The sequence below is a fragment of the Neolamprologus brichardi genome, chromosome 3 (genome assembly GCF_056152115.1).
Source record: "Neolamprologus brichardi isolate AB-2024 chromosome 3, ASM5615211v1, whole genome shotgun sequence".
NCBI classification, from domain to species: Eukaryota; Metazoa; Chordata; class Actinopteri; order Cichliformes; family Cichlidae; genus Neolamprologus; species Neolamprologus brichardi.
Window position 1 is genome coordinate 26946336 of NC_142106.1, and position 288358 is coordinate 27234693.

At 41.0% G+C, this 288358-nt stretch overlaps 4 protein-coding genes and 1 long non-coding RNA gene across 11 annotated transcripts; 2 read left to right on the plus strand and 3 right to left on the minus strand.

The window, feature by feature from the left end:
* Positions 1–7346: 7346 nt before the first annotated feature.
* Positions 7347–96130, plus strand: si:dkey-172j4.3 (diacylglycerol kinase delta). 3 transcript variants are annotated; one of them, XM_087835511.1, is made up of 32 exons: positions 7347–7797; positions 8806–9167; positions 10799–10903; positions 45134–45184; positions 64650–64760; positions 64871–64951; positions 65652–65756; positions 66359–66491; positions 68363–68469; positions 68602–68727; positions 71574–71676; positions 71941–72100; positions 72217–72325; positions 73516–73655; positions 76700–76787; positions 78586–78677; positions 81254–81353; positions 82641–82706; positions 84313–84484; positions 84568–84693; positions 84881–84965; positions 85046–85153; positions 85692–85788; positions 85914–86021; positions 86164–86277; positions 87730–87864; positions 88544–88707; positions 89643–89748; positions 89946–90035; positions 92164–92277; positions 92459–92573; positions 94636–96130. In XM_087835511.1, the coding sequence occupies exons 2-32, from the start codon at positions 9078–9080 to the stop codon at positions 94686–94688; spliced, it is 3354 nt and encodes a 1117-aa protein (XP_087691637.1). In that variant the 5' UTR covers positions 7347–7797; positions 8806–9077; the 3' UTR covers positions 94689–96130. The 3 variants fall into 3 exon arrangements, with proteins under 3 accessions (XP_087691637.1, XP_087691630.1, XP_087691633.1); XM_087835504.1 differs by lacking the exon at positions 45134–45184 and having other exon boundaries at positions 7349–7797; XM_087835507.1 differs by lacking the exon at positions 45134–45184 and having other exon boundaries at positions 7351–7797; positions 84595–84693.
* Positions 96131–99960: 3830 nt separating this feature from the next.
* On the minus strand, positions 99961–110427 carry LOC102782102 (cysteine and histidine-rich domain-containing protein 1). The gene is made up of 11 exons (XM_087839260.1): positions 110121–110427; positions 109528–109577; positions 109381–109437; positions 107816–107970; positions 107456–107559; positions 105866–105918; positions 103464–103534; positions 102878–102980; positions 102287–102406; positions 101026–101088; positions 99961–100578 (listed from the first exon to the last, which is right to left on the minus strand). Exons 1-11 carry the CDS (start codon positions 110182–110184, stop codon positions 100144–100146), a joined length of 1275 nt encoding a protein of 424 aa, XP_087695386.1. The 5' UTR covers positions 110185–110427; the 3' UTR covers positions 99961–100143.
* Positions 110428–114038: 3611 nt separating this feature from the next.
* On the minus strand, positions 114039–223376 carry si:ch211-200p22.4 (phosphatidylinositol-binding clathrin assembly protein). Of its 5 annotated transcripts, XM_087835526.1 has the most exons (21): positions 222132–223376; positions 195464–195606; positions 166068–166143; positions 165740–165842; positions 164445–164538; positions 163793–163904; positions 161713–161819; positions 158536–158577; positions 155876–155896; positions 152329–152414; positions 152045–152168; positions 148143–148279; positions 146264–146364; positions 144113–144223; positions 133995–134138; positions 133622–133652; positions 133228–133360; positions 130099–130122; positions 124180–124236; positions 122189–122305; positions 114039–120547 (listed from the first exon to the last, which is right to left on the minus strand). In XM_087835526.1, the coding sequence occupies exons 1-21, from the start codon at positions 222259–222261 to the stop codon at positions 120533–120535; spliced, it is 1908 nt and encodes a 635-aa protein (XP_087691652.1). In that variant the 5' UTR covers positions 222262–223376; the 3' UTR covers positions 114039–120532. The 5 variants fall into 5 exon arrangements, with proteins under 5 accessions (XP_087691652.1, XP_087691659.1, XP_087691673.1 ...); XM_087835533.1 differs by lacking the exon at positions 155876–155896; XM_087835547.1 differs by lacking the exon at positions 144113–144223.
* An 11840-nt stretch (positions 223377–235216) lies between these two features.
* On the minus strand, positions 235217–238663 carry LOC102780179 (uncharacterized). Its single transcript, XR_437583.2, has 3 exons — positions 238393–238663; positions 237295–237373; positions 235217–235663 (listed from the first exon to the last, which is right to left on the minus strand). It is a non-coding gene; the product is annotated as an uncharacterized LOC102780179 (long non-coding RNA).
* A 10032-nt stretch (positions 238664–248695) lies between these two features.
* LOC148104103 (uncharacterized) lies at positions 248696–263213 on the plus strand. The gene is made up of 11 exons (XM_087839261.1): positions 248696–248720; positions 249105–249140; positions 249711–249993; positions 250076–250212; positions 250357–250651; positions 256519–256670; positions 256758–257049; positions 257202–257347; positions 257602–257848; positions 262874–263052; positions 263149–263213. Exons 1-11 carry the CDS (start codon positions 248696–248698, stop codon positions 263211–263213), a joined length of 1857 nt encoding a protein of 618 aa, XP_087695387.1.
* The last annotated feature ends 25145 nt before the right edge of the window (positions 263214–288358 follow it).

Below are 288358 nucleotides of genomic sequence, written 5' to 3' on the forward strand. Positions count from 1 at the left end.
GTTTGAAAGCAGTTTTTTTTTAATCAAAGATGCCACAACAGATAAGATCGATAAGAAAGATATTTTATTTTGAAAATATTCTTGCCTGAATGTGACTTTATGGTATAACATGTAATATTTTCTCTGATAGAAAGAAAGCTTGTTAACAAAACCTTAAATCTTGTTTCAGTATCTTGTAATTTAGTCAGATAGGTCTGCAGTTACTGCTTTGACATCAAACAAAAATAATAACTGCTGATTTCAAATATAACCGTTAAAAGACACGTTTAATGGCGGAGTAAGGAAACATTTTTCTTCCACAGAAGCCATTAACTTCCCTCCGTGAACTCTCTTATGTGACTCATATTCGATATTTGTGGGCCGGTTTATTTTAAGATCTGATGTAACCATTCCTTGCGCTGTGTGTGTGTGGGTTTAGTTGTAGGTGGTGACAACATGAATGACAGTAGGATTAGGACTGGGATTATGGCATTTCCCATCTGAGATGTGTGTCACTGAATGTGTGTGTGCCATCAGACAGGCTTCCCTGTTTATGTTTGACCCTTCTGTTTCTATTATAGAGTGTTAAATATGAAATAGTAGATTTAACCAAAAATAAAGCTATTCAGCTCTTGGCAACAATGTAAAGGAGTGTATTTACAACCAATTTTTGAATTTTATTGTACACAGGTAGGTAAAATAATATATTTGGAGAGTTAAGGAGCATCCAACCAAAACAAAGCCAAACACTACAAACTGCAGTTTGTAGCACTGTTACCTGCTAGCACTGTTAGCACTAGCATTTCACTCACCTACAGCAGAGACTTCCTGAATGGTCTGTTACTACAAGTAACTGCACAACAAGACATATTATAGGCTGGATAATTCTATAAAAATGCTCAAAAGGCACTAATAGTTCAATCATCTAGAAAGAGCATTTATATGTGCTTTACATGCAACTCAAAGGCCCAGAACACAAGCATGGTGACCACAGAGAAACAGTAGCACCACTGCTTTCTCCAGAATACTAAATAATGTGTATTTTCTCTGCAAACAGCAGCAATAATAAGCATGAGAATACAAAGCGAGAGCAGTTCCTGCAATGTGTTAGCTGCACATTATTAAAGAGATAAATACAGGCTGTGAGGGTATAACTGGCTTTGTGAAAGATTAGTACAGGAAGTGCGACAGTCTGCTGCATGATGATAATGATTGTGCGCTAATTTGCCCTTCAGTTTGATACGTAACACGGAGCTGTTAATTATCTCTCTGTTATCAGTTTCTTTTATTGCTCGCCTCTGATTGCTGCTCACGCTGCGCGCCACTCGGATGAGGACGAGAGGAAATTTGACAACCTGTAAGCAGCTCCCCGGGAGACCTTGAAGGAGGTGTGTGTGTGAGAGAGAGAAAGAGTTTGTGTGTGACAGATCGAGTGAAGGCGCCAGGGCCTTAGCTCTTCCTCATCGCTCCTGCCTCCTGCTTTTCCAAAAAACTGTAGCTTCTTTGGTCTGATTGGTAACAGAAGCACACCAAACACCTGATTTATCTCACTTTTAATTAGCACAATCAAATGATAAAATAAAAAAGGTTTAAATTTTCCTAAACGTGACACAAACAACACAATCCACCACCTTTTTGTTTTTCTGCTCTGCTTTCCCCTCTGTCCTCACCCCAAATGGTGGAGGCAGATGGCAGCCCTCTTTGAGCCTGCCTGAGCCATGTTTTATTTTTTTCCATTCTCCTACTGCTGCCAAGTGTTCGCTCATAGGAGATCACCGGGTTTCTCTCGTTACACAGGTGACTGTGAAAAACGTTTCAGTGGATTTTTAGGGTTGTTTTTCAAACAGAATTTGAGCACAGTGTTAGTTCACGCAGGCCATGGAGTTAAACTCCGCCTGCAGTCCCAGTACATCATCTAATAATAGCTGATCTCGATGCCAGCCCACATCATCTGGTGCCTCAGGATGGCACCTTTGAGAGACCGAGGTGATTACACATAACATAAAGACACGTTGGTTCTTTTGAGAACAACTGGTTTTATTTGCCCAAAACGGCAAAAATATACAAAATTAAGTAACAACACAGAGGTGAAATGAACAGAATTACCTGCTCAACAGAATAAAACTGATCTAAAGTGGACAGAGCGGACTTAAATTCTGGCTAATCAGACGCGGTTTATCCATAAGGGAAACAAAAATAGAAACAAATTTAACAACAAAAATTTAACCAACTAGTAATACTCAACACAGCACTAAGCAAATAGGCAATACACAAGTCAAAGAAAATATATAACATTGGAGATAAATTAGTTAATACCCCCTTAGAGAGCTGCACATGATCTGGTCCAATCAGCACATACTGCATACTGTATATAAGATATTCAAGTATATAAGTCAAATACATAAACAAGAATTGTGTGTCATATTTGTGTGTGCAGTGTATGACGTTATGATAATTAAGATCACTCCTACTGTTTAAAAGTGTTGGTTCATGGGGGTAACCAGCTTGACAGCTGTGTGGCTTCAGGTGTCTTCTTCTTTTCTTTGATCCGTAGCTGGCATTAGGCCTGGATTGGCTCCTAAGCCTATACGCTACTGTGGGTGCCAGTGGTTGTCGAATTTCCTTTACAACTCAATTCCATGCATGGCGATTGTTGGCGATTGTCCTGGCCTCGTTGAGATTTATTCTGCGATCTCTGATGTCATCTTCAACCTGTTTTAGCCATGTTTTCTTCGGTGCCGTTTGTGGGATTCTCCATTGGTTGGGTCGTTTACGCCAGAGGAACTCCTGTCAAACTTGCTCCTCGTTTGGTTATCGTATCTCTGTAGGATGTCCTCATTTCGAAGGTGGTCTCGAAGTGATCACAGCAGCATATATAGGGTATGCAACTTAAACAGCTTTAGCCTGTGCATAGGTCTCTCTCTTGCAAGCACCTTTGCAACCCACCTTCAACCTAGTTCCATGTTTGTTAGGTCTATTGGTATTGGTGTCTTCTCTGCTCTGTACAGGGTTATTACTGCAGATCTGCTGCCTTAGCATGGGAATATAATTAATGCATGTCTTTGACGCCGCTTCTGCAACACTGGAATTGCGGGAATTGTCTTGGGTGGGTGCAGTCAGCTCCAGTGGCTGCATCACAGCTAAATTGGGAAGCCAGGCGCAGTGTATTCCCGCTGTTCACCTTTCCATTTTTGTACATCAGAGCCTTGGGATGGTGGTCTTAGAACAGAGCCATAAACTGTAGAAATGTAAATTAGTGGCCAAATCTTCAACACACTGGGAGCTGGATATATCTGAATTTGAAACAATTTTCTGGACAAAAGAAGAGAAAAAGAAAACAGCTTTTATTCTTTGAAACAGAATAGATGTGCTTCCCAATTTTCTGAGCCATGTTTAAAAGGCTTTCTTCTTCCCCACAGTTGCCAAGTGCTTGCTTTCTGGGGACTGTGTGATCATTGGGGTCCTTTCTGCAATATTCTTGGGTTTTTACTGCACACTATAAAGGTCCTCCCTCCTACTGTTACTGATAACATTTAAACAGATCAATTAAAAGAGAAATGAATCTGGAAAGGCTCTCCAATTAAAGTATGTGATAAGGAGAGATTTAAAAGAGGTCACTGACTCTGCTGATCTGATTACCTCAGGCAGCTCATGCCATATCTGCAGGGCTCCGTCACCTTGATTTTTTTGGCCATGCCAGAGGAACAGATAAAACACCTCTGTCTCAGGCTTCCAACAGGCTCAATGCTACTAAGCGATCGATAAAATACTCACCGCATATGTCCCACAGTGAAGTGTTTATCTCTAACCCCAGCTCCAGAACAATTCCTCATGGAAATACTATAAAAACAAGTCCCATACTCTCAGCTGACACCGATCATGTGTTTTATTTCTTTCGCCCTCGGTCGTCTTCCTCCCTCCCTCATCTCCATCCTTTCGCCCTTCCTTCTTTCTCACTGTTGTCAAGGGCAACCGGAGGAAAGAGTCGAATACAATAAGGCCATCACCTGATCGTCAGGGGAGTTCATCAGGTGTGAGCGCATGCCTGTGCTTGTGTCTTGTCTTTTATTCCTCAAGCCAACAAACAACAACAACAAGAAAAAAACACATTTACAGGTGGAGGAAGGCTGAGGCTGAGAAGGGCACACACACACACACGGGGCGTAAATGAAGTGACTGTTGGCAGGCTCACCGCTAATTCAGCATGAATATTTAATCAACTGTAAACAAATTACTATTGCACTGAGCGCTGCCAGTGTCTGTGTGTGTACGTCTGCCTGTCACTCTCCTTGTATCTGTGTTAGTGTGCGCGTGTCGCTCGCTCTGACTCTCCACCTTATTAATGCAGATCTCTCTGTCTCACTATCTCTCAAATGGAGCTCCAGCTCTCCATTAGATGTGGGCTCTCCTTATTGACTGAGCTGAAATTTGAGCGCAAATCAGTCAGCAGATCGAGATCTGAGAGAGCCGAAGCGCAGACGCTTAAGTGCGAGGCGAATTTTTGAGAGCATGTCCGGGCGGTACTTTGAGCGAAATAGATGCGTTATCGTCTGCGAGAGGAATGCTGTGCCACTACATTTTTAAGCCAGTCCATTTGCACCCCCCTTCCTGTGAAAAGCAAACACATTAAAAGCAAAAGATTTGACTGGACCGGCTCTCAATTGCGTCATTATTCGTCTAAAGCATTATTATTGTTGTTATTATTTTTTGACTCATGGTTATAGATTTAGTGCAGCATGAGTTGTGAGGAGTTCAACTGTGTTTTATCCCCTTTTTCGGTTGATTTCACTTGAAGAAGCGTGAAAGGCAAAGCAGTTTAGGAAAGCAAGAAAAGAATAATCACTGTTTTTTTTCTTATGCTTTATGAGCCCTTGGGATTTGTCATGGCTTGTTCTGGATTTAAAATTAAAATATGTATGTATATGTATATGTATACAGAGAGAGCGTTCATTTTTCAAGCCGTGCACAGGTTTCCACAAACAAATGAAAGCTGGAGATCATGTAAAAGGACTGAAAGCTCCAGAGCGGCTGATAAATGGAACACGAGGTGAGATTGTTTGCTGTCTGCGAGCAGCATTTAAAGCCTCTAACTCCAATTGTGGAAGGTGTATTTATTCAATCCACGGATGACTCTGTTTGACTTTGATTTCTCAGGCATTGGCAAGTGCTCCATTCTGTCCAAAAATGCTTGATACCCCAGCCTGTCAGCCAACAAAAGCAATTAAATGTATAAACATAAGAGGCACTCAGTGGCTGTAGGTCAGGCAGAGCTAGACCAGGTGGTGCAGTCCTCACATCCCTCGGTCTACATTTCGATTGCCGTTGGGTTGGATGGTAAAGCTCAAACTCCATTGCATCTGTAAGAATGTGTGTGACACTTAAAAGTACAAAAAACAAAGGCTCTGTATGCATGTGAGTGAATTGGTAAATGCTACCTGTAGGGTAAATAGGAGGAAGACTAAATCTATATCTGTAAACTTGTACACCATTTAGACAGTGGTCCTAAATATGACCCGGGCTTTCGTGTAATTCCATAAGCCTCCTTTCATGTATGGGACCGGTTGGGCCGGGGGTCTACTAAAGCAGCAGACAGGTATTGGAAGGCCAAAAGGGCAGTTACAGAATCGTTCAGGAAGGCTAGGGGGAGGACTTTTGGCAGGCCTCAAAGAAGTTTTGGTGAGCGGCAATTCAGGAATTGGTTGGGTAGGAGAACTTCTGGCATTTGAGGAACTCCTATCCTACCCAGCCAAAATTCCCACTGTAAAGAAGGCAGAGCCTTAGGACTTAGTGGAAGTGTCACCAGTTACATTATTACTTGTAGATTAGGGTTATTGGAAAGCTCCCTGGTGCTTTGGGTGAGATTTTCCCTTAAATCCTAAAGACTCTGGACATTCTGGAGCTGTCTTGGTTGACATATCTCTTTAATGTTGCATGCAGGTCTGGGACTGTGCCTGTAAAGAGGTAGACCAGTATGATGGTTCCCCTTTTAACAAAGGGGGACTGCAGGGTGTGCGCCACTTACAACCTTCGAAGGAAAGTTTATTTTAGGTGCTGGAAAAGAGACCCTGGAAGACTGTTGAACCTTTGATTCAGGAAGAGCAAAAGGGATTCCTTCCTGGCCATGGAACAGTTAACCAGATCTTCACCCTTGTAGGACCACTGGTGGAATCACAGGAGTTTGAATATCCAGTCTATATATGTTTTGTAGATTTGGAGAAGACTTACGCCCTTACAAAGGTCCCTGGGGCACCTGACGGCTATACTGTAGGAGCATGGTGTCCCAATCCTGTCCTTGATTTTCATGGACAGGATCTCAAGGCATGGCCAGGATAAGGAGCCTTTCTGCTTTGGGAACTCAGAATAGCATTTCTGCTTTTTGCAAATGATGTGTTACTGTTGGCATCTTCAGAGTGTGCACTGGAGCACTTTGCAGCTGAGTGTGAAATAGCTAGGATGAGATTCAGCATGGTGGAATGCTCCTACTTTGTACGTAGAAATACGTAGAAATAGCATGCCTCAGGCAAGGGACTTCATGTATCTTGAGGTCTCACTCACAAGTGATGGAAAGGTGGAGTGCGAATATGACTGACAGATTGGTGCACCATCAGCAGTATTGCAGATGCTGTACTGAACTTTCCTGGTGTAGCTTTATGTCCCGACCCTCACCTCAGGTCATGAAATCTCGGACGAATTTTCTAAGCCTCCGAAAGCGGGTGAGGAGCTGACACATCAGGAGGAATTGCACAGTTAGAAACACTACTCCTACATGTGTCAAAGATGCAGTTAAGGTGGTTCTGTTTTGCGTTGTGAAGAAGTCACTTGAACTTCTTAAGAGGACTTCTTCAGTAACCAAGTGACTGAAGGTCACCATGTGACTTCTACTGTTTGAAGAAGTCACTTAGATGAGTGACAAAACGTTTCTTCCACTGAAAATGAAGAAATGAATGAAGAGAATGAACTTTCTAGGATTTCCTTACCTGGATGATTGAGCATGCATCAAGCCGTCTGCTGTCTTCGTGCTTTCCAGCTGCATACAGGTGTCCATAAACCAACCACGTCCATCATGCGCCCAAGTCAGCCCAGTCTGACGGCCTTTATACCGTGTGCACGTAACAACAACAAAGGATTGTTGGCATTTTAATCGACTTTTGCCTTTCAGATCAACGCTTGGCAGCGCTGTAATTACACACTTATTGTTAAGCGCTAATGCACAATCAGTAAACGCTCATTGCGTGTTTGTTTTTTCTTTACCTCAGGACGATTTTGATTAAACTATTTCTTCCCCCTCATTCAAAGGTCCACTGTGGTGCGCGCGTGTGTTAATTAACGTAGCTCTGCTTATGTTCAGCAGGTCTGTTTTTCCTGCTTGTAGGCGCATGCGTGTGTGTGTTTGTGCACGTTATTTGCTCTCAGTTTAACCCCGATACGGCGATTTGAAGCGTCTCAACACGGCCGCTTTTAAATCTCTCGCTCGCTCGCTCTCTCTCACCCCCCGCTCCCTCCTCCCTCCCTCCCCTTCCTCCTCTTGCTACCTGATTCAGATCCGCTCCGACGCTATGCGTATGACCGCTCTCTCTGCAAGGCGAGCACCACCGGAGAGACCCGCACGCCGCCGCTGCTCCTCCTCCTCCTCCTTCTCCACCACCACCTCCTCCTCCTGCTGCTCCTCCTGCCGCTGCTGACCGCCGGCCGCCCGCCCGCGCAGCAGCACCCCGACGCCGGCTGGCGAGCCACCCAGACAGGGCAACCGGAGCGGGGCAGAAACAGCGCACCTGATCAAGCTCCGCTGGAGGAGAAAGGAGAAATCAAGCAGCGAAGGTGAATAATAAAAACATTTTATAAAAACAGGGGGGCGCAGGAGGGGGGTTATATATATATGTGTGTGTGTTTTTGTGTGTGTGCAAAGCAGGAGGTGGTGGTGGCCGCAGGTCGCTGATGGACGTTTTGAGCTGAGGCTGAGCCCAGCTGATAGATATGCACGCGGTCCTTGTACACGGACCGGGCTGTTTTTGTGTCGCGTGTCCGCAGACAGCTCCCGCGGTAAACAGCGAGGACAGACACGGCTGATGGATGGTCTGCGCTCGGCTCCAGCAAGCCCGCTGTGCGTGTATCCGTCTGCGTGTACGGCTCTCTGAAACATGTGAGCCACAGCAGCGCAGTTTGATCGGCTTTTTCAAAAGCACGCACACACAAACACACACACACACTCTTCAGCGTTTGTGCTGAAGTGTGTTTTTGAGCGCTTATGTGTGCAAGTTCTTTGGTGTCACCGGGGGCGGCAGAGAGGTGAAAGATGCGCAGACAGGTTTTTGAATAACGTGTCCAAGTCGTAATCAAGGAAACACACACACACACACACACACACACACACACACACACATATATATTGACTGTAAGGGTGTGTGTTCCCGGCACTGCTGCATGCCAAAACACGTTGTGTGTGTGAGATAAGCAGAGGCTGGTGATGAAGCATGTTTCTGTCTCCACCTCCCAAGCATCGCTGTATGTATTATTATAATTGTTTGACTTTGTGTGACTTGCCTAAAAAAACCCAAAACACCGTAAACCTCAAAGTGTTTAACGCTCGGAGACAGGAAGACCCAAAGAGGAACCGAGAAACAGAAGCGCCGTGTGCATTGTGTCTGTAGCTCTGTCAGCTGAAAGCCTGCCATGGAAGGAGGAAGGCAAATTAATCAGCTGTGAAAGCCACACTTTGTTTATACATGTTGGGAACTTCCAGCAAAAAAAGAGAGAGACAACCTCCCCCGGCCAAAAAACCCGAGCTTTTCTCTGTTGATCAATAATTCATCTCTCTGTCTTTTCCAGAGTTGGCCCTGGATAGAGTTCGGCAGGAGCGTGGCGTCCCAGATCCTGCTGCTGCCGCTGCTGTCCCATTCCTCATCATCTCTCTTCTCAGCCCGGCTTTCACCTGCCAAACTCCACCCTTCTTCCCTTCCTCATCCCCCTACCCCTCCACATCTTCTGCAACTTTTCACCCATCTCTCTCACCCCCTTCACACCCGTGTCTCTGTTTCTTCTTTGTTATCCTCGCCCTCCTACCCCTTCTCCTCTCCTTCGCCTTTCGCTGTAAATTCGTGATGGCGTCCAAACTGAACCCCAACGTCCTGTACGTAGCGGGGGCTGGGGAGTCGCTGGGATCACCGCAAGACTCTGAAAGGACTCATATTGTGAGTACAGTCCACTTCATCTTCACACGTAAAGCTAAAATTGGAAAAAAAAAGAGAAAGAGAGAGAGATTGTGAAAGTATAGGTGGGGCTCCTCAACAGGTTTTGCTTCCACTTTCTTTTCCTTTCCCTTTCAGAAGGGGTAAAAATACAAAAAAACAACAACTCTACACTTTTAACAATGGGACTAGTCAACTTACACGACCTAAATTATAAGTAATACAATCCCTTAGCGAGAGTCTTTTACTTCGGGTCGTGTCGAGATAACAAAAGCCTTGACTAATCTCGACCTGCAGGTGAAAGAAGACACGTGCTTTTAAACGAGATACCTCATCTGCATGGAGCAGCCTTTAAATACAGGAATTATTAACAGCCCCTTTGAGCAGCGAGTATAAACCTTCACTACATGTGACAAAGTTACCCTGGAAGGAAGCAGCCACGGGGAGATGTCCACTCTGCAGGGATCAGTGTGGATAAACTCTGAGAAAGATTCAGGAAATGTGTGAATGGGAACACAAAGTAAGAAAATGTAGTCATTAAACTGTGTTTTTGATGACCAAAGACAGGATTAGAAATGAATACATCAGAGGGACATGTGCAGGGGACGGATAGGGAATATAGTGGACAAAGGGTGCTGAAGATGGAGCCTTCAGGCAGGAGGAAAAGAGGAAGATCTCAGAGGATGTAGTGAAGGAGAACACACGGAGAGTTAGTGTGACAGAGAAGACCCTAAATGGAGCAGCTGAAAGAAAAAGACTACATCCATCCGCCCCGACCTCCTCACTTTATCATTTTCCCCACACATTTATAGAGTATCAGCGACATGTACTGAATTTGAAATCCCTGACTTCTTGACCCGCGGAAAAGCTTTGCAGCAGGCTCAGCTTTCCCACTGTGGAGGAGGAGGTGACGTTCTTGTTTTTTTGGGGTGGTGGCTTTGTTTAAGAAGTTAAAACTACTCGCTCCATGATGGTGTGTACACGTAAAGCTCAATCATCTTTGTTTTTTTTTTACGTTGCATTTCAGTGAATGCAGAACCTCTTTTGTTCACCACAGGCAGCTTACTCGCCTGCAGCTACATCCTGCTCAAATGTGATTGGTCAGTAGCACTCAGGCTACAAACCAGAAACCTTCCGGTACCCAAAAAATCTCGTGCCTATGCTGACATTTTCTGTTGTATATGCAAATATCCAGATCAGCGAGTGCCTAAAGTGCACTTATATAATCTAGGTACGTCTTTTACAGTTAGTGTCTTTTATTTTGAAAATATTCATGCTAAAGAAAAAATCTGAATCGTTGGAGCAGCATTTTTTTGAAGTTTTTTTTAACTCCTATAAAATTAATATTGCTTTATTTTTTTTTAAAGAGCTGTAAGAGCTACCTGAGTTTTTATGATTAGGTGGTTACTTGGTCGATACCTAAAATTTGTACTATCGGTCCATTTTTACTTTACTTTTTCTGTGTAGGTGGGATTTTACGTAAGTTTACCATAAAATGTTGATCTGAGTAAAAAGCCCATCAGCCAAACTGCTGAATCAGTGGCTGAACGCTTCCACTACATTTTAAAATGAGGACATTTTACAGCTCCTGATCTCACATTCAATTTCGGTGATTTTATCTCCTCTTCTTGCAGCCCGGTGAAGCAGGTGAAGAGTCATCAGACAGCGATGGAGAACAAGAAGAGACGTCACACAAGCTGATCCGCAAAGTTTCGACCTCGGGACAGATAAGGGCCAAGGTAGGAGGAAATGGTGTGTGTGTGTGTAGGTGGGATTATAGCAGGTAGAAGAACTTGTTTTTGACACAGAAAGAAATCAGGTAATATTAGTGAATCTGTATCATAGATGATGGATTCAGCTGCTTTTTTTTTTAACCTTTCTCGACACGTTGCAGTGCTTTTAAGAGCTTTTCTGAACTTTATCCATTCTCGACCTGACTCCTCTGAGGTAAAAAGCATCATTAGCGAACCAGAGTGCGGTAATATTTTTGGATTCAGGCAGGCACTCTTCAGTTAGAGAACATTCATGGAAAAATCATGGAATTTCCGATCAGGGCCATGTTGGTAACCCTGATTAAACATTTGAGCTGCTTACTTATTGAAGAACCTGCACAAAGTTTAGACTTATCACTGAAATGTGGGCATGTGCATGTGGGTCTGAAGGACCCACGTCTTTCTCGGAGGCCTCGCATATGATAATCAAATGTATGTGAAGGGACGTTAACCGCTACCGTGCATCTTTAGCAGCCTTTTCTCTGTGTGACTGTCTCTGTCGCAACTTTATCAACCGTTAAATCAGACCTCTCATCCGACCTCTCCTCTGAGGTCAGCTAACTTCCTTCTAACGCCTGGTCTGTTTCCTGCCTGCGTCATTTTCCTCTCTTACCGCCACTGTGCTCATGAGCAGTGTTCAAATCAATGACAGCAGTAAGAGCTCCCTTTCTTACTGGACTTCCTGTAGATGTTATTGGCCTCTGGACTCACTCTTACAGTAAGATATTGATGGCTTGATAGTATCCTGTTACTGGCATTTAAACACATACACAGAAGTGTGTGTCGTTAGTTATTGATGAGCTAATAACAATAAAGAGAAATCCATCATTATCAACAGAGTGATTAATGTGCTATTATTCTGTATGAGTGTGTGTGTGTGTGTGTGTGTGTGTAAATCATTATCCATTACCTGTATTGACCTGCAGCTGTAAAACACACTCAGATCAATAGACGACACAGGATACCTGCTATCCCTGTCGTCATGGGAATGGCATCCCATAATGCCTCATTTGTTTCTGTTGCAGACAATAGGATTGGATAACAGTCTAGTATTGATTGGCTGATCTCACTCGACACTTATATATACTAACATATATGTGTGTGTGTGTGTGTTTGTGTTTTGTTTAGCGTTATCGGCAAGACTAGAACCTAGACAACCAAAATAAAAATAATAAGTAGAGTTTTGAAAAAAAATTAAAACTTATTTGGAAAAGAACTGAACTAAAAATAAAGAGGTATAATGGAGGAATAGTCCTGTCTCTGACATATGCCCTCCATACAATAATAATTAAAAAGATTAAAACTAACATTAAAACTAATAAAAACGAAACTGAAACAAGAAAAAATAAAATGAAAATATACTGAAATAAAAGCAAAAAAGTCTGTTTATCTGAAAAATATTTTCCTGTTTTTTCACATGCATCATCCAGTTTAGATGATTGGATTAAAAAAAAAATTAACAATTAAAAGTATAAGTTACGGTTAAATCATACCGAAGGGTGTATAACCTATAAAACACAAGACGAAAGCTTAAAAGCAATGAAAAAAGAAAATTAAATTACTTGTTGTGTCATTTACGTATCGGTATTTTTTTTTTTTTTAGAGAAAACGACCTAAGAATTATTCCAAATTTTTAAATTCTTGAATTACTTCTCACCAGAGCATCCATTCTTAAATCATAAACCTATCTGCATACATATTCTATACTAGCAAAAACCTGTAGCACATTTTAAAATGTTTCATTCTGTGTTTAGTGGTAAGTCAAACAAAAGTTTTTGTGAACGTTACGTATTTGGATGCCGCACATGGAATGTGGCACATGAAACAAATACAGAAAAATTTAAACAATTGATATTTGTAATAAATTTAGGGAAAAAAAACATAGATGTTAAAAACTGCCAGATACGTGATTGGTATATGCTAGCTAAGGAGGAACGACGGTACATACACACATATATATGTTTATATAGACATATAGTGAGAAAAATTATTAATTAATTAGTTTATTACATAAATAAACTTATGAAAAACATTTTTCATTTATTTCCTGAAAGACACAACCAAAGGTTACTAGGGAAAAATATGTATTCCCTGACCAGGTGGTGAGTGGTTACAGGCTGCTGGCTAGGTGAAAATTGCCAACGTCGCCCATTGAAAGCGCAGGGTTGCGCGTAAACACTCAGCAACTTCTTACCGACGGCTAGTGAAATGATGAAAAAAGAAACGGAGACTGTTTGCCTTCAAAGTAAAAACTGTGCTCTACTGCTGCAACCAACATGTTTCAAAAGGTATGACTTTTGCTTTGAATGTGACTGGTCTCTTTTTATGGTTTGAATCGCACTTTTTTACCATTTCAGTTCAGCTTGAAGAGTAAATGTGAAGTGTGCGAGGTTAACGCTGTGTTTTCCATGTAAAGTACAGGTGACCACACGAATCATAAGGACATCTTTGTTGCACCAATGTCTTTTTGACCGATTCTATTCAGTGCCAGCCAGCAAGCACTTGCCAACCGATGGGGGCAGTGCACATTTTTCCTCCAATGATATGTGCTCTCCCGCCTGGTATGACAGAATCCTAAAACGTCACATTTAATTGCTGTGATATTGAAAATAACAGCTAAAATGTGCCCAAATTTGGCTTTAAAGATGTGTAGCTCGTTTCTCATTGGATGAAACAAAAATTGCTGCTGGTTCGGCTGCTGGTTGTTTGTGTGCAAGTGTGAGATGATTAGAGTTTGTGTAACTAGAGTCACATGACTTGCTGTAGATTAAGCTAGTCATCGACTTCGGGATTATGCTTCAGTGACAACAATAGGTTGAGAGGATTAATGCGCTTGTGTGTCCCTTCATTTCTCTGAGTGCATGCAGGTGTGTGTTTGGTGATTTTGGCTGAATTTGTTATTTGCCAAAATGTCTCTTTCTTCCTCTATTTTTTATGGCTTTTGCGTGTGTTATAGCTGAACGCCATCACTACATCAGTGCTTCCTTGTCTGCTTTATTTGACTTGCTTCAGTTTGTCCCCTGCCTATTACCTTCCTTGTTAGAGCTGCGATCTGTCGGCACACTTGTTAAGGAGGTGCTAATTCTCATCAACTGTGACATGACTTCCTGACACCGTTAGGTTAATTCAGTTCCTCGGCGGTGATTCGCTAAATAATCATACAGATGTTGTGGTAGCTCTCAGAAACAAAGGGCGGGTCATTTCCATTTCACTGTGGAGACTGTGGTGTTAATTAAATATGTTTGGGTTTAAAGACCAGCTTTAGATGCACTGTACGATCAGCAGGGGATATGCTGGTAGTTAACTCATGAGATTTTCAAACTAAATAAACACATTTAAGGCTCCACACAGGCCTTTGGCGGTTAACTCTGCCTAGTTAACTGTGCATTTTCATACTATTTCTGACCGTTTGACAGTGTTATGTGTGAAATAATAATAGCACAGTTAACAAAACAAGTTAAAAAAATACATTTCCTGTGGCTCCGGGTAAAACTTCCTTGGTGGGTGCCAAATATATATACATTTATGTAGGTCAAACCTTGATATTCATGGCTCTGCATGGCAATGACTTATGTTATAGTAAACCTGCAGACGAGCTCAAAAAGTGAACATAAATTAGGTAAATGTTCATTAGATTGTCCCTCTATGTTCATTAGTTAGAGTAAAATTAGAAGTCCTTGTTCTGTGTTTCTCTTCTAACAAAGTTGTTTCCTTTGTGCTCTTTATGGGGACTTGAAAGACCAATGATAACTGAGGCGACCCAAGTCCCCTCAGCCTGTTGCAGCTACATGACACAGCAGCTTTTTTAAGTTGGGTACAGCGGTGAAAATGCCGGTCAAGGTTCATGAACACAGTGACCTGAAAGCTGGTCCATGTTCATGAAGTCAGAGTCAACTTTTATTGACTTCATGTTCACAGGTCAAGATCAGTGCAGCGTCTGGAAAAAATCAATACATAAAATTAGCTAACTTGACAAATTAAAATTAGACCTGTCACAATACCAGATATTTCTAGTAGTTCTTAAGTATGTAAGGATAGCCTAAAATACGTGTACCTGTATGCTACCCACCTGATTTCAAGAATTACTGGTGTATCGGCATTTAAAGTAGCAAACAAATTCTTGGAATTTTGATATTGAATGGTACCGCAAGTATTGTTTCTGGTGATATGCTAATCATGACATAACGTGAAACAACAAAGACATTTTATATCCAAAGGTTGAAGTCTCCACAGATGGTGAAATGCAACTTGACTAGTTGACAAGGCGGTAATTCTGCTGTTTGTGCTACTATATGAGGTTAGATTAAATGTTACCCTGACAGTCCTGCTACGTGAATAGACTTCCAGTTTTAAATGTTTTCGTGTCCCTGTAATGAGAACTGTGACCTTGGAGATTTGCTAACTGCCTGACTCTGTTAGACTCATCTGTTAGTTTCTGCTGGCCAGAATGGGCTTTAGGACTGATGGAGACTGAATTACTAGACGTGTGTAATCCTGTTTTAACGCATTTGTGAATTGACTTCAGTTTTTGTCTTGGACTGGCTTGTTTATGCAGGCTTTTCAGAAACTAAACCCAATGCTCTCTGAAAAAAGACAAACCCTTTTGTATGTGTGCGGGTTTTTTCTTTTCTTTCGGTATAAAAGATTTACCCTGGGCGCAAAGATGGGTGTACTTCATAAACCACACTGTCCCCATTTGAGCGGTTGTTATATCTCATGTCCTGTTCTCCATTTCCTGTGTTTCTCAGCCTTTAGTTCTCATGTCTGATATTGTTATCATTATTGGTAAATGGAACATTCATATCAGTATAATGACATGCTCAAATACCCTTCAAACAAAACCAAAATCTTCAACCTCTAAATAGCTTGTTTCCCTCGTTTCTACGGTGCTTAATATCCACCAGCAACAGATAAAAACCAGCTGTTGGGACGTGAAGTTTCAACACAGCTGTGACAGCATTTCTGTTCACACAGCTCTTTAGAGTAAAGATGACGGTTTCTAATTTTAGTGAGGTTTAATTTATCTAACCAACTACCTGACTAAAATAGAAACAGACTCTGAAGAAACTCTGAACTTTATTTAGAACTGATTACTACGACGGTTAGGGCCAATACAAGCTGCCAGGGTCATACTGTTTGACTCTGCTCTTTATTTCTCCATAATTTTGCTTCTGCATTTAGTAAATATAAAGTGGAAGTCTATTAACTTTTTGTGTCAGATAGACAATTCAGAGAACATACTGCAGCTTCACATATTTCAGCCAGTAAGTAGCATAAATTATAACCACATAAACGATGCGTCACTAAGCATACGGTAGCAGTTCAGTATAGGTCATCAATACTGCATCTGATAACGTGCTTCATGTAGTAATTTATCTATTTCAAGGCAAATAATTACCATCAATTAACATCTTAAAAGCTTTTTTCAGTCTAAATTGCTGACATTTAGACCCTGTGCTATATGAGTATACGATGACTGCAGGAACTGTTTGCATTTTATTTCAGCTGCAGTACACTGTGGATTCAGACATTTCTGCAACCTTATCTCAATAAGACATCTTCACTTCTCTCCACAGAGGGCAGCTATTTGTTGAGCATTGTTGATTATCTTGGCAAGCTGTTGAAACAGTGGTTACATGTTTATCGGCCTAGCTGCAGGCCGATGGCTCACTTGAGATCTTGAAAAAACAAAATCAACGTTAGATGCTAAGGATTGTTCAACGTGTTGTGTCTTGAAAACCAGTTGCAAAATGTGGCATTTTTGCTTAAAAAAAGTGAAACAAAAAGAAAGGAGAAGCTATACAAGAGAATTCATATATCCACTTTCATTTTGTTAGCGTTTGCGGTGTTCCAGCATTGTGACATCTACATGGTGAGGGTTATTTCACCACTTGCTTCTTTGGCATGCTCTTGACAGGATGTGACAGCGTTTTTTTTTGTTTTCATTTGAATGGAGATATTTTTCAAAATGAAAGTATAAAAACCCCGTCCCCTAAAAAACAGTTCAATAGTTGATTGGTAGATTGGACTGTGAAACTGAGGGCACTGCACTTTTGATTGGCGAGTTGTTAGCCACCTAACATATCCTGGATAATCCTCCTTTCTGGCTCTAATAATTATGTGAATTTAATTTTATTCAGTGTTATCCGAAACGGCCAATTGAGCACATGAAGTCATCAGCAAAATTTTTACAGAGGTCAAGAATTATAGCCAGTTCTTGAAGCTGGGGGTGAGAACACCAGGGCCTCCACCTTTGATTGCTACCTGATGCACTAAGCACCGAAGCATCTCCACATCAAAAGGTTTCAGTTGAGGTGCCTCTTAGGTGAGGTATTCCTACTGGGAGACCGAAGACTCGCTGGATAGTCTCTCGACTGTCTTGTGAATGCCTCGTTGTCGCTCCAGATTAGCTGGACGAGGTGGCAGGGTTGAGCTTTTTTTTCAGTCTGGTGTCCCTGCGACCTGAACCTGGATAAGCGGCAGAAAATGGATGGACATAACAATATTATTCAAATAAATTTAGGTTACAAGCACTTTCATGATAGCTTTTTATACCTGGAAGGCATGCCCATCTTTTCTACGCACTATGGTGTGACAACCGTGACAGATGTGCCTGTCTTTGAGAGGCAATGGGAAAAAGTCAGATACAGAAAAGCTTGCTAGCTAACTAACTTGTTTCTTTCCCCCCAACCTTTCTCTGTCTGGCCTCCCTTTACTCAAAGCCTGGCACTATTAAGATGTTATGCTAGTGAGTAGAGCCACAAATGAACTGTTTACCACCACAGATTTACTTTGATTTGCCTGTTTCCACTGGTATAACTGCAATGTGATTGGGTTCTCGCGCCGCTGCAAAATGGATTTCTGGTTTTCTAATTCACCACAGGATGGTCAGGCAGCAGCATCTTTGGAACAGGGAGCAGTTCTCTTGAGGGAAATTATCATCTGATGTTAAATTGTGAGAAACAAAAACTGCTGGATGTGGTGGCTTTTAAGTTTTGCGCTGTCAGCTGTCTTTGTGTCACATGTTGTTGCAAAAGTTGTGTTTGTAACTCAACGTGTCTGCGTTCTGCGAGCGATCTCTGATTTTCTTATTTTCTTGTTGTCTTTCCTTCTTTCTTTTGTCCTTCTCTACCTCCAGGCTCAATTACGTAAGGTTTCGCACTCTTTCTTTACTCTCCTCTTTTTATTTTCCCTATCCTATTCTCCTCCACCTCCTCTTCTTCCTCCTCCTCTTTGCAGTACTCACATTTACTGTGTGGAGGATAAAGGAGACACAGGAAGAGAATGAAGCAGAAAAGCTTCTGTGAATTGTGTGTTTGTGTGTATGTAGCACTACCACTTAGGTTTTGAGTAGGCTGCCAACTATTATGTTATGTTATGAAAGTAGACACAGACACTCATAAACGTGCAAAGGAAAGGCCAGTCCCGTCCTTAGGTTTTCACCTTTGTCTCCTCTCTAACTTCCTTTTCTTTCTCATTTGTCTGTTCTCTATTCTTTTGTAATTTCTTGCTGTGACTTCCCCTCTTTTGGAGTGATCACGTCACATCCTGTCCCTTTCCTAACATCCAAATATTTTCTAGAATTTCTAAAATTGGTAACTTCTTAACCAAAACCCTTTCCTTCTAAAATAGCAGCAGCGCCACTTCAGATTATGTAACCAGTCGTATTTCTGGCTTTTAGAGTGGTGATTAACAGGTAACACTTCTTCTTTTTTTCCCCTCGCTCCTATTCCTGTGGATTTCCTGCACGATGCTTTGCTGGAATCAAACCCACTATATTTGTTCTTTTTTATCTGCATCTCGCTCCCAGTGCAGAAATCTGTGTGGGTGTTCACTGCAATGGAGATGAGGACGAGTTATAGATGTGTGTGGATGGATGGAGAGGTGGGGTGACAGACATGGCTTTAGGAGAGTGCACGAGCGTGTGGGACGGCCGGTGTTGTGTGTCTGTGTGCTGTGCTTTGATTTGTGCCCTCGGCTTGAAGCGATACAGATGCAGAAGTGTTCGGTTCAACACGGGAGAGGGAGAGATGGAAAAAGACGGGGAGAGGAGAGAGAGATGAAGATGGACAAAGGGGAGAGAATTAGCAAGTGTAAGAGGGAGAGAGGTGGAGGCAGAGTGGAAACACATCCAGTCGGTTATATAAGAAATCCACACAGCGAACAGCAGGCTCTAATATCCATATTTACCATTACAACAGGTTGGCAGGACTGGTGAGGAGGCGGCTTGACTATTTAAAATGTGTTATTCAGTCACTGGTACAAAGATTGCTCAAAACACATTGTTTGTATCCTTAAGGCTTAAAAAAAACACGTGGTCGTTGCTAGGGCTGTGCGATATGACCAAAATCTCATATCCCGATATAAGAATTCTATCGTCCCGATAACGATATAAATCACAAAAATGTAACATTTTCTGTAAATTCTGTGAATCTTGGGCAGCTTGACTTGCGGGAAGTGTTTCCAGCTGCGTGTCATGTAGCTGGAGTCGAGTGTTTTAACCGATGCATGAAACTATACATTTTTAGACATAAGTTGTAACAGCCGGCATTTTCTTTGTGACTATTTATTACACGGCGTGCTGCGGGGAAAAGCCTGTTCTAACGTTTGAGTCTAAGGTTTATTTTTTAGCACCTGACGGCTCTTATTTCATTCTCATCCGTAAAAACATCTGCTCTTTCACGTGATTACGTTTATTTTGAAGTCTCAACAGGATCTTGAGCTTTATTGTGAAAGGTTTATGTGGAACATAAACAAGCGGACACGCGATGGTGTTACCGTCGTTGTTGCTAACGACAACGTATAAAAACAGGCGCTTGTCCGTTGGTAGTGTGGTTATATTACATATAAGAGAAAGAGAGAACTTTAAGAAATTAATATAGCCACTACAGTGACCATCAAAACGATGAAAAAATGTTGCCGTAAACAGTTTAATTTGCGACACCACGAAACAAACGATAGCGTAAAATGAAACGATAGACGTTTTTATATCGTCATCTGATATATATCGTTATATCGAACAGCCCTAGTCGTTGCATCATCTACCTCAACATTTAGGATATTTGATCAGCTCGTTTTTGTATATTCAGCTTCTTAACTCGGCTTTCGGGTTTTCTTCTCCTCCTTTAAAGCTTTATTGATACACGTTACGTGCTTGTCCCCCGCTAGCTCCCAATTTAAATCCCGATTTAAGTTCTGGAAGGTTTCAGTGAGGTAAAAGACTGAGAAAAAAAAAGGTTCGATTCACTTGGAGAATGCCGTTACTTTTCTCGATGTGCAGATAGCAGGATTGTCTTTAGTTTCCAGAAAGCATCTATACCCTGTGAACGTTATTTGTTGAAAGCAGTCCCACAGTCCTGAAACAGAGGGATAACTCCTTTTAGACCACTTATTCATATTATGTAGGATTAGCAAAGCCTATTTACTAGTTGGAAATGTTTCTTGTGCACACAGCCAAGCCAGCTAACCTGTCTACATCTAAGCAATGTATTCATTTCTTGGAATAAACATCGAGAAATACAGTCAGATCTACCTGGGCCTTAATGATGGAGTAATTAGGTAGGTACGTTACATCATTGATCCCACAACAACATTGTTGGATTATACAGCAGCAAGATAAAGAACAGAAGGGCCTTATATTGTGAGAGAGTGCAGCACTTTTTATGTAGAACAGTGATAGTGATTGGTTTGGCTCTAGCAAATGTGTGCCTTTTAGCCTGGATTATATATTTGTTTGTTCACATTTGTTTAGGGATTTTTCATATTTGCAGTTGGTTATTTGGTACCAGCTGAAAGCCCTCGTAGCCAGAACTTTGTTTGACTTACCAAGCTGATAGCCAGCTCAGCACGACTGACTCTTTTTAGGTTTATGTAATCCTGATTACAAAAAGATATTTTAAGTATATTGTGCTTACTTCGTATTATAATCCCGTGAACATTAATTAAAGTAAAACCATGATTTATTTATCAACAAACGACAAGTTAAAATTCACACACATTAAAAAAAACCCAAGAAACTCCAAAATGTCAGTCCCAAAAGATTTAACCTACATTTATGCACGAAGAGGTTGATGATAAAAAAAAAAGCATGACAAACTTAAAAGGAAGTGGCCTCAGTATGCGCCCAGCTGTAGTAAGAATGTACTAAGGATGCTAAATTTGTAGAAGGAGAAATACAATTTTGTAGAAACTGTATTACTGGGTATTAATATTATAAATGTAACTAAATAAGTTAAGTTATGACTTGATAAAACAATTCAGGTTAAAAATAATTTCACACAAGTAAACCTGAGATTAGTACCTTGACCCTCTTCTTTACCGTCACGCTGGTAAAACGCAACGCTGATCAAAGACAGGAAAGCACAGATGATGGTGATGGCGATTAAGAGGTCATAACTGCTCTCTAGCCTTGTGTGACTGAGACCGGGACTCAACAAGTACACCCAAATCAAAGAATGTGCTGTAGCAGGTCTATAACTACAATATTTTGTGCCAAGTCATGGCCTATTGACGTTTTACAAACACATGACCACTAACCACACAATGTTAACTTGTTTGCCATTTTAGATGACCATGACCATTATTGTGACCCCAATCATATAGACCTAGAGACTGGTCTGCAACCATCTGGCAACCACCAGTTGTGAGGGGGAAAAACAGTATATTCTGCTACAAAGTGACTGCTAAAGTTCAAGTCAGGCAGATCTACATACCACTCAGTGACACCCCGCAAATCACCCATCACTAGAGAAAAAAATCCATTCCCCAACCAGTTGGCAAAAAACTCCTTGCGATTTCTTTGGTTGCCAACATATTGCTCTGATCGTACTTTCAATGGAATCAAAGGGCTTTATTACAAACTCTCAGCTATCCAGGGATTACACTTTGTTTTTTTACGGTACCTATCCAATATGGCAAACAACTTTGAATAATGTACGGTTGACGTCACGTGAGAAACCTCAGTAGTGCCACAGTGACATTTCCTTTACTGTAAAGTTTTGTGAACTAGGGCAGATAAATCGACGTTTCTGCACATGATAAGAGTTCACGTGTTTAATTATGTGCGGTTGTTTCTCAGATGTTTGATTTCTCACAATGACTCTGACTAAACATCAGTATCTGTCATCAAATGATGAACAATGCTCTTTCAGCCAGACTCCTGATTGGTTGCCTGTAAGACATTAATTTAGTTTTGAGTTAATAAATGTTAAGCTTCTTTTGACGCTCGCTATCATCATATACATTTGAAATCAATGAAAAGATTGATGGTTAAAATATTTCTTGGTGGTACTTTTACTGTTCCTGCGTTCAAGTACGAAGCAACGACACACAAAGTGGTTGTGTATCGCCTTTCAGAGTATTAATGGTGACATTTTAAAAGTAGTTTTAACAGTGAATAAACATTTTTTTTCCCCTTAAAAGCTTCTTTCATGATATGCAGCTGCAGCGTTCAGCAGAGCACTTTAAAATATTACTCCCTGTAATTTATAGGTAATGTATGATAAAGTGGCTAACTCCCAGGATCCACAAAGGGCACCAATGTGTATTATTGATCTGCTCCGATGAAATTACTCTACATAAGCTGTTTATCATACATGCATGAACACACACGCACACAGTCTCAGGGCCTAATTCGGAGTCATTCTGTCTCCCCGACTTCACCGGTGTTGGTTAATTGGAGCCGTCAAACTCAGTTTCTATTGATTTGACCTCATGTTTCCCCGAAACGCCAGGCCGTTCGACAGGGGGACTCTTTACAGTCAAAGAAAGAAGAAAGTGCTAGAAAACTCTGGGCTGCATTTAAAGAAAGCAGGAAATCATTTAAAGAGGTGTGAAGAAACAAGCTTTGTTTGTGGGTTCAGGAGGAAAAGCAAGACTTGTTAAGTCATCTTTGAATAACAGGAAAGTTCACAAATCATATTGTTGTAGCGAAACTCTATGAGGTGTGATATTTTTGATTTATTATAATGAAGAACATTCAAATGATTATTCTTGTGAACTTAGCTAAAATAAGATCACATACTACAGAAATGAGTGAAATCTACTGAGGGAAACAGCCTTGTAGCCCCCCCTCCCCCCGTTATAAGAACGTAACTTCCTTCTTATTGCTCCCTTTACTTCCAATCTTTTATTTATGTCCTCTTTTCACCGCATGTCTTTTGTGGTCATTCTTAAATTGAGTCTTTCATTGCTCTTCGTTTATCCTACATTGATCTCTAAATGCTCCCTTCTTTCTCTTCTCCAACCTCTGTCCTTCATCATCCCGCTATTCCTTCCTTTCCTTTCATCCGCTTGTCCTTCATCTGTTTTGTGAAGCCACTCATAGTTTTTCAAGCTTCTTTTCAATCGTTTACGTTCAGGTCCTGCTCACGTTCAGAGCAGTGGCTATCTGGCAGTCCAGAATATACAACATACGTGTTCGTGTTTTGTAGCTGAGAATTACCGGTCATTGTAATGTGACTTTTTTTGTATCATTTGTGATTGAACTGGTGAAAGATGCCTTTAAAAAACATTAAAATACTGCAGAGGAATCAGAGTCGGCTCATGTCAGGTCTGTGTGTAGTACACTTGTAAATTCCGTGCTTGGTCCGGGCTGGATAGATTGGGTCTAGTCCGGATTCATCAAACAACCCTACAAACAGAATTTGGTTGAGTGAGTGTAACAGGGGTGTCAATCATAAGGCCCAGAGACCACAATCGGCCCAGGAAGAGACTCCAGTAGACTCTTGTCCCAATAGACAGCTTTGGAAAATGGGAAAGAGGGCATACATTTTGGACTTTAACCTGTGTTTTCACAAGTTTTACAGTTTCTCCTGCTGTTAAAGACTTCCCTCACATCCATTCATACAACACTAAAGTAACTAAATAGACACTGCCTGACAATAGATAAAGAGTTAAATGTCAGAAAAGTTCCTGTTTTTTTTACTATCCATTGTAGACATTTTCTGCGACTTAACCAAACATGCCTAGTAATATAGTAACATAGTAAGTAAGCCACATTCATTTTGATTAGCTAGCATTGTGGCAACATGTCCATTGGTCACAAGAATCGCTACTCCTCCTACTGAATTAACTCAAACTTAAACAAGCTGATCATGGGAAAGGTCTTAACCCAAACTGTGCTTAAGGTTTTAAAGGAAGAATGCCGTGGATTTCGATGAACCGCAAACTGGATGAGTAACTGATGTCTGGTTATATTGGTCCGTAAGGTCTTAATGCATGCTCAATCATCCAGGTAAGTAAATCCCAAAAGTTGATTCTGTTCATCTGGACGTAGCGTTTTCAGTGGGAGAAACGTTTCGTCACTCATCCAAGTGACTTCTTCAGTCTCAGCTGACTGCAGGTTTCCCCAGACTTATTGTACATTTTCACAATAACTGAACCTAGCCCACTTAATGAACAATGGGCTGGGAGGTCTCTCTATGGTAAATGGCCTGGACTTTGAATAGTGGTTGTTGATCAATGGTCACAACAGTTTGCATATTAATGGTCAAGGAACTGACCTCACAGCCCATTGTTCATTCAGTGGGCTGGTTTCAGTCATTATGCAAATGTACTGTTTATAAGGTTGGGGAAACCTGGAGTCAGCTGAGACTGAAGAAATCACTTGGATGAGTGACGAAACGTTTCTCCCACTGAAAACGCTACGTCCAGATGAACAGAATCAACTTTTTGGAATTGGTCCGTAACAGTATCACAGTGTGACTAGCTGGGAATCCTACAGAGTTATCAAATGCTGAGTGAATGGAACAATTACATACTGTAGTAAGTTTGTAAGCCGTGCATTCTCGGATGGTTGCATTCAGAACTGGGAGGGTAAACAGCTTTTAATGTCTGATCTGAGTGTGTGACATTTTCATTCTAACCGATGCAGAGGTGTTAATGTCTAGAAAAGTTTGGGGCTTTTGGGTAAAAACAATGGCGGGCTTTTGAGAGCCCTTATTCCTGTTGTTGTTGAGCTAACTTGACAGGTAAAGCTAATTTTCTTCTTCTCTCAGAGCTCTAAAGGTCTAAAGAGTCCTTTGAATGTAGATTATGTAGTGTGGCTGAAGCAATGTGAAAGCATTTGAGATTGTTTTGATTCAGCAGAAATTCTCTATCTATATCTATCAATCTATTGCGCCTGAGTAAAGCGCGCATTAGAAAAAAAAAAACACTGTTGAGCTTTGATTCTATTTTTATAGTCTTGATATAGCACTACTTGTGGTTATTTTCTTTGTGATTACATGCTTATTGTGGTTGCCATCTTTGGCTTCACTCCTGCAGAACGTGCTGTGCACAGAGGTTTCCTCCTCACATCTCTCATGTTTCACTGCAGGTTTTCGTGTCTTTCATTTTTTTGTTTTCTTCACGTTTTAACATCATTTTTTGAGCTTAATGTGTCTGCCAAACGCTCACTTCCCGCCCTCACCTCAAAAGCTGCAGCATTTCTCTCACAACAATCCGAGCTGAGCACAAACATCAAAAAAGATTTAGATCAGTAAAACCAGGTTGACTTCAGGTGCATTTCCTGGTCCCTGCATCCCAGTATTGATCTCTCTCCTCACTCTTTCCTTTCTCTTGATTTCATTTCCCCTCCCCCCGTCTCTATTTTGCTCCATCATTCCCTTTCCTATGCATCTACCAAGCCTGAACCGTCATCAGTCTTCCGCAGGCAGCAGGCCATTAAAGAAAGTGTGTGTGCTGTGAGACAAAGTTGATGAGTTATCTGCAGCAGCTGTGTCTACCATGTTGACGCTCACTCATGGAAATGTGCTAATGATGAGGAGAGAACAATATCTTGTGTGTGTGCTCATGTGTGCTCTCGGTCATTAGCAGAAGTGTGTGTGTGTTTGTGCTATCACTGACGGGCGTTTCAGTCTCGGCAGGTGTGCAGTTGTCTGCTAATGTGCTAACGGTGCGTTATCAATCAGTGAAAGGTGTTGCGTCCATGGGCATTTACCGCTCGTGTTCCTCTGCTCGTTACCGGAGACTGACAGCACAAAGCACGAGTTTCGGCGTGTTTGTCTCGTGCCTGTGAAGCGATATCTCTCTCTGCCAGCAGGAGATGGATAATATACCCTCAACTGGTTCCGTTCGCTGAAGCTGCGCAGTTTGAGTTGACTTTCCTCACAGGTTTCTGATAACATCTGCAAATGTGTCTGTTTTTTTCCCTCGTAACACCTGCAGGTAAAGGCGCTACGTGCAGCATTTTCAACATTTTACAACTACATTTACAAAAAAGTGTAAATAAACATGAAACGATTTGCAAGTCATTCGAATTCTATAAAACAGCATATGAGCTGTTGCATCTGAGAAGTGTCATTTCCTCGTTTTTAAAGCTGAAAAAGGAGCGTTGTGTTGTAGCATCACAGCACGTTTTTGCATTTAAGGACTGCCGAGACCAGTTGTTCGACTTCACAAGTGCTTCGCTATTTGCTCGATGGAGGATTTCAGCTGCCCAGTATTGCGTGGTGTCACTTGTCAGCTGGTTTTAGCAGTTGACAGCTGTGGACAGCAGCAGGGCCAGCCTAGCACCTGGACTCTCACTACGATGACGCGCTGTTGGAATATGTGCAAAGTGAATAAAAGCAAGTCTTACGGTAGTTCGTGAAATAGGCACGGTCTTTATTTTCATGTCCTTGAGCACAACTTTTCCTGACTCTGCTTGCATAAGTATTGATTTGTGTTCATGTGTATGAACAGAAGTAGTTTTTTTGTTTTGGGTTTTTGTTTTTCCATTTTATCGCTTTGCTGTAAAAGGCCGATTAGGTATTGTTGTCACCCTGCCGCTCGGGCCGACAGCATAGACACCCAAGTTTGCGAACTCAAGAATTAGGCAGCGTACAATTCTGATATTGATACCATAGGTGTATCTACTAAAGGTCTCAGATGAGTTTGAATCTCGGTCAAGTTTTCTGAAAATCTTTAAAACAATAATCTGAGAACAAGGCGACTGAAACTGATACGATAGGCGTATCTACCAGGAGGCTGAGTGGTAGCAGTGGCGGCTGGCAGTATTTTTTGCATAGTGCCGCGAAGAAATCGAGGTGCAACGAGGCAGCAAAGCAAGGCCGTTGCATTCAGCCTTGTGACACACCTGCTCAACCATCGAGCTAAAAACCCAATATTTTGTGGTTTCAAAAGGCAAAAAATGTCTGCGTTTGGAGTTTGGAGGGGTCATTCATACATCGAGTGACCTCACTGCTCGTGCTTCAGGATGAGGTTCAAGTCATACACGTCACAGTATCATTTTAAATGTGTTACTAATTTAAAAAAAATGTGTTGCTTGGTTAGGTTTCATATGTAGAAATCACATGGTTAGATTGGTTAGAAAATGTAATGCTTACCAGGTCTTTTTAAGCTGCCTTGCTATGCTGACACGTCCTCCCTTTCACTGGACAGAATACACGTTTCTGATTAGATGATTTGATTTTGATACATCTCACTAAAACATGTCACTTACAAATTTGGTAAGTGACATGACATGAAAAAAGTGATGTGGCGATTGGTGTTCATTGCAAATAATTGCGTTCTGCTTTCATTTATATTTTACATGAATTTTGTATACAAAAGACTGAAGGCTGTGCAACTCTAAAGTGAGGTTGCAGGGTGGTACACTTGGCATTTCAGTGCATGAAAAAGTAAATTGGGACAAGGTCCAAACATTGCAGAAACCGTATTAATGCTTGGCTGAAAGGGGAAGTTGGTGCAATGGAAGAGAACTGACAAATAAATGAAGATGCCCGTGAAACTTAAGGCTTAGATACCCGCTGCCGTTTGTGCTTGCCTACATTTTCCTTCGCTGATAGATTTTCCAAGCAGTATGAAGCAGTGTGCTAACTGTAACATTATTTAAATCACATGAATAAATCAGAAATCAGCTTTCCATCCTGTTTTCCATGTTATCATTTCTGTAACCGCTTCTTCTTCTGCACCAGCAGCAGCACTTTATACCCAGATCGTAATATTAATGTAACAGTAAGAGATGAAAGTGCACAGTAATTTGCAGCTTCCGTAGCTATTATTCAGTGAATTTGCTTTAAATTTGGCGTTTAATTTCGTCGGAAACCCGGCAGACTGCTGCAGCCTTGAATGAGAAAAGGCCTGAAAGTTAGAAAATTGGAGCTTTATTAGCTGATTGCATTGTGGGATTGTTGTTGTTTTTTAAAAAAAATTTTTTTTATTGTGGTTTAGTTATTTTCAGTTGTTGCTTAATTTCAGTTTTTTTATGACGCTGCAAAAGATGAATGTGCAGCTGTTATTAGAAGCACAATACCCTGTAGAGTAGAAAAAAGTGTTGCGTTAGCCTGGAAAGCTAACTGGAAAGCTAACGGCTTAAAAGAGAAGCCGTTAAAAGCAAAGATGTAGCTTCATGTCTCAGGTCTCGCATATTGTATATGGGTTTTGTGCAAGTGTGGGAAAGTTGATTGCAGAAGGAAAAAAACAAAACAATACATTAAAAAATTTGTGCCAGATCGTGCTGTTCAGTGAGTGCAGGCTGTTTCTGTTAAGAGGACGTGGAGGCCAAAGCACTTCCTCTGATGCATACACCTCGTCCTATCAGGGTGTTGGCCTTTAAAAGCAGACAGTGTGCATTAGGGCAGTTTTACACTTCTCTCTCTATCTTATTTCCCCGTTTCCCTCTTTCTGTTTGCTTAACTTTTGTGTTTCATTTTTCCTGTTTTGCTTTCACGCCTCAGCGCGCCTCTCGGTTTTATTTAACCCTGCTGCTATCTCTTCATCTTTTTTTTTCTTTTTTGTCTCACAGGGGCCAAAAATAGACTCACTCTCTCTCTGGGTTTTTGTCAGCCTCGCTCTCTCTCTTAAAACCCCTTTAACAGGAAGTAAGAGACAGCCACCACATCGTTCACACACACACACACACACAGACACACACACACACACGCACACAGTGCTTTTGCAATACTGCTGTCCTGAGAGATCACATATATTTAGTGATTCCATTTATTCTTTTTGACTCCACCTTGCATTCCAATATTTTGTGTGTGTGTGTGGCAAGGTGTTTCTGCGCAGTGTACCAGGGGCACGGAGAAAAGTTGTTGTACCATAGGCACAAGCAGTGTGTGTGTGTGTATACATGCATGTGTTGAATTGCCTGTGAGCCCATGCACTGTTATCAGCCTTGACTTTAAGTACCACATGAAGAGAAAGAGACTGAGTCAGCAGCACAAAAACACATCTGCTAATGACACTTGAAATAAAGTGTGTGTGTGTGTGTGTATGTGTGTGTGAGTGACAAAGAGAAAGGGAGAGCCAGCTCTATTCATCATATTCACTAGTACATTTCCTACAATTACAGTAATTACAATTATTATTCTTACTAATGCTGCTGCTTACCTGCTGTGTTTCAGTACATCTTTCATTATTACAGTGTCGTGATCATTAATTTGTCCTCTTCTGACAGCCTGTCAGCTGCACAAACTAAATGCATGCTCATAAAACTGCTTTTTTTAGGTTTAAAAAATATTACACTGTCATGGTTTTTAATGTAAAATCCGTCATAGAGTCTAGTACACTAAGCACCCTGGGTATGCAACTCGTTTTTAGTGCTTTATATCGTTATTTCCTCATCTGTCTTGAAAGAACAGGCTTCTTCAGCATACTGGTGGACAGTTAGTCCGCTCTTATTCTGAAAGTTCAGTAGCTACAAACCAGGTAGTTATTAACCCTTCTCTATGAAGTAGTTTGGTATGTTTTAAAGATGGCGGCAGTGATAGTTGTGTTTTGTGTGAACGTTTGTAGTGAGTGTTGTGTTGCTTTCTCCTTCCATATTTGCCCTTTTGCTCCATCTTCGAAGGTGGACAGTTAAAACAGCTGTGTTTAAAATACCTTTCTCTATTGGTGCAGTCAGATGACACCTAATTATAGGCAATACCTTAAGGTTACACTTTGTGAAGTAGCAAGAAGCAGCTGCAGACAGCATGTGTCACTGAGGTCTTTGTCCATAGACAAAAGGCATCCCAAAAACTGTAAGAAAACAAACCGGGAATCACCAACTATTATCCATTTAGTTTGTTTTATTGAGACAGTAAGGTGAGGCCCTGTACATACATTTTTATAAACACCCGTCTACGTATTTTTATAAATAACGTATACGTATTATTTTATAAAGATTAGGAAGAGTATCGTATATGCAATTTTTAAAATTAAAAAATACCTGTATATGCACACACATATACAGGTTGTTTTTTTTTTGTGTACATATAGGTTCACACGAATACAGTTATGTTTTTTAGAAACACACGTATACGTTACATGTATTTATTTGTCAGGCTCTGTCCGGAGCATGCCAAAGCAACAGTTGGCGATGTTTCCATGAAGCCCTGAGTATACTTTCTGTGACTGCTGAGGTACGGGTGATGTCATTAGTGATTGTGTGGGATGGCCTTTTTGGAGCAAAAACTGACGTAAATCACAAAATGCACCTGGCTGTGTGGCAGCTCGCCTTCTACCGTCTTGTTTGTTGTTTGGATGTTGGTTTTGGATCCAAAGTTGCACTGCTTTTGTCATCTTTGTCGATGCGTACGACTCGCTGTTTCATTCAGCGGATCCCTCTCGGGAGATTCATAGTTTCTCAGTGTGTGAGGGCTGAAGAGAAGTCGTTTGATGTAAGAAGACACCTTTTAGTGTGTCACAAACCTGTGTAGGTGTGTGGTTCACTTCCTGCAATGTGTTGCGCAAGAGGGCTCCCCTCTGTGTTCCCTGTGGATTAGACGGTGACAGTAATATGTGTAATCCTATGGATCTGAATTACTCAGAAACTTGAGATGTTACTGATAACATGTAAGCATGCGTGGCCAGTTTAGTCTTTTAGCTGTAATTACTATTTGTGTACTATGATTATTCATTTTGAAAGAGTAGAATTACTTAAATGTACAGTGGAACCCCGACTTACGATTACCCCATTTAACAAAAAATTCAAGTTACAAAGGCACTTAATGGCAATATTTCTGCCCGTGTTACGGCAAAATGCCCACGTAACGAAATCCGCTGGCTCTGATTGGCTGAGCCCACAATGCCCACAATGCCTTCCGAATCATGTGACAACTCCTTGGCTTTCGTACTTGCGCTTCGCTGTTCCACTTGAACGACAACGTTGTTGCAGTTAGCAATTAGCCTATAGCCTATCGTTCACTCAAAAGGCGCGATGGGTGCCTCAACTTACGAAAGACCCTTGGGAACGAATTAATTTCGTAAGTCAGGGTTCCACTGTAACAGTAATAACAAGTCTGCGAGGTTGATCTCGAGTGTATTGAGTGCATTTTATAAAGCCTAATTAAAATCCAGATTCAGGGCTGAAGAGAAGAAAGTGTGGCCAAATGAGGACTTTGAGCTTATACGTGGCATGCAACTGTATGCAAATACTTTGATTATCTGGCTCACACCGCGACCTTGCATTACAACCTAAATCGACATCCTGCTACACCACATCAGATTTTGTGCGCTGCGGATGTACAGCAAATTATAGTGATAACGGCAGGGAAAGAGATCAGAATATTAGAGATTAAATGAGTCAAAACCTGTAGGTCACAGAGGGGCTTCGATTGCAAAAAAACAAAAAAAAAAACTGTCCTTAGATAGTAGCGCAGCTTCCTGGAAACGATGAGTAAAATCGAGAACGAGAGCGACGTAGAAGTAGAGTACACTGGCAGTCAGTGTGACTGTACTGGAAGGATGTGGCTTCCCTTCTAAAAACAGCACATCTTATTTTTACACAGCTGTGTGTGTATGCGTGTGTGATGTTCGTAACAGAGGAAGACTGTTTTCATTATGAAAGAAAGGTACAAAGTGAGACACAGGCGCAACATGATAGACTGACATAGATGTAGTAGATAGATAAATTGATTGATATGATTGGATGCTTCTGTTTTAAATTGTTTACGGAATGGAGGAAAAAGACGATGAAATTCATTTATTTTCTATTTCTGCTTTGGTTGTTGGTCGTAAATTCCCCTCATCTTCTTTTTGTCTTTTCTTGCTTCTCACCTTGGCTCTCACTCCTCAGTTTATACATCGTTGCAGTACTTTAGTCCATATGAGTGACTCACATGGACTAAAGTAGAGAAATTGGTTTAAAAGTGATATGAGTTAGACGACTAAACAAAAGCATGTCTGAGAATTTTTGCACGGTTATGATAGAAATGCACTGCATGTAAGCTATACTGCTGATAATGATGACAGTCATAACACAAAGTTGAGGGTTAGCCTTATAAGTTGTGTTTTGGCTAAAAAATACCAGTTCAATGGTAAAAAGATTGTTTACGAGCAGTAAACCCGAGCGAGCTTCCTGCTGGAGCGTTCATTTGTGCTTTCGGTTTCAAGTTGCTGGGACTGAGCTGCGCCTGTGGTAGCGTTTGTGCAGCACGCTAGCTCAGTGGTTACCGCTGATTTCATACGGAGAGAGCGTCGTGGGTTCAAATTCACGTGTGGCATTGAAGGCATGAAGAGTATCACTTCATGGTTAATTAAAGTAAAAAGAAAAAACATCCCAAGTGTCATAGCGATGTGCTAGCAAAATTCAAGCTAGCAAGCAGCATACGTGTTTTAAAAGTTTGAACTATACTTAAGGCTGACTCCAGAATCAAGTCAGTCTTCAAAGACTTCCTTGTTAAAATACCCAACTTTACGGGATTAAAAAGTCGGTTTAAACCTTTGAAAAATAGTAAATAACAATCAAAAGTAAGGTTTTAAGCTTTAAGGATAGTTACCCCCACGGTGGCCAGAAAGCTGTAAACGTAAAGCTAACAGGTGATAGCATAAGTCTTTGGGTGACAGTGAATGTAAAGACAACCCCAAAGGTGCTGCTGTAAGGCTGGGCCAAACAAGTCAAACAGTCCTAGAGACCAGTCGGTGATCCCCTGGAAACCTCTGGTCACTAGTGACTTATGGATGGCACTTCTTTTATTTGTTTTTCACTGGCAGAAAAAAGCTTCCACACTGTGCGACTGAATGTCCACCATATAGTTGTAATCTCCTAAAAACGTTGGTCAACTGTGCTAAACTGCTATTTCATGGTCACAATGGATTACAAAACCAAAGGGAAGGCATGAAGTCTTGAAATGCTTTTGGCAACACAAGGTGAATGTCAGCATTTTCTTGCAAATAATGATGGTATTTTTCATTGCGTCTGCTTGCACAACCCTAACTGCTTTGCAGTTTGTAGTTTCTTAATGTGAGCACTAAATAAGGAGTTGGCCCAAGCATTTCCTGTGCAAACACTGAGCAGCTTTTCACACATGCCTCTCTTAAGCATGTTAGTTTGAATACAAATATTATTTTCACTCTTGCTAATTTGACTGCATGAGTTAACACATGCAGAAAAAGACCCAAGACCTTTACAAGGGTTCAGCGCTGGGTGAAATCGAGAGGGTATAAATAAAACCCAGTCGGTCTCTCAAAGGAGCTTGCCTCCTTTTCTCCATTTACGTTGAGCGCACACAGGCTAGAATATTCATCCCACTGACTTTCACCTCATATAAGGTAAACTCCAATTTTTCCAGTTGGAGGCTTGCAGGACACGGCTGAAGGAATGCGGCCAGTGCGTTGGTACTTTCTGTGCAAAGACCCGTGTTCGTAATGAAGTATTTGTGTTTACACTCATAGACATAGACAGGTCTTTTTTGGTGGTCGTGTGTGTTATGACCAAATAAGCTGTCAGGGCCAATATCTCAGGATCTAATTGTGGTTTTTTTTTGTCCTCAAACCACAGTTAAAAACCAAAAACAAACGAGACGTTCTTGTTTAATAAGTGACTTAAAGTAAATCAAAAATAAAGCTTTTATTTTGTCATTACTGATGAGTCACGCTCCCCTCATGAAGACTTTGGGTTTTTTTGTTTACATAGGCTTCCCAACTTCCAGCTGGCATCTGTCCGGCACACCTTAATTTAATTTAAGGACATCCAGCAAATCAACGGCATCTCAATTAGTGGAGATGGAACACTGCTGCGCGGACCCAGCCCCCCTTTGCGACTCAAGCCGATGGCGCTGGCAGATTTTATCACACAAACCTCGCTTTAGTCTGGCTTTTAAAAGCTTCATTTCATTGATTGACCCTGTTGCATTTACTGTAATTGCTGATGCCTACATATATGTGATTTTCTTTTTATTTAAGTGTCCTTTTAACCTTAGCAGGCAGTGTTATTTTTATTTTTGACCGGGCACTTAGCTTAGTTGGCCGCAGAGGCTTTCCAGGTTTGGAATGAAACTTCCTCCCAAGGACATCACTGGCACAAAAACATGAGGACAAGACGAGGTATAATCATATTAGGAAGGAGCGCTTACCCAGCCCGAAGTCGCCAATTTCACTCCATTTCCATCTCTGTCTTGTTCTCTGACTCTGCCTTTTTGGATTTCAGTGCCTTCCCTTAGTCATCAAGCTTGAGGCTGAGCCAGACACTTAATCATATTAGAGTTAGAGGTATTGGCAAGTTATCAGAAAGACAAATATACCCCAAGTTTCTCTCCATCTTTTCCTTTTTCTTTTTTTTTCTTGACTCGTCTCAAGATTTTGAGTGTAGCTAATGCGATTTGGCCTCATGTACGTGACATACATGCACTCAAGACACTCCAAAAGTGTTGACATGCACCGAGAGTTGTACCAGGAAATAAAAAACACATCAGGGTCATGGGAGCTTCTAAAACACAAAGACCTGATTAAATATCGCCGTTAACAATGGAGAGGACAAATAAAGAGAGTAAAAGAAGAGCGAGAAGGGGTGATGGAAAGGAGAATAGAGGAAGTGCTGAGGAATGGGTGTGTGAATAGGTGTGTTTACTGGGTGTTATGGTGTGTGTCTGCTTACTCCAGACTCCTTTTGTATTTAAAGTAGGTCTGTGTTTGTGTGTGTGTGTGTGTAAGGCTAAAAATAGATTGTCAGGCAGGACAGTCTCCTGGAATTTCATCTTTAACACCGAAACAAAGCAGTGTCCCAAATAACCCCTGCATGTGCATGCACCGCACACACCTCAGTGTTGTAAATCTGCAGGTGAAGGCACAGAAAGATTGCGGCCTGGGAATCCAGCCTGCGTGTGGCTTCCTGAATATGTCTGCCGTGGAAGTGCGTATGCAAATGAATGCGCATACATGTAAATGTCAGCATGATTTACCCCACATCCTCATACCGTATATATAAATAGCAGCGGAACAAACAATATGGGAAGGGTGCATTAACGCCACTGTGTCATGGTTTTAGGAGGGAGTTTATCACTGTCCCGTAAATTAAATAAACTGGGCAGTGGATTTGTTACTGCTCAGATTTAAAACCGCGTTTCCCATGAACACGTGTGGGTCCTTTCACAATAAAGTAAGGCATTTGTTGGTTCACGTTTTTACCCCTCGGCTGTTAAAAGCTGACGAGGGTGTTGTCACCACCTGGCATGGACCCCAAGTTTGTGAATATTCAATTAAATTCAAGTTTATTTATAACACAGTAGCAGTTGCCTTAAGGTGCTTTATACCATAACGTAAGGCCCTACAATAATACAGTGAAAACCCCAAAAATCAATCCACCCCCTATGAGCAAGCACTTGGCGACAGTGGGAAGGAAAAACTTCCTTTTAACAGGAATTCTACCTTTAAATGCGCAACAATAACCTTTAGTTAGCCTGCAGGCTGAGACTATAAGGCCTGAAACACATTAAAAAAATGGCATTATCTTGTTCACAGTAAACAAAGCAACATCTGAGACTAAAGGCGTAACTGGTTACGACTTACAGTAGCACTTTTTTTGTATTTCATGCATGTCTGTGCAACATGTCTGCAGATGAATGAGTAAACGTGTGCACATGATAAGATCAGCAGCGTGTTGTTGTGGCTGAAGCGCAGGATTCCCTTCAGTCTGACGAATAGAAGCAGGAATCTGAGACACAGATGGAGCGCTGGGGCTCCTGCTTCTGTGAAAAGCCACACACACACACACACACACACACACACACACACACACACACACACACACACGTTTGTCATGCTTTCTGCACCACCACTAACCACTCAGCAAACTCTTTGCTGAAAGTCTATTTTTGTCATCCTGTGTCTATGTTTGAGAAACCGAGCTTATTCTAGAATCAGGCTCTTTACTGTATTTGGTAAATCCCCAACCGTTCTCTCTCTCTCTTTGTTCATGCATCAAGTTCCTGTTTTTCTTTTATTTCTTTTTCTTTTTTTTCTACTTCTGTCTTTTGGCCTTTTTCTTTGTTGTGTTCCTTTTTTTGCCAGTTGTTACTTTTTTTCTCTCCTTTCATTTCCGTTCTTTGTTTTTCTTTCTTCTTTCATTTGCTCTTCCTGACTCTTCTTTTCTTTTTATTCACTTTCTTGCTTTTAAATAATGCTTGTTTTAATCCCTTTTGCAGGCGTCCTTATTTTCATTTTTGCAGAGGTCAGTCAGTTCGAGCGTACAGCCATGCTGCGCGGCAATCTGGCGCTCGTCACACGAACACGCAGGGATACACACTTTAAGCGCAGCGTCGCACGAACGCCCACGCGCGCTCCCACCCCCACCTGTCGTGCAGGCGAGAGAGGGGAAGAGACCTTGTTTTTACCGCAAAGAAGCAAAGTTCAGTGCATGTATCAAAGAAAGGAAAGTCTTTTCTTTGACTTTTGTTTTCTTCCTTTCTTCTAATAGGGTCGAGCACAGCTCTTCTTCGTCTTGTGTCACACCAACGTTTAGCCAGCGTGGCTTGATTTTCCGAAACTTTCGCTACACAATATATTTTCGACACGATAAACGTCTCCTACTTGAATGTTTGTGTTGCTATTTTAAGCTTTCTTGCAGGGCGATGTTAAAGCAAGACGTCTCACCAGACCGCCGTGTTGAAATGAACATGAGTAACACGTCTAAGTGTAAAAACATCTGATAACAACAAAAAACATTAAATAAGAAGGAAAGGTTGTTTGAATCTGCCTTTAGAGACACAAAGTTAAAGTTCAGAGGACGGCAAAGGCTGCAGATGTCTTCTTTAAGGTGTTAAACTAGTTGATAAGTTTGTTGTGTAACTTTGGTCAAACGACTGTTCATACAGCTAGAAATTCATAAGATGAGTCAAATATAGACTGCTTTCAGACAAACTCTGACATTTTTCCCTTCACTTGGTTTCTTTTCACACAGAGAAAATTACAGGGAGACCAAAATGTGTCACTACAAACCACGTGAGAATGTTGAGTCAGTTTACTGGTCAGATGTTTCTGGTGCTGGAGGAACAAAAGTAAATACTGTGCTCTGGACTTTGACCACCTTGACCCTTTCTCCTTTGCTTCCGTTTACTTACTTGTACCTGTATACAGATTCGATCTGCAGTGAATGAGTCATGTATGGTGTCTTTGTTCTGGCTCCTTCCTCTCACCCCCAACCTGTTGCAACAGATGGCCGCCCCCTCCCTGAGCCTGGTTCTGCTAGAGGTTTCTTCTTGTTAAAAGGGAGTTTTTCTTTCCCACTGTCGCCAAAGTGTCTGATCATAGGGGGTCATATGATTGTTGGGGTTTTCTCTGTTTTCTCTGTATTATTGTAGGGTCTTTACGTTATGGTATAAAGCACCTTCAGGCAACTGTTGCTGTGATTTGATACTATGTTAATAGAACTGAACTAAAAATTAAATTGAACATTCTCATATGCACATATTCAAAACAAACATGGACAACAGACATTAAGAATACAACAAAATTACAAAATACCTAAGTTATGATAAAGAACTCATCCAATGTCAGGATTGTGGCATATCATATCATATCATGCAAATGATGGGGTGCTGAACACTTCTGTCATCTGATCCTTTTTGATAAAAAACATAATTGGGGCTGGATCAGGTAATCCTGAATCCTCCCTTAGTTATGCTAGACTGCTAGGGGCTTCCCATGATGCACTGAGGGTTTCTTCTTCACTCACCTTTGTTCACCTGGCTGTTTTAGTCTGAAATGCTAACATTCCTAGCTTGCAGTATATTCACACTGAACCCCAAGTTACTCTCTGGTGTGTTCATTGGAGTATGAATGTGTGTGAAGGTTAGATAGAAAGCAACTGGGTGTAGAATAAAGTGCTTGTATGAATTTGTGTAACAGAATAAATGAGGCATGAAAAACTGTTTTGAGTCCTCCAGCAGAGTAGGAAAAGAGTAGAAAAGCGCTATAGAAGAACCAGTCCATATACCATTTGCCATATACAAGTAAAAATGGAGGCCTTTTAAAGCATATTTTATGGCCTTTTGTATGACAGTGCTAGTGTAGTTTGCTACTTCTGCTGATTTTTTACTTTTGCTGATCATTGGCACTAAATACAGTAGAGTGAGAGTCACCTAGGCAACTGGAGCCAGAGTGCAACTCAATTTTCACTTCAGCTCGTTTGTATTTATATAGGACCAAATCAGGTTAACAGTCACCTCAAGACCCAAGAATATCAGAAAGAAATCCCACCAATCACACGACTGTCTGTGAGCAAGCATATGGCAACGGTGGGAAAGAAAAACTCCCTTTTAACGGGAAGAAACCAGAGCCAGGCTCAGGGCTATCTGCCCTGACTGGTGGGGTGAGGGGAAAGAGAAGACAGCAGTAGTGGTGTCAAAATATGAACAAAGAAGAAAAAATGCATCATGGGAAGTCCGCAGAGACCTATTTCAGCATAACGAAGGGAGAGTTCAGGGTCACCGGATAAGTCTAAACGTAAAAGTAGAGAGGGTGTTCGTTGGCTGAATCCAAACTGGGAGCTGGTTCCATAGTAGCGAGGCCTGAAAGATGACGGTGCTGTCTCCCATTCTACTTTTAAACACCCTTGGGACCACAAACAAGCCTGCAGTCTGAGGCAAAGTGCTGTGTTTGCCCCAAAATGTGTTTTTAGCCAAATCTGGCAGTGCTTTTCCTAAAGACTCTGAAGTCCAAATAAATTCTGACCTCACCTTTTAAGCTGAGACTTGCATATGTGATTTAGTGCACTTTAGTGCAGTGAGTTTGAGTCACTTTTGCTTGCCCCCAAAAAAGCTAGTAGTAAAGTCGTATCACGTTCCTTTACTGAAAAACAGTTCTTTATGTAAGCGCCTCAGCATCAAACTCCACCCACATTCAAACTCCACCCACATCATTCAAACGTCCACGTGAGGCAGCCGGAGCCAAACAAAAGGATTTTCAGCCCAGATAGGGAGGACCTCAGAAACGCACAGTAGTTTGATCATGCTACATTTGAATGCAGTAAAAAGAATTTGTCTCACAGCATCGACTGTTTTTGCATATGTTACGTAGAGCAAGCATCACTTCCCTCTCTGGTTACACAACGTGTTTCCAATTGCACGATGCCACCGTGAAAAGGCGAAATCATCGCTGTTGTGTGCAGCAGCCGCCCACCCGCCTAAACGCATAGAGCCAGAACCCGCCTACGTATTAAAGCATACTGTAATCCTTGGCTTTTTGCACCTCCACTACCAGGGCCGAGAACCCACCTGAGCAAGCTTAAGCAGAGAGAGAGATAAAGAAAACAGTAGCGTCAATAAGGGTGTATCCGGCACTGTGTTTGGGTTTCATAATCACACACTCGAGGAGCGAGGAGTGGCTTTTTTCTTACTTCCAAGTGTCCGACAAAAGACCACAGGCGCTGGTATTGATTTTACTTGAAAGCCAGAGGAATTTCTGTCGTAGCCGCAAGCCGTGCTCTCAAATGGATATAATAAAAGCAGGGACACACACACACATACACATAAGGGCCCGTTTCCATTTTTAGAGCCTCCTCTGGGAAACGTAGTCTATATTTAGGAGGTCAATTTGTTAAACAAATACAGCGTCAGCGTGTTGGAAGACTGTCAAAACACACAGGCCATGTGCTTCCATCAGCGTGTGTTTATGTGTGTGGATTTATCGTCTCGCGCATGCAGACCGAGGCTATTTTAACTTCACATTTTATGTAAACAGCGAGCCTCAACGTGATGGAGGTGATGGAGGGAAGAGGGGGCAAAGGTGAGCTGGTGCTGTAGTGGAATTTAAAAAAAAGAAAGAAAAGAAAATAAGGCGGTTGGGTGGTGTAGGTGGAGTTCAGTTTCATTAGCATGACAGATAGGTGAGGGGAGAGAAGTCCTCTTGAAACGGCGCACTTTCACATGAACGTGTGTGTGTTTTGCAATAGCGGTTGCTCTGCTTGTGTAAATCCCTCACGTGTAGCTTGTCCTCACCAGTTCGGTGTTTCGACACTTTGTGCAGTCAGTTTGCCAACCTGATCGAAGGGCTTTGTTGAGTAATGTTTCTGCCTGCTTGGATTTCATGGTGAAACCACATATATGTAAATGTCTTATGCTGCTTCCTTTTACTTTGACATTTTTGCTGTTTTACCCTGGGGTTTGGTAAAGAGAGGACCACGTGATGGACAGCTGAAACCTGATAACTGGATAGACGCATGGATGTTTGAGAGATTAAGCCAGATAGTAGTTAAATTGCAGGAATGTCTTAAAGACATAAAGACCTGGATGACCTCTAATCTTCTGCTTCTAAATTCAGATAAAACTGAGGTTATTGTACTCGGCCCTGAAAATCTTAGAAATATGGTATCTAACCAGATTCTTACTCTGGATGGCATTACCTTGGCCTCCAGTAACACTGTGAGGAACCTTGGAGTCATTTTTGACCAGGATATGTCCTTCAACGCACATATTAAACAAATATGTAAGACTGCGTTCTTCCATTTGCGCAACATCTCTAAAGTTAGAAATATCCTGTCTCAGAGTGACGCTGAAAAACTAGTTCACGCATTTATTACTTCCAGGCTGGACGATTGCAATTCATTATTATCAGGATGTCATAAAAGCCCCTGAAAAGCCAGTTGATCCAAAATGCTGCAGCAAGAGTCCTGACAGGGACTAGAAAGAGAGAGCAGATTTCTCCCATACTGGCTTCTCTCTATTGGCTCCCCGTTAAATCCAGAATCTAATTTAAAATCCTTCCATCTGATCTTAAATACATCACCGTATCATCCCAGTAGAGCACTTCACTTTCAGACTGCGAGCTTGCTTGTTGTTGCTTCAACTTCCTGTTAAAAGGGAGTTTTTCCTTCCTGCTGTCGCCAAGTGCTTTCCCATAGGGGGTGATTGTTGAGTTTTTCTCTGTATTACTGTAGGGTCTTTACCTGACAGTATAAAGCACCTTGAGGTCACTGTTGTGATTTGGAGCTATATAAATAATCCGAATTGGGATGAGATGTCAGCTTTAGTTTTAGGGAACATCATGTGATCCAGCCTCGTCTTATCCTTTCACCTGGCCTCTGTATCACCCCATCGTCCAAACCAACCTCTCTAACTTTGTCTTTAACCCTGAGCTGTCCCTCTGTTGTACTCATTTCTAATCCTGTCCCTTCTGGTCAGTCCCAACATCTTCAGCCTCCTGTCTTTTTGTCAGTGCCACTGTCTGCAGCCCACACATCACAGCAGGTCTCACTACCATCTTGTAAACCTTCTTTGCACTCTTGCTGCTATCCGTCTTCACCCTGCCTGCACTCTCTGCCTCCCCTCTCTGCTGCTGTCCGTTGCTTCAGATGGTTGACCTCAGGTATTTAAACACACATACCTTCACTCCCCCTCCTCCCTGCGGCTTCACTGTTACACCTGTCTCTCTGTCATTCATGCACAGATGCAGCTTTTGTTAGTATGAAGTTGAGCAATGAGAGCAACCAGTGGTCATACCAGGTCCAATGCTAACCGTGTCTTACCATTGCTCACAAGGTGTCCTTTGTCACCAGTGACTCGGGTGTCCACTACAAGGCTCACATTGTAGGTCAGGAGGTGTTTTGCACTTTTTTTTTGAAAAAAAAAAAAGGTATTTACTCAGTTTTCACTTTTACTCTCACTCTCCGTTTTTTCAGTGTAATGATATGGCAATTATCCAGCTAGTCTGTTGAAAGTTACAATCAGCAATTAACAGACTACTTTATGAAAGTTAATGTCCCTTCTTGCGGCACCATCCTGTTTCATTTTTCATCCGTTTGCACCTTGCCACATAACTTTGCCACAAAAAGAAGGAAAAGGCGTCGTGACCTTTGCAGTTTTATTCTAGCTTGTTAAAATCAGGACACTGATACATCTTCATCAGTGCAGTGTCGGTAAATTGGATGTGTACTATGAGCTTGTGTCAGATTTAAGAGGTGATCGACTGCTTGCCTCATAAAGGGAGAATTAAACCGCAGGAACTGAGGTGACCTTGTTCCCTGCTGCTCTCCTCCACGCCTCGTTTTGGCAGGTTTTGTATTGTGATGGATGGAGCAGACCTCTGCATGTCTAGACCACATAATCAGCTTTTTTTTTTTTTTTTTTCATGGTGATGGCTTTGACGTGATGCTCCATCCTGCACACTCTGGTGGTCTAAACGGCTTAACCTAGAAGACCAGTGGCACTATCGGCATTTTGAGCTCTGTGGTGAGGGTGTGACAACTCCCTGGAGATTTGATCAACTTCTCTTTGTCAGTGGGGATTTTACTGTTTCTGAAGACAGTCACATTATATGAACTAGAAAGGTGAAAAAAGTGAAGAGCGTTGATTGATAGCTTTGAACATATTACTGTCTAAAAAAATGTTTTAGATTATTAGTAGCAGTATCCTAAAAAAACTTTCTGACAATGCTAGCCAGCTAAAATACTTTACTTAGCATGTGTACATTAGCATTGTACACGGTAAGCTAATTCTGAGTGCAGCTCTACCTCTTTTATTTGCTAGCCAGCTAAAACTTTTATTGCACCCGAAACCTCCAGCAAGTGCTCTAATTCAGTCATTCCCAAAGTCACTTTAAAAACCAGAAAATCCCACAGGGCCCACCCAATCGTAAATCTTCACTCTAGTGAAAGAGACAGTAATGCATGTTCTTAAAAGGCTGTTAGCTATAAATTGCTAATGCTACCCAGTCATATGCAACGTCTTAAGGGCAATGTGTGAAAAACCTGCCACTGGGACACAGACACGATTACCAGTTTCAGTTCACTTTTTGTATGAATACATAAACTTATATTACTACGTAACTGTACTAACTTATTACTGTGGCCCGCCTGCAGTACCTTCACAGGCCACCAGGGGGCCCACACTTTGATAATCACTGAACTAGACAAATCAGTTGGTGGGGAAAAAAAGTTCCCCACCAACAAGTTCCCACAAAGTGACCTTCTGACCTCCAGTGTGCACTTTGTAGTGGACGGCTATCTATAACATGGCCTAAGGGTGTTAAGTTACACACAGGATGGCAATGCACTGGTTACTTTTGTGGTTTGACTTCAGCTGTCCACTGCTGCTCATTACCAGAGGGATTTACACGTCATGAAACATAGCTGAGATCTGAGATCATAATATTTCATCTGTATTGAAAATTTCAGCTATTATGCATGAAAGGGATGGTTACAGTTATGTCCCCTACAGCTACTCCAATCTAGTAACCACAGCTGAAAGTGAAGTTTGAGCCAAGTTATGGTAGTTGTAAGTTATTCAGCTGTATTCAAATTTAGCTCCCTAGTCTGAATCCTGAACTGGTGGTTTAGTGTTTGAATCTCAGCAAACAGCAACACTTGTACCTGTTTTTGGTCATCAGTTTTACAGGTGTGCTGTGATAAAGCAAAATATGCAACAAGTATGAAGTTTGATTTTTTTCTTGTGGTGATAGATGAAAAGATCCACAATCAAAGCAAACAAGGAATGAAAGGTGGCCTCACAAATCTTAAAATGAGACGAGTAGATGAAGAAGAAATGTTTGTTTGATAGAGGAGAAAGTGGAGAAGATGAAAGGAGGAAAAACACTGACGGTGAGTTGTGGGAATGACTGCAGAAGGGGCGTCTTATAACGCAGATGACGTGAAAAATGATCCAAAACTGTCTGAAGACTGTAGGCGATTAAAAATAGGAAAGAGGCTGGAGAGCTGGAGGTGGCATGAAGAAAAAATCAGAGTGAAAAATAAAGGATGAGGAGTAGGAGGAGGTATTGATTTGGGTAGTAAACAGAAGGCCTGGATAGAGGAGGAATTGTTGAGGGGGATGAGATGGAAGCATGATATTGATCCAAGGCAAAGAATGAGAGTTAATGGAGTGAGAGGAAGAGACTGGAAGAAGAAGAGCTTTAAACAGCAGGAATAAAGAAAGTAAGAGGTAGAAACAGAGCAATGTGGAAAGAAGACGAGACAGAAGGAATAGCTATGTTTAGGACTTTACTTCCACCTTTATATAAACCAAGACTGGACTCTTGCCCACAGAATATGACACGTTATTGTGTTGAATCCATGCTATAGCACTACCGCTTTCAGATTTACACTTGCCAGCCACTTCATTAGCTACACCTTGCAAATACGGGCTTAGACTTTCTTTTGTCTTCAGAACTACTTCAATTTATTGTGACACAGATTCAAGATCCTGGAAACATTCCTCTGAAGGATTTGCTGACTGAAGGCCCATGATGCAAATACTTCCCCCACACCACTACGACATTTGGATGGTGCACCACTGGACCACTACAATTCTCAACCTACCACTCATCTTAAACACATGAGTGGTAGGTGTGGTCTTCTGCTGCTTTTCAGAGATGCTCTTCTGTCTCCTTTGGTTGCAATAAGTGGATATTTGAGCAGATAAAAGCAGTTTGGCCATTCTCCCCTGACCTTTGACATCAACAAAACATTTTCACCCAGAAAACTTCCATTCACTGGGTATTTTGTCTTTTTCAGACCACTGTTTGCAAACCCTACAGATGGTCTTGTGGGAAAATCCCAGCAGATCGTGGCTTTTTGACCATGCCAATTTCAAAGTCACTAAATTCACCTTTCTTCCTCGTTCCAATGCTCAGCTTGGGCTTCAGCAGCTCGTCTTCACCATGCACTGAGCTACTGCCATGTGACTGGCTGATTAAATATTTACATTAAAGAGCAGGTGAACTGGTTGGCGAGTGTAGATGATGCAGACTAATTGCAAATCCGCACTTGAAAATAACACTAATAATAATAACAACATTATAGCTGGTTAGTTGCTGCTTTTGCTGATATTTCATCAATGTCTTCATATGATTTTTTTTTTTTTTGCCACTTTGTCGAAGCCGCTTGTACTTGTTTTTCGTATGCACGCTCCAGGGTCGTCTAACCTGTGTTCAGTAGCTAGTTTTCCTTGGCTGTCAAACCTTTCTCCCTGCTCTAGTAAAGATCAGTTGATCATTGAAACCTCTTGACCAGTTATTAAAATAGACTTTGAGGTGAATTTGTGCTTTTTCCCAAAACAGATATTTCATGCTGATTTGAACACCTTAGACGCCACTATGCATCACCATCCAGTGAGTTCATGTTTTCACTTTTGTTTCTGTTACAATTCACATTCACACGGTGACTGAAATGTTTGGCTCCATAGGTAAGCTGACCTACTGAGTCCTTGCCATAGACTGTCTATAAAAGATGGACGTACCCTCGAGTGTGAAAAGTCAGTGTTGAAAAAACACATTATTTGTAAGGGCCTGCAGGGGGCGACTCCATGATGAGGTGTTTGCTAGCGTCATGTGTCATAAATACAGCATAGTGTACATTTAGTGAAACATGGTCCGACTGAGTATAAATTAAATAATAATGCAGGGTATGCTTGGAGCCATGTCTACTTTGTGATTGACAGGTTATTAGGATTTAATTCAATTCAATTTATTTAAGTAGGTGACATCACAGTGGCTTCATCTATCTTTTAGACACAGTCTGTGGCCATTTTTTAAATTCCTTTATTTATTTTCTTGAAAAACCGGATGTTTAATTTTTAAATGGACATCTTAACCACTGGTTGATTTGCACCCACGATTTTCTTGTTAAAAGCTTATACGGGTTTCAGGTCTGCTGATCATATCTCTCCTGTGGTTTGACAGGAATGCATATACATCATTACCATCTCTCTTTTTTCACACGAACAAATGCACACGCACGATCGCTATATCTGATCTCTAGGCCGTTGAAACTTTTAGGAAGGAGAGAGAAACATTTTTGTACTTTGGTCTTGTTAACGTTGGTTGGCTGAGGTGGTGACGTTGTTAATGTCTGTTGAGCCAATAAGTCGGCACCTTACCGAACTAGCCTCCCCATTCGGTGTCAAAATGAAAGGAGTTTGAATCCGATTTTATCAGTTCTTGGATTCATGGAAAATTTTCTTAAAGGTCCCATGCTTCACTGTTTTGGGTTGTTGACATTGTAATCACCTACATGTATGGGACTGTAATTTTATCTTTTCTTTAGATGTTTTTCTAAAGAAAGTTTTAAGCGTCGATTTAAGCGGAAAACAAATAGTTTTCTTTTTGCACTGGAGCTCCAGCAGCAGAAATTAAAACCATCTGCTTCAAATATGTATCAGAACTGCTCTGAAAAACAATAAGCTCAGTCTGAAATGAATTTTTATGAGAGCCAAAGGGAAAGCTGTGTCCTTTATTTAGACAGCGAATGAATCTCCATCAGCAGCAGCGAGGACGCGGGCACATGTTGCAGTGACGGGACAGGTCCTCTGATTCATCTTGTTTGATTTGATTCGGAGTGACTCGACCCTGGGCTGCAGTCACAGAACCAGTGCAGAGGCTCGGAGCTCTTTTATCACACTTAGCGGTGCGGAGGAATTGGAGCTGCACAAACAAGTGTTTCTTCTTTGTGCTCTAATCGCTCACGTCTTACAGCCTGTGTTTATGCAGTCATCCCACCTACCACTTCACATCTGCAGGCCCTTTCTAGTTAAACAATGCGTGTGGAGAATAAAATGTTGCATAGAATAAAAAAGTGTCGAGGCCATTTGGTTACTGTGACGCCATGCATGGCTGGAATATACATGTAAAGTGAAAAGTCAGATCATGCGTGTCCTCAAATCATGTCCTCAAATAGACAACACTGTAGAGCCTCCAGTACTGTAATACATATGCCATAATGAAATTCCTACAGCTATTATAATTACTGCATTATGTTATGTGCATACTAATTCAAGATGCAAATTAATATTTATGTTAAATTCACAAACTCTTGTGACTTCGACAGGAATGTTTAAGAGTATTTTTTAATACGTTCTTTATTCTTTGGAGTTCAAAGTATAAATCAGAAAAAGTTAGGTGAGACAATTTCTTTCCCCCTCAGACAGGGGACAATTTTGAAATTGATGTCTTCTTTAAAAGTAGTGAAAAGAAAATGTCAAAAATACAAATGTAGGTGTTTATATACACTAGTACAAACTATGTGTTGGATAATTGCACAAAGCATTCCCCTTTACTCATTTCCATATTCAATAATGTCAGAAAACTTGCATTAGAAAAAAAATAATAATCATAAACGCTTAAAGTTATAGAAGACCTACCTACCGAGATCTACCTGTATTTTTAAAAAAAGTCTAGCTTAAAAAAGACTTTGTTTGGTGGTTTTATTCTTTAATTTGTAATATATGGAAATTACATGAGGTTAGCTTTTAGTCATTCTGGGCAATGAGAAATTCATTCAGTGCTTTGTGTTTGAGTGAAAACATTACTTAAATGAAGAAGGAAGAATCATTCACACTTCACAGTGTGGAGTTTTGGTTGAAATGGAGGTGGTGGGGGGGGGGGGGGGGGGTTGAGTCTTTTATTTACGCAGAATCTAATTAGCTTCAATCATTTATCTTCAGTTTTAACAGGTGGCCACACAGAAGTCTTTAAATAATGTTGGTAAAGTCTGCGGTTGGTGGTATGGTGGTAAATGTTTGGGTGTATGTAAATGCTGAGCATAGTAAGGTTACAATAAATCGTACTGGAAAATCTGATTTTCATATATGAAATAAAACAGGTTACTTTGCTCAGATGCAAAGAAATTAAAATGTATGCATTCGTCTGCAGTGTTTCTGTACTCCTTCAGTACTACATGTACTAGTAGCTCTAAACTGTTCCCATGAGGCAGAAGAATTCAGATCTGTATTTGATCATAATTGTGAAATTAAAGTGATTTTTAATAGCTGTCAGCAGCGTTTGCTGGAGCGCAGCACAATTCAGTTTACTGCAGCAATTATGTTCTGAATGAGACTGTCGGGAAATGAGTGGAGAGGACAGGAAAAGCCCCCATGGGTTGGAAATCACTCATCTCCCATGACGACAGCACAGCCATTGGCGCAGAGAGAGAAAGCTAGACGGTTTGGTTTTTGCCTCTATCTCTGTCTGATTACTGATCTGTGAGTGTGTGCCTGTATCTGTCTGTCTTTGGGAGGATCACTGAGAGTTTCAGAACATGCTTTTGGGATGTGATGACATTTCAGTGGTCTTCACTTTGAGTCAGAGCTTCAGGTGACAGTTTTAAGCTATTGGGTATTGCCATTGTGGTGTTTTTTAAAATAAAAGCTGGTAATTAATGCTAAGTAAACCCTCAGTCACACGGGTCCAGAGACTGGTTGGTGACCACTCTGGGAAACATACTGAGTACCCCCAACTGATTGGCTAATGGTTGAAATTGGCTGCAAAGAGGATGCTGCACCAGAAGCCTCATGATTTCTTTGGTCACTAGCGGTTTGCTGTGGTTGCCCATAGTTTCCATCGAAGACGTCGACTTGTCTGCAAAGACTTGCTAAATAATCACATTTCACAAAGTGCAACACAAACAGGAAATCGAGAATACTCGCCTTCAAAGTAAAAGTGGTACATCCCTCCTACAGCCAATACATTTCAAAGGACTCAAAAACACAGTTGCATTTCAACTTTGCAGCAAAACATTTTCTGTTTCCAGCTTGCGTTGTGCTCTCAGATTGACTCTCGCCCTGCTAGCAGTTGGAGAGCATTTGCACACAAGTTGGCATCTTCCATGCAAACCATGGACAACCATCTGCTAGCGACCAAAGCAACTGCGAGCAGGTATTGGGTACAACACCAATAAATAAACCTCAGCATTGTCTGTGAAGGTTCTCAGCCATCCAGGTCATCGTAGTCAAAGGAGCTTGCAAAGAAAAGCGTCTGGATTTATTTAAGTTACTTGAAGACGTTTCACCTCTCATCCGAGAAGCTTCTTCAGTTCTAAGGTCAAATGGTGGAGAGTCCCAGATATAAACCTAGTGGGAGTAACCCCCCACAGAGGGAAAACCTCAGCATTCAACCTTCGTTTATTCAGCTTGTTGCAGAATACACACTGCCTCCATCAAACTGTGGTTGAGGGGCAGTCACTGATTGGACTCTAGTCTTGAGTGAATTAGGGTTTAGCAGAAATGACTCGTAACTGGTTGGGAATCACACCGAGCGTCTGGCAGTTGCTAAATGTTCACTAATAGGTCTTGATGCCTGTGTGTGTAAGGTCAAAGTCATTTTACTGGTCAGTTAAAACGTTGGAGTCTATGAGGACTAACTCGTTGTTATAGCCAGCCACAAGTGGCCATTAGAGGACCTGCATTTCTTTCAGGTTAAAATAAGATTTATTTTATGGTTCAGACCAAACGTGAAGCAAAGGTTGGCTTCATTACTCACACAGATCCAGTCACTTGAGTTCTTTTGCTGCCTCCTTCCAAAGTCCAGCCCATAGCTGGGATCAATCAACGGTATCAAACTGTCAGAAGTTAAAAGGAAGTCTGCAGTTTCATTTAGTTTTCTCCCTGCTCTCTCATTTTTCCCTCTAGTCTCTAAAAGCAAACCTGGGTCATACAGCTCCGATTACTGATGGTGACTTTTGAGAAGCAGCATCAGGCGAAATCCATGACTGAAATATTTTCAGGTCACTTGGCCTCCATTCACCTGTGTGCTGCGGCGTGGCGACGGCTCTGCATAATCTTTGCGGAGGCAAACGTTGCTTGGCTTTTGTGGCGAACACCGAAAGCGAAGGTTAGGTTGCAGGGGTGAATAATTCATCATGTGTGAGCAGGTGTGCACAAAACACAAGCTGCGGGGACTTTGCTTCCTTCATTAAATTAATTCAGATCATTAATTTAAAGGGTGAACATGTGGTTTAGAGTTAGAGTTTCTACGAAACTAAATAAGTCAGTGTAACGTCTGCATGTGTGCACGCGCGTATGTGTGTGTGTCTGAGGTAAAGCTGTCAGAGGAAAAGGAATTGAGAGCACACACACACACATCATGCACATCTTCACATGGACACCCTGATTATTTAGATTTATTGACAATTTATTTTAATTTATCACATTTACATGCACACTGGGTTCCCCGGAGACACGCGCACAGGAACGTACTGACATACAAAGGCGTGCACACATCCCCCCAATCTGATGTTTTTTGGATGCTTTGAGACAAGATTAAACAGCACGGTGTGATCATCAGGGATAATCACCAGTGCGTGCACACACACATGCATGGCCATATATATAATCTTGGCTTACCTCCTCCTGTCTTTACACTCCTCTCCTTCTTCCCCTACCTGAATTACATCACAACCTCCTCTCGTCCTGCCTCCTTCTTTCATCTCCGCTTTACCCAAATGTAAAACTTTTATTTGCATAATTCTTTTCTAACGACAGCAGAACAAAAAAAAACATCACCAGAGTGATTAACATCACAAATCTAAACAACAGGAAGAGGACGCTAATCGCATCGGCACATTATGAGAGCCTTGCACCTTTTTTCCACCTCTCTGTCACTGTGTGTCTATTTCTGGCTGAGAGACCTATCTGTTTGCTTGTGTGTGTTTATGTGTGTGTATGTATGCGAGGATTATACAGCATCAGGGCCAGATTTGGTCCATATGCTCCTGGGAAACCCCCCCTTCTCTTCCTCCTCCTGTCACCATCACCAGCAGCAGATTATGTGTCCTTCAGTGCACAAACCTCACGGGCAGAAGCCAAAAACTGGATGATCTTTCAAAGACACATTAACATAAAAATGTGAAAACTGGGCTAAACCTGAAGAAATGTGTGCGTGTGTGTGTGTCAGAGGGTTAGAAAGTGTGTGTGTGTGTGTGTGTGTGTGTGTGTGTGCGTGTGTGTGTGTGTGTGTGACAGAGGGTTAGAAAGTGTGTGTGTTGTGTCTGGCTGTCTCCATCTGTCCATCTAAAGTACGACAGAGTGTACGAGAGTTTCTCTCTGGCTGCTTTCTGCACATATCACTGGCGTGTTTGTGTCTATTAATAAACACACAGAGGTACATGAGACAGGATGTGGTCGCCATGGTGCAAAGTCCTCCCACGCCTTGTTCTGACTCTCCCTCTGTGTGTGTGTGTGTGTGTGTGTGTGTGTGTGGTCAGATGTTTTTTATGTATAACAGATGATGCAAGCTGTTCTATTTCAAATGATCTGTTTAACCGCGTTTCTTTGCACCGTTTAATAAAATTGCTTGCATAATGAAAGTTATTAAGGACGGTGAGGTAACGCAACCTTACGCACGCAAACAACACACACACACACCCATAGGAAGCCTAGTTTACTTCCTGTTTGATTAACTGAAGAGAAAACGTCCAGGTGAAAAGGAGCGCAAGTTCTGGTTTTTTTCTTTTCTTTTTTTTGTCTGTTTGCGCGCTGGTCCTTAAATTTCCAACGCTCAAGGTTGATTTGAAAGTCGAACTGTTGCCGTGGCAACCCCGCATGCCTTTGCATCACCAACTTCAAATGTCACAAAGCAAAAAAAATAGAAAATAAAGACGGCGAGAAAGCGAGAGAGAAAATAAGTATAATTAACAACAACAGACCCGGGTCAGCTGTTATGTGCTAATGATACGCTGCATTTGTTTTAGTGACCTCTGAGTGCCGGCTGGGTGGGGCTTTACAGCATCGGGGTGATCCAGGTGGGCTATGGAGGTCTGTAAATGCCAAAAAAATAAATGTAGAAATAAATACGCAATTTAATACCTGAAATTCCACTCACTAGCCACTTTATTAGGTACAATCTGCTGGTTACATGTTGAACTACATTCTTTGTGGCATAGATTCAACAAGTTGCTGGAAACATTCCTCAGAGATTTTGTCCCATGTTGAGGTGAAAGCATCACACTGCATTGCTGCAGATTTATTGGCTGCACATCCATATGCCAAGGAAATGTGTCTTATATCATTAACGGTTGATCCAAGCAGGCTGGATCCATGATTACATTTTGTTTGCACCAAATTCTGACCCTACCATCCAACTGTTGAAGAAAACATTTGCTGTTCTTGACAGAGTGGAGTAGCACCCAGTGTGGTCTTCTGCTGCTGCTCTTCTGCATACATTCATTGCAATAAGATTTCTCTAATCTCTCACATCAACAAGACATTTTCACCCACCCACCATTTAGCTCACTGGACATTTTCTGTTTTTCAGACCATTCTCTGTAAACCATAGATATGGTCGTGTGGGGAAAATCCCAACAGGTCACCAGTTTCTGAAATACTCAAACCAGCACGTCTGGCACCAAAACCATGCCGCATTCAAAGGCACTTACTGTGAATCCCCTTTCTTTGTCGTTCTGATGCTGGTTTTGACCTTCAGTTTGTCTTAATTGCGTCCACGAGCTGCTGTGATGTTAATGGCTAATTAGATATTTGTGTTAATGACCAGTTGAAAAGTTGTACTTAAAAAACTGGCCAGTGACTGTCTATTCTTTTAAATACTTACAAAATATATAGATGTCAAAAGAAAATGTAACTACATTTATTTACATTATAATTTACATTTATTTAATTATTTATTAGTTTTCATTTTTATTTATAGTTATTTAAAAAAAATTTTTTTAAAGTAATATAAATAAAATAAAATAAAATAAAAACCACATTATAAATATAATATTTTAAATGTATTTCATGGCGTATATGTTTATTTTTGTAATTCATTAAAAAAACAAATGCAGAAGAAATTTAAAACAAATCTATGAATTTAAGTAACTTTTTAAAAAAAATACTTGTTTTGATGCTTTTCTGTCGAGTCATTCCTTATTTCTTCACGCCTTGTTCCTGTCATTGGCAGTTTTGGTCCTCCATAGTTGTCTGCTTGTGTGTCAGTCCTGATGATGTGTGTCTGTGTTGGATGTGTGTCAAACTCCACCTGGGTGGTGCCAGAAACATGAGTTTGTTGGGTGCACAGGGGGATTTGCATGTCCACATGAGAAACCCTGTGTGTGCGTGTTTGTGTTTGTTTGTGTGTGTGTGTGTGTTAAAAAGCCAACACAAACAGCTGGGAGGCTGCTCCGAGTTAAAGTCCTGCCAAATGTGCTGCAGATTACTGCACCATTCTCCTTCTCTCATCTTTAATGTTTCCATTCGGTCCTTACTCCAAACCCTTTGCAGTTCCTCTCCCCGTGCATCCATCACCTTTTCTTCCCCGCCGTTTCCCCCACCACCCCCTTCATCTCTTTCTCAGTCTGCCATCTGCTGGAGGAGAAAAATAACCGCAGCTTGTCCAAAGGCAGCGACACGGGAGCCGAGCTGCATTTGGCATTCCGGTGTTGTCCGTCCCGGGGACGGCGTGGCCTCATGATTACAAAAACATGGCCATATTTGAAAGGCCAGGTGGTTCTGTGTCTGCAGCAGCCAGCCTGCGACTGTTTTAATTAGTCGTGGGGAAATTTATTCATGAATAAACAGCTGCTGATCAGTGTTTAGTAAGACCACAGCTGAATAATCTTCACATTTAGGCATCTTGAACAGGGATTGTTTAAAAAACCTGTTCTTTTAATGAAAGCAGTTTTTTTAATTCTTCTGCACCAAATTTATTGCAGTATTTACAAAAGAGTGATCAATGATACTGTAGAACAGGGGTGTCAAATATAAGGCCCGGGGGACCAGATTTGGCCTGCCAATGACTGCCAATACGGCCCACTGGACAGCTTTGAAAAAAGTGAAGGCGTGCATAGATTTAATATTTTTAACTGTATTTTTACAGATTTTCCTGTTGGTAAATATCTCCTCCATGGCCATTCATACTACACCAAAGTAACTAAGTAATAGATTAGGGCTGGGCGACATGACCCAAAATTCATATCTCGATATTTTTTACCTGGACGGCGATATAAGATATATATCTCGATTTTTTTTTTTAAGCCATAAAGTAAGAACAAAAAGAGAGTTCTTAGTCAAAGTTGTGTCCCAGATGTCACACAGGCACTTTTATTAACATAGAGCATAGATGTACATAAAATTTACTCAAAAATAAATTATCAGCATTTATTAAATAATAATGCTCCATAAATAAAAGAAAACAATGTTGTTTAACAAAAAGCTCACAATTGTGCAGTCAAAATGTACTTCTACTGTGTGACTGACAGCATTGAGTTTGAAATCCTCTTCGTAACTACGTCTCTTAGCAGGTGCCATTTATGGTCCTTATACACAGTAGGGTAATATTACATTGAAGCACAGTACGTATCACTCCGCGAGGCTCCTCGGTAGCCGTAATGCTCCGACAATCCATCAACCGGTGAAGCACCGTAGCTTACCAAAGTCGTACTAAAACATTTTTTGACAGATTGCTGAGCGCCGTGTACCACATAAAATCGGTTCGCGGTCATCAAGCACAACCAGAATTCATACATAAGGCGCGCTGTCAACTTTTGAGAAAATGAAAGGATCTTAGGCTGTGCAGCGCCTCTGGGCTGCATGGCGTTAGCGTGGTTAGCTCATTAGCGTGGTTAGCTCGTTAGCGTGGTTAGCTAGCTAACACGTTGAGGGCGTCCAGCCCCACGCACGGGGCGATGCGCAGTAACTCGTTAACGGAGATTTGCCGTGTCCATCTTGTCGCTTCCTGCAGGTGAAGCAATGGGGGAGGAGGGGGAGTTGTGTTCAATGACAGAGGGGCGAGGCCGAGTAATGTTGCGTAAAAACAAAAGTGGACGAAAGAGAGGCAAACTTGCGGCTCCACAAGTATAGTTATAACGTAACATAGACTATATCGATATAAAGGATATTGTCACATCTTATATCTCGTATAAAAATATATCGATATTTTTTAAAAACTCGATATATCGCCCAGCTCTATAATAGATAAAGAATTAAATTTTGCACATATAGTTCTTACAGTTTAGTCATGCTGACAGATTTCTTTCATTTACTACAGAAGCATTATTTTAATCATGTAGGAAAACTGAGACATGCTGCTGAAATTGTGCTGAGTTCGTCTTATGTGAAGCTGTCACGAGGATGTAATATGGTTAAACTGTTTTACACAGACAGAAAGGGGGATTTTCTTCACCTACTTAAGGTAAAATGGGGTCGGTGTGGCCCGTGAGGTCAAACCAGTTTGACATCTCTGCTCTAGGATAATGAAAAAAAGGGGAAAAAATCCGTAAATGATGAAGGAAATAAAATCAAAACTTGAATTCAAAGCAATTTTTGTGATGTTACATTGCTATAAATCCCATCCATCCATCCATCCATCCATCCATCTTCATCCGCTTTATCCGGGGCCGGGTCGCGGGGGCAGCAGCCTAAGCAAAGAGGCCCAGACCTCCCTCTCCCCAGCCACCTCCTCCAGCTCATCCGGGGGAACACCAAGGCGTTCCCAGGCCAGCCGAGAGATATAATCTCTCCAGCGTGTCCTGGGTCTGCCCCGGGGCCTCCTCCCGGTGGGACATGCCTGGAACACCTCACCCAGGAGGCGCCCAGGGGGCATCCTTACCAGATGCCCAAACCACCTCAGCTGGCTCCTTTCGATGTGGAGAAGCAGCGGCTCTACTCTGAGCCCCTCCCGGATGGCCGAACTTCTCACCCTATCTCTAAGGGAGATGCCAGCCACCCTTCGGAGGAAGCTCATTTCCGCCGCTTGTATCCGCGATCTCGTCCTTTCGGTCACTACCCACAGCTCGTGGCCATAGGTGAGGGTAGGGACGTAGATCGACCGGTAAATTGAGAGCTTCGCTTTTACACTCAGCTCCCTCTTCACCACGACGGACCGGTGCAGCGTCTGCATTACTGCAGCTGCAGCCCCAATCCGTCTGTCGATCTCCGGCTCCCTTCTCCCATCACTCGCGAACAAGACCCCGAGATACTTGAACTCCTCCACTTGGGGCAGGACTATAAATCCCACCCAGATAAAAACATATGTGAAAGCCTGGTGCACACAACTTTAAGGAAACACGTCATTCAAACAGGGAGTTTTCAGATTAAAAGCACCACCAAGCATGCCCCGTGATCCCACATGGTTGGTTTATCAGAGTATTAAACGCCTGAAATCAGTCGATTTCCGCACGTCGAAGCTGCCACTTGCAGCTTTTAAGCAGAAACATCATCGTGCAGATTACTGTGAATTTCACGGGGCAAGATTTGTACTGTCCATCCATGACTTATAAGGCTGAAGTGTTAGCCACGGTGTGAGGTGTGGTTACACGTGGCTTGTGGTTTAAAGCAGCGGTCCCCAGCCCCCGGGCCCCGGACCGGTACCGGTCCGTGAGTCGTTTGGTGCCGGGCCGCGAGAGTAGAGGCTCAAGTGTGAAATGTATGGTTTTCAGGGTTTTTATCGTTAACTCGGTTTTCCTGGATCTTTTCACGTGTGTTATGAATAAATCTTCTTTTTTTACGGTACCGGTACTAGTTTTTTTTTGTTGTATTTATCCGCGACACCTTAAAGGCCGGTCCGTAAAAATATTGTCGGGCATAAACCAGTCCGTGGCGCCAAAAAGGTTGGGGACCGCTGGTATAAAGTGCTTTGGGTGATCAGTAAGACTCTAAGAATATAGTCTTTGTTATCCCGTTTCTCGATGATCTTTTCAAATTCCCCCGCTAGATTTTACTGGTGCTGCTTATGTTAGATTACATGGCATTTGAGCCACGTCCAACCTGAGGGCACTCGTGCATTACCAGCTCAGTTCAGTCTCACTGAAACAAATGGGACTCCTGCTAATGTTGCTGAGAGAGTGGCCTACATGAGTAGATGAGCGTAACATTTAAATAACTGCAGGGATTCTCCTGCCTCAAAATTAGGCCTTAACTACACTCATAAGCATGATTGGTCCATATACATGAAGGCTATGAGGCTGTCTTACTGTGCTTAACAGAATTTGATGTGTTTTCCTGTCGTATCTGGACGTGCGATAATCAAAAGCGCATTATTTTATGCTCGAGTAAAATAATTGTATGTATTTTTATTCCAGTCACGGGGGATTTTTGTTTAAGGGAAGGCCAAAACCTCTTTTTTATATGCAACGCAGAAGTCTCAAAAACTCAAGTATCAAATATGAGACACTTTAGGGGTTTAAACAGATTTATGCTGATACTAATACTTATTTATCTCACTTTATCACAGGATTGTAGAGTGTGCAGGAATTGCAGGTTATTTAGTTATTTCACTTTCTATTCCTCATTTTAATTAGATTTGACTCTCTTGAATTCAGATGTAATTAAGCGCCTAGCCACCACAGCAACAAGTGAGTGTAGGTTCCTCAATCAGCTCCAAGTGCTGTTAATGCAAAGTAAAAGCTTGTAGGAACTGCAGCAACTTGCAAAGATCATGTAAAGTCTTCTAGCATTAAAATCAGCATAAAAACTGTGTGCTGGGAGCTTTGTGGCGTGGGTTTTTATGGGTGAACAGCTCTTGGAGGTTCTTTTGGTACTTTTTTGTCTTATAGTGTATCTCCTTATTATATTTTGGGGGCTCTTATCTCTTATTGTAGTAGGACAGCGGTCCGACTCACGGTACCGGTCGGTGAGGAACTTGTTTTCTTCCTGCTGTAAAAGAGGATTTTCTGTCCCTCCTTTAGCTCTTTTCTGTCCTTGGTATTTCTTTTTTTAACAAACATAAGAACATGTTACATTAAAATTATTTAAAGTCGCTAATGAAGCTCTTTGACCTGATGCTGAATTAGATCAGCAGTGGGAACATGTTCTGGAGGGGGGGACTGAAGACGAGTAGAGGAGGAGAGGGAGCTGGTGTCACTGAGTAAGTCTGCTGGGAACAGCATGCTGCTGCTCATTAAAGGCAGAATGATATACCGAGTGGCAGAAAACACACACACACACACACACACTCTTACATATGCGCTCGCACAAATGCGGACGCTTGCTGTAATTTGCCTTGGCAGATGAGACGCTGATCTGACACTGAAAGCGGTCCGATGACAGCGCGTAGGCAGCGCAGAGCAACACACACACACAAAAACACACACGCAGACTCACAGAGTCAGGACGGCTCACGCAGGCTGGCAACTCGTGAGTTTGTGTGATCACAGTGATGTTTCCAGCTCTCTTATAACCACAGCGGCGTGCCATTAACCTTCCCGTCATCTTGATATATGTGCGTGTGTGTGTAAAAATGAATTTGATGCCTTAAATCAGCAGGCATAGCAACTACCATGTGTGTGTGTCTGTGTGTGTTGTCACTGCCGACCAGACAGGTTCTTCTGGTTCTATTTTTAGCCTGGAGGAAGTCGGCCTGTCCTTACATGAACACGCAGACGCACACCTGCACGCTCCACCTCACCTCTCAGGAGTTACATCTGAGGCGGGGGCGGGGGAAATTACTCAAACACATGCACACCTGAGGGGGGAGGGGTTACCTGCCACAGGGAAGTTTGCGAGAGAGGAAGTAGGATTGCATTGTGTGAGAGAACCGCTAGTGTGAAACTTTTTATGAAGACAAAAGAAGGAAGCATTCGAATATAAGAAGAAGTAGGGAAAAACGATGGGAAGGAAGGAATCCAGATAGCACACAGAAAGGAAGTAAAAGTTTCTTACCACCGTCCTGAGGATAAGACTGATTTTCAGTGAAATGCTGGGGCTGTGTAGGTGCGGTGGGTGCTGCATTGCGCCCCTGTTGTTCGGGCGAGGGAAGGAGGGTGACGACAAGTGGCTCAGCCACGAGGACCATCTGGAGTCGGCTCACTTTGGGAAGGCGCAGGAGAGCCGGCTGGTTGAGGAAGAGGTCAGTGTGAGAGGCAAAAACCAACAGCCAGATAAGCCCAGTCCTAGACTGTGGGAATGTGTGTGTCTGTGTGTGTGGTTTTGTAGTTTGTCAGATGGATTCTTTCCATTTTCTTTCCTGCTTTAGTGTTTGATACTTTAAAGAAACCCCAAAATATCACTCTGTCTCTATTTGTGTCCACTTTATAGGTGTGAAAGTTTGGCTTTAGCAGCTCCTGGTTTCCAGAACAAATTACCAAACAGATATTGTTGCATTTTCATGTCCACGCAGCTGCAGAAATGAAGCTAACTATTAACTCAGACAGTAGGTGGGACTGTTTGTTGAGGTATTGGCCTTTCTGTGTGGAGTTCACAGAGAAGTGGGTGGTTTGGGATTGGCCGTGTCCGTCTTCTCCTACAGTCCCAGGTATTGCTCATTTCACCGAGTGGAAATAAAACTGCAGGAAGTTTTTGTGCAGCAGTCTTTGTGTACGCCAGAATACTGGTCGAGTCACTCGTGTCGCTCTGCTGTCTGGGAGAAAGCCCAAATTTCAGTGATTTGTTGATTGAGTGTTTACACTGAACACTGAAGGTCAGTCTTTCATGCAGGACGGAGGCTGACAGACGTGTGTGTGTGTGTGTGGTCTGTTAGAGAATTAAATGAAGGGAGAAATAAATCAGGGTTGATTCAGTCGGATGTTTGTGTGGATGTGGGCGCCCTTCAAAGCTCCGGGTGTGTGTGTGTGTGTGTGCATTTCGCAGATGAGTAAGTATATGTGTTAATGTGCTTCAGTGTGCATATCCACTTCACTGCCCTCCTCCGAGTGTTTGTCTGTGTGCGTGTGCCAGAATGATTGTTGTGATGTGATTAGTTTGCTCTAATGAATAGAGTGATCTGTGTGACAACATCGCTCAGCTGGAGAAGAGAGGAGACACTGTGACCTTTGAATATCACATATGTCTGTTTATATGTGAAACACACATGTGCTGTTTGCTCTGCCGATATGTTCCTGTGTGCAGTTTAATATAGTCCGTACACTGAATTAGCTTGAAGAGGCTTTATGGCATGTGTGACACCCACTGTGCTCAGGCGCGTGACTCAGTCAGGAAAGCTAAGGAAACTTTACCTGGAAAAGATAAAAGATATTGTTTTAATGTAGGGACTAGTTCCTTCTGCACGGTGATCAAAGGTTAATGACGACTCAGTGCAATTAATAAGTAGCAGAAGACCAGGAATGCTTGCGTAGCTCAGTTTTAAATACACAAAATTAAGCTCATCGCGAACTCTAGCAGTAGGTGTGACTGTTGAAGAATTTAGTTGCTTGGTCTTGTCGCTGGACAGCGGAAATTCAAAGAGAAGTGAGTGGGAGGTTCAAGTGACAGATAGTGATAGATGGAGTTCAATTCAACAACAGTTGCCTGAAGGCGCTTTAAAGAAGCAGGGACTTGGTGATAGCGAAGGTGAAGAACTCGCTTTTAACAGGAAGAGACCTCCGAGTGAAGTAGGCTCAAAAAGGGGCAGCAATCTGCTTATGAGGTAAGTGGAAAGAAATGACAGACTAGAGGAGCGTAGGTTTTCTTTTTAATGACCTTCGGTGGATAAAAAAGGTTTGCAAAAGTTGCATTTTAATTGTTGTTAAATGGGTGGTTGAAATATATCTCTGTGGGTGAAGGGACGAATGGTAATTACAGCATGTAAAACATACTTCTGAATAAATTGGCAAGTGTAGGCATATCAATTGAATTTGCATTTGAACATCTGCTGGAGAAGACTGAACTTTACTTTATCTGATTTTGCTGAAACGCTTATCACGCTAGCTTTTGCCAGCTCTAAATCAACTCAATTTTTCAATGTTTTCCATATAACCTGCATTTTACATGCGCTTAGGATGCTTAGGTTAGTAAGCTAACCCAGCCAAATGTTAGGCCCTGGTTTGGGGATGGGGCCATTAGGCTTGACAAGTTTCTCTGTGTTGGGTCTGACTTTCAGATTGTCCTTTACTGATACCATGGGCTGCAATCCTGTTAGCGTTCGTCAAACAAAACCCCTCTGATTAGCTCCTCGACTGACGGTTTGTGACGGCATTGTTGTGCCAACCACGGATAAGCTTGATTGGTGGAACATGGTGGTTACACCTCACCGTTATCTCTAAAGTGTCAAGTGGGTCAGTGGAAAGAGACCTTTACACCTTCCTGTTGGTGCATTTTGTTCTTTCTTCTACTTCCTCAAGGGACCGTCTGCTCTTTAGTTTTCTTTCAAGTCAACTCTCTAGAGCCTGTGGTTGATGTAGTTTTTGCATCTTTCTCTTTTTGTGTTGTTCCTCTTCCTCAGTCCTCACCGCTCTCGCAGCTAAACTTCTTTTTTCCCCTGCATCTCCTGTTGTTAATGATCCATACCGTGAGCCTATCTGTCATTGTTCCCACCATCCGTACTTTCCTTTCTGCTTCCTTTTCTCTCCGTCTTTCTCTCTCACATGGTGACAATATGAGATTTTCTCTCCTGCAGGGTATGAAAGCACATTTATTCTAAGAAAGAAACAAGCACACTGAGAGCACAAGCAGCTGTATGCGCCATTACTAGGCGGGAAATCTCATGGTTGCGCATTGACACAGACAGACGGAGACACACGCACACACACTGCAAGAGAGAAATGAGATTGTGATGGAGCGATGAATTAGATTTATCACTGGTTCGGCGGTGCCTCTGCCTTGTATTACTCCCACTGTTCACACAGCCAAGGACATTACTGCTAAGAGAAATAGCCGGAGAAAGTAAGACAGAAATCGCATGAGATGAAAGAGGAAGGTCAGGAGAAACATAAGCAGTAACAGAAGTTATGGAGGACTGAAACTGTCAGAATCATCTGTATCATGGACTAGTAGATACATGTGCTATTGAATGCACCAAAATATTTAAAGTAAATGGTAGGTATCAATATATAAAATGTGGACAGATGCTATTATCTTGGGTTTGCCTCTGTGGTGCAGAAAAAGGCAATTAGACTGATGTTACCAGTAGCAAGTATATAAATGTCAGTGTCTATCTTTGTATCAAATAATCCCATTTGACAGTAATGGCTGTCTAATCTAGGTTGGCTCAGTTCCTCTAATACAGCGGTCCCCAACCTTATTTTGCGACACGGGCTGGTTTATGTCCGACAATATTTTCATCGACCGGCATTTAAGGTGTCGTGGATAAATACAACAACATAAAACCAGTACCGGTACCAAAAAACATAAGATTTATTTATAATACACAGGAAATTCTCCAGGGAAACCGATTTAATGATAGAAATGATGTAAAAAATCACAATAAAAACCCTGAAAACCATAAATTTCACACCCAAGCCTCAACTCTAGCGGCCCAGTACCAAACGGCTCACGCACCAGTACCGGTCCATGCCCCGGGGGTTGGGGACCACTGCTCTAGTAGACGCAGTCCTTTCTGTTGTGAGCCTGGCATCCAGTTGGCGTTAAACCCATGACAAACACAGAATGACAGAAATGCATTTAGATCAGTAAAAATAAACAAAAAATAATAATAATTTTGAGGCGTAAGATACAAGGTGAAATATAAGGACTGAATGAAAAGCCAAACCCTAGAGATGTTAGAAGCGTAATGCATTAATCTTCTTCCTTTTCTTTTTGTTTGCATTCTTTTCAGATTATAAACTCAGGCTACGTCCACACATACACGGGTATTTTTAAAACGGAGATTTTCCGTTTTCGTTTTAAAAAATAATCCCGTCCACACGTAAAGGCAGAAATGAAGGAAAACTCTGCTAGGAACATGCCAAAGCAACAGGTGGCGATATATTCCTAACCGTGCAGAAATGTTGGCCAATCAGAAGTCTAGAAGCCTCGGTGGGAAAAAGTAAACAAAGCTGGGGCATAGAAGCAGAACCGAGTCGTATGTGTGGAGGGACAGTAACTGTGTGTGTATATGTAAGCATTTAAACACTGCAGAGAGTACAATTAACAGTAACAGTATTGTAGAAATTCATTTCACCGAAACAATAACGTGGCGCACAGTGTGATGTCAAAAAAGGCGCACACCTTTGACGCTGCGTTTTCTCCGTTTTTCTCGTCCACACGTAAACGCAAAAACGGAGTTTTCAAAAATATCCACCCTGGCCGGAGTTTTTAGAAATCTCCGTTTTCAGTGACCGAAAATGCAGTTTACGTGTGGACGAAAGGTGCAAACGCATAGAAAAATCTGCGTTTTCAAAAATACCCGGGTACGTGTGGACGTAACCTGAGACCACTAAAGATAAAAATAGCTGACTACCTGCTCTGCGAGATATTATCAAATTTGAATACTTTCACTTTTGAAAACTCCTGTTTGCAATTTCCCTTAAGGGCAGACTTCCGCTCCGAAATGGAAATGCTGCCAAGTGACTGCTGAGCCACCTGCCATCGACCCATGACTGAGCTGAGATGTTTGTTAACTTTCACTAGGAAAGTAACGTACACGTGTTTTTGAAAAGCGCCTGAAACCTCCCCTAGAAAACTGATATCTTCAGACAGTATCCTCAAGCAATGAAAAAGATCTTGGATGGAAGTTTACATACTTACACACATGATTTAACTCCTGGAGAACCGGTTTGTTATGCAAGTCTTATTTGCTGAAAACGATGGTAAGAATTGTTGTCATACAACCTGTAAAGATGTGATTACCTGCAGTTCTCCTGGTTCGGCTTATTGGCTGAAAAGTTAGCTTGAACAGTTCTTGTTTTATTCATTAAGACAAAGAAACAGAGTATATGGAATGCCATGAATGCAAAAATATTTTGTAAGCGCTCTTTAAATGACCTTTACTCTGTTACTGCTGGTGCTAGACACAAAATTCAAACTGTTTTTGGAAAGAGAGACATTGAGCTTTATGGGGACTTTTGGTGTATCAGGGTAGCACAAAGCATTTATAAGGTATTGCTGTCTGAACACAGACAGAAAAATGAAATCCACCTAGATTTCACATTACCATAACTCTTCAGCTTTGTGAAGTTTTACCTCCAAAATGACTAAGAAGTCCACGTGGCATGTGCGACACTTGGAAAAAAGTGATAAGATGAAGAAACATTAAAAAGGAGCTTGTAGCAGTTTTCACAGAAACCTTGAAAGTGAATTCTTTCCAGTTTTATCACGTGTGTGATACAGCTGTTTTCTGCCATGACATGCGGGTGACTCATGCAGGCACACGGTTATTATCTTTATGTGGAAGCCTCTGGGCTGTTACGGAGGCAGATCTAGTGATTTGTTGCTACATTTGGTGATGAATGTGCAGGTATGCAGGGAGCTGCGCGTTTTTGAGATCCTATCTGCGTGTGCCAGCGGTTGTTACAAGAAACGAGGATCTCCATGGCGACCCCCTCCCGACGTCCTGTCTCAAATTGATTATCCGTGGGGGATTCGGCCCTCTTGCACCATGTAGTCACAAACAGGGGGGAAAGAAAGAACGAGCGCATGTTAAGCAGAGATAAGAAAAAAAGACAATAACAGCCACCGTGGCAGAATTGGTGATGAGTTTCAGCCAAGCGGATCGATTGTATCAAATGAAATCATCTGATCTTCTAAAGTTCTGACCGTGGTAATAATTTCTACGTGGCCACGGATGACTGCATCTCCCACCTGCTGCTTCCCTACCTCACTTTAATGCTGCATGAGTGTACTGCAAACCAAATCAAACGTCCTTAATTTGCTGTTTTAACAGATTAGTGTGCTGTTTTTGGGCCCCTGATCTCATCCACACACATATCGGGTGAAAATACACAAAAAGCCCAGCGCAGCCTTTGGGCTGATGCTTCTGTTTTATCGTGTCAGATCCAGTCAACACCGCTCTGCTCATGTGTGCAGCTCTATCTGTCTTTGTTTGACAAAAGCAAGCCATCCAAGTGACACTATCCAAACCGATCTCCTTCTGTTTACGTGTGAACTCCGAGAAGAATAGCTGTCACATCTGATATTCAGAGGTTCTGGATGCGCTAATGTCTGTTTTATCTTCCTCCTCCTCTCCTTCTATCCCCTCTGTCTCTGTTCTCTCACTACAGAAAAGTGTGAAGGAGGGAATCCTGTTAAAGCAAACAAGCTCCTTCCAGAGGTGGAAGAGGAGGTACTTCAAACTCAGAGGGAGGACCCTCTACTATGCCAAAGACTGCAAGGTACAGAACTGTGTGATCGTTTTACCGCCATAGCTCTTAAACTGTAACATTTTTATTTAAATGTAACTGGCTAAAAAATAAGCTGATGGGGTTTTTTTTTCTCCCATTAGTCCCTAATTTTTGATGAAGTGGACCTATCAGATGCCAGTGTGGCTGAGACCAGCACCAAGAACATCAACAACAGTTTCACAGTAAGACCAAGACAGGCCTTATAAATGACTACAAGGTGGCTGTTTAAAACTTTTCTAAGGGCAAATTATGACAAAATAGCCTACATGGACTAATGCTAGGTCAGAAATAGACCATTTTAATGGATGCCAGCTCAGCTATTTGATGGTGAAGTGGCTGTTCTTTAGTGTAAAAGACTACGGCTAATCAGCTAATTTAGTTAGCTTGTCTGGTTAGCAAGGTGTGTTTGTTATTCACTTTAATATAACAGGTAATGTTAATTTTGGCTTATAAAAAAGTTTAAAGCAAAATGTAGGAATTGAACTTAAGGGGTATACAGAGCTGCACAGAAACCTTCTTCTGATTGCTTTGGTCTCTAGGAGACTGCCCGTAGTTTGCACTGAAGACGGCAACTTGTTGCGCACGCTTGCTAGCTAACCACCAAGCAGTAGAAACCTGAAAAAGAGCGAAGCAATCCGGAAAACGGAGAACATTCGCCTTAAAAGTAAAAGTCGTCTTCATACCAGGCTTAATTAACTTCGGGATTGATAACTTCTAATAAGTTTGTTTAATTCAGGATTTTATTTGGGGACATATATCTGAAGAACAGCTGGTGCTTCCATTAGCCTCTCATGCTATATTGCTCAACAACTACAAGAAATTCAAAGATTGGAATCAAGTTTTTTGCTCTCTTCTAAACTTTCCACTTTCTTTCTTTCTCAGGTGATCACTCCATTTCGCAAACTAATGTTGTGCGCTGAAAGCAGGAAGGAAATGGAGGACTGGATCACGGCGCTCAAATCCGTCCAAAAGTGGGAAACCTACGAGGTTGGTGCTTCTCATCTCTGTGTCGGGCTCTTGTTATGTTTCAGCCTCGTCCTTCGTTCTCCTGGCTGACATGAGAGTAAACTGGGCCAAACTGATTATCGTTAGATAATAGCTAGTCATGAGTGTGTAATTAATGTTGATGAGACCAGGCTTTCACAGCTCAGTTCTTCTTGCTTCTGTTTTTCACATAAATGATCCATCTTCACATCTTCTCGTCTCCTTTTTATCTGCCTCTCATTTCAGCTCTTTGCCTACCGATTGATGTCCTCATAAAACCAAGCCTCCTCTTTAATTGATTATAAAGTGAAGGCTCAGATTTTTTTTTTATGAGCTTATATTCTCTTTGATTTTTGGCCTTCCTAGGCTTTTTATTATAAAAGTTAATTTGGGGTTTCAATTTTTGCCTTCTCATCTCTACTTATTCATGTGATGTGATTTTAAGCAGGTGACAAATTGTACAGCCATCGTTCTCCTACCCCAGCCTAGTTATTTTTTACTTGTAGTTCCGGGAAAGTTCTCGTTTTTGTCCTTTTGTGTTTCCTCTTGTGTAGAGAAGCGCTGACGCGTCTCAACCTCAATGTTTCTCCTTCCCACCCCCCCAGGCCAGTCAGTTTAATATGGAGCATTTCTCCGGGATGCACAACTGGTACGCCTGCTCACACGCCAGACCGACCTTCTGCAACGTTTGCAGAGAGGCGCTGCCAGGTGTCACCTCCCACGGCCTGTCCTGTGAAGGCACGTAGACACATACACACACACACTGCATCTGTGTTCTTGCGCTCACTCATAAGAAGTCACTGGAACGTCGAGTCACTCATGCATTAATTCCTAAGAAACAATCCTACCATTTTTGGTCTAACAAGAAAAATTACATCACCAGCGTTCTCTTTGTCTGCGCTTGATATGCAGTAATAAAGTAGCTTTAAAACTCTTTCCTGCACTGTGGCAATGGTTGCACAACAGGTTTGTGATACAACTGGAGACAGTTGTATAAAGTACGTCACCTCTCTTATCAGGGGTAAAAATCAGATTACAGACATACTTTAAGTCCACTCAACACATTAAATTAGAATTCAGAGACAACTTCAACAATCCAACGACAGCCTGTAAGCCAGAACTTGGTGACAGTGGGAAGGAAAAACTCCCTTTTAACAGGAAGAAACCTTGAGCAGAAGCAGGAGGAGCAGCCATCTGCGGTTAGGGGTTTAGAAGGGAGGAAGATGGAATAATTTCTGAAGAGTACAGGATTTTAAGAGCTTATCTTGAAAAATATCTCAGTGAACATTAAAATGCGTAAAACCACCTCAAAGTCTGTCAAGATCATGCCAGAGCAGCAGGTCGCCATATAACCCTTAAGCGGCAGCTCAAAATCCAATAAACAACGGCATTTACACGTGGATGAAAGGCCAAAACACACAAAAATCTAGGTTTACCAAAATATCCATGTATGTACACCTCAAAGTCCAAGAAACTAGAAAAGGAGACCAGTCTCCTTCAAAGTAAAAGCACCATGTACCCAGCGACTGCCAACAACAACCCGCCAACTGATCAGGAAAAACACGTTTTTCCCTAGCAACTGCATGTTGCCAGGGTATCACCAGACTCAAGGTCTGTGTGATTGAGCCTGCAGGTTTCCAATTACCATTAAAGAGAATTTCTCTTCTCAGAGAACATGTTAGTACCCGAGGGCTCCTTTTGTTTAATTTCAGCACAACATATCTTGAAGAAAGAAAGTGTTACAGGTATTTAAGTAACACTGTATTTTAATTTGGTCCCTAAAATGAAGTTGATTAGGTAAAACAAAGAAATTAACTGATTAACTCTAATTAGTCGACCCACTGTCCTTGTGTACCTGCTTCAGATTAATTTTGTTCTCATGCTTTAAAAACCCAGCAGTACATTTACCATAGACTGTATCTAAATGATGGCAAAACTTAGCAGTAATTGAGCAGTAACCGCGTCTGAACTTGTGGATCCCTTCTTAGTTTTTTTGTTTCTTGTAGTGACCATATTTGGACTCAGTTTAAATATTATTTATATAAAATTCACAACAACAGCAGCCACCAAAAAGAGCCTTAGCATGTCAGCTACAACACAGATAGCTGTTATAACGTATAACACAGAAATAAAATGTTAGAGCTTCAGTGACCAAAAGTGGAGTGCAGATGACTGTAACGAGCTTTTAGTGCTTTAACTGTGACTGTCGCTCAAAGAGGCCACGCCCCAATTGATAACTTTAAGCATCAAAAACCACGTTATACTACACATGCTTTCTAACTAAAACTGAGTTTTGCAGCAGGCTGTAAACATGTTTGTCGTTGCTTTAAAGTTGTACATCTTAACATGGGAGTCTATGGGGACCAGCCCTCTTTTAGAGCAGCCTCAGACTAGAGCTGCAGTTTTTAGCACCCCCTCCAGCTGCTTTCCAGTCCATATGTACACAGTCTCATCATGTTATCGCATAGTTTTACACAGCTCTATCAGGAGTACAGTCACACACAGTGACCATCAGGAAGCTTACATCATACACTCACCCAAATAGAAGAGGATAAAAGTGGAGACTTTCAGTGTGTCTGACATGTTGTTTGTTCATCTATCCTCTGCAGTTTGTAAGTTCAAGGCTCACAAGAGATGTGCTGTTCGCTCCACCAACAACTGCAAGTGGACCACGCTAGCCTCCATAGGAAATGACATCATTGAGGATGAGGATGGGGTACAAACCGAAGTTTCATTTGGTTTTGTTTTCATGCCAATTATTTTGCCTGATGTGCATACCTTTGGTTTGATGTCTTTAGAGCAGAAGGGCTTCATTTGATATGCTTTGTTTATTTATTTTTCCCTCCAGGTGTCCATGCCCCACCAGTGGCTGGAAGGCAATCTGCCCGTCAGCGCCAAATGTGTGGTGTGTGATAAGAACTGTGGCAGCGTGAGGCGACTGCAGGACTGGCGCTGCCTCTGGTGCAAGGCTATCGTAAGTGTGGATTGAGTTTACCCTCTATCCCATCAAAAACTGTCACGCTGAATCAATATTAGTGTTTATCTGGGGCATTGCTTTTAGCTGAGAGTTATTTCCAGCCTTTCTTATTTGAACTTCTGTCATTCGAATGTGTCGATGCCCATGGAAATGGTGTCATGGCAGTGGGCACACTGGGAAAAGTGTGCGATGCAAACAGACTCAAAGCAGCTCCATCCAATAATGGAGGTAATTCGGGAAGTGATGCTGTCAGCAAAATAAAAGTGCATCATTTGTCACACTTAAATATGAATGCAGGGTTTTCATTAAATATGATACACGTCTCGTTATCTGGAACCATGTGAGCGGCTCCGTACAGAACAGAGAGATCAAATTCAGATAAATTCATTAAGATTCAATTCTCCCTTTATTTGTTTGTCTGCCCTTGGGACATGTTGACTCATGCGCAGGAAATTGTAATTCTCCACATGAGATGCTCCTCCCCCTTCTCTAAAAAAACCCCCCAAACTTTTTATTGTCCTTGACTTCCCGCTCTCACCTCCTCCGAAGACTCGAGGTCTGAAAAGTTCAGCGGAGTCATCAGACTAATGGGACGGCACATAGATTGGCAGCAGAGATCCCCGAGGGGAGGAGGAATAGGAAGGAAAGTTAAAATGAGAAATGGAACAGGGGCTGATAAATTCCTGTCAGCTCCAGGGCTGCTGAAACTGACCCGACGCTTCGACCGCCTCAAGCACGATGTGGAGAATCATTTTTTGTGTGTGCTGGAGTATTAATAATATTTAGGAGGGCATTGACAGGCTGGTTATAATCCTGCAAAGAAAGTGGCACAAGGACCAACAGCACTTGGTGCATCTTAACATAAAATTAAAGTCCTGCAAATTCTGCATAAAATACGTAGAAGTTTTAGTTAATTTTTCATGCTTTTAAATTCATTTAAACCATTATTTTGTAATGTTTTCACATATAAATTGGATAAAATAATCTTGCCTAATATAAAAGAATATGTAAAAGTTTTACAGAGAGATGCCCTGAAATCTGTGGAGCATTTTATTGCCTTTCAGCCCATTGTTTTGGTTTTACAACCAGAAACGTTCCATTTTTTTATTGCAGTAGCTGTGATGTACTAGACCTGACTGTACAAGTGAGACATATTGACATCGTAGTAGAACAATCTACTAATGCAGGCCATTTTACGATGTCCCCACACAAGTGATTTCTGTTTCTTTGCCCTTGGGGTTGTTTTGGTTTTTCTTTTCGTCAGTTCCTTTGGCTGCTGTTTTTCTTTCAAGAGTCTGGTCCAAACAAACGAGGAAAACAGAAAGCAGTGGAACGAACAGAAAGACTAATCAAATTTGGTGGCAGTTTCTGGGAATATAAATGCTAAATCCCACAGGCCTGCAGACGAGTCAGCGATGAGCTCGTACACAAAACACAGTAAGATGTTTAACACAAATCAGAAATGGAGACCGTTTGCCTTCTTGAAGTTGCTTTCTTTGAAATGTGCAACCAGCATAACTTTTACTTTGAAAGTGAACCTTCTTCACTTCACTTCTTCAAATTTAACTACCAGTGGACTAGTAGTTAGCAAGTATTTGCAGGCAAACATGAAAAACTACAACCGTGTGGCACCTTCTTGGCAACCGATTTCAACTAGCAAGACGCAGAAACCTCCATGAAGCCAGCCAGTCGGGGAATAAGCCAGCCAGTTTCCGTAGCAACTGAGTGTGGTACCACGTCCAACTCTTAAGCAAAGCACGTATGACATCCCATGAGAAACCTCAGTAGGACAGGAAGTCTTTTCCAGTCACAGCGATCTCCATCTGCTGGCCTTCAGAGAAAATACAGGTTTAAGACTCTTTCTGACCTGAGAGCTGCGTCCATACCGTCTGTCTCCAAGTGGCAAAGAAAGTATGAAGCTGCAGCTCTAATATTAACTAGAGTAAAACCAGAGTGTGCATATATATAGTTTTTTTTAATATAGTTCTTCCACATGTTTTAACGTGAAATACAGTTCCCATTACTTAAGTGCAACAGTACAATTAGGCAGGAGACTCTGTAAACAGATTGATTGATTTAGCTATTTTCTACTCTACTAGTGCACTCAAAGCGTTTTATGTGCCTTAATCATGCATTCGTACAAGCACTACACTAACTAACATTGGAGGGAGAACTTGGGGTTCAGTATCCTCCCCAATGATTGAACCTCCAACCTTCAGTCAGTAGATGAGATGAGTTGGGAGTTCATTTGGGATAACTGGGAAATTACTGAAGTGAGCATCGGGCTGCTGAGTGCATTTTTACCCATGTGGTTTGCACTATAACCACCCTCAAATTATGGATTAGTGTCATTTCACCCAGTGTACACCAAAAGACCAGCCAAAGCATCGTGCTGGAAAGCCTGAAACAGCCGCTCTTTACTTAACAAGGAGTACACAGGAGCCTGTCTTTTATTATGTTTGTGCTCTACTATAGTGGGTTTTGAAACACTGATGTAGTCAAACAGAAAAGTCCAGTGGAAGTATTCAAACACACAGAGAGATGTAGCTTTACTCTATCCTCTTGTTCCATTTAGCAAGAGCGGCATTGTGTTTTTTGAGCGTTCAGGCCAAACGGGCACACATAATGCGAAGTCTGATCCTCGGTATACAAAGACACACGCATACACAGGCTCGCACACTCAAATGAATCACAGTGGCATTTGTAAAGGTTACAGAACTGGCATTTTGGTGGGTTTCAGAGGGATGTAATGACCTTTCTGCTTCTACTGAAATATAGAATTACTGGAGACCACTGACTCTGTATGTTTGTGTGTGTGTGTGTGCGTGCGTGTGCGTTCACAGGTCCATAACAGCTGTAAGGAACAAATGGGGAAGGTGTGTCCCTTGGGCCAGTGTCGAGTGTCCATCATCCCTCCAACTGCACTTAACAGCATCGACTCAGATGGTGAGACACCTCTTACTCCCACCCACCCACATGGACACACAGTATTACTTTTACAGTAGGTTTTAAAGTTCAGTCATGTAATGAAACTGTGACTTAGCCCGACTTGGCTTTTTCTACTGACACTGACAATTTGTAATTCCAAGTTACTAACCCTTATCCCTGGAATCTGTGCATCTATCATCAGCAGTTTACAGTTTGAACACGGTCCCAGTGGCATTTGAACTCCACGCTGTGAGCTATACAAACATTTCTGCTCGTTTACAGGCTTCTGGAAGGCCACCTCGGCGTCCTGCTCCAGCCCTCTTTTGGTCCTGGTCAACTCTAAAAGCGGGGACAACCAGGGGGTCAAGTTCCTCCGCAAGTTCAAGCAGCTTCTGAACCCAGCGCAGGTCTTTGACTTGATGAACGGAGGGCCAGAGCTCGGGTATTTAAGAGCTTTTTCTTTCTGAGTCCTTGTGATATCTACGGGTCGTTCTCCAGCAGAACATTTAATAAGTGTTGCTCTCTGTAAACACCTGCCTCTCGTTCTCTCCTCCTCAGCCTGCGCCTCTTCCAGAAGTTTGTGACATTTCGTATTCTTGTGTGCGGAGGAGATGGCAGCGTGGGCTGGGTGCTCTCAGAGCTGGATAAACTCAACCTCCATAAACAGGTGAGAACAACGAGGTGGACGAGGAGGAGTGGATGTTGCCGATGATGTAATGCTGATGGGTAGGAGAAAGCAGCGAGATACCTGTTGTTTGTTAATCTTGATGCTGGCGAAAGGTGCTTTCAGAAGAAACACCAACAATAAGCCAAGTTTACATACTTGAGTCTATAATCAAAGTATAACATAATATTGATCCTGACTGGAGAGGGAGTGGTTCATGGTAGAGAGAAGGGCAACACAGCCTCCTTAGCTGAACTAATTCATTAATTTTATTTAATTAATTTCACATAAATTGATGTTGTGGCAGATTAACATGGCTTTTATGTTAAATTAATACTAATTTGATATAAAGTGCCACGTCTAATCAGTTTTGTTCCGGGCTAAATGAATACGATTAACCACTTAAGTCAGCATCAGCTTTAAGATGTTAGATGAACAAATCAAGGAGTCAGAATTTTTGTAACCTAAGCATGATTTTTATAGATTTGTTGATCATTTAACATTGCAGTTGAAACAAACCTCTCAGAGAAGTTAACTACAGACAGAGTTTATTACCGGCACTAAATGAGCATCACTTTTCTGTCTGCTGCGGTCAGGCCAACAGGTGTGGTTAGAAGTTTATATCCACTCATCCTGGGAACGAATGTCATGGTGATTTTTAATTATTTTAAAATATAAGACAAATATACACATGCCCAGTGACCCCTGGAGACAACAGCACTGCAGCCATGGTGGTGCCAAGCATGGTGATGGTAGCATCATGCTCTGGGACTGTTTCACTATCAGTGCTCTTGGTACGTTGCACAAAGTGGATGTAATAAAGAAGGCAGAGGACTACCCCCAAATTCGTCAAAGTCATGTCAGATCAGCAGCTAGGCAGTTTAAGCTAAAACAAATCAAAGCTAGTTTTGGAGTGGATAAAGCAGAATAGCACGAAACACCAAATAATCAGCAATAATTGTGCCGGAAGCTTGATGATGGATACCAATAGAGACTGGTCGAGGTTCGGTTTTCTACAAGACATGTAGCCAAATATTATTGGGCGTCTAAGTATATTTTTAAGCACAGGAAAGGGTGAGGATGTCCCAGAAGACAGATGTAGTGCAAAAATAAGCCATTGCAGTTTGTTTGCTTTTTATTGTTCTGTATTTTGCATCAGTTTTTCTGAGGCTCGTTTCTCCGCGTGTCTGTAGTGTCAGCTGGGCGTGCTGCCCCTGGGCACAGGTAATGACCTGGCTCGCGTTCTGGGCTGGGGCGGCCTCTGCGACGATGACGCTCAGCTCCTACAGATCCTGGAGAAGCTGGAGAGAGCCACCACCAAAATGCTGGATCGGTAAGACCAGAGGGAGTGAGGGTGGAAACTTTGGTTTCAGCTGGGTTGGTTCCTGTAAAAGTCCTCTGAATTTAAAGGTCCAGACTGAAGTGCTTTTAGCTGTTACTGCTAGTGCACCGTAAGTGCGGTTTAATTTATTTGTTTGGGTTGTGAGACGAGAGATGTTCACGGTGTTTTCTTGAAATAACTTGCTGGAGGAGGATGTCCCAGATGAACGAATTAATGAAAAACAGATCTGGTCCTGTTAGGTTTTTATATTTCGCTTCATTAGGTTCACTGAAGGGCTGCAGACAGCAGCAGGTGATACTAAAAGTAATAAAAATAATTAAATAAAAGTACTACAGGCTATTCATTTCTGTCTGCACTCCTGAGAAAGATTTATAAAATTAAAAATAACTTTTAATGCCACAGAGTTCAGCCAGCGACGGGCACAAAATGAAACGGACTGAGTGCACGGACAAATTCATACAGAGCCCTCCGAGCTTCACAGAATGTTGGAAACCACCTTTTCATATTTGCCATAAATGGTGTCGATTAAAACCAGAAAATGAGCCGCAGCGAGCTTTTTACTCCCCGTGCGCCATCATGTGAATCCAGCACAGCCTTCCTTAGCCTCAGTGATTTTAAACAATTCAACAGTGACCTCTTAAATGTCCGCTTCTACTTGCACCTTATTTTTAAGATTTTGACTCATAGCACAATTAACCACCGAATAGGTCATCATTTTTGTCAGATAATTAGATTAAAAGTTTTCCAAAAGGCTCCAACACCACACTGCCTAGAGGTTCAGTGGCTCCAATTATCTAACGTGACATCCAGCAGACAGCTAGTGGCTGCCTGTGCTGGCACAGCTGTTACTTAATGATGTCTGTAAACATGTTTATTTCTGCTGCAGATTTGGGCATTTTAACGTGGGAGTCTGTGACTTTTCAGCCTCGAGTGGAATTGCAGTTTTTAGCACTTCCTTGTGAGGCTCACTTGTCGCTCAGAGGTGCATCACAACGACCAAAAAACTGAAGACGTGATCGGAAAACTGGAATATGAAACACAGAGTGCGGCGTTTAAGCTCATGAAAAATTGGATTTGGATTTTAAAATCTGCAAAATAATAAGGAAGTAAAGAGTTATAATGAATGATTTGAACAGAGTAAAATATTTGTAATAGAAGGAGGAAGGGCCACGACATGGATAAACTTTAATAAAGAGCAAATATATTAAACTTTACTAAAGTAAACAAACTAGACCAGGAATGTTAAACTCATTTCACATTGTGGGCCACATACAAACTACTTTGATCTTAAGTGGGCCGAACCAGTAAAACCTAAAACTTTTAATGGCTGAGATATCTAACATTAAAAAATAAGAAGTGCATGCTGTGCCCAACAGTACGTCTTGGTTGTTTACATGCTAAAGAAATGCTGCGGTAGTAAATGAAAGAAGTCTGTCAACAAGGCTCTTTCGGCTTAAGTTGTAAGAAATAAATGTGTAAAAGTACAGAAAGATCTGTAGCATGTCATTGGACAGTAATTATAACTAACAAGGTTTTTTATTAACTCACAGAAACCGTTCTATTTTTATTTATGTAGTTAAACCACTGTACCCATCAGAAATTTTTACAGTAGATAATAAAAAAAACCAGTTACTTAATTACGTTGGTTTAGTATTAATAACCATGGGGGAGGTTTTTATCAGTAGAAGTTATGAAAATACAGCTAAAACTCAAAGTTATTCACTCCTCCACATTTTCCAAAGTCATCCAGTGGGCCAGATGGGAGTCTTTTTGGGGACCGATTCTGGCCCCTGGGCCTTATGTTTGATGTGTGATTCTGGAGAAATCGTGGGGGGTTGCTGCTACTGCCGGACTCAGTGTGTAGGTTGATGCTAAAGAGCTGGAGGTAAACAGGTTGGCTTCAAAAGCTGAAGGGAGAGAGCAGTTTCATACTTGTAAAAAGTTAAAACAAAGCTAAATAGAAGGCTTTTATGTTGAAAATCTGGCACCTCAAAGCATTTTTTAAATTTCACAGCTTTAAAAGGCTAAAAGTCACAGTGGGAGTAACCCTCATGTTTGATTTGGCAGATTTATTTATTTATTTTTTATATATCTTCATTTTTTTACATTATAGAGCCACCATCGAAGCCTCTTTGTAGCTTTCATTGAATACTCAGTCTTTTATTTTGAAAATTAGACACAGTTTTTGTGAACCCAATAACTTCCTGGAATTAAACGAGGCTCTTATGTTAAAAAAATCACAGATTTTTAAAGCGCACTGGTATTCAATTGAGAAAAACAAAGGCTTTTATTTTGAAAATCTGACACACACACCTATGACCTGCGGTTAAAAACTGTCAGGCTCCAGGAATGTCGTGAGTTGACCCTATTGACCCTATCCTATCCACGCTGTTTTCCAATGGCGTTGGGACTACAAAGAACCAATCACAGTGCATGGTGCCAGCATTTGGACCCTCTCTTTATTGTCACTTAAAATAACCTGAAGCTTACCTTAGTGATGGAGCATACTCTACATACCTGGCTGTAAACTGTTCAGGTATGAACTACACGCCATGAAAATATGTCTTGGTTTCCTGTGGCCTTCTTCCCGGTTCCTGATTCTTCAAGCGGGCGATGATGTAAACGGGAGATAAAATGCCTTACGTGCTTCAGCCATGAGTTTGGGGTATGTTTTCTTTAACTGTTAATCATCTACCCCAACCGGTCACGGCAGATGGCTGCTTCTTCCAATTTTGTCTTTTGGTTTTCATTCAAGTAAACAAACTATTCTGGAGTAAAAGGACAGTGTAGGCTTTACCACACGCTGCGAGTTGTGACGTCTTTTGGGTGAAATTAAATGATAACGCAAACTTTTTTATAGGCAGCAGAGGTCAAACTTCTCTTTGAACTCACCTTGAACTGCCGGCCATTTCTTCATTGACCGCTTATCTGCAGTTTGAACAGGATAAGGAGGCTGTTGTGTCTTATCTCTGTGTGATTATCTGATAACAGTTTTCTGTTTTTTTTTTTTTTTTTTATCAATCTGTGTTACTTAGATGGAGTGTGATGACATACGAGGTGCCCACCACCAATAAACAGACGCCGATAGTGAAGGAAGAGGACTGCATCGATTCTCCTCTACAGGTAAATCACCCCGCACGGCTCCTTTTTTTTGTTTTTGTTTTTAAAAAAGAGGCTGTCTGTCTCTTGACAGATGGTGACCATAAATGGCTGAGCTTCCAAGCTCGCTGAAATTATTTTGGAAAACATCCGCTGAGAATCAATTGAGCCTGGCAGCTGGAAACCAAAGCAATCAGACTCAAACCACGGGGAGCGGCGGTGATATCGACAAGGGGCAGCTCTGTGTTTTCAATTCAAGCTGAGCGCTGCCTCTCAAATGCCAGATATGCAGTAGATGGTGGTTAACGTGCTAAAATCATCTTCACTCACATAAATTAATCCTCTTTACTAAATGATTTTGCCATTGCAGTAAAATTCCAAAGAGTTTTTTGAGTGATAAATGGGGATTGACTAACTCCAACCTTACCTCTTCTATAGGAATTAAGAGGGTAAGTAGGGTGAGAGCTGCTCATCAGTAGCTCTTGATTACCTGCTCAGAGTGTGCAATGCTTAGAGAAACAGCGAAAACCCCACAAGAGCTTCATCTAAGACTTTGGCCCACCAAAGACTCCAATCTGGCTTACTGGACAGCTTTTAAAAAACACGGAGGGAATAAAATTTGTAACTTTACAGCTTATTAGGGTTGAGCCCAAGCTCAAAGTGGGCTGTATATGGCCCTCGATGTAAAATGAGTTCAACGTTACTGCTCTCCAGGCCTCAGTTAAGTCGCGACAGTCCAGTCAAAGTCCAGAGCTCAAGTTGATGAAACATTAGAGCTGTGCATAAACAAATGAATGAACTGAAATTCAGGTGCAATTCCTCCATAGCGATGTCAGCGTCCGATGAGGTCACACAGTAAACGTTTACTTCACGTCATTGCGGCTAAAGGTAGCTCTGCGGGCTCTTGAATCATCAGGTGCACCTCTTCACAGGACTGTACATGCCCCGCTCTGCAGAAGGATTTGTTGCACAAACTGCAAACCTGGACTGACGTTTTCTTAAACACAGAGGAATTCAGCTGAATTTCCTGTGCATGGATGAGTAATACGAGCGGGTAATTCATGCCTTGTCACGTCAAACATGACCTGTGAAAAGAAATCACACAGGTTTATGTGGCACTTGTGACAAGAGATACCTTACTAATCATGCATTTAAGAAAATGTACCATTTGAAAAAACATATTCGGGCTTGCCGTTTGCGCACAGAGATTTCTCCAAATTCTTTGAATCCTTTGACGGTGTTAGGAAATGTGGATGAGACAGTCAAAGCTTTCACAAGTTAGATTATTTTGCAATTGCTCCACAATTTGTAGATGTAGTTATTTTGCAAAGTGGTGAACCTCTGCCCATGCCTCATCTCTGAGAAACTCAACAAATAATGTTCCCGACCCGTTGCTAGTTGCAAAATCTTTGGCCAAAATAAAACTGAAATCAATTTAATCTTAGTTACATTAAATCTGATAATTAATTCTATCTAAGATAATAATGTTAATCATCTTTAGGGGACTGAGTTTGGGTTCCATATTGCCCAAAAGTGGATGATTTTGCTGCTTCATTTCTCAAAAAAAGATATTAAAATAAAAGATCTGAGTAGGCATATGCTAGTAGTCAGTGGTTACAGCCTCTATTAAAAAGACTAAAGATAAATGTCATCTTAGGTCCTTTAAGCTCACATAATTAGTGCCAACACCAGTAAATTAATATTTCCAGATGAAAGGGAAAAATATCTTTTGGCACTTCATTAACCAGAGTGTTTGATTAAACTACAGATCAAGTTTCTTTGGTTTCTCTGTTAACTTGAAACCTTCCTCTCTTCTTCGCAGGTCCACATCACTCAGTATGCAGACTCCGTGGCCTCCCACCTCGCCAAGATCCTGGACTCGGACAAACACAGTGATGTCATTTCCTCTGCCAAGTACGTGCCACGAATGCTTCCAAACTCAGAAATGAGACAAGAGGGGAGGAAAGCAGTAGATGGGAGTGTAAAGGATAATAATGATGGGTGAATGAAGCCTGGGAGAGGGGCTGACGATGAGACGGGGATGTCGAGTGATTGTCTTGGTATTTTTTTAAATGTGTGTATATATGCTTTGCTCTCATCCTGAGGTCACACACACACTTGAGAGTGCGAGTGTGTCTGTGAGTGAACGAGACAGATGAATCAGTGTTTAGGGGTCTTCCTAAGTGCATTAGTACATTAGTCGTCTCCCTTTGGGGAACGGTGCAGCATCCTCGTCTCCATTTCTCTGCATGTGTTTCTTTTAAAACAATGCTTATTTTAGTTCAGACCTGCAGCACATTTACAACACCTCGGGGACTTTCAGGACACGTTCACAGCAGATTTTACATGAAATATAACAATAATAACTTCTTTTTAAAAAACTTTAAAGCAGCAAACAGAATTTTAACAGGATTTGATGTGTGAACAGAATTCAAGCACGAAATTACATTAAAATAATATTTATGGAGTTCAGCTAGGTACTGTTCTCACCCTGAGTTTACTATCAGTGAAAACTCATAGAAGAGTCTGGTGTAGCTCCTGCACAAGGCCGGGACTTAATGTAAGAAATGGGATGTCACTCTGCCAGCGAAGCCATTAGAGGAGTAAGTAATGTAAGCCTGCTGTCACACTCTAATGGAGCCCTCTAAACATTAACAATGATCTCACACTAACATGCCAGGGACAGTAGAGACAAATAAGTGTGCTATTTACGAGAAAGTTCGAGAAAGTTCTGGGATTTGGCACACAAAAATCTAAAACCTCAGCTGGTTTACAGTTAAACTAGTCTCTCCTTCAGGATCATCCCCTGGTGCACCTCTGGACTTCTTTCATTGTGGATTTGATTTTTAAATCTCTCCCTTGAAGTCTGTTAGCTGTGCCTCTGTGATGCTGGCTGCAACGCATTTAAATTCTCAAAGTTGATGAAGTCACAGGGAGGCGAATCCAGCAAGTTGGGCCTGAAATGCAACATTTTGGGCTCTTTTAAACTAATATCTCATATCTAGAGACCTAGTTCTTGTCACAAGTGATGCCTCATCCAGTTTCTTTCACTTATCCAATTAAGGGTAGAAAGGACTCTGGAGCCTATCCCTGTGACAGTCGGGGTACGCCCTGGACAGGTCCTCAGTCGATCATAGAGCTAACACAGAGAGACATCCGTTACACAAACTTCCAGTTTAGAATTGCCAGTTAACCCTTTGGGCTGTGGGAGGAGCTCAGAATACCCGGACAGAACCGATACAGCCACGGGGAGAACATGCAAACTCCTCAAGGTGCTAGGTGGTGGATTCAAACCCAGGACCTTCTTGCTCTGAGGTGACAGCAAGAGATCATCCTCCACACAAATTTGGATCAGTTTGAAACAGAAGTTGATTTTTGCTTTTGGACGTCCAAGGTGTGCAGGGAAGATTCAGTTCAGTTATTTATAAAGCACCAAATCACACCAGCAGTGGTCTCATAGTGTTTGATATCGTTAGGTAGAGACCCTACAGTACGCAGAGAAAATCCTAACAATCAAACCATCCTCTTTGAACAAGCACTTGGCAACAGCGGGAAGGAAAAAGTCCCTTTTAACAGGAAGAAACAGGAACTTCCTTTTCAAGAAATTTACTAAATTTAAACATAGTGAAGTTTTTGGACCTTTTTTTAATCACACATCAGATAGTGGCTGTTTTATAGAAACATATGATATACATAGAGATATATGTCAGGGGGACTAAAAGTTCTATGATATGTGTATTAAGTGAACGTGTAAACCGCCACACTATAAAAGTACTATGAGAGCAAAAGCATAATCTATGGAGTAACTGTATCTGACTAATCTGAACACCACCTGGCAAACATCTTGTAAGAGCCTCTGGGCGCTCTGCTTAAAAGCAGTTACACCTTAAAAAGAGCTTCCAGATAAAGTTGTATCTTCTATCCTTTAGTGACATCTTTACCGTTATTGGCGCGTCACCTGCAGCTGCTGAGCCATTGCACGTGATTGATTGTAGCACCGGTGAAGCTGAATAGATATTCATCAGCACTAGAAGCTTTACCTTTCAAGGATGACGTTTAAATTCATTAAAAAGGTGCGATGAGACGTGTAATTTCCACACATCTAATATAGAAGTAAAATAAATAGTCTGGGCAGCACTGGAGGACACAAACTGCGTGTTTCTGTAGAAGGCGAGAGGCGATCATTTTTCAGCATCCAATATTTGCTAAAAAGCACGACGAGCACTGTGAGAATTTGGAGAGGCCTCCCTGCTGAGTCATGCAGCGGCAATGTAACAGCTGTGAGTAAATAGTGACTGTGTGGAGGCGACGTAGCTGACAGGCAGGTAGGTGGCAATAAAGCAAGAGTGTGTGTGTGTGTGTAATCTTCAGTAACCGCACAGTGACTCACACAATCTGAAACTTGTTAGCCGTATAATTAGTTTCACTCTCTGTGTTAATCACGTTAACCTTCACCTTCACGTCGTCCCCCCCCCCCCCCGCCTTTTCAGATTTCTGTGTGGGACGGTGAATGATTTTGTGGCGGAGGTGGGGAAGGCGTATGAGAGAGCCACGGAGAACAAGGAGGAGGCAGATGCCATGGCAAAGAAGGTAAATGGGTTTTGTGTGCAGCCGCGTGGGTTATGTAAGAGCTTGTATAACAGTAACTAGTGGGCAAGTGTAGGTGTGCGTGCGTATAATTGAGAGTGTGAAATATAGTTGAAGGTTCAGTGTTATCACTCCCTGCTTTAGTGTTCTGCGCCTTTGGCGGTTCATGTTTTCTTCTTGCTGAATTATTTGACTCTTCATTAGAATAAATGGAGACACTGAAGCTGGAAGTCTGAATGCAAGCATTAAAAACGGAGTCAAAGTCACTCCTCGCTGTCTGCACAAAAGACTCTAACCCACTCATGCTTTGATCATTTTCATGCTGCTTCTCGTTTATTTGGGACTTAATAGGATACAACGACGGGATAACATCTAAATTCAGAAATTTCAGGTCTTGCTGTGTCTGATCTAGTGTTACGTATTCAAAAGTCTAACAGGGTGTTGGATGCACTTGCTTTGTTTTTTTTGTTATTTTACCCCCAGTTTTCACATCATTTTAGGGCGACTTAGGTGGTAGAGTGAGTTTTCTACCAATTGGGGGATCGATCCCCAGCTCCTCCTGCCAGCGTGCCAAAGCATCCTTGGGCAAGATCCTAGTCCGTAAATGAGTCCTTACCTTAATCATGTTTAATGTTTAGCAGGTGTATTACTCACTTCAGATATAAAGGCTTAGAGAGCGGTCAGTGACCGTCTGATGCATTCCCAGTTAGCAAACGGTTGCTAGAGGTTGTTTACAGTTGCTAGGTGAAATCAGTTGCAAACAGGGTGCTGCACCAAAAAGCTGCTTTGGTCGTAGTTTGCTGCAAAGTTTTCTGCAAACGCTCACCACGACTCACCAAATGCTGGTTGCACGCAGTTTTCTTTTGCATCCAGTCTGTTGTCCTGATGGTGGACAAGTTAACGCCACATAGATGATGATCACGTGACTACAATCCCTGAATACAACAATTCCGCTCGAGTCTCTGCATAGAAAATCACTTAGAGAAGTAAAAGATTCTAAAAAACTAAGAAAAATCGATTAAGCTTCCACCCTCTGACTTACCCGCCTTTTTCCAAATACTGCAAGGCAGCGTTGATGCCTCACAAGTCTCCAAATAAAAGTCCCGTGTGCACCAAATCAGAGCGAGTATTGCTTTCACGCTGGTTTGAGGTGTTGCTGCAGCCTCACAGAGTGACGATTTCAAAGTGATGCGTACTGCATGTCCAAATTTACACCGCACTCGTGTGATTTTGAAGTGAGAAAGAAAGCAATGCGGATAATGAAAATCTCCCTCTCTGTTCCTCTCTCAGTGTGCGCTGCTCAACGAGAAGCTCGATTCCCTCGTCAAGGCCTTAAGTGAGGAAGCTGAAGCCCAGGTAATGACAACAAGTGTGACAACTGTGCAAACACACCAACATTTCCACACTGACAATGACATAACACAACCATTTATACCCAGATCATGTTTACAGTTCCCACAGAGTACTTAGTTTAATAACGTGCATGTGGGTTCCTGTAGGTTTTGACTCACTTATGTAACCATCCACCGCTGTTCCTTCACTACTTTGATTTTATTCTTACTTCTATCCTAACAGCTTTATAAATGCTTCTTTTTTTAAATGTCTCTGCTCCCTTCTGTCCTTGAACAGCCATCATTTGAATCTGTATAATGTTAAAAGTTCAGTAGTAGTGAGTGGAAACATTCCTGTAGTTTAACTAATTGGTGTGTGTTATCTGGCTTCATGGACAGATAAAGTTGGATGTCATCTGCAGTGCTAGGCCTTCTGATGATACTGCCTAAGGGAAGCATGTATAATGTAAACAGAATTGGTCCTAGCACTGAACCCTGTGGAACTCCATCATTAACCTCAGCGTGTGAAGAAGACTCTCCATGAACACATTGGAGTCTGTTAGATAGATATGATACAAACCACTGAAGTGCAGTATCTGTAATACCTACAGTATGTTCTGATGCATGTATTTAAATATTGTGGTCAGCAGTATCCAATGTAGCACTGAGATCTAGTGGAACAAACACAGAGATGAGTCCACTACTAGAAGCCACAAGAAGATCATTTTAACCTTGAACAGAAGAGTTTTTTCTACAATAAATTACATTTTTATTACGGCTGCCTTCATCTCAAAAGTTTTACTTTTAATTTTTATTGCTTCATGAAAGTGCTTAGACTGAAAAACAGCCTAATGTTTGTGATTGATTGCTTCATAATTATGCATGATAATGTCGTCTCCCCCTAATTATAGTCTCTCCCTTCCCAGTCAGTGTCTGCTCCCAGTCAGTGTCTGCTCCCAGTCTTGAACTGACGAATTACTAAAACAAACAAAGCAGTATTCGTACTGCAAATAATAAACACATACAGTGTCTAGGTATTCAAACTAAACAGAAAATAAGGATTGCAATGATAAACTAAGGACTGTCTGAAACATGAGGTCAAGTATAAAAGAAAATGGTGGCTTTGCACACATTTTAAGTTTCCTAATGGAGCTCAAGAGCAAAACATCATCCAGCTTTCTGTGCCTCTGCACCCTGTGGAGCCTTTTATCCAGAGATTGATGTCATTGCTTTAGAAGAAACAGCCCAGCCCTCAAAATGTCAACATGATTTAAACTTTCTGCTCAGTAAAAGGGGAAGTGCATTGAATTTTTACTTTTGATTCAAAGTTCTGCGTGTAGCCGCAGTTCTGTCGTTAAAGGATGATAACTGCTGCCTCTCGCTGATGTTGCGCCGCTGTAGAGGGCTGCGAAGCAGGGATCGTAAAAAAATATGAATGAGAAGACGCTTTCAGGTTGAACACTGCTGCTTTGGTGATATTGTGATGCTGGGCTCCCGCTGCTCGTAAAATGTAACAGATTGAATGGGGAAGTCGGGTAATATCAGGAATCCCACAAAAGAAGCCATCAAACAGCAGCATACCAGGGCCTGTTTCACAGGTTTTATAGGTTTTTACTTGTACTTTCATCCAGGTGGTGCCGGCGGGTACGGTGCCGAGCCAGGAGAGCGGTGGCTCGAGCCACGATGAAAGTGGCAGTGAGCCGGGATCGGAGGACAAAACGTACCGGTCCAAAGAGCAGCTGATGCTCAGGGCGAACAGTCTGAAGAAGGCGCTCAGGCAGATCATCGAGCAGGCCGAGAAAGGTAAGCCGCTGTTCTACCCTCGTCATTTAGCGCACAACATCAGGGCTGGCTTATTTTGTAAAATACAAGCATGCTGCGTGCAGTTCACCGGTTGTCTATCATCATGTCAGTGGTTGACGAGCAGAACCGGCACACACAGGTCCAAAGGATGTCGTCTTCATCCTCCATCAAAAGAGAAAACAGCGAGGAGCTGAAGGACGCCGAGCCACGTAAGTTTGATCACAGCAGGGATACGAGCCACGCCAAAGTGCTCTTAGTTCACGCATTAGCAAATTAAAGAGTCAAAGCAGTGGACGGAGTGATTTCTCTTTAAAGCTTTGGAGGTTCTTCACTCCTTAAAAAAAGCCACCAGTCTAAATCTAAAGGCGCTTCTCCTATTACCGCTGTTCTATCCAGGTCAAGGAAGTTTGAGTCCCACCTCTTCCATCGTCCTGGAGAAGCCAGAGAGCCTCAACACTGTCACCTTCAGCGAGGACTCTGTGTAAGTGTGCACATGAGTACTCACTCACACACACACACAATCAGGTATTAATAAACCGTCTGCATGCTTCATAATTACAGACAATGCTCAGAGAAGTGTGTGATGAACAACTACTTCGGCATCGGCCTGGACGCCAAAATCTCCCTCGAGTTCAACAACAAACGAGACGAGCACCCGAAAAAATGCAGGTAAAAAAACCCAACAAACACACAGACGCACAAACCTGATTATAAAGGGCCAACGGGGCAAAATGACGTGTAAGCACAATCCCCAAACAGTCAATTTATTTCAATGTCAAGTTAATAAAAATGAGCTTTCTAGCTTTTTTTCTAAATTGTGTGTCACCTTGAGATAGGAACTCCCATAAATACACATCCATCGGCGTCAGTCGCATCAAATCTGTGGGGTTCAACCTTACACGCAATCTTGTCACTGCACTCTTTGTAAATGCCCACAGTGATCCCAGTTCATTACGCTACATGTGACCTACTAGTCCGTGACATTCTCAGTCATGCCAGTAAATAAAGGTGCATATCAGAAAGAAACGTCCGATCATGATGACAAAGTTCCCCCAGTAATGACCTCCTAAGGCTAACAGCAGAAGAATATCTGCTTAAATTGCTTCAGTTTTAGATTTTATGGTGTTTTTTTGTTGCACTTTGTTAAGCAACACATCAGTTTATCATATTGTGTTCAGGCCTGACTGGTTTGCTTTTCCCTCTGCAGTAGTCGCACCAAGAACATGATGTGGTACGGAGTCCTGGGGACCAAAGAGCTGGTCCAGAAGACGTACAAGAACCTAGAGCAGAGAGTTCAGCTAGAGGTAAAAAACAGGCGTACATGAGCACACACCCAACGGTTTTCTTTAGGGAAACAAATGTCTGTCAGCTGATTTCTGCAAACCTGAGTTTTCCTCGTCTTGAAGCGTCTCCTCTCCTCTCTCCACAGTGTGACGGGGTTCCCATGTCTCTGCCGAGTCTGCAGGGCTTGGCTGTCCTCAACATCCCCAGCTATGCAGGCGGTATCAACTTCTGGGGAGGCACCAAGGAGGACAATGTGAGTGTTGTCCAACCGGGCCTTCAGAAGCATTCTCAGTAAAAAGAAAAGACAAGAAAATAAATCAGAATTTTTACTTTACATTTCAAATTCATCTAAATTTGAAGCTGACGGTGTTTGATTTTATCGTGTGCACCTCCAGAACTTTGGAGCTCCGTCTTTTGATGATAAGAAGCTGGAGGTGGTCGCGGTGTTCGGCAGCATGCAGATGGCCATGTCCAGAGTCATAAACCTGCAGCACCATCGCATTGCACAGGTAACACAGACACATATAACGCTTACCTCTATATGTCTGACAGAACCTTTTTAAAACCTCTTCTCTACATCAGCATCTTAGTTTGGCCTTCAAAAGGACACACTGAGCAAGTTAAACCACTGTTAAGATTGGCTGAGAAGGTGAAAGTCCACAAGATTTCAGGACCTGCAAACACTGCACATCAGCTCTTATCAGAGGTTGAGGTTTAATAACAGGAAGCAACAGGAAGCAACACAAAACAACCTGGAATCAAATCCCGTGGCCGTCACTTTCTGCACCAATAAAAGACAAATATCAGCAGCAAATATTTAATTTCCACTCTGAACCAACAGCTCAAGGAATCTTGTTTAACCTGCAGCTGAAGGTCTGATCCTTACTGTATATAAATAAAAACTCTCCACAGTCATGTGAAGGATAATAAAGGAGCCCGTGGAGTAATTATAATATTTATATGGAGTCACAGTGTTTACATGAATGTGCAACATGAGTAATCTAAAAATGTATAGTCAGATTAAAACAGTCTTTTAGTAAGCTACACACTGAAGATATTTTCATACACTGGCATTTATTTTAAATAAGAGCGTCCCAGTGCACCAATAATTCAATAACTGGAGGAGGATCACAGCCCAAACTCTCCCCCTGTGGCTGTACATACATAAAGGCGAGCTTTCCTTTTCTTCTCACTGTTGTCATCCTCTTTCAAAGGCATCCGTGGGATCTGCCAGGTGCCCACCGTCCCCAAAACCAGCTTGTTGCTTGTTTTCACTCACTCTGGTCATGGCCCCTCCCTGAACCTGGTTCTGCCGGTTTCTTCCTGTTAAAAGGGAGTTTTTCCTTCCCACTTTTGCTAAGTGCTTCCTCTTAATTGTTGCAGGATCTTTACCCTACAGTTTAAAGCACCTTGAGGTGACTTATTTTGATTTGGCACTACTTAAATAAAATTGAACTATCAACAGATGTTTTTCACTGGGAGTTAAAGCCCTTGGCACTTCAACGTAGTAGGCCTGGTATTATTTCCACTGTGCTGTTATCATGAATTCTTTTGGCTGGGTAATCCTGCTAATTTAATAACAACTAATGACAAGGATCTTTTTGTGGCTGGTGAGCTTTCTTGGTTAGTACAAATTATCAGGCCTTGGTGATTTGGAAAAGGGAAACTGTTTTCCTATCAGGTAATAAAAATACTGCTAAGAAATAACAGGTTTGTGACTAGTCACAAAGTCTTGTTGTTTCACTGGAATTAAGAGTTGTTTGTTCTGAGCTTTGAGGGCTGTCCAGAGGTATAAAATGTGCAAGAAGAGCTCAAACCCTTAAACTTGCTGGTTTTTTCGCATGAATTGCTCAGTGTTCATCAGTAGAGGGCAGAGGAGGTCACTTTAAGGGGTTAGCTGATAAAAAGCACTCAAACCCCCGCATCTGACAGCTGCTGTTTTCTGCTCTGCCGCTTCTCAGTGCCGCCAGGTGAAGATCACCATCCTGGGGGAGGAGGGGGTTCCTGTGCAGGTGGACGGAGAGGCCTGGATCCAGCCGCCCGGCATCGTCAAGATCATCCACAAGAACCGCGCTCAGATGCTCACGAGAGACCGGGTGAGCGCTGACGCACACATAAAAACCTGCACCTGCACTTTGCATACCCATGTCTGCGGCATGCACGTTAAAACCAGCAGTGGCTGGAGATACTCCCTTTTCCTTTCATCAATATTGCAGCTGGACACTCAGCGCTCTGCCCGTGTTGTTGAGTCTTTCTATTTTGGGATTTCTTAAATCACATCCATACCCAGTGTTTGTTCTCCCTTCATGCTGCTCAAACCTCTGAGAGCTCTCTTGAGCCAAGCACATTTGGGCAGTTTGTTTCCATGGTTTCCCCTCCTTAAGCACCACAGAGTTGGCTCGCTGGTTTTATCCTCCCTAAATGCGGCTTTATTCAGTGAAATAGTGACAGTTATGTCTCAGGTAAATCTTTTCCCTGCTGGTTGCCTGCTCGAGGCACGATTATTGGCGAGTTTTTAAATTAAATTCATAATGAAACACTTTTCTTCCTTTGCTCCTTCATGAGATTAAAAAGATGTCTTTGCTGTTGTGTATTAGTCTTAGACCTGAAATGAAATGCACCTTGACATTTATTTCTACAAACCGCACAGTAACTGCGGGGGAACTCCTTCAAAGCAGACATCGGGTGGCTCTTGGATTTGTTTGAAATGGACTTCTCTTTCAAAGATGGCTCAGCAGCACTAGCTTGGCTGAACATTGATCTCTTTACAACCAGGCGTTTGAGAGCACGCTGAAGTCGTGGGAGGACAAGAGGAAGATCGACAGCTACCGCGCCAGCAGGCCCCGCCTTAACTCCCAGCAGTCCATGGAGTACCTGACCGAGGAGGAGTGCGCCCAGGTTCAGCAGCTAGGCATCGTGGCCGACACGCTCATCAACAAGTAGGCACCGCTTCAGATTTTCTTCTCGTCTCAGCTGTCCTACAGTTTATTAGTGCGTGCTGATGCCGCACAGTGGTTTTAAAAGTTGGATGCTGTTTTGTGGTCAGAAGAAAATGTTAAAAATACAAAAATTTAGCACTAAAACTGAAAAACACTTCTCTTCTCTTCTTTACATCGGGGGTAGGGGAACTCCAGGCCTCGGGGCCGGTGTCCTGCAGGTTTTAGATGTGTCCTTGATCCAAAACATGTGATTTAAATGGCTAAATTACCTCTTGAAGTTCTCCAGACGCCTGGTAATGAACTAATCATTTGATTCAGGTGTGTTGACCCGGGGTGAGATCTAAAACCTGCAGGACACCGGCCCTCGAGTTCCCCATGCCCGCTCTACATTATTTTAAAATATATCATTCAAACATTGCAAACAGCTCAGTCTAACTGAGCTGCATCCGTCTGTGTATGGAGACCATAAAGGGGTAATTTCCTCATCCCACTGCAATTAACTGGCTTATTTGCAAACTTGCGTTGAGCTTGTCTCCGTTGCACTGATGAGCTGTTTTATTTCTCTTTTTCACATTTGCAAACAAGTAGTGTCCCTCTGCACCTCCTTCTTCCTGTCTCAGTTTGCCGTGTTTATGATGTCTTCGGTTATGTTTCCAAACTGCCGTACTTTCAGGATGATAAATATTTTAATTACATTTGTAAACTTGCCTCAGATGTGGAGAAACATCCGTAAAGGGAATTTCAATTCAAGAGAGATGTGTTACAAATAATTTAAGGGCACAGTAGAAGATGCTCCGGTTATATTTGAGAAAGAAGCAATACAATAGACAATAAAATAAAGTAAATTCAGAGGCGGGTACGTATCAACAGGCTACAGCGGCCATAATTGTGCTTTTCTGTTTTTTCTCACCACTTCCTGCTTTGTGCCCGCCCAGAATCCGCGAGGCGGCCAAGACACACAAGCTGGTGGAGCAGGAGTTGGCTCACGCAGTCAACGCCACTGCCCTGGTGCTCACAGAGGCCAAACTGTCCAGCCCCGAGGTAAGACACCGAGGCGGAGAACAGATGGGGGAGTTTATTGATGGCACAAAATGACCAGATTTTCAGAAAATGCTCAGATTTCATGTCAATGTAAAGGCTGTTAAATTTGCAGCCTGTTAACCTGAACTCCATCAGTGATGTCACCTCGAGGACGACTTATGTCTTCAAAACAGTCACTTTGAATTTTTTTTTCTCAGTGTCTGAGTCGCAGCACTGCAGTGGAAATTGTTAACAGCAGTAAAGTCCTCCAGGCTGAGACCAGGATGCTGCTCGATGGAAAACTACTGGTACGCCTCAGCCGTTCATCCCTCTCGTCTCTCCGTTCTTTGTTTCCCTCCTTGTTTGCGTTCGGTCCTTCATTTCCTCTCAAGCCATTCAGATATTTCATCTTCTGCTGTTCAACGTGTTTGTTCAGTTTGTGTTCGCTGTAGCTTTAAGGAAATCTCACAGTTTAAAGCAGTGGACCTTTGTGCAGACGAGCAGATAAAATGAGATCTCTGCATATGACTACTGTATACTGACTGTTAGTCGCTACTGGACGATCAAGCTGACTGTGTAGGTAACCCTCTAGCACATTTTCTGCCCTGTCATGAGTCAGTCAGGCGTATTGTTCATTCCCATTGGTAGTCAGGGGGCTGCGTTCACACTGGAAGCAGTTTGCTCCTTGAAGCTGATTGCTTGTCACTTTCAAGTAATCGCGACTTCCAATATATTTCATATATGCTTCACTCTCATTGGACGTTGCTTCAGGCACTTACCTGGTTATCTGAGGTCCCGCTCACGTCCCATCATGGTGGTTGTTTCGTTCGTAATCAGCATTTCATTCAGTTTCTGTAGTTTCTGGTCACCACATCGCTGCAAATCACTTCCAGTGTGGATGTGGCTTTAAAGTTGACATTAGTTTAACTGCTTGTTAATTTATTTGGCTTATTTTGCTCGGCATTGATACAAGTTACCTTTTTTTTTCTTTTCTCATTGCTCTTCCTGTGTGTACACCCGATAAAAAATAAAGACTAGAGCATGGCTCAACAAAGACCAGAAGGAACAACTCCCTTTGGAGAAAACATGCTCTGACTTTGACGGGAACAGAAAGAGAAGTGCCTTGACTGGCACCTTCAATAAACAGTTCCCGTAAATAACTAGTTTCAGTGTCAGCAGTAATGATGAGACATCTTCCTGATGGCCTTCTAGGCAGAGTTGAAAGGAAAAAGCTTAATTTGACTCTGGCCAATAAATGGAAAAGGAAACTGTGGGGAAAGAACACAAACACTGGACGGAGGAAGATTAGAAACCAGCCTTACAGACCCATTAATCTAAAGTTTGAGGAGTTGTGGTCAAAACAGAACATTTGTGAGATGTGGAACAAATAAATAGGTGCTGGAGGAGCTCAACAATAACTTTAAAGCATGGTGGAGAAATCCAATAGTTTGGTTGCAGAGGGGGGGAAGGTTTGTGTAAGAGAAATTATTGTTGAAACAACGGAGGATATTGCTCCATTTTTCAACGCGAGCCCATACCCTGTGGCGATGCCAGTTTCCTCCTACAACAGGAAAATGATCCAAAACAAAGCTGCAAACTATGTAAGAACTATTTCAAGAAACAGTCAGCTGGTATTCGGTCTATGTCCAGTGCAGTCACCAGATCTCAGTCCCACGGAGCTGTCGTGGGAACAGCTCGACTGTATGGTGTGTCCAGACATTTCAACTTGTGGGTGGCACTTCATGCACAGTTGGACAAATTGAACAATCCTTTGTTCACAGCTAGAGGGACAAACTGAGAACAGCATTAGTGCATGCTGAATGGCTCATGGCGGTGCCAGACAGCATTGGCTGATGGCTCAGATGATAGCCTTCTGCTCATCCTTCTGGTAAATCTTAGATAAAGCACATTTAAGTTGTTTTAGTCTTGCTGCAAGCCGCCTTGCAACCCACCTCTACTTCTTTTGATGCTGTCTTTAACACGTCTACATGTTAGAGAGTGCCAGATACAAATTTCCTGGGGATGCAGTTTAATCTGCTTCCTTTTTTGAACTATCTAAAAGCCATTTTTTAGTTAATAAACAGGGTTTAACTTTCGCTTCCTTTAACACTGAATGGTGAACCACAGGTACGGATTTTACTTCTGTAAAGTTGTTTTGATGAGAGATGAAATGAAGTGAACATGTGATGATTACACAGATGGGTAGTGCAGCAAAATATTAGCAAAATATACAAGATATTTTTCCTTTCAAAGAAATTGGAAGTAACCACTGTTGACACATTAACAGGTGTTTATGCATTTGTGAATCAGAAGGGGTCAAAAACACGCATCGAGACAGAACAGGTGTTGACTTTTTACCAACTTTCAGTGGGTTAAATGTCAAATGTCCCATTCTGATTTATAATTGAACTCTTCTTCACCTTCTCTCTGTCTCAGTCTGAGTCTCCAGAGCGAGAGGAGCTTCGCTTGACTTTGAACAGCCTCAGCGCCGAGCTTCACAAGCTGGATGACATCCACTGGATCTGCCCGCTCATGCAGTGCACCGAGGAGGTGGGATGGGATGCAGTGTTTGTTTGTGTCAGAGAGAAGCCGTGGCATTATCGCAGACTAACAACCAGCAAAGTGCCACAGTGTCACTTCTGTTGCTCAGTAGCAGCCCATCTGCCTTCACTGACGACTTTCACATAGCAAAATATCCCTCACTGTGTACCCATCAATCTCTTATTTTTAGGACTCAGTGAGGAGCAGCACTAAGAGCAGCAGCAGTATGAAGCTTAAGATCATACCTAAGGGGAAGAAGGAGAGAGAGAAGCTCCACAAGCAGAAGTCCAACAGTTCTCTCTCAGGTAAAAGATCTTAGCATGTCAGCATGCTAACAGTTAAACTAGTTTGTTGACCACAGCAGGAACAAATTTATTGTGATCGTGTCCAAACATTGTTGTTGTTGCCTTTTGAAATGGTTGCTTTGAAGACTGGGAGCAGGTTTGCAAGCACTCGCAGCCAGTTGTCGTCTTCGAAGCAACTTTGGTCTGTCAAGACTTGTGCGTCAACACATCAATAAGATGCTGATTAACTATAATAAATCAGCAAAACCTGTTGCCATCTCCATGCACAGAAATTCACATGAACTACTTGCGTTAAGAGTTCAGAACCTCATACATTTAAAACAGACAGTTATACATTTCTAAAGAGTTACAAATAGTGATGCAGTTGCTTCAGGACGGCAATTTAAATGCAAAATGGCTCAGTCAGTTTGGAACCAGTCAATCGAATTCCCCATTGCAAACATAGACTCCAGTTATTTGCAAATCTTGGTCAATCTGTTGGAGAGTGACTGCAGTCAGTTTGGAGACAGGTTGCCTCCCACCACAACTTGAGCAATAGCCTTGTGTTTGAGTGTTCGCCCAGACAAGGTTGTCAGTTGCAACTCTTGACATCTGTCATTGTCAGCAAAAATATTGAAAGCAATCATTGGGCAACCACCAGAATTTTAAATATTTTTTTTCCCCCAAAGTCAGAAAGAGTTTATCGTCCTATTTTCGCTGTAGTGTGACCGAGCCAGTAGCTGTGTTTGTTCATTTCTTTGGGATGTGGGTTACAGCAATACAAAGACCAAGGTGTTGTCTAGACCAGGTCAACAACCTTCAACATCAAATGAGTCCTTTTAGCCCCTGCTGTCCAACAATGAGAGAAAAAGGAGCCAAACACACGGCAGGGGGAGGTTTCATCTTAGAGCCGAAGGTATCGACCTGAGAAACCTCTGGCCTAAGATTAAATGAAACTTTCTGAAATTAAACTGACTGAAAAAGCTCTCTGTGTGCTGTGCAGCAACGCTTATGCGTTCCTATCCTTTGTCAAGGACAAACTACAATTCCACTGAGGTTTTGCAATCAGAATACTTTATTAATCGCTAGGGAAATTATGGATTATGCAGTACTTCTTGGTTATAGTAAAAGAAAACAAATACACATATGAATAGTCATGAAAAAAATATATTTTCCTTGAACTTTAAATATAACTCAAAGGAAAGGTTAAGTTTGTGTCAACATGCATTTAGTTGAAAGGCTCTTTTCCTGTCTTCTTGGGTTTAGCAGAACTAAACAGCTACTGACCTCAGGCTTTTAAACCTAGTAAGGAAAAACATAAATGAATCCATCTTTTATCTCTATTATCTTTTCATATTAAGTGATTTGATCCTGTCCTGATTTAAACTCCTAACCCAATTCATTATAAATTGGCCGGTGTTAATACAAAGTAGAACAACACAAGCATATCCAAACCAAATAAAGATTCATGCGCGCAGTATAGGAGTGAACAGGTCCTGTCCTGAGAGGATGATTTGAAAGACGGATACGTTTTGGGTTTTTTGGTGCAATAAATGGAAGCGTTAATCTTTTTTTTCACTTGGTATCTGTCATGTATGTAAGTCACAGTGCCCACGGTGGAACTATAAAAATGACCCTTTCACGAGGAGACGGTTCCTGCATGTCTCCAGGACTTGGATCAGTTTCTTGTGGATCGGTTACAGCTATACTAAGTCAGTCATGCCATTTAGAGTTTTTCGTTTGTTTGTTTGTTTGCAGTGGTTACTCCCGCTGGGCAAACCATTTAATTGATTTTAACCACATAATCAAACTCTGTGCGACACTGGAACCAGACCACAAAGAATCAAGTTTGCCAAACAAACAGCAGCTAGCATTTTTCTTCAATTACACATCAGTGAGCAACAAAAAGAGAGGCTGGGGATGCTGTCATTTTTCAAGGTCCTGCTGTCCTTAACGGCAATTTACTCCAAGAACTAAAAGAAGAGGCTTTAGTCAGCTTCAGCCTGCTTTTATTTTAAAAACACACAGTTATGTGTCTTTGTAAGCAGGGTCAGGTTTTTATTGTTTTCTGTTTCGTCCACAGGAACCTGGGATATCAAAGGCGGGACCACTGAGGCAGATTCTTCAGGCAACTGAAGTCCTGCACGAGGTGCTTTATTACCCACCCCGTTACCCTGAAAACCAGGTGTGAGGAGCACCCCTCCTACCCTTACCTCTAACCACAATGCCCATTGGCTTGACAGAGGTGTTTCCTCCCACTATAAGATTTATTTTATTTTACGTGGGTCGAGGGGGGGATTTAATTTTTCCTCCCCGTTTCTGTTGAATTTTTTTCCAAAGGGCCCTGGCTTTGCATCGCATTGCTTCACCACTGGCGCTCTGCTTCTGGGTCGGTAGATGTGGCCAGCAGCGAATTAAACTGAAATCAAGGCAGGGGTGGAGCAACAACGTCCTTCCTGGCTTATGTTTTTTTTTCTTTCTTTTTTTCGTGACCAAGAAATGTGTTTACGTGGTGCTCTCCTTGCATGTTGAGTTCAGCCATATTATTTTATATGTACAATCATAAGTTGTTACAATCTTTTAACTTTAATTGTTTCATTTCAAAACTTTTTGAATCGCCTTTAGACGTTGATTAAGACTGAGTATTTATTCCGTGATGCTACTGCTATGAGAACTCCGACGCAACAAATCAACAAAATGAACAAACTGAAACATCTCGACCTTACTGTCTACTGAACTGGAGATTCTCTTATATGTTGCAAAAAAAATATACTGAGGAATGTACTTGTGTGGACTTGTACTAACCTGTGAATAATGATGATGTTAAATGATAAATCATATATGATTTTACAGAGGTTCTATTGTTGTGGTTTTAAAGTGGTTCTTAATAGGCTGTTGTGTGGCTTGTGTGGTCCGAGGCTATGCAGCCACGCTGCAAAAAGAAAAAAAAAAAAAACTTTACTGTGAGTCATTTCATCTGGCATTCAGCCCTGTGAAAAGATCCGACTGTGGGATTTTTAAAGTACGCTCTTTTCGTTATTATCGAGGTCTAAAATGTGGCTTATGTGGGAGTTAAATATTTCTTCCCACTGTGCAGTTTTTCAGTTGTTCTGTGAACCACTATGAGGCACAGTACCAGATGAAGTGACTCGATAAGAGCAGATATTTTTGGTAGTGTCTGGTAAATGCGTTTACAGAAGGAGGAAGCATCAAGGATGCACACAAACAAAACATTACAGCTACTCAGTATGTTACTAATACTTTGCCATATTCATGATTGTATATGTAATATAAGAGTCAGTGGATATTTGACTTTGCCTTGTTGTGGTTAAAAGCTATTATTATATTATTGTTATTAACATTACAAAATGTATATCTATTTTTTGTATATCTTATTTTCCCAATGGTAACCTGTGAAGCTGTTCTGGCTTTGCTGCTTCCCCCTTTGACAAACTCTTTGGCCACCATGCATATAATCAAGCCAATTACTATTGTTATGTGTGTCCCCGCATGCATACTTAGCCTTCGCCTCACAGTGGATATTGCCTCATGAAAATGATTTTTTTCTTTCAATTTAAATTTTTATTATTTTTTTTATGTGTTTGTTCAGACCAGCAACATTTGCGAATGTTACTTTTGTTTTAAACCAGACTGGTTGGAGTTTAACTGAAAAGCAGGATTTAGTTTAGCAAAAAAAAAGACAAACCACTTACTTACATACTTACACCCTGCATATTGTAAATTTTGTCAAGCCGTGTATCAATAGTGTATTATTTGAGTACCTAAATTGTTGTTCTGCTGTTTGGAAATCCCTGAAATCGAAAATTGTTCCTTTACAATGCTCCAGAAATTTGTTAACTCGTTTACTGGTTTTTTTCCTTCTTTTCCTACTAGCCTAAAAGTGAAATACACGATCCAACAACACGCACATAAAAAAATTTATAATAAATGTGAGGGAAATCTGTTTGTTTTTGTTTGAAAAGAGAATGGCCAAATGTTGGAATATCAGAGTTTTAAACCACCAAATACTCATATCAATTACAGCATAAAAAATCCTATAATCATTTCAACCCACAAGTATTTCTGTGCAACTAAGAATTGCAGTAATATTCAAGCCGACTGGTCCTGTACATCCCTACTAGAGACGGTGGCAATGGATCCGATAATTGCTACTCAAACAGCATGTTCTTTGTTAAGCAATCAAATCCAACTTTTGGCAGGATTTGACATCTTCCTTTTTACATCTTTTTTCAGAAGCAAAGCTAAATTTGTAAATAATAATAATAAAACATTCCTCTTGCCTAGCAAAAAAGTGAATTTCATAAAATGTCACAATTTTTGCTATCAGAATATAATAAAGAACATTCACTAGCTAACATTTACCTAAGTTTTAATGTTGCAGTACAAGTTAGCTATACTTTACACTCACATTTTCACATTTATTGGCCTGAACTACACCATGAGACAGTTACTGCCAAGTGTTTGATTGTCAGAATGTAAGAAGTAAGAAAATTAAAACAAAATTAAATACTAGCTAGTTTTAGCTAATACTAGCTTTTCAAGCTAGCAATATGACGCAGTGGTTGTTAGATGTTTTTTCATAAGAAGCCTACATAATCTTAATTTATAACTAAACTGCTTTGAAAACTAGAAAAGGGACAAAGATGTACATTCACAATCTCACTTTGACTCAGGTCTGTTAAAATAAAGTTGTTTGTGCATCAGCTTTGCTTCATTTACACAGAAGTGCTCGGTTGTTGAGTTCGGACATTATTTTCCACATTTATCAAACTAATCCTTTACCAGACAGAATAACTGTGAGGCGTTGTAGATGTAGGATTGTGCTACTGTATCCATAGTGTGCCAGCTTACGCTCTACACCTTAGAGGCTTTCGTGGTGTTGTGCCAAGTTTGTACTTTTGTGGGTTATGAGACATACAATAACGTGCGCGTGATTGAGCGATGGCGCTCACATGCACTTGAGATGCAGGAGTTGTTGTATGTCATATATTTCTAAGTTTACTGTATCTTGCCTTGCACTTTATCAAGAGGTTAACTTGATTGGGGGGGTAATCACGTGTACGTGTGTGTGTGTGTGTACGCTAAGATTTCACGTGTTTACAGGGTTGTTTTTTTTAATCGATGAATGAAATCTTTTTATTTATGAAAAATGTATACGGACATAAGTGTTTCGATAAAGTGTGATATATGTAACCAATCACAAAAAAATATGAATATATGGAGATGTATACACAAATGTTTATTACATTCGTGGCGGTACAATTACTCCAACAGCAGCTCGACACCATTTGACACCAATGTTATTTGTGATTGTGTCATTTTACCATCACAGCGATGTCATTTAAACCCCAATTGGTACGCCTTCCCAAAGAAGAAGGAAAAAAAAGAAAAAAGTAATACTAATTTCAAACCAAAGTTATTTAAAATGTAATCCAGTGTTATTTACAAACTACTAACACAAAGAAGTTGTTCAGCTTGTGTTGAGCCTTTTTTTTGGGGGGGGGGTTGAAATTTTTGTGTATAATTTTTGATTTGGTTTGTGTTGTGCTGAAAATTACTGCAAAGATGTTGGGCAACATAATATATGGAAGCCATTTTGGGACAAGTAATTGCTTATTTATTGCTCTTTTAATTAAATATATCCTAGTTTTGTTTTTTCTTTTATAGAGTTTGTTTTTTTTTAATTTTTTCTGATGTCGCAAACTGAAACTCTTCCCAAGGAGTTACGTGAAGCTGAAAAGAAAAATGCTAGCAAAGGAACTGAAATGAATCCACAGATTACAAACACTGCCATGTTTGTGCAACAGTATTCCATAGATGACATTTGTGAACGCACCCCTGATTCTGAGCAGCCTATATATTGAGACAGTGCTGGAAGCCAGACTAGATGTTGCACGACCTTGTACGTTGCGAGGTGTTTTATTGTGTTATCATGTGCAGTTTGTAACAAAGACAAAGTCCGTGCAACCCTCTGGAGATTAAATGAATTATTGAAGTGTGAATCTTGTGTGTTGCTTTATTTAGTAATTGTGTGATTTGTGGTGCTCTTGCGCCTTCGAGTGTTTTTATTCCAGGTTGACAAAAGAGTCAAGGCCTTGGTGTGCTTTAATCAAAGCAGGTCACAACTAAAGGTAAAGACTTAAATTGTATTTTCACTATTGTCTACCCACTTAACTTTTAGGCACTGTCTCATCGCTTGATTTTTCTCTTTGATTTTTCTATGTATATTTTTACACTTGATAAATCACTTTGATGTCTGTGAATAGTTAAAATTATCTTTTAGTTTTTGGAGCAGTTTCTTAATTTCTGTATTATAGCATTTTTCTTACAATAACATGCTTCTGCGGCACAAAGGAGGGAGCTAAGCGTAGCTTCTGCAGATTTATCCACTGCACATCTGGGACGTGAGTCTCTCGTTTCACCACATCCCCAAGCTGCTCCATTTTATTAAGATCTGGATCTACGGAGGCCATATCTCAATCTAAGTGAACAGTGAACGTAGCTTTGTAACGTGATGTGCTACCCTGCTGGAACAAGTTCCAGAAGTTTTGGTCATAAAGGAATCGGCATGGTCAACAACAAGACACAGGTAAGACTGTGGTGTTTAGATAACATCCTCTAATAGTACACCAACACCACAGCAGCCTTATAGAAGCCGGGATGGAGTGATGCTTTCTTGTTATAGTAAAACTGGGGACTCATCAGACGAGGCAACATTTTTCTTATACTGTCCAATTTTAGCAAGCCGGCGTGAAATGTAGTTTCAGTTTCCTGCTCTTAGGTGACAGAAGTAACTCCGACTTCTGGGAAGTCTTCTGCTTCAAGACATGGGTGTTCAGAAATCGGTTTTGACCAGTGGTTATTCGAGCAGTCTGGCTGTTCTCCAACAAACTCTCGCATCAAGGAGGCATTGTCACTCAAAAAACTACCACTGATATTTTCTCGCCTTGTTTACTAGCCACGCTTGCTCTAAACAATTAGCCCACATGCTGTATGTTCTTTGTTTGGCTGTAGTAAAGCCAGTCAGTGAGTAATACTGTGTAGGCTGCTCTCACAGATGTACAATAGGCTTATAATAATGAAAACAAAGTGTGGAAATACAATTTAAGTATGACTCATAAACTAAAGGCTAGTCTGACCTAAACTGTTTTATTTACAGCACCAGTGGATAAGCTAATGATTCATTACAGGTTTTTGAAAAAAAAAAATCATTAATTTCTGCTTAAAGCCCAGGGGACTTGTGATGGATATCAAGTCTTTATATCATTGATCCAGCTATTTATCTGTAATGAATGTAGCCAACAGTGGTGAAATGCTACCAGTCGGTACACATACAAAATGAAACAACACCCCCCACAAATGTAGAAGTAGAAACTGACATAGAAAACTTTATTTCTTCTATCGAAGGTACAGTTTTGTCATTACATCACGTTCTCCATATCGTGTTCATTTAAACACGTCTCATTGGGGTTTGTAGTGAGTAATTATTATTTCAGAAATAAATATGTCCTATGTTATAAAAATCTCTTTTGATTTTCTATTTCTAAACCACAAAGAAATCTGAAGTTTTTCACTCTAGCTCTGGCATGTCTTCATATCCTTCCTCTTCCTCCTGCCTCCTCTGCTCTTCTAGCTTCTTCCTCTCCTCCTCCGCCTTCATCCGCTCCTCCAACGCCCTCTTCATCTCCTCCTCCACCTCCTTCCTCTTTAACTTCCGCCTCTCCTCCTCCTCGTTCTTCTTTTGATTTTCATCCTTCTCTGCCTTTTTATTCTTGGGCGTGTCATAGCCCCACTCCTCGTCCGAGTCACTGATGTCGTCATCATCGATGTCCCAGTCGGGCTGGTACGACTCGTTGGATTCGATGAACGGGTCGTCTGCGGGCTCGGGCTCAGGTTTGTAGTTCGGGTCCTCCAGTTTGCCCCAAGCCACTTGGTCGGCCTTGCGGAGGTTTATCTCCAGTTTAGATGGGACCATATTGACCGAGCTGTGCTTTACGTTGATCACCTGCAGGTAAGAGAAATTCAAACTTTGGATGGACAACATTCAAGCGCAATCTAGTTTAAATGTGTTCGTCAGAAACGTGTGAACTGATAACTAACTAACCACGGGATATGCTAATGATTATGATCACGATTATATTTTTAAGAAAATCTAGTTGCAACTGAATTACTTATTTCTAAACTTCAGATTATGTTTAGATGCTCACAGCACTCCACTGCTGAGGAAAGGTCCATCTAGCGTAGTTAGTCGGACATAAAGTCTTTATCTACCTCTTTCTCTCCTAAATACTTTTTTTCCAACCACAGCCAGCAAAACCTGCCAAACAAGAGTCGGGCGCTTTGTGTGCCCACCATCCTCAAACCTCAGTTCATTCACTGATCTTTGAACATGAGCTCAAATGTTCCAAGTGTAAGTGGGAAAGGCGATTCCCAGCAGACAGCAGATACTTACCCCCCAGAGGTGGAACTCTTTCTTGAAGATCTTATTGTTCTCAAACTGGATTTGACACGAGAGCTAAAGAGAGGACAGAAGACAGAGAAACGGTGTAGGTCTTATTGCATAAATGGGTAAATATACAAATCTGTTAATGAAAAAAAATCTTGAGTTAGACCATGATTATTAGTACTGGGTATAAAATTAAAACAGCACTTCTTAGTAAAATTAGTAAAAAGCTTGAAGACGCTTGGCTTGTCTGTCCTTTTCTATAGTTTCGACTTCCGTAATCAAAGGTAGAGTACAACCCTGTCCACATCTAACAGTTCAGTTATTGGACATCGCTTTTTTGCTCACAGTCGGTCAATGCACATTTACACTACTCTCCCGAGAACCCCTTCGTGGTCACTTTGGTCGCCTGAGAGAAGTTTATCGGTAATGGTTATTTCACCCTATGTCGCCACATGTCGCTGAGTTTCATTGACTTTCGATGCTCTCTGGTTGCTACGGTGTTGCTAATATTTTTGTTTTTTTATGTATTATTAGCAAAGTTAACTTCATGTATGCTCAGTATGACCTGAAACTGGCGATTGAGCTCATACAGTCACCAGAAACGTGGAGGTCACACAGTCGAGGGCCGCTATCCTGCAGGCTTCTCTATAATGTCAAGTCTATTTCATTCAGCAGAGTTCACTTCACTCTAAAGAATTAGCACCAATGAACAGCCACTGTGCAGCATGCAAGGACCAATCAAATTTCTTTTGCTAACAATGAAGGACTTCAAGAAGTTGCAGCAATCAAGTTGTCATGGTGATGCTGAGGGTGGCTGCGTTCACTCGCAGACCGATTGGTGACAGTTTGCAGTGAATGTGAGTCAGTCTGTTAATGAGTGCGACTTTTCTATGACGCATCTCTGTGACCTACGGACGTTAAAGCGCTGATGTACAAAAGTAATTTAGTAAAACCTGTTACATAAATGCAGTCACTCTCTAATACACAACATACACATTGATAAATTAGCTACATGTGCATCTTAGACCCTCTTAAAAATCATTACAATCTCAGAAAGGGTTACAGGATTGTCATAAATGACTCATTTTGGACCTCAACAGGAAGTTGAGCTAAATCTCATTAACACCTGTTACTGTGCTGAATGCTGATTTGTTAACAGTTAATTAAACCACAAATTATTAGCTGCTTATTAATGAGATTGTCTCATTGCAAAGTCATACTAGATCCAACCACATACGCTGCACGTTGTCTGTTTCATTAAACTCACCACCGTCCGGTTGGCCTCTATGCTGGAAAACTCTGGGTTTGCGTTCTTGGCGTAAATGGTCACGACAACGCTGTTGCCAGTCTGATGCCAGTCATAGCGACACGCCACCTTCTTCTTGTCCTGCAAACACACACGTGAACCCACACACACACACCGGTGAGCTGCACAGCCAGACTGCTGCGACACCGAGGAGCGACTCGAAGGCTGATAATCATAGTTATCAAATCTAAATCAAAACATCCCAATGAAAGAGAGAAACCTTTTTATTCCTGTCCTGGTTTGAGTGTTTGGATTGCTTTAGCGCTCTTCAAGGACATTTGAATTTGTGGTAAACATGATTTGTTTGACTTGAAGTTTGACTTGTTTTTTGTCTGCCCTCATACATAAATCTTCCCACTCAAGTCTTTGTTTTATAGTGATCAAAAGGACGAACAAGTGAACCGTGCACGCAAAAATAGGTCACTTTAAAGCTTTTTTTGATGTTGTTGTCAGCCCTTGAGATCTGTTTTCCTTTTTCCCTGCAAACTTTGATCCGATCCCTGGTGTCCCACCAGCAGTTTCTCTGGTACATTCTCCAGGTGGTGCGTGTACCTGCTTTGGGACCCAGCGGTGTTTCCCCATGGTGCAGCCCTTCTGGTCCAGGAAGGCGTTGAAGTCTGTTGTCTTGATGCAGCAGCAACTCCAGTACTTGTACCTAAACAACAACAAAAAAAGAAAATACAAAGAAATGGTCACAGTTTGTAAGAAACAAGCCGTGTCATCCTGGAAACAACAACAACCCTACGTGATCCCCATGAAATGAGCCTAATTCAGGTTTTGTTAGGAAGCTGCCCAGCAGTAGGAAGCCCAGTGTTACACTTAATGTGATTTATAAGCAGCGCTTGTAGTTTATTTACTCTTAAAGTCTGTTTGTAATGTTGCAGATTTGCTTTAATTACCAATCTTTAATTAACTCTCTTATCTCGACGCTTTTATGTTTCTTGCTTTGCGTGCACGGCCTTCAGTTTTGTTTTGTTTGCGTCCCTCTTTTGTAGAAGTCAGCTAATTGTTGTTTTTGATACGAGCTATGCAAATAAAGAATGTAATTACGGTTTTGTTACAGTGGATTAGACTTGTTTTTGTTAAAAAAAAAAAATAAATCTCCGGTAAACAAGTGGCAGGGAGTTTTTGTTCTTACCCCTCGTGAAAGACGGGAGCTCCAGGATGGTGGGTGCAGACCTCCATGTCGGTCTGTGGTCCTTGGTAGACCTAAACACAGAAACATAGCACACAATGCAGAGACCATCCGATCAGTTGTGGTGACATTTGATAATATTAAAGATTTAGAAGTAAAAGATTATGTGTAATCTTAAGGTTTTCTTCCATTTTTAACAGGGCGATGTCATATTTTCTGTCCAATAAGTGGTGTTCAGCCATTTTTAATTGTAAAGGCAAAGACCTTGAAGGGTGAAGTGAAAGGATAGCTCCCTTTTATGTCAGCACTGTTTGTTAAATCATACTCAAGGTCCTTATAAAGCAATTAAAGGTCATTAGTTCGTTCGTGAATCATAGTAGCTTCATAAATAAACATCGATTCTATCCTCAGTCCTTTGTTTCTGAAGTTCTTCCCATCAGAGTTCATTTCATCAACAACCTTTTGGTTTTGGAGGAAAACAGTATAGTGATACAAACAACAAAACGATGACTAAATAAAAATGAGTACACAAGGAAATCTTTATCTGCCTTATGACAATCAAAGTAGGCGAGTAGTAGCTTCGATTTCTGTCCTTTCAGTGACGTTGTTGGCTCGATTTCATTCAAGACTGGTCTGTTGGTATTTATAAAATCCGTCTTCTCACCACATCTCAAAATTACTGATGATTTAGTGACTGTGCTGTTTTCTTATAGTTCAACTATAGGTGACCATGAAGGAGATCAAACTGTACATAAGCCTTCTTTTCATGTCCTTCGATTTCTAAGATATTATCCGATGATTTCATCATTGCCTTGACGTGGCTCATACTTTTCATTGATCCTAGCAGGTTAAAGTTCATGATCATTTCTATATCATTGCCTTCTATGTCGAAGGTGCTTTTATATAAGGTGTTTCCTGTCCAGTTGCTTTCTTTCCAAGGTCCTTAGACTACTGACTGAGAATCTACATAGAGATAAGTGTGCACAGTTCACGTGTGATCATGTGATCAAACTGAATGGGTTTAAAATCCAAAAATAATTTGAAAGTAAAATTAAAGACTAAAAAAATCACATTTTTTTAAGGTAAACTAAAAATGTGAACGTGAAAGCTTGGTGTGCTTTGTGAATTGTGATGTTTTACTGTATTTAAAAGGGTTAAAGGTCAAAATGATGTGAAAACACAGAAGCGTGTCACCGCTCAATTCTCAGTTTCTCACTGCCTCCATCTTTGGTGGCCGATAGTGATGTTGCACTCTCCCTGGGTAAACACTTTTGATCACGAGTTAAGTGGTGGAAGGTAACTCCAAACACTTGCAATCACGCTCAGAGAGACTGGTTAAGGTTTACGAATAACTACCATCCAATTTATAAATGCAGACAGATCACCAGCATGTTGCCATCAGTCTGAGTGGTCTTTCTGCAGTAGGTGACTGGATTCAGCTGGCTGCCAACTGGTTATATTCCAGTTTACGGTCAAGACTGTCAAGCACCGATGTCATCTGGCAGTTAAATCTCCATCCTGCTGCAGCTATTTACAAATTTGTGTTTCAGATCTGTGAGCTTCTGTCCACACTCTGGATTCAAGTATGAATTTCTGTGTATGCAAATGGCAACAAATTAGCCATTTTCACTCATTTATCACAGTTAATTGCCTGATTATCACAAACAGGTTGCATGTAATTGCCAACTTGATAACTGATAACTGATTAGAGACCGACTCCGTCTTATTGCACTTTTATCATCGTCTTGACGCACAATTTATTTCCAAGCAGAGTATTTATAGTTTTGTGCTCAGGAGTACAGTAGTAATCCCATATATCCTTAATTTTTTTTACTGCAAAAGGAAAAGAAAACATTAAAGTAGGTAGAAGCCTTGCATTCACTAGTCCATTAAAAACTAAAAAGCAATCACTGGGCAAACAGCGCTGCCTATACCTGTAGCATACTGTAGTTATAAGGAAGCAGCATTTTTCATAGAGTTCTAGTAAATATGAAAAGTCAGTCAACTGTTTGGAGGCTTTACGTTTGTGTATTTTCTCTACATTTGAGGAAACAAAGAGCTGCTACAGTTAGTACCAGCTGATATGTGTTGTTGCCTGCATTGTGCACTAGATGGCGCCCTTAATAAACTTTACAGAGGCTGAAGCAGAGGCTTGATGGACTGAACTCAAACGAAAGCGCAGCAGTGAGGCTGCGTTACTGCCTGGGTGCATCTGAGGGGGCCGGGTCAAGTTATTACAAAGCTGCAACCCCGCTCCACTATGTTGTGTAATAAATGGTTAAGAAAACTGCCACGTGTGTGTATTATGATGACTACTTTAGTGTGAGTCATTTAAAAGTTGTTAAGTCTCAGCTTTAAGCTCTGATTCAGGCATTAAATCACACAAATGACAAAAAGACACTCACTGTTTTGCATCCTGCGTTTTTGCAGCGGGTCCCGCAAATAACAGCCTGACTCTCTGTTGGAAAAAACAAAAACAGAGATAAGACACTAACAAGTCCAAGTTTTATTCCCGTGGAGTAATTCTAACAGAGCAGTGAGAGTGCACGTAGTTTTGACGTATTGATTTGTGCTGCACTGAGGTCAAATTATTCTCAGTGTGCAGACATTTTTTTCCCTTTTCCCTCTTTTTCAGAAACGTCTCGCTAAAACTGGAAGTGTGCAGCACATACTGGAGTAAGAGTGAGACACGTGCACTCCTGAATCCACGATAAACCCGCCTTACCGGCTCATTCTGACTTTAATTGAATCTAAAAAAGTTTACTTTCCCCTAAATGAGAAACACCTGCTAGTGTAGCATCAATATTTCAAACTGTTTCCAATACATGTCGACTCGTCTTTCACTGATATCGATTTGAGTGTGGCGCCTCGCTTACTTTGCCTCGTTTAAAGATTTATGCACCCGATTTCAGAAAAGTCTCAATGCAGAACTGATTGTTTTGAAGAAAGTTTTTTTAAGTGACTTTGAGGTTTTTCCCACACTAACATCTCTAGAGTTTAGAGAGAATGATGTGAAAGAGAAAATCCAGGGAAAAACAATTCACAGGGAGAAAATGTCTTGTTGACACCTGAGCAGAAAGATCAGTCGACTCAAATAACCACTCGTCACAAGCAAAATATGCAGAAGAGCATCTCTGAACGCACAACACGCTGAACCTCGAAGCAGAAGACCACGCCACCTATGTGCTGCTGTCAAGTTAAAATGGACCAAAGTCTCTGAGAAAAGTTTCCAGCAGCTCGTCGAATCTGTTCCAGGAAGAGTTAAAGAAACTGTGAAGGCAACCCAGTGATAACGAGGTGTACCTAATAAAGTGACCAGTGAGTGTGTATGAAACATTTAAGTACTAACATAGCTTCAGAAGCCCCGCCCACCTCCCCGTTCAACCCTTCTGTTTGTGAAGGAGAGCCAACCAGAAGGAGGTTGGCTCAAAGCAGGAAGCACAGGGATTATTTTGAACTGTGAATCATGCAAAGCTGCTCTATCAGAGTTCAAAAAGTTTCATTTCTCTGTACCACCCCTAAAGAAACAACACTGTAAACCAGAGGTGGGGAACTCCAGGCCTCAAGGGTCTACCTGGGCTGGGCCCTTCAAAGACCGGCCCACGCAGCGCTAGCTCAGTAGGTAGAGTTGTTGCCGCATGATTGGAAGGTCGGTGGTTCAAATCCACTGAACGGCTACCCTGAGCAAGGTACCATCCCTACACACTGCTCCCTCTGCAGAGGAGTAATTTCCCTATGGGCACTAACACATACACATTACACACATTACACATTAGAGGGCCGGAAGTTCGAGGCTATGAAATGGGACAGTCTAACCTTCAGATTCCAGGCCTCTGGAGAACTTCAAGACATGTTGAGGAGGTAATGTAGCCTAAATCAATTGTGTTGGATCAAGGACACATCTAAAACCTGCAGGCTGCCTGTGAGGCCTGGAGTTCGACACCCCCGGAGTAAACGTTTGTTGTGATTCTTTTAAACGGTGAGCGTTTGTGTACCCTTCTTCTCGTTCTCTCCTCTCTTGCCGATGTCCAGCTTCTCCAGCGCCTGAGCCAGCGACGCCGACACCTTCTGGGGAAGTTTGGTCATGGGCTCGTCTGAACTGTGCACGTGCAGAGAAATGAACACACACATACACAAGCATGAGCAGACTGACACACAAGAGTTACGCAGTGAATAATTTATTCCAGCCGTAACCTCACGGTGACCCCCGTGACCTCCCCCCCCATGACTTCACTGCACAGATAAAGCAAACAGAGACAAACACACAACATGACAAACTCCAGCGATCACACGCACATCAGAAAAAGATGGATGCTGATATAAATGAGAGCTGACTGCAGATCTCAAACACACACCTGGGTCTCTCCTTCTGCAGCATCTCTGCAGATTTGGGGCCCTGATAGATTATCTCTCGGCCTTCGGCGTGTTTAATCTCGCCCTTATCCGACGACACCTCGGGCCTCAGAGGCTCCTGGGGTTTCACGTTGCTGTGGCGCCCGCGGGTACAGCCCTGCGTTCAAAATCACACGGGTCACTTCAGTCATGCTCAGGTAACGAAGCTCTGGATGAGATTCCAGATCCCACATACCTGATAAAGTACTTTCTGCAAAAATATCTCTAACACTCTAACACAATGCTCAGTTTCAGCACAGAGTACATTCTGTATTTTACTCGAGTACTTTTTTTCATCGTATCCTACTTTACGCTTTCACGCTCCTGTGACAGCTTCAGTTTTTCAGTTCTTATTAGTTTGTTGCTTTGTTAAATACAAGTCATTTAAGCTCACACCAGTGACTCCAACCTCGCTCATCTTGACAGAAAAACATCAAACATGCATTTTATGTGATAGGATAGACTGTATATTGAAGATGGACCTTTAAAGCTGTATTATCTCTATTGGTCAGACTCTTTTATTTAATAGTTATTTTCCAGCTTTTTAGTTATGAAATCTCAAACCAAGCCCTCACCATAATCTTGATTTCAGGTTAGTAAGATGAAATTTCAGGATTCCCACTTCATAATTTCATGATAATAACCGGAATTTTTAACTTCTGCTAACGTCTTTTTCACTGGCAGAAACTCCCCAACTTAACTAACTTAACACATTAATCGTCATTTTAGACTCATAATCTTGTTACCTTTTAAAATAATCCAGTAGATTTTCAAAATGTACTTTTTTGCCCTTACTGGGCTGAAAGAATGTACACAATATTTTTTGTATCCATGTTTTTCTTTTCATTGATTGTTTCTGTCACAAAAATGTAAAAGATTCAGGTAATTAACCAAACTAACTTGACATTTTGAGATAAGTAGATATTTTGAGATGATAACCTAAAATTGTAACTTGCGGAGCGCAAAACTTTCAGGGGCAGACACGAGCTTCCATACGTTAAAGATCAATTAAATATATTGTGTACATGCAACTATTACCAGCAAATGAAAGTTCAGTCTTCGCTCTGTCTGGAAGAATTATTTGTGTATTTATTTTATGTATTTACCTTTTTCAGTGGCTTTGTGTACGCTTTTCATCTTTAAATGCCATCTGCATGTCCTGGGCTGAAGATGAAACATCCTGATAACTGGGCAGCAAATTTTCAACATAAAACAAACATAGATTTCCTGCTAATTAAGCCCTCACTCATCATTCAGAGCTAACCTCTCCGTCCTGCATGATTAAGCGCGTTTTAATGGTTGAAAAAGTATCATACTTCATTACAACACTGGGGTTTTAGTTGGTTTAAAATAAATGTTGGAAATGCCCGACACTAACTCTCATTAGGTTTCACTCCACTGCTTTTGCTTCCACCTGATTAAACATTCATCAAAAGATCTCCATGTTTTCTCCTAATTTATTCTCTCTTTTTTTAGTAATTTCACCATGATAAACACTTCTGGAGCGTGGACCCTGAGCTCGTGTTACCTTGATGGAGAGAAACTCAGAGAAGTCGGTCGTCCTTTTCCTGCAGCAGGACCAGCCCTGGAGACACAAACAAACAAACAAACAAACACGTGATTAGCGTTGAGTTTTATTCTCCCACTCGAGTCAGACTCTAAGAGGAGAGTTTACCTTCAGTGCATCGTGGAAGACAGGGCCTCCCGGGTGGAAGAGGCAGGAATCTTTTAGAGTGGAGATAAAGACAACATGAGTCTGCATATAGACGCTCACTGAGATCCCAGCTGCTCACAGGGTCACTGCAGTGTGGAGGTGCCGTGTGTCCCTTATAAGGAAGGAAGATGGCCGTCTCTCTCAGCCACGCTGTCTCAGACTAGACCGTCTCTCTCACACGGACACAACTTCTACTTGATGTCACGCAAACCAGCGCGTGATCAGTCAATCTGTCACGATCACAGGTTCACACACTGTTCATGTTTAGTGCACACAATCTGAATTTGAATCGAGTCCCAAAACACTACATTAAAGTAAAACTATTCATGAGTGCTCCCTTTCAAAATAAAAGTGCAGAGCTCCTTTTAAAGGTGGCTGAAAATTTAGACGTCATCATCATCATGAAGGAAATTGTGTTTCTTCAGACAACCTACAAGTGTCATCTCACACCCAGTTTTCTTCCACTTCAGCTCCAGGTCTTTGATAACAGGATGACTCAGAGTCGCTGTAACAGGTTTAAAGTAAAGGAGCAGACACATGCAGGAGGATCTTACCATCCTTGTTCTTGTCGGGGTCAAACGTCTGCCCACAGCCTTTGTTGTAGCACAGTAGAGCCATGTTGGCCTCGTGGACTGTGACGTCTTCTTCTTCACTGTACAGTCTGCACTCGTTCGCTTGCGTTTAGATATGTTCCTTCACACCGGCCGTGTCTCCAGGTCTTAATGCCTCGGTCGGGTCTCTAGAAGTTTCTCCAGCCAGGCAGAAAGAAGAGATCCAGAAGGAGTCGTCGCCTTCTGGAGAAGTGAGAGATAGAGAGGGGGGTCTCCGTCTCTCTCTGGTTCAGGCCTGGCTGAATGAAAGATAAAAATAGCAGCTCACCTCCCTCCTACCCCCACGCCCCTCTCTCAATTTACAGCTGTCAAAACTTATCTGGGGGTGGGGGCTGACATTCCTCCCGGTGAGTGTCGGCTGTCACAAACAGGCCTGCCGCGGCCCGGCAGCAGCCACAATAGGACTGACAACTCCTGGATTTCCTGTCACTCTGTGCGCTGGATCCACAGCAGAGACGGCAAACCAGTGCTCGAGACGCTGAGAGACATTTTAATTCCACCCTGTGCTGAAACTTCCTCAACGCTTTTAAGGTGATTGTGTTCCACATGTGACACTCAGTGACCGTGAATAACTGGTCTTCAGGGAAGATTGTCCACAACACTTTGGAGCCCGCCTAGTTCAGGGACCTCTAAACTCATGTGACACGAAGCAATAGGAAGGGAATACTTAATCCCAGTGTGTCCCAGCACCATGCCACTTCTTTTGTGTATGTGTACCTCCACAAGACTACAAGACCACAAAGCACAGCGATTTAGGCGAACTTATAGTGGTCTTTCATTCGTACAACATTTTGAAATTGGGTTGCTTTTTTTTTTTTTTTTTTAAATATGCTAAAGCTATCAAGAGATGCCATCATGAATGGAAGTGCAGAGGATTTACAACAAAGTGCAAACCACTGGTTACACTCAGGAACAGGAAGTCCAGACAGATGAAGCGCCACATCACCTGTCAAACATGGTGGAGGTGTTGTTATGGCATTGGCACATATGCGAGCCAGTAAAAGCAGGTCTTGAGTACTTAGTGACGATGTGACTGCTGACAGAAGCAGCAGGGATGAAGTCTCTGCACACCTCACTCAAGCAACTCATGAGTTTCTCAACATAAAGAAAGAAAACTACTCCAAATCAGTCACCTGCTCTCAAACCAACAGAGCAGCTTTTTAGTTACTAACCATAGGCAGAGAGACCCACAACCAATCAGCAGTTAAAGGTCTGTTAGATCATCTCAGTGGAGGAAATGCAGCATCTGTTGATGTTCCCGAGTTCGGGCTGTGATTGATTGCAAAAGATTTTCATGCAACTGTTAAAAACAATCCTTGTGTTTAAAATGAGTTTGTTTGTACAATGACTTGAATTATTATTAAAGTCTGCACTTCAATCACATCCCGACTACAACAAACTGTCCTGATACTTGTGGACCTAACTGCATCCGTGTGGCAGCACAGCCTGCTCTCCGACTCACATCTCCCTGAGAGGACCGTTAATTCAGCTCAGGCTAACACGGTGCTGAAAGGCATTTATTTATATGCCGGCCTTTTGTAGTTTGCTCCTAAAATATCTTTCATCCCGAGCACACTGAGACAAACTGCCAGCGACTCCAGGCGACAATAAATTATTCACTCAAGACAAAACACTGCTGTTTGTCAGGCACAGGACTTTTTAAGTGATTTATTTCCTACAAAGAATCAGGAATAAGAAAACAACAAAAAAAACCTGAAATATGACCCAGTGTATCAGCGGCAGCATCAGCGAGCAGCCCTCGATGTGATTGTGGAACAAATGTGTACAAACACTTTCATTATTCAGGGCTCAGTGGGAGTCGGGAGGTGGGAACACGTTTCTAAATCCCTCGCTGTGGGAGCGTTGATATCATGGCAGACAATGGCGGAGCAAATCAGAGGCGTTTCACGCCAACGTGTAGCAACAAGAAGAGATTAGAGGTATAGACTGTAATCAGACGTAAACAAAAAAACAATAACTATAGGAACTGGAGAGGAGCAGAGGCTGGAGGTTTCCCACGGTGTGGGGATCTTTTGAGGCTTTACTCAAGTTTGTTTGCATCTTTTCAGTGAACTTTAAGCATAAACGTAGATTTACCAGAATAAAGAAGGTGTTTATTGTCGTAAATATTGTAAATGACATTTATACGGTGTGGTAAATGTTTTCTCAGAGGAGTTGGGTACATAATAAAAGAATGCTGAGGAGGCAATGTGAACTAAAGGGAAGAGTTTAAACGAATGCATTGCAGATACGCAGTGACGCGAGGATGCTGCAGGCTGAAAACAGAAGGTTTAACTGCATTGTGGCTGGTTAGCAGGATTCAGCGGTGTATGACAAAGAAGAGGATAAACATCTTTTAAAGGTGATCATGTGGCTCAAACTAACAGTTCATTTACTGACACTTAATAAACCCACTCTGACGTCCCCCAGCGTTTATAGGCTACTGTTTTTTTTACCCATCTCATACTTGAAGGGAAACACTGGGTTTTCTGCACAGGGTGCTGGTAAAGTTACCCAGACAGCAGGCCATACTGACCACATAAACATATGAAAAGGGCAACAAACATGATTGAGTGACTGTTAGCAGCAGGAATGCAGTTTAATCATGTATAAGTTTAAGCCATAATTCAGTTTGAATGTTACACGTTTTAACCTGTGCATAACTACAGACACTGTGAGCATGTTTATTTCTGCTGTAATTTACTCACTTTTGGAGTAAACCTGACCCGGTGGAGGAACAATAACCACATGTTCACAAAGTTTGTCTGTTCCCCCCCCTTATCTCTTCAAGATGATCCCAAACCGCTGCAGTAATGATGAGGTCCGGGCACTGGGGAGGCCAATCCATGACTGATAGTGTTCCACTTTGTGTTTTTACTGCACTGCCAGTGTATTTGGGGTCATTGTCATGCTGAAAAATGAAGGCAATCAAATTATTTCCAGATAGTGGAAATTTTTATGGTCGATCAAAATCTGATGGTACTTTTAAGTGTTCTTCACAGCCATCTGCACACCATGCAGCTAACAGCTGTTTGGAAATCACCTTGTTGGTGCAGAAATACTGTTTTATGTGTGTCAGATTGTGCTATCTTTGACATTTTTATAGATTTAACTGAAGAAATTGGGACAAATGATGCATTTTTATGACAGGGTGCTTTTAGCAAATTTGTTATTTGCCAAGTCGTGTCATTTGCAGACAAAACACTGCTTCATCTCTCGAGTTGTGCATGTTTTCTGTGCACACAACTCAAGTGTGCATTCAAATCTAAAGGCTGGCTCAGGACTTTTACACAGTACAGAAAATGTACATTTTTATCAGTGACGTGTAGCATATTTTGCGCTGCATCTGTGGCAAAAAATTATTTGCAGTTAATTTGGATAATACATTTAATGTGACAGGATCTGATCTTATATCCACATCCCCTGATTTAAAGCCCCAGAGTTACTGTGGTGAGCGCACAGTAACTCTCCTGCATCAGTAACGAATGTTGACGGTTCGAGCCTGCAGCTGGAGGCAGATGTAAGATTTTAATGGGTGCCTTTGATTAACGTCAAACAGTCCATTTTCTTCAAATAAACACGCTCAAAAAGCGACCGTTGAATCTGCCAGTCTCGATCAAATTTAAGAAGATCGTTGCTGGTAGAAAAACTGCTGAAATATTTAGTGGATGGTTTAAAAATCTCACTTAAAAAGAGAAAAAAAGTTGCGCAATTAAGAAAACACATTCTCAAGCCCTCGGGGTGGCGCAATTAAAAATCAGAAGCTGAGCCGTTTGACACTCGGAGACCTTGAATGGTGAATATTTTCAGAGTCTATAGACTTTCCGACTGTTTGAGTTAAAAGATCACAAAAACACTCGCTTAGGAATGAAAATGACTTTTTATTTCTTTCAAAAAAAAAAAAAAATAGAGAGAGAGAAAACAAGTCCCTAGAATAAACAAATATACTGCTGTAAAATAAAAGCCTGTGATTTTTTTTGTGTTTTTGTCAACTGTAACATCTGTTTGCCTTTCCATGCTTGATACAATCCATATATTTCTGCTTTAAATAAATAGAAAACATGTACAAAGAAAGAGATGGGGGGGAGGAGACAGAAGAGGAATCAGAGATTAAAAGCTGTACTCTGCTCCGAAAAACATTTGGCATCATTGTGAAACTCATGGCTGATCCTGATGTATGGGGCAGGTCTGCAGCCCTCCAAAGATTTCTGCATCGTCTGTCTGTTCAGCCTGCCCCCACCGAGTAGCAATCATACCTATATACTGCTGTAAGAACGCTAATATCTTTCAAGTTCAGAAAAATAAAGAGTAAATGAAAATAATGCAGATTATGAGTATGTCTTTAAGCTGTGTTGTGAGTGTGAAGGTGTGCATTTCTCTATATACAGTATAGTGAGGCAGCAATCCGAGGGTTCTTACCAAAAAACAGATGTAGAAAAAACAGAACGTGCACAAGAGATCATCGACTCGACACACCGACTCACCGACACAAAATGGGGGGATTTACCCTCGAACAGCCTCTCTCTTTTTGCTCGTCTTCCTTTTCTTGGGGGGATGGCGGCAGGGGGGTTGACTCTGCTGCGACCCACAGGGGACGCCGCAAACCAAGCAACTAATGTGAGATCTCTGGGACAAGTTCAACCGGGTGGTTACAGCGGCCAAACATCTGTCAGTCCAGACAAAGCGGTGAACCTGCCCTTGCGCTCAGATAATCCATCCGCCCCTTCGCGCTGTCGGGGCCGTTTAAAGCAGCAACAACAACAGGAGGGAATTTATCATCAGCACCACCGTTGCGACTGTCATATCATGCTTTCTTAAAAAATTCTTTGCAAGGGTGGGGTGGGGGGGACAAGAAACACCGACAACACAACCATGCACTCCCCGAGAAAAGGAGAGAGATGGCTCGCCAGAGAAGAGTCTGCTCACTCGACGCCTCAGCAGACGTTTTAATATGACATCAAGGTTTATCCATGTATCCTCCTCCACTTAGATTCATGCTACAACAATGCAGACAGGCGACAGCAGCTTTTTTTTTTTTTTTTTTAAAAGTTGAAAGAAACTTTGCAACGTGGCCACGAGGTTCCCCAGGACTGATCCCAGCAGGCTAACAGCAGAAAACAGCGGTCGAGCTGGGAAAGTCTCAGCTGTAAATGTGAGAAAGAGTCTGAATTTGAGGGAAGGTGAAGCACTGAATAAGAGCCCCGCATGCTTGGCCACACCTTCTGTGATGAAGCCGTAAAGACTATTGGCAAGTTGCAATGACGCTAAAGGTGGCGAGCCAGCAACGGAAAAACCACCGCGGCCATTTTTTCTGAACCCACTCAATCTTTCGACATCGGAACATTTTAAAACCAGCTGAATAACCTGATCCCAACTGGCAGCAGTAGGTTCCACTCAGAGAAAGTTTAACAAAAAATAACAAAAGAAATGCAAAGACTGCAAAGATCACATTAAAGCAAACAGTTAACCTGATTTCACCTCCACGTCCTGGCTCTCATTTTACCCTCCTTCATTTCAAAGCCTAATGAGACTATTACAAACTTGTTATCAATCATCAGATCTGCAGTTAGACCCCATGTGATTTATTACTTTATCATCCAGGGCTATGATGACCTGATCCTGGATCAGTGCCAAGCAAATAAAGCAGCTTTTATTTGTGAAGTGTCAATTTATCACATAAGATTAGAGACAGTAAGGCAGCTGTCCTAGAATATAAAAACGGTCTCATATTGGTGCCAAAAAAGGACACATCCATTAACAAAATAGTTTTCTTTTTAAAGCCGGGACTCAAAAACACAGGTGGCCCAGAGGAGGGGGAAGTTTTGAAGATGGAGAAGATCCAAAGAGTCCATATTTAGGACACAGGGAGCGTCAGGAACATCCAATCACAGAATTTATCGACTATTTAAGAACTCCAGGTCCAGCTGCTACTGTTCGCGGGCTTAGAGTGCAGCCAAGATATCTGGACGAATCCTGCTGTTGTTCTCTACAGACCTGCGCGCAACCAAAGCTCAAAGGAGATTGGAAAACAGAACTTGTACTACAAGTTGAAACCAGAAAGCTTACGGCAGCAAAGACCTAAAGATTCTGCATAGTCGTATTTGTTAGAAGCCGTAGATAAGCTTGAGGTACGTCTCTCCAGCCTGCAAGCAGGCAAACATAAGCACGTTTTTCTTTGACTGTTGTGCGAATTGTTAAAATGTGACGTACAGAAAATGCCAATATGCCACGTCTCGAAAACAGATTTACACCCAGTGGGCAAGCACGAACAAACGACGAAATCCAAGACAGAAACGAAGAATTCACTGGCGTAAAAAAAACAAAGAAAACAAACAGATTAAGTTTCCTGTGTTCTGCTCGAAGATCACTTGTGGCAGTTACTACGTCGTTGAGATTTAAGAGGTGTGCTCAACCACTGGGTACGAATGACATCCTTCTCTGCGTAGGTTTGCGAAGACATTTCGGTGCCTCTCCGCAGAGCTATAATAAAACTAACAGGGAAGAGAGCTAATATCTCGAGCAACTGTCCCAGTGATCAGTGGACTCACTACTTTCCATAATTTTCCTAAGTGCCCCTGAACAACAGCTGGTTGACTGACAAACCTCCCAGTCACAGCTGACATCTAAGTTCCAACACTTCTTGGACTACATACTTCACTAGTTCTAGAAAAGCACCATTTTAGCTCGTCCACTTGTAACAAAACACCTGGATATTCAAGCGTCTTGTGATTTGCCGTCGAGGTCCAACCGGAGACACTCTGTAGGCTGCTGACATCATGACTGGCAAATATGATTGGAGATGGAGGGAAAAAAGATGAGGACCTCACCTACCAAACACTGCAGAGATGTTAAGGAAAAGCTTGAGAACTACAAAGCCTGAGAGCCGGTGAGAGGTTTAATCTACTGCTAAAAGACTGAGACATCAAGAGAGATAATAGAGCTACAGTTACTGGCGGAGAAGAGGACGGGGTGGGAAAACCTGCTGTGGGAGGTCTTCCACAGGTTTCAGGGGATACTATGAAGAGAGGCTAAGCTAACACAAGACTGCAACAAGAAGCTTCTAGAAGCAGCATCTATCCAACAGCGACAGGGATGAGTGGACAATCTAGACAGAAACTGGTTATTATAGCTATTTTTTTACTTACACATATCTACACATACCAACAGTGACAAACAGGCTAAAGAAGCATCCTAGAGAAAGACCAACTGGACCAGACAGGCTGAAGCGAGATTGTAGAGACTTCACAGCAGAGTGGGCGATGAGTTTGATACTGGACAACCACTGATGGCTGGGATGGAGATGCTGGACTGAGATCGGGAATGGTACTAAAAAAGCTTCAAGTTCATTGTTAGAATGGCAGGAGAGTAACCTTGAGTTTCCCGCCAAAGTGGCTGGTAGATTTGACAAACCTATTATGTTGTAAAACCCTAAACTACTTCTACACACTTCAAATCTTCCTCAACTTTTTCATACCGGAAAAGAAACAAAACCCCCAAAAACAACAGCTCTGCTACGGCAGGATAGCCACTTGAGTGCAACATTTTTGCATGTGCATTTTTGCAACAAAATTTGACTTTATAAAAACAAATCAAGCCCATTTTGTGTTAAACTTATCGGATCAAGTCTGGCTTAAAATTTGACCCTCAGAAATAGCCCTCGATGAAGAAAAGAAAATACGTACACATAAATGTGTAAGGATACACGTGGACACACGAGAAGTCGTTATGCATAAATACACCCACAGTCAAACTCATGGGGATGGATGCTTTGGCTGAGCTGAAAAGAGTCAAATTTGATCCCCACAGATTCTTGGAACCACTGAGCGAGGGGGACGCCACAGGTTCAGTGTCGCACTTACAGCCACTCACTTTGATTCAGTGCAATTAAAAGTGAATTCAACTTGATTCAGTAACATTTAACTCACTCTGTGCCACTGTCATCAATCACTGGCACATACTGTGGATCTGCCAAGAAGTTGTACCTAATGAAACAAAGCTCAAATCCTTAAAGACTGGTTGATGAGCTGATGAAGAAGACAGGAAAAACAGATACACACAGATAGATCCAACTGAGGCAGAAAGTCAAATAACCACAGGCTAACAATGCTAATTAACTCTGAGAGATGAAACAAAAATACACTTTTTTACCTATTCCTAAACTGACCACCAAGTTGAACACAATGTACAGTTGGAGGTCTCGTCACACCAACATTTGACACAGCAAATGTCTGGACAGATATCTGCTAATTTTTTAAAATCAAGTTTAACTGTTGTGATCTTTGATAGAAAACTGTTGCCACCAGGATGTGTTTGGGGGACAAAAGTGGTTCTTCTGAAACCTGTTAGAGCATTTATTCCTGTACTGCTGCCTAACATTTATGGAATAACTAAACTTAGCGCTAACCCTTTCAAAAAAACTGAAGGAAGTCCGGCCTCCTTTGTTCCTATGCTCTTAAAGTTCTACATTTTGGACTACCCTTTATTGAGCTCAACAACAAGTTTGAGAGTCGATAAATAACTTTGATCCGTTTTTTTGCAGCATCTTTGACTTCAGGGTCTAACTCAGGTGTATGACTGCTCCTCTCCATTGGCCCATCACAGCAGCTGCACCTTTATTCCAAAGTCAACAAACCACGGATATAATTTCTTCAAAGTTGTCCTTCAAAATTCAAGGATGTTGCAAACAGCGACCATGATTAAAATTTGTCTTAATAACTCAACATTTTGAGTTATGCATCTCGAAACTTCAATATTCAAAAATTTGAGATAGCCCAGAATTTAGTCTCTTTTGGGCAGTTGTTACATTTTGTCTGTGGTAGAAACAAGCGTCCAGTCTCCTGATGCCCTGGATTATCTATTATTTTTGTATTTAGTAATGGGAGTTTTCATTTGAAAACAGCACTGCTTAGTGACTTAAGGAAAATTTGTAATGGTGCAGCTCTGGATAAGTTTAACGTAGACCGACCTCATGCTGTTGTAGCTTATTAGCTACGTGCACAATTCTTTTCCTTACCGTTTCTCAGAGTGAAAACTTCAAAATACTACAGCTGTATTTTCAGTAAACCTTTAGTTTACTGTCTAACAGATCTCTTTAATTAATCTCTTTAATCAATGTATTTAATTTATTAAACTAAATTTCTATAATAATATTCAGAAAAAATAAACTACCCACTAGAAAAACAAAGGATAATAACAAAAAACCCCCAAACTACCAAATTACTATCTAACTAGCTAACTGCTATTAGCTTAGTTTTGCTGTGTCACTTTCTGGTGTGACTAGGCCTTAAAACATAATTTCATACAGTGCTAGCATGTTGTGCCTGCTAGCTCCCATCTTTCTGTGTGTATCTGTAGCATTACGTGGAGAAAAACAATGCTGTATGAGTAACAAAGACTTTAGCTCAAAACCCTTAACAACAAACGCTCAATTACTATTAACAAATGCTTCAACAAATCGCTGTACAAGCCCCGATAACATTCAGGAGAAGTTGGCGAAGAAAAACTGACAGAAAAATACAAATATATCCCAACAAAGCGGAAAATTACAGGAAACACACCGAAGAGGATTTGCCACTAAATCTCTTGCTAAGTGGACGGTTGTGGACGCAGACAGGGAGCGAGGGTGGGGATGGAGAGGAGGTCCGTGGCAAAGGTATTGTCTGAAACAACTGCTGAGCACACCCGCACACACATGCACACACAATAAAACAAACACTTGTCCTCTTGTAAGTGCTCCAAAGTTGCCGTTGCAGGCGAGCAGTGACCCACAGAGGACAAAATAGCACCAGTATGAAATAAAGCTAATTCTGCAGCAGAGACTCTCACAGCAGTCAGATACATTTAGCCTGACTGAAAACCAGAGGTAGGATTTCCTGAATCCCCTCTTCCCTCCTCCCCGTCGTTCTCTCTCGTCCTTATTCCCTCTCCTGAAACATCACTCCATCGATAGGAACACAAATCAGACAAACAGAGAGAAGCTACACACTCACACGCACGCACGCACAGACACAGACACAGACACACACACACACACACACACACACACACACACACACACACACACACACACACACACACACACACAGGTGCAAAGAGTTGTTTCAGACAACGACCAGCCAGGATAACATCTTCCCCATCGAACCCCTGCCGTCGCTCAGTCCATCCGTTTCGTCATCTTCTCTTCCTCTTTCCAACTTGGCTTTTGTCAGCCCGGTTATCTTGTGTCAGTCTGTCGTTTCAGCTTGAGCAAATCATCCTTCCGTCCATCTCATCGTCCTCTTGTGTTTGTTTATGCTGTTTGTTTGTTTGTTTGTATGTTTGTCGCTTTTGGCACTCTGCTTCCCCTCCTGACTGGATTACATAAACTGCATCTAAACAGACAAAGAAGAGAGAACATGATAGGAGAAACTGTTTGTTTTGATCACAGAGAAGCCCTCTGACACTCTGCTCTGACGGCAGTAAAGAATTTCTCAATGGGAAATTACACAAAAAACGGAGGGCGAGGAAAAATGGCAAGATAAAACGAGATAAAAAAAACAATACAAACAAACTGCTATGAAAAATACCAGCATTTTTAAAAATTGCTGAATAATTGAACTTCCCTGGCCCTCTTAAAAGCTATCAGATGAAAACACAGTTGACCTGGTGATCATTCTTTACCCTGTCTTCTATGCATTTGTTGCTTTTGAGATGACTTTCTGTGTGCCAAATGTTATTTATGACTGTACTGCTGGTTTTGTTTTCAACCAGTCTGCCACTCTCAGGTTTTCTGTGGGTGACTCAAGAAGACACATCTGTGTCACAGGTTGGGAGAATTTTCTTTAATGAATCAGGGGAAAAACAAACCTTTTGGCATTTTTCACAAACTGCCTGTGCTTGTCTTTCTATTTCAGGGTTTCCCTTTTACAGTCGTGTTGCAAATTTCTAGCCATCCAGCATCCTGGAGTCACCTCTTTAATGTTGACCTTAAATCTGGTGTTCTGCCCACGAGGCGTCCATTCACAGAAAATATGCCTCTTTTCTACTCGTACCTTCTCAGCTCGACTCGACTTTTAGGGTTTTCAATTACGTGGTAGTAGCTGTTACTTTTTAGTACCTGATGGGCCGAGGTTCCAGTCGATCTGAAAATGTGAGGTCAACAGACTGCATGTCATCGATTGGTCACTCAGTAGCGAGATTGAAAACAAAAACTGCCATTTTTGAAGCTCTGCAATGAGTCAAATGGCTCCACAAAACCAGAATCGTGGTGCCGAGTCTGACAAAAAGCCATGGACCAAGCAGCGGGAACACCATCACCTCGACGTCCTCCATTGTTGCGTTATGATTGCGACGCTTATAAATGTCATAGCAACGCTTCTGCAAGTCTATAACGACCCAACGCATATTGAGCTGGTACTCAGTTGTATTGGAAAACAACTGAAACACAGTTGATTCAAGTAAAGCCAAGTAGGTACCAGTGGAAAGAGGCATAAAATGGATGGAGCTCCTGGTCGTGTACAGTGAGGCCAACGAGGAATTTGAAATTTCCATTTTAATGTCTTTTTAATGGACACCAGGGGCCGATAACTGGTTCTAAAAAAACCCAAAAAAAACAACAACCCCAAAATCTACAACCAACTCATAAAACCTCATAACTGATAAAGTGCCACTGATCAAAACACAAATCTTGGTAATAGCATGTTGTTGCATGAACTTCCTGTTTTGCCACCCACAAAGAACGTGAGAATTTAAACTGATGTTGTAATCATAATAAGAGCAGCTCTGTTATTAGCAGTATCTTCTCTAAGTTGGTTCAAGCCTCAAGTTTGGAAAAATTTGCATGCAAATTCATTCAAAACTTTGACTAATCCTGCTAACACACTGCCAAACAAACACACCGAGACAATCGCATAACCAGCCTGGCCAAATTAATAAAGTCAGGGTGACTTTGAGTCCAACATTTTCAATCCCGTCATTTAATTTCCTAAAAGTAATCAGCTGTTAAGCTGTTATTAAAAATGTATGAGAGTTACCTGGGCTCCGGGCATGGGTGCGAAGGGGTTAGTGGGTCTTAGAACAGGCTGGTTGTACATCATTGGCTGAGGAGCCATCACAGGTACCCCACCCATCTGACCCATCTGGGGAGGAACCTGGACAAAGGTAAGACGCAGAGAGATGTTTGCAAAGTAAAAATTAAAAAAAGAAAGACATAAGGTTTTTTAAAAAAAAAAATTGTTATATGCAGTAATGGAAAGAAGACAACTAGCCGCTCAACGGCAGCTAAGCACAGAGCAATCGTTTTAAAAATGATTTCATCACCCAACAAAGTCAGTTTTCAAGCTCATTGTGTTTAACCTGAGGGTGAAATCCCTTTTGTTTTACAGGTGAAGTGTGCCAAACAATACACTCTAGGTAGTGGGACAGTCTTCACCAGCTGAACATACTGGCTGTTCAGAGCATGCTTTGTAAGGAAATGTAACTGAGGAGCTTGAAAAAGAAGGTGGCTGGAGTTCTTTAAATTTCGTGCAGATGTTTCACGTCTCATCCAATAAGCTTCTTCAGGTCTAAAACCAGAAGGTGGTGAGTCCCAGGCATTTAAACCCTCCTGGGAGCTGACCCACTATGAACCCTTTAAGACCTACCATAGGACCAAGTCTGCCAGAGTTATCTTTATATTTTTACATGCTGTAGTGCCATTTTTGGGAGCATTTCAAGTTGCTATACATCAATATAACTGTTATAGCCCAAATTTTGATAATATGTATGCATTAAGTCTCTAATAACTACATAAATTGCAAAAAAGTGCAATAAACTACAAAAAATCGAAAATCGCTTTTTTTTTTGTTTTTTAACATATATTTCTAGTTAGAGAAATTTAAGAGGCTTGTCCCTCAAAACTGTCAATACAAAAAAGTTGCACAAAATAGTTTCTAACAAAAGGAAATTTATTTTGAGTGTCTTCATATTTGTATTTTTGAGATACACCAATTTTTATATACTGCAGGAAAAACGAAAATAAATATTACAATGCAAATTCGCAAAGAAAACAGCATGTGCATCAAAATAAACTATTTCCAGCAGTGCAATTTGAGTTCTAAGCATCCCAGGAACTATACAGAAAAGCATAAAGCCAAATATGACTTTTAAAAAACACCAGTACAGGCTTATAAGGCCCTGAAGGTAAAAACTACATTTTCCGCGAAAATGACGTCACTTCCGGTTTCGGGCAGGTAATGGCGGACATACGATAGTTCGCGCTGACGTCTATTCCAACGTAGGAAGTGTTTCGAACAGCTGATCGGATCGGCAAAGCGTGTTTCTGGAATATTATGTTTTTGTTGCTGCAAGTGCTTTTTATGCAATTTTTGCAAAGCCATATGTGGAAGGAAACTGTGACCTAGGACAAGCTGATGGCATAAGATGTAAGTACAACTCCTCTGGTTTCATATGCAAAAAAATTTATTGTGCTAGCTTACGTGGTTCCGGTTCTACTGGGATTTTAAAATAGTTATGCAAAATGGAGCGTACTCGCTCCGACCGGTTTTAAAGGGTTAAACATGTGTCTCATCACATGTGCCAAGCTGTGAAAGAGGGCATGGGTCGTTATCAGCAGAGGTTTCAGGTGAAACCACTGTGAGACCTTGCCTCATCCTATCATGTGACCCACTGAGGTCACATAACCCAAGGTGTGAGTGGGGGTTCAGGCACCTGGGAAGGGATCTCAAAACTAGATGGTAGGTAGCAGACTGTCATAGGCCACCCCCTCGGTTCAATGGTGGTCGTTCACAGCGCACATAGATGGACTCATTTACTCCTCTTTCAAACCATCTGTCTTCTCTGACCAAATTGTGAACATTGGTCCCCTTGCTCTCAAACTTGGGTGTCCACGCTAGTTATGCTACATTTGAAAACACTCAGTTTAATTAATAATACAAATACAGACTTGCAGCTCTAGTCTCCATATAAATCTACGACAGTGCCCCCCCAGGCATGTGTGGGAATATGTTAATATGTGCATGCTTACCATTCCATACACAGGCACTTGCGGTGTGGTCATGGGGAAAGCCATGGGAGCTGGAGCCTGGCAGAAAAACAGAAAACAGGTGTCAACTATCAGAACAAAAGCACCTGAGTCAAACATTTCATGGCTTTTGTCACATACGGCTTCAAGCCTTCAAAAAAATAAAATAAAATAAAAACCTCACAATAAAGCCTACTTTATGTGCAAGGAGAGTACATTTAATGCTCAAGTATGTGCACATTAAGAGCACAATAACGCAGCATGCAGTAGGGGTACTTAGTGGATTCCCACTGAGTGCAATCATTACCACTGCTTTAAAAAGGGGTGGCTCAATAGCACAGTGATTGGCCCTGCCCTGCTCACTTTGCAAATCAAATCCACTACAGCTGAACAGGCTTCAAATTCGATGTGACGGGCAATTTGTAGCCGTCGTTTACAACCCACGTGTGTCTGCGTCGCCACCGCCTGACTTCTGCTTGACAAATTGGTAATTTATGGGCGTGAGCGTCTGCGGTACATTGCGGTATCGTGTCGGTGAATATCCTGGATGGAAGTCAGTTTATAAGATGATATGGGCAGGTGCAGGGCGGCGTGCCTCTTGCACAACAGTAGAGGAGTATTAATATCAACAGATGAGTTACTGACAGAGCCCATACGACTTTGATGTCTGTCAAACACAACCAGGAAGCACCTCACTGGGTTTTGGGAACACCTTATAGCGTTTGCACTCTCCTCATCACACATAACTACAACGCAGTCAGAAGCCGTGACTGCCTGCTCTGCTGCAGGTCAGCCCCCACTCACCCCACTGTTTGCAAAAACCCATAAAAAACAGCTGCCTTCACAGACCTAATCCATCATTGTAAATGAGACAACCGCAGCATTTTTAACACAATTACAAAGCCTCAATCAAACTGCTGAGAGAAACCGGTAAAATATTTCCATTAAACACAGCAATTAGCTCCATGGGTAAGTCATAGCAGGCTTACGTAAAATGATGAGCTACATGAATTAAGTGAGTGCACTTGTGGGTTTTGTTATTGGCAAAAATACAACCACCCCAGCATCATCATTTAATTGTTATTTATGCACTGACACCATAAAAAGGACCTGCTGTGGTCATTTCAAATGAGGCACGTTGACTCTCGGACTCCAGCGTAGCTTTGCATGATTGTTTTTCTGTCTGTTTTTGCTACCTCTCCTTTCATGGCCTGTCTAACTTTCTCTTTTGTGACGCGCTGCTCTTTGCAAACAGACAGTTTCATGCGTGAAAAGTTTCCACAGATGTGGAGAATCTCTGGATTAATTTGACACATCTGAAAAAAATGTGAGACATAACCGTCAGGCGTGTTCATGAGTTGATTTATTTGTCTTTTATGACAGATATTAAGATAATGAGCAGTAAGTACAAGTCAGTGTGACACAATGAGTTTAACAGCCCGTGCATAAAATCAGAGAGCTCAGATTTGACTCAGAGAAGGAATATCTTTCAGTTTCTATTATTTCTAATGTGCCTCACGCGCTCTCTTTGGCTGAAGTTAAAAATATTCTTGCTCATCATTTAAAAAAAAAAAAAAAAAAGTGGCTCCAGGTAAAAGTGAGTTTTTCCCCTACTTGCATTATCTTGATGAAATGAGAACATCTGATGTGACCATTTAATTTTAAGTCAAACTAATGTGACTGCTCCACAGGATGATTTATCACCTCACTCGATCTGATTTGATTGTGCGCGCTATGCGAGCTTTTGACTACAGCATTTTAAAACTTATGAAAACTGAGCCGAAGTCATTTAAAATACTCCGAAAACTGCATCTGAACATTGTGGATTTAAAGTGATTTATAAAAGGAGGAAGATGGGTGGTCCCAGTGAAGAGCACGCCTACCTGACCTTTTCCACCTGAACCACGAGTGAGAAGCTTCTGCACAGATGGTTACAGAGCAGTCAGCTCACTAACTTTTAATGGTGTGTATGGGGATTGAGCAGGGATTCCCAAAGTGTGGGCCGAGGCCCCCTGGTGGGCTGTGAAAGTACTGGAGGTGGGTCGCAGTATTAACAGTAATATCAGTTTGTGTTTACAGGTAATAATACTGCATTATATTTCTAACTAACCGGGCAGCTCACGCAATTTAAAGATATAAAACATTTGAAGAGAAAAAAAAAGGCAGATGTGAAATGTAAAAGTGAGGTCAGAGGTCAAACCTGTCCTGATATTTGGATGCAAACTATAACGTGACATTTACATCAGTGCCATTTTCTAAATGTTGCCAATACAAACAAAGGCAGCAGGATTTTAAGCAAAGTTTCAAAGACAAGACATTTTAAAAAAAGCTTGACCTGATTTGACCTTGAAGAGGTCGAAGGTCAAAAGTAACAATATTTAGAATCCCTATCGTTCCCTGTATGCCAATATATTGTCGGTACAAACAACAGCAGTCAGAAACAAATAGCTCTATATACCATCATTATCATTTTGACCTTTCACGCCAGTCTATTGAACTTGAAGGAGAGGTCAAAGGTCAAATGTGAGACTATTTTAAATCTTTCTATATGTTAACAAATAAAAACACAATTTCCTTGGTGAAGGTAACAAGTAAGCTAGCCAGCCTTTTGCTACTTTAATTGTCCGTCTGTTATTTTTCAGTGTCAAACAGCTTTCTGAGCGATGGCTGCCACTTTCAGAATCGCAGTTTCAGCCCTGCAGTGTCATTGCCAGGACTTAAATGTGGATGTGAGGTAAAAGATGCTTGCAAAAAACATTTAAGACCTCTCTGTGCTGATTTTCCACGTTCGATGGCAAGACCCTCAAAATGACCAACTTTGAAGATCTCTCACAAAGCGCAAAGGCCTCGCTCAGTGTATACTCTGGTTAAGATGCCCTCAGGAGAAAAGCCAGATGAGGTGAACCTGCACACCGCCCTCAGGAGATAATCAATCTCAAGTAAGTTCTCGCCTTTGTAGAGCGAGTTGTGACAGTTGCTCAAAAGCATTAATCAAAGTGAACTACAAGTTGTACGAAAAGAAGCCAATTCGGATTAAAAAAAAGATCTTATTGTGCGTTCAGCAATTGATCAGTGGGTTTGTGGTTTTAGCATTTGAACACTGATTAAAGGTGAAATTGACTTTACCGTCATCCGCACCTGAATCGCTCATTAATTTGCAAACCATCTATCTCTGCTTCCTGTCTGTCTTCACGGCTGCTTGTGCATAAACGACGGCGAGCATCATTTTTATTCCCTACTTCTTTAAAACACGACAAAAAACCAAAAAGAAAACCAAGACAAAGCAGAGAAGGTGAGACGTGTCGATGCACCGCTGCAGATTCTCAACCGGTGTTTTTGTCCATCTATCTTTACGCCGCTGACGGCTCCTCGGTGCATCGTGTGACACATCCATGAGTTTGTATCTGTCTTTTTATGCTCAATCTCCCGCCTGCTGTTTCTATCCTTCACCAGCGTGTCTCCCTGCCTATCTGCGCATTAATAAAAAAAGAAATCTGTCTTTTCTCTGCATCTTTCATCCCAAGTTTCAGCTTTCACAGCTGAACTTCTGCTGCTCCCTTTGCCATCTCCTCGGCACAAGCGACTTTCTTCTTTCTGTGCTTTTTAATGCAAACTCAGACTTCTGACCTTGAGTGGCCTGCAGTCTCAGTCACAGTAAAAAAAAGAAAAAAGAAAAGCAAAGGGAAAATGCTTTTTGATGGCATTTTTGAATATCCAACCAGCGTAGACCGTTACAACCTTGCCCTTCTGTTGAGAATCTCAGACGTGGGCGTTTCAATTATCATGCGTGAAGCGTGACGAGCTGCTTACTCGTGTTACCTGTGATGTCTCATGCAGTTCTGCTATGATTTATTTATTGTCTCATGGATTATGGGAGGTCATCTTAGCTGCGCTGCGGTCACAGACTGTGTATTTTCATTCTCGGGGACAGTAATGAGCAGTTTTATTAATATTCTCTCTCTGAGCTTTGTTTGGTTAAAGCTGATGTTTCTGTCGTGCTGACTGAACCACGCAGGATTTCTGTGTCGTACCGTGTAAGAGGTGAAAAGTTTGTTTTAGTTTAGTCTGCTCAGGGAGCCATCACCTCTCTTTTCCTATTATTGTGCTGCTGAATTAATCCCCATAGGCAATTTCTGTTCCTGCTGGCTTGTCAGTGGGAGTTGAAGGCTGAAATAATATAACACCATAAGAATTAGCTGGTTTGAGAATTACTTCAACACATTTTTTTCCTGCACATCTCTTAAAAAAACAAAAAAAACATGTTTCTTGGTGCATCAGGGACTCATTTCAGCTGGATTTTGCTGCTCTGTTGCAGGGTGTTTAAACTCTTTACCCCTTGAAAGCCGACTAAGAGGCTCTTTGTTATTTTTCAACTACTCTAATGATCATTAAACCAAGTATTAACTGAGATATACTTAGGTGTCAAAGCTAGTCTTTAAGGGTACAGAGCAGGTTGTCAGATGCCGACTGTATGGGGGGGAAGAGTTAAGAGGAGCTATTATGAGTATATTCTAGTTTTGTGTTTGATTCTTAACTCTGTATTATGTCAGCGATGTGGGATATACCTTAAGCTTTCTGTTTGCAAGAGCAGCCAATAAGAGGTAAACGACCTGTAAAGTAGCGATGGCAAACACATACTGCTCCCATTTCGATCTCAAAGCTGAACCAAAGAAACTCTTCTTTCTGCCAGTGTAGTTTATTAACATTTAACTACACACTGAATCCCTCAGATATCTGAATATAAAAAGTCGTCTAAATGCAACAGCAAATCTCAGTCTCTCTACATGACAAAGAAACACTGCTGTAGTAAATGAAAGAAACACTCTGGGACTAACTTGTGAAAAAAATATCTAAAATCACAGATAACCTTCTGAAAGCTCATTAAAACAACATTTTATGTATTTAGGAAAATTTCTTATTTAATTTTCTTAAATTGCCTGATGAAAAAAAACTTTTAGAGTAGAAAAACCAGGCACTTTTCTGTCATTTATTAATTATTTTGATGCAGTATGATTAATTTATCATCAGAAAAAGCTTCAACACTTATGAAAATGGCAAAGTATCTGAAAGTATGCTTGCAAAACAGGCCATTTCTTTATATAATGTACAACCTTTTGGTAAATCCTGTTCACTGCAGTCTGTTTATCCATGAAAGCAAAGACGTGAAAAGAAAAGGTTACGCCACAACCTCTACCGCTAGGTCTAAATCAGGCCTGAGGGTCATTAAAAGCAACAAATGAGACCAAATTGATACACAGATCGATGTTAATACCTGAAAAGTGTTGTTTATATTAGAAAAAAAACAAACAAACAGTAGAGCTGACTCTCTGTGGCTGTTTGCAACCATTTAGTAACTTGTTGTTAAATCCTTCATTACAATACTTTGATCTGTGCATCCTGGACCGGACCTCTGCTGCACATGAAGTTTTTCCTTTTATACCGAGATAACGTCGCCATTTCAGCCACAGAGATAACAGACTTCTGAAGCGCCTCAGAGTGGCTCGGTTTGCTGTTTTGTTTCCGTTTCATGGGATTTGTTGATTGAGGGGGGAGAAAAATGTGGATAATAACCCGATGAACGGCTGACAAATAAATTAGATACCGATCCTTTAAAAGACACCCAGAAGAATGGAGCTCTTAGGTTTTAGGAGGGAGAAGGAGTGCCTTGTTCTAACTTCCTCACATCAATTTGCTTACATAAGCAGCGTAGACTATTACTTTTTATCACAGAGGTGAGAAGGTTATTTATGATAATGGTGCAAGAACAGAATGAAATTCCTTTTTTTTCTCTCTCTATTTTTTTTAAATAAGCGTCTCCGGGGAATGCAAGTGAAAGAAGAGGTGACAGGGAAAGAGATGAAGAGAAAGATACCCGGGAGAGGACGTGTCTGAGCAGCTCGTTAAACAGAGATAAGTACTTACATAACTAGTATAGAACATTCCATTCTGCATCAGGACGCAACGAGGAAAAGGGACAAAAAACAGAGAAAGACAAGAGAGGAGGAGGAGGGAGAGGAGGCAAGGTGATGAGATGGGAAAAAGTGGGGGAAAATGAGCAGGAGATGATGAAAGAGGGTGGCAAAACCGGTAGAGTGAGGTAAAGATGAGGAGAAGGTAAGGAGGAGGAAAAACGAGAGTGAAAGGTTAGAAGCACAGGAAACAAGCAGAAAATAATAAAAGAATGAGGGGTCGCGGTGCAAACGTGCAGATGTCAAAGGCAGGGCGAAGAAAACAGGACGAGAAGATGACAACGCAACAAAAAACAAAAAAATAACAAGAGTCGTGATAAAGCAGAACACGAGCCAACGAGGGAAGGAAGACGAGTGGATGACGGTGCAAAACGAGCGGACGAGGAGGATGAGCGGGACAGGAAGGAGAGATTAGAGGGAATGACAGCAGAGGTGAAGCGGACAGCGAGGGAAGAAAGGAAGAAAGGGAAAGATCAACAGGAGGAGAAAATGAGAGAAAGAGGGGAAGCGGAGGGTTAGTGACAGTTTGTCCACGTCAGCCAGAAACTGCAGTCAAGAGATCAGGATGACAATCAGGAGCTGCCAGGATCAGCAAACACACACAAATAACCACACACACACACACACAAATAACCACACACACACACACACAGACAGACCCAGTGCATGCACAGGCAGCTATAAAATGTACCGAGCTGATACAACAAAGACCACCGCACAGACATGCACAGATATTTTCACAGCGCTCGGTGTGAGAAGTGCCACAGTTTTAGATTAGATGCATGTCCTACAAAGTGTTTGCAAGTTCCAGTCAGCTTGGCATCACACTGTATGTTTGTGAGAAGCCAAACTAAATATTTAAACTGATTTTGTCTCCAGCACTGGCAGAAACATGAAAGGAGGCCAAATTATTACACTGACATTTTGGGAACTTTCCGGCACAGACTGAAATGAGAAGATGCTACATGCCCTCGCAGTGAGGACGTGGATGTGTTGGATCTGGAAAGAGCCCCTGTGGCTGTACGACCCCACCCTGTTCGTCAGCGCAGATCAAATGTGAACATCTTACTGCACAAGGAGATTACTGATTGGTTCGCTTCCAGACTCATCCTGCCTTTCTACGTAACATAGGTTTTGGTTGGATCTTGTTTTCAGAAGTTGTCAATACATTTCATCAGTTTTTGTCACCCTGCATTAGATTTTATTTAGCTGTCGTCTCGTTTATGTCAGGAAAAAAAACCCTGAAAACGATGACGGGAATTACTGGTCAACGAAATTGATTAGTTCGTTTTGTGTAACATGGGATGTTGGGCCGCCACAGCCGGGTTGAAGACATGAGTGTACGGTGACATCTGGCGATAATGTCAGTGGCGGTGCTCAAAGTCACCAATGCGGTGGATGCAAAGGTGTCCTAAAGCATGATTTTAACTTTTGCAGGAAATCTACATCCTAACTTAACGAATTAACCAGAAACAGATCTTTTCCCCACAAAGCAACCTTCCACGCCAATCAAGTCTTGTGGTATGCGTTGACCCGACGTGTAGTTACATTTATGTAGAAGGATGCGGTGCAGAGGTAAAGTGGGTTTCCGGGGGTGTAACTTTGAGGTCTGACAATTTAAGCTTAAACCAGCATTTCTGAGATTGGTCAGCAGGGGGCGACTACTCAGGTTGCCAGAAGTTATTCAGTTCTATGGAAATCTAAATGAAAACTACTGCTGTGTCTAACTGCTTAATTACCTCAGTAAACACTTTCTGTCTAGGTTTCTGGTCTCAGCTGGTCTCAGGTCTTCCTGTTAAAAGGGAGTTTTTCCTTCCCACTGTCGCCAAAGTGCTTGCTCATAGGGGGTCATTTGATTGTTGGGTTTTTCTCTGTTAGTATTATTGTAGGGTCTACCTTAAACCTTAAAGCGCCTTGAGGCGACAGTTGTTGTGATATGGTGGTGTATAAATAAAATTGAATTGAATTGAATTGAATTAACTGAATAAGCCACTTCATGATTTTCAGTTTAGAAATTATACTTAGTGTTGGAGGTTAAAAAAAAAAAATCATGCTTCTTTTACATTATTTTAACTAGCTGACCTAAGCAAAGAGAACTGCTAGCAGAGCTTTGACTGTGGCATCTTCTCATCGACCTCTTAGCAGCAAAACGAACAACCGCATTTCCCAAAATGCCGTGCATCAAACAACAATAAAGAGTCTTTCCATGAATTTTTTTCTGTAAGATTTTTTCATGACTTTAACAATAACTTTGGTTTATCACAACTCAAGTCTCATTTTCATAGCTTGGGGCATCATTTATGAAAGCTGGCAGCAATTAAAGTCATTGAGGCTAAGAAACATGATGAGACCGGGTATTAAAGCAACAGATTTGTAAGATTATCAAAGACAATTAATAACTTGCTGTGGGGGATATTTTGTTGGCACGCTTTGGGCCCCTTAGGCAGGCTGATGCTCTGATCGTAGTGAGTATTGTTGCTGTCCACGTCCATCCCTTTATGATTACAGTGTACCATCTTCTGATGGCTGCATCCAGCAGGATAACAAACCATGTCTCAAATCATCATCTCAAACTGATTCCTTGACTCCACAGTCACCAGATCTCAACTCAGGAGAGCCCCTTTGAGACGTGGCAGAATGGAAGATCAACATCATGGATATTTAGATAACATTTTACTGAATTAAGCAACTCTGAAGGGAAAAGTAACTCAGAACTAGCAAGACCTAACAAAGTAACCAGTGAGCTTTAGTTTCATTTTGTTTTTTGCTTTCTTTTCCAAACTTGCAGGTTTGTTTCCCTCCGGTCTATCCAACTGGGTCCAGTTTGTAGCTGTTGTGGACATCTTGTGATGTTGTTCTCAAAATCTGAGCTAGTTAACTTGGTTAATCTAAAGTAAAGCACTAAACAGGAATGATGCCAAAAATGCCAAATGAGAAGATAAGATTTCTTTTTGTGATAAACCAAAATTATCCAAGACTTCCAGGACTTACAGACACCTCGATGGACGCCTTTGGGCAAAATGTTGAGGTTGCACAATTCTTTATAGCAGCTGGGTATTTGTGCATGTGTTGGTCTCCTTACCACATGTTGTACAGGCATGGGCTGTGGGGCCATGGGTGCTGGGCTCCACTGTGTGGTCGACATGGTCTTATTTTGCCAGTTCTGGCCGCCCGTCAGCTTCTTCTCTCCAGGTTGGTTCCACTGCATATCTGGCCTGTGGAGGTCAAACGGATTCAGCTGTTTAATCTCAGGTTTAGTTATCGCATAATTTGCTATTTACGTTTTTCAAATCTTTAAAGTCTAATTCAATAGGCCACAGATGTGTGTGTATATTAAGCAGTTTATAATAAATTTGCTTTCTGAGACTTGTGCTGACAGTTTCCTGATCAAGAACAGCTTAAAAGCGTATATTTGCTTTTGCAGAGACTACAGGCACAATTCAGGAAAGGCACCATCACGACTCAGCAAAACTTACTTTTTGGCTGGGGTCCCACCAAACTGCAGATCTGTGGAGAGTTGGAAACACAGAAAGTGAGTGATCGCAGTTAAGAGAGTACAATGAAAAGAGAGGCAGGAAGGAATTTCAGCCTCAGATGCTGTTTTTTTCCCCCATCATGAAAAGAGGTTCAGATTTCCACAAAGAAATAACGAATTCCAACCAAACACATGAAGTTAAAGAGGAATATGCATGTTCACTTCTATGTACAAGCAACAGTAAACTTTAATATGTCCTTAAGAGTCTGAGAGTACACTGCAGTACTCAAGTCCAGGCATTGCATGTGGCACGTTATGTAACTGAGTTTTTCTCTCGTCTTTGCTGGTCTATTCACACGAATCTCAACACTCACTGCCCACGAGGTTGGCCAGAGACGAGTCGAGGTCGTTGGCTAGCAGCTTTCCTCCAGGATGGATGGCCACTTGAGGGGGAGGTGGAGGAGGTGCGGTGTGTGTGGGAACTGTAGGCTTTAACAGGTCTCCGAGAGCATCAAAACCTGAAGAAGAAATCAGGGTAAACAAGCGAGTGAGATGGGTGTGCAGAAAAACTGCATTTTTAATAGGAATGGCTGCTAATAACGGCATACAGGCAGGCAGAACGACTGAGCAAAAAGCAAGATCAAGCGCTTCATATTTAATTTAACTGAGTGGCAGACTTGACTGCTGATAAACCTTTTCCCTCAACAGCAACTGTTCAATTACAGATTAGAAAACTGTAACTAGGCACAGAAGGCCTGTCAAGCTTTGGATTTCTCCATATGCCAAGTCAATAAAGAGACAAGGAGCAAAAGGCTACATATATATCACTGTTTGCCTGCTTTAATGTGAGCTGCACAGCTCAGCTACAGTAGCAATCAACATTTTACTAGCCAAATTGCATTTCGTAGGGTTACTGTATCAAGAATATGGTGTAGTATTTCTCACCAACAACTACCTCTGGAGATGTTATAGTTATCCTTCATTGTAGCTACAAATCCTTAAGTCTTTCTGGAAACACGCTACCACACACGTTTAATGTTAGCTTAAGTGTCCTGGATGCTACTACGCCCAACTGTACACGCTGTTAACTCCTCTATCCCGCTCTTCACTGGATGTGGGAAAGAATACATTTGTTGTAAACAGTCTAGCAATGTTGGCAAAGAGCCCTTTGTTTACTGAACACGCTTACTGGTGATACACAGAGAGCCTTTTTGTAATCAAACTAAGTCGTTCATGTTAGCTTACTTGCTCTAAATGCTAATTAGATTGCAGTTACAGATGTGAAAAAGAAAGTTTTCCCAGGACTGAATATACCCTGTGATTCAGCAGCTTGTAGAACTGCCTTTATCAGCAATAACATGAAGTAATCATTTTCTGTGTGGCTTTGAGTCTCTCACATCAGTGTGGAGGACTTTTAATCTGCTCTTCTTTACAGCGTTGATTCAGTTCATTGAGGTTTGCCAGACAGGTGGCCTCACATTTGACTCTAGAACACTTTGGCATACAGAGGAGTCAATGGTCGACTCAGTGACTACAAGGTGCTCAGGTCATGTGACTGCAAAAACAAGCCCCGATCATCACCCCTCCTCTATCATGCCCGACAGTTGGTATGAGGTGCTTGTGCTGATATGCTGTTGGGATTTTTCAGACATGGTGCTGCGCAGCAAAACATCTCCACTTTGGTCTCATCAGTTTAAAGGACATTCCAGAAGTCTTGTGGTTTCTGATTTACAAACTGTGATTTTTAGAGAGAAAAATCACAGTTTGGCCTCCGTTCCAAACAAGCAATACTTCTTCAGTCTTTTTCTGATCATGCTGTCATGAACTTTAACATTTGACATGTTAACTGAAGTCAGCAGTGTCTGAGATGTAGTTCCTTTTTTGCAGTTCCTCTGAGCATTGTTTTACTTTGGGTTGCCAAAAATACCATGTTTACCTAACCCAAACAGACAAACTAGCTTCTTTAATAGCAGATGTCTGCTTAAACTTGTCCACCTATATCAAAAAATGACTGGATTTCCATTGAAATCTGCAGCTGTTCTCACTGTGAGCTGTATTATGCTCCAACGCAACAACAAAAAGTTCGACAGGCAGAATTTACCAACTTACTAAAGGAGATGGGGGACTATCAATGGTAAGGCTGAAAAAAGAAAAACATCTAAAAGTTAACGAGTGAAGTTCACGCTGGAGGACAAGACAAGAAAGTTTGGGAACAAACGTTATAAAGTTTCTGTATCAGTGAGAAGACATTTAATCCTGACTCTAATGAGAGCAGGCTCTCGCTTTCAACTTAATTTTTCCTACTCTTTAAATACATCAACTTATGGCTCGACCACTTTAATGAAGCCGAGCTGGACAGTTTTGATCTGAGAATATTGCTGAGTTGGGCCTCCTTAATATGAACCTCAATCTCACTGCTAGCCTCTTTGTTAATTGAATTCTTTCCAACCTATTTTTAGCATTTACCCACACGGGGAAAAAGCAGATAGTTTAAATCAGATATCCTCGACCTAAACCACTCTTTTTCTTTGCCATGTAGCAGCTTCAGTAGCGAGCCTTTAATCCCTGACTCGGTAGCTTGCAGCAGTTGTTCCAGATGATTGATTTATCTGTTTGTAGTCGTCATGTACACACTGACTGTGAACAGTGATTAGTTTGGAACATGCGTGTGTGCTTCTGTGTGGGAAAGTTAACTGCGTCTGTCTCTGATAGGTGGAAATGACAGGGTAATTTCCTGCACTGGTGTGGAAGTGTGTGCGTCTAAGTGGCTGCGTTAACAGCTTCTCATGTCAGCACTCATTCAGCTAATGGCTTAGCACAGGTCTGATGGTGGGAACCTGGAGATGTGATGGTGCATATTCAGAGGAGGAAAAGGTCAGCATGGCTAAAACTATTAAAAAACATCTTTCATTGAAAGATGGAGAGATGAAGGCAGGAGAACAGCAACAAAAATTAAAACAAGAATGAGGACAAATGATCGCTCTGCTGCTAAGGAGAAAGGATGAGAAGAAAGTAAGGCAACTGATGGTGGAGAGGGGAAAAAACGGAGGAATAATATTTAGTTAGGAAGCGGTGTGTGGGTCTGACAGTGGTGCTGACACAAGAGATTCAGAAAGCACTCTTCCTGCTAGCTTAGCAGATGAGAGAGAAAAAGGGAGAGGATGGAAAATATACAGACAGAAAGAAGACTGGAAGTAGAGAGAAGAACGGGAATTGAAGGGAGATCGAGAAATTAACCTAGTTTTAAACACTGATTTCCCTCCTGTGATAAAACACTTTGTCAACACAGGTGAGTTTATATTTCTTTATTTCTGAAATCGTCACATCAGTAAAGCACCACTGAATTAAACTGAACCAAGAAGCGACAGATAAACGAAACAAGCTTCCTCAGTAGATCGCACAACACTGCAGGGCAGCAAAAAGAAGAAGAAGAAAGCAGGGATGGAGGGAGATAAGTAAGCGGTGTGTGTCGTATTGAACTGAGGAGATAATGATATCTGTGTTAGGTGTTTCAGCGATGGATTTGACAGTCAATAGAGTTTAAGATCAAAGGGAAAGAAGAAAGTAAATCCATATCGAGGATTCAAAACACCAGCGCTGACTGCTCAGAGATCTGAAAAGAAGTTTTAAAAACGTTGCGTCATTCAAACCTCCTTTCAGAAATGAAGTACCCACCATCGCTGGCTTCATCATACCTAAATGTCCCCAAGGGTGGTATTAACATATGATGGGGGATCTTTACAAAAAAGAGCTTTAGGAGCTGCTGTGTGACAGGCAGATACGGAGGAAGAGGCTTCAATGGTTTCGAGACAGTGAAGGTTCTGGCTTGTTTCTTATCTACAGACTGATGATTTTTTTGTTGCTATGAGTCCTACTATCTCTATCGAACTGACTGATGCTAACAGAAACTCTCTTGTTCACTCATAACCCTGCAAGAGTGGCCTTAAGTAGCTGTCGCTTCATTCCCAGGAGCAGACTCCTAATCAGCCCTTTCCAGCATCTCAGGTTTCTGTTGAGGATTGGGGTCCATTGGACTCAGGTGGTGATTGTTTAGTCGATAACAGGGACAGTTTTACAGTTCAGTTACAGTAATATAGGCTGTGTATACAGTGGGGCAAAAAAGTATTTAGTCAGCCACCGATTGTGCAAGTTCCCCCACTTAAAATGGTGACAGAGGTCAGTAATTTGCACCAGAGGTACACTTCAACTGTGAGAGACAGAATGTGAAAAAAAAATCCATGAATTCACATGGTAGGATTTGTAAAGAATTTATTCGTAAATCAGGGTGGAAAATAAGTATTTGGTCAATAACAAAAATACAACTCAGTACTTTGTAACATAACCTTTGTTGGCAATAACAGAGGTCAAACGTTTACTATAGGTCTTTACCAGGTTTGCACACACAGTAGCTGGTATTTTGGCCCATTCCTCCATGCAGATCTTCTCAAGAGCAGTGATGTTTTGGGGCTGTCGCCGAGCAACACGGACTTTCAACTCCCGCCACAGATTTTCTATGGGGTTGAGGTCTGGAGACTGGCTAGGCCACTCCAGGACTTTCAAATGCTTCTTACGGAGCCACTCCTTTGTTGCCCGGGCGGTGTGTTTTGGATCATTGTCATGTTGGAAGACCCAGCCTCGTTTCATCTTCAAAGTTCTCACTGATGGAAGGAGGTTTTGGCTCAAAATCTCACGATACTTGGCCCCATTCATTCTGTCCTTAACACGGATCAGTCGTCCTGTCCCCTTGGCAGAAAAACAGCCCCATAGCATGATGTTTCCACCCCCATGCTTCACAGTAGGTATGGTGTTCTTGGGATGCAACTCAGTATTCTTCTTCCTCCAAATACGACGAGTTGAGTTTATACCAAAAAGTTCTACTTTGGTTTCATCTGACCACATGACATTCTCCCAATCCTCTGCTGTATCATCCATGTGCTCTCTGGCAAACTTCAGACGGGCCTGGACATGCCCTGGCTTCAGCAGCGGAACACGTCTGGCACTGCGGGATTTGATTCCCTGCCGTTGTAGTGTGTTACTGATGGTGACCTTTGTTACTTTGGTCCCAGCTCTCTGCAGGTCATTCACCAGGTCCCCCTGTGTGGTTCTGGGATCTTTGCTCACCGTTCTCATGATCATTTTGACCCCACGGGATGAGATCTTGCGTGGAGCCCCAGATCGAGGGAGATTATCAGTGGTCTTGTATGTCTTCCATTTTCTGATGATTGCTCCCACAGTTGATTTTTTCACACCAAGCTGCTTGCCTATTGTAGATTCACTCTTCCCAGTCTGGTGCAGGTCTACAATTCTTTTCCTGGTGTCCTTCGAAAGCTCTTTGGTCTTGTTTGGAGTCTGACTGGTTGAGGCTGTGGACAGGTGTCTTTTATACAGATGATGAGGTCAAACAGGTGCCATTCATACAGGTAACGAGTGGGGGACAGAAAAGCTTCTTACAGAAGACGTTACAGGTCTGTGAGAGCCAGGGATTTTCCTTGTTTGAGGTGACCAAATACTTATTTTCCACCCTGATTTACGAATAAATTCTTTACAAATCCTACCATGTGAATTCATGGATTTTTTTTTCACATTCTGTCTCTCACAGTTGAAGTGTACCTCTGGTGCAAATTACTGACCTCTGTCATCATTTTAAGTGGGGGAACTTGCACAATCGGTGGCTGACTAAATACTTTTTTGCCCCACTGTAGCTGTATGTGAGACCAAAACAACAGCAACAATTGAGTGAAACCTGCTGTTCTTTGTCTTTCTTCTAAGTAAACCAGTCTTCCAAACCGTATTTATCCCAGATTTGTGAAAATCTTCTGTTATAAAAGGTAATTCTGTTCTGAGGTTGAAGTTGATTCTGGGTGGTGGTGGACTGCATCAGGCCCACGGAGTCTAAAAGCTTAAGAACCAAGTAAATGGCTGATAGGCTTCAGTCTAGACTGCTCAAGAACCTCCTGGTAACCACAAGTTGCTAGGGGTTAAAAAAAAATAATAATAAAAAAAAAAAGGGGGGGGGGGGGTTCAGGAGACCAGTGGGCAGCCCACAAGCCAGGGAAAAATATGTATTCCACCAACTGGTTGATGAGTGGTTGCTGGCAGTACCACATAAAAGGGTGCTACGGCAAAAACCTTGCTGTGATTTCTTTGGTATCCAGTGGGTTGCCATAGGGTGTGTGTGATTTGACATCTTCTCATAGACACCAACTTGCCTGCAAACACTCGCTGACCATCCACCAAACTTGGAAAATGTTGCACGAGTCCTCAAAACCTCACTCGCTGCTTGCAGAGCGGGGGGTACGTTTTCAAAAGCACAACACAAAAGTCAGCAAGCATGTCGGCATCTTCCATGAAAATTACTGTAATTTGCTGGTAATCAAAATAAGTCATGAGGAAGTTTCTACTGCAGCACCTTCTTTGTGACCAATTTCACCCAGAAACAACCAGCAACCAGCTGGTTAGGGAATACTTTTGTCCCTTTTATTATCAAATCAAGTGATTTTCTTTTTTTAATAAAAGTTTCGCTTTTGCTCCTCATAAGAGCTGAAAACTAATGTGCTGTTTAGTGGAGCCAAGGCTCAAACACAAAGGCCTACACACTGGATGGCACACAGCCTCCTTGTCCAAGCACCAGCACAAAGCTCTGTACATTTGAAATGTGAAACAATTACACAACGATTTCACCTGAATTTAATCTACAGCACCTATAAATACATTACTTTTGGTCAAAAACACCAACTTTAACAGCATATTTGATATATTCATCTATATTTCAGTGTGTATGTAAACACACAGTACATCAACATTAACAAACCCTGCTGCCACACACCACACTGTTCTCCCTGGTGAAAAGCCCTGAATGAGGTCACAAAGAAACAGCGACTTCTTCCTGCAAAAAGTCCCTCTTATTAACCTGATACATATTGTATGTTATAAAATGCCAACAGACTGCAGCTAAAGCTAACACATCCCTATTTTAAAACATCTGAATCCTGATGACTAAATGATCATAAATCAGTTTTACGATCAGGAAACTCAATAATATCAGACCACTCTATTCTGTGTTTCCAACATAACCCTATTAACCCATCCTTTATGCAGGTAATAACTGAAGATACACAGTCCTCTTAGGAAGTACAAGATGTGCATTTAATCTCCGTCCAAGTGTTTCATCTGGTTCTGCCGTAGCTTCCACGCTAATGTGACAAAACTCAATTCAGACCCGTCTGAGAAGGAAGATTATCATCACGAGTTTACACAAAGCGACTAACAAACGTCAGGGTGTGACTTCTTCACTGACGACTTGTGCAAGTCTTTATGAGCTTGTTAATAACAGAGAAAACTGCACTGAGAAAACCAGATAAGATCATAAACGGAGGAATGCAGCAGAATTAGGGCAGAACTATAACTTTATTTCTTGTCACATATATGCGGCTGCTAATGTTAAACAGAGTTTAGAATAACGAGGTCAGTTCAAACTGTGTTTTTTTCTTTATGATATCAGTGAGAGGCTAACATCCCTAACAGCACACAGCTCTCTCCCACTGCCTCCCAACTTCCAAGGGAGAGCTTCCCATATACAGAGAATGTACTGAGGGGCTGCACCAAGGCGATTGAAAATAATCCTTATAGTATCTTACAACTGTGAAGCACAGCAGTAAGCATGCATTACAAGTCTGATTTAAATAACATGGACACACAGACACAGCAGTAGCAGGCAGAGCACTTTCATTAGAATAACCAACAGAAATTGCTCGTTGCCCTTCAGAAAACTCAAATCTTGAAAAGATCACTAGAGGTCAAATACAGCTTAAGAGTGGTCAAAATTCAGGCAAAGTATTAATTATTAATTAATTAAGAAGGGAGGAAAAACAGACAGGAAGAGGAGGAGGAGGAGAGCAGATGGAAAGGAGTTGCCTGGGTGATTTTTGCCTTGTGAAGTGTGATGGGGAGACGATGAGGCAAAGACAGAGAGAGGGAGGGAGAGGAAATACAGGGAGGAGTAGGAAGGTGGGAATGGTGTGAACCACAACAACAAATAACAGACGAGCAGAAGCAGACAGATGGGATGGAGTAAAATGACAGAAGACGTGTGAGCACAGACTCACAAACACATGTGAGCACGCATAGAAATACACACATAATGCATGAGCACACACATAAACACAGGGGGATTTTGCATGCGATGCTGCCAGTGGCCCAGATGGTGTATTGGTGGTTGTAGTGGCAGCCTCGACACATGCCCTATTAATAGAAAGAGTCGCTCCGTCCAGAGCCAGAAACAAGCTGCACGCCTCCAACTGTTAAATCTGAGCAGAGCAGAGGAGACTGACGGGGTTAGACGAGATTAGAGCGAGCAGCTCCCGAGCAAAGTCACAACTCACAGTCTTTGGAGTGAAACGGCTTTAAGAGTGTCTGACGAGGCAGCGCTACAGCTGTGCAAATACAGCTAATCCTCCGGATAACAATGATAACGTGACAACATTTCATCCAGGTGACTTCAGGATATTCTTTCCTCGAGATTACGACGAGCAATCTGTGTGACAAATGTGCTATGATCAAGTCGTCCCGACAACGAGTGTGAACTGCGCGTGGAGCGAATGCTGCTCCGAAACAGCTGGACGATAAATCCCGGTGAGGCTGATCGATGGACGCCAGCACAGTGAAAATGGCTGGCACCATGAAACACCTTTCAGTACCTTTCCTCAAGTGTGAAATAAAAGCACCAAAAAAAACTTTAATTAATTTAAAACAAACCCAACAAAGTCACAGCACACTTCCTCCATACTGCTGCAGTTAAACCTGCACTTCTTTCTGAACTTTCCTCTCCCTTTATGATGAAAATAGTCTTTAGATGACCTCTGCAGGTAGTCGCTCTTATCTGCTGTACCTTCTCTGGAGTTGTCGATAACTCGGTGTGCCTTAAAATTATATGCTTTGCAGGAGTGCCTCGGGACTCTAAAGGGTTGAGAAGCGCTGGAATTGATTGTGTCAGTTGCTGAGAGGTTAAAGGAAAGTAAGCTAATAAGAGGGCTCAGAGCCAAAAGGCTCAGACCTGCAACACTTAAGAGCCAGTCAGAGTCAGTCCAAAGCTGTTACCCTAACAGGCAGGACACAACAGCAGCAGAAGGCGAGGAGGCTGAAGGATGGCCTCCTACACATCATGACTCCTCTATTCAACAATATTCTTTACAGTGTATTCATAGATTCAGCTCTGTTCACTCTGTCAGAATCATCTCACAATGATATCAGAAGTTAACTAGGGTATTTAGCAGTTTTCTTCCAGCTTGGTAAGATCTGTTTAAATGCTCAAATTTAAAAGATTGCACATTAAAGAAACCCAGTAATGCCTCAATCACACTGGAGGAAAAACAGGACGACAACCTCTTCTGACTAGAAAAACATCTGTGGGGTTGCCCGATTGTGGTGACCAACTAATTTAGTGTGTACCACCCTCTCTGGGGTCAGACGACGATAAACTGGTGGATGGCAACTTGTCTCCAAACTCACACCAGCTCCAGTCACTCTCACGTGGATTTATTATGCAAATAATTACCGTCTAATTTATGAACAGACTGTCAGAACACTGCAATCAATATGAGTCGGTCTGATGAGTGTAACCCATCTCTCTGAAATAAATGACTTGGCTTAACCGGTTGTATTCTGGTTATATTCCGATTTAGAAACAATGTTACCCGTGTACCCATGTCACGTTGCAGCTACATTGCTGTCCTGCAGCAACTATCTGTGGAGCAGTTTTAGATGTATGAGGTTCTGCCTGGACTCTGAGTGCAAGCAGGTAATGTGAACGTCCGTGTATCAAAGTAAATCACCAATCTTTGCCATTTTATTACAAACAGATTACATGTAATTACTAACTTAACCAACTGAGTTTAACTGCAGACTAAGTCTTTGTCTACGTCTCTTTGAGGACAGCAGCTGACTGTGAGTGGTCACAGACGTGGTCCCTGCTTTCGAGCAACCATTTCAGAGTCTGCAAGTTCCTTGCATACGTTTGCGCCGTGGTCTGCAACCACTGCTTTTAAAATCAGCCTCATAGACACACATTAACAGTCCTAAAAGGTGCTATATGTATATGAATTTTATTTTGAAAGATTATCAAGTAGCTATGGCTGTGACTTTTGTTGTTCTGCTACCTACACACTGTCCAGGTCACGCTCAGATCCTGGACTTGACAGTAACAGCCTGCTCTTTACATATAATATGTACCAGTTATAACAATGCACCTTTAAACAATAAAAAATACTGGAAGCATTTGTTTTTGAAGTCATCTTTGGGTTTGAAGTGTTACAAAAGGTTTATGTGACAGAGCGAGCAAGCTGCACACACCCACTCAGTCGCAGGAAACAAGTCAGAATGTTAGTAAAGTGTTAAGCTTTCGTTCCCAGCAAAGCCAAAAGTTATATAATAAAAAGATGGAAAAGGTTTAGTTCAGTCTGGCTCTGCCCGGACAGTCAGGCAGAGGAGGCTTTACCGGCTGCAGGCTGCGGGCCGTTGTTACTGGCTGTGGCCTTATTCCCAAACACAGCATCGAAATCTACGGTCATGGCGGGGCCGCTCTGCTGCAGAGGTTGGCTGTCCAGTCCTGAGGAATGCAATTAAATATGACTGATTAAAGCACCGTTTGTGCTATTTAGGCTGCGCGAGATAGCAGCTGGAGACGCTTTATCTGGCACACTTTTACAAAGGAAACAGCTGTACATACATCCATCCATCAGACAGGCCCAAAGTCACAGCTTTGCTTTAAGTAAGGATTCCAGCACCTCCTGCTTAACTAATCCCATTAGATTAGGAGCACGGGCGCTACAGTCCCCAGTGTACTGCTATTGTTGTTGCTCGATGACTCGGGATTCTGCACAGGCTGTCGGGGACGTCAGCCTTTCACCGGAGAGTTAAGCCAGTGCACGAGGAAATCCACTGACGCACCTTTTTGTCTTTCCGCATCCCCGACTGGGATTAGGAGCTCGAAGCCTCGGGGGAGCGGGTGTCTTTGTGGGATCCACAAAACAAGAATACGCCCCAAAAACGTCACCATAAAGCACAGATATGCAATTATCTGCATGGAAAATGTTGCTCTTACAACATTCAGAAAAAGGGACGGTCTTAACAACTAGCATGCTGCTATTTGTGCACCTGTAATTGGCAATTCTGTCACGGCACAAGTTTCCCTGACTAAAACTTTGCGTGTATGTAAAGGAACACTCTGACATTTTGGATATAAGCTCATTAATTTCCCAGAGATGCTCCGAGCTGACATCTATACTGTATGAGACACTGGTTTGGTGCTGGCTCAGAAAGCTCATCATTGGGGCCAATCTATTCAGCTATATTACACGTTGTGCTGTCCTTTGATACCATGTTTCTGCAGCAGTGCACCAGCTTTTAAGTTCGTTTTTGTTGTTGTTTGTTTGGCTTTTCGCTTTACCAAAAACTATGTTGACACCCACTGAAAAGCTCCAACAAAAGCACTTTCTCTTTCTCATTATGTTTGGTTTACACTTACTGGGAAGCTTTTAGTGCATCTACAGCAGGGAGAAGGAGCCGTCTTCTACCTGATTGCTATCATCTTCACTTCACCTGTCTCTTGTGTGATGTGGTGTACTCACAGTAAAACAGAGAGCAGAGAAAAAACACTAGTGCAATCATGAAAGACTCAAACTGAGCTTGAATGAACCAAATGGTAATAAATGAAGTGACCATTTCTTTTTTGGTACGGTGGTAAAAGTGTGAGTGAGAAAAATCCCTAAAAAGGACCATTCCAGCTGAAAAAGTGGGACAAGTCAGTGCATCCCTTTAATGGGAACGTTACAACTCGTGGTCTCAGCTAGCCACACATTCTCTGTAAAGTTTTCCCCAGCACAATGGGAAGCATATTTCCCTCAAATATTAAAGTACTCTTTTAAAATACATCCTCCGTCTATTGCCCGACTGAAAACCCGATCAGTATCTCGTAATCTTACATTCTCTGACATTTCCTGAAGCAAGTAAGCTTTGTGGTATTTCTGAAGAAAGTACGGGCGACATTTATCTGAGCTTCTGGGTCAGAGTCCCTGATAATGTGAAAGGCTCATATCTGAAGTGAGGAAGTCGCTCTGACTGTAACGTGGCCAAACTCTGCATAATCCTTTATCATAAAGCCTTTAACACGCCGCACTAGCCCAGCTTACAGATGCATGTTTGTGCTACAGTTTGATCCGAAGCGGCTGATTGCACCCGCTGAAATGTCGACCTTCTTGTTTTTTTTCCCCCTCCACACAAATTTGTTGGGGTGCAGTCTGTTCTCAGCTTTTCAGCCTCTGCGACAAACAACAAGGAGACGCTGTGTGAGTCTCACTTCTGTACTGAGCAGCCGAGATTGGAATGCAACACAAGACGCCGACTGGGTCACGCAACATTAGCCCCTGAAGAAAACACGATGACGGTGGAGACCATGGATGGTTTCCATGACGAATGGTCAGATAGATGGATGGACACAGGTGCTCGAGTGGCAGCCAGAGGGGATATTACAGAAATAAATTAACTTGTGTAAGTCTGAATTATACGCATGTCTGCGTCCCTGCTGGTGCATTTATATTTATATATATATAAAAATAAATGAAAACGTGTATGTATGCAGGTAACGTACCTCCCCAGGCACTATTGGCGTTGGAGATGGAAGGAGTGCTCTGCACAGCAGGGATGAAGGCCGGCTGAAGATCAAACAGGTCACTGTTCAGATTGGGCACACTGAGGAGAGAAAAGCAGAGGAAAGCCACAGAAGAGGCGAGCAGAAAAAAAAAGAAGAAAAAGAGGGTGAAAGAAATGAGGATGAGCCGAGAGGGAGGAAAAAAAGGGAACAGGAATCGAGTAAGTCAGCGAGAGAACAGAGAGATACGGAAAGACAGATGGAGACGCAGCATTAATATTTAATCAATTGAGCATAAATAGCTAAAGCCACCACTAAAAATGTTCGTTTGTCACAGATAAAGATTAATCCTCCCGCTCTGAAGGGCTGTAAAAACTTCCAGAGAGCAATAAAGCAGTTAGGAGCAGTAAATTTAGAGCGTGCACACTGGGCCTAAATTCTGTTCTGATTATTGAGAATAAATAGTCTTACTTTACCTCCGCTACAGCCGAAGATGAGATTCGAGAAGGATGTGTTGTGTTAGATACGATTTTTTAAAAAAAATGCACGCTGACAGAAAACAAATATATATTTTTAATCTCTGTTGCACAACAAGAGGAGGGGTTTGTTACTGTCCTTAAAAAGTTCATTAACATCTTGAAATTTCAGCTGAAAATCTGTATTATAATACAAAGCACCTCCTGTTGAGTTCAAGTGGCTGGGCACCAGCACCTAAAACCCACTGCAGCCCTAATATTTCACCCACCGGAGCTGTGAGTAAGAATGTAAATGTCATCATGTCTCCAGAGCAAAGTCTGCGTGATGTTGAATTTCAGGCATGTGAGAACAGTTTAGCTAATTAAGTCTGTCATGTGTCCTGCCTCCTAGCAGCTTCCTTAAGTGTTTCCAGTAGTGAGAACTTGTCTGCAGTGGACTATCTCCTGTAGTAAGAACGTAACAAGGACGATGTCCTGACCGATTCTCCTCATACTGCCCAAAGTTCACGAGTGACAGCGTAATGTAAGGTTAGATCACAACATTAGATCTTCACAGCATCACCATCATTCAAATGCATCTTTTTAAGTTTTCAATCAGCTCCTCTTTAACAGTGTTTATCGTCTGTCTGCACACTGCTGACTTCCTATACTGGCTCTGCACTCATTACAAACTAAAGAACAGATTTAGTAATACGTCACGCCAGTGCAAACTGGGTTTCAATGACAAGACTGTATGTAAGAGGCGTGAACTCAACAGCGCTCCCACTGATTTTCACCTAGGATGCCAGGATAAAAATCACGTCAGTCACATGATCACCCTCAAATCAAAGCCCATATGTTTCATGGACTTGACAGAAATCGAATCACTAACTCATTTGTTGCTTGTGCATCACATCCAGATGACAGTCTGAAAAGTAGCTGCCTGCTAACACAGGAGGAAACAATGTAACTGAACGGACCAATCACAAGTGTTGCAGACTGTGCTGATGTAACGTGGAGTTACATTTCTCCGGGTGAACGTCAGGCTGTAGCGTAGGGTTTTAGATGAGTTACAAAGTAACTCCTGTCTCCGTCTAACACAGTGCATTGGTGTTAGAGCTACACTGTAGCTGGTCAGTGGTGCTGTATCAGTTACCATATTACCAAGTGGGTTTCATTTAAGAACTCTATGATGTGCTGCTCTTGTCTGAAAACCTGCTGCTTGCAGCATGAAGTCAGATCTCTGCTGCACACGGGACGGTGGTAAAATGCAAATTCCTCACCGACCTGTTCGTTAACGTGCACACCTGTGCTCGTTACTGAACATCCTTACAAAGCGCTGTATATTTAAGCTAATGGCTCCTTTTCAGTGTGATGAGTATGACTCTGTGTGAGGGAGGTGTTTGGCTGTGCAGCGTGCTCACCTGTTGGTGGACAGCGTGGAGCTGAAAAACTCCGGGGTCTGCGTGATGTGGTTGTTGTTGTTGGCGCTGCCTATCGACTGGCTGCTGGGGGAGGCCGAGGGTGGAGTCTGCATGCTGATCTCCTTCAGGCGCTGGTCCTGGAAGGAGAACACACAGCCGGGAGTGTGAAAAACAGCACAATGTGATCAGGAAGGCAACACTTAAACAGCTATTTCCCACAGAAATAAACAAGAGGCTCTTTTCCAACAAGCTCCGATCCGGGGGAAGTGACACACTGTGTACACTTGAAGAAAAATACACATTTCCACAGAGGAAAGTACCACCCTAAACCTCCGCAGTTATGTAGCTTTGTGTTGCTGTTTTTGATTCAGGCATCTAATCTCACAAATGAATGATGTGTCGCAAGGATGAGCAAGAGAAAATACACAGGAGAAAGTACGCTTTGGTGATCTACAGAGTCACTTCTTGGCTTTAAAAGCCAGGCCAAATGAATTTCCAGCCTCAGATTATTGTGCAGTTTCGCCTGCCAAGGCTGCTGTGTTGTTTTTGATTCAGCGCACACAACAATACAATGACAGGCTATTAGTGTAAAGTACTTTAAAACTAATTGTTTCCTGCAAATTCTTTTTTGTTGCGATGCTAAAAAGTCCAGCAGCGCTTGACCCCGAGACTCAGGTGCTGCTGAAACGCTGAATGCGGATCTCTCTGGTGACAGAAACACCGACATCAGCAGAGTCCAACCAAACTGGAGAAAACAATAACAGGTTTAGAATTTTGTGCCTTTTCCGCTGATTCGGGAAGATGAATTCAAACGCATGTGAAGCCTGAGCTGCGCACGCCTTTACATTTAGCTGAAACAGGAGTAAAAAAGCCTGCCGTCAGGTTATGAAACACATCTGGATAATGCAGTTTTCAATAATTTATTCATCAAATCATCATCAAAGCACTCTGAAGGTGTTCCTGCAGCTGTAGAGACTCTTAACTCTTGCATTAATATAAAGATTTTGCAACAGGATCAGGTCGACGGAAGACGTCCAACTGTCAAGCAACTCTGTTCTCAGTCATCTGTGTTAAAATTTAAAACGCATGATAATAAAAATAACTAATATCCGTTTCTCCATGCGAGTCACAGAAGACGTTGAAGCTTTGAGTGCCGTTTTCAGCGACTACATCGCTCGCTTTTATCATTCTCGCTGTTGTTATTGCCTATTTCTCGTCTCACACTCGTGTCCTTCCCCTGATTCGCTGTGGCAATGAACTCATTTCTCCACAGGGATCGATGCACTTATGTCCATATACTTTATTGATAGTGCGTGTTTAAAAAAGAAAAAAGAAAAAGAAAGGAAACAACAGCTCTGACCAAAGTGCTCCCAGTTAAAAGAAAGCAATAAATAGAATGAATAGAATAGAATAGCCCTTTATTGTCATTGTACATGTGCAATGAAACTGTGGGTGCTCAACACCAACTGTGCAGGAATGAAATATAAATAGTAGACAGCAGGAGAAATACATACAAAAATAAGAGAAAGGCACACGTTAGAGAATAAGAGGCAAAAAATAAATCACATCGTAAAACAAGAAGGAAAACTAAAGTGCAAAACTAGAAATAAAATGGACAATAAAAATGAAAAAAAAAAAAGAGAATGAAAGTGGCCAGAAACTGACTTGAACCAACACTTTTTACACACTGTGAGGGATCACTGCCTTACTGTCATGGTTATGCTTACATAATGACAATAAAACGTCTTAAATGTTTAAGCTTTCAGGTGCTTGTCCAGGCATTTTCACTTCAGCCTGAACTTTCAATGTATGGAAATGTTCTACTGCACTTTACAACCTCTTCCACCTTTCAGGGATTTTGGACTTTGAGCGGATTAATAAGCAGAAGCTCCCGCTGCTGCCGCGCCGGGCTCAGCCAGGCCGAGTCCTCTTCATCGTTATTCTGACAGTGCAGCGAGGAACAAATGGGAACTGCTGTTATTGTTTTGGCTGAGGCCCCAGCTGGACAGTAGCTGAGCGAGAGTGCATGTGCCCATATGGACACCAGAGAGTGCAGACAGCTGGACTAGAGTATTTGGACGACCCCCGCTAACCCCAGAGCTCATTCTCTCTCTTTTCAGCTCCTCTTCTTGACTCTGTTATGCTCTCACTCTCACTTTATCTCCCCTCTCCTTTCTTACTAAACCCAAAAGGTAATCAGTGGACCCTGGCAGAAACGGGGGGCAACCAAAGGCACGGAGTAAACAGCGTGCTAAAATCCAATCAAGCACGTGCACGCGAGCGCACACCTAGGCGCGCTGGCTGGCTGGCAACACATAGCAGAGTGTAATCTGCCAGGATACACACAAAGCTCACAGAGATCCCAGCAACACTGGGAGACACGTACTGTATCTTTTCTGCCGGGATGTAAGCACGCTTAACATGCACACACACACCGAGTCGCTGTGTTGTAGCTTCACTGCTCCTACTCAATTACAGTTTGCTGTAAGGCAGGACTCCCAGGGCTGGAGCAAGAAACGTCAACACATTTTACACTTGACTTTTCTATTGCTCACCTCGCCACTGAGACTGCTGGCCTTTATCCTCGACTGGGAGTTCAGAACTTGCCAAAGTTACTCGACAATCTTTCAGCAGCAACGCAACAACAACACAGCCGGTCTTCTACCGGTAAAGCAAAGTGGAGCAGTATGGATTTTATTTCTCCTCCCCACTTGTAAATGCTTAAATGTTGCAGGAGATTTGCAGTAGAGTTTTTCCAGAGACAGGACTGCAGCTACGCTCGTCATGGAGGTGGTTTTTGTTAGGCTATTATTCTTTATTTCCATATAGACAGGCTGGATTATAGGATGGGTTTAAAGAGCTTCAAGCACAGACTTATAACAAGTACTCTGACTCCAGCAATAAAAAGCAACATCCACACCTGATTTACGTTTGCATCACTCCCAACTTCTAAATGACCCGAATTTAATGTCGAGGACCATCACTGGCAACGACGTTGGAGGAGCGTGTGGTGTCTGAGCCCAAGGGTCGGGAATGCTGCCAGAAGCACGCCTGTCCATTTATGAGATTCACTGGGTTTTACACTTGAATTTTGTCCCACTGTATCGAACTTTCAACACAAAGTTCTCGTCTAATGTCCAGAAGCATCCAAGAAAAACATTCAGCGACTCCATGTGGCATGTGCCATCTTTTTCTGTGACTTCTTCCTTATCTTCAAAGTGAACATCAGGTTCAGGGTGGCTTATTGCACAAGTTTAACATGGTCATGACTTTGAAGGGGGCGGAGTTAAAATCAGGTATGGTTTTTTTGAGCATGTGTAGACGTAATCAGTTTCACGCTCTGTGTCACACAGCTCGTCTGCTCTTGGCCTGCATGAGGTCAAAGAGAAAGGATGAGCTCCAAACCGTCTGCTGTTCAATGACAACAGAACAACCAAAGTTTCATTAAAACTCAGTGTGAGAACGATGAGCATCATTTTAAACTGGGAATCATGCAAAGCTGCTCTAATACAGTTCAATAAAAATGAGCATTCAACACTGAACACTACGACATTATCTGATATATATATCTATCTATATATAGATATCTGTCTGTCTGTCTGTCTGTCTATCTGTCTATATCTATATCTATATCTATAAAAAGCCTGCACTGATTCATTCATCGAAGGCTGCTGAACGACTGAAGCATTACTGAATATGTGGGAAGAAATGTCTCTGTGTCTGGCGGGAGCTGCACGAAATCGAATAAATTGAATCAAGTGATGCCACTTGAAAAGTCTCTTGAAAGGGGAGACAGCAGTAACTACTTGACCTGCTGCTGCTGGCCTCTCTGCTGCTGCAGCTCTGAGTCTGCCCCGCTTTGATCCAGAAACAATTTGGCCAAAAAGAATAAAATTTGTTACCTTGAGCGCCTGCAATCTGGCCTGTTCCTCCTCCAAAGCCTGCTGCTTCTCCTTCTCATCCATGCGGCTGAAGGACATGCCGGTGGAGGAGAGAGACGAGACGGCGTTCGACAGGGTGGATGCTCTGCAAACATAAGAGAAAGGGGAGAAAACAGAGGTGGTGTTCAATTTTTCTTTTCGAGGGAGTACTCTCGAGGAGGAACGGTGAAATTTCATATGTTGGAAATGCAAATGTCGCAAACTAGAGAAAGGCTGATGCGCCTGACCAACTATAACGCGTCTACCTGGTGTCTGCATTCAGCTCCTTGGTCTTCTTGCCCTCCAGAGAGGCAAGGTGCTGCTCCAAAGCCTCCAGCAGGCTGCTGGGAGCCTGAGAGTCGAGTATGAGGGGAGAAACGGAGGAAATTCAGTCATCCGCTCAACTTGTTTCTCTCACATGCAAAAAAACAAAACCCCCCACCTACACATACAGTAACAGACACAAACAGCACCCAGAGTTAGTTGGTCTCACAGGAAGGTAACAGAGTACATCGGGCTCCAGGAATAGCCAAGGCAACATGCAGAAAACACTCACACTGTTAGCAGGAGACTCAAAGGAGAGACACAACAAAGGAGGAGGTTGAAAAAGAGTGAGGAAGAAGTTGAAGAGGAGAGGCTGCGCCTTATTCTCTCGACTTCACGAGTACAGAGCGATCATTTCGATGCCGGGCCTTCCCTTTGCTACGTTTGCCTCTTTGTCTTATTCATCTTGCAGTGCCCTCACACCGCGACGTCCTGTCAAACTTGCACGAATGCCAGGCTGTACTCTATACCTCTGACTTGTCAGTTGACTCTGCTGTAGCTTTACTAATTCTCTCTGCATTTATTGCACTTGCAGACTGAGATCATCTCTTATCCTTTTTTAGGAAAAAAAAGCGAGGCCAGGAGTGTTTAAAGAGCCTTTTGTTGTACAATGACACCAGGCAGCAGCGCTAAATTTGAGCTGTTGTGTACCGGTTAGCGAGTGGGTTACTTGGGGACTGTTGCTATGCTACTACAGATAAAACAGTTCGGTTGCAGCTTTGAGTTCAACTCCAATTGTTTGACACTGCACAACAGGATGTCTTCTGCACTCGTTAGGTGCCTCATTAATGCCAAAAAAGACCACAGCAAAACAGCAAGGCGACAGCGAGCCAGGCAGCCACACTATCGCTGCATAATCAATGGTTTTTAAGATCTACGGAGGACCACTAGTGCCAAAATTAGAAATAATTACATTATATTAAACGGGACATAAAAATTAAACAAAATCAATTAAATGACATTAACTGATTCAGCTTTCACATAGCTTTGCATTATTTTCCTTATTTACTTCATTTCCTATTTTAAAGTATTTCCCTTAATAAATGATGTATTTGTTATTGCTCTGATGCTTCTTTAGGTATTTCTGATTTACACAAATAAGTAGACTGTAATTCAAAGTGTGTTTCTTTGTCTGCTAAAAAAAATTGAGACCAACAGCTAAACAAGATAAAGACGATAGATTTCTGGAAAAAGAAAGTATCTCTATTGAAATAAATGAATATATATCACATCAAAGTAAACTGGGATGGAAAATACAACCAGAACCTTTTCAAATATAAAAATTAATTTGCAAATAAATGAATTTGTCACATTATATTAATGAAATTAATGCCTACAGTATTTTCTTGATGCAATTAATGGCTCAGTGATGCCCATAACTTGTTGGAAAAAGGCAACAAAGACGAGTTTTGCGTCTGTACAACACCACGTGGAAGACTTTCAGCTTTAATTCAACGAACAGTTTTGCATAAACTGTTTAGGAAATAGAGGTCAAACTCATGGACATCAACAGATGTTGTGTTTCCTTCACTGAGATGCTCCAACAGGCCCTTACTACAGCTCTCTTTAGCTGCTGCTTGTCTGTAGATCTCCATCTTCAGTTCTCTTGTAACTAAAAAGCCTCTGTGTTGGTTTGACATCAGGTGACTGACTTAGCCATTTTGTCCAATTTTTTCTTGGGTTGCTTTGGCAGTTTTGGCTTTTGTCCTTTTTGCAGAACTGTTCAGGCCAAGTCTAATCTGCTCTTCTTGTACTTCAGTGTAACCAGTGGATTGCACTTTGTTGTCAACAGTCTGTATTTCATGAAGGTGTCTCTTGATTTTACACTCTGACAATAATACTCATACCTCCTTGAGAGAATTTATTTTTCTTAACCATGGAAATAATTCTGTCATCATCTTTAGTCACATCCTTTGGGGTTTTGGTGGGACTTTTTGTTGTTCCTGAGCTGGCCGGTGCCGTCCCCTTTTTTTTTTTAAAAAAATGAACCAAATTGTTGATTTTGCCACACTGAAATTTCTTGCTATTCCTCTCTGGTAGGTTTATTTTAGTATTAGAGCCTAATGACAGCCTCCCTCACTCACACTGTCATCTCTTTGGGTCTTACATTTAAAATGAGTTAAAAGCCTAAAAAATAAAAATTCAACACTTTGAATCAACTTTGGATATTAAGTCTGCTTTATTTTTAGAGAATAACAAGGAACTGTAACTGAAAGTGCCTGTCAGTCAGTTTTAAACCTCTAAAATACGGTAATATGTATAAAAATGGCTGCAATTTTTAAACAGTTAATGCGAAATGTTTGTTAGACCTCTGAAAGCCTTCACAGTCAATCACAGACTCAGTGATTTAAAATCTACTGTGGTGGTGTACAGAAGCAAGACTGCAAACAAAATGTGTCACTAGTCCAATAAATTAGAGACCCAAACTCATAATTTCTATAAGTGGGAGTTTCAGTCGTCCATACTTAGCATGCAGCAATTAAAAGAATAGTTCATCTCTCTTTTGGCTTTGGAGAGAGGAGGGGAAATTCTTTCACTGTGAAAATATCACAACGTCATGTCTGCCTCTCCGTCCGCAAGAATGCAAAGTTTGCTGTCAGTAGGCCTACATACACACGCACGCACGCACGCACACACAGGAGAGGCATTTGGAGGCCGGGCCAGACAGTGGGTTCTTGCCAAACTGTTGCCTGGTTGTTAAAGAAACGGCGACTTGCACAAAGAAAGATCTTTAACTGCCGCAGAGTCTGAATAGGTGAAAAGAAGACTGTGTGTGTGTGTGTGTGTGCGCTTAGTCAATATTAGCTCTGACACACACACACTTTCAAAGGGGGGGGGGGGGGGGGGGGGGGGGATGTCATATCACGAGCATGCCTTGCTCTTAACATAAGATGCTTAGTAGTAATAACTCTGACTTTAGAAGGCACTGAGAAAAAAGTGCTAGTATTAAAAAAAAAAAGAAAAAAAAAGAATCCCTGCTTTCTTCTCTCTGATGTTTCCTTTCTTCTTTGACAGTGATTACACAGTAATGCTCGGGTCATTCACTATTAAAGCACCTGCACCATGCGTATTGAAGAAATGATGTCGTGCATGACAAGTATGAAATAAACAACATCTAAAAAGGAGGAGGACGGAATTTAAATGAGCCGAGCCGAAAGCCGTTGCAGAGATTCTTTTCATGCAGATGAAGACGGAGGGGTGAAGCTTCATTTTCTATTCATGAGGTTTCATGGCCTTTTGCTTGTCGTGCCAAGGCTGTGTGCGTGTGTGCGCGTTTGAGAGCGACTGCCACCTGAGGCCGACACACATATATTGCACTGAGTTGACACCAGATCATTCTGCGCTCGAAAAACAGGGGAAGAGCATGCCTTTGAGGGCTTGAGGTGCAAGTGTGTATGGTTGCACACACACATGCTATGAAGACGTTCATGCAGGAGGAGGAGGTTAAGCAGGATTGGGGGGGCGTAAAGTATGCAACCCACCACCTACAATGTATGATCCTTTTGTTTTCTGCGAGAGGAGGGGGAAGAAGAAAAACGTCTGTTTAATGACTACAGTAAACTGTGCAGTTTTACTATGAGTTCAACACCCACACTGTCACCTCGCATGCTGTTGACTTCCAGCTTCACACTCTAATGATTTTTTAGTAATGCATAACCAAGGTCGCGATCCAGCAAGCTGTAAAGTTTTACTGTTGTGTGTCAGTGTGTGGGAGACTCCCCCCTCCCTTTAGGCAAAAATAGAAAAAAGAAGAAAAAAAAAAATCACCCAAGTTTTTTTCAACTATGAGCCAAAGTATGCTCAATTTAATAAACTGTCAATCCAATCAGGGCTGCAGCTTATGATTATTTCATTATGGATAAATCTGTCAGCCAAGGACACACCAATTGATAACTCGCCTCTAAGATATGGTGCTGATATTTGAACAGCACCAAACTGAGCTGGCTGAGGCATAGCAGAGACTGTGACAGCGACAAAGGAACTAGATGACACTGGGATCAGTCACATATTGTGGCTGTGTGCTATGAAAGAAGTCGCGGGTGGGTGAAATAGATCTGTCAGAAGCAACTGCTCTATACCAAGTTAATTTTGACTCACTGTTATATAAAATACCAAAAAAAAAATCCCACAACCCAACACTAAGACAGTGTCTCTGATTACATGTATCCATATTTAGCCTACTCTTGCTACTTTAAAGATACAGTCAGCAGAAAAGAGGATACTGTAATCATAAATATGCATAGAACAGTATGTAATTACTTTTCCAGCAAACTGATGCCTTCTAATAAACGTATAATTCATCTATTAAAAAGCTAGTTTGCAGAAGCCAGCTTGTTCACCAACCATATTTGAATACAGTGGCCAAGAAAGACAAGTCATTGCACATTATTGGTATTTTACGTAAGCAGCTTGAGATCAGCCATGGGACCCTCCTGTCTCCGCATCGCTGACAACAAGTTGGCTAAACAACAACAGTTGGTTATAAACTAACTTTATGCTAGCTAATGTTAGGGTTAAGTGTTAAAAAACACAAAAACAAACAAAAAAAAACCCATTCCCTTTGATAAACAGTTTGATTACATTCTCAAATCAAATGAGAGTTTATTCACTAAGTGTCTGAGTCCAACAATGTTACATCCACTTCAAAAAAACGTTCACTGACAGACTGGCTAACAGCAGCTAACAGACACTAAGAGCTGCTAATAAACACCAAGAGAAGCTAACGGCAGCTAACAGAGGCAAGCAGATGCGCTTGTTGATGGTTCAACATATCCTCAACAACACCATTTATATTCTCTACAGTCGCAGCCCCTGCTGGAGGTGTCTTCTGTTCAAAGTAAGTTCTTCTTCGCCACTGTTGCCAACAAAGAAGTGTCTGATTGTTGAGGTTTTTTTCCCCTTTACAGCAGATCTCATCCAAATAGTAACTAAAATTAACTGACTGTACAGCAGGTCTGCTAATTTCGCTGTAAATGCCTTCTGTAGAAAAAACATACACTTTAATAATGCTCTATCACACAAACCAGCAGCAAATCATCAGCATTTAGAATCTGAAACAACCAGATAATCATACTTTTGCTATCATTTTGAAAAACAATTAATAGCTTCATTATTTCTCAAAAACAATGTTCTATAGTACACAGCCTAACAGTTTCCGCTTCTCTAATGTGGGGATTTGGGCCTTTTTCCTGTTAAATATTATTGCAACAAACCCAATAATCTCGATTTTTTTGTTTAGTTTTTGCTGTTTGACCAACTAAATGAAGCAATTAACGATGCCACTTACTGCAGTATTTTACACAGATTAATTAAGACAACCAACAGATGGATTGGTAAAGCAATCATTAGCTGCAGCCCTCTTGGTGATCAATTTCACTCCACTGAATCCAAGGACGGGCCTTCTATTTTTAACACATTTAGAACTACAAAGAAGGCAAACAAACACACAAACAAACAGAAACAGGTCATTAACGGTATTGAAGTGAATTATAATGTGTGTTTATGGGTAGCAGTCTAACAAAGCAAACAATGTCCTTGATGTTCGATCATAAACCACGGGGAGGATAAAAACAACGCTTCAAGCGATTCCACTGAACTCACAAACAAAAAGGAAAATTTATTCTTGACAATTAGAAAAGTGCTGTTGCTGTCCTGTTTTTTTAAGCCCTTCATTTTTGCAATTAACTTTAATTTTATTGATTCAAGGTCCAAAGCTCATTGTTTGGGGTTTTTAAATCAGCGTCAGGCATGCCGATGGCCCGGAGCGCTTAAGCAGGCCAACTTTAACACAGCTCAGTCTGTTTTTGTTTTGTCTTTTTTATCTGTAACGAGCATTTAGAAGTGAAAGGGAAAGCAGGAAAGCAAAATCAATTATACCAGAAGGGAGTTGCCTGGATTCAAACAGTAAATTCAGGTTAGCTTTCTTTTAAAGAAACAAAAAAGGAGTAGGGTGGAGAGTGAAAAGGAAGTAAACAACTGGTCAGGAGGGAGAAACAGGCATAGGCAGGGGTGAAATAAAGTGTGAGTCAGTGGATGAAAGCACAGAGAGAGCAGTGAGATAAGAAGTAGTGCTGCAGGAGAAACTCTTTGGGGGGAAAAAAGGTGAGAAGGTTGGAATTAGAGAGGTGGACGGTGAGATGTACACTGACCTGTGAGAGATCTGGGATGTCACCCTGATCTATTCCAACTTGCTGTCGTCAAAAACAAAATTTACAAAAGGAAAAAAAAAAAGAAAAAGGAAGGGGTCGGGGTGGGATAAAATGGAGAAGGAAGCATAAAGAGGGCGGGGTCCATTTGGTGAAAATAAAAGGATGAGAAAAGAAAAACAAAACAAAACAGGGGAATCATTACTTCATGCAGCGGCAGTGTCAACAAAAACAGAAATAAACATGAAAAAGTTTGACATCTCAACAGTGAATGACAACAATGACTGCACAGTGATAAACATGTCTGACCGATGAGGGAGAGCAGGCATGAAGGATGGTGTGATAACTCTGAAAACACTCATAAAGGACGCCATAACCTGCACCAAAACCATCTCCAAAACACTAGGACACGACATAAACAAGCTTATTTTCCCCCCTCTTTCAAACCTGTTGTCAAACTCACCTTCAGGCTTTACCAACAGGAAATATGAGTAACGTTTAATCCTGTTACTTGAAGATCGTTTGATTTAATGAAGAAAATTGTACAGCCTCTTTAAATTATTAGACCAGGATAGCATTTAAATAAATAAATGATCTGGTCTGAAGCAGGGTTTAAAAGATTAAAATACACCCTCAGATGAACAGCAACAATATTGTGTAGTTAATTTAAAAAAATAAAAAATACTTATGCTGCTTCTGCATTGTAAGTAAGTGGACTGAGGACAAAAGACATCAGGAATGATCTTAGAGAAACAACTGCTGACAATGATTATAAGTCAAATCCTGAGCAAAGTCCATCATTCTACACTGAGAAAGATAATTAACAACTTTCCCAGCAAACTCACCCCTAGGTGAAAGAAACGGCAAAAACCCAAGAGTTACATCTCAGATCTACAGGCCTCAGTTAGCATGTTAAATGTTAAAGTTCATGACAGCACAGTTAGAAAAAGACTGGATAGGTATGGCTTGTTTGGAAGGACTCTCAGGAGAACGTGTCTTCCTTCTAAAAAGAACACGGCAGCATGATTTAGGTTTCCATAACTGCATCTAAACAGACCACAAGATTCGCTGAAGAATGTCCTTTAGACAGACAAGATAAAAGTTCAGATGTGTGGTCGTAATTCACAGCTCTACATTTGGAGACAGCCAAACTCAGCATATCAGCACAAACACCTCCACCAACTGTCAGGCACGGCGGAGGAGGGGTGATCAATCTGGGCACTTTGTCATTGGGCTGAACATGAACTCCTCTGAATACCAAAGTATTCTAGAGACAAACATCTGTCTGACAGATAAGGACAAGGAGTTTGATTCTTTTTCAGCCATTCTGTTTTAGATTCGCTCCTGTGTTTGGGGTCCTGAATGAAATGCTGTGGTGGTACCTTAAGCAAACTGTGCATGAACAAATACCTACAAGCCTCAATGAACTGACTACACATGGTAAAGAACAGCAGGACAAAATTTCTCCAACATGATGTGAAAAACTAATGATGTCCTACAGAAAACAGTTCCTTCAAGGTGCTTCTACAAGCTGCTCAATCCTGGGGTGCTGTCTGTGTGTTTTAGCTTCATTTTCTTAATTAAATAAGGACATTGTGCAATTTGTCATATGTTGCTGTTCATCTGAGGTTGTGTTTACCTGCTGAGGACTGGATTATTTTTTAAATTATGTCCTGATACGTAAAACATTAGAACTGAAAGACAGCATATTTTCTTTCCCCCCTTTTCTCAACTTTAATCAGTGGGCTTGCATGAGAGAACACAAATATCTTAAAGTAAAAAGAGTCAGATTGGATGTTAAACAGTCTTTACCCTGCTAGCTCCACAGTCCAAAGTCAGTATAATGTCTGATTCAGCCACTGTAAGAATTAAACATGTGCCTTACAAAGACGATATTTTAATTAGTTGGCTTCCAACTTATACTTTTGGTTATTTATCCTGTTGTCATTTACCACAAAACAACCAAACATAAATATCAAGGGCACATTTCAAGTCAATCCAGGTGCTTTCAGTTATTAAACGAAAGCTTTAGAGTTTAGAAAAATGGGACGGTCCCATTTTAACAGGAGGCCTTTTACACTGCAGACATTTTTCACTAATCACACGACAACAGGGGTAAATCTCAGAATTAATGAAGACTAATGTCCAGTCACCTGAGTCTTCTCACTGTTCATGTGGCTCCCTTTGATTAGAACAGTCCTGAGCCACTGGTAATGTTTCTAACAGCAGGGCCTGAGCAAAAATGTCTGCTGTGGAAAGCTGCTTTCTTAAAATGATGTTCAACCCTCATGTGCAAATCTGCTTCAACAATCCATTGAACTAAAAAGGTAACACCTCAAGATCTCAGTTTTTAGTACATTTACTACACTGACTACTCATCGTTTAGATGTAGCGTTAATGGCTACATGGAGCAGACTCATCTGCACCAGCTCGCTACTGAGAAACATGTCATTTAATTTATGGATATGTCATAAACTGTATAGATGGCTTGGAAATCCCTGAAATCTACATGTTTGAATCATGTCATGTAAAACATGGAAGCGAAAAAAATATATGAATAGCTCAGAGTGCTACTCAAAAGCCAATTATAAAAGACAAAAGGAAAGTGACTGGGAACATTTATTTTTTTATGTACATTAATGGAGAGAAGATAAAACCCACTAATGTGGAAGTTACAGCAGCTGATCTCACTGTTTCAAGTCTGCTGAAACACCGGGAGGGATGGAAGAGAGAGGGCACCAGAGGGAAGACAGAAAGAGGGATGATCTGTAGGCGCTGGGCGAAGGAGAGCCACACGAGTATCCATCTCTGTCAGGGGCGGAGGGAAGAGCGAGGGAGGAGAAAGGATGAGATGGAGGAGTGTGGGGAGCAGAGGGAGAGCGAGCTAACGGAGCGCCTAACCACATGCTCCATCTTCGGGGTTATTTTGGGTGCATATATATATGTAAGTGTGTGCAGCAAATGTGGGGCTGGGAGGGCAAGTTAGGAATTCTGGTTTGAAGAGCGTACAGTAGCTGTGTGAGCAAAAATGTGGCCCTCTTTATATGCACTTCTGGTTCACCATATCTGTAGGTTTTATGTATATATAAAGTTTGTTTTTTGTTTTGTTTTTTAAAGAAACCTTCAAGGAAAATGGTCAAAATTGTCTTCAAAATAAGGTGTCTGTGTGGAAAAATATACCTCTGCCACTTTGAGGAACTCTGAGAGCTTCGTCATCCTGTAAAGAAACTTCTTGTAGATGTCCAGGGCATCTTTACACTGGTTCTTCTTCATGTCAAAGTATTTCTCTACAGAGAGGGAGAGACATACAAATTTAAAAGGAAAAAGGAAGACAGAAGTGTGAAGTACAGTACGAAAGTCAGAGGTCTCGAGCCACCCCTCATTTCTACACGTTTGTCTACCAAGCAGCCAGACTTTGGAAAGTTTTCTTGAGTAATAGTTCTCCAGGTTTTCTACATGTCTTTCACAGTTCTTTCTTTGGACATTGGCTGCTTTTTCACTCACTTCCAGTCCAGTCCTTATACCTGACCATTTTCAGAGTCATTCTTTTTTCTTGTTTAAGCCACTTAACAAATGCACCTAAATCAAGGCATGGACTAGTTTTGTGTCTTTACAAAAGAGACCGCTTAGAGAGAACCAATTTTAAATTGTATCTTTAGGCACTTTATTACTTGCCTGTCACCAAAACACATCATTTGTTTGCCTTTGTTTAGTTGAATCTATGAAAAAAGGCCAGTGATAACACAGTTTGACAGGCATGAAATAACATTTTTGCACCAACGAGGTGAAGAGCTGTTAGCCGACAACTTGTCATATGCCAGCAAATCTGAGCAAACCGGACAAATGAAGGACAAAAGAAGAAGTGACAGGCCTGAAAAACTGTTTACAGCAGTTGAAGAGTATCTGAAAGTCATGTCCTTAAGAAAAATAAAAATCCAGCAAAGACCTGACATAGTTCTACTAGAGACCTGCTGTTCACTGAAGCCTCGTCAGAAATGGTCTCAGTGGAAAGGTGGCTGTCAAGAAGTCATTCTTAAGGAAGGGAAACAGGGAGGAAAGGCTGAGGTATGTCAGATTACAAGGCTGGCATAGACTGAAAATCAGTGACAACAGGTCTGATCGAGCAGTGAATCTGAATTTGACATTTTTTGGTTCAAATCAGTATATAAGGAGGTGGTCAGGAGAGAGGTGGAGGCTCTGTCATGGTTTGAAGATGCATTTCACTCAGTGGTGTTGGGGATCTTTTAAAAACTGATGAAATTATGAATCGCAGAAAAGTATCATCAGATTATGATGAAAAATGCAATATAATCTGGAAATGGTTTCATTCATAACAGCATCATTTTTCAGCATGACAATGATCCCCCAAACACTCCCAATGCAGTAAAAGCATACTATGATAGACAAACACACAGTGAAACTCTATCAGTCAGTCATTGGCTTCACCAGAGCCTGGACCTCAACTTTATTAAACCAGTGTGGGATCATCTCGACTGAGAATGGAACAAGGCAGAAACGTCCAAAGAAGAGCTTTAAATGTCCTTTAAAAGCCTGGAGAAATATTCCTGAAGACTGCTTAAAGAAATGACAAGAAACCTTGTTCAAAGCCCCTTTTCCATTAGTACCTACTTGGATCGATTCGGCACACAGTTTCACCACGGTTTGCAGGGTTTTCCATTAGGTCATAGTACCTGGTATCAGGTACTTTTTCAGTACCTGCTTGGCTGCTGTTCCAAACGATCCAACCAGGTACTAAAATGTAATGTCGTCACACTGCATGCCACCGATTAGCTGGTCAGTATTGTCACTCGAGAAGTCATGAGAGCGTCTCGTTCACGAAAATAAAAACTGCCAAATTTGAACCTCGGCAATGAGGGAAATGGCTACAACATGGTGTTTCAAGAAATCAATTATTGAAACATTATTTTCCCAACAAAATATAGAAAATGAGGGGTAGCTCAAGACTTTTACACAGTACTGTAAGGAAAGGAGGAAGTAAAGAAGACAGGAACATTCATCGGCTGTAGAAAAAGACGCTTTTGGCAGCTACATGACAGCTTGTCAAAACCTACTGTGCGCACACGTGTGTGTATGTGCTGGCGAGAGGGTTTTTATACATCTGCTTGACAAGAGCGTGAGTGTGAGGACACGCATAACACACAAAAAACAAACTGCAGATATACCTCATCATTCCTGACACATGTAGGAGAGAAAGCTCGCTGTTTATACTGCGTGTGTGTGTGTGTGTGTGTGTGTGTACCCAATAGGTTGATGACCCCTTCATTGTAAGCAGCAAACAGCCTTATGGAGTCCTTGAAGAGCAGCATGAAGGCTGAGTTGATCACACCGTTGGTCAGCTCATTAGGGTTGGCCTACAGAGAAGAGAGGTAGAGAGGTTGAGAGTGAGAGAGTGAAAGGGTGAAGGAGGCATCGCTCTCACATCTTTCCAAAGCTTTTCAGAAAAATAAAGCATCTCTTTCAAATACCGACACCTCTCCCCCTTCGGCGTGAAGCGAACACATCACCACACACCGAGCAAAATGTCAATTTAGTTTAGGTGGAGGGGATAAAAAAAAAAAAAACATCACTTCCATACACACACACAATACTTCAATACACATTCAGTATGCATTTCAATGAGAAACCATCCATTTTTATCACTCTTTGAAGCTCGCTGGCACAAACCACAGCACCCTCACCAATGAGTCCCCACCCAGTCCTCCTGTGCCCTTCCTAGACGCTCGCACTTAGATGTGCAATCTGTCCCCATAGTGTGATTTTTTTATTTAATACGCCTATCAATGCATTTCAAAACTTTACAAACTGTTTCAATTTACATTTTGATGAGAAAGTGAACGAAGCATGGCTGACACAGGACGCGCACATATGTAGCACACAAAGACACTCAGTACCTGGAAATCCAGCAGAGCGTCCAGCTGGTTCTGGATGATGGGCAGCGTCTTGATCAGCTTCTCTGTGTTCATGGTGCGCATCACGCCGTCAATACTGACAAAACAGGAAACAAAAACGCACACAAACACACAATTACAGCGGGCACCTTGTGGAGAAAATTTAAATTCTGATGCAAATTAAGAGGATTCACAAAAAAGGAATGAAGTGATGATCCAAAACTATGCGAAGCATGTAGTAAGTGAACCGATATTTTGCACACTGAAGCATCCTCAGTAGTGCAAAGTACTTTTTTGAGGTGCAACAAATGGGAGACTGAAAACACTCTCTGATAAATAATGAGACTCTGCTCAGCTGGATCAGCGTGACACAGATTCAGTGTCATTCTACCGCGGCTGGACTTTCTGAAATTGAAATGATTGTGTACACACACAAAACCTTCAGATGCACCCACTTTCACTTGAAAACACAGGGCTCCAGGGAGGCTATAAAGCTTTAGCTGAGGGATTAAAATACCACAAATGAAGTGTCATAATCTGCATACGACGGCTGCAATTAAAGGTTTAGTTGAGAGAGAGGAAAAAAAGAACAAATAACCCCCAAAAAACCCTGAATACCCCATAAATCGCCAATTCCTCTAGTGGCCATTTCAGTGGGCCCAAAAGTGAGACTCTCACGTTAAAATATTCAACTTTAAAGCAGACATAAACATGTTTACAGCCAGATACAGAAACATTTTTGGGCCCATTCTTATTCTCCTTTTATATGCTTCCTACATAGTTTCATTCTCTTGGTGAAGTACTGCGATTCCAATTCATTCAGGATTTTTCTAGAATTTATTATTATCAAGCTCCAGGTTTCAGGAGCGGAAGTCCATTTTTTCCCCAATGTGCAGTCTATGGAAACCACAAATCTACTCAAGTTGACTGCAACTTGTGTTTCATGTGCTTGTTTTTTCCCGTCCTAATTCTAATGGCTTATTTCTTTATTTCAGCAAGCTGGATGCAACATTTGCGCTTTTCCCTTTCTGCAATATTTCACATGCATGCAACAGAAAAATGTTCAGTTTTGTCTGAAATGTCTCGCAGGATAAACTGTAAAGAAAACAACAACAACAAAAAAGCGAAAAAACTTTGTTTGCTGTCCAAGTTTGAGGTTTTGCAGAGAAACTGCTAGTTCTGTCTTTGTCTACTGCTTCTCTCTAAGTGCATTGCCAAAAGATAAACACCGTCTCCGGCTGTGTGACAAGATAAGTGTGAAATGAAGAGTAAAGATGACAGTGTGTGTGTGTGTTTACCCTCTTTTCATCTTGGTGAAATCCACAGCCACCAGTCTGTAGGACATGGCCTTCTCATTCAGGTAGCGACTGTATCGCCTGATGAAGGTTGACATGTCATAACCTGGTGGAGCAAAAAAAACAAACTGTCAGAAGGAAAGAAATATCCTCAGTGTGAGTAATAAATAATATTTTTACACTACTTTTGACTTTTAAACACTTTCTTTTTAATTATCAGAAACATTATGGTGTTCAGAGTGATGTACCTCCAGGCAAATCAACCCCATCTGGTTCTCTGAAAGGAAATTGTGCTGTGAATGATCTTCACAGGGGTTTGTGTGTGCTTTACCTTGCAGAGCTCCCTTATCCAGGAAGTTGTTCAGGTTAAACAGAGTGTTTCTGGAGGCCAGGTACTGGATGAAACGCTGCAATAAGAAAAATAGAAGTTAACATTTGATTGATTTAAGGCTTGCAAAGTGCAAACTTAAAAATAAAACAAATGAACCCAGACAAAAGGGCTGGATTTACTGGAGTTTTGACAGATACATTTCCCACTGCTTAATCCTCCGATGGATGTGTTTTTCTTGGGAATCATCTTGGAATTATTTCAGTTACACCGCATTTGTTAATGTGGTTGCTTGTATGAATCCCAGATGGTTGAAAAGGCTGTGTGCAAATGAACCAAAAACACTTACAGTAAGAGTCTGGAAATGCCTGGACAGTGACATAAGTTTGGTTCTGTAAAACAGATTTGAACTGAATCCAACATAACCAAAGTGTTGATTCTCCGCTTCAGGTTTAAGTGGCGGAATAAAAAAAACAGCTTCAACCATTTAGAAATTCCAGCCTGTCTCTTATACACAGTCCCCACTATTTCCAGAGACTGAAATCTAATTGAACAAATGAATAATTTCCCATCACCAGTTAATGCAATATTGAAGCTTAGTCCCTTGAATTAAAGCTGAAAGTCAGGACTTTAATTGCATCTTCATTGTTTCTTCACAAATCAAATGTGCTGACATACAAAGCCAGAATTATGAAAAACAAACAGACGAAAGCCTTTACCTCAAATCTCTACAAAATCAACACTGAGCATATGTACAGCTGGATTGCACTGCATATCAGTAAAGCATAATGCTGATGCAAGATCTGTGAGGCTACAGTTGGACAAAGCGGAGCATGGTGACATGCTCAGAGTGTCATCTATGCTACAAAAGCGCCCACACAGCTACGGGCTGATGGGGATGTCACAGAGTTTAAAGACAGTTGGTCCTAAACTAAGTGAACAAATTGAAATTATGACCTTGTCAAACTAAGGGGTAGCCCTCTGACAGAACACAGAGCCAAATTAGAAAGACGGGGGAAAGCCCACAGATGATACAAAAGACACACACAGTTACTGAAGTCCTGTTTTAAAACCCCCAAGATGAGTTTCTGTCATCGTGATCTTGGTCACGAAAAAAAAACAGATGTGACGAGGAGGGACGGGTCTGAACGTGAAACCACTTGAGGAAAATAAAACTACCACAAATAATCGATTAATCATGGCATGAGCAAGATTTACAAAATAGATTTCAGTAGGTCCTAAAATTAACGATCCCATAAATTCAGCAGCCCGACAAAGGTCAGGTCAATAAAACATTTTCTCATAGATTTCTATAGGACTAGTGCACTGGCTTCATTTTGACACCTCAGTTTGAAAAGCTTAGGGTGTTGTTGTCACCCTGCTGGGCAAGGAGGCAGGCAGGCAACTTTGGGAACATAACTGGAGAACTAGCTGACATAGGATTTGGTAGCAGGAACTGACACCACAGATGTACCTACTAAAAATCTGTGACTTCAAGGTCAAAATCAGAGGTCAAGTTTACTGAAAACCTTGTGAATGCATTAGCTTGAAAAGCAGGCTTCACAGGATTTTTTAAAACCGTGCCACAGATGTATTTACTCAAGAACGATATCAAGTCCATTTTTCCTTTACCTTTATCTACTGACAATTTCAAATTTGGCACCATTGATGGAATTCATATAATATATGAGGCACCTAGAGGTGACTGTTGTTTTGATTTATAAATAAAATATATTACATGTAGCTATACAAATGCTACTGTTTCAGTATTTTTATAACACTTTTTCCCCAATTTGCATTTGATGGATTTTTATAATGACAGAAACACTTCTGCTGCCCAACTATTGTAGCTGTATGGATTTGCAGGCCAGGCTTATAGTTTCAATAATAAACAGTAAGGGTGGAACATCTTATAACCTGGTATAAGATGACCTGGTAACTATGTGTCTCCAGGGGTTTTTGTGTCACCTAAACATTCTACCGCCAGAAACTGAGGAAGCTACCTGCATGTTTTATTGCCTTTGGGTAAAACTAAGTTAAATTAATATGCTTTCAAAAATCTGTAGAAAAGGTTTGTTATTGTTCATGTGTCGTGTGTGAACCTTTTACAGGTTCTGAAGCAAGCGCGACAGGAGATGTCCCAAAAGTCTCAAGGATTCATCCTCTCAGTGTCATAAATGTGGAATCTGACCACCAAATCAACCAACTACATAGTCCCCAAGTTGAGATTTTTATCTAGATATAAAGTATTACTGGAGTCATTAGGCTTCCTCCTCTGGGAACTTAAATATCTGCACATAATCTCTTCAAAAACTGGACAGAAAAACACTTAGTGCCATATTTGCAGCATAAATTCTCCTGTTATAAGGGCTATTTTAATAACTGGAGACATAAAACACTATCTACCTAAACACACACACTAACCTCAGACAGATAACAGTTTAAACCCACTAAAAAAATGCTTATATGGAAGTCTCCTTTAATATCAAGTACACAGTGGTATCTGTTTTGACTCAAACACTTCACTGCGATGACCAAATACTCGTGTTTTATTTGCCTCCAGCGCATGCATTACCTCAGACTGTGTAGTCTGTGTCTAAAAATTAACTTCTCTATTCTTGTTTCTTAGGATTCCTTTAGAGTAGCTCACACAGAACTGGCAAGAGGAAGCAAATCATTAACCTTTGGGAAGCAGGAGAGGATTGGCAGCACAATATAATAAACGATTATGCAAACAGCCCTTTGCAAATGAGATCAAATCTTGAGCTAAAAGTCCTCTCATGACAGTGACAAATCATGTCACCGCTGTCATTTAGACTTTCTTGACAGCTTTGTTTATATTTGAACATTTTCCCACTGCAGCGTGACGTAAAGAAACCTGATCCTGCCAACTCTTAAATACTAGTCGCTTGTTCTTTTTGACACATCTGATGTCACCGAGCAGGTGTGGGAAGCCTTGTACTTTCCATTTTCCAGGAAAAGGTTTTTGCACAGCATGACTGCTTTTTCTCTCACACCTGGGAGCTGCTACTGTCCGCTGCTGGTCAGCTAACTTTTTTTTGTTTGTTTGTTTTTTGCTTTTTCCTCTCCCTGTGTGAGAGTTTCAGAATGTTGAAATATTAATAATGTGCAGCACTTTATTTATTCACTTTCTGAATCTCTGATTTTTCTGGCTAGAGCTGGATGAACCAGACTTTTGGGAGGACCACAGTCTCTGAGTAGGTCTTGGCAGCTCATGCATATTTACTTTAGGAGAAAAAAAAAAGGTCTCAATCAAGCTGGCAGAGAGCAACAAATCTGTGTTACTGACTTCCATTGCAAACAATCCCACTTTAACCATTATGTACAAGCTATCCTCAACTTCAGACTTGACTTAAGAATTAGTAAGGTGCTGTCCAGCTAAGCCCTGTGCGGCTGTAAACCACAGGTATGTGCATTCAAACAAGGTGTGGTAGTTTCCACACTATTTACCCGAACACTGCATTATATGTTGTACCCATTAAATCTGAAAGACTTTCAAGGCCCTGGGGCCATGTAGAAGAACTATTATGTACAGAAACAGACCATTTGCTTGGGCATGCACTTAAAAACCACACAGTGTGAAGCAGTGCTAATGCTGCATAACATCTGAAGTCAGACACTGGAAATCCAGAGTTTTAAGTCGTAATTTTCAACTGAAAGACCCCACAGTTGTCACACTTCCCACTCAGAAAGTCGGCAAAGCCCCACCAACCCTCCGACTGCATGTAACATGTAGCAACACTGAAACTTTTAGACTGTACCACCACATATGTTTATTTGTGACACACTAAATCAGCTGCACATAAAACACTAACCAGGCTCTGTGAAGTTGCTGCAGTATCATTTTAAGGGGCAAAAAACAGGCACTGTATTGCATTCCTAATTGTGAATGAATGGCTTTACCTTGCTAAGGAGAAGAAAACATTCATAGCCACATTCTAACATAATGTTAGCATAACATTACTTTAAAGTGAAGACACAAAGTTCCAAGATGTGCGGAGGAAATGTTCACGACAACAAATTAAATAAGACGCTGGAATCACCCAGCTGAACATGGCCATTTTAAAGAAGCTAACAGAGTTGGCAAAGCTAAAGCTATTTGGATCTTAGAGCCAGCAACAAGTCAGTATAGGTGCACCTTATTTTGTAAGGTAAGGTATATTAATAGTTAATAATTGTTTTAATGAGAGAAGATCCTGCAACTTTCTGAGGTTTGGGGTAATTTCTAAAGTTTAATAATTTGTTTTGTTATCAAAATACTGTTTTGCGTTGGAGAAAGTCTATTTTTTGTGTAAGCTGTCAAAAATCTGTATTGGCAAGTCATACTTTGAGAAAAATCGGAATCAGCTGAGACAACTGCAACGTTTTTCCTCCTCGTTTTCCAATTACTACTACAGAACTCAGCCAGTGACATCAGATACATCTGGTTTGTTTCTTAGCCTTATGTAAAGCATGCTTTGCTTTATTATTCCAAGCATCTTAATTGCATAAGTTCTGAAATGGCATTTTCAAAGATGAGAGAAAGGTTATAAAACATGAGCCCCCATCATTAGTCAATGATCCTACAGTATAGCCGATGTTCAGTTCACATGAGAACAAATCAGTTCTTCAGTTGGAACTAATTACTTTCATAAACTGCAGGTAATATTTTTAGTATCCTCCGCATGTCTGGCTCCTGAACCTCTTCGAGAGAGAGAGTTGAAATGAAACACATCTGTGGCTCCTTTATCCCAAAAATTTGATTTTGTTCATCCTGACGTAGTGTTTTCAGTGGGAAAAATGTTTTGTCACTCATCCACGTTACTTCTTAATCTGTGGCTACTTTATGTTTTTGGTGATTTCTGAGACCACTATAGACCAGCAGGGAGACCTGAATCCAATTTTTGACTGGAAAAACTTTAGAAAAACGTTAACCTGGCCTCTGTCTATACATTTGAGACCTGAACTTACATTTTGTCTCTCGTGAACAGTTCTGCTACCACATCTTCCTCACTTTGTTGCTGTGGAAGGAGTCTTGGCTATTATCCACAGTTCTGGGAACTCGGGCCTCGGGCTTCCTGAAAGCATCTTAACTTTTAAGGCCGTCTCTGTCCAACTGACTTAAAATGATCTGAGATTTGCCAGTTTGCCAATTCCTTATCTGGCAAATAACCAGCCCTGACTGGCTGGTCGGAGGATCTCAGAGAGGGTGTGTGTGCATGTGCGGTTGTGAGCACAAACACGCTTGCAGGCATGTGTTGGATTCAGCTGCACTGATGTTTCCAAGGCCTCTGGGACTGTTTAAAAAGGCATAAAGAATGTGATTTGGTTCTTGTCCTTTTTTTTTTTTGGCTGTGTGCACACACAAACCCCTATTCACACTGTAGGGATTCAACTTCCATCTGTGGACAGAAATTCAGTCCCCAACAACTTAACCATTGATTTGGAGATTTTCAGTCTGGTATTGGAGGGATGTTACGGTCACAATTAAAGTTTAAGTTGAGGTCAAGGCCAGGAAGCTGCAGGGTAGTTAATGTAAGAATAGCTTAGACTGGCATCAAAATAAGTCTGAGAACATCATTGGGTTATTCCTGACAAAGTCTGACATGTTTAATAAAAAAATGAATTAACAAAAAAAAAGTTAATTAATCTGCCAGCTATTGTTTCAACCAGTTAATACTTTGCCTATAAAAATCTACGTAACAACTAAAACTATGCTGATAAAATTTTGGCCCATCTCTCCTTTGTGGACTGCACTACATCCAAGCATGGCTGCAGCTCCATTGCTTCCGGGAAGTGCTAAGACACTGTCATCCACTACTGAAAATAGACTGTGAGGGATACGGGGACAAACTTTCAGAAATGTATTTCCTTCAAATAGATCTTGTTAACCAAAGTCTTTCTCTCTCTACCTCAGTTACACGGACCTAGAGACTGGTCTGCAACTATCTGGAAACCTCTCGAAGGAAGTGAAAAATGTGAATTTCCCAACCACTTGGCAAGTGGCTGCTGTAAAATAAGCTGAAAGTCAAAACTGCAACGGATTAAAATCTAAATCGCCTACAACAATGCAACTTCAAGGACAGAACATCACTTGAACATTTCAGCAACCCTCTCTAACGTTTAATGGAGAGCAGATGTCTGTTGCATTGTGAGTCGTTTTCGACGGCAATGAGGTCTGCTATCAACATTCATGTTCTTCACATGATGAATTTCTTTGCGGTGCCGTTATCAGACCATAATTTGTCTTTTTCAGTAGCAGGCTGAATGGCTGCAATGTCATTTCACTTCCCATGAGCATTTCTGGAACATGCCAAGCATTATACCTGCTTAAATTCAGGATGCTGCCATGGTGATATTACCACTTAGCTCAAAGCACAGCTGTGCTTAAATAGAGTCTCACAGAACCACTTGCATGAATGCAGACTCGCTCTTGCTGAATGGCTTTCAAATTGTTGTTTTCTTGTTTTTGTTTTTCCTGGTGATCCACAAACAGATTGAGCCTTTCAGCTGAATGTGTGTCCCTACATTATCCACAAAAGTACTCAGAAAATAACAGAAAGGACAGGATACCGTCCTTGGCTTTGTTTGTGTGACGCCGTTTAGTATTCTGGTCGAGTTGCAATGAACCGAGGATAAAAATGAAACTTAGACAAGATGGTCACAGAGATAAAGAGAGGAAACAAAGGAGAGATGGCAAGAAAAAAAAGCTCATAAACTTCATAGGCTCCCTTTCTCTGCCTCTTCTTGTGCGCCAACTGCTTTCTTCCTCATCAAAAGTCCATTTGACGACAGCCTGCCTTTCTCCCTCAGTCTCACATACAGAGGCGGAGGCAGAGAGAACCCACACAAAATGCATGGATATGGTTAAAAGGAGGGGGAGAAAAAAAATCTATAAAAGGGGAAGAAACACTTGGTGCAGAGAGAGACAGAGTGGGAGATTCGGAAACCCGCTGAGCCCCAGATTATTCAGCAAAGACAGTTCCAAGAAAAAGACGCAGAGATTCAGATTTAGAGAAACGGTCTAAGAATAGAGGAGGAGACAGTGAGAAGATGCATAGAAACTAGATGGTGGAGAAGCAGGTCGGCACTGCTTGTCAAATAATTCATGTTAGCATATCGGAGAACAACCTCATGCATTATTGATGCATTCAGATCACGGCTATACTCCCTGCCTCCCCTCCACCTCTACAGTGCAACATACAGAGCTACCACACGTCTTCCTCTCTTTAATCCATTTCTCCACATCCGACCCTCGAGAGTACACAAGTTGCTGGTTTCCGTAGAAACACCATGGCGTCTATGCTGACCTAAAGCATGCTTTTTTTGTGTGCATGTTTTCTCTTCCCTCCATTAGTCAGGTTATGTGTGGAGGAGATGCCAAGGCTGGAACTTTGTAGATAACAGGAGCAAACTGCAGAAAATTTAAACTGACGTATTCAGCCCTGTAATATTTTACTGATCTTTGTGTGTCTGCCACAGAAGCAATACTCAATATATAGACACACATGGTCGTAACCTACAGAGTTTCAGTGTTTTCTCTGTTTAGGGTCTTTTGTTTATTCGAGTAAAAAAAAAAAAAATGCCACTGCACACGATCTGCTAGTGGACAATCCTCTCACTCTTACATTAGAAGGACAGTCAAAGCTAACCATGTGACCCTGACCATTCCCTACTTGTTTCGGTCAGTAGGGATTTTATCAGACTTATCAGTGGGATATCAGAATCTTATCCCACTGGTAGGACATACTCCAACTCCATCATCTTGGACTGCAGCTGGTGGCAGCACTGCACGTATTGCACTGGAGATCCATTGCGAGCTGAAGGCCAGAGGGTCACTAACCATACCCGTAAGCAGATGGGGTGCCGATTCACGTGCTGCTACACCAAGCTCGCTGAAGCTGCCGAGCAGAAGAAGCACTAGCGTAACCAGCTGGAGTCCCAGATGGTGGAGCTGGAGTTCACCGAATCTATCGCTCAATTATCCATTTGTCACCAAGTATTTGCAAATAAAATATTTGCAGAGAAGAAACGTAGGAGCACAATTACATATATATACTAGAGATGGACCGGTCCGATATTACGTATCGGTATCGGTCCGATACTGACCTAAATTACTGGATCGGATATCGGAGAGAAATAAAAAATGTTTTTCTACACAGCTGGCGGCTGGTAACTGTGCAGGGGCGGATCTAGCAAAGTTTAGCCTGGGGGGACTACCTTTTATTTTCAGGTGTCTATTTCAGGTGTCTGAGATGATATGGACACCTGAGAACATGTCTACCTTTTAATAAATAATTATCTGAATCTTACACCCAAAGTTTTAATCTGATGTAAACTGTATAGAAGTCCATTAATGTATATAGTAACTGTTAAGTCTAATATACCCTATTAAGCTATAGTACTTTTTCCTTTGGGAAGATACCATCTGTGCAGTCTGCAATTCTGTAGAAGAAAGATGTTGAATCTATTTAATTATTGTGGAAAAATAATTTATTTCTGTGCATTTTTTTTTTCACACTGCATCAAATTAAAGTTGATTACCTCGATTAAGCATCATGAGGTGGAGGGTGGTTCCCTATTTTATTTTATTTTTTTGCTGGGAGTTTGCAACCTTATTAGTTAGGTTGCTTACTCTTTAAAATACCAGAATAGGGAGGATGGAGTAGGTTTAAGTTTATTAGATTGATCAGTATTGCTGAACTATGAAATATTTTGGGTGCAGTGTATTTTTTGCATACGGGTATAACAGAATAGCTTTAGTGTTGTTGTTTATTTAAACTTGAGTATGAACTTATACAAAATGCAGCAAGATATAAAAAAAAAACAGTTTTATTGATTAAAAAACACTATATCGGATTCATATCTGTATCGGCTGATATCCAAATTTATGATATCGGTATCGGACATAAAAAAGTGGTATCGTGCCATCTCTACTATATACCACCCACCTACTACAAATGTGACTGAAACAACAGGCAAACACAGCAAAGCGTTACTGAAATTACGTCCTTGCCTGTAAAGTGGAGCTAATAAAGCATGCTTTATTAGAATACAGCATGATGTTCATCTAAATGTTCATCTGTAAATTAAGGTCTGATTCACCCCAAAAGAATTCTGTTAGCCCAATCCAGATACCTGGGAATTCAAAGGCAAAGTGGAAAACTTGAAAATTAGTAAGAAAATTAGACAGTATACAAATACACACTTCCTGTTCTTGCCCTCATAATTCATTAGGTTCATTCTGTAAAACTGTTCAGCTACTAAATCTGGAATTTCTTTCAATAATAATTCTTTCAATAATATGAACAAACTGAAAGTATTGTGACAAATAGGTGGTATTAGATTTGGTCACTGAAGTTTTCAGTTTGATGTTGTCTAGTAAATCCAAAAAAATATGTCCAAATAATGGACATGTCATTTTTATTTGGCAGAGCTGCACAGTCGGCTCGGTGTTTCCCTGTTACAGACCTGACAGAGTGTCATGTGACAAAATACTCTGTGCTAGGTTTTAAAGAGTAAAGGAAACACTACAGAGAGTATTAACAGAACTTGAAATCAATTTCATTTTAATCTCCGAGTGCGATGTTAAAGGCGGTTGAGAAAAAAGTCAAATCCAGTTCGATTTCTCACCTTGAACTATTTAGACAACCAGTGTAGGTTTGGAAAAACTCACAAATCTACCAAAATCTATACCAATTCCAGAGGGCAGTGCTGTCAAAACATCTGATTTTCAGATTAGAGTTCAAGTAAAGTTCAAACTTTAACTTTTCTGTATCTAAATAAAATAAATAATGGTGAATTGAGGCTGAAATCCAGAAGCACAGTAATCTGCCAACAGACCCTTTTCATCTCGTCTCCCTTTGGCATTACAAAAAAAAAGAAGAAGAAGAAGTAAAAATTAAAAAATAAACTGGCCTCGTTGGTAGACACGAGTGTGCTCTGTGCAGCTTACTGAGATCACCTTATATGATATCAGTGAAGTTGAAAGAGTTACTGCTCATCTCTTTGTGAAGCTGCCAATGTGTACAGAGAGTCAATGAACAACCACGTCAACCGGCACAGGAATCATTGATCCTTGTAGTGAAATCTTCTCTACAGCTTTCAGGCCCAGTACAAACAGCTTTGGTTATTTTGGATTTACTTCCTGGCTTTAGGGCTACTTCAGCTGGGAGGAGGCAGTCTGGAGTGTCTGACTGAAATAAAGTAAATATATATATATATTTTAACACCTGTTTGTAGAGAATAAAAAAGAGGCAGTTAGGCGTACTTATCGCCAGACTGAGTTCAGGGAGTCCACGGGGGAATTATTTTTGGCTGCTGTGCTCAATTTGACTTTCTGTGAAAAACACACACATGCACAAAATCATCAGAACTGACTGCAAGCCCAGTTCCATGAAAGGTGGTGACTAACACACGAAGAATGAGTCGTGATCGGGCTGTGTTGAATGAAAGCTGCTCTTATGCAAGCACAGAAACGCACGAGGGGGGAACAGACGCGTGGACATGAGCACACGCACACACACAAAAAAAGGCCTGCTACTAGTCCAGATCTTTCCCAGGATTCTGCTCCCTTCTTCAATTTCCTCCTCCTCCCTTTTTCTCCAACCCTATATTTCTCCTTCTCTTACGCAATCAACCAGTTAGCCTCCAAATCCAATCAAAGTGTGAAAGGAACTGAGTCACAAAGAGACGTTGGGTGGGTGATTAAGGGATACGATTAAATACATCTATATATATTTATTTCTCCGCACTTAAACTTTTGTGGCTGCACATCTGTTCGTGCCTGTGTGTGATAGCATTGCCTACAAGGTGACAAGGCTAATCGTGTGTGGGCTCCTCGCCTCACGGGAACAGTCGTGTCTTGGTGGATGATGAGTATGTCTGGAGGTCAGTGAGGAAGCCAAGCAACATGAGTCACCGTTTGAAACACCGACCTGAGTACAGTTTTCAGGAGGAACTTAATTTTCCTGACGTTTATCTGTCGGGAACTACGAGTGCAAAGAGTGTCGTAGCTGGGATAGTCTCACACTTCCTCCAGCGGGTCTATCCAGAGCTGTTCTTTGTACTCAAACTGAGAAGTGGAAACATCATTCAAGCTAAAGTTCATTTTCTCAGCAGACATTGTTAGGTAACGGAGCTCTTCTGAAGCTCAGAACTGCACAAAAGTTTGAAGAAAAAAGCAACAGAGTTTGTTTTATTAACACGATAACTTTAGAAAGAAGTTACCCGTGAATCTCAGGAGTGCGTCAGCAAGAAGAAACGCCCAATCGTTGAACTGAGAGCCGTGCCGGTGTGTGCAGATAAACTAAGATTCTACTTTGTAGGAACTTGATCAGTTCATCTCCAGATACTGTTCGGGGTTAATTTGATGCACAACAAGAGACCATATTAACTCTTTGCCTCAAAAAGGCAACATCTGACAGCATACCCTTAATGAGGAGTTTTGAAACCTCAGTATATATCGATAAAGACGTGGTTTCAGAGTTGTTCCAAGGGTAGCTGCATAGACAGAGACAACTCTCATGAACTTGTTGAGGGAATGCAACAACTGTCAGCCAGGCTCTACTAGCCATCCCACAATCTCTTGGTTTGAGGACTAAAGATGATGGGGAGCCTTTTCTGTTAGGATGGCCACTCTCTGGTACAATCTCCCTGAGAAGATCAGATCAATGCAGACCCTATTGCCTTTTAAATCACTTCTAAACACGTTTCTATAAGCACAGTTTCTCAGTGCTTCCAGTTTGAGCTACTTTTATGTTGTAATCCTATTTTGTGTCACCATCTCTTCCTAGTGACTACCTTGTGTTATATTATTTTTAATTAGTTTATGCTTATTTGCTTCCATTTTCCTTGTATTGCTACTTTTCCTTTCTTAATGCTGTACAATTGTTAAGCGTGTCTCAGTTGCGTGCCATTTCATCAGTCCCATCTCGTCTTGTGAAGCACGTAACTTTGTTTTGAAAGGTGCTATATTAAATAAAGTTTATTATTATTTAAACTCTTACTTTGGGGCAAAGTCAGCAGAGGTTTGAAGCCGATTTCATCAGATTTGACTGCTGAATTTTTTATGTCACAGTGGGACTTTGTTAACCCCCCATTGTTCTCCTCAGTCTTGGCAATTGAGACACAAAGAAATGTATAATTCTGACACTCACAGTGTTTCCAAATAATCCAGATTATCAACCTCCAAAATATAGGGCTATGATAGGGTTATGACTCAGAGGGTTAATGTAAATTAAAGGCACTTGCAACGACTTTAAATTATTTCAGGCGTCTTAGATGGTATGGACACCTGAGAACAAGCTGACAAACTTACGACCCATTTCAAAAGCTTGAAATCTTCTGTTACTCAACTCTGATGATGTATTACCCACCCAGATCTGGGTGATGATGTGGGTATTACCTCCACTGCACCTTTAGATGATTTTGGTCTTCTAAAGATTTGCTTGCCGAGGCTGTTTTTTCATGGACTGCTTTACTTCTGGATCACTGATAACCACTACTCTCTTAGTTCAAGATCTAAAATACATCAGAACATGCCATTTCTAAACCCCCTCTTTCTGCTTTCATCAGTTCTGTTCATGTAAATATTTCACCTGAATGGAAAACTAAATACCAAAATGAAAAGTTAAAACTACCATGAGTAAAATTTTTATCACTAGAGGTCATTAGACAGCACACTGCAGTCAAATGATTTCTGTTTTCTTACACCTCCCAATTTAATCGATAATCCTAGCTACAGTGGTCACTGCAGGTTTTAGTCACCAATACATTAAATTTAGACTGTTCTGGGGTCTCGAAGTATCATCTCTGATTTTCGCAGATGATGGTATTCTGTTGCCTCCAGTTCACACTGGAGCAGTGTGCAGCAAAGTGTTAAGTGGTGGGAATGAGAGAGAGAGAGATCTGGGTGGGAAAGCGAAGCTACCTTCCTACCTTCACCTATGGTCACAAGCTCTCGGAAGTACCCAAAAGAACAAGATTGCGGATGCAAGCGTTGGAAATGAGTTTTCTTTGAAGGGTGGCAGGCCTTGTCTGTTAGAGAAAGGGTGAGGAGTTCAGTCACTCGGAAGCCACATCAAAAGGAGGCAGATGAGTTGATTTGGATATCTGGCAAGGATGCCTCCTAGGCACCTCCCGGGCAGATGCCTTAAGGGCAGATCCAGGACACACTGGAGAGGTTATCTCTCTCGACTGGTCTAGGAACAACTCTGAGTTGCCCCAGTAAAGCTGGAAGAGGTGGCTAGTGAGAGTGAGGTCCAGACTTCTCTGCTTAGGCTGCTCCTGCCCCTGTACCTTCCATTTAGCTCTCATAAAAATTAACAATGCATCAATTTGTTGAGAGATGTATATGTAGCTAATACGCGTCAACTCATTTTACATATGCGTGCCAGGTGTTACCAAATGCATTCAGTTTGTCAGAAATGTGTTCAAACCTAATAGAAAAGTATGGAGGTTTTTCTCTTTTAGCAAAACCAGGTTTTATAACAATAAAGACAAATAAAAAAATTGTTACATCTCTTGAGAACTCTGCTTTTTGGCTGCAAGAGCACATTGATGAGAGATCAAAAGCAGCGATAGAGTTAAATCTAATGTCTTAAGTGCAGTAACAGTATAGAGTGGTGGCACCAGCAGGGCTAATTACAGTCCCACTAATTAAACCTGGCACTTGAAGGGAGACTAGTGGAGAAAGAAAAAGCAAAAATCACATCTCACAGGCAGTGCCTTTTAGAAAAAGGGTGCAACAATTAGTAGAGATGCTGTAAAAACAAGATTACCTTTAAAAAAAAAAAAAAAAGCAGCTAAATGAGAGAGGTAGTATTCAGTGTGCACACTGCATGACTGGAAACGTGGGCTTCTGCCATTTCATGGAAGATTAGGAGCTTCACGACCAATTCACAAGCAACTGTACCCACACACACACACGTAAACGTGGATGCACTGTGGGTGTGTTGATGATCAGTGAAGAAGAAACAGCGGTGGTCTTTAATGGCGGTGTAGAGCTCATCAGGCCTTGTGTTAAAGAGGGGTTTTGAGGACATAACTTAATGGTAATGATGTTTTGTGTAACAGTTGATGTTTGTGTGGCTGTTTGTCTTCATTTGAGATAGTTATTTATTTATTTTAAATAGAGCTCTGGTAATACAAGAAGTGCTACACTCCCTTTGTGTCACACCAACCCTCTACATGTCCTTCACTCCGTCCATTAATCTTCTCTGTGGTCTTCCTCCTGCCTGAAGTCCATACATCCCACCTTACCTTTCCTCTCACTGCCTCCTAACATGCCTTCTCCACCCTCCTCCTCTTCCTCTTCCTTGTTTTTGCCCAACAGTAGTGCATTTTCCATCGGCAACCTGCTTGCTTGTCAACAGCACTGGAGACAGTCTGTGTTAACCCAGGCCTTGACTCATCTGATTTGGAAATCTCATTCTTGATTACACGTGTTTGATTTGAAAACATTTTAAGCCGGATTCTCTTCTTGATGCAACACTCCCTATTTATCCAAGCACAAGACTGGCACTAGTAAACTGGCTTGTGACCCTCCGCAAAGCTGCCAACCAACAATTGTTCATTCATATCTGCAGCTCTCTGATCAAATATGGTTTCAAAATGCCACAGACTGTTAGAGCGTCCACATCAATGCCCCACTATTAAATTGTGAACAAGACCCTAAGGTCCTCGTATGGTAAATGGACTGGTTCTTATATAGCGCTTTTCTACTCTGAGCACTCAAATCCACCGTATTTGGGGCAGCAACTACTCCCAGAAGTGCTAATCTCACGCTTGCTATTTCCTACTGTTAGCTTTGATAGCAGTAGCAGTAATTTTACCATAAATCACCCTCTCAAATAGGGATGTCAAACCAGTGAAACCAGTTAAGTTTAACCACACATGGAATCCTTCCGATATCTAAAAAAAAAAAAAAAGTGGCTCAAGTACAATAGTACATCTCAGTTTTTCCACATGATAAAGAAACACTGCTGTAGTAAATGGAAGAAGTCTCTTAGTGTGACTCGCTGGGCTTAAATTGTAAGAAAAATATATGTAAAATTACTAAAGTTCTGCTAGCTCAGTGTTTGCCAATTTCTGGGGTTATTTTTGTATAGACGCACTATAAATCATAGAAATTTCTGTTGTTGATAGTGAAGAATATGGGAAACTGTTATTTAAATGCCCCTCCGCAAATCACTACCATATCGTGGTGGAGGGGTTTGTGTGTCCCAGGGACCCCAGGGGCTATGTTGCCTGGGGGCTTTTGCACCCTGGTAGGGTCTCCCATGGCAAATTGGTCCTGGGTGAGGGACCAGACAAAGAGCGATTCACAAGACCCTTATGAAGAGACTATTGAGGGACCAGTTAACCCTGCCCGGGACAGGGTTACCGGGGCCACGCCCGGGGAGGGTGCCCGAGGGCAAGTGTCTGGTGGCCGGGCCTTACGCAATGGGGCCCGGGCGGGCACAACCCGAAAAAGGGACATGGGCCCATCTTCCTGCAGACCCACCACCCGCAGGAGGCACTGTAGGGGTCGGGTGCAATGTGAGCCGGGCAGCGGCCAGGTGCGGATCCTGCTGGACTGATTCCCGGCTACCAAGACTGGGAGGAGGCCCCGGGGCAGACCCAGGACACGCTGGAGAGATTATATCTCTTGGTGGGCCTGGGAACGCCTTGGCGTTCCCCCCGATAAGCTGGAGGAAGGGGCTGGGGAGAGGGAAAGTTCTGGGCTTCTCTGCTTGGGCTGCTGCCCCTGCGACCCGGCCCCGGATAAGCGGAAGAAGATGGATGGATGGATGTTATTTAAATGTTTATGTAATACTTGGTTACTTCGGTGTAATATGAAGGCCACAGAGGAGCTCTTTGTCACTAGGAAAAGCTGGAAAACGTACAAAGTTTCCAAAGCCCTCCAGCAGGCCAGATTGGAGTTGGGACAATTCTGGCTCAGAAGCCATGTTTGATGCCCCTAAAGCTGAGTCTCTTACTTCACCTCCATGCACATCTTTTTAGCATACATGGACACACCTGCTATGCCTAAGGCTACAGTTGGAAGTGGAATTAAAAAGAAGAAAAAAAATCAGCTCAGCATTATGTCAAATCAATAACCTGAGCCGCTATTGAACAGGGAAAAAAGTGACAAAAAAAATAGATGCAGACACCCCTGGCTGGGAGAATCTCTATTGAGCTCGTTGTAGCCTCCAAGTTTCTGGATGGCTGAATCTGCTGAGCCCAGTAGGAGGGCGGCACACAAACAAAACAAAACACACACACGCCCATTGCTTTCTTCTATTGATCACATAGATGCAGCCAATTTACTTGAGTTGGAAAAACTTGTTTATCTGCCTGAAGGAGCATAAAGAAGTTTGCAGCGCGTGTGTGGGTCACCCTGGAGTTTCCACCTTTTTAAAAAAAAAAAAAAAAAAAGATAGGATGTTTGGGTATAAGAGATAAGCGTGCACACACTATAGTCGTGCACTGCAATCTCTGTCTCTCCACTAATCATCTTTACTGCTGTGCAGGAGGAGCTGATAGGAAGCACATGCGCTGTGACTTTGTTCATGTGTGCATTCAAGCTTTTCAGATTATCACTAGTGACCCCTATTAAGAGTCACGGCGAGCTCTCAAAACGCAACACAAATAACATCCTCCCTCCCCATGATCTTCGACACAGTGCTTGAGTCAGCAGATTTCCACACCTCTCTTTCTGTCGTTCATTTTCCTCCCAGTCCGCACCGTCTCGCTCGGTCAAACGCCCGGCTTTCATAAGAACTCACAACGCCTCACCCTTTTGCTTAAATCTCTGCCACCGTCTGCGTCCTCGCCATCCCAAAGGGTGCTGAGGCACTGTAGTGCTCTAGTGACATCACTAAAACAAATGGGCCGTTCACTATCTAGGACACCAGCGGCGGCGACTTGCAGTGTAACTTTGCACACAAACTGTTTTCTCACTCCCCCCAGATCTCTTTCCATCTCACACACACACACACACACACACACACACACACACACACACACACACACACACACACACACACGCAGGAAAGGGAAAGCGGCGTGTCCTGCAACCATCAGCACTTTCACCGGTGTCCTCGCCAGACCGTCCCCGTCTCCTCTCATGTCCTTAATGACTCTCCCACTTGGCGTCCTCTCTCCCTCCCTCACCTCCCTACTGCCTTTCCTCCTGCACCGTCAATGCCCTCCATCCTACTCCAGCACCCTGTTTTAAAGCACAGAGCCACGGCTCTCCATCCTGATTCCTGATGCACTGAGGTGTAATCAATCAGACTGTAATTTTCCTAGCTGACACTTACAAGTATCCTGCCCTGAAGAAGAAATGATGATGGTAGTATTTTCTGAGTGTGTTGTCCTTGAAAACAAAAAAAAAAAAAGGTTTTCACAGCGGCGTGTTATACAGCACCTTGTGGTCTTGCAAATCTTTGTGCTGTGACATCTCTTGAAGTTGCAAAGAATAACTATGTGGGCTTTCAGAAAGGCTGTTACTCGTGGAAAATATTTAGTGTGACAGGTTTGGGTTGCTGGGGTTTGGATATTGTACTGTGTTTAAGAGAAAAACAAAATGTGGAGAAAGAAAATGCTGCAAAAACTCACCCAGTAAAACTACCTGTTTTTTTGTTTTTTTTTACCTGCACTGTTAGCAAATACCAATAATTCCCAAAGTGCAATAAACAGTGGTTATCCCCTTTGCCTTAAAAGCAAAAAGATCCATAGTTCGAGATCAGGAGGTCACACACACCCAGCCTCAGGGAGGTCATAAGCTAGTGTTTGCCTCGTGACAAGAGGATACACCAACTACTGTGTACACAGTCGTTTTTCTCAGGTAGTTAATAAGAACTTAGGTGTTCCTTTGACGTTTCTTGTGGTTTTAATTAAAACCTCTCAACAACCGAGGTACAGACACTCCCATCTCGCCTTAGGGCAAACAAAATGGAAAAGCCTGCTCTCATTCCAACAAATCAAATACCTGGCGTTTTATCAAAGCCGCTGACTTCTCAGAGGAAAGTCCCGGGGCCCTTTGGGGTCCCATGCTGTGACGCACCAGGTTAGGCAATACTGAGATGGGTCTCTCTTCCAATCTGTCATATATGGCCTTTGGCCTTTTTAACCAGAGCTGCAATCTATTCCCAAACCTGACAAAGTACTTTTAGAGTCGAAACCAGTAACCAAAAGACAAAAGAGATGTAAAAGACAAGTGAATATTACATGAATCAGCAAAATCAAAAGTATGCTGAGTACCAAACACCCCCTCAGGAAACAAACCGCTGTATGCTTGTTCTACCACCCAGCCCCCCTAGAGCATCATGAGTCTTTTAAAAAGAGGACCATCTCATTACCTCTAGTTGTTCAATACTGCTGTGCACAGTCTAAGGCCACAACTAAAGCAGACTTCACACATGCATCTGTCAAGCATCAGTATCTGACACCCTCAGATGGGAACAAGTTGGTAGTAGGATGCCTTTCTGCCTAACCTGGCAAAGTCTTCCTTTTACATAAGTTTGTTATTACCAAGAAATTTTAGAAAAAACTGCTATGATTTGTTGTATCATGGAGTATCATATGTAAGTGTAATACAATATTCATGTGTGATGAAGCACATGCAAAAGTGCTAGAAGAAGCAGACCAGGAGTCACTCCCATGCACAACAACAACCGAGCACAAAGGAAACAACAACCAGACTTTCCAACATTTTCAGTTTTTGTCATCTTAACTTCACTGTCTGCAAAGCTATGTGGAAAATAAAGTTTATTGTAGTTTATTGAACTGTTCCTCATATTGAACTGCATATAAACAAGAGATGGACCGATCCGATATTACGTATAGGTCCGATACTGACCTAAATTACTGGATCCGATATTGGAGAGAAATGAAAAAAAATGTAATCCGATACATTAAATATCACAAAAGCAATGCACAAAACTTGCGACATGGCGTAACTCAGCTCATAACCTTAGCATGTTGGAGCAGTGTGTGTCACGTGATAGAGCGGCTGTGGCGTGCGAGACCTGTTGGAGGTCTGGTTGAGCATTTGGAGCCTCGCTACCAAACTGGCATTTCATCTCCGAGAAAGCTACCCCAGAGAAGTAAAGCAAGTGTGTAAGTTCATCTCTGAATATTTGTAAAGCATTCCCACGTTAAGCTTAACAACCAATATATGGAGCAACTGCCTCTTCTCTTCCCCTCCCTCTCCTGCTGCCACTCCAATCATGAAACTGATCAATGATCAGCTGATCGGCTTTTCTGTCGCAAGTCTGTCTCTTGTTTGTTTTTGGCCCACTTTGCGCCAGAAAGAGGAAACCAGCAGCTGAATAACAGCAGCACGTTTAAGCTTGATAAGTTGTTGTTAGAATTTATTTAATATTACTTTCTACACCAGGATCTTTTTCTACGTAGCTGATGGCTGGTAACTGTGCAGGGGCGGATCTAGCAAAGTTTAGCCAGGGGGGCCGATAGGGCATTAACAGGGAAAAGGGGGCACAAAGAAACACTTTTTCTTATTCTCGTTGAAAATGTCTCGCTTGTAATAAATAATTATCTGAATCTTACACCCAAAGTTTTAATCTGATGTAAAATGTATAGAAGTCCATTACTGTATATAGTAACTATTAAGTCTAATATATACCCTAGTAAGCTATACTACGTTTTCCTTTGGGAAGATACCATCTGTGAAGTCTGCAATTCTGTTGAAGATGTTGAATCTATTTAATTATTGTGGAAAAATAATTTCTTTCTGTGCATTTTTTTTATACACGTGCATTAAATTAAAGTCGATTACGTCGAGTAAGCATCACAAGGCGGAGGGTGGTTCCCTATTTTTTTTTTTTGAGTATGAGTACTTGAGTATGAACTTATAAAAAATGCAGCAAGATATAAAAAAAAAAAAAAAAAACAGTTTTATTGATTAAAAAAATACACTATATCGGATACATATAGGTATCGGCAGATATCCAAATTTATGATATCGATATCGGACATAAAAAAGTGGTATCTCTAATTTTATACACAGTACTATAATGTCCCAAATCCTCACACACGAAACCTTTTTTATCCGCATGCCTGCCTATTTTTTGTGACCACACAGTTTTGCATTACATTGTACAACTATATACACTCCACTGCAGGCAGCTGGAGACCCAGTGGCTAAGTAGTCATTCCTTACGTGGCCACTCGGACCAAGCGGACCATAGCAGGCTCACGGTCTGATCAAGCTTTAACTGATGCTGATGACAACTATTTATTTAGTTTGTTGTGATAACAGTGTGTGGTTTCTCATCAATCGACTGTTTCTAGTGGAGTTTTCACAAACTGAGTATTTACCCATTTGCATAATCACTAAAACACAAAGGATCAAAGAACTGACACAGTAGCTAGCTTACATGCTATGTCACATTGGATAAAGGGTGCATTTGAGTTGTTTTTGGTCATTTTGTGTATACCCAAGAAATATCTTGTTTTAGAATTGCCATGCTATTAAAATGACTGTCTTCATTCAAAATCTTAAAATAAAGTAATCATTATCAGCAACAACTTTAGATCAATAAATGTGGGGAAAAATGTTTTTGGACAATCATTGGCTAGAAATGCTGGGAAAGCTGAGAAATTCAGGTGGATTATGTGTCAGATACCCATTTGAACAAGTGCTTTTGGCCTTTAAAAAGAAAAAAAAATTTTTTAAAACACTGACTTCTATATGACCCTCGACTCGCCATCTCTCTTAAGCACTTGCTTATTCTTGTTCATCTTTCTAACAATTCGTAATTACATGAACATAATTCTCTCTTCTTTATTTTCTCCTATGTCCTTCCTTTCTCTCCATTGAGTTTTATCCTTGATTAGGTGGTGTAAGCATTAAACGCTCCCAGGAGAGACTAACAGCCACCCTGGAGGGAAGAGAGAGGAGGACCGATTGGGAGAGAAGCGATGGAAATTGGCTGTCTCAGCCATTGTTTGGGGTTTCCTGCTGGTTGTTTTTAGTACATATTGGCCCATCATACAAAGGCTTGGAAAGCAGAGGCACAACAACTGAGACCAAAGTCAGACAGGCCTAGGCACACATCAAATCTCTGTCTGTGGTTAATGCTGAATCTAATCTATGTATTTATTAATTAGGAAAGTTCAGACTTTATCTGGCGCTGTGTGAGTGCCTGTCACGAACACCCAGAAGTAGAAACAATGAGGTGGGAGGGAGAAACTCTAAATCCCACAGCTGTGTTTCTGCAAGACATACTCGCAAATTGGCTTTGTAGAGGCACAGAAGTGAAATCGTGATCAAAGATATTGACTGACTCTTGATCGCTTGCAAGATTCAGTGTCACCAGGGAGCGAGTCAGCACAGCTTCTGAGCAAGGCGGAAAAAACTGGAGGTGAATTGAATTGAATGAATATCAATACCCACCACACACGCACACAGAGAAAATGCACTATTACTCTAATCACGATCCAAAAGCCCCCTTCACAAATATGGCGGCTGAGGCAAAGATGAGAAATTAAAAGTTAATTCACCTGCTATTTGCTCCAAATGGTAAATTCCCACATTCGATTTGAAAGCAAGGGCTGAATATATTACCACAGTAAAATGGGCAGCATTTAAAATGGCTGCACCCTACAACGAATGCAACAGCAGACCAAATTTAAATATGCTCAGATATTACTGTCTGCTGATTTACAGTCAGTTGAGCACAGATGCAGAGGAAGGCAAGGCAAACACTTGTAGTATCGATGTACTGCCGAGTTAAAGCAGAAACTACACGTTTTAAATGGTTTATAAATACAAACAAGGTTAAAGTTCTCATATAGAGATTTTCTAATGTAGTTGAGCACTCAACACCACTTTTTCCCCTACAAGCCTCATTCATGCAACACATTCATAATCCCTTACATAAAACTTCCCCCTGAGATAACATGAGATGGCAGCTAAAAGATGCTTAATGACAAGTTCAGAAACATTGTCTTTCTCTACCACCACCTTTATTTATTTTTGCTTCATTCCAGTGTTCCTGCTTCTGTACTCATGAAACATGTCCAATATATATTGTGTTTTATTCATTCATTCATTTATTTATTTATTTGCATGATTTCTGATGTTTAATCTGGCCAATTCATTGAACTGTAACATCTTCAGGTTAGTATGCAGGTAGTTTTAGGTAGTTGCTACCAACAGTGGGTAGATTTCCCGTGTTGTTCTGGCATCATCACAATAATGTTGGCCCAGGATCAATATTGCAACTGACCAATTGCACTTTAAGTCTTAATATTTGTTATATTTCAAAAATTAATAATCAAGTTAGGTTTGCTGTTAGTCAAATTTAGGCTACTCATGTTGGTTTGCTTGTGATCGTTTTCAATAGCTTTAGCTAACTTCTTAGCAAATGCTAACTAAATACTCAGACAACATGATTGGTCAGTTCCGGTCAGTCAGTTGGCCCAATGTTGCGCCTACACTGTGCAAGGAGGGAAAGTTCTAGTCTACCATGAATTACTATCTTTGTTACTGTTGCTTGAACATTTTCATTGGCATTTTTTATTTTTTTAACTTCCCACCCCTCATTCTATTGAGTCCTGCACAACCAGCATCCCTTCAGCATCCTGCTGCCGGTCTTTAACTTCAATTTAATTTATCCAGTATAACTCCAAATCACAACAACAGTCGCTTTAAGGCGCTTTATGTTGTTAGGTAAAGACCCTACAATAATACAAAGAAAACAGAAACCCCTATGACCCTCTTTGGCGACAGTAGGAAGGAAAAACTCCCTTCTAACAGGAAGAAACCTCCAACAGAACCAGGCTCAGGTAGAGTAGGCGGTGAGCATATGAAGCGTGAAAATAGACTATTATTAGCAAGAGAAACACAAGCTATTAGTAACTGTTTGCTTCAGTTACACTTGAAATTATGCTTGGCAACAGCACATTCATTGGCCTGAGCTGCCCAATTATTTTGCTGAAACTTGCTTTTTCTTTGCTTTACCTGTCATTGGGCTGCCGGTTATGTCACACCTAGCAGTGAAATTACGCTAAATTGTAACTGACTCATAAAACCATAGAAAGCATAAAAATGCAACATCACCAATTGATTTGCAAAATCCACTGATGATTGTGCTGTTGTGAAAGCGGATGTGAGGAGTGAGGTGTGGATCAGACTGTGAAACCACACGCTCATTGTTAATGACTTGTCAGCCACAAGTAGTTTTATTCAACATGGACTTGAATGAGCATATCGGACGTGACCGCCATAAGCACTTTCCTGATGAGTTAATGGTCTAAGTCAGAGGTCACATCCTATAGACAATCTTTTTGCAACCGCCGGTATCGCACCGTGAATGTAGTGTGCTTTGAGCTGAATGGTGAGTTGTACATGAGCAATGACTGATCATTGTGTATGAAAAACAAATGTAGTCCCACAAGTAAGAAAGTAGTGCTAGTAGCTAGTTTTTCACAAAAAGATCTCCCCTACAAGAAAAAACGTTTTAATCTCAGTGGAGACCTTACGTGAAGGATTGTAGTACATGTTACTGCAGTGGTTCTCAAAACCACTAATGGACGACGGGGGGAAAAAATGTAGAGTAAAACTAATCAAATTAAATCCTCAGTCACACAAGCCTAGCACCCTGCAGGGGAATTTATTTATTTATTTTTAACTCTCCAACCAGCCAGAGGTGACTGCTGGTTGTCACTTTGGTTGCTAGCAGATTGCTAGCGTTGTCTGTAGTTTTCATGAAATATGCCGGCTTTAAGGATTTCACTAGTGCTTCTTGGGTAGTTTAGTGGTGTTTGCAGCTAAGTCAGCGCCTTGCATCCAAAGCCACCGTGTTGACTGAGGCAACGTGCGACCAACCAAAGCAACCTAAAGGAGGGTTTTGGTGCAGCAAAGTATACCTCTTTGCAACCAATTTCACTCAAGCCACTACTTGTCAGGGAAACACATTATTCCCATAGTGACCAGACCAGCGGTTGCCAGATGATTGCAGACTGGTCTGTGCGCTTGTGTAACTGGAACTTATATGCAACTTTTTTTCTTTTTTCTTTCTTTTTTTTTAAAAATATGGCAACTTTGCAAACACATTTATCTCCAGTGAATTGCTGGACTGGGTGTGGTCCAAATGGAAAAATGTTATCTTATCACAAATCACTGTTATGCTGGCACCATTTAAAAAAGTAAAAAGAAAACCCAAACAATATTGTTTTCTATGTATGTTTTTAAACTTCCAATCATTTTATTTAGCAAAAGTATTAATAAGCCGACGATCTGATATCCCCGTGTTGGTGTTGTTCCCTCGTCATCATAAACAATGTTATTCCTGACGTCATCCGCAACTTTGAAAAAAACAAACGCCTTCAAAAAATCTACTTCACTTGCGAGAAGAGAAACCGCCTCTGTAAGGACAATATGTATAATGCTTACCGTTTATTAAAGAAAAGTATCCTGAAATGCAAAGAATTCAAGTTCCTGGATGGGCGGACAGAAGCGGTTTCTCTTCTCCCAAGTGAAGTAGATTTTTTTAAGGCTGTATTTTCAAAGTCACAAAAGGGGGACGTCACAACAACGTGATTGGTCACTTGCAATGTTGAACCTGGAACAACATTTATTATGATGATGTGGGAACAACACCGACACAAGGATATGAGATCATCCATTAATAAGCACAGCACAGAGTACCTGGGAGACTAAATAATGCCCCCGAAAAAACCCAGACAGATGCAATTATTTTGGGATTAGCAGTTCTTTAAAACCAAGGAAATTACTTTTCAGGGTGAAACCTACATGATGTCATTTCCTTTTACATCAAGACTCACACCACTCGTCACGATCTTCACTATGAGATCGTTCGTTAGAAGCCGAACGTGGCCATCTTTAGTGTGCCAGACAAGCTGCAAGTGCTCAGCAGTGTTGATCTGAAGGGGAATGTACAGTCTATTGACCCCAATTCTGTGGGTCTTTGGTTTCTAATTTTACGGCCAGATTTCTCTCAGCTCTGACTGAAATGGATGGGACGACCATGAGGGAGCAGGGACACCTGGCCGCTGAGCCCTAGTCAGCACCAGTGTCCTGACAGGTCTGATGAATGCAGGCTGATGAGTACACAGTCTTGTCTCTACTACAGCCAGAAGCCTCGCTCCACGGGGCTAAAGCAGGAGGAGTGCATCTCCCTACTATTAGCGATTCGGTGCATCACTCTTATTTTACACATTTAATGACCTCTCAACAAGATAGTACAGGCAAAGCTAATCTAAAGAAAACATAATGCATTAACTAGTCTTTACATGCAAACACAAAAAGATGATGCCTATTACTTCAGTATTATGGCTCCATGATGGATTGGGGACAATGAAAAGGTGGAAAGACAGTAATACAAAGCTATATCAGAAAGATTCATTAGACTTTTTTAAATATGCCACAGCAGAAATAAACACAGGAAGAAACACTGACTGCAAGCTCTTCGTTAGTAACACAGAAATTAGAAACTAGTGTGGTGCTGCTATCACTGTAGGTGAGACGTCAACATCAAACGGGTTCCTTCTGACAGCGACAGCTCCGAGATAAATCAGCCTACAGTTCGGGAATACCTCTAAACCGCTTCCTGCTGCTCTGCAGTGACCTACTTAGCATGATTTGATTTATCAGAAATGTTGCAGGAATTTCCACAGCTTGAGCAATCAAACAGGATGGAGGTACCTGCTGATGTCTCTCTTAACTAAGGTCTTGACTTATTCTTATTTTTTTTAGTGTGTCAGTTTGTCTCTGCTGCACTGGTGCTGTCAACGCAACAGTTAATTCTGGAGTATTGTGACTAATGCTCTCAACCTAAAATACTGCTAGTCAGGAAGAGGTTTCTAGCAAAACACCAAAAATGCAATTGCCTCACTCCCAAGTCTTCCTCATTTTTCAGAGGAACTTTAGATTGGTGCAATCAAACAATGCACCTCCAACAGGAAATGTTATGTAATGTGGACAAAACTGATCTTGGCAAAACAAGGAAGCGATGCTTCCCTATACTGACTGATATTGAAAGGAATGCGGTGCAGGGAGTGTCGGCGTTTGGGAGTGTTTGTGTACAAGTGCATGGTATTTTTTTTGATCCTACAGTACACAGTGTATTTGCAAACAAGCTTAACTACCCACCATTTCATAGCCGACTGTTATCTACTTATATCTGATGGATGAAAAATGACAACAATCCACAGAGCGGCTTGCTCTTTTAGAGGAATCATTCGACATTTTAGAGAATTTCCTCATTTTCGTATTCTTAGCGAGAGTTAGTGGAGATTTATGTCACTTTGGCGTTTGCACAATAAATGTGAGTAAGCGGCGTGCTAGCTTAGCTTTCACAAAAAACAGGAAAAAGGGGAACCAACTATTCCGCCTCTGTCCAAAGTTAATCTACCAAAGCTCCCAAATTATCGCTACGCAAAAACATTGCATAACAGCAACAGACTGAGAGCTAAGCTAATAGCCTGGAAGCAAAACGTTTACATTTCCTAAACCAGGAGCGTGCAACATAAGGTCCGAGGCCAGAATTGGTCCAGCAAACACTCCAGTTTCACCCACTGTATAAGGGAGAATATAGATTTTCTTACATTTAACTGTATGATCATAGGTTTTAAAGCTGTTCTAATGGAAAAGACCCCTCACCCCTACACCAAAATAATTAAGTGATAGACAGCTAAATGATAGAAAGGTTCCTTTTTTTCCACCATCTACTACTCAATTCAGAAAAGTTGCATTCAGCATTATGAAACTAGCAGGAAGCATCAGGCAGGAGTTACGGCCAGCTTTTGGTGCAGCACTGGTGTCTAAATAGCTTTCCACCAATGCAGAGGGAAGGATTATAAGTATTTAACCATAGCAGAGGCAGAGTCGCTTTTGTGTGCAGTCCTTCTACAAGCCAACAACATCATCACCTCTGGGCATAGAGAAAATCTTAGGTCAAAGACCGACAATTTTAAAGGTTGGTGTGAAACGGAAAGGTAAAAACCACAGCAGAGTTCACCACAAAGAAGGAGAAACTGCACTGGGTGTGACTTCCAGAGAACCACTGTTATTAATGATAACCACAACCGCCAAATGAACCTCATGCAGCGCTCCACTGCTATTTACTGCAAATGTGCAAGCTACTTGCAGCAAAAACAGCGATGAGACACAAACACACAGTGTCATGAACTATTATGCAGCACTGTATGCAATCTGTGTAATGCATCTTATGCAACAACCAGAATTTGCACTGCATGCATCAACAACAAAGGTGACTTGCATGCTTTTACCTGCCTCGGTTTTACACATTTTCTTTGTGCCATTACAGGATTTAATGATTGCTTAATTCAATAACAGAACATTTCACAGAAGCAAGTATCTTGGATTATGTCAGATGGTGAAGAAGTTTGTCAAGCGAACCAACAGTTCCGCTCGCATAATGTTGCTAGAGATAAACAAGATCTGGTTAGGTAACCAGCTGTGACTTTTGTACACTGCATGAATTTAAAAGTGGTTGCATAGTTCTATTACCATCTATAAGATGAATATATTTACTACATAAGTAAATAAGTGACCTCTTTTTTCACAAAGAGGAAAAAAACCCAAAAAACAACACTTTTACCTGGACAAAGGGTTGTAGTACATGTTATGGCAGTGCTTCTCAAAACCATTACTGGATGACCAGGGAAAAAAAGTAAAGTTAAGGCCTCAATCACACAGCCCTGGAAACTGACCCCTTAGCAACTGCAGGTTACTAGGGGGGAAAAAGTGCATTCCCTGTCCAGCTGGTGAGGTAAAAAGCTGCACTGTTGCTAGCAGATTACCCATGTCTGCTGTAGTTTGCATGACACGTATCAACTTGCAGGGTTTTGCTACCGCTTGTCGGGTAGTTTAGTGGTGTCAGCAGCCTAGTTGGCGTCTGGTATGCAAAGCTACCATGGTGACCGAGGCAATGTGCTAGCAACCAAAGCAACCTCAGGGAGGGTTTTGGTGCAGGAAAGTAAACCACTTTGCAAGTAATTTCACTCCAGAGACAGCAGCAATCAGTGATCGCTGATCACTGCGGGTGGTCACAATCAGTCAGTTCTGACTGATTGTGACCCCCCGCAGTGATCAGCGGTTGCCAGATGGTCGACAACTGGTCTCATACAGATAGATCAACATCTCCAGCAGCTGGACTGAGAGTGATAAGTTGGAAAAATTACAAACTTAACACAAGAAGTGAAGATTTTGTCACGGTAACAAGCCTTCTTGGCAAAAATCCTATACTGTTGGATAGCCCGTTTATTTCCCTAGCTCCTTAGCAAGGTAGAGCCATTCGTGCATCACTAGCAGTAAAGCAAAATGCTTTTTTTTTAACTCCTTAAAAGCATCGCTGCAGCACATTCAAGGACAGAGCCTGGTCAGCACTCTCTGTGGGGCTTTTTCAGTAAGTAACAAACACACAACACTAGCAGTCGAGATTACAAGTTCTAGTTTTAATAATGTTTATGTTAACTGCCGCCATCGGCTGCTCCAACTTTCCAAGTCTGAAGTCTGACGGGGTTCAGTTGAAAATTCCAACTTTCAATTTGGAATTGAACCTACCATTGGGGTTAGGGTTAAAGTCAATCAATAATGATGACTTAGACTGCTTAGTAAAATAAATACAATAAGAGAGGAGAACATGGCCCAAAAAAGCAAAAATAGGTAAATAAATAGACTTGAGGATATTTAAACAGAAAAAACAGGAGAAGCTCAGTAAATAAGCTCTAAATAAAATAATACCAAGTTAAAAGCTCAGTATTGTACATTAAGTGGTTCACTAAGTAAAAATCTTAATAAAATAAACACAGATCTCCCTATTAAAATCTGTACTGCTGCATATAAACTGACATTTTGTGTACACGGGTCCTTATCAGACCTCATCATAATTAATGAAAAAAAAAAAAGTTCTCATGAACAAAGAAAGGGTTGCTTGGGCTTTCATTTCAGATTTGTCTTTGAATGCCAGCAAACCCATGGAGAGACCCAGCTGAGTTATTCTTCCTGCTTCCAAGCATGTTTTTTTATGAAGTTAAATTATTTGATTATTCTTTTGCTTCCATCCTCGTCCCCCATCAAGCCTCTGGCTGAGCTAATTAATTTCTCAGCGCTCCACAGCTACTTCAATCACTCACGCCTCTTGTCCAATATATACATCCTCAGTTACTGTGCATGCTGTTTACGTCCCATACGGGTCGGCCACCCTCCCACTCCGCTGATGTTGATCACAATGCACAGACATGAATAAAAGACTTTTTAAAATCTGTGTATGTTCGGATTTATGAGTGTGTGGGTTGAGACAGGGTTGAGTAATAGTATCTCTTATTGATGTAGCTTGCTCTGACTGCCCTGGAGGGCTTTTGTTTGTGTCAGTATGTGTGTGTGTGATGTCTCCTACCTCGTTGCCGTACATCATGAGGTGGTGGGTGGTGATAAGAGCTTTGAAGACCACCACCCAGCTGGAGTTGGCTGTGCGCTCAAACAGCGTGTCCGCCAGCTGGGGAATGTTCACGTTCATCTCATTGGTGCAGTGGATCAGATCTGGCCAGGACACAAAAAAAACAAAAAAACAAAATGAGAGAAGAAGACAGACTTACACAAGAGAACAGAACAAAGAGCAGTGATGAGAAGCTTTTAAAGATAACCCTGACTGACACAACACCAAATTACTTTTCACACACAGAGAGAGAGAGAAAAAAAAAATGCAGACGCACACACAGCAAGGACCAACAAACACAGAGCACGAATTTCATCTGAATTCTTAAGCGAAAGAAGTGTGAAGGACAGGTGCTACCCACAGAACAATTTCTTGTCTTCTTTTGACTCTTACTCTGCTGCACCTTCTCTCTCTCTCTCTCTCTCTCGCTCACAGAAGTTCATGTGTCATTCATTCACCCAACCTGGAGGAAAACTGAACCTTCGAGTGTATGACTGTCAAAATATAATAAAAAAAAACAAACTGGCAAATCTCAGAAATAATCTCAAAATAGGTCTTTTACAGTATATAGTGTTACATCACTGCTTTAACTTTCCACCAAAGTCTGGCATTAGATTTTTATAATGAGGCAATTTTTTGTTAGAGTTTAATGTTAATTAAATGTTAACTTTCATTAAATACTCCAGTAATGTGAACATTATTCATGGAGGTGTGGGATTATCTTTGCAGGTTAAGTCTGTGCAATACTGGTATCATCAGGGTTCAACATAACAAACATATGTTGGACAAGTTGACCAACCAGCTGCTGTTTTTTTTTTCTTAAAAAAAATATGTAAACAGTATTTCCACAGATCGGTTCACCTTTCACGGGTACTGGGTGAAATGAACCATCACGAATTAGTGTGTTTTTCTTACACCACAGGGTAGTAGTAAGGGTAGTAATATACTACAGTATTTTCACATTAAAATAAAACAGCATGTTCAGAAAGTTTAAGTGTCAAGAAAAGTGATCTTTCTAGCCGTTTTCATCCACCACACAGACACAGACAGCACAAGCAAATGAAGAAGCAGCTAAAATCAAAGCTGTCTGTGTACAGGTAAACTTCTTAGGTCTCTCAATTTGGCATTTCTCATAACCTTTGCTGCAGGCTGTGGCAGGCATGATGTCTCTTTCTAGCAGCAAGACATGCGGCGGGTGAGGGGCACAGCATTCACTCCTCCTTTAGCTACACATTTCTTTCTGAAAACCCTCCCAAGAAAATTATGGTATATTTTAGAGATTAAGTTAGTTTATTATATAAAGTAATTCAAAAGGGTTTTTTGGGCCAGTGAAAGTCTGATCTACTGGCGCAGTGAGGAAAAAACAAATTCTATGTTGAACAGCTAAGAGGCAGGAGACTATAAGACTGCCTTAAAGGACCCAGGAAAAAACAGGTGTGTTGGCAGGTATGACTAAATTAGCAAAATCCAAACTGTACAGGGATGATTAGGGATGGTTGTGATTTGTGAATATTTAAATAGCTGTTAAATTAATAACTCAAGTTTCAACGCTTGTTTCATATAAATTTGTACTTGATTTTTGGGAGATGATAATAATAATACGTCTATTAAAACTGCAAAAACAGAAGAAAAGCTTTCTATGTAACAGGTGTCTGACCTGGGAAGCATGTGTGGCATGAGGAAACTAGATGCTTTTATATAAAAGGAGAAACATCCACACAGATTTAAAAAGCCCTTCAAAAAATAAAATCAAACAAACGAGTCCCAGAGCAAGCTCTGCCAGGGAAAGCTACCACATCAAATGTAGTTTATGTTAATTTATGCCATTTTAATTTACATTGTTGCCATCTGGAAGTGATTTCTTGTTGTGCACCTCTTAATTTTTGTAACCTGGCATGCTCAGCGTGCACGGACGAGTTGAAGACATGAGTGTATGATTATGTTGGTCTTTACCAGCATTTCAATGATACCTCAGTACAGGTGCTCAGAGTGCCGTTTCTTAAATTTGTAAATTCTGTAACATATTGTATTATTTAATTAGTTCAGTCTGTTACTGTCTTGGAGCAACTGTAACCCACATAATTTTCCTTAGGGATTAATAAAGTATTCTGATTCTGATTAAAAGAGACAACAGCCTACGCAACCACTAATGTGTTGAACATAAACTAGTTTATAATTTTCACACACACACACACACACACACACACACAAAGAGTTACTCCAGGAAGAGAAGAGCACCAACTTTTTCTTGTTTAGCTGCTTCAAACCCTTAAAATATGCACTTTTTTTTTACCACTTTAGAGAAAACAGGAAACTGACAGACGCCCTAGATTTATTTATTTATTTATTTTTTAAACAAAGAATAAATAAAAGGTGCTTATTGAGCTAGGGATGTTTCCCCCATTGCATAAAATCCTCTTTAGCTTTTACTTCATCCCAAGAGATGCCTAATATGATCTGACCAGAACCTAACAGCTTGGCCCCACCTTGCTGTTCCTAGCCCTTTAAATGGAGATCGATTTGAAGGTCTTCTAGCTTATTACACAGATTCAGTGTCTCCGCTCGCCGTGTGCAACGCCCTCAGCGAGCCTCTGGAGCACAAACATCAATACAGACACACACGGTTAAATTGATCATTCACACCAGATATCAGGGTGTTTTCTGTTTCATTTCTCTGGCGTCCTCAACCACTTTCATTCCTTCGCCTCTCTCTCGCCATCTTTTATTCTTCACCGCAGGACGTTATGAGCTGCCGGCTCACACACCTGGTAACTACGGAAACAGCTTCTCATTAAACTACTCGAGGACTGTAGCGGGAGAGACTCCCGACGGGAAACTTCATCACCATAATCAGGTGTGCATGCGCACGTGCACGAGCGCGTGCCTTCATTCAATGAAGAATCATACCTTCACTCACTTAACCCATCATCTCCCTCAAGTACTCACACACACACTTACAGTAACATTCCACAGCAGACTCCCAAGTCCCGTATCAATCATTCACTCAACATGCTACCTCTCCCACTTACCCCCTCACACACACACACACACACACACACACACACCAAGCAGTCTGCTATGCGGTCAATACAAATGAGAGTAGAATAATGTAACACAGCACAGCTGCATTTAGCCAAACAGAACAACATTTAGTGTCTAACAGAGTGCAGCTGGACTGAAAACGCTCTCACAGCCAGTCTCACCTTGCCTTTCTGTCTCTCTGCATCCCCCCACCCCACCTCCCACTGCACCGCTGCATGACATTATGACTGGAAACAATATCTCTGAACTGGAAGCGGGCACCGAAAGCGACTGGTGTCTTTGTTAACGAATTAGTCTCCTTGCTGCTCTGTCTTTCTTTATTATTGCTGCTGCTACCTTGTGTTTCTCTTTTTTTTTTCCCCCCCATCTGTCCATCTCGCCTTCTTTTTTAGCAGAGCTCATGTTTTTTCATTAGGTCTGGAGTGGTGTGAGAGAAACAGAGAGAACTAAGAGAAGGACTGATTAGGTCTGTGGGGACGCTCGTGCATGAGTGTGTACGTGTGTGAGTGATAATTTAAAAGAGGGTACATGTGCTGACTTAATCAGCCAGAGTGGAAAGCATTAGATGCCACTGATCCCAGACCGGCGAGAGACAGAGAGAAAAGGGACGGCGAGGCAATTGAGACAAACATATGGCTGAGAAATGAAGATAAAAAAAGAGAGGAAGACGAGGTAAAGAGAAGGAGACACGAGCAGATGTGACGAGAGATCAAGAGTCCTACAGAGAGGTATAAAGAGGAAACGGATGAAAAGTGATGAAGAATAGGGGGACGAGAAGAAGAGATCGATAAATGAAATGAGATTATGAGACGCGAGACATGAGTGTCTCTTCATCCAGACAATTTAGAAGAATCCACACACAGCTCAACAAGCTGCTCGCCTCGCTTTATCTCTGCAGCAGAAACGCGGCTGGGGATGCAATTTTTTCTTCTCCCCCGCAAGCACACCCCGGAGCAATTATTCTGACCGCAAATGGAAAAATACATAAGTTTGAGTCTATCATCCCTCAACGGCAAGGCTAAGACCAACATGTCAGCGTCCTACAAGCAATTACCTGCTCAACAGTTTCATAACAAACATAGCCTGGCTAATTGGCGCCCACACATTACAAGATGAGGACAGAGGACTGAAGCAGTCTGTGTACGAGAGCGCATTATACAATGTCAGAAGTCTCATTACAAGTGTACTTTAAAAGCTGGGTCTGTAGAGACTAAAGTGGCCGGTTCTGTGTTAGGTTAGCCAAGTATTGGTTATTCATTATGCTGAGCACTTCAGCGTTCCTTACTCATTTAGACTCACCACAAACGGCATGAAAGATTGACATAGCCACCCTAAAGTCACCTACTTGCTTAAAAAAAATGGCCTTTTGGTTGCCATAACATAAGTTCTGTATTTTTTATTTTTTTTTTTTTATAAAGAGGTTAAAGATCTGCTTTTATCTGACACTAGAGACAAGCAACAGACTTAAGCCGCTTTCACTCATCATGCATCACTCAGAAACCGACCGTTAGTTACTAGCAGAAATTTTACCGTCCAGTTGCCTAATATAACTATTATCAGGCCATACTTTAATCAACCTTATCATGGGCACTGATCGCTATCATTGTGTGCCTTTTGTACCATCTTCCTTCCCTCACCCCAAACTGGTCACAGCAGATGGCTGTCTGGTTCTGCTGAAGGTTTCTTAATGTTAAAAAGGGATTTTTTTTCTGGTTCCCACTGTTAACTCGTTCTTGCTCAAAGGGGGTTGTGCGATTGTCTTCTCTGGATTATTGTAGGATCTTTAGCTTAAAATGTCAAGCACCTTGAGGTGGCTGTTGTGATTTGGTGCTATATAAATACAATTAAATTGAAAATTGAATTTGGATTGGTAGTTGCTTCAGTCATTCACTTCAAAGTTAAGAAAAGTTCATTTCATCACAGACTTTGAGGTCTCTCGTCACTGTGATGCATCTATGATTACACTCCCCAAATCTGAAAGGCAAGCAAAGAGGCTTTGGTTTTAGCCAGGGGTAGGCAACTCCAGGCCTCAAGGACCGGTGTCCTGCAGATGTCCTTGATCCAACACAGCTGATTTAAATGGCTAAATTACCTTCTCAACATGTCTTGAAGTTCTCCAGAGGCCTGGTAATGAACTAATATTCTGATTCAGGTGGGTTGACCCAGGGTGATATCTAAAACCTTCAGGACACCGACACTTGAGGCCTGAAGTTCAATACCCCAGGTCTTAGGTCGTTACCATTGGCTAACATCAGAGTGGTCTCTTCAAGCTTTCTAATTTTTTTTAAATTGTTTGCATCAAAAACATAAAAATAAAGCTTTAATCTTTTACTTAAATCATTTAGTCTTATATTTTAGTATCGAGGCAGAGTTTGACCCATACTTGACCTCTGTTTGCCTGCCACTCACATCCCAGCAGGCGAGTTTAGCTCCTCAAGAATCAGACCAGAAACATCAGTGATGCAGTAGCTCAAGGTCTGTCCCAATCCACAGGTTATTTCTCATAAAATGACAAAGGTGTCCTTGACCTTGGTCACAGTTTGGGTGAAGGCTCATTAGGAGATCCCCTTATATAAGTGATTAAATTCTGGCATGAGCTCATCAGTCCTTAAGCAGGTTAAGCAAAACATCACAAGAACTAGGATTTTTTTTTAAGTTTCACTAAGGCTTAAAATAGAGCTTTGCCCATCAAAAGGCCAAAACAGTTATCTGCCTTAAGTACATGGATATGAATCATACTAGTAAGCCCCCAAAGGCTCCGTCTGAACCTTTCAAGCAAGCTATAATATTTCTCAAATAATTCTATGAAAAAAAGAAGAAGAAAAAAATCCCCAAAAAGACACAAAACAGCCCAAACACAGTGAAAAAGGTCCACTTGAGCAGTGGTGAGGCCTGTAAGGACACGTGTCAATCAACACAGCCACGCCCCGAACTGCAATAATAAATTATTTACCCTGCTTAGAGTTAATATAAAAAGGGGAACTTAATCATAAGGCATTTTTGTACCAGTCTGTAAACATGCTTTTCAGTGCTGTAAAAGTTACCATTTTATTACATTAAGGAAGAAAGCAGTCATCTGTTGCAGCCCTAATTAACTGACAGGAAGAGGAAGTGACTCTCAGCTCCAAACAATTTGTGTGAGGAATGAATGCCCAGCCTAATTTTGAAGCTGACATACAGAAAAAGAAGGAAGACGTCTGTGATAACCTGATGGTAGCTGCACCTCAGACACAAAGTAATAAATAGAAATAAATAGAATTTTTTTTAAATCTGACTAAAACACTCTTTATTCTGATAATACAGGATTATAAGCAAAAAAAAAAAAAAAAGACTCATTTTAAGTTGTTGTCTGATACGCTGCCATCCCCAGAGGACCTTTGTAGCTTTATACTAATTAGTGCGACTAACAAACTTGCACATTTACACATGTGGGAGGAATGAGTGCTGAGTAGATGTGATCTCATCACCAACAGTGACCTTCTGTGTTCCTCCCTGATCTCACTGAGATCCATTGTTGCCAGTTGCCTGTTGACCTCTGAGGCCTTTGATTAAACCACACCCGACCGGAGACTTCCTGGTACCGAGGGACCGGCGCAAGGACCTGGAGGAGCCAGGCTCGACATCTGATAGGGGGTGGCGCGTGCTTGTGAGCGATAAACCAACAGAAAGTTATCTATATTCTGTGAGGCACTTGTGTTAGATGTTTTTTCTTTTTCCAGTGAACAGCTTCTTCTGCCTATGTGAGTGTTAAATCAAGCAGGAGGTAGAAGAAGGGCAAGGGAGGGGGAGGAGATACAGTCTACATCTGGCCCACCTGGCTACCTTCTCTATTCGCTCTCCTCTCATCACTTCATCCACCTTTAAGTCTCCACACCATCCAGCTGCTGCACATGGGGGAGAGGCACATAAACTCACATTTCATCTCCTCCTTCATATTGTCTGATCTGCACACAAACTATTACAACAGGTTCACTAATTAACCGCCCGCGCCTGCCTCTCTGGGTGTCACTTTAAGCCTCCTCTTTCACTCCCTCTGCTCTTCATCTTCTTTATTTAATCCATTGCAGCCGCTCCGGGACCAGCTGCCGCTCTATAAGGTGACACAATGGTGGCAGAAAATGGCTAAAGAATCCCAATAATCGACAAGCATCAACTTCAGCCACTTCTGCAGTTCAAACCACAAAAAAAGTCATTATTACTATTGATAAAAACTACCATTGCTATTGATTGTATGGTGGATCTTATCCCAAAAGGAAAGCACACTCTCTCAGATTTTTATGTTGTGCTAATACTTTTTTGTGAGATAAAAATAAAGCAAAAGAAGGGACAGGAGGAGCAGGTTCAGCAATATTTTCTCCATTTAGGATGTAAATCTGCAATTCTGCCATGAAATACCACAACTCAATCACGCAACTTAGAGATTCAGACCTCGAGGGCCGAGTTTGAAGCTCCATCAACAGCTTGACTTTAAGTTTTTCCCAATTATTAACAAGTCATAAGAGCTTTTTTAATGTTAATTTTAACCATTTATTTGTTGTAATCATCAGGTAATCATCGACTTTTCCCTAGTTGGATGCAAAGTCCTTGAGTGTGTCAGAGTCGTGTCAGCGGGGGTTCAGAATTCAGTCACAAGGTTCACGTAGGCTTCAAAAAATTCCCGCAAGTGCTTAGTGAGCAGTTGAAACGCGTTCTGGTAACATCCGACTTGTTCCTACCTTTTAAAAATGCATCTCAAACTTTCAAACTTCTGTGCTGCTATAACTCGATAGCAGGATTAGCATATGTTGATAACTTTCAGAGATTTTAAAACAATAGGCGATTCCTTCTGTTCAACAGCTCTGGTTCTAAGAAGGTTGGTGCTCCAGTTTTAATTTAGTGTACCTGATCTGTAAAGTTTTATTTGTACAACAAGTTATACATTAAAAAAAAAAGACTAGTTTTAAAAAAAGATCTAAATTATATATTGTTATATATTGTTTCTGCAAAAATAACTAAATCTTGAGAGTGGTGCTGGTATATTACCATCACTAGCACAGCATGAGAACCCCGGGATGATATCTGGTATTTTGCCATTTCCTGGCCTTTTTAAAGCAAATGCGTCAAACACATTCTACATCCAGCTTCTCGACCCTGTTCTGACATTTTATACGCATCTGTCAGACATGATGGGACATCAGCGCCTTGCTCTGTATGCCTGACACACTCGGTCTCTCCACATTCAAGACCCTTCAGAGACCTCAGAGGGCAGGTCAGGTTCACATAGCTGGAATTCCAGAGGAGGATCTATCTGGACAAATCCAGAGGAGATTTTAAGTGTTTGGCTCCGATTGTTATGAAGAAAAGGCGAGTAAGTTCACACATAGCTGTATTAAATTACTTAGATGGGACACATGACTGCCTGTGTAACCAGAAAAAACAATGCCGTGCTACCGGTCTTCATTCCCGGAAGTTGCTACAGCAACTGTTATTCGCTTTACTTAGTTTCTCAATGCCAAAGTATTCTGTAGGCAGAATATCACTGTAAAGTGAATGCTTATTTTTCCAAAGTATAAACAGATACACCCACAGTTATAGTGGTGGATGGTCACAACAAACATGGGCATAATTTAAAATAATAAAAAGGGCACTGTATGTCCAATTAAGTCCAAAGCTACAGCTTCACACTGCTCCATATGCAGCTTTCCGTGCGTTTTCCTACTCCCGGGTCTAGTTATGCACATCCACCCAGCTTCTTTTATCACAAACTTTAATCCACTTCTCTGCCTACGAGTGCTTTTAAAAATGCTTTTTCGTCATTAAGGCTCGGCTTTCTGAGGAGTCCAAAAATAAAAATAATGAATTGGAGATGAGTTTAATAGTCCACTTCAACGATCCGCTGTTAGAGACACTAGTTCTAATCAGGCTGGAGATGGTCTCTCTGTGAATAGCCAAATTAAAACTCAGAAATGATAAAAAAGCTTGCTTTTTTGGGGTAGAATAGTGGTGTAGAGATTGGTACCACTAACTCAGGGCATGAAGTTCCTGGGTTCAAATCCACTGGCCAGCTTTGTGCAGAAACATAGGTTAGGATACAGCACCCCTGCTGAACTGTATAAATGGTAATGAAATGGATGAATGGATGGACCTTTACTTTTCTGTCCTGTCATAAGACTTTCGAATTCCTTTATGATGACAACCTCAAGGACCAAGGATTGTATGAGTGGTCGCCAGTAGCTTCCCAATGAAGGTAAAAAACATTTTTCCTTGCTTTTGATGATCTTGTGGGATAATGGGACATCTGGACTATGGAAAAACCTGCCCAACTCTGTCAACTACATGACAGAGCATCACCTCTTCTGCCATCAGTACAAATTCATTATTTTCTCAAGGACCAGTATAGAAGCTGAACCTGAAGGCCTGAGAATTAGCCATGAGGTTCAAGAACAATCCTCCCAACCCCTCAGTTCTAGTCAATCCACAGGGAACTGCGATTACTGAGGTTTAATACCACAGCTAACTAAAAACAAGAGCACTGCCAAAGAGCCGAATGACCTTGCCGGACCTGCGCGGGTACCGAGTAAGAGAAGGACATGCACATTAGCAGAAACCATGCATATGAAAAGCCCAACACTGAAGGCACCGGGAGGAGTGCAGCCCCCAATCTGTTACAGATTAACACTCAGCAGAATCAGCACCTTGTCTGGCATGTACTTGTAATCTCCTTCTCCCCTCTCTGTCTTTGTGTTAGGGACTGTCGAGAGGTGTTGCCTCAAAAGAAGATTCCCCATCCACCCCTCCCTCCACCTTTCTTCCCTCTCAAATCCCCCCTGATAGGAGAAGGAAAAGGAAAAAAGAGAGGTGTGAAGAATTGTAAGCCTGCTAAATTTGAAAACACATCACTTTCCTTTCCAGATTTCTAGTCATACTAAGACAGCACTTTTTAAAACCTCTAAGAAGGCTTTTTGTAAATGCTCTGAAGAGTGGTTCAGTGTGAAAATGACAATGTTGTCTTGTACTGTCGACGGAGGCAACAAAGCTTCTCCTTTATCACCAAAGGCTCTCTGTCGCTTTCAATTCTTTCTATGACTGATCACTTTACGGGCAATGTAGCCAATCAAGCAGCAGATGTTACACCATTGATCTGCATTTATGTTTTCGCCGTAAGAGAATAAAACAGTGATGTGACTCAGTGTGCGCGTACAGCAGCACAAAAATTACTGTTCATGGTAGTTATCGGCTTCTGTTTACGAGCATCACGTCCCTTTTTATTCTCGCACAGCTGCGTTAGAGATGCAGAAAATGTCAGGAGACTTCAGTTCGGTTTACACTATGTTAAAATGATATGACGTCTTAAAAATTACTTTAAAATTTGGACAGAGGCGAAATTCTGCCTGATGTTGAAACATATGATACATTTAATGTCACCAAGATTAAAGAGAACAGGAGCTAAAAACAACCTGACTCCATCAATAAATCCTCTTTACATGCAGTACAAGGGACTTGATGCACTTGTGGAATCGACTGCTGTCGGTATCAACTTGTGAATTCTTTTAAATGTTTAGCTTTCCTCTGTTATCATTAAGAGCAGAGTCCGTGGTGTGCTGCAGCATGTGAGAGAGCCGCCCCCGCCCCTCTCCTCTGTGTAATGTCTCATGCAAATCAGAAACAGAGGCAGCAAGACTAAAGCTTATCAGGTGCTGTATGTCTTATTGCTGTTTAAACAACTTTTTTTAGTGAGCTAAGCAACTCATGAAGACACAAGGGACATGTGACGTCCTAATACTGCACCTCTATCTACTGGTACAACAAGTATTGCGATAAGTGTGCAACTGTTTGACCGAACAAGAAAACAGTTTGGAATTTTACACCTAAGAAAAAACAAACATTTAGACAACACATCAGACCTCAGTGCTGGATATCTCTGCTCATATGGACTGAGTACTGTGTTAGATGTGTTAGGAACGATCTGCCGCATTGTTCGATGGAAATGAAAAGGCTCAAACTACATACAGCTGAATTTAAAAACACTTCAAAGTGAAAAATTGATATTACAGGCTAGTCCATTTATCCAAAATTTTACTTGTTCTATGGCAAATCGGTGCTGGGCAGTGAGCATGGGACCCAGTAGAGGACATCGGGCTCTCTGTCCACCCACATGAAGTATATTTCTGATTGTTTGGTCAGAGACATTCACACCAGTCTCCTGCTGGTGCTAAACCTGTTCCTCCCTGCACATAGGAGCAGATACTGGTCCTGCTGATGGTTTAAGGACCAGTATCTGCTCTCCTAGAGTCTCCTGGAATCTCCTCTATGCACTTGAGACTGTGCTGGGAGACACTGCAAACCCACCTGTAATGGCACATATTGATGTTCCATCCTGAAAGAGTTGACTACCTGTGCAATCTCCTTAGAGTCCAAGTATCGACTCACGCTACCAGTAGTAACACTGACCCCAGCCAAACACAGAACTAGTGAACAAAGAGTCAGAAAGTTTCAAAATGTTCCTTCTGGAAAAAAAAATTACCTGACAGCACTTTTTACTGAATACAGAAAAATCAGGATCAGGCTGGGATTTGTGAAGATTTAACCAATTCCGGTCGTTATTTTTCCTATTCCCATACATATTTGAAGCTACATGCCAAATAGTTTCTGTCTCCAGCTTCTCAACAGTAAATATTTGCTGCCGTCTATGTGGCTGTGAAGTGAAAAACCCAGTGTCTTGAACTGAAGAATTTTTCACTACCGTCTGAGATTTCTGGCTAGATTTTTAAGAGCTGTGTGTTAAATCTCATACCACGGATGTCAAACTCATTTCAGTTAACGGGCCACGTGGGAGCCCAGTTTGATCTAAAGTGTGTTGAGCCCATAAAACGATTTAAAAAAATACCCAATAAATAATCACCTCCAAATTCTTTTCCTTTGCTTTCAGTGTAAGGAAGTAAATTCTGGATGGCTAAGGGTTCCCAGCCTGAGACTTCCCAGGAATATTAAGTGCAGTTTTAACAGTGGTTATCAGTTTTCCTACGATCGGCAGTGAATCAAAGAAAGACTCAGACTCACTGACAATATCTTTGCCAGAAAGGAGGACTGACTAGGATTAAAACCCACAATTTGGACATCCACTCTCATTAAATGATCTAGTAAATGATCTTACACCGTTCGTGATGCACTCTGGTGCAGATGGATCAGTTTGTATGCCTCTGGCCTGCAGACCATACGTTTGACACATTGACATTAAAATATGAGTCTAAGTTTTAATGGAGATAGTTTCTGAATACAAAAAATCAAAAAGATTCACATCAATACAGGACAAGGTAAAATGGACAAGATGAGGCAGAGGTAGCAAGGCAGAAGAGGTGTAGCGAATTAAGTGAAGGGTAGAAACTAAGACAGAGTGCCACCAGAAGTCAGTCTATTAATAGACTAGCTGTGGTTCTGGAGCTTTAATTCTCCCCTTGAGGTCTTAAATAAGAGCAGTTTCCCCCTCTCCTTTGTGCCCCTGTCACACAGGCACACAGAGAAAGATAGACTGAAAAAGCAACTGAGACAAACTCCCTGCTTTTCTCCAGCTGCACTGTTTTCATGGGGGGGATTCGGGAAATCTTGTCAAGTAAATAGGTTTGAAGTCTCTGTGCGTGCACGTCTCTGAGAGAACGTCTGCACACAACCGTCTGGGGAGGAGGAGGTGTCTGCCGGTTTGTGTCAGGAATAAAGGAGCGATGCCGACAGAGCGAACGACGGCGGGCATGCGGATAGATGTACATGCACACAGGTAGAGCAGGGAAGGAAAACTAAGCAGTTGAACCCAGCCAAAGGCTCCTGAGAGAACAAGGCTAAAAATAACCTGACATCAGAACGGGACGGGAACAGAAGCACTGAATGTTCCCAAACAACACGCACAGGCAGACAAAGCCCGTTTCAAACCATGTGCTACCATTACCTAACACACTAAACCTGTCAGCGTTCAACATGAATGCTACAGTGCTTTGGATTTGTGCAGGCAAAGGTTTCCCTTGAGCAGGACGCTCAACTCCAACTCATTCATTTAATGCTCCCTAAAAAAAACACACCAAAAAACGCTAAACCAAACGATCGGGTCTTTTCTTAGCATTGTGAGAATTTCCAGAGGAGATGTGACAGGTTCCAAATAATGAGCAATGTGTGGGTAATACCTTTTTATACCTAAATACCTGCCATTTAGTTGATCTAATAGAAATACTTGTCATACTTAAGGCTGTTGCACACTGAACGAATTGGGAAAAATCAGAACTTGCTGTGCAACCTATATACACACAGCGAAGGCGTTCAGTTTTGCATAAAATTCATCCTCAAAAAAACGCGTTGTTTAAAAAAACACAAAACAAACCATGAAGTTGACATCAAGCCATGATAAGCTGGTCCTGATGTTTCTAAATAAAGAAAAGGTAGAAGCTGAGGCTCTAGGTGGATTTAACTCTCACGAGAAGGCAGCAGGGAGAATGTCATGGTTTGATCGAGGAGTTTAAGCTGTATCACGGCCACTTTAGTACATATTTCAGGGTGTGAGTGCAGCAGTTTTAGCTCTTGTTGGTGGATTTGGGACCACAACTGAGGAGGTGGAGAAATAATTTCAGAGAGCCGATTGACCCGGAGCAGATTCTAGCTGTGTGTCTGAGGTAAAACAACACTGACAACATTAAATTCCCAGACGAGTGATACTGTTCATGTGGATGTAGAGCTGGAGCTTCTCAGCTGGAGAAACATTTTGTGACTTGGTTGAATTTTTAGAGATGTTTGGAACCACCCAACATCTTTAAGAAAAAGCACCGCTAAATATCGATGTTTTTATATGTCCAGTGTAAAAGTCATTTATCTCCTCCACTTTTAGCCAATTTGGAGTTCACAGTTTCCTGAAAAATATTTGGGCTCGGTGAGTTGGGTCCATTTTCCACCTTGTATTGGCTTAATAAATAAAGAATCCAATAAAAACAATGACGTTTTAGGGCACGAAACTATGAAAATGTCCCACAGAACAGTTTGTCACTACTCAATATTATACAGAGTTATTTTGTCCATTGTTAATATAAATGTATTGTTTAATCCTTATGGGTACAGGACATCTACTTATCCATGTGCTCAGGGAACTTGTTTCCTTTTTTTTGCAACTGAATAGTCAAAAAGCTGAAGATGAGTTTAATCTGGTTAGTTTCACACCAAGAAAATGAGATGAGGGAGAAAAATGCAAAAGGAAATGAACTACAGGGGGATTTTCCTGCAATAACATGACTGAGGTTGTGAAATATATCCTGCTAATTTAAAGCCAATTAAGGCTTTGATTAAATATTTGCCATATAACTTAATCTTAATTTAAATATTACTCTTTATAATATTAAAAAATGGCTTCTCCTGTGAGCACAATCGGTAATGCAAGCTCCTGTTGACTGTGCTTCAGTATCACTACCTGATTGTGCGAGTTCATTGACTGTGTAGCATGTTTGCGACAGACTCCCTGCTCTCTCCTGCACACACTCGGCGCTTCACATCACGTGCACTCCCCTGTGCTTGGCTCGAAATGGACGTATCCAGACAGCAGTAAGCCGGTTTTCCTGGCTGCTAGTCTAAACTGAGCCTATCTCCGCTCTGCAGCCAGGGAGGGGTTTTCCCACTCTGTTTAGATAGCATTAGACTCACCTCACAATCACTTAAGAAGCAGGCCCCCCTCCCTACTTACCCAGCACCAGCTACACCCAGCAGCGGGTCTAATCAGGGCTAGAATCAATGAAAAGCAAATAGCAGGAAATAAACTGGCCTTTCTGTGTCCTTTAATGTCCCCAGTCTTTCTTTTTTCAATTCTCTGAATACTTTCTTTGATGGGGTTCAGTGGATGGAAACGAGTTGCTCCGTGTGTGTACTCTGTGTAATGAGAATACAGAAGAGTAAAGACCAGACGGGGACGGAGTGACGGGGCGACAAAGAAGGGCACGCCACGCGAGGAATTAAAATTAAACAGCAAATATACTGATCGCTAAACTCAAACTGATTTTTTTTCTCCCTCCCGCATGAGGAAAAATAAAGTGTATTTAGCCGACGTATTTAGAAACAGTTTCAAAAGCTTCAAGCCAGACGTGCTCGCAACCTCTGCGTGCACCGCAGTCTGTCGTTTTTTCTTCTACAGCAAGCAGACATAGCACTGGCTCTCCACAATAAGACACTTAAGACTGGCTGTTCCTTTGCAACTCACTGATTAGCACTCATTGCCTTCAACACCTGCTGAGTCACCAGCAGCTCCTGTGCACCCTGGGATGCAGCAATATAGAAAAGAGGGAGTGTTGCAGGCATTTAAAGTCTCTCCTTCATGCATGGGTCCATAGCTGACCAGGCTATCAAAAAACAGTAGACTACCATTTTGGTTCTTTGAAGCCGACATGACATCAAACCCTCTCTTATGAGTATCCTCTGACGGAGGGTCCCACTCAGCCCACTGGATTCTCTACAAAGTCCAAAACTGCAGTGAAGACCTCAACTGCTACGAGTTTTTAAACAAGATCCCAGCTTTACCACACAGTTTTAAAACTCTTTGAATCAAACAACTTACTGAAATCTCAAAATATTTTCCATACTAATACTAATCTAATACTATTGTTACCTCCACCGTTGGCGTGTGTCATTCTATCTGTGAACACGTTAGCTCGAAAAGTTCTGAATGAACTTTGCACGGCCGTAGAGTTAAATCCATTAAATTTATCTTGAAGGTGAAACCTCTTTAGTCCTGCCACCTCTTTCATGCTAAAAGTGTAAAAACAATGGTAAACAGTTTCTAATTACATACATGGGCCATCTTAACAGCTTTAGCTGGTGTCTAAAAACCCTCATTAAACACACCCCTCCCTCCCTGAAATTAGTCCTAACAGAGACTCGGATAAGGCCTGAAATAATTCAGGTACTGATGATACAGAGTATCACAACCCAACTCTGTTACAGTCGGAGCAATTTACGCTCCACTTCCTGTTTGGCAAGAGGAAGGTTTGGTAAGATCCTTTGGGTTTTGAGCAGAAGGCAGCAATGCTGCGCTGTTTTGAAGACACCTTATGAATTGGCTAATGATAAAAGCCTCTCTGTACTCTGCAGGTAACTGATGATTTGATTATTTCCCGTTTCTTGAAGCTCTATTATTTACAGCAGAGCTCCCTCAGCTCTGTTCTGTACAACTTTTCATAATTATTTTATTTAATTGTTTTGTTATTTCCAAGTTAAAAGGCCTGTTTATGCTAAAATACATCAATTTATATTAAGAAATTATATGTGTATACAGTTAGACCCATAGGTTTTGGACAATGGTAAGATTCTCAGCCTCTGTAAACCACGGTGCATTGGAAATCAATTAAGACTTCAAGCTAACTTAAAGTCTAAAAATTAAGTTAAGGGGTTTATCAAAAGTACTGTGTTATTAGTTTGTGGAATTTTAGACATTTTCATACATTAAAACCCTCTAAAAATGTGCATCTAATTTAAAATAAGTGCATTACATCTTAAAATCACACCTGTAAACATATTCCAGCACACATGAGAAAGCACTCAAGGTGACCTGCGAGCTGCTGTCTGATGTGGAGTCATAAAGTTTGAATGAGCACCAACTCGCTGGAGGCGGAAACACAAACCACATAAACCGGAGCTTAATAACTCAGCGCCCACAAGATCTTTGTTTGCCTCCTAAACAAACCTGGAGAAACAACACTGTTGCCCAGACAAAGCGAGTCAAAGCACTGGTGTGGAGGACTGCTCTAGCGCCACATCAATTTGTCATGTAAGCGTAACCCAGTTTTAAGGTTTGGCTAAAAATGGCCCGACACAACATGATGTAAAAGGACATGTGGGCTGGCAGCTCAGCCAGCCGGCTAAAAAATAAATAAATAAATAATAAAATAATGTGGCATGTTGTATTAAGCTACCATAAACTTGACTGCTACTGAGCAGAAAGGCCTGAAAATGGACACAATAACAGGATACGCTGACCAAGAATCTAAAAAGGCATGTAGGATGGTACAAAAGCAGGCAGGGCAGGAGGGGAAGACGGCACGAGCATACAGGCCAAATGGTCATTTTTTGGCGACCATGTACCTGCCACTCTGGCAAGCCGGGGCAACCTTTGGAACTGCTATCATAGGATAAAAGGGAGAAACTTCCAGTCAATGCTCAGGTCAGCTGCCTACAGTGGCACAGACTGCACAAGCCTCCAAACATGAGTCAACACATCCATGTGGGCAGACACCCAAAAAGGCGCTACGTTGTCAATCTCTGCATCTGTGTGTGGCCACAGAGCAGCTTTAGATTAGCACTGCCACACTGTTAGAGACAGAATTAAACTCTTCTCTCCAAGAAAACGACCCAAGAAAACAAGCAAAAAGAGCTATAAAAAATCTAAGTAAATAAATAAATAAAAGTCTTATGTATCCTGGAACAAAATGTTTCAGTGTAATGACGCAACTCCAGCAGCAGCGCTGACCATCAGAGACTCAGCAAACATTTATTACTGGCACTGTTTGGAGAAACCCCACAGGTTATACCCAAAAATGACTCTTAGGCCCAGAGGAGTGTGTGTGTTGGGGGGGGGGGAGGTTTGTCCAGCAAAATTCATTGTTTAATTTAATTATTAACACAAGCTTAAACTGGTCAGATGAAAATCTGAAGCAAAATGATTTTAATGCACCACTGAAAGGCTTTGTCTTGAAGGCCCCAGTATATCACACAGCCACTTCTATTTATGCTTGCCATTAAGGCACTGGAAGCGGCTCCAGTATTCTCCTGAATGATAGGTGTCACCACGCAGACAATACCGCCACGTCAGCGCCGATGTAGAAGGCGACAAAGTCAAAAATAGAAGAAAAGACATTGCCGAGTGCTTTTTTTCCCCCTTTCCATAAGGTCTCATGTTTTCAAATTATTGTTTAATCTGTGAATCTCTGAGCTTCTGTACTAAAATATCATTACAAACTATAGAAAGACAGGGTATTAGATGTTGCTGGAAAGTAATTTATCCAAAAAAAGCATGGCAATTTTAAGGTGCATCATAAGGTCTACTTGACACCTCTTCTTGTCTAGGACAGGTCTTCATCACATTTGCACTGAACCTGAAGATAATCAGACATAATATTTTTATCTCCTTACTTTTATATCCACCAACATCTGCTAATAAGACTTCTGTAGACCTCGAGGTCTCTGAATCACCCTACCATGGCTCAATCACCTTTTTATGTCAACCTTCAAAAACAACAATAGAGCAACAACATAGAAAACAGGCAGATGATCCAGAGGTGGTTCACTGTCTGGGCATGAGATAAGAGCTAGAGCAGGCAGGACTGCTATTTCATGCACACCTTCACATAAGTGACTGTGATGTCAGGGTGTGAGAGTTCTGGAGGCCCCCCACCACCAACATCCATTAAAGTAAATAAATCGCAAACACACAAAGTAGTTCCCCCACTTTTTTTTTTTTTTTATTTATTTACAGTTGCTGGATGTTCCATCACCTTAAGAAGACAAACACCCAACCACTCAACTGCATAAACAAATGTTGTAAAAACAGCAGAGCTATTGAGTTGACGGTCAATTTCGCCATCCAACTTCCCCTGTCAACTAAAGTCCATTTAACACATGCCAGTTGGCTGGTTTGCTGCCATGACAACAGAGCAGTAGTGAACGGGAAACTAGACTTCAGTTTAAATGTCACAACTTCTTCCTGACAGCTATAAGATTGCAAAACAATCTCTATGATGAGAAAAAGAGGTGGGGGGAAAAAAAGCAACCTCCCGAGGGTGGAAGTCTGCTTAGAGAGGCCGGATTCAACAAACAGCATCTCTCAACTTGACAACATGCAAACTGCAAGCAGGTGTGCCAGGGGAAACAGACACTTTCCCAACACGCTCCGACCCTCCCTCGCTGATTTTTATGACAATAACCTCCATAAATAGAAGAGGCTTTTCAGCCCTGATGGGGAAGAGCTCGTCATTTTTGCCGCTGACTCACACGCTGGGGTTAATTGAGGTGGACAGCCCCAATCATGACACTAAATGGCTTTAAAACGGCACTTATTTTCGCCGGTGGCGCGTGAATGTCACGGCTTTGCGGCAGCCCTCATGAACCCCTTACGCGCCCGCCGCTGGCAGCTCCGAAAGGCATCTGCCAGGGTTATTCGGTTATTGGGTCTAGATGCAAATATGCCTGTGAGATCATTCACAGCTTGCTGTCAGACAGTCACAGCTGCTTGCGGTGAATTTGTGCCAAGAGGAGAGCAGTAGAAAATGATGGTGGTGTGTTTGTGTGCATGCAGAAGTAAGGGGCTCTGACTGTGTCAGAAATAGAGATGCTGAAAGAAAAAAAAAACTAAAACTAAAACTCAGCAGCAGCACAATCTAACCTGTGCTTTGGTGTCCAGGGTGTCCTCTGACCACAGATAAGCGGCTCTGTAGGCAAACAATTCCCTAATTTATGGAAATGTTAGCTGCTGGACCAGTTCAGACTGGTAGCAACTGTCTCTAGATTCTGACATAACCTGCATTTTACCTCTGCCTCCTGAATGCATCACTAAGACAAGACTAACCCACTGCTGCAGAAAATGCCAGTTATTTAATAACTCTCCAAGGGCCAAGATCTTCAGACTTTGTAAATGTAGCAGGGTCATTCCATATTTAAAAAAATAAATAAATATTGGTTTCTACCAATGCTACCCCTCAGCCGCATAGTATAGTCTCCTATGACATCAATTTAAAAATCTTAGGTAACTTCTTCAGTTATTGCATTTACAAGATATTCAGGAAACATGACCTCTGACACTGACCTTGAGGTCAAGAGCACGGATATTCGAACTTATCCAAGACTTTCACTAGATTTAACTATCAAATCATTGGTGACATCTTTTTCAAGCTATCGTGTTATTTTTACAAAATCTCACCTCTGATACCACAGATATTTGATATAGGAAGCAGTCCATTTACCACTTCCTCAAATTAGATAAGGTTGAGTTAAACCTTGGTCTTTAGCTTTTCCATCATTTTTGAGCCCTTAAAACCTCCTGAGTACAGGTGAGAGTGACGCAAAACGTTCAGGGTCAAAAATGCATTTAAGCTCTACATCCAATTCTACCCACTGAAAGTGTCCCAGTCTGCAAACTACCCCAATTTGATATTTAGAAACAAGCACTGGTCCCCTGGATTTTTATCTGTTTACTTTAAAAAACAAAACAAAAGAACAAACAAAAATGAGAAGATGCTTTTTTGGGGTAACCATTCAAGGGTAATATCACCATGTTGAGTAGGCAGCTGATCAAAACAAGATTTGATTCCAGTTCCACCATCTAGGGGTGGCTGATCTTTTTGGTTGCAGTAAGCTTAAACAAAGCTGAAATGTATCTTTCATTTCTAAGATATCATGCAGATATGTCATGTATTAAAGTAGATACGAGAGATTAAAAACAGGCATCTTTTTTTTTTTTTCCCCACAGAATGAGCCAGCAGTCTTTAGACAAGTAAACTCCACTACAGATTCTCATTAGCTTTAAAGACCTGCATGAAACTTTAGTACCCAAACGGCTATGGCACTGGAGTGCAACCATAAACTAAAGCTCCAGTAATGAACAGAGACTGCATCAGTGAGGCCTGGCTGAGCATCACAGAGCCTGGGTTATTTGTGTAACCACCACGGATAACAAAAGCAGATTAAAACTTCCAGTTGAAATTATGACACAAATTTCATTTCAAGCTTGTTTGATTTCAGCGTGAATCCAAATGTCCGGATCATAGTTACACTCCTAAACCAATACATAATCATGCAATGTAAGACTTGTCGGGTGTTCTCCTCGCAAATTATACCGTTTAGGAGGTTTGTTTGGCGATATTTCAATTCAGCGTACCCAAGAGTCCCATTACCGACACATTTTGTTGGCAGTGTGGGGAGAATCTGTTCGGAACTAAAAATAATGTAAATTTTCGAACAGTGTTTCTGTCTGTTTTAGACACGTTGCTTCAGTCTCTTGCCACCAGGCCTTCAGCTGACAGCGAAGCACTGCTCAACACAGCCGACGTGTTATCTATCGCTGCTGCTGACATTTCCCAGTACAGCAGGAACCAAAAATAGTGCGTCTACATTACTGTATTATAAAGACTTAGTAAGGTATAAACATCCATCAATCTATCCATAAATCTTCCGTCTGCCTCCAGACTTTCCAATGTATGCCCCAACCTCAGACCCTATGACAGTTGAGAGGCTCCAGCCACACCAGCTCACTTCTTGGACTCTACTAGAGTAGCTTTGCATGACTGATAGTTCAGAAAAATCCTTATTTGTGTTATAATAAGGCTGTTTTAGTTTGCCTTTTAAAAAAGCCATCTCCCCTTTCCTCCATACAGACAACCTCCCCAACACCATTAATGATGACCTTTGACACCTCAGCACATACCAACAACATAGACCACCAAGACGCAGTTTGACAACCATTAGAATAGTTTCCACGTTTTTCCAAGGGTAGATGCATAGGCAGAGACCACCCCTCACTAACTACTCAGGCAAACACAGTCATTCTTTTCTATAAACAGGCCTGCCTTCTTGGACACCATACAGAGGGTCTGAAATCAAGCATTTAACACAGATTGTTGGCTCACAGTGATTACCTTCATATAAGCTGACCTCTGTATTTAAATCTCCGATTATGTTTGATCTGAACCTCCCTTGCTGTAACAGTATAACAAGGGAAAGCATAACAGCATGAATGGGGCTCACCTACAGGCAGACAATCCAGTATTTACTGCTTTACTGGATAGTTGAATAAGCTGGCTGACTAGTTGACTGAGTAGTGATCGAATACACTCCCTGCCAGCCTCACATTCTTGCTAACCGACTCACAAATTGACTACCTGCCAGACTGAATGACAAACAGATAGCCTGCCTTTTATTTCTGCCTGCTGGCTGCCCTTCCTTCATACCAGCAACACAATGAAGTTAACAGCCTGACAACACTGCATGTTACCTTCGTGTTAAAATCATCAGAAGGACAAATACCATGCAATGCACTGCTCACTGATTGCCCCTTCCCCCAACGGCACCGAGGTTGTTGCTCTCACAAAGAAATCAATATCTACAATGATTAAGCTTGACGTGGCGTATTGGCTATTAAAGTCCGGCCAGGTTCACAAAGGAACAGAGACAATGCACGTCTTTTTCCTCTAACGTCAGCAGCTGAGTCTTGTGAGCGAGGAGGAGGCGGAGTTGACGGATGTGAGGCAGCTGAGCTGAAACATCAATCAAATATGTGCATCCCACAGCCAACAAAGGCAGTTCCCAGAAACAGATTTTCAGCACATTTAGTCTCAGCAATGTCTAAGACGGCGCTGCACATATGCCCACGTGTGACTCAGTTTTATTTTCATTCCATCTATTCATTTTTTTGCTCTTTTATGATGGCACATTTGCATCACAGCCACCTTCGACATGACTCAGGTTTAATTTGAGGGATGCCACTGGCAATGAAACATGGTCATTCACTCTTTATGACCAAGATAGGGCATAAGGTGACAATCAGGAATCAATTTCTAATCTAAAAGGCGATGGGAGTACAATGTGCTCTGCGCTGCTGCACCTGAAAGTGTCTATGAGGGGGATTTCCCAACAAATAAAGGCCATCAAAGCTGCCATATGAAGAAATGTCATGTTTCTCCCATGATCTGTGAGGCATTTGAGAGATTTATGCTCTCCTTGAAAACAAGATAACCACAATGCATCCTTCTGGGACCTCGAGACTTTTATCACTTGCTGTGTTATGTCTGTCTACGACTCTTCTTGAAGTCCGTACTAAAGGAACTGGCTACAAGAGCTGCGTATCGGCGCCAGACCCCAAAACACCAGATGCCTTTGATTGAAGTAATGTATTGGCTGATTAGAGCTTCACAAATAAGAACAGGTGCTGGCATGATTAGTCAGCTGACAAAAATGTTAACACTAACCATTTAGACGGTTACTGTTTAAATTTTGACAAGCAGAAAACCCAAACGGCATCTCAATTTAACCCTATGATGTCCAAGCCCTGAATTGGATTCCTCTGAGCAATCTTTGTCTAACGTACGACATTCCCTACATTACGTCCCTCTAGTTTTTCCACTTCCATGTACATTCCCCCACTTCCCTCCAAACAGTTTTAGCAATCTCCCTCCAAGAATTTGGCGACATTTGCGCATCATACTGATGCTATGATTATTACCTTTGTATTGATTGTTATTCTCTCACTGATACATTTAAAAACTACAAAAAAAGCAGAAATGCACATGAGGAATCGACTGTGCTGAACAGCCCACTCACAATAGTGGTGAGCTACATAGAGCAGACCTGTAGTTACATTTCTAGGGAGGTGCACATCAGATTATCATAATTATAAATGTCTGAGGTGAGAAACTGCAAAACAAATGGAAATGTACTGAGGATTGTGCACTCACACCAAGCTATGTCAGGGTGTAATGGGTTCATTGATCCACCTTTGCACCGACAGAGAAAATGTGTTTTTCTACTGCTTTTTCTCTACAATCTAACAGATAAAGTTGTATTTACATAACACCAAATCACAAAGACACTCAAATAAAACAGAGTAAACCCCAACATTTTGGTGACCACAGGAAGGTAAAACTCCCTTTTAATAGGAAGAACCTTACACCAGAAGCAGGCTTAAGGACGGGCAATCATCTGCCCTGACTGGTTGGGGCTTTTATCATTTTGGGTGGCTACGTTTCTCTCTGAGTATATTAGGTGTATATAGTTGTTTTGGTTAGAACAGCAAATAGGCTTAAGCCAATTACTCTCCTGTTTAAAGTTGGTTGCCCCTCCAGTTTAAATGGTCTGCTGCCGACTCTGAATCTAAGCCCAACCACCTTGGGTTTTGTATCCAAACCTAGCTTACGAAACTCAATTACATGTGACCCAACAGTTTAACCTGACCTTCAACACATTGGGTGTGGTGTCCAACCCTAACCAACAATGGCATTTAAAGCCAACCCAACAGCTTGACCTAACCCTAACTTCTTCTTTTAAGTGTCTATCTATAACCAATGTTGGGTGTAGTGCCCAACTCAAACACCACCTCATTTCAAACTGACCTTGCCCCGACCCTGACAGATCTATGGTTTTAAGCTCTTAAATGCTGCTTAGGGAGCTCAAGAAGGCTGAAATATTCTAACATGATTAAACAAATAAACAAACTATCAAAGCTTTTCATTAAAAAGGCACTTGGTGGTTCTCCAGAACAGACGGGAAGTGATTATAGTTAAGATAGCTAAGGAATTCTTGCTATCATAGGGAAACAGTTAACTTTTTTTTAAATTCCCATTTGATAGATTTCACTCATTTTCAAGCAATAAAACTCAAACATCCAGGTCTAAGGTCCTGAAATGTGACAATTCTATGGTTTGTTTGGCAATTTGGGTTCGGGACACACCAACTGTGAAAATCTTGGCCAACATCAACATGGACCTTATTTTTATTTGTTTTCTTATTTGTTACCCTCTCTGGAAACAAAAGCTATTCTTCACGAAAGTACATGGTGTGTTTGAAATTCTTCCAGCAATTTTCCACACAGAACATTTAACTAGTAGAGAAACAGACCGATATCAGTCTACGATTGAATGGAGTCAAGCTGGTATTCATATACTCTGCCAAGCAAAATGTGTTTGATGCCTTAGCTGAACCTATTTCAGGAGGGAAGTGAGATGGGTCATCTTGTTAGTAAAGTAGTATTCCCAGTAGTATTTTAGTTTATTTATTTGGATTTATTTAATAAAATATTGATATTTTGCATCCCTCTATCAATTCAATATTGAGACACTGTGCTGAATCGATTTTCCACCCATGCCTAGAGTTATGCCCACAATTTATGCGACAAAGAAAGCTATCAGCCACTGACATCAGTAAACTGTGCTTGATGATGAGCTGATATCATTTAACAGTTATCTGATGTATGAGTGTATCCCCATTTTTGATAGTAAAACTTAGCATCTCTGAGTTTTAAGAACTCATTTTACACAGAACTGTAGACGGGAGCCTACTTGTCCAATCTTTCAGGACTGATCTATTATTTTTGGCGACAGGAAGACGAGAGAAGCTGTGAATTTTTTTTCTTCTTCACAGCTTTGTACTCGCCTAACCTAACAGAGAGTGCCAGGTCTAATCTATTTAAGGTTCAAGTCAGAATCGACTTCAAACTAAGCAGCATATTGTCTCAGAAGTCACCGGTGTGGGTGAATTTTATAAAAAAGGATGGCCAAAAAGTCAAGAGTAAACTTTTCAACACCTTCCAGAGTGACACATCATCTAAAACAGTGAGCTGGCTTGATGTTCAGATGTTCTCCCAACTGTAGTTTGAATGCCTGAGAGACTGACTGAACAAATCAGGAATGACACATTTCAAAAAACAGCAGGGACATCTAGAGACTGCTTCACCTGCTGGCTGTGATGCCTCCTCTCTATTCCTGAGGACATGAACCCAATTAAAGTTACACCTCAGTCGCTTCTTTGCTGCAGTCACCAGGAAACATATGCACACAGTTCTGTGCTTTGCAAATCACATGAATATAGCACAGCTTTGCGTGACTGACCATTCAAAATAAATGCTGAAATAAGCTGTTCTACCTCCTCTCCCTTTAAATGCCAACTTTCCTCTGATTGGCTGCTTCTCACAAACAGAAGGTTTGATCCACAGTCAGCAAAAAAGACCAATGTAGCCACTTTGAAGTCACCCAGTGGTGTTCAACTTGCAAGTTTCAAGCCTTAATGTTGGCGTTTTGGTTACTGCCATCATAATTATAAAGGCACCAACAGCACAAATGGGTTCAAACAACCCACTTCAGTGATTTTATTTAGTGGCAGTGAGGCTGAGCATACACCTTTGAGGGGTACGACTTAAGGGGTCCACTATGTTCGCCCTTGCGACCAGCGGCGTATGGCATAAGTGGCATCACATCTGCTGGCACAAGCCGCGTTTTGGCATCGTTTTAGCCAGTTGTGCACCTCTCCATTTTTGTAACCTTGAAAGTTTTGCTGTACAGAAGAGCTACATGGCAAGCATAAGTGCACGTGGTTGTCTATTAATCTCACTGTCACCGTGTGATGTAACCAGTGGCCTTTAAGAGCGTGAAAACTCTCCATGGTCCCTGGCAAATATGTAAACCACAACACTATTTATTTTTACTGTAAAGTTGGATATTTTAACATGGGGTTCTATGAAGCCAGCATCAAGTGCCCATTGAAGGAAATGCAGCTTGTAGGGCTTCAGATTTCATTGGTGGAGGGTGGGGCAGGAGGTGCTCATTCCAGAGAAGCCCATATTAGGGATAGTATCTCTCAGTGATGTCATAGAGAGCCAAGAGTAGAAAAAAATGAGGGTTTCAACCACTGCCAAGCCTGGGATTTTGACTTGAAACTTTGTGGATCTTTAATAGGAGCACCAGCCATTACAGCCATACACATATGTGACAGAAAAACACCATTTGCTGTCTAATCTAGCTGATTGGACTGGACTGTCCAACCACAGCCAGGTTACAGTGAAGAAGAGGACAGATACAAGGGGAGGGGAATGATGTGTGGAGGGGGGTCTACTCACAGTCAAGGTGCTTCTTCTTCGGTCCGCTCACTTCATGCGTGGTGGCTTTGCACACAGCCTTGCTGATAGCCGACCCGGTCATGCTGTGCTGAGCTGCTGTGATCCGATCCGTGATAGATTGGCCCGACATCGCACCGACTTTTTTCTTTTCCCCCCTTCAATCAGCGAAAATAGTACAATAACGATCCGATCAATGGATCAACTCAACGTGACTTCACAGTCAAGTGGAGGTAACAGAGAGCAGGGATCGCACACACACACTCAGACACACACTGTCTTCCACACAACCTGTGCAGCAATGTCAGCTCACGACAGGTACAAGAACAATCTGTTTAACTACAATCTAAATTTAAAAATGAAACAAAAAAATGTTTGGCAACTGTTTGTTCCGTCTATCTATCTATTTATGCAGTAAACACAACACGAGCCAGTCTGTGTTAGCTAATGTTTCCGTTGCAGTACTCGAACCAAGAGAGAGTCCCACTGTGGAATCCGCAAACACTTGAAATTACTTTCTGGCCACAAATAAACATAGCTAACTGGCTGCTTTGTAACCCGGAGTCACCAAAAAGTCGAGTCCAACTCGGGCTGGGCAGAGGGGGAAAGTAATCCTGGTGAAATCACAGCTTGGAAAACAGTTTAAAAAAATAGAGTTCCTCTTCCACGTCAACTTGTTAGCTTGGACCGCAGCTCAGCTATCACTGGTCGCTTGGCGAAGTGTGCGTTAAATCGTCCCTTGGGCGTAAAAAGTCTTTCGGACAGGAGCAGCGCATTGTTTGAAGTTTACAGGAGGACGGTGTGACACTGACAGCCGGGACAGTTGCAGTTTCCCACGGTGAGAGGAGACGCGAGGAGCGGCGGTGGGGGTTAGCCGAGATGCTAGCAGGGTTAGCTAAAGCCAACCAGCCAGCCAGCCAGCCAGGCGGGCGGGTAGAGAGAGAGCGGGTTCCTGTGGTCTGTGACCGGGGAGCCGAGCCGGCGGAGCCGCTGAGTTTAAAAAAAAAAGAAACAAAAAAAACCTCCCTGACAGCTCCCTTAGCTCGCCTGTTTCCCTTCACGGTCCTCGGGCTCAGTTTGGTGCTTCCCTCCGTCTGCCGTCACCACATTACTGGCTCCCGTTGTTCTTTTTTTATTTTTTTATTTTTCTTACAGACAGTTCGGTCCGATGCCGCCGTATGGAAAGTCTCGCCAGTGGTTTCTCTTTGCGCACTCACTGACTGGCTGAATGCTCGCTCCTGTGCTGGACAAAATGGCAGCGTAAAAAATCAGCTGATCTCACAACTGTGCTGCGTTCACGCTGGCTGGGAATCTGCATACCTACAATCCCACCTCGTTCACGAGCGGTGGCTCGTGACTTCCAGGTTCTTCGCACAGATCTCATTTAAAGTGTTCAAGTTGAAACGCATGTTTACATGAAGAATGATAGTGCAGTAAACAGTTTCCCTAGATAGTTTCCCCCTTGATAACAGATGGGTGGTTATAAATAAAGGAGTTTTTTCTCTTAAATACCTAATTTATTTAGGGGAAAGGTGTCCCAAAAATAGGCAGCTCTAGAAAACACTAGAAACCTAGAAGCACATTACATAATGTAACTGTTGCATTTGGTCATAAACTGATATGTTTGCAACACGCTGCGTTGTGACAGCATTGCTCTGTGTTCACGAATTAACCACACAAGCACTTTTTTTCAACGTTATAGAAAAAATAATGTCACAGTCAGACTTTATGAAATGTAACCTCAATCACATCATAAATGTAACAAATTCACAAAATTATTTTTTTAACATTGCTGCGACGGGACCTGTTTTATATTACTTTAATGTCATTTGAAATACTAAGTTCGATTACTGCCATACTGCCCCAACCAAACTGTAAAGTAGACCTCAGCTAACTGGAGTTACTAGATCCATGATGTGTCCCTCCACGACCATCAACCACCTTCATCAGCTACAAACTAAATGTCCATGTGATACATATACATAAAACACATCTGAAGAATCAGTCATTGAGGTGGACAGTTAGTGGATTTAACTTGGTAACCGTGCTTGCTAAAATGAGCTGATAGCTTAGCACCACTAGCTTTTGTCCAAACCTCTGGTTACTCCTGAGTCCAAGATAAAAAATAAATAAATAAATAAACTGATATTGTCCAGAAACCAGTAACTGATATTATAGTGGCTAGTTCCATCTTTTATATACAGTCTGTGGTCATTTTGTACATTGACATTAAAATTACTCAAAGCCAAAACCAAATCTAAAAATAATACAAACAAAAATAATAGTAAAAAATACTAAAAGCCTACTGTGACTAAGTCTATTAATATCCATAATTAATTTAGAAAATCAGGTTATTATCTCAAAATGTTGATTTAGGTAGTTCAAAAATATTGATTTACAAGCTGAACCTACTGAGGGGAAAAATCTTTAAAATAAATTACAATTTAGAGTTATTATTGAGAATATAACTGTGAATTTTAAAAAATAACTAAAAGGAAGAGAAAACGACTTGAAATGTCAACTGATTAAGTTAAAACTGAAAGAAAATGATTTGTAACTAATAAGTCGAAAAATAAATGGAATTTGAGATTCTGCGATAACTCTAGTTTCTTTGTTTGTTTGTTTTGTTCGGCGAATGCAAGCCTCCATAAAAAGGAGTTTAGTGACTTTTTTTTGTCTTGCTCATCAATGAAGGCTCGCTGAAGAGTTGCTATATTCCCCACAGTTCCTGAACGCCTCCGAAACCTATTGGCCAGGAACCAAAGGAGTGTGTGAAACCTTTAAGGTATCACGCTTTAAATTGTAGCGGAATGTGTGCGAGAAAAACACGAAGCGTGACGTGTTTCTGCACTTTGGAGGCTTTTCTGCTGCACAGCAACAACAAACTGTCCCGGCGTGTCTCTGTTAAAACACTATTATGCAAATTTAATCCAAATTTAAGGTGGTATTAACTGATTCCTCAGACGCCGTGTCCTTGTTTGACTCCACACTATAGGGAACACGGTGTACTGAAAGATCAGTGGGAACCGCGCTTGCTGCACAGCGCACCGCCCGGTGGGTATCGCACCGGATCTGAGAGCTGAATAAATCAAATATCCGGCGGCAGCTGACTGCGTTTCTCACGGAGCAGCTCGGAGGATGCAATCAGATGCAATGCTGCTGTTTCCTCTAAGCTTCAAGTGGTTCACGTTCATTACAGCTGCTTGCATGTAAGCAGCCTGTCACAATGCAATAATCCCGGGCTGAGGAGAGTGCATAAGGACGGGAGATGTGAGACGTGCAGAGGGGCTCTGTTTCTTTTGAGCTTCACAGAACCAGTAGTGCTTTGCAGTATTTGTCACTCAGGTGGGAAATACTGCAAACTGACCCCAGCAGCAGCAGCAGCAGAGGGTGACTACATGGGAACAGTGGTAGGTTTCACCTCAACTTGCTTCCCTTCTCATCTCCTGCCCATTACAGATGTGTGTGTATGAGAGAAAGAGAGAGAGAAAGAAACCCTCCAAGCTGTTGATGACTCCTGTCCACACAGAGACAGCCAGAGGAATTGAATGTGAAACAGAAGCTGAAACTGTGTTCCACGTACGAGTAGCTGTCAGCCTGACTTTGCTCATCTGGGAGGGAAAAATGTGCATGCTGAGGAGGAAATCAGATATGAAGCCACTGTAAATGAAAGTGGTTAGAGCTGCGTGCACACACCCCTTCCAAATATGGTTCAGTTCACAGGTTCACATGTTCTGTGTCAGACAGCAGAAGGAAGCCGGGGAAAAACAGCCTGTCTCATGTGGCCTAACAGCTGAGAAACAGGACAGGTTTTTGTGATTTTTAATAGATGGATTGTTTTTCATGCTCTTGCAGCAGTTGCAGTGTTGAGCGATAAAAAATGATCAGATAATGTACAGAAGAGGGGAAAAAATGAAGGATTGATGTGCAGCAGCGCAGAGACCGGCAGCAGACATTTTCACCGATGCCTAGGAAGAGTGCAAATGTGCAGATTCTCCACCTGATGTGTGTGTAATTGAAAGCAGCACCTGGGGGGGGTTCTGAGGTGAAGCCGGGGTGAACTGTGCAAACCGCAAAATCGAACCCACGCTCTCTCTTTGAGAGACAGCCGCCGATTCGCCGTGCCGCCCTCGTACCCCGGTCTCATCTCCCTCCTGACTCGGAGTGCAGCGTTGCCATCTGCAGGCAGAAGGCCTGAACTCCCTATTTCCATGGCAACTGCATGTGTGGATGCAGGGTGTCCCCCTGTAGCCCCTGGCAACAAGCTCTCAACCCGCTATCAGCAGCTGTCAATCAGTGGACGAGCCAATGCTTTGCCCCAAGGCCAACGTGCTCGGAGAGATGGGAGTAAATCCATTACGGGGCAGAAGGGAGGGGATCGCCCTGTCAGAGACAAAGACGGACAGCAGAGCACCCCGAGGTGCTCGCGCTTCATGTGCGATGTGTAAATGGGCTACAGCGTGTCAGGTGGTATGGTTTTCAGTGTGATTACCGTGCCTGGGATCGATGGCGTGCCTCGGCATCAGGCGGGATTTGATGTATAACAGCTCTTAGGTGACTTGACCTTTACGCTTCAGTAACTGAGGCATGTGCACGAGCAAATAGCGTCCTCCAAGGTAAATGATGAGACCAGACAGACAAGACGAGGTACCTCGCAGCACTGAAAGCATTTTAAATGCATGATTTTCGTAAATTTTTATTATAAAATACAGATTTTTTCTTAAATGAATACAAACTCTTACAAGAACATAAAAGGTTGCAAAAAGTGCAGATCATTACTTTAGAAGCGATGATGGTTATTTCAGTTATTTTAAGGTCATGCATGAAATGAAGACGAGCTGCTGTGATGACGCTTGAACGGAGCAACTCAAAGAAGAAGAAAAGAAGATGATGATGATTGTTGTTTGGTGGTCTCTGGTGCTTTGTGAGGAAGAAGGTTCGGGCAGGAGTGGAGCCACCATGTCCCAGGACCTCTGTAGCAACTGATGCATCCAATCAGAGTTCAGCTTTAGGCTGGCTGTTAAATTCTTGGGTCCTGAAAAGAAGCACGATCCCAATCCAAATAGATATTTATTCACTAACAGGCAGGGGTCCCTTTGAGGTTTCCCACTGACATGTGCACATTACTATATTTGGGCTGGGTCGAACTCAGAGGTAGAGCAGTTCATCTATTAATCGAACCGTTCGAGGTTCAATCCCTGCATGCCAAAGTATCCTTGGGCAAGATATTGAACCCCAAGTGGTTCTCTGATGTGTTCATTGGATTGGGACTGTTATACAGAAAGTGATTAAGCTTTGAGCAAAGTGCTCGTTTGAATGTACAAAGCTCTTTTCAGTGTTCGAGTAGAAAAATGCCATATAAGGCTCTCACTGGATGAAATCGTCTGCAAAGAAAGTGCTGCACCGAAAACCTCTTACCGATTTCTTTGGTTGCCCGTAGTTTGCCACGTTTGTCTGCAAAAACTCGCTAACTGCTACCTGAGCGGTAATAAAACTGTGACGCAACCTGGAAAATGGAGAAACTTCACCTTCAACGTAAAATTTATGCCTTCGCGCTGCTGCCAACCTGTTTCAAAGGGTGCTAGTGTCTAGGTCTGTGTGGCTCGGTCCTTATTCACTATTTCCTGCAATGCCACCATAATTGTCACACGTCCAAAGTGGCGGACAAGTTAACATCACGTGGTTAGTGGTCACTTTACTCCAAACCCTGAATACAGCAATGCAGGTGTTGTTTGAGGTAGGTTAGCTGATTAGACCAGACCTGCACAGGTTGGGAACAAGTATGGTTAACAGGCTCTGCTGAATATCTCTTCCTGTTAAAATGGAGTTCTTCCTTCCCACGGTTTCTAAGTGCATCTTAGGCCATGTCCACGCTAATACATTTTTGTTTGAAAACAAAAAACAAAAAAGAAAATCTTTTTCTCTCCGTTTTGGCCTTCTGTCCACATTGAGACAGTGTTTTTGGTCAAGATAATGCTCTCCAAAGTTGCTAAAATTGAAAATGCCACTTTCAAATAGTACAGAAGCCTGCCCATAATTTTTCACTGCAACTTAGTTCAATAAAGGCAAGAAACTGGTTTCAGGTTACAGAGGTGATGACCTGGGTTCTGTTTCATAGTAGTAAACTGCTTATGAGGAAAAAACACTAAAATAAACATGCAGTGGCATCCAAACAGCAGACAGTTGCTTCCTGTGAGGTTTATATTATGCTCAGCATCATTCTTTTGCCATGATGGAGCTCTCTGACCTCCTAAAGAGCAGTTTTTATACCAGAAACTACAAACACGGCTGCAACTCAGGGGTCTTTAAGACTCCCCGGGTCTGCGCTCAGCACGCCCGTTTGTTAATCCATCCCTAATTATAATGTACGCACTCAACTTTGGCTCCAAGGGCTACATCTCCTTCTTGTGGTTTCTCCGTAATCATCATTTTTTTTTCCCCCTCTGGATTTTTTTTCTCCACCCGCAATCATTTCCCCTACAATGGGCTGCTATAATAAATTATAATCAATTTTGCATTTTCTAGTAGGGCATAAGCCTTCCATCTGTTCCCTTGTCTCGATTCACTGTGGGCAGGGTGGGTATCAAATCAATCACACTTTGTTTATGTTGCACCTTTTTTCAGATTTAGAAGCCCTCCGGTGACCAAAAAATGTGATTGCATGTCTACAAGTTAATAGTGTGTGAGTATTAGATAATGAAGTTGTGGCCACGAGTTAGTAAGGTGTGAGAATTTTAGTTTAAAATATCAAATCTCTGTCTGTCTGTTTGCCTGCAAACTCCTACACAGACAGGAACCAAACCTGGCACACACAGGGACTGACAGGGACTAGAAAGAGAGAGCATATTTCTCCTGTTTTGGCTTCCCTTCATTGGCTCCCTGTTAAATCCAGAATTGAATTCAAAATCCTGCTCCTCACATACAAGGTCTTAAATAATCAGGCCCCATCTTATCTTAATGACCTTGTAGTACCATATCACCCTATTAGAGCACTTTGCTCTCCGACTGCAGGCCTACTTGTTGTTCCTAGAGTATTTATAAGTAGAATGGGAGGGAGAGCCTTCAGTTTTCAGGCCCCTCTTCTGTGGAACCAGCTTCCAGTTTGGATTCGGGAGACAGACACTATCTCTACTTTTAAGATTAGGCTTAAAACTTTCCTTTTTGCTAAAGCATATAGTTAGGGCTGGACCAGGTGACCCTGAAGCCTCCCTTAGTTATGCTGCAATAGACGTAGGCTGCCGGGGATTCCCATGATGCATTGAGTTTTTCCTTTCCAGTCACCTTTCTCACTCACTATGTGTTAATAGACGTCTCTGCATTGAACCATACGTGTTATTAATCTCTGTCTCTCTTCCACAGCATGTCTTTTATCCTGTCTTCCTTCTCTCACCCCAACCGGTTGCAGCAGATGGCCGCTCCTCCCTGAGCCTGATTCTGCCGGAGGTTTCTTCCTGTTAAAAGGGAGTTTTTCCTTCCCACTGTTGCCAAAGTGCTTGCTCATAGGGGGTCATATGATTGTTGGGTTTTTCTCTGTATCTATTATTGTACGATCTACTGTACAATATAAAGCGCCTTGAGACAACTGTTGTTGTGATTTGGCGCTTTATAAATTAAATTGAATTGAACTGAGTTACACAGGTACACCTTACGTCCCTGAAGATTATTATTCACGTCATGCATTATGATGTCATCGTATTTTTCAACAACCACATAGCAACCGGCTAAAAAGACCACTTTTTTTTTTTTAATTATTTATGCATCTGTAAGTCCTTATAAAAGCACCACATGATTTTAATTTCCTGCCACGGTTTCCACATGAAATGAAGCATTCTGAAGTTTAGACACTCAGCTATAATTGGAGGGGTTGAACAAACACATATCATTAACCTTTGAGTAATTACAGCCACAGTGCTCCTTTTTCAGATGGCAGGGAATGAATTAGCATAATCATAAATTAGCTGTTTATTTTTAATACTCTGTTGAGAATTCTTTGCAGGCAGCGACTGAGACGTCACCAGAGAAAGGCTTTCATGTTTTGTGATGCTTTGCCGAGCCTCGGCGGTTTCCCTCTTCAGCTGTTTGTTTTGTTTATGGATCATTCTGCCGTAGTTTCATCATGAGCGAAATGCAGCTCCATTCCAGAGTCACAATATGTTCGGGGTCAATGTCCATCTTTGCTGCGAAGCGCGGTTCAGTCAATTTTCCTGCTGTGTAGCTCATATTTCATTAGTGTGCAGCCTGTCAGTCACGTCTAGCTTGCATTGAGGAGAACAGTCTGAGCTATAAATGTTGAAAACTAAAAGCTGTCAACACAAACCCTCAAAACTGTCCTTCATTCGCTCCACAGCTTTCAGATAATGTTCTTCATTGAACACGTTCATGTGTGTAAGACACCGTGGATTTGTGCGTGCGTGCTTAATTCTAGGATAAAATGTAATATGATGCCGCCTGGTTGAAATTCTCTCAGATAACTTATTCATTACCACAGCTTTTACTAGATACGAAGCTGATGAATTATGAGACTGGTCAAATTTAATTGGATCCATTAAGATGCAAACTCAATAGCCTCCATCTTGCACAGACGTGGGTCCATTATTCAGGTGGGCTGCAAGGTGATTCGTCGTTCATGGGAAATGTTGTTTTGCTGTTTATTCAAGAGTAGACTCAGACGAGGCTGAGATTCAGGTTGAGCGGTGGAAAGAGTTTAGAGGACTTACTTAAAATAAATTGAAATGAAGCTTATGTTCAACAAGGAAGATCTGCATTTACTCTAGAATTAGAATCAAAAGCCTTTAATTTCATTACATGTGAACCTAACTGGCCATCTGTGAACAAGTAATTCATAAATGAGCACTGATTAATCACCTTTTTTTGGAAAGCTGAGCTCAGTTTCACAAACCACACACAGGCCTGATTACTGGTGAAGCTGCTTGAAATAGGTTAAAAAGATCTCACAAATCAACACTTTAGATCACGCCATGATCTGAAGAAACAGCTGAAAAACAAAGTCATTGACACCCATCAGTCTGGAAAGATTTAAAAAGGGATTTCTAAGGTAAAAGACCCCAGAACAGCATGTAGAGACCTGCAGGCCTCACTTGCCTAAGTTAAGGTCAGAGTTCATGATTCAACAATAAGAAAGAGACTGGACGAAAAACACTGCTGATCAAGAAGAACACAAAGGCTCATCTCACATTTACCAAATAACATCTTGGTGATCCCCAAAAGTTTTGGGAAAATCTTCTGTGGACTGACTAGATATAAAGCTGATTTTTTTTTTTTTTTTAGAAGGATTAAGTCCTGTTGCATTTGGTGTAAAAATCCCATAATTTCAAAAAAAGACTATCACACCATCAGTCAGACGTGGTGGTGATAGTGTAGTGGTCGCAGGCTGCTCTGCTGCTTCAGGACGACTTGCTGCACTTGATGGAATCGTTAATTTTGCTATCCCATCAGTAAATCCTGAAGGATTATCAATCTGAAGTCTGAAGCTCAAAGAAATGATCTGAAACACACCAGCGAGTCCACCTCTGAATGACTCAAAGACAGAAACAAAAAAACAAAATGAAGGTTTTGGAGTGACCCAGTCAAAGTGTGGACTTAAATCTGATGCTTTGGCATGACCTTAAACCGAGTTTAACCAGGGTTGTTCTTGCTGAGCTCTCTCAGGAAGTGAAGTCGCTAACCGTAACACCCATGCAGCAACTTGCGGTGCTGTGGATGTCAGACCTTATGGTCCATTACTCATGTGGATCATTGGACCCATGCATGAGTAAGCAGCCCTGCTTTTTAAATTGTTTCATTTTCAGCCACATATTAGTCACTTGTGCTCACTAATTTGTATTAAGTTGTACCTGTGGGAGTTAATTAGGCCAGGGGCTGTTACAATGAGTGTGTTAGCACTAAGCTAGCAGCTCTGGTTTTGGGTCTTTGATCCTGATAGATACTGAATCCATGTCTTTTGTTTTACACACTATTCGGTTACCTTCAGTACACTTAATCTGTGTCCTCTCAGTTTGAGACCATGAGTTAATAATGAACACATGAATTATTAAACATGCTATAATAAATATTCACATTGATCAAATGATGTGAGTAACGTCAAAAGTGTGTCTGGTTGTAACAAATTTACGTAGATCAAACACATAGGGCTGGGTGAACAGATATCCATCTTTTTATCCGTCGTCTCCAATACCACATATTGAGACAATGTCCTACATTTTGATTGGCTCTGCACTGCAGGACATGCACTTCTCTAAAATCTGTAATATATGAAGCGAAGACTTTTTATTAAAGAAAAATGAAGGTTACTGAAGCCCAAAGGCTGTTACCAGGCAGAACAGCAGCTGAAACAACAGTGAACAAAAGCAGTCCCCCAACGGACAATGACCTTTACATCGACTTTGGTGTTTTATGATGTTTTTATTACAATATGATGATTGTATGATGTCATTTAAAACAAAAGAAGAAAATGTTATGTACTGCCCTCTCCATGGCTTTTCATAAGACAGATTACTTGATATGGTTTCTCCAAATTTGGGCACTAAAATGAAGGTCAAAATCAAATGTTTAGCCAGCCAAGGTATTGATGTCCACCAAGGTGTAGCATATTGTTGTGAAGTTAGAAGATCCATCCATTAAAAAAATATGAGTAATATAAGGTTTTTTCTGATTTTCACATTTATTGTGACCTTGATCCGATTGCATGCTAGACTGTTAAAAAACAGAACTGATTAAATACTCGTCCTCCTCCTCCTCAGAGGAATTAACAGAAAATATAGACAATAAGAACAAACTTCAGCTTCCCTTTATTCTCATTATATTTACTTTTAGACTGTGATCTGGTCACCCTACACAGGACCCAATCACATAAGGCAAGTTTAAAGAAGAAAAGGAGATTTATTTGTGTCATTCAGCTGAGCAGAAATGCCAAGAACAGAGAAATCAACAGGTTGTACTTTCACAAAAACTTCAACTGCTAATTAAACAGTGTAAATGGTCAAAATAACCATGTGGGTAAAATATATGGAGAAAAAATAATAGAAAATGTCTTTGTTTTAAAACAAAACACTGTAGTATGTTTTTATGTTTTTTTTTTTTACATAATACTGAACCAGGAACAAAACACAAACTAACTTGACAGCTGAAAATGGGGACAGCATTATAAATCATCATTATAAATCCACAAAATACTAAATGGCTAATTGTTTACACATAAAACCCACTTGTGAAGGGGAAAGGCAGGAAGTAACAAAAGAAAATATTTAAAATGGTTTCAAAATAAAACAGCCAAGCTACACTGTTCCAAAAAATAGTAATGTCAAAGTATCTTACTGTATATTTTACTGTTTTGTACTGTCTTTCTAGAATATTATGAAATTTACATAAGTACACTGTGATTTTACATGTCAAAGGTAAAATAACATAACATCACTGTAAATGTAGTAAAACACAATTTACTTGTTTTTTAAATATATTTTTTGTACATATGCATATTCAGATTGTTAAAATACATTCAGAAATGTATCATGATTTCACAAATATTTGTCTGTTATGTGAGAGAATGATCTGTTAAATTCAAATGTAATACTATGGAAAAATATATAAAATGATCGAAAATTAGTGAGAATAATCAATAATTAAAGGAGTATTTGAATTATAATTTTGCTGAAAATTTCATGTCATCTAGGTCTGATTCAATAATTCAGAGGTAACAAGTGAAAATATAATTAATAGGAATAAAAACTAAAAAAAACATATAAAACATTGCACGGCCACGCTGTGCTAATTATATATTTTAAAAAATAAATGTAGAGGTAGGAATTGCAGTGAATATGAATCTCAAAGTATTCACAACATTCCTGAACAGAAATAGGCCTCTGCACCTGGGGTGAGGGTGTGGCCATGAAAACAATGTGACATGCCATTGGATGTTGGGACACATAATAACATGACGCTAAGCATGCCAATGAATGTGAACTAACAACCACAAGGTCGCGGGTATGGCAGCACTGTAGGAAAAAATCCTAATATAAAAGTATTTTACTGTGCATTAAAGAATATCATTAAAGTTACGTAACTAGACTGTGATTTCACATTTCAAATGTAAATTAACGTTAAATCACTGTAATGTAATAAAACATAATTTTCATGATTAATAAATGTATCTGTCTGTACATATGCATATTTAGATTGTTAAAATACATTCACAAATGTATCATGATTTCACAAATATCTGTCCGTTATTTGAAAGATCGAATTGTTGAATTCAAATGTGATGCTATGGAAAAGCATATAACATGATTCCTATAAGCTTGTGTTACATCACATAAGTATTGTTATCATTGCTATTTAGGGTGATCATGGCTCAAGAGTTGGCAGTTCGCCTTGTGATCAGAAGGTTGCGGTTCGAGCCCCGGCTCGGACACTCTCCGTCGTTGTGTCCGTGGTCAAGACACTTCACCTACCGCCTACTGGCGATGGCCAGAGGGGCCGATGGTGCGATATGGCAGCCTCTGTCACTCTGCCCCAGGGCATGCAATCCATTATTTAAACCAACTGTTAACTGTATATTTCTGTACATTTACGTATTATAATTCATATTGCCACATTCATTGACCTTGTTTATAGGTAATTTCATTGTTTGATCACGTTAAAATGTTCCTAATTTGATGTCTAAAAGCACTTGGAAAAGGCAGAATCCCATGTGAAATTAGCGTAACAAACTGTATTGTCATTACTGAAAATAACCGTATTTTTATGAGGGAGTTATTTTCTGTTATTTTATGGTAGTATTTTGGCGCCCCAGCTGCTGGACTATTACCGTTTTTTTAAGATGTTTTTTTTTAACAGTGTACAAAGAAAACCCTAAAGCAAACACACAAAGCATTTTATCATCTTATTAGCTGAACGTTTTCCTAAATTTCTGCCACCCAGCTTTACAGTTGTGTCTCACGTTCACTGCTCAATAGCTTTTTAGCGATTTTTCAGGCATACTGTACAACAGATGTTTGCCAGATATCAGGTAAGCAGGGTGTAGAGGTAAGAGCAAAAGAGCTACTTTTCTCCTACTTACTTATTTTCCAGCATCGACACTGTCACCAAGTGCTCTGGAACTAAAAAAATAAGTATATGGGAGCACAAATGACACCTACTTCCCTTTGCAAAATGTATGACAAGTCTGATAGGCCATGTCTTTTACCTGTAAATGTCCTGTGTGACTTGGTATCAGCCCAACTCAATCAGACACTGGCCGATGACTTCACACCATCCCTGCCAGGGATTCTGATTCAACGCCGACTGCGATGGGCTGGCAGCAGCCGATGCAGACGTATCTGAGGATCCAGAGATAGACGCCGCCGAACACGACGACGGTCAGGCCCAGCAGCAGGAAGCTGATGTAGGATTGGGGGCTGACGCTGAACAGCACAGGAGGGTGGGGGGTGTTGATGGAGTCATCACTGATTTTCTGGGCTGGATAAACCCGCAGGAGAGATGAGAAAATAGAGAGAAACTAGTCACGGAAAAGATGATTTCTGTGGAGTGAAACAAGGAACAGTGTCTCACAATGATGCCAAAACAATGATGTCAACAGGACTAAGAGTCCACAGTAGGGGTGGTAATCTGAAAGACAACCAATCACCAATTAACCTACCCCACTTTCTGCATGTCTCTGGCACTGTGGGAGGAAACCACAGCACCCGGAGAGAACAAACTGCAAACAAACTCCACACAGAGTGGAACCCAGGACCTTCTTGCTGTGAGCCAACAGTGGTAACCTCCCATGATTTTGCACTATACAAATAAAATTAAACTGAATGGGTCAGATGCTGATAGCCAGACTGATAAACCATGAGTTAGCTTAGAGTTGATAACCAGCTTTGTGTGACCGCTCATCCTTATTCCAGATGTTAGGCTAAGTGAGTCCTGATAGCGGAAAGGTAACCTGGGTGTGTTGAAGTCATTTTGTGGGTCCTGAAAACGATGCCATGTGATCATGAAAGCTGATAAAATCATACTGAGCGGAACATGAATGCTTTTATCAAAGCTCACGGCCACCTATAGAGACCAGCCATTGTAGCACTGACTGTCAGAGCTTCAGGAAGCAGTCGACACATCTATTAAAATCTTTCACCAATTTATCTTGTGTGAACTTTGATATTCAGGGGAAAACACACCTGGTGATAGAACATTATTACAGTGAATCCTGAGAAGACTATGAGTATTCGTTCACCATTTCCTCTCTCTCTATATAAAAACAAACTGTCAGCCTCCTAATGCTGTTGAAGGCACTGGGTATTTCGAGAAATTTCATCCCTGTGGACCGTCATTTTAGAACCACTACGATCTCTCAAACCCCACTGCTGCAGCATTTTACCGAGGTGTTGCAAGAAAGATGGCGAGGAGGAAACAGAACAAAGGAAAACAGTGATGAGGGAAGAAAAATAGATTGTTTTTGTTGTTGTTGTTGTTTTTTAATGCAGCAGTCTTGATGTATGCTTCTGTCTAATCAAGACTAATTAAAATTCCTGGTGTTCTAGCACGGAGGAACTCGATCACTGCACCTCAAGGGTAACTGAAGACGACAGAGGGTTGGATTTTCCCCGACAGGTACTCTCCAGAAATTCAGCCTCCTTTAATTTGAAATTGAATCTATTTAGCTGGACGTCACAATTTAAAGGTTAAACCTGAAAACACCAAAACATTTGATGGATTTTTGCAATTTATACATGTACATATATAGATCTCAACATAAATATTAATTCTTGATTAGGAGTAGAAAAGTAATTGTAATGTGATAAGAAGCATTTTGTATTTGATTCCTTAGAATGTCGTTTAAATTTTACTTAATTTTTATGGAGTTCTGTATCTTTTTTTGTTGTAGGAACTACTCGCAGTCGGTCCCACTCTAGCTCTTTGTCAGAAAGTAATCTGCTGGGCAAATCTTACTCACCAAGCCTTGTGGATTTTTGTGTCACAAGGAGAATTAATGCACTTTTTGCTCAAAGGCTTTTCACTCATGTGGCACCTGCAAAGTGTTGTTAAGCATATGAGCCTCTCAAAAAGCACACACGGAGGAATAAAAACTATTCAGAGCTCATGATTATCAGCAGGGCTTTCAGATCACCTGATGGGCAACTCTCTAGACAACAAACCGCTCACTCACCTCTGCTGAAGTGTGTGATTAGCAGCAGACTAAAGAAGCTCCTAACGCCAGCGTTCATTTCCACAGTGGAGCAGATTTACTGTGAAGACAAGAAACACTTGGCATTTTTGCATCCACACATCTAAATGTGGTCTTAGAGGAGCTCACGCAGCAGGAATCGCCACAGAGGTGGACTTCAAAGCCATAGGAAATGAAATTCATACTGTAAGCGCACATTTTCCTGCACATTGAGTTTAGCTGAACACAGAAAAACTGACATACAGTGTAATCTGAACATAGAGCACTGACACAGGGAAGAGATTCAACACAGATGTACTTTCGATTGGATTTTTGGAGCAGACAGGTGGCTTATTTATAATTCATAAGAAGCTTTTACATGAGAAAAGCAGAGTTATGAATAAATATAAGGAAACAAGGCCAGACTCTCAGGTACTACCCTGGAAAACATCTTGCTTACTTTTCATGTGGAAGGGAAACAGCTGCATCAGGGATGTGATTAGAACTAAAAGCCAGAAATGAGCAAATGAGGGGGAGGAAATACATTTTTTAAGGGAAGAAAAAGCAAGACTTTTGTTCCAAATATTTTACATAACAGAGAACACTCCATATGCAAGGCTACAAATGGATTAAAGGTGCCAAAAGCCTGTGTGACAGGGGCGTATAGCAGAATGGGGTCATGAGCCCTCGGCCCCTTTCTTGTGACTTCTTTCATTCTGTTTCTAACACATCAGATTCATTTAGATCCTAACTATAAACCTGTAAAGTTTGTGTCTGTGTCTTGGCTCAGTTTTAACACAGTTGTGTTGACAAAATCTTCCCACAAAGAGCCCAGCCATGCAAACACCTGCCGAAGAACTCACAGCAGCTGTCTGCAGGGGCGCTCTCTGCCACAATGACAGACGGACTCACACACAGAAACAATAATCTCGCTTGTAAACAATAATGCATTCCTGCTCTGCAAGGACTGAAGGAAAAACAACTTCGATTCAGCCAAGGAGGTTTTCCCGCCCCCACACGCTCAGGCAAATAAGCCGATACCTCTGTTACTGATGCGGCGCGGAGATCTGAGGAGACCCCTGCCTCGCCTCCTTCACTCACCGTTGATGCTTCCTTGCTTCTCCCTTGCACCAATTCTGGATGGTTTTGCTTTGCAGCAGCGTGAGAATGCGAATCAATAACAGTGACAAAGCAGCAAGAGAGCGACAGCAAGTGAGAGGAGAGGAAATAGATCCAAATATAGAAGCCAGTGGGGCAATTATCGAGAAAGAAACAGATTTCCCTCCTACGCCGGCAGGAGGTGGGGACTGAAAGAACAGACAGTCCTGGAGAATGAACAAAAAAATTATAGCAAAAATGGAAATTATTCTGTACAAACAACACAATAAAATAACTGAAAAAAAAATAGAACAGCTTGCTGCCCCCTAGTGGCACTTTTAAGGCACAGCAATATACCTCAATAACAGATAAATAAAACCTGAGATGAACACACGACATATTTCACAGAGTCATTATTTATTTAATAATTTAATTCAGACACACACACACATACACAGATATATACAAAGAATTTCACGTGAAGGTTTTTAATTTAAATCTATATGAGTATAAGTATGAGTATAAATGTTAGGGAAGCCCATCTCTCCCTCTCCATTTCCCCGCAGATGCAGTAAAGCTCCTTCCTCAGGCATGTCATGCCCTGAACTAAATCCTTTGAACATTATGTGAGTTTAATTTCTGATCTGACTGCAAATACTAAGCAGCTGTAACGAGTCACTAATTAAAAATGTGGAACTTTCTCTAGCAGCCTCCCGCCGTTCAGTCTTTTGACATGAACAATAACAGATTGACTTCAACAAACAAACTGGCGGATGATGTCACAGTCGCCATGCCCATCTTTTCTATAAAGTCTGTGGGATGGACTATAGTACTGGAGAGATGTGGTTAAAAACTTCAATTAATGGGATATTGATGGCATTTGTTCAACAGTCTCCACCATTTGACCCCTAGAACTGAAGAAGCTTCTCGGATGAGAAACGTCTTCAAGCAACTTAAAGAAGTCCAGACGCTTTTCTTTCCAAGCTCCTTAGACTACAATGACCTGGATGACTGAGAACCTTCACAGACATATTCAACAGTCTTTGTTGCTTCTACCAGCTGAAAACTATACATCTAACGACCCAGCATGAGGATGAAATAAAAGACTATTTTCCAGAAGGAGATTTAAAAAACAAAGCAACCCAAAACAATTAAAAATGTTGGCCATTAAGTGTAAAATCAGGGCAGAATTTAGTTAAATTATCTGAAGATAATTTGAATGTTTTCAGTGCCACAGCAGGAGATCAAACATCAAGTGATCTCCTGCTGTGACGTTGAAGAGAGGACACAATAGCGCATCAATAAACAAGTCATTTATTTGTGTTTTTCTCCACTCTTAAAGGGAACCTGTTGGTCTGACTGTGAATGCATACTGCTGAATGAACATAACAGGGCAGAAAAAAAAACATTTTCCCCACAGGCTGTCATACACAATCTGGCACAATGAACGGTAACAATCACATGGGTGAGCACAACAATATATTGCATTACCTGTCAGGCAGAACAACGGGGAGACTAGCGGAGCTGAACAAAACACACACACACGCGCGCTGCTTTTGTGGCAATCTCTCTGTAGAGCTGATTGTCAAGCGAGTAAAAGAAATAGAAAGTGAAGCAAAAATGGTGAAAACAAATATGAATTCATGCTGTTAAATTCTACTCTGAAAAGAGACAAATGCAGTGATGTTTAACTGTGTGCAACTTCTGTAATTACCATCAAAATATTTATTATTAGACATATTTTTAGAAGCATTCCTGTAAAAGTAGCAACAAAACACTATGAACATGCCTCGTTACTCATTAAAGTGCTTTATGCAAAATGACCAGACTGTACATAAAGTATTCAAAGCAAAAGTAATGTTCCCCATCGGTGCCCACTTACAAAAGGGATCAAACACACAATCCAAGGTCAGAGCCAACTACGCCACAAGTCATTTACACTTTACATGTTGACCACTTTAACAGGGATCACCAGTTGTCCTCCAACACCCACCATCCTGTAAGTAGAAGGCCGGTGATCACGCCGGCCTCAGAAACCTAACTCTGCCTTTAGGCTGGAGCATGTAGTAAGCATCTTCGCTCTACAAAGAACATGGGACCACAGCTTTAGTTTCTGAAGCCCCAATGACTTGTTGGATATTCCAGTGGCTCATCATCATCTGATGGTTCATCCTCATTCAGTGGCTTAAGAGAGTATGCAAAATAACCGTTGTCATTGGGGCTTTGGAATCAATGTCATTTGGAAAGACCAGAACTAAGTGGAGATATCTGGCTGTAATGCACAGTGTAAAACTGGGAGGAACGGTGGTGGAGTGGTGATGGATTGAGCTTGTTTAGGCTGAAAAAAGTCAAAAGTCAGAAGGCATTAACAGGGAAAGGGGGGCACAAAGAAATACTTTCTTATTCTCATTTAAAATGTCTCGCATTTATTAAATAATTATCTGAAGCTTACAACCAAAGTTTTTATCTGATGTAAAATGTATAGAAATCATTAATATACCAACAACACTTTACATCACTGTCACAACAGTGTTTGTTTTCATTCAAAGGATTTATGGCTTTAATACCTGGTGGGCCGGTCTTTAGTCAAAATGCCAGAGACTGATTTTTTGTCCCAGCCCAGCCCTGGGCACAACACGCAGTGAATTAATCTGAGAAGGTGCATCAAAAAATAAATGGCCGCCCCGCAAATTAGCATTGTGCTGCTTCTTAATGACGGTATCTTAGCTAACAACCCCAAGTACCAGATTGAACTTGTAATTGGCTAAAAATAACTTAGCCTACTGGTGAGAGGGACATGGTTAGCTTTCCACATTCCGACACTTCAAAAGTTTCAGGAGCTGTTCACTCAGCACAGCATCAGCACCATGGAAATACACGGATACGTCCGTAGACTCGAGACACAATGCATTTTTGGGACTTTCAGGCGTATGGACCAATGTTTTATTTTCTGATCAAACCAGAAATCTTTAATGAGCAGCTAGATTTGTCTCGCATTAACTGGCTGAGTTAATGCCAGTTAATGCAACATCGAAGCAGCTGGAATACTGTCATGACCAGCAGCTTTACAGCTGTGGCTCCAGCAAACATCAGCTGATAGTAGAAAGTAATATTAAATAAATTCTAACAACAGCTGATCAAGCTTAAACGCTGTTGTTTAGTGCGACATCCACTGGTTTCCTCTTTCTGGCGCAAAGTGGGCGATAAACAAACAAGAGAGAAAAGCTGATCAGCTGATCATTGATCAGTTTCATGATTGAAGTAGAAACAGGAGAGGGAGGGGGAGAGAATGAGAGAAGAAGAGGCAGCTGTGCAGCAAAGACAAAGAATAACTCCACCTTTGTGTCTTTTTTCATTCTAGCTGAAGTCCGGGACAAACTGCATCCCCTCTCAGCTCAACACAAAACATGTAATAATTTCTCTGAATACGGGACGATTCCGTCGTTTTACGGTACGGTTGGCAACTCTTAACTAACCTTATGAATAAAATAAAGTTCACTATCAGTAACATCAAAGCAGTCACCCAGCTGTATAGAAACTCCGTCATGCTAGCTAGTATGCAGTACGAGTTATTGTAACTGACTGTAAAAAGTCAGCACAACGAAAATAAATTCCACCTAAACTTGGTTTATATCTGACCCAGATAGACCGCAGGTCATAACTTCTTACTTGAAGTTCAGTTCACCTGACACTCAGACCGGCGGCCGCCTCGGGTCTCTCCTCGTCCTGCCTCCGATCTCCCTCATCCATCTGATGGCCTCCACCACTTGTTAATTTTACTGAATCTGTGGAAGCTCCGCGATGCCACCACCAAACAACTGAGTTATTTTACACACCGGCCAGCATCTGGCCAATCCAACACCTTTCATTGTTTATACCGTTACAAAAAAACAAAAAAAGCAAAACAAAAAAAATCATCGGGCATACCGGTGGTAGCTCTGTTTTGGAAGTTCAAAGCTAGAAATGTGTTTTGGAATTTGTGCGTGCTTTGTCTCTAGGGACCACCGCATATATTTATATATAAACATATATAAATAAAACCACTTTTTTTTACATCAGTAATTCCCTTTGTGCATAATTTTATATTATTGTTAATAATAAATCAATTAAAGCAACAAAACGAGCCAGTTCGGAGCCGAAAGAGCCGGCTCTTTTTAGTGAGCTGAGCCGAAAGAGCCTAAAAAGAGCCGGAAATCCCATCACTAGAATAAAACAAACAATGTGGGCTTCATAGATAATTGGCAAACCTTCTGGTGGAAACCTGGTCATGTTAGGAGAGACGGCATCCATCCCAATTTGGATAGAGCAGCTCTCATTTCTAGGAATTGCTGTCATTCCTTTCCCGTCACGGTCATGGCTCCTGGTGTCTGTGCTGTTTACGGAGTCATAATTCCATCACTGATCTCTCTGCGCGCTGTCAGTTGGAGCTGGGCACGCTCTCTTCATCCCTCAGTTTTTGTTTAATGCAGCTGTAGGTTTAAAGAGCAGAGCACGTCGTACACCCCTGCAGTCTTCCTCAACGTCACCGTAGGGTCACTTTCCACCTTTTTGGATTTCACTGTTGTTCAAACTCTCTTCATGACGATTTCTAGGAAGCCAAGTTGTACAACCATCTGCTTTAACTCCTCTCGGGGTTGTCAGCTGTGCTGGAAATGGTCCCCGCTTCTCGCTGGTCCTCTTGAAGCCCTCTCTCCCACTCTCAGTCTGTATCTTATGCATGATCTCCTTCCGCCACACTCCACCTGTAATTTAAAAAATGAAAACTCCCCCGGAAAACCCTTTTTTTGCTGCATGGTCCTTGCCATGCGTCAACTCAGAGAAGCACAAGAAAAATGTACATTGTCTCTTAAAAAAATTCCAGGGCTTCTCCCCTGGAGTAGCTCCACTCCAGGCCTGTAACCCTGTGTAAAGGGGGAAAAAAACACAACCCAGTGGTGTGTCCTGCTGTAAATGTCTTGTTTGGCTCTCAGCAAAGGCAGTCGCACTTTTCTCCTCTCCTCCTTACCCTTATCTTCCCTGCTTAGCCTCTTGTGTCCTTGTCTTGTCTCATGTGCATTACTTTCCCTCGAACAGTCTCTCACTGTCGTTCTCTAAAACCTAAAAGAGAATTATGGATTTGATCAACTGGTCTCTGAATGCTATTGACACCCTTTTCTCAATGAGAAGTCTGGGCTCGGGAGAGCCCGAGTGCCCTGGAGGGACTTTCCCTGCCGGATACACGATGGACGGGTGGCAGAACTGGAGGGTCATGTGCCTGGCGGGACTGTCGATCGAGGACGCTGAAGATATCTACCTATTCGGAACCATGATAACAGGGTTCTTGCTGATCGGAGCTGGCATGGCCCTGACTAGTCTTGTAGAATTGAGAGAGCGGAACCGGCTGTTCAAACCCCCCCAAGGCTGAAGAATCGAAGCGATGGGACGAGGCACGACCTCTCACAACGAACGCAGCATGGTTAACACCTTGGAGACGCTTACAGCTGCTGTGAAGGCTCAAAACAACACCATTGAGCGTATGGTGGGATACATCAGAGAGGGCCCTGCTCAAAATGAGACCCTTGAGCAAAAGTTGGATCACATCACAGAACGGATCACTGCAGTTGTGAGGTCTCAGAATCAAAAGGAGGACAACACCACGGAACAGAAGTTTGATACCATCATGGGGAGGCTCGCGGCTCTCCAACGGGAGATCGAGAGACCAGTGTCCGTGTGTTAAAGAACAGCTTTGAAATTTCTCCTGCGCTGCTCGCATAAAAGAAAATCAACAAAATCGACATCATAATGCAGACACCACCACGGCGCCAGTTGCAGGCCCAAGGCTGAAGCCGGACAAACACTCCCTGATAACGACTGTGTGATGACTATTCTTCCCATCCATGCAAGGCCACCTGGGTTGGCTGGAGGACTGTTTACTTAGCCTGATAGGGCGAAGGACACTGTCTCAGCTGAACTATGGACACACACACATACACTTACACTGATAAGCACTCACTCATCCCCCCCCTCCTTCCAACGCCTTCGATGCTTGTTGCCTCCTGGGGAACACGAGGCGGGACTGTGCCCGCGCTGCAGAGACGGCGCCGTTGCAGGATTGCTGCTGTGTTGCCTGGGATTACTCCTCATCCCTTACCCAACCCTATGGCTTGTCATGTCTTCACAATGTTGTGCCGTGGACATTCATGTGCTTTTTTTTGTGCAGAGGAGTTTTTTTGTTTCCTGTTCTCGTGCTGTCCTACCATGGGAGCACAGCATGAGTGGAGGTCTCTTTTTTTCCTCTTGTACCTTCCAGTTGTGTGTACATTTCAGTGTTTTTCTGTAACGCTACCGATCTCCGACTTGTAACCCCATGTAATGTTTGTGTTATGTGTGTAAGGTCGGGGGGGTCCCATTTCACTGCAGGTCAACCTGTATGTGACAAATAAAGCTTTCATTCAAATGATTAAATCACATGATTGACCCTCTGCTGCGGAAATAGTGATGTAGATGTTAGCACAGTGCATCTGTATGCATACTTTCTCACAGCGACCTTTGCATTGTAAGCAATACAAGGTCATGACTAACACACCGCTGGTAAATTCGCACAGACACAGAAAGTGTCAATTAAAAGGTGAAGTTGGCATGGCCCAAAAGCTCTTGCAAACCTAGGATTTTGCTGTCACCTTTCTGCTCCTGCAAAAAAAACATACATACATACATCCACCCTTTTGTCACGTCTGGGTGGAGGTAGGTGCAATCTTGCGTATTGGTATCAAGTCAGTCAAGCCAGTCAAGCTTTTGTCAGTCCAGTCAGTTCCCCATTTTTTTTATTGCTGATAGTGGAATCTCTCATGTCGCATTGAGTTTCTACTGCCAGCAATTTGACGTAATTTCAAAAAAGAAAAAGAAGAATTTAGACTGGATTACTTTGCTGAATCCTTTAAAACACTCACTATCTGATTACGTTCCAAATAAGTGGCTTTCTCCAGAGCCCATTGTACTGTGGAGAAGTTTAGTTTACGATCGTTCCCGACAAAATGTTTTGTAGCGCTTTCAGTTCCAATCGTGCCGGCCTGCTCAAAGAAGAGAGATTACCAAACAAAACTCTCAGTGCACTGTGAAAGTGAAAAACAAAAAGGTCAAGGGAAGTCATGAAGCATGCTCTTCATCTTAGGTGGGTAAATCAAAACTAATTGTTAGGTTCACCTTGGTATCAGAAGAAAATGCATCAGCCAGATTAATCTCAAAAACATTAATCCATCAGCCACACACACACACACCACACAACCCTAATGTCCTATAAGATATTGAGTTTCTTCCCATGTAACCAGGTGCTAATCCACTAGTTTACATATCACTTCTCATTCCACTAAGCGAACTGGACAAGATAGGAAAACAGAATCACATGCTTAAGATGCTGTCTGGTCTTCATGAGCTTCATTGCGTGTGCGCGCGTGTGTGTGTCTGTTAGTAGGATTAATGCATTTTCTTGTTTGTGTGTGTGCTTTTGTGTAATCCGATTTTGTGGTGTTCCAAGACACTTTCTCAATTTTCCACTTAAACAGTCAGTTTTTCCTCCCCAGGTTCCTTATCCCATTTTGATTTCCCACACTAAACAACAGCGTCCCTGCATGTGTCGTCCTCCTCCTTTCGCTGTGGTCTCCTCTCCCCCTTGCAGCAGTTAGTTGCAGTAAGTTCTCTTCAGCTTTGTGTTGTGTATTACCACTGTCTCTTCCCATTTCACTCCAAACATGGCAAATGTCAAACTCAGACAGTCTTCTCAAAGGTCCGTTCACATTCAGTGAAGTTGCAGCTTGTTGGAAATGCATTTCCATCAATCCAGCCATGATGATGGAGTTTTCTTCTTGCTGATGCTGTTTGCACATGCTGCTGCTGCTGGACCTATCACTGCTCAGGACACTGCTGTTGTCTCTTGACCTGCCATGTTGTTGCTTTTGGAACTGTGTTTCTTGTCTTCAGGGAGAAGTTAATGTCCTTGGAGCTTGCTTTTCAGGATGAGGAACACATGGAAGTGAAGCTGCAAGACAATTCAGCCAAAACTCGGCCTGGGTGTTTCTAATAATGTTAACCTATAATTTTCTTCTGAGTGCTGCCAGTGGAGATTGATCCAGGTCTGTTTCCCCACCTGCAACTGGCAGACTGAGACATTTTGATCATTCTCATCATTGCTTAAACAACACATCATCCCTCTTTGGTTTTGAATTATCCTTTCTTAAAAACCCAGAAAGTGAGATTGTAGTTGTTCTAGGCTGAGAAACACAAAAACCTCTTACTATTACTACTATATTTTCATCAACAACACTCCTATTCTCTTTTAACCTGCAATACCACCTTCTCCCACTAGTTGGAGACAATTCTTCTCACACACATTTCTACACTCCACTCTTTTTTTCTTTTCTTTTTCCTTTTGTTTTTGTTTTCCTCGTCCCCCCCCCCCCCCCCCATTGTTTTTACAGTTTAACACCCACAAACTAACCTATTAACTCACTTGTTCAACATTTCCGTTCATTTCTCTCCAGCTGCTCTTCTAACTTTCAACTGGCTCGTGCTGAGTGAACCCTTTGTCACACAACCATTCTACCTTCTCTGCAATCTCGCACTACCCATCTCACTTTTACCCATAGTTCTTACCATACAGTCACATATTGAGTTCTGTCCCTGGCCGCCCGATGGCTTTACTGGATCCAGCTTCCCTTTACATTCAGAGCGTCCTCCGCAATGGCCTTCTTCCCTTCTTGGCAGAAAAGTGCTAAAATACCGTCAATCTGGTATTTATTATTTATTTATGGTGCTTTACGCTGCACCATAAATAAATAAGCATACGAATCGCAACCCTGTCTGTGTTGATCCTTGGGTCCTGTGCTACGTCTGCGCTATCAACTCCATGTCATGTCACAGTTATCCCCTTGAACCTTCCCACATTTTGTCACATTACAGCCACAAACATGAATCAATTTTATTGGAATTCCACGTGAAAGACCAACACAAAGTGGTGTACACGTGAGAAGTGGAATGAAAATCATACATGATTCCAAACATTTTTTACAAATAAATAACTGCAAAGTGGGGATATCTGCGGTTCTGAACTGTAGTAAAGGGACCTCTGGCTAATACGGCGGGTTCTGTGTCGGGCTTGTAGTCGAAAACTAGCTTTACTTTGTTGTCTGGGTCAACTTTGCTAACGAGAGACAGAGAGAGGCGTTGAAAGACTGCTCCAAGGAATTCATTGTTTTGGAGAAAAACACGAACACAGTGTACAGTCGAGTCTTAATAGCTTACTTACATCTGGGCTCGTCAGGCACTCTTCTTGGCTGCAGTGGTTATTGTTATATTTATGCTTCCAGCTCCCGTTTCTGCTCGTTGACAACTCGTACTTTTCCACTCTGACATATGAAACAGGAAAAGACTGTCGTGTAATCCATTTATTTCAGCAAAGTAACTGTATTCTGAACACCACCTTTTTAAACGGTAACTGTAACGGAATACAGTTACTCATATTTTGTATCTTAAATACGTAACGGCGGTACATGTATTCCGTTACTCCCCAACACTGTCCATAATTAACCCAATTAACCTGACTGAAACTGCTTCAGGTAATATTTAAGTTATGACATGATCAGATGAGTGTGAAACACAGAGAGACGACACAAAAGATAGGTGAACTGCACATAAATGACTGAGCGAACAGGGCACACAAACATGAGGACGAGACGATGATGTGACCCGAAGCAGAAACAAACTGAGGGCTTAAATAGACAGGATAATGGAAGAAAAGGAAACAGGTGGGAAGACGGCTGGACTAAACCTAACTAATGAAGCAGAGGAAGTAAAACTAAACATAATGCACACAGGACAAAAAAGACTATCACAATAAAACAGGAAAAGACACAGAAAAACAAAACAATGACAAAAAGTCTAAAGTCAGAACACTGGGTCAACAATCCAGGTACCATGACAAATTGATTCAACAGTCATTAAAGTTCTTGTACTTAATGACACTTGTCATCTTGGCTAATACTGAAAACACATAAGGGGTGTTACCATGCAAAATGTTTTTCAGAAAAGTGCAAAGTTATTTGTTTGGAAAATGCAAATATCCACTTGGATGTCTTGTCGTTTATGCAAACCCTCACTAGTGCTGCTGGAATGTTCAGACTAAACAAACTAGTACAGCGTGGTATTAGAAGTACTCTGAAGAAACTGCAGAGGAAGTAAGCCGATCTACAAGTCAGCAGGAATATACCAGTAACTAGCGTCATTTCTTTAATGTGGTAATTGATGTCAGAATTTTTTACTAGACAAAAGTGGAATGGATTATATTTGGATCTTCACTGGTAAGCCAAATTGTCTTCAACTAAATGTATTACTTATAAATAATCAGTACCAGATATTTTGTACTTTTTCATCTTTAAAACAAAACCCAGATCAAATACCACAGCTATGTTGTGAAAACAGACAATTAACAGACTTCCTCCTCCTTTAATCATATCCTGGCTTACACAGAGAAAACGAGGAAACACACATTGGACTGTATTAAATGTATTAGAAGCAGTGATGGGGAAGAGCTGACTCATGCTCATGCAGATCAGTCAGTCAACAAAAATAACAGTGAGATAAATAATGCTAAAAGACTCGCTCGAATATGTACTTCTTTAAATAATAGTTGATGTTCATTTCACCGTCTATATGATTTGTAGAATCACTGCATATGTTTACAGGAACTTTCTTCATGATGACAACTGCAGCATTTCCAGGTAAAGATTTTTTTTCCCCTCTTTTGAAAACAATCTTTTTTGTTTAAATAATAGTTACTCATTTTAATTATTACAAAACCTCCATTACTTAGCACTGAATCAAAATGCTATCCCGTCTTCAGTCAGTGTTAATTTGTGATTTGGGGAGAGGCAAAAGTAATTTGACTGCTTGCTTTAAATACCCAAAACAGGATGTATCCCTGGGTGCGTAATATACTGGAATTCTTCCTGACCTTTACGTTTAACATGCTCTGTTCCCTGCTGCTCATTTACCATGTTAATGGTAAACATGGTAAATGCTGGAATGTAGACCTAGAAATAGTGTATTGGTGCTCCAGTGATAACCAGTAGAGTGGAATTGAAAAATGTATGCTGCTGAAATCTGGATCAGAAATGTAAATAAAAAAAAAAGTGACCCTGATATAGATCCATATAACATAATCAATAATAATGGTATGGGGTCATCTCGCACATTTGCGGTGCACAAATAAGTGAATGAATCTTGAGTAACCCCAAGCCCCCAGTGCCATCTATGAATTTTGACTAATTATGTCTGTTTTTCCCATTGAGGTTATCTTCTTCATAACCTGGCACTAAAGAAGACAGCTGTGCAGTCTTCAAACGGAGACAACATCGGATTTGCTTTCAAGGCCGTCGATGGCAATAGAGATGAGAAATGGTCCTGCACACTTACTTTACCACAGTCTGATCCGTGGTGGAGGGTAGACCTGGCAAGAGTGTATACAATTGGTGCTGTTGTGATAACCAATATAGCAGGATTTGAAAACAGGTTGAATGGTGCAGAAATCTGGATTGGAAACTCAGCAAACTTCAGTGACCCTGAGCGTGTGAGGTGAAACAGCGTGATACAGACTAACATTATAAATTTGCAGTCAGTTATAGTTCCATCAATTTCTTTTCTTGTTCATACACAGGTGTGCGGTCATCTCTCACATTCCCAGCGGACAGACGTTTTACTTCCCATGTAGCTCTATTGAGGGACGCTATGTCACTGTGTTTCTCCCAGGAAGCGGGAAGGTCCTAAATCTCTGCGAGGTTGAAGTGTACTATGGTAATCACATTTTTATTCTGAAGCTGATACAGAAGCCTGGTAGTTCACAGACTCCCCGGCCATGTTGACAGCCAAATGCGATCTTTAAAATCACCACACAGGGCACCTTTTAGAGAAACTGACTCATTCTGGTTTTCCTTCAAGGATACCCATTACCCAATGTGGCACTGAAAGGAGAAGCTACCCAGTCATCTACACTCTCCTTTGCCACTGCGTCCAAAGCCATCGATGGCAGACGGAACTCGTTCTATAGCAATGGGTTCTGTAGCCACACGGCTGAAGAGGAGACCAACCCCTGGTGGAGGGTGGACCTGCAGCGAAGCTTTACAATCACTGCTGTAAAAGTCACCAACAGAGGAGACTGCTGTGCTGAAAGACTGGATGGAGCTGAGATCAGAATAGGAAACTCACTGGAGAACAATGGAAACAATAATCCCAGGTAATGATTAGAAGTTAGTTAATTTTAGAATAATTAGAACAGCAATATGTTAAAGTTTACAAGATATATACTATGTGCAGCATGATAACTAACATACTGAGGGCTAATTTTAAACCCCTGCTAAAATTAACAGTCTCCAGTTTATGGTAGTTTCATTTTAATGACAGTGGACAAAATATCCATAAAAAACCTATTATATAAAAGTTACAAATTGTTTTGGTATTTGATCCCCTACAAACCAGTCAGATTTCTGGCTTTCATAGATTGACTCAGTTCCTATTAGGCACAAATCAGTTAATCAGTTACAGATAAAACTGATCTTAGTTAAGTATAAAGCACACCTGTCCAGAAAATCAATTTTGTCCAGTCCAACCTTTCCACCACAATGGGCAAGAGCAAAGAGCTTTTAAAAGGGACAAGACTGCAAAAGGCTGGAAAGAGCTACAGGAGCATCAGCAATAAGCTTGTCGAGAACACCAGACATACGGCCAAATCAACAAACTAGTAATTGTCCGAGCCAGTCTCCAGATAGAAAATCTGTGGAAGGAGCTAAGGCTTTGAGTTGATGTAAAACTAAACCTAAGAAACCTAAAAATCAACTCCTGACATGCTAAAGTTCCTCTTTAGCAGGAACTTGAGGAAAATTGAAACCACCCTGACCTCTGTTGTTTACGCTTCACTGCTGATCGCTTGTAGATGGCACAGTCTTGCTCTGCAAACCACCTAGTTGGGCTGGAGCTTGGCACTCTCATTGAAGCTCTCATTGAAGGAGGACACTTTTTCACCTTTCACTCTTACTTTGTGTTCCAACATAGTTGTAGGTGATAAGGACAGAGCACATCCTACACCCTTGTTGTCTTCCTCAGTGTTAGTGTGGAGATCTTTTTACTTATTTGGGTAATCACTGTAAATAACCCAAAGAACACATGTCAGGGAATGGAATGTCGCCATGGCAACAGATGAAGATACTGGATATCCTAAAGGCTGCTGGTACCAGCCTTGATGTGGGTTTGGAGGGTTTTGCTTGTTCATCTGGAGGTTTCTCAGACAGTTGTCACTCACTGGAGCAGCAGAGGATTTTAGTGTTTTAACGTCTGTTTCAGCTGATCTAAGCAGTTATCAGTACCATCACTGCCATTCGGGACCCCCTCAGTGCAGCAGATCTCGCTTTTGCAGTCTGCGTCAGCCACTTCCTCCTTCAATACCTTGCCTGAATTGATTCCCTAGATGTGCTCCTGTGTAACAGAATCCCAGCTGCTGCTGCTCTCCTCTCTCTGTGCAGTTAGTCTGTGTGGTGAGGGATGGGTCCTGCATGCTCTCCTGGTTCTGTGGAGAATGCAGGGTCCTCCTTTTGCCTTATCCTCAAACTGAGGTGCTCCCATTTCTCCTGAGAGGGTTTGCATCCGTCATGCAACCAATCCAACTTATCTGCTGGGTCAAAACTGCCCCCAGCCCACTATTCCAGGTGCTAGTGTGCAGAAACGGGAGGGAAAAATTAGGCATTATTTTTTAATTAATTAATTAATTAGGCAAAATTAGCATTATACAGCAGTTGTTTTGTTTGCTCTCAATTTTAACAGCCCTATTAAAGATTAATATCAGTCTGTACATTCTCCAGATAGCTTTTCTTCAAATTCTTTAATTCTCACTCACTTTTGCAACTTTGTACTTTTGTGTTACTCGCAGCAACAACTCCACCTCATTGTTAGTTCCTTTAAAAAACTCAGTGCTTTTCCTCAACATTTTGTCCATAATTAACCTAATTAACCTGCATTACTGTAATCCGATTGTTTTTTTTTTTAAAGTAAGGAGTAAAGTAAGGGATTACTATTGCAAAAAAGGTAATTAGATTACTGTCGCTTTCCTGTAAGCATGCTGCGTTACTGCATTACTAAACTGTGATTTTGTTAGTGAGAGTATCTCACAACAATGATGTAAGCGCGTGTGATGTCCCTGGCATCAGCCTGCAGATCAACAATGGATGACATGGAGTGCAGGAGGGAGTACAACCATGTAGCGTTTAGAGTGTAGAAGTACTGACCTTACTTTGAGTTCTAAACTGGTGAAAATAAAGTGACAGGACTTAGTGCCGCTGAGTCTTTGATTTTATTTATTTTCTGCTGTTATTTTACTTGCATCTATTTGAAGGAGTGAGTGTACACACTGTTATAGACAGTGTTGTTGTTAATGTATGTTTGGGGGCGTTGCACCCCGGAACCTTCAGAGGTTTTTCAGGGTTTTCCCTGCCGGAATGTTACGTGAGAAACAGTTTCCTGTATGTGTTGCGACTAGCTGTGGTTGTTTCTGAAAGTGATCAGTAAACGTCCTAAAATTGGCACTTGAGTTTCCGAACATTTTTATCCTGAGGTTATAACACACACTAAAAAAAAGATTTTATATGCTAGAATATGCAGAAAATAGGTTTAGATGTTAAACAAATTTCTTCAAGTCAAAGACAGTTGCATATAGTTTATTTTTTTCTTGATGCATAAAATCAAAAGATTAAAACTAACAAAACAAGTTTGATCAATTTTATATGATGAATTATGCAGAAAAATAGAATTGGGCTGAAAGGTCTATTGCTTCATTATGTATTCAGGTTGTGCATCATGTTTTTAAAAAGTAACTAAGCAACTAAGTAATAAATAATAATAACTACGGGGCGATCGTGGCTCAAGAGTTGGCAGTTCGTCTTGTGATTGGAAGGTTGCCAATTCGAGCCCCGGCTCAGACAGTCTCGGTCGTTGTGTCCTTGGGCAAGACACTTCACCTACAGCCTACTGGTGATGGCCAGAGGGGCCGATGGCGTGATATGGCAGCCTCGCTTCTGTCAGTCTGCCCCAGGGCAGCTGTGGCTACAACTGTAGCTGCCTCCACCAGTGTGTGACTGTGAGAGTGAATGAATAGTGGAATTGGAAAGCGCTTTGAGGGTCTTGAAAAGCGCTATATAAATGCAATCCATTATTATTATTATTATTATTATAAAGTAACTAATTACTTTTAAAAATAATTAATCAGTAAAGTAACTGGATTACCTTTTTAGAGAAGTTATCATTAATTAGTAACTAATTACTTTTTTCAAGTAACTTGACCAACACTGGTCACAACTCACTCAGTAGAGCAGGGGTGGGCAACTCCAGGCCTCGAGAGCTGGTGTCCTGCAGGTTTTAAATGTGTCCTTGATCCAACACAGCTGATTTAAATGGCTGAATTACCTCCTCAGCATGTCTGGAATTTCACCAGAGGCCTGGTAATGAACTAATCATTTGATTCAGGTGTGTTGACCCAGGGTTATAGCTACATCCTGCAGGACACCGGCCCTCGAGGCCTGGAGTTGTCCACCCCTGCAGCAGAGCCTGTCTTTCATCAATATGAACTTAAGGGTGCACCAAGTGACAATCGGTTTCTTTCACTTGGTCAAAGGCTGAGCATAGGGTGTCATCACGAGACTGCTCTAATGGAAAATCTTCTACTGACCAAATCACCGGAGCCAGTGGTGCCTCCTGAGAAAGCCCTGCCATCTCCTCCTCCCCAGAGGGGTCAGAATACCTTGAACCACAGCTGAGTGCAGAGCAAATGCTACATGCTACGAAAGGTTGTGAGCGCATCCTCATACACTGCCCTGTCAGTTGTCCTGGTTGCCTGCACTCCTGCTTCAGTGTTTGTGCAGCCCTCTGTGGGTCGGGTGCCGCCTTTAGGACCCGGGGAGGCAGATCAGAAAAAAAGTTTAGTGGGCAACAGCTGCAACTGGAAAGCCTTCAAGAACACCTCGGTTTAGAGTTAGGGGATTGTCACTGATAACAGAGGAGGGGCAGAGCCACAGTGACCCTGAGCAGCCTCTCCAACACCTGCGTCTGGTGTTTGGCCTGGTCCTGTAGTCTGTTTAATTGCTGTCTCTGTGCCAATGCCTGCTCCCTGTGCATAGCTGCCATCTCTGCTAGCATCTCCTGCCATATCTGTTAGCATCTGCACGGGCAATTGCACCGGCTAGGGAGGTAGCGCAGGTTGCAGGTCCGACATGATGACACTGGTTTCTGCACGACTTTGTTATCGCAGTCACGACTCTGGACACTTTGGTGTGATTTTTAATGGTCTTTACAAAGAACAGAGGATTTGTCTTGCGCCATTGTACAGTCCATGGCTGGAAAGCTTACCAGCTTACCTCTCTCCCGGCATCACTGAAAAGAGCGAGAGAATCATCACAATCTGAGGTGCAGCTGCCCTGCCAAGCTCTCTGGCACTACACCTCAAGCCTGCTACTCCTCCTGTGTAATGGAGCCACAGACCACACCTCTGCCACAACAGCATTTAATCTATTATTAGACTCAATTGCCTTCTTTCAAACTGTAAAAGAGCACTAGCCAGCACTTTAATCATGGTTTCCAGCATAGAGCATAGAAACTGAACATTTAACAGTATTTCCTGAAATTCTTTCGGGGCTGATTAATTTCTAATAACGTTTAAATTTTCAGCAATTGATTACACAACAGTGGGAAGTAGATTTAATCACAGTAGAGGTCTTTCTAAAAGTGCTGTAACTAAATGTAAGTATACTTGACTCACTATTGTCTTATTTGACACCTTGTGCCAACACAGAGCAGAGCAGCACTTATGCTACTTCAACAGAGGCCGATTATCTTGTTAATAACTTTACTTTTTCCACTCTGTGTGACCTTGGATACTGTAGCTCCTCTGAAAACGAGAGCCTCAAATCACAAGGACTTGAACCCTGGTATAATTCTCAAATTGCGCACCTTAAAGCAGATAACTCGTAAGCTGGACAGGAGGCACACACACACACACACACCCACACACACACACACACACACACACACACACACACACACACACACACACACACACACACACACACACACACACACACACACACACACACACACACACACACACACACACACACACACACACACACACACACACAAAAAGAAGATTGTTGATTTATGCATCTGTGTTTTTCCATTTTTTGTGTTCTAGGTGCTGAATGTTTGTTTTGGGATTTTTTTGTGTCTCACAGGTGCAACAGTTGGCAATACATAATGCATTTCTATTTGTTTCTATCCCCCCATCTCTATTTCGATCTTCTTTTTTCTCAAATTGCCTGTTTTGCCTTAGACATTGTCACACTGGTCTACAAATAATGTAATATCTGAAATAATACAAAAAGAAACAAATAAATAAACAGGTGAAAGATTCTCATGAACAAGAGGAACACATAGAAAATAGCATTACATTAGAATATTCAGTTACGTATAAATATGCTTCACTTTGTGTTTTATTCAGTTTATCTTTCTTCTATTAGATTTTATTATTCTCACATTTAAATTTAATCCATTTTAATCCAGTTATATAGACATACTTCTGTTTACTTTTTTGCTGTAAAATTCTGTTTTTGTCCATCACAATTTTCTCAATACAGCTACTTTGACTGAATCATACATTTTAAAGAGTAAGAGAAAAGAATAAAAATGATTCACTATTTACCAATATAAAATATAAATATATATAAAGCTCTGTTATAGCACTCTCTGTCATTTTAAACATAAAATGCTGGGTTTAAAAGCTGGGGGGACTTCAATGTCTTTCAATCCCACCTTTTTCAACAGTTAAATAAAAAACAAAGAAACTTTTCTGTGGAGGGAGCTGAAGCTTTGAGTTGCCCAGCAGAAGCTAAGAAACTGCAAGGAGGGGTTTGAAAACCTATAAGAACTAATAAGAACCCAGTGTGTTCATTTTGGCCATCAAGAATGAAGAGAGAAGAAGATTATTTTCTAGTCCTTGAGTCATGTTATTTCAACATGAGGCCCATAATACTAACATAATACTGCCCCCACACTCTCTGCTGTCAGGTGTGCTTCCATCTCACATATCAAAGCGGGTAAAACCTACACATACCGCTGTGATGGAGGCAGCATGGAGGGTCGCTTTGTGAACGTGTTTCTTCCTGGACAGAAGAAGACTCTCACCCTGTGTGAAGTGGAGGTGTATGCTGCCCCAGCAGGTAGAGCTGTAAGTGACTGGATTTAATCTATGGAAACACATCTGCCTGATACTGATTCGTACCTGTTTGTTCTTTTTAACACTTTAGTGGAGCCGCTTTCAAACGTGGCCTTAAGCAAGCCAACAGTACAGTCATCGACTTCGTCACCATATCTGTCTTCTAAAGCTGTTGATGGGTACAAAAATGGAAACCAGTATGGTGCAGGCTTTACCCACACTTTAGAACAAAAAAATCCCTGGTGGAGAGTAGACTTGTTAGCCGTGTATAAAGTCAGTGCTGTCACCATCATCAACAGACAGGACTGTTGTTCTGAAAGGATTCTTGGGGCAGAGATTCGGATCGGGGACTCACTGGATCAAAATGTAAATCAAAACCCGAGGTGAGACATGATTTCTGACTGGAACATTTCTCCATAATTTTTATTCATTTTTCCCCATTTAAACAACACATTGTTTGAATAGATATTAGCTTTTTTCCCTTTAGTAAGTAAAAGTGACACATTTCTCTTTGATGTTTCTACAACTCCATCAGGTGTGGCATGATCAAATCATTAGATGGTGCACCAACATACACATTCCAGTGTAATGAAATGGAAGGTCGCTACATCAATGTGATCATACCAGCACTTCTGAAAGTTCTGACGCTGTGTGAAGTGGAGGTGTTTGCTTCTCTGCCTGGTATAGCCCTTGTTTTCTAGTGGTATATGTGGAAGCTGCTTGTTTTTTTTCCTTTTTTATATGATTTCTCATATTTATCATTGTACAGTCAAGAAATTGAACTGACTTTCTAGCTTTCAGTGTTCGTGTTTTTTTTTTTTTTTTGGGGGGGGGGTTCGGAGCTGATTGCAACATTACAATTTAACCTGTTAAACTAAAATAAAAACAAACAGTCATAGATGAAACAAACAGAAACCTAACAAACTTCTCTCCAGCACCAGAACCTGTTACTCCTTCACCGACTCCTCCCACCCCTCCTCCGTCTGTGAGTTTGCAGCTTCGTGGCAGGAACGTGACGGTGGTGGGAGAGAGGCTCTGCTGGTCTGATGCTCTGATGTACTGTAGACGTTATTACTGGGACCTGCTCAGCCTTCACAGCCAACAGGAGCAAAGCGAGTTGGAGCAGCTGCTGGGCCTCGTTCCTTTCTCCCTCACAGACCACATCTGGCTGGGACTGCGCAGGTACTGATACAGAAGATACTAATACTTACTAACACACTAACACTACTTACTAACAGCTCAATGAATGAACAGGGTGGACACAGAGTCATCCAGGATTCAAAAGGTCATAGTTCAAGTTTTCTTATGCAAATTAAGAACGTGTGTGTGCGTGTTAATGAGATCAGAATAACATTTAGACAGGAGAAGTGGAGTCGAATGGTAACAAAGAGAGTGACGATTGTCAGTACTGAGTAGGACTGGACGATATGACCCAAAATTCATATCTCGATATTTTTTAGCTGGATGGCAATATAAGATATATATGTCGATATTTTTAAAGCCATAAAGTAAGAACAAGAAGAGAGTTCTTAGTCAAAGCTGTGTCCCAGATGTCACACAGGCACTTTCATTAACATACAGCATATATGTAAATGAAAAAAAAATACTCAAAAGTAAATTATGAGCATTTATTAAATAATAATGCTCCATAAATAAAAGAAAACAATGTTTTTGTGCATAACAAAAAGCTCACAATTGTGCAGTCAAAATGTAAACTAAAAGACGCTGAGCATAATAACAAAGAGACAGATTTCACAGCTGCTCTGTTCCCAACTTCTACTGCGTGACTGACAGCCTGGAGTTTGAAATCCTCTTCGTAACCACGTCTCTTAACAGCTGCCATTTATGGTCCTTATACACACACAATACGGTAATATTACGTTGAAGCACAGTACGTATCGCTCCGCGAGGCTCCTCGGTAGCCGTAATACTCCGACAATCCATCAAGCGGTGCAGCTCCGTAGCTTAGCAAAGTCATACCAAAACATTTTTTGACAGATTGCTGAGCGCCGTGTACCACATAAAATCGGTTCGCGGTCATCAAGCACAACCAGAATTCATACAAAAGGCGCGCTGTCAACTTTTGACAGAATGAACAGATTTTAGGCTGTGCAGCCCCTGTGGACTGCATGGTGTTAGCGTGGTTAGCTCGTTAACACATTGACGCTGTCCAGCCACACGCACGGGGCAATGCACAGTAACTAGTTAACGGAAATTTGCCGTGTCCATCTTGTCGCTGCCTGCAGGTGAAGCGATGGTGAGGAGGGGGAGTTGTGTTCAGTGAAGGAGGGGCAAGGCCGAGTAATGTTGCGTAAAGACAAAAGTGGACGAAAGAGAGGCAAACTTGTGGCTCCACAAGTATAATTATAACGTAACATAGACTATATCGATATAAAGGATATTGTCACATCTTATATCTCGTATAAAAACATATCGATTTTTAAAAAAAAAAAAAAAATGGATATATCGCCCAGCTCTAGTACTGAGGTATAATACAAACAGAAGGCAACTTTACATCAAAGATAGTTGCAAGCACCAAGGAATCCACTGGTAAATGGGAAGTATGAAGAGGCTGCTAGGACAGCTGCAATCATGCAAAACATTCAGACAGTAAGGTAAGTCATGAGAAGTCTGCTGAATGGGAAGATCAAGATTCAGGCAAGATTCAGGCAATCAACTCCTGTGCTTTGAGGGTCTTCAAATACCCTGCTGGGATAATAAGCAGGCCAAAAGATGAGGTAAAACCTACTTACATCAAGACAAGGAGCTCTTTACCAGGCATTATGTGTTCATCTTAGTCCAGCACCCTGAGACGCCGAGGACTAGTGAGTGTCAGAACCCCTGTCCAGGATGAAACAACAAACATCCATGAGTAAATCAGGAAGATGTCCACAACTGATCATGTAAGGCAGGGGTTCCCAATCCGAGTCCACGAGGGCCGGTGTCCCTGCAGGTTTCAGATCTCACCCTGGGTCAACACACCTGAATCACATGATTAGTTCATTACCAGGCCTCTGGAGAACTTCAAGACATGTTGAGAAGGTAATTTATCCATTTAAATCAGCTGTGATGGATCAAGGACACATCTAAAACCTGCAGGGACACCGGCCCTTGTGGACTGGGATTGGGGACCCCTGATGTAAGGGAACACTTAAGTCTGTAGAAACCTGAGAAGGAAGAGGAAAAAGAAAAGGAACCATCATGGAAGGACAGACCACTGTACAGTATGTATATAGTATGTTGTGATTAGGGATGGGTACCGGTATCCGGTGCCATGATGGCACCGGTTCTGACATAAATGGTAGTAACCAGACTGAAAAGCAGCGCACATTTCGGTGCTTTATTTCGGTGCTTTATTTCGGTGCTTTTTTTTCCTGAGCTGTGATACACTTTAGATTCTAGCCAATCATTTTACGTTTCCGAGGATAGTAGGCGGGTCCAGGTACGTACGTTCTTTTAGAGCAGAGCTACAGATTAAAAATGCCCAAGGCGAAGCGGTCAAAAGTATGGCTGTACTTCACAGCAAAATATGCAAACTCAGCAGCCTGCAACAAGTGCTTTAAATTCAAATTCAAATTCAAATTCAAATTTTTTATTTGTCACATACACAGTCATACACAGTACGATATGCAGTGAAATGCTTAGACAACTGCTCGTGACCTAAAGAAAAAAAGAAAAGGCTATGAATAAGATAGGAAATAAATATGAAAATTAAAAAGGGTAAATTTAACCAGGAAGGAATAAAATAAAATAAAATATAAAAATTAAGTTAAGAATGCGATAACTGTACAACACAAATTAGAATGAAGGGTAAATTTAACTGGGAAAGAATAAGATAAAATATATAAATTAAAGTTGAAAATAAAATAACTGTACAACAAAATACACCATATAGAAATATATAAGAATGTATGAAGAAATATAAATATAAATATATATATATATATATACACACAATAACAGCAGCTGTACAAGTATTAACTGGAAATGAGGAATATAATGTCCAGTGTTGTGCAATCCACATTATTTAGTGTCTTGTGCAGTGCAAATATGCTTCAAGTGGTTTAAGTGATGAAGTGTAAACAAAGTCCAGAATGTCCAGTGTGTGTGTAAGAACTATATGTGTGGGTCAGTACTGTGTGGTGGTGTGATTGAGAGACCGTATCGCCTGCGGGAAGAAGCTCCTCCTCAGTCTCTCTGTGTTGGTCTTCAGGGAGCGGAATCGCTTTCCTGACCTCAACAGAAAGAACAGTCCGTTGTTGGGATGGCTGAGGTCCTTCACGATCTTCCTGGCCTTGGTCCAGCACCGCCTGCTGTAGATTGAGTGCAGGTCAGGGAGCTCTGAGCGGGTGGTGCGCTCAGCTGAACGCACAACCCTCTGTAGAGCTCGTCTGTCCTGCATGGTGCTGTTCCCGAACCAGGTTAAGATGTTTCCCGTCAGAATGCTCTCTATGGTGCAGGAGTAAAAGTTCCTGAGCACCTTGGGGGGCAGTCGGAAGTCTCTCAAGCGTCTGAGGTGGTAGAGACGCTGTTGGGCCTTTTTCACCACGGTGTTGATGTGACAGGACCATGACAAGTCCTGCGTGATGTGAACTCCGAGGTATTTGAAGCTGTCCACTCTCTCCACTGGGCACTCGTTGATGATGGGGGTCTGGTAGTTCCTCTCCTGCTTAGTGCTGAAGTCCACTATCAACTCCTTTGTCTTACTGACGTTTAGAAGGAGGTTGTTCCTCTGGCACCAGTTCTCCAGATTCCTAATCTCCTTCAGGTAGGGCGTCTCGTTGTTGTCAGAGATCAGGCCCACCACGACGGTGTCGTCAGCAAACTTGATGATGGTGGTGGAGCTGGTAGTGGCCACACAGTCATATGTGTACAAGGAGTACAGCAGAGGGCTCAGAACACACCCCTGGGGGGCTCCAGTGCTGAGAGTGGTGGAGGCTGAGACATGTCCGCCCATCCTTACTGCCTGTGGTCTGCCAGTTAGGAAGTTGGAGATCCACTGACACATATGAGCTGAGTCCCAGATGCTCCAGCTTGGTGGTGAGTGTGGAGGGAATTATGGTATTAAATGCAGAGCTGTAGTCTATGAAGAGCATTTTAACATAATTCCCCCATAATTTAAGCTGATACTGTGATACTGTCAAAGGAGGTAACACCTCAAATCTGATGTAACACCTGGCGACGCATAGCGGGTTTTTTTTTTAAAAGCCGAGAAATGCGCCGTATTTGATAGCTTGCTGCGAGACCTCACACCGTGCACATCTACTGCGGGTGTGGTGCCTGTTATCGGACCCTTAGTTAGCAACGTCCCCCAAAAACCCGAAGAGGAGAGTCCTGGCCCGTAGCCCTGCCAGTGTAGCAGAAATGATGAAGGATGATGATGGCAGCAGCCGTTCTTCTCTGCGTGAGTAGCTTAATGTTGTTCATGTGTAATTTACGTTGAGTAGGCTCACCACGTTATTACATTAATGCATGTAAGGTGAACTAGCAAACATCATGATAGTTACATGAAGCTGTCTTCTTGTTTGATGGCAGATACCCCCTTCACCCTGGCCAAAAAGGCTAAAATGACCAAAGAAAAAGTGGAAAACAGTTAAACATGAGAGGTTTTTGGACAAAATTTGTGTTTTTTCCATTGTTTAAGCACTGCTTCCAGCCAAGAATGATACCATATATGCCCCATAGCTGCAGAAAAGGCTAACATTGTTATCTTTTTACAAAAAAACAGCTGAACATGAGAGGTTTTTGGACCAATTTTGTGTTCTCCATTCTTTAAGCACCGGTTTGAGCACCGTTTAAGCACCAGCACCGTTTCAAAAGTACCGGTTTGGCACCGGTATCGGATAAAACCTAAACAATACCAATCCCTAGTTGTGATAGAAGTAGCTATACCAAGTGATACCAGAAAGAAGGGTCATGGGAAGCTGGAGAAGTACCAAGGACTGAGAGTGAAGCTAGAGAAGATTTGAAGGGTAAAGACAACAGTGGTCCTCATGGTAACTCAGTTCTTGATGGACCAGCATTGGGGTCGTAGTGAATAGGGATGATGCTGAACTGGGTAAGAGGAAGAAAATGAATGAAGGATTGGAGTGATTTGAGGTTTTTGTTTATCCCATCATAAAGACCACATAACTTGAAAATGTGAAAAAGCAGTTAAAATCCATAGGCTACATAAATGGCAGTATTTTGATTCACTATGTCCAACAGATCCTTGAATAGAGATGACTGGTTCTGGATGTCCGGACACTCTATGAATTTCTCCAACTGGCCACAAGATTTTGTCCCTTACTATTACTCCAGCATGTGTGGAGCCATAAGCAATGGAGAGCACTTCATGTGGCAGGACCTGCACTGTGGGGAACACGTTAACTTCATCTGCCAATCAGGTCGGGCTGAGATGACGCTAATGCATGTGTGCACTGTTGTTCCTCAGAAAGTTTTGTGCTTCTGAGGACTAATTACTCTACCCTCTGTTCATTTAGGTGCTGGGGACAATGTGCAAAGAGTGGATTTTTACAGCACCAAGAAGGTCACAACTGTAAAGTAAAGTTCAACAATATATTGCATATCGGAATACTTTCAAGTTACTAATAGTTTTAATTTTCAATGTATCCAAATGTTTAACACAAATCTAATATATATATGTATATATATGTATGTGTGTATATGTATGTGTGTATATGTATGTATATGTATGTATATATATGTATGTATATATGTATGTATATATGTGTGTGTATATATATATATATATATATATATATATATATATATGTATATGTATATGTATATATATGTATATGTATATATATATATGTATATGTATATATATGTATATGTGTATATATATATATATATATGTATATATATTAGGGGTGCAACAATACTCGTATCAATATTGAACCGTTCGATACAGTGCTTTCGGTTCGGTACTCATATGTATTGAACAATACAAAATGTTTTATTTATTTTTTCAACTTTTCTTCTGACGATGCTGTCTGTGTTGAGCGCTCAGTGGATCTGTGTTCAACTACTCCGCCTAGGCTGCACTGTCGAGCGCAGATCCACTGAGCGCAGCGCAAGCTAGCGAAACAGAAGCTAAGCTCGTTGCAACATGGCAACTGCCTCAACGCTCCCCGAAATTGAACCTCCCCCACCCTCATTGTGTGGATGCTTTAAGGCATCCACACTATTGAGTTCCTGTTTCTCTTTATTCTTTATTGTGTGGATGCTTTAAGGCATCCACACTATTGAGTTCCTGTTTCTCTTTATTCTTTATTATTATTATTATTGTGTGGATGCTTTAAGGCATCCACACTATTGTTTTCCTGTTTCTCTTTATTCTTTATTATTATTATTCTTGGGACTTCCGTACGTTTTTCACCGTTGAACTACTTCCACAATTTTTGTGCTATTTTCACCATTCAAATTTTAAACTATTCTGCTATTTCTGCTAATGTGTGCTATATCTTTTGGTATTTTTCACTATTATACTTTTTAAAATATTAAGCTTTTTTCCTTTAATTTGTCCCATTGAAATGAATGGGAAACTTCCGCAATTCTGCTAAAATTTGCTTGTTTTTCAAACTTAACTACTTCCTTATATTTTCACTTAGAACAACCATTCAAACTTTAAAATGTTCTCAAATTATTGGGCTATTCAGGTATAAATCAGCTTTTTCAAATCTTTTACCGTTTTATTTTTATCCCTCTTAAAGTTTTGAGTTGCAAAATTGTGATTTTTCACAAAATACACGCGTTGTTATGGTTGCTATGCACTTGGTTCTAAGTGAGACACTGTAGGTTTCGCAGTCTTCTCTTCATGTCCGAACAACTTCTTGCTACTTGCTCAATTTTCACTCAACTTCCACAAATTATACATCAAAACGTAGGTATTTTTTCTGGCTTTCAGAAAATGTCACTATCATTGTTGTGGAATTTATAGAATTTTGGCAAATCTCCTCAGACCAACACAAAGTCTGAAAACTCTCCATAGAAAGTCAATGGAGAGTTTGTTCAAAATCACCGCTTGATTTCTGTAATGAGAGGCATATTCGACTCGTCATATCTCCTTAATGAAGCGACGTTAAGACATGAGGCTTGTCCCGATATATCTTCAGACACTCCTGACGCTCACAAATCAAGAATTTTTTTCTCACCTATTACCATTTGACCATGAATTACGTTTGTTTGAGGGTAGGAAATTCGTCCTTCGCTCAGATTTCTTCAGCTTTCAAACTCTGGAAATGAACCACTTTTTTCTCTCGTCATATCTTTTTGATAGATTTCCACAGAGACCTGAAAATTTCCATGCCTGTTCACCAAGGCCTGCTGTCTCTTACGGTGAAAGAATGATATCGATACTCCAAATAGATTTAGAGTTAGAAAGCGTTGTTTGAGGGCAAGTCAAGGCAGTTTTCGCTTCGCCTCTACTCAGTTATGGTGCATTACAAGTCAAATATCTTTAATAATTCATATTTTAATGATAAATTGTCAACACTTGAAGATTCACCCATCTCTTCTGAACAAAACGGTGTAAGAATGACCATTCTAGCCCCTACGGTTAGGAAATTATGGCCATTTGTTTGGAGGGTAGTCGTCACTATGAGAAATAGACTGCAAAAATCCTGTCTCTCTGCTGTGTGTGTAAAAACTGCTGCACCTGTTTTGGCGGGAAAATGTACACAGCATCTCTGATTGGTTGATTCAAATCCAGCAGCTCCCAGGCTGCTTGACTGATCTTATAAAGTTGCTTCTCTCTCCCTCCTTCTGTGTGTGTTATAGTATTTCTAAATTATAGTATTTCTGCTTTTTATAGTATTTCTGCTAAATTATAGTATTTCTGCTTTTTATAGTATTTCTGCTAAATTATAGTATTTCTGCTTTTTATAGTATTTCTGCTTAATATAGTGTTTGTGCTTAATACAGTATTTCTGCTTTTTATAGTATTTCTGCTTTTTATATTATTTCTGCTAAATAATAGTATTTCTGCTTTTTATAGTATTTCTGCTAAATTATAGTATTTCTGCTTTTTATAGTATTTCTGCTTTTTATAGTATTTGTGATAAAACATAGTATTTCTACTAAATGTAGTATTTATGCTTAATCATACTATTTCTATATATTACTGCCAGGTCCCCAGGCAGCCAATCCTCTGTGAGGCCTGAGACATTCAAATTTACAAATCAGAGCCTGCGCGGCTTCCCAGCCAGCCAATTATATCTGAGGGCTCAGGCATTCAAATTTGCATATTGGGGCCTGCACGGCTTCCCAGCCAGCCAATCATATCTGAGGTGTGCCGTTTCTTCTCTCGTCATATCTCAGCGACGGTTGTACAAAGAGCAATAAAAATCGCAGTCAAAGTACACCAAAGTCCGCTGATTCACCCAGTACAAGAATTATGCTTCTAGTCCACCTAGTTTTTGAGTTACACAATGTTTTGTAACTCCAAAAAACGGCGTTTTTCGCCTCTCACCGCGATCTAATTCTGACTGCTCATGACCCTGTTTTCCAGGCGCCCGCTCTCTTCCCCAGTGGCGCAGTTGGTAGTGACATGGGTCTGTAAGCCAAAGGTCGTGGGTTCAATCCCACCTTGGTCAACATTTTTTTTTCCCTACAAATTAATATACTAGCACAGACCAGTAATTCATATTCATCATTTATTATTTTCTGCAAACTTTTATCATTTTACCAGCTTTTCTAATATGGACCTCACATTCTTGTTAACACTCCATGGCACAAATACTGTTCCCTTTAGGCTCTGTGTATGTTTGTGTGTATCAATATCGTTCCCATTTTAAAGTATTAGTCCTCCATAATTGTATTTCTGTTAAATCAAAGTACTTTTACTACATCTTAGTACTTCTGCTCAATCATAGTATTTCTGCTAAATCATAGTATTTTTGCCAAATCATGGTTTTTGTGCCAAATCATAACATTTGTTTTATGTTATAGTATTACTACTAAGTGGAGGAATTTCTGTCATGTTACAGTATATGTGCTGATTACAGTATTTCTGCTAAATCATACTATTTCTACTATATTATATTTTTCTTTCTAAATATAGCATTTTCTGCTATATAATTGTATTTCTGCTATGTTATAATATTTGTGCTAAACCAGAGTATTCGTGCTGAAACATAGCATTTCTGCCAAATGATAGTATTTCTGTCAAATTATAGTATTTGTGCTAAAACATAGTTTGAATTTAAAATTACAATATTCATAGTTCATCACAGTGTCTCTGGTAAATCATAGTATTTCTGCTATGTTGTACTATTTTTCTAAATCATAGTGTTTCTGTAATGTTTAAGTATTTTTGGCTAAATATATTCTTTCTGTTATCTTATACTATTTCTCCTAAATTCTTGTATATTTGAGAAGTTATCATGTTTCTGGTAAGTTACAATATTTCTGCCAAGTTCTGCTATGCTATTGTATTTCTGCCAAGTATTATGTTTCCTCTAAGATATTGCAGTTCTGCTAAGTTATAACTTTTTAGCAAAGTTCCTTTGCTTCTGCAAAGTTTTTACAATTTCTGCAACTTTTCAGCTTTTTCAGCTAGTTTTTGCAGACAGCTTCAGCTTTAAAGCATCCACACTGCATTTTCGCAGGAAATGCAAATTTTTCTAGTTGTGTGGATGCCCTCAAAGGCATCCACACTATTGAGTTCCTGTTTCTCTTTATTGTGTGGATGCTTTAAGGCATCCACACTATTGTTTTCCTGTTTCTCTTTATTCTTTATTATTGTGTGGATGCTTTAAGGCATCCACACTATTGAGATCCTGTTTCTCTTTATTCTTTATTATTATTATTATTATTATTATTCTAGTTGCCACTTTTTTTCCCGTTTTTTGGCACTTAACTACTTCCACAATTTTCAGCCGATTTTCACCATTCAAATTTTAAACTATTCTGCTATTTCTGCTAATGATCGCTATGACTTTTGCTATTTTTTGCTATTATACTTTTTAAAATATTAAGCTTTTTTCCTTTAATTTGTCCCATTGAAATGAATGGAAAACTTCCAAAATTCTGCCAAAACTTGCTTCTTTTTGAAACTTAACTACTTCCTCATACTTTCACCTAGAACAACCATTCAAACTTTAAAATGTTCACAATTTATTGCGCTATTCATGTATGATTCAACTTTTTCATATCTGTTACCATTTTCATCTTATCCCTCTTCAAGTTTATAGTTTCATCTTTGTGATTTTTCACAAAATACATGGGTTGTTATGGTTGCTATGCTGTTGGTTCTAAGTGAGCCACTTTAAGTTTCGCAGTCTTCTCTTCATGTCCGAACAACTTCTTGCTACTTGCTCAATTTTCACTCAACTTCCACAAATTATACATCAAAACGTAGGTATTTTTGCTGGCTTTCAGAAAATGTCACTATCATTGTTGTGGGATTTATAGAATTTTGGCAAATCTCCTCAGACCAACAGAAAGTCTCAAAACTCTCCATAGAAAGTCAATGGAGAGTTTGTTCAAAATCACCGCTTGATTTCTGTAATGAGAGGCATATTCGAATCGTCATATCTCCTTAACGGAGCGAAGTTAAGACATGAGGCTTGTCCCGATATATCTTCAGACACTCCTGACGCTCACAATTCAAGAATTATTTTCTCACCTATTACCATTTGGCCATGAATTACGTTTGTTTGAGGGTAGGAAATTCGTGCTTCTCTCAGATTTCTTCAGCTTTCAAACTCTGGAAATGAACCACTTTTTTCTCTCGTCATATCTTTTTAATGGATTTCCACAAAGATCTGAAAATTTCCATGACTGTTCACTAAAGCCTGCTGTCTCTTACAGTGAAAGAATTTCATCGATACTCCAAATAGATTTAGAGTTACAAAGCGTTGTTTGAGGGCAAGTCAAGGCAGTTTTTGGTTCACCTCTACTCAGTTATGGTGCATTACAAGTCAAATATCTTTAATAATTCATATTTTAATGATCAATTGTCAACACTTGAAGATTCCCCCATCTCTTGTGAACAAAACGGTGTAAGAATGACCGTTCTAGCCCCTACGGTTAGGAAATTATGGCCATTTGTTTGGAGGGTAGTCCTCACTATGAGAAATAGACTGCAAAAATCCTGTCTCTGTGCTGCCTGTGTAAAACCGGGTGCACCTGTTTTGGCGGGAAAAAGTACACAGCCTCTCTGATTGGTGGATTCAAATTCAGCAGCTCCCAGGCTGCATGAATGACCTACAAAGTTGCTTCTCTCTCCCTCTGTGTGTGTGTGTGTGTATTTCTGCTTTTTATATTATTTCTGCTTAATATAGTACTTCTGCTGAATCATAGTATTTCTGCTTTTTATAATATTTCTGCTAAATTATAGTATTTCTGCTTAATATAGTATTTCTGCTAAATTATAGTATTTCTGCGAAATTATAGTATTTCTGCTTTTTATAGTATTTGTGCTTAATATAGTATGTCTGCTTAATATAGGATTTCTGCTAAATTATAGTATTTCTGCTTAATATAGTATTTCTGCTTAATTATAGTATTTCTGCTTTTTATAGTATTTCTGCTTAATATAGTATTTCTGCTTAATTATAGTATTTCTGCTAAATTATAGTATTTCTGCTAAATTATAGTATTTGTGCTTAATATAGTATTTCTGCTAAATTATAGTATTTCTGCTTTTTATACTATTTCTGCTTATTATAGTATTTCTGCTAAATCATAGTATTTCTGCTAAATTATAGTATTTCTGCTAAATTATAGTATTTCTGCTTTTTATAGTATTTCTGCTTAATATAGTATTTCTGCTAAATTATAGTATTTCTGCTTTTTATAGGATTTGTGCTTAATATAGTATTTGTGCTTAATATACTATTTCTGCTTTTTATAGTATTTCTGCTAAATTATAGTATTTCTACTTTTTATAGTATTTCTGCTTAATATAGTATTTCTGCTAAATTATAGTATTTCTGCTTTTTATAGTATTTCTGCTAAAACATAGTATTTCTACTAAATGTAGTATTTATGCTTAATCATACTATTTCTACATATTACTGCCAGGTCCCCAGGCAGCCAATCCTCTGTGAGGACTGACTCATTCTAATTTACAAATCAGAGCCTGCATGGCTTCCCAGCCAGCCAATCATATCTGAGGTCTTCCGTTTCTTCTCTCGTCATATCTCAGCCACGGTTGTACAAAGAGCAATGAAAATCGCAGTCAAAGTACACCAAAGTCCGCTGATTCAACCAGTACAAGATTTATGCTTCTAGTCCACCTAGTTTTTGAGTTAAACGACGTTTTGTAACTCAAAAAACTGCGTTTTTTGCCTCTCACCGCGATCTAATTCTGACTGCTCATCACCCTGTTTTCCAGGCGCCCGCTCTCTTTCCCAGTGGCGCAGTTGGTAGTGACATGGGTCTTCAAGCCAAAGATCGTTGGTTCGATTCCACCTTGGTCAACATGTTTTTTTCCCCTACAAATTAATACACTATCACAGACCAGTAATTCATATTCATCATTTATTACAATTCTGCAAACTTTTATCATTTTACCAGCTTTTCTAATATGGACCTCAGATTCTTGTTAACACTCCATGGCACAAATGCTGTTCCCTTTAGTCTCTGTGTATGTGTGTGTGTATCAATATTTCTCCCATTTTAAAGTATTACTCCTCCATAATTGTATTTCTGTTAAATCAAAGTACTTTTACTACATCTTAGTACTTCTGCTCAATCATAGTATTTCTGCTAAATTATAGTATTTCTGCTAAATTATAGTATTTCTGCTTTTTTATAGTATTTCTGCTTTTTATAGTATTTGAGCTTAATATAGTATTTCTGCTTTTAATAGGATTTGTGCTTAATATAGTATTTCTGCTTTTTATAGGATTTGTGCTTAATATAGTATTTCTGCTTTTGATATGATTTGTGCTTCATATAGTATTTCTGCTTTTTATAATATTTCTGTTTTTTATAATATTTCTGCTTTTTATAGTATTTCTGCTTTTTTATAATATTTCTGCTTTTTATAGTATTTCTCCTTTTTATAGTATTTGTGCTTAATATAGTATTTGTGCTTAATATAGTACTTCTGCTAAGTTATAATATTTCTGCTTTTTATGGTATTTGTGCTAAAACATAGTATTTCTATATATTACTGCCAGGTCCCCAGGTAGCCAATCCTCTGTGAGGACTGAGACATTCAAATTTACAAATCAGAGCCTGCACGACTTCCCAGCCAGCCAATCATATCTGAGGGCTCAGGCATTCAAATTTCCATAATGGGGCCTGCACGGCTTCCCAGCCAGCCAATCATATCTGAGGTCTGCCGTTTCTTCTCTCGTCATATCTCAGCGACGGTTGTACAAAGAGCAATGAAAATCGCAGTCAAAGTACACCAAAGTCCACTGATTCACCCAGTATAAGAATTATGCTTCTAGTCCAACTAGTTTTTGAGTTACACGACGTTTTGTAACTCCAAATGACGGCGTTTTTCGACTCGCACCGCAATCTTATTCTGACTGCTCATCACCCTGTTTTCCAGGCTCCCATGCTCTTTCCCAGTAGTGCAGTTGGTAATGACATGGTTCTGGAACCCAAAAGTCGTGGGTTCAATCCCACCTTGGTCAACATGTTTTTTTCCCTACAAATTAATACACTATCACAGGCCAGTAATTCATATTCATCATTTATTACAATTCTGCAAACTTTTATCATTTTACCAGCTTTTCTAATATGGACCTCACATTCTTGTTAACACTCCATGGCACAAATACTGTTCCCTTTAGGCTCTGTGTATGTGCGTGTGTATATCAATATTTCTCCCATTTTAAAGTATTACTACTCCATAATTGTATTTCTGTTGAATCAAAGTACTTTTACTACATCTTAGTACTTCTGCTCAATCATAGTATTTCTACTAAATCATAGTATTTTTGCAAAATCATGTTTTTTGTGCCAAATCATAACATTTGTGTTATGTTATAGTATTACTACTAAGTGGAGGAATTCCTATCATGTTATAGTATATGTGCAGATTACAGTATTTCTGCTAAATCATACTATTTCTACTATATTATATTTTTCTTTCTAAATATAGCATTTCTGCTATATAATTGTTTTTCTGCTATGTTATAATATTTGTGCTAAACCAGAGTATTTGTGCTGAAACATAGTATTTCTGCCAAATGATAGTATTTCTGTCAAATTATAGTATTTGTGCTAAAACATAGTATTAATTTAAAATTACAATATTCATAGTTCATCACAGTGTCTCTGGTAAATCACAGTATTTCTGCTATGTTGTACTATTTTTCTAAATCATAGTATTTCTGTAATGTTTAAGTATTTTTGGCTAAATATATTCTTTCTCTTATCTTATACTATTTCTCCTAAATTCTTGTATATTTGAGAAGTTATCATGTTTCTGGTAAGTTACAATATTTCTGCCAAGTTCTGCTATGCTATTGTATTTCTGCCAAGTATTATGTTTCCTCTAAGATATTGCAGTTCTGCTAAGTTATTACTTTTTAGCAAAGTTCCTTTGCTTCTGCAAAGTTTTTACAATTTCTGCAACTTTTCAGCTTTTTCAGCTAGTTTTTGCAGACAGCTTCAGCTTTAAAGCATCCACACTGCATTTTCGCAGGAAATGCAAATTTTTCTAGTTGTGTGGATGCTTTAAGGCATCCACACTATTGAGATCCTGTTTCTCTTTATTCTTTATTATTATTATTATTATTATTATTCTAGTTGCCACTTTTTTTCCCGTTTTTTGGCACTTAACTACTTCCACAATTTTCAGCCGATTTTCACCATTCAAATTTTAAACTATTCTGCTATTTCTGCTAATGATCGCTATGACTTTTGCTATTTTTTGCTATTATACTTTTTAAAATATTAAGCTTTTTTCCTTTAATTTGTCCCATTGAAATGAATGGAAAACTTCCAAAATTCTGCCAAAACTTGCTTCTTTTTGAAACTTAACTACTTCCTCATACTTTCACCTAGAACAACCATTCAAACTTTAAAATGTTCACAATTTATTGCGCTATTCATGTATGATTCAACTTTTTCATATCTGTTACCATTTTCATCTTATCCCTCTTCAAGTTTATAGTTTCATCTTTGTGATTTTTCACAAAATACATGGGTTGTTATGGTTGCTATGCTGTTGGTTCTAAGTGAGCCACTTTAAGTTTCGCAGTCTTCTCTTCATGTCCGAACAACTTCTTGCTACTTGCTCAATTTTCACTCAACTTCCACAAATTATACATCAAAACGTAGGTATTTTTGCTGGCTTTCAGAAAATGTCACTATCATTGTTGTGGGATTTATAGAATTTTGGCAAATCTCCTCAGACCAACAGAAAGTCTCAAAACTCTCCATAGAAAGTCAATGGAGAGTTTGTTCAAAATCACCGCTTGATTTCTGTAATGAGAGGCATATTCGAATCGTCATATCTCCTTAACGGAGCGAAGTTAAGACATGAGGCTTGTCCCGATATATCTTCAGACACTCCTGACGCTCACAATTCAAGAATTATTTTCTCACCTATTACCATTTGGCCATGAATTACGTTTGTTTGAGGGTAGGAAATTCGTGCTTCTCTCAGATTTCTTCAGCTTTCAAACTCTGGAAATGAACCACTTTTTTCTCTCGTCATATCTTTTTAATGGATTTCCACAAAGATCTGAAAATTTCCATGACTGTTCACTAAAGCCTGCTGTCTCTTACAGTGAAAGAATTTCATCGATACTCCAAATAGATTTAGAGTTACAAAGCGTTGTTTGAGGGCAAGTCAAGGCAGTTTTTGGTTCACCTCTACTCAGTTATGGTGCATTACAAGTCAAATATCTTTAATAATTCATATTTTAATGATCAATTGTCAACACTTGAAGATTCCCCCATCTCTTGTGAACAAAACGGTGTAAGAATGACCGTTCTAGCCCCTACGGTTAGGAAATTATGGCCATTTGTTTGGAGGGTAGTCCTCACTATGAGAAATAGACTGCAAAAATCCTGTCTCTGTGCTGCCTGTGTAAAACCGGGTGCACCTGTTTTGGCGGGAAAAAGTACACAGCCTCTCTGATTGGTGGATTCAAATTCAGCAGCTCCCAGGCTGCATGAATGACCTACAAAGTTGCTTCTCTCTCCCTCTGTGTGTGTGTGTGTGTGTATTTCTGCTTTTTATATTATTTCTGCTTAATATAGTACTTCTGCTGAATCATAGTATTTCTGCTTTTTATAATATTTCTGCTAAATTATAGTATTTCTGCTTAATATAGTATTTCTGCTAAATTATAGTATTTCTGCGAAATTATAGTATTTCTGCTTTTTATAGTATTTGTGCTTAATATAGTATGTCTGCTTAATATAGGATTTCTGCTAAATTATAGTATTTCTGCTTAATATAGTATTTCTGCTTAATTATAGTATTTCTGCTTTTTATAGTATTTCTGCTTAATATAGTATTTCTGCTTAATTATAGTATTTCTGCTAAATTATAGTATTTCTGCTAAATTATAGTATTTGTGCTTAATATAGTATTTCTGCTAAATTATAGTATTTCTGCTTTTTATACTATTTCTGCTTATTATAGTATTTCTGCTAAATCATAGTATTTCTGCTAAATTATAGTATTTCTGCTAAATTATAGTATTTCTGCTTTTTATAGTATTTCTGCTTAATATAGTATTTCTGCTAAATTATAGTATTTCTGCTTTTTATAGGATTTGTGCTTAATATAGTATTTGTGCTTAATATACTATTTCTGCTTTTTATAGTATTTCTGCTAAATTATAGTATTTCTACTTTTTATAGTATTTCTGCTTAATATAGTATTTCTGCTAAATTATAGTATTTCTGCTTTTTATAGTATTTCTGCTAAAACATAGTATTTCTACTAAATGTAGTATTTATGCTTAATCATACTATTTCTACATATTACTGCCAGGTCCCCAGGCAGCCAATCCTCTGTGAGGACTGACTCATTCTAATTTACAAATCAGAGCCTGCATGGCTTCCCAGCCAGCCAATCATATCTGAGGTCTTCCGTTTCTTCTCTCGTCATATCTCAGCCACGGTTGTACAAAGAGCAATGAAAATCGCAGTCAAAGTACACCAAAGTCCGCTGATTCAACCAGTACAAGATTTATGCTTCTAGTCCACCTAGTTTTTGAGTTAAACGACGTTTTGTAACTCAAAAAACTGCGTTTTTTGCCTCTCACCGCGATCTAATTCTGACTGCTCATCACCCTGTTTTCCAGGCGCCCGCTCTCTTTCCCAGTGGCGCAGTTGGTAGTGACATGGGTCTTCAAGCCAAAGATCGTTGGTTCGATTCCACCTTGGTCAACATGTTTTTTTCCCCTACAAATTAATACACTATCACAGACCAGTAATTCATATTCATCATTTATTACAATTCTGCAAACTTTTATCATTTTACCAGCTTTTCTAATATGGACCTCAGATTCTTGTTAACACTCCATGGCACAAATGCTGTTCCCTTTAGTCTCTGTGTATGTGTGTGTGTATCAATATTTCTCCCATTTTAAAGTATTACTCCTCCATAATTGTATTTCTGTTAAATCAAAGTACTTTTACTACATCTTAGTACTTCTGCTCAATCATAGTATTTCTGCTAAATTATAGTATTTCTGCTAAATTATAGTATTTCTGCTTTTTTATAGTATTTCTGCTTTTTATAGTATTTGAGCTTAATATAGTATTTCTGCTTTTAATAGGATTTGTGCTTAATATAGTATTTCTGCTTTTTATAGGATTTGTGCTTAATATAGTATTTCTGCTTTTGATATGATTTGTGCTTCATATAGTATTTCTGCTTTTTATAATATTTCTGTTTTTTATAATATTTCTGCTTTTTATAGTATTTCTGCTTTTTTATAATATTTCTGCTTTTTATAGTATTTCTCCTTTTTATAGTATTTGTGCTTAATATAGTATTTGTGCTTAATATAGTACTTCTGCTAAGTTATAATATTTCTGCTTTTTATGGTATTTGTGCTAAAACATAGTATTTCTATATATTACTGCCAGGTCCCCAGGTAGCCAATCCTCTGTGAGGACTGAGACATTCAAATTTACAAATCAGAGCCTGCACGACTTCCCAGCCAGCCAATCATATCTGAGGGCTCAGGCATTCAAATTTCCATAATGGGGCCTGCACGGCTTCCCAGCCAGCCAATCATATCTGAGGTCTGCCGTTTCTTCTCTCGTCATATCTCAGCGACGGTTGTACAAAGAGCAATGAAAATCGCAGTCAAAGTACACCAAAGTCCACTGATTCACCCAGTATAAGAATTATGCTTCTAGTCCAACTAGTTTTTGAGTTACACGACGTTTTGTAACTCCAAATGACGGCGTTTTTCGACTCGCACCGCAATCTTATTCTGACTGCTCATCACCCTGTTTTCCAGGCTCCCATGCTCTTTCCCAGTAGTGCAGTTGGTAATGACATGGTTCTGGAACCCAAAAGTCGTGGGTTCAATCCCACCTTGGTCAACATGTTTTTTTCCCTACAAATTAATACACTATCACAGGCCAGTAATTCATATTCATCATTTATTACAATTCTGCAAACTTTTATCATTTTACCAGCTTTTCTAATATGGACCTCACATTCTTGTTAACACTCCATGGCACAAATACTGTTCCCTTTAGGCTCTGTGTATGTGCGTGTGTATATCAATATTTCTCCCATTTTAAAGTATTACTACTCCATAATTGTATTTCTGTTGAATCAAAGTACTTTTACTACATCTTAGTACTTCTGCTCAATCATAGTATTTCTACTAAATCATAGTATTTTTGCAAAATCATGTTTTTTGTGCCAAATCATAACATTTGTGTTATGTTATAGTATTACTACTAAGTGGAGGAATTCCTATCATGTTATAGTATATGTGCAGATTACAGTATTTCTGCTAAATCATACTATTTCTACTATATTATATTTTTCTTTCTAAATATAGCATTTCTGCTATATAATTGTTTTTCTGCTATGTTATAATATTTGTGCTAAACCAGAGTATTTGTGCTGAAACATAGTATTTCTGCCAAATGATAGTATTTCTGTCAAATTATAGTATTTGTGCTAAAACATAGTATTAATTTAAAATTACAATATTCATAGTTCATCACAGTGTCTCTGGTAAATCACAGTATTTCTGCTATGTTGTACTATTTTTCTAAATCATAGTATTTCTGTAATGTTTAAGTATTTTTGGCTAAATATATTCTTTCTCTTATCTTATACTATTTCTCCTAAATTCTTGTATATTTGAGAAGTTATCATGTTTCTGGTAAGTTACAATATTTCTGCCAAGTTCTGCTATGCTATTGTATTTCTGCCAAGTATTATGTTTCCTCTAAGATATTGCAGTTCTGCTAAGTTATTACTTTTTAGCAAAGTTCCTTTGCTTCTGCAAAGTTTTTACAATTTCTGCAACTTTTCAGCTTTTTCAGCTAGTTTTTGCAGACAGCTTCAGCTTTAAAGCATCCACACTGCATTTTCGCAGGAAATGCAAATTTTTCTAGTTATTATTATTATTCTAGTTGCCACTTTTTGTACTTTTTTTGGCACTTAACTACTTCCACAATTTTCAGCCGATTTTCACCATTCAAATTTTAAACTATTCTGCTATTTCTGCTAATGATCGCTATGACTTTTGCTATTTTTTGCTATTATACTTTTTTAAATATTAAGCTTTTTTCCTTTAATTTGTCCCATTGAAATGAATTGAAAACTTCCGCAATTCTGCTAAAACTTGCTTGTTTTTGAAACTTAACTACTTCCTCATACTTTCACCTAGAACAACCATTCAAACTTTAAAATGTTCACAAATTATTGCGCTATTCATGTATGATTCAGCTTTTTCATATCTGTTACCATTTTCATCTTATCCCTCTTAAAGTTTTGAGTTTCATCTTTGTGATTTTTCACAAAATACATGGGTTGTTATGGTTGCTATGCAGTTGGTTCTAAGTGAGCCACAGTACCTTTGGCAATTTTCTCTTCATGTCCGAACAACTTCTTGCTACTTGCTCAATTTTCACTCAACTTCCACAAATTATACATCAAAACGTAGGTATTTTTGCTGGCTTTCAGAAAATGTCATGATCATTGTTGTGGAATTTATAGAATTTTGGCAAATCTCACCAGACCAACACAAAGTCAGAAAACTCTCCATAGAAAGTCAATGGAGAGTTTGTTCAAAATCACCGCTTGATTTCTGTAATGAGAGGCATATTCGAATCGTCATATCTCCTTAACGAAGCGACGTTAAGACATGAGGCTTGTGCCAATATATCTTCAGACACTCCTGACGCTCACAATTCAATAATTTTTTTCTCACCTATTACCATTTGGCCATGAATTACGTTTGTTTGAGGGTAGGAAATTCGTCATTCGCTCAGATTTCTTCAGCTTTCAAACTCTGGAAATGAACCACTTATTTCTCTCGTCATATCTTTTTGATAGATTTCCACAAAGACCTGAAAATTTCCATGGTTTTTCACCAAAGCCTGCTGTCTCTTACGGTGAAAGAATGATATCGATACTCCAAATAGATTTTGAGTTAGAAAGCGTTGTTTGAGGGCAAGTCAAGGCAGTTTTTGCATCGCCTCTACTCAGTTATAGTGCATTACAAGTCAAATATCTTTAATAATTCATATTTTAATGATAAATTGTCAACACTTGAAGATTCCCCCATCTCTTCTGAACAAAATGGTGTAAGAATGACCGTTCTAGCCCTTACGGTTAGGAAATTATGGCCATTTGTTTGGAGGGTAGTCCTCACTATGAGAAATAGACTGCAAAAATCCTGTTTCTCTGCTGTGTGTGTAAAAACGGCTGCACCTGTTTTGGCGGGAAAATGTACACAGCATCTCTGATTGGTGGATTCAAATTCAGCAGCTCCCAGGCTGCTTGACTGACCTACAAAGTTGCTTCTCTCTCCCTGTGTGTGTGTGTGTGTGTATTTCTGCTTTTTATAGTATTTGTGCTTAATATAATATTTCTGCTTCCGCTGATTCACCCAGTACAAGAATTATGCTTCTAGTCCACCTAGTTTTTGAGTTACACGACGTTTTGTAACTCCAAAAAACGGTGTTTTTCGCCTTTTACCGCGATCTAATTCTGACTGCTCATCACCCTGTTTTCCAGGCGTCTGCTCTCTTCCCCAGTGGCGCAGTTGGTAGTGACACGGGTCTTCAACCCAAAGGTCGTGGGTTCAATCCTACCTTGGTCAACATGTTTTTTTCCCTACAAATTAATACACTATCACAGACCAGTGATTCATATTCATCATTTATTACAATTCTGCAAACTTTTATCATTTTACCAGCTTTTCTAATATGGACCTCACATTCTTGTTAACACTCCATGGCACAAATACTGTTCCCTTTAGGCTCTGTGTATGTGTGTGTGTATCAATATTTCTCCCATTTTAAAGTATTACTCCACCATAATTGTATTTCTGTTAAATCAAAGTACTTTTACTACATCTTAGTGCTTCTGCTCAATCATAGTATTTCTGCTAAATCATAGTATTTTTGCCAAATCATGGTTTTTGTGCCAAATCATAACATTTGTGTTATGTTATAGTATTACTACTAAGTGGAGGAATTTCTCTCATGTTACAGTATATGTGCTGATTACAGTATTTCTGCTAAATCATAGTATTTCTACTATATTATATTTTTCTTTCTAAATATAGCATTTCTGCTATATAATTGTATTTCTGCTATGTTATAATATTTGTGCTAAACCAGAGTATTTGTGTTGAAACATAGTATTTCTGCCAAATGATAGTATTTCTGTCAAATTATAGTATTTGTGCTAAAACATAGTATTAATTTAAAATTACAATATTCATAGTTCATCACAGTGTCTCTGGTAAATCACAGTATTTCTGCTATGTTGTACTATTTTTCTAAATCATAGTGTTTCTGTAATGTTTAAGTATTTTTGGCTAAATATATTCTTTCTCTTATCTTATACTATTTCTCCTAAATTCTTGTATATTTGAGAAGTTATCATGTTTCTGGTAAGTTACAATATTTCTGCCAAGTTCTGCTCTGCTATTGTATTTCTGCCAAGTATTATCTTTCCTCTAAGATATTGCAGTTCTGCTAAGTTATTACTTTTTAGCAAAGTTCCTTTGCTTCTGCAAAATTTTTACAATTTCTGCAACTTTTCAGCTTTTTCAGCTAGTTTTTGCAGACAGCTTCAGCTTTAAAGCATCCACACTGCATTTTCGCAGGAAATGCAAATTTTTCTAGTTATTATTATTATTCTAGTTGCCACTTTTTTTCCCGTTTTTTGGCACTTAACTACTTCCACAATTTTCAGCCGATTTTCACCATTCAAATTTTAAACTATTCTGCTATTTCTGCTAATGATCGCTATGACTTTTGCTATTTTTTGCTATTATACTTTTTAAAATATTAAGCTTTTTTCCTTTAATTTGTCCCATTGAAATGAATGGAAAACTTCCAAAATTCTGCCAAAACTTGCTTCTTTTTGAAACTTAACTACTTCCTCATACTTTCACCTAGAACAACCATTCAAACTTTAAAATGTTCACAATTTATTGCGCTATTCATGTATGATTCAACTTTTTCATATCTGTTACCATTTTCATCTTATCCCTCTTCAAGTTTATAGTTTCATCTTTGTGATTTTTCACAAAATACATGGGTTGTTATGGTTGCTATGCTGTTGGTTCTAAGTGAGCCACTTTAAGTTTCGCAGTCTTCTCTTCATGTCCGAACAACTTCTTGCTACTTGCTCAATTTTCACTCAACTTCCACAAATTATACATCAAAACGTAGGTATTTTTGCTGGCTTTCAGAAAATGTCACTATCATTGTTGTGGGATTTATAGAATTTTGGCAAATCTCCTCAGACCAACAGAAAGTCTCAAAACTCTCCATAGAAAGTCAATGGAGAGTTTGTTCAAAATCACCGCTTGATTTCTGTAATGAGAGGCATATTCGAATCGTCATATCTCCTTAACGGAGCGAAGTTAAGACATGAGGCTTGTCCCGATATATCTTCAGACACTCCTGACGCTCACAATTCAAGAATTATTTTCTCACCTATTACCATTTGGCCATGAATTACGTTTGTTTGAGGGTAGGAAATTCGTGCTTCTCTCAGATTTCTTCAGCTTTCAAACTCTGGAAATGAACCACTTTTTTCTCTCGTCATATCTTTTTAATGGATTTCCACAAAGATCTGAAAATTTCCATGACTGTTCACTAAAGCCTGCTGTCTCTTACAGTGAAAGAATTTCATCGATACTCCAAATAGATTTAGAGTTACAAAGCGTTGTTTGAGGGCAAGTCAAGGCAGTTTTTGGTTCACCTCTACTCAGTTATGGTGCATTACAAGTCAAATATCTTTAATAATTCATATTTTAATGATCAATTGTCAACACTTGAAGATTCCCCCATCTCTTGTGAACAAAACGGTGTAAGAATGACCGTTCTAGCCCCTACGGTTAGGAAATTATGGCCATTTGTTTGGAGGGTAGTCCTCACTATGAGAAATAGACTGCAAAAATCCTGTCTCTGTGCTGCCTGTGTAAAACCGGGTGCACCTGTTTTGGCGGGAAAAAGTACACAGCCTCTCTGATTGGTGGATTCAAATTCAGCAGCTCCCAGGCTGCATGAATGACCTACAAAGTTGCTTCTCTCTCCCTCTGTGTGTGTGTGTGTGTGTATTTCTGCTTTTTATATTATTTCTGCTTAATATAGTACTTCTGCTGAATCATAGTATTTCTGCTTTTTATAATATTTCTGCTAAATTATAGTATTTCTGCTTAATATAGTATTTCTGCTAAATTATAGTATTTCTGCGAAATTATAGTATTTCTGCTTTTTATAGTATTTGTGCTTAATATAGTATGTCTGCTTAATATAGGATTTCTGCTAAATTATAGTATTTCTGCTTAATATAGTATTTCTGCTTAATTATAGTATTTCTGCTTTTTATAGTATTTCTGCTTAATATAGTATTTCTGCTTAATTATAGTATTTCTGCTAAATTATAGTATTTCTGCTAAATTATAGTATTTGTGCTTAATATAGTATTTCTGCTAAATTATAGTATTTCTGCTTTTTATACTATTTCTGCTTATTATAGTATTTCTGCTAAATCATAGTATTTCTGCTAAATTATAGTATTTCTGCTAAATTATAGTATTTCTGCTTTTTATAGTATTTCTGCTTAATATAGTATTTCTGCTAAATTATAGTATTTCTGCTTTTTATAGGATTTGTGCTTAATATAGTATTTGTGCTTAATATACTATTTCTGCTTTTTATAGTATTTCTGCTAAATTATAGTATTTCTACTTTTTATAGTATTTCTGCTTAATATAGTATTTCTGCTAAATTATAGTATTTCTGCTTTTTATAGTATTTCTGCTAAAACATAGTATTTCTACTAAATGTAGTATTTATGCTTAATCATACTATTTCTACATATTACTGCCAGGTCCCCAGGCAGCCAATCCTCTGTGAGGACTGACTCATTCTAATTTACAAATCAGAGCCTGCATGGCTTCCCAGCCAGCCAATCATATCTGAGGTCTTCCGTTTCTTCTCTCGTCATATCTCAGCCACGGTTGTACAAAGAGCAATGAAAATCGCAGTCAAAGTACACCAAAGTCCGCTGATTCAACCAGTACAAGATTTATGCTTCTAGTCCACCTAGTTTTTGAGTTAAACGACGTTTTGTAACTCAAAAAACTGCGTTTTTTGCCTCTCACCGCGATCTAATTCTGACTGCTCATCACCCTGTTTTCCAGGCGCCCGCTCTCTTTCCCAGTGGCGCAGTTGGTAGTGACATGGGTCTTCAAGCCAAAGATCGTTGGTTCGATTCCACCTTGGTCAACATGTTTTTTTCCCCTACAAATTAATACACTATCACAGACCAGTAATTCATATTCATCATTTATTACAATTCTGCAAACTTTTATCATTTTACCAGCTTTTCTAATATGGACCTCAGATTCTTGTTAACACTCCATGGCACAAATGCTGTTCCCTTTAGTCTCTGTGTATGTGTGTGTGTATCAATATTTCTCCCATTTTAAAGTATTACTCCTCCATAATTGTATTTCTGTTAAATCAAAGTACTTTTACTACATCTTAGTACTTCTGCTCAATCATAGTATTTCTGCTAAATTATAGTATTTCTGCTAAATTATAGTATTTCTGCTTTTTTATAGTATTTCTGCTTTTTATAGTATTTGAGCTTAATATAGTATTTCTGCTTTTAATAGGATTTGTGCTTAATATAGTATTTCTGCTTTTTATAGGATTTGTGCTTAATATAGTATTTCTGCTTTTGATATGATTTGTGCTTCATATAGTATTTCTGCTTTTTATAATATTTCTGTTTTTTATAATATTTCTGCTTTTTATAGTATTTCTGCTTTTTTATAATATTTCTGCTTTTTATAGTATTTCTCCTTTTTATAGTATTTGTGCTTAATATAGTATTTGTGCTTAATATAGTACTTCTGCTAAGTTATAATATTTCTGCTTTTTATGGTATTTGTGCTAAAACATAGTATTTCTATATATTACTGCCAGGTCCCCAGGTAGCCAATCCTCTGTGAGGACTGAGACATTCAAATTTACAAATCAGAGCCTGCACGACTTCCCAGCCAGCCAATCATATCTGAGGGCTCAGGCATTCAAATTTCCATAATGGGGCCTGCACGGCTTCCCAGCCAGCCAATCATATCTGAGGTCTGCCGTTTCTTCTCTCGTCATATCTCAGCGACGGTTGTACAAAGAGCAATGAAAATCGCAGTCAAAGTACACCAAAGTCCACTGATTCACCCAGTATAAGAATTATGCTTCTAGTCCAACTAGTTTTTGAGTTACACGACGTTTTGTAACTCCAAATGACGGCGTTTTTCGACTCGCACCGCAATCTTATTCTGACTGCTCATCACCCTGTTTTCCAGGCTCCCATGCTCTTTCCCAGTAGTGCAGTTGGTAATGACATGGTTCTGGAACCCAAAAGTCGTGGGTTCAATCCCACCTTGGTCAACATGTTTTTTTCCCTACAAATTAATACACTATCACAGGCCAGTAATTCATATTCATCATTTATTACAATTCTGCAAACTTTTATCATTTTACCAGCTTTTCTAATATGGACCTCACATTCTTGTTAACACTCCATGGCACAAATACTGTTCCCTTTAGGCTCTGTGTATGTGCGTGTGTATATCAATATTTCTCCCATTTTAAAGTATTACTACTCCATAATTGTATTTCTGTTGAATCAAAGTACTTTTACTACATCTTAGTACTTCTGCTCAATCATAGTATTTCTACTAAATCATAGTATTTTTGCAAAATCATGTTTTTTGTGCCAAATCATAACATTTGTGTTATGTTATAGTATTACTACTAAGTGGAGGAATTCCTATCATGTTATAGTATATGTGCAGATTACAGTATTTCTGCTAAATCATACTATTTCTACTATATTATATTTTTCTTTCTAAATATAGCATTTCTGCTATATAATTGTTTTTCTGCTATGTTATAATATTTGTGCTAAACCAGAGTATTTGTGCTGAAACATAGTATTTCTGCCAAATGATAGTATTTCTGTCAAATTATAGTATTTGTGCTAAAACATAGTATTAATTTAAAATTACAATATTCATAGTTCATCACAGTGTCTCTGGTAAATCACAGTATTTCTGCTATGTTGTACTATTTTTCTAAATCATAGTATTTCTGTAATGTTTAAGTATTTTTGGCTAAATATATTCTTTCTCTTATCTTATACTATTTCTCCTAAATTCTTGTATATTTGAGAAGTTATCATGTTTCTGGTAAGTTACAATATTTCTGCCAAGTTCTGCTATGCTATTGTATTTCTGCCAAGTATTATGTTTCCTCTAAGATATTGCAGTTCTGCTAAGTTATTACTTTTTAGCAAAGTTCCTTTGCTTCTGCAAAGTTTTTACAATTTCTGCAACTTTTCAGCTTTTTCAGCTAGTTTTTGCAGACAGCTTCAGCTTTAAAGCATCCACACTGCATTTTCGCAGGAAATGCAAACCTTTCTAGTTGTGTGGATGCCCTCATAGGGCATCCACACTATTGAGTTCCTGTTTCTCTTTATTGTGTGGATGCCCTCATAGGGCATCCACACTATTGAGTTCCTGTTTCTCTTTAATCTTTATTATTCTTCTAGTTGCTTCCGTACACTTTTTGGACCTTAACTACTCCCTCAGTTTTTGTGCTATTTGCACCGTTCAAATCTCAAAAAATTCTGCTCTTTCTGCTAATGCCGGCTATGACTTTTGGTGCTCATAACTTCTATACTTTTTGAGATATTGAATTTTTTTTGCAATATTTTTTGCCCTTTTCTGCCACATTATCAGTGGCCTCACTGATTTTCCTAGCCGGGTTGACCTGTGTTTTAGCTCAGTGAGATGAGCATCCGTTCTCAGACTGGGAGGCCGGAGTTCAAATCCCGCTTATGGCAAAATTTCTTTCAGTTAACAATTAAACGTTTTTAACTCTTTTCAGCAGAAATTCTGCTGATTGAACTCTTTTCAGCAGAATTTTGAATTTTTTCACTACTTTTCAGCACAAATCCCAGCTTTTTCAGCTGTTTTCAGCAAAAACCTCTTTTCAGCAAAATTCTGCTGATTGAACTCTTTTCAGCAGAAAGTCTGCTGATTGAACTCTTTTCAGCAGAATTTTAAATTTTTTCACCACTTTTCAGCACAAATCCCAGCTTTTTCAGCTGTTTTCAGCAAAAACCTTTTTTCAGCAGAATTCTGCTCATTCACCTCTTTTCAGCAGAAATTCTTCTTATTCACCTCTTCTGCAAAATTTTCAAACTTTTCACCTCTTATCAGCACAAATCTCAGCTGTTTTCAGAAAAAACTCTTTTGAGCAGAAATTCTGCTGATTCATCTCTTTTCAGCGCAATTTTCTGCTTCTTTCCATTTTTTCTGCAGAAATTCTGTTCATTCAACTCTTTTCAGCAAAATTTTCAGCCTTTTCACTTCTTATCAGCACAAATCTCATCTGTTTTCAGAAAAAACTCTTTTGAGCAGAAATTCTGCTGATTCATCTCTTTTCAGCAGAATTTAAAATTTTTTCACCACTTTTCAGCACAAATCCCAGCTTTTTCAGCTGTTTTCAGCAAAAACCTCTTTTCAGCAGCATTCTGCTGATTGAACTCTTTTCAGCAGAAATTCTGCTGATTCACCTCTTTTCAGCAGAATTTTAAATTTTTTCACCACATTTCAGCACAAATCCCAGCTTTTTCAGCTTTTTTCAGCAAAAACCTCTTTTCAGCAGAATTCTGCTCATTCACCTCTTTTCAGCAGAAATTCTGCTGATTGAACTCTTTTCAGCAGAATTTTCACTTCTTTTCAACAAAATTTTCTGCTTCTTCACCTGTATTCAGCAGAATTTTAAGTGTCTTCACCACCATACAACTCTTTGCAACTTTTTCAGCTTTTTTCAGCAGACATCTTCAACGTTAAGGCATCCACACAGCATTTTCGCAGGAAATGCAAATTTTTCTAGTTCTTTATTATTCTAGTTGCTTCCGTACGTTTTTTGGCCCTTAACTACTCCCTCAGTTTTCAGCCGATTTTCTCAGTTCAAACTCTAAACTGTTCTGCTCTTTCTGCTCTTTCCGGCTATGACTTTTGCTGTTTATTACTATTATACTTTTTAAAATATTAAGCTTTTTTCCTTTAATTTGTCCCATTGAAATGAATGGGAAACTTCCACAATTCTGCTAAAACTTGCTTGTTTTTCAAACTTAACTACATGCTCATACTTTCACGTAGAAACTCCATTCAAACTTTAAAACGTTCTCAAATGATTGGGCTATTCCTGTGTGATTCAGCTTTTTCATATCTGTTACCGTTTTCATTTAATGCCTCTTTAAGTTTTCAGTTGCAGATTTGTGATTTTTCAGAAAATACATGCGTTGCTATGGTTGCTATGCAATTAACTCAGAATGAGCACTGGTGCGTTCTGAATTTTCTCTTCATGTCTGAACAACTTCTTGCTACTCGCTCAATTTCCACTCATCCCCCACAAATTATACATCAAAACGTAGGTATTTTTGCTGGCTTTAAGACAGTGTCACTATAATTATCGTACGAGTTACGGTTTTTTCACAATTTGCCTTGAAGTGACACGAAGTCTAAAAACTCCCCATTCAAAGTCTATGGGGAGGTTGTGAAACTCAGAGCTGAAATACTGAAACTGAAGGCATTTTCAAATCGTCATATCTCCTTAACGAAGCAAAGTTAAAACATGAGGCTTGTGCCAATTCATCTTCAGACACTGCTGACACTCACGGTCGAAGCAGTTTTTACAGTCATCTTACCGTTGAGCCATGAATTACGTTTGTTTGAGGAGTGGAAATCTGTTCTCCTCTCAGTTTTCAAACTCCGAAAATGAAGCCGTTTCTTCTCTCGTCATATCTCCGCGACAGAAGTACAAAGAGCTATGTAAATCGCAGTCAAAGTTCACCAAAGTCCGCTGATTCACCCAGTGTAAGAATTATGTTTCTAGTCCACCTAGTTTTTGAGTTACACGACGTTTTGTAACTCCAAAAAACGGCGTTTTTCGCCTCTTACCGCGATCTAATTCTGACTGCTCATCAGCCTGTTTTCCAAGTGCCCGCTCTCTTTACCAGTGGCGCAGTTGGTAATGACACGGGTTTGAAGCCCAAAGGTCGTGTGTTCAATTCCACCTTATCCACATGTTTTTTTCACTACAAATTAATACACTATCACAGACCAGTAATTCATATTGATTATTTATTACAATTCTGCAAAGTTTTATGATTTTGGCAGCTTTTCTAATATGGACCTCAGATTCTTGTTAACACTCCATGGCAGAAATACATACAAGTACACAGCCTGATAAAGCAGACAGAAGAAGTACCTCTGATTGGTTCAGCATTTTCACCTCCTATCAGCACAAATCTCAGCTGTTTTCAATAAAAACCTCTTTTGAGCAGAAATTCTGCTGATTCATCTCTTTTCAGCGCAACTTTCTGCTTCTTTCCATCCTTTCTGCAGAAATTCTGCTCATTCAACTCTTTTCAGCAAAATTTTCAGCCTTTTCACCTCTTATCAGCACAAATCTCAGCTGTTTTCAGAAAAAACTCTTTTGAGCACAAATTCTGCTGATTCATCTCTTTTGAGCAGAAATTCTGCACATTCACCTCATTGCCATCATTCAGCCTTTTCACCTCTTATCAGCACAAATCTCAGTTGTTTTCAGAAAAAACTCTTTTGAGCAGAAATTCTGCTGATTCATCTCTTTTCAGTGCAACTTTCTGCTTCTTTACCTCTTTTCAGCAGAAATTCTGCTGATTCACCTCTTCTCAGCAGAATTTTAAATTTTTTCACCACTTTTCAGGACAAATCCCAGCTCTTTCAGCTGTTTTCAGCAAAAACCTCTTTTCAGCAGAATTCTGCTGATTCATCTCTTTTCTGAAAAAAAATCATCCTTTTCACCTCTTATCAGCACAATTCTCAGCCATTCTGCTCATTTCATCAAAATTGTCAGTTTCTCCACCTCTTCTTTGTGACAATGACTTTGGCTCAGTGAGATGAATAGCTGCTTTGAGACCAGGAGGGCCAGGTTCTAATCCTGCTCAGGGCAACCTTTTTTTTT

Bases quoted from the DNA above. Each gene is read 5' to 3' on its own strand.
- si:dkey-172j4.3 (XM_087835511.1), top strand. From the start codon at position 9,078: ATGGCGTCCAAACTGAACCCCAACGTCCTGTACGTAGCGGGGGCTGGG. The intron at 86,022-86,163 runs GTGAGTGTTGTC...GTGCACCTCCAG, and splicing joins GAGGCACCAAGGAGGACAAT to AACTTTGGAGCTCCGTCTTT. The intron at 89,749-89,945 runs GTAAGACACCGA...TTTTTTTCTCAG, and splicing joins CCAAACTGTCCAGCCCCGAG to TGTCTGAGTCGCAGCACTGC.
- LOC102782102 (XM_087839260.1), bottom strand. From the start codon at position 110,184: ATGGCTCTACTGTGCTACAACAAAGGCTGTGGGCAGACGTTTGACCCC. The intron at 102,407-102,877 runs GTACACGCACCA...GTGTGTTTGCAG, and splicing joins ACCGCTGGGTCCCAAAGCAG to GACAAGAAGAAGGTGGCGTG. The intron at 100,579-101,025 runs GTAAGTATCTGC...TCTTACCTGCAG, and splicing joins AAGAGTTCCACCTCTGGGGG to GTGATCAACGTAAAGCACAG.
- si:ch211-200p22.4 (XM_087835519.1), bottom strand. From the start codon at position 222,261: ATGTCGGGCCAATCTATCACGGATCGGATCACAGCAGCTCAGCACAGC. The intron at 152,169-152,328 runs GTAGACGCGTTA...TTATGTTTGCAG, and splicing joins GAGCTGAATGCAGACACCAG to AGCATCCACCCTGTCGAACG. The intron at 148,280-152,044 runs GTAACAAATTTT...TTCTCCTTCCAG, and splicing joins CCAGATTGCAGGCGCTCAAG to GACCAGCGCCTGAAGGAGAT.
- LOC148104103 (XM_087839261.1), top strand. From the start codon at position 248,696: ATGGATTATATTTGGATCTTCACTG. The intron at 248,721-249,104 runs GTAAGCCAAATT...ATATGTTTACAG, and splicing joins TTATATTTGGATCTTCACTG to GAACTTTCTTCATGATGACA. The intron at 249,141-249,710 runs GTAAAGATTTTT...TTTCCCATTGAG, and splicing joins GACAACTGCAGCATTTCCAG to GTTATCTTCTTCATAACCTG.